Genomic DNA, 288,358 nt, shown 5'->3' on the forward strand with positions numbered 1-288,358 from the left:
TTCAAAGTAACAAACAGGATAACACATGACTTATAATTTAATAGACAAGAGATATACATTAACTTGGACTTAATATTTACTTTTACGCTTAATATTTATAGTTACTAGCGGTCGTCCAGTGGTCGAAAACTCGACCAAAAACATGTAATGTACACGTATTGACTATTGGATACTGAAGTAGACATTCCATCTATATAGACCAGCTGTCGCCATTTTTTTATTTAAAAAAATGTAGTTGTATGAGCCAGTCACCAAATGAGTGTCTTAATTTCTCTTTTCTACCTTATTTATTGTTGCTGACAAAGTTGATGGGTCATAACAGTTGCTATACCTCACAGTAAGTCAATCCATAAAGTTGACTTGGTAAAAAAACCATAGTTTATTTGACAGAAATTAGTCATTTGGATCAGCGCAATCTGTTGGCGGCTCACATCAACTACTTAGAATTTAATTAAAAAACTGATGACAATGGGGATGGAATTTAAAGGTACAAGCATCAGGCTTCTCTATTTTCATCCCACACTGTAAATAAAACATGTGATTGTAATTTCTTCCATTTGTTTTGATTTTCTGTTTATATTTCGTTGTTATCTCGGCACCAGCATGACAACCCATAAAGCCCATGTTATTTTTTTTTAATTTCAAATCCACTTTTTGTGCTTGTATTTGAGCCTATTTTAATTTTTAAAGGGATTCTGCACTTCTAGGAACATAAATCTTTCTAACAGTATGCGTAGATTTTCCCTGCGATGCAAACAGGCTGAGAAAAAAGATTTTAAAGAAACATGCTTGCCTATTAAAATATAGATGACGGAATGACCGACATACCTGATAGTAGGAAAAAATCTGATTACAATTAGGTCCAATTAACCTATCCACGGAGTTTAAAAAATACCAAATTGAATTCAAGTAAAAAATTACGGAAAATGCCAACATGAAATTTTAAAATTATAGTCGTTTTCCAATAATTTATTGGTTTGCTCATCAGCCTCGTCACTGTACTTTGTAGGACAGTGAACTTGTTTCCCTTTTATCCAATTTTAAAAAGTTGGAAAATGTTGAAAATTTCACATCATACTACTGTATAAGAAAAGGGTGTGCGAAAAGGCCGTGTGCCTTTTTGCAAAGCTTTTGATTATCAAAGACACAACAACGTCTGTTGTTTACTGTTTCGTTAAGCATTAAAATGGATCTGTTTGAACACACAAATACTGCCAATTAAAGACGCTATTTCAGACATTCGTGGTGTTTAAAGTATTTTAAATATCCAGTCAGTATAGTAGACCTTAAGGGTCTTAGATGATGCCAGGGTATGTATGGATTTACAAGCACAATAACAAAATAAATCATTCAACTTGTCTCTAATTGTTGCAATTTACATCTGATCATATATTTAACTTTTGCACATTATTGCAGCACAGACTGTAGAAGCACCACCTTACTTACTTTGTCCTTTTCATTTCTCATTATTGTAAACCAATACATAAGTAAACTGCTAATTACTTGAGCTTGAGTCAACCAATACCTTGCATCGTGCACGAACGTCTAATGATTCAAAGTTGGCCACGATTGATGGTTCGCGCCTCAGTGAGTTTGTATCATCACCTCATCAACGTCAGCATCTCACAGCTGATCATCATTACGTGTGACAGTAAATACCTAACTTAGATAACTCGGGCAAATAGTATTGAGGGACGTTAAGGTTAAACTGTACAGGTGTTGATTGTTGTGGTTTAATAATTAGGTTAAAAGTTACGTTTAAATGCCTTGTAATAATTTTAATATCGGAAGTTTGTTTGTGGATGGATATAGTTTGTATTAGTTAATATTTTTTTAGATAGGCTACCACTACATACTTTACCATTGTATTTAATTGCGAAAGCCTACTTGATGTCTCTTCAATGACTTATAATGTGTGATGGTTAACTTACAATACCTCACGTTTAATCGTAAACATGGTTAAAAAATAAAACGATATTTTTATTATTTTATAATTAAATCAAATAAAGTGTAGCATTTTACAAGCATGATGAAGAGACCTTTTAAAGATATCTTGACCTGGATTCATTATTATTTACACTATTAAAATCCTAATTCAGGCGCATTAAATTCGTCGTCAATATCGTAAAAACAAAACTAGTGACATAAACAAATGCTTGTACAGACATCTCAGTTGTAATGCAGTTTATAAACTTATAACAATCTTTGTGTTTGTCACAATATTCTTACGTAATTTTACCAACTAAAATATTTTAATCTAATAGAAGGTGAAATTGGGGAACTTTAAAACATGGGACTGCTGTTTAAGTTAGAGTATCAATTTTTTGTCTGGATTTCTATCTCAATCGCTATTAAAATACTTAACAATAAGCCTAACTTACCTGATTACTAGCTGTGCGTAAAACTCGCTCTACTTGGGCACAGCCGAAGTTCACCGCTGTGGTATGAACACCAGGCACAAGATAACGATGGAGTAAGATAGTTGTTTACCCGGCGAGGATAACGACACTAGTTTAGTAGACAACTGACAAATTAGCGATTCACTTTCCATTCTTCCGTTATTGGTCTCCGTTGATGTTCAGAGTCGGAAAGTCCCCAAAGCACGTGGCTGAGCATTGGCTTTAGAAACGGCAAAATAAAGCAAAAGTCTATTAAGTACCTAACGCCTTTAACCCCCAAAACCCATAAATCTTAAGTAAGAATACGAGTAGACCACTCAAAAACATTGTTCCTCTTAATTCCTTAATCGAAAGCAAATCGTCTGAAAAGATTTAAGGAAATTAGATCCTATTGTTCCATTAAATCGGTAAATAACAAATTATTGTGATTTGGAACTAGCATTATGGAATTGGTGAAAAATAAGTCTAAATATAATGGATTGTCTTGTTTTGACAATTGTAGTTTGCAATTTAAGTACAAATAGCTGAGGATTAAATAAGTAGGTTTACCCAATGTTATCAGAATGTATCCTTTATGGATAACGATAACAGTTTACTAATACTCTATAAAAATAATATGGTAGTTTTAAATTTACAGTTTTATAGAATTTTCTTTGTAATCATTAGGATCACGCAATATATCAGCGCACAATCACGCTTCAATATACATTTTTTTAGTTAAAAAATGATTTGGAGTGAAATTGCAAAAGCTATTGTTTTGAGGGTCAAAAAAGGGGAAAACAAATTTTTATTCTATAATACAGTACCCCCATGGAACCTCGTCCCCGTAGTCCGATCAGCCTGGTGCGTTATTCCAGTCAGGGTTTTAAGGGGGAATAATTCCCTAAATGAGGAATCTTTGCATATGTGTAGTACTAGTACCCAGTTAAAACATATTAAAAAATAACATCCGTGCTATAACCACCATCTTGGAAAATGGTGGCCGAATTTCAATTTTACGATTTCGACCATATTTCACTAACCGTTGGAAAAACAGAAATTATGTTCGAACAAAAGTTAAAGAGCATACAAAAATATCAGTTAGAAGTGGTTGATTAAGTCGATACTAAGCCTTCTATCCCCATTTTGTTTATTTAAAATATTTACCTCTGAACCTGAGACGGAATCAATATTTAGTCCTGAGAATGTGCCAATATTATATTGCAGGACCTCGTTGTCTATTTTTTACTTACGCTTAAAAAATGGCTTGTACGAGATAAAAAATATGATCATCTATACTTATTTAATACGCAAGCAGATTTTTTGTGACAATTACTCCTCCGAAACTACTGAACCGATTGACATGTTTTTGGTGTCATTGGAAAGAGCGTAACGTGAAGTTGTGCAGGAAACTTTCTTTTTAGGGAAATAATGAGATATTGAGGCCCTGGAGCCCTTTAAAGTTTCGTATTTCTCCATAAGGATAACATGGGAGATAGTTTTTATTTACAGAAACATATGTTTTTTACTTGAAAATAGTCAAAGTCTACTACATAATAATTGCTGTGTATTATGACTCTTAATGTATACCTACTACATTTCAATCAAGGATTGTGTACCTTAAAGTTTACCCATAATGGATCTTACTACTTTATTTTAATGCTGGGAATAGTAAAATTTAGTGGAGAATAAGTTACCATGATTTAGAAAACTTTACTATAATAATTTATGTATTTAAATCACAAATCGTTGACATTATTAATTCATTTGAAACTAAACAGCTGATGGACAAATCAAACAAATCATCTACTTCATGTGAATAATGTTCCCTATTACACAAACATAGTTTTTTTTTTTTTTTTTTTTAACTATCTTGATTCTTTTTTACTTGTGGGTGTATTTTGAGTTTGCAGTTATGAAAGCACCAAGCCAAGTAACTTTTATCTAATTTTCTTTATAAACTAACAGTATTAATGAATTACTACATGAACTTGACAAGTCAGGTAATTAATTGTCAGTATACCAAGGGGAAGAAGAGTTGGTCCTTGAAAACAGACGAAGGCGGAGACACCCATCTAGAAAATCCAACTGAGTTTTTAAATATAGAGGTCAGTGGATTGCCAAGACACAGATTAGACTAATAAAAGGGGGCAGTGGTTTTATTGATGAGGAATATTAATACATCAAAAAGGGCCTTATTAATGGCACAAGGCTTCATGTGATCAGAATGGTTAACAACTTAATAGAATGTAAAGTCTTAACTGGAACAAGTGAGTGGGGACATATTTTGATTTCGAGGATAACAATTTACCCGTCTGAAACAAACTTACCTTTTAAAATGGAAAGATGCTAATTTCTGTTACCTTTGGCATTTGCAGCACTGTTCTTAGTTCTTACCCAGACCAATTTCATTCATGAGCAACTATATATTATATGTTGTTTTAAGTAAGGCCTTAAACCTTCAGGTAAGCATTTACCTTCAGGAAGATTACCCTGGTCAGAGTTTTCCATAACGAATATGCGTATCCTATTAAAAGATGTATTTTAATAGGATACGCATATTCGTTATGCATACTCTGACCAGGGTAATCTTCCTGAAGGTAACTTTAAGGGTAAAATCGTAGTATTCATGGAAGTGCTTTTGTGATAAAAATATTGTTTTTTAGTGTTTATTTGTAAAAGTGTGTTTTCTTCAAGCAGCATTTTTATGACCCTCAAAATATGCTACATAGGCCTATTGGTTTGATATGATAAAATGTTTTGTTAAATGTGTTTTAAAAATATTTAAAAAATAACTACCCTATAACCTTGCTCGCTGCCTATAACATACTTGAACTTGAACACTTATTAATTTACTAAATGTAATACACATACAGCTAGAAAATGGCTGGACTGCTTCCCTTCCAAGGCTTTATTATTACTGTTTAATTTTCGTCGTCGAGTCAATATATAATACGATGAACTTGTTTTCTAAATTCATATGTTATTTTGCGGGGCATTGAGACGCACAGGTTTACTTGTACTTATTTGATACGCAAGCAGGTTTTAATAAGGTAAATCAGGAAGTTAATGGTTATTTGGTGCTATTAACATAAAGACTGAAATTTGTAAATGTACTGGCGACAATGTGTGATACCATTCAGACTACATTATCATTGACAAAGACCAACATGGACAACCTATTGCGGAAATAAGTGGGAAACATTTGTATAATACAGTAAAAGCCAGATCAGCTTTTGAAAAATCTTTGAGTTGACTCTTTTATTTAAACTCATCGGAATTTATGACTTATATTTGTTTGTAAATAAGTTATTTGTTTTTAAATAACTCCTTTACTTCTTTGCGATTGCTCGATTTCGAGCAACATGTACACTAGTTTGTAATTAAATAGTGATTAGTTAATATTAAAGTGTTCTATATTTAAGATCATACATCCTGGGTTTTCAATATTCGAAAAATGATCTTAGTACAAATACGTAATTAACTCAAATTGAAGTAAACAAAATGAGAAAGTCAATAACAATCATTCAGTAAGGTGCTTGAAGAGGTTTAATTAAATAACAATCATTGAGTAAGGTGCTTGAAGAGGTTCAATTCAGTAACAATCATTGAGTAAGGTGTTTGAAGAGGTTCAATACAATAACAATAATTCAGTAATGTGCTTGAAGAGGTTTAATTAAATAACAATCATTGAGTAAGGTGCTTGAAGAGGTTCAATTCAATAACAATAATTCAGTAATGTGCTTGAAGAGGTTTAATTAAATAACAATCATTGAGTAAGGTGCTTGAAGAGGTTCAATTCAATAACAATCATTCAGTAAGGTCCTTGAAGAGGTTTAATTAAATAACATTCAGTAAGGTGCTTGAAGAGGTATAATTAAATAACAATCATCGAGTAAGGTGCTTGAAGAGGTTCAATTCAATAACAATCATTGCTTGAAGAGGTTAAATTCAATTTGAAGAGGTTTAATTCAATAACAATCATTAAGGTGCTTGATGAGGATTTATTCAATAACAATTATTCAGTAAGGTGCTTGAAGAGGTTCAATTCAATAACAATCATTCAGTAAGGTCCTTGATGAGGTTTTATTCAATAACAATCATTCAGTAAGGTCCTTGAAGAAGAGGTTTAATTAAATAACAATCATTCAGTAAGGTGCTTGAAGAGGTTCAATTCAATAACGATCATTCAGTAAGGTGCTTGAAGAGGTATAATTAAATAACAATCATTCAGTAAGGTACTTGAAGAGGTTTAATTAAATAACAATCATTCAGTAAGGTACTTGAAGAGGTTCAATTCAATAACAATCATTACTTGAAGAGGTTCAATTCAATAACAATCATTCAGTAAGGTCCTTGAAGAGGTTTAATTAAATAACAATCATTCAGTAAGGTACTTGAAGAGGTTCAATTTAATAACAATCATTACTTGAAGAGGTTCAATTCAATAACAATCATTCAGTAAGGTGCTTGATGAGGTTTTATTCAATAACAATTATTCAGTAAGGTGCTTGAAGGGGGTTAATTCAATAATAATCCCTGTAATTTAAACTGGCCTGTTTGGCCCTGATAACTCTACCCATTAATAACGCTTACTTTGGTCTTGCGTTCTTCATAATTATCGTTTAAACTTGCATTAATGTTGTTGTATTTTTCAATACTGTATTAGTAACTATAATAATGCTAACTAACAATTAACGTTTAATATAAAAAAAAACGTCTAATATTACCCTTATTAAACCTTTTTACTCAGGTTTAACCTTTTTTATAATTTAGTATGCCTTTTCTACGAGGACATTTTACTATAGAAGATGCACATAGTCACACGAGTATAATAGAGTTACAAAATAATTGACATGACACTTTTTTATACTGTCTGGGTTTGAGATTAACCAAATCTATTTTTTCAACTTTCAGCAGCCTGAAAGTTTTGAGTCAGAGTACTTAAAAAAACAGTCGAATCAAAAACCTATCATTTTCAATTAATTGTGAACGTCATAACACTAACAAGTTTTCAAAAAAATGCTAATAGGTATTTAAAGTGCTTCCTAAATTAAAAAAAAAATAAATGCACATACCACTATGATTATGTCATTTATCTAGTTATTAAGTTATCTACAACGATTTAAGAAATAAAAATAAAAATAGTTACTAGTTTTGCAGTGTGGTTAATTAGACATAACAGATATATCGTAAAAGCTGCAGTCCAAAGTAGTGAGAATTATATTTATAAATGGTACGCTGATTTAAAGCCATGAATCGCTCCTGCCGCATGCTTATCAGCGCCTCTCACACTGGAATAATTTTCCACCCAGTATTGCTCAACAAAAGGAGCATTTCTCTCGTCGTCAGTCTAATACAATAGGTTTTGTCAAATTCCAAACGCAGACGTAGGCTTTGCCTTGTTAAGGTGGGGTAATGTCAAATCTTGAGTCTGCACTCTTCTCCCCCCCCTCCCCATCAGACGGTAATTCAGTAGTTCCTCGGTATCAGTAGAGTAATCACTTTCTCTAACAATGATATAATGAGCTTACTAGGTAAAACAATTCGAACTATATAATCACCTATACAAGGCTTCAGTTATGATAAAAGCACCAAGTTATTTACTGACTATAGTACAGAATAACTGTTCTTTGTTGGACGTATAAATCCATTATTCTTCTTATGACGTTCGTTCTTATGATGTTCATATTTTAACTGCTTTCAAAGTTCAACAAGACAATCCATGACTGCTCAGTGGACATGTAAAGTACTATGTAGTTCTAATGCATGCTTGATGTAACTTCACTTACATCCACATCATAATTTACTCTTTATCAATTTATTCAATAAATTGAGAGAGAAAAATATGTCGAGCTTGCATGAGTTTGCGGATTATTTTAAAACATTTTTTTAATATTAAGAGGACGAATGATAAAAAGGTCCGCAGGCAACATACAGTTGCCCTCCCCCTCCCCCCCCCCCCCCCTTGACTCAAATTTCCCTTAAACGGCTGATTTAAAATTTCAATTTTGCTTTTTTCCGTCAATGCATGTTTAAAACATGTTTCTGAATGTTGCTATCACTGCAGATATTTATTGTTAACCTACCGTTATTCTATGTTGACATTTATTAATGTAAAATTTATTAGATTATTTATTGCATGTTACTATTTATATATTTATTTATTTACTTGGTTATTAGTGAAACTAATTTACCAACCTTTGTGTTTTCATGAATAACTGTATTTGGAAAATGTTATTTATTTGGTGTGCCCTTTGAGGGAAAAAGCAATAGATATTGTGATGGTGGATCATTTTTTTAATATTTATCCATTAAATATTTGGTAAATACTTAGCTATTATTCAAAATTCTTAGATTGATGTGAAAAAGTATTGTAAAAGCTGTTATTCATCTACTAACTTACAATGCGAACAATTCCCTGTTCCTAAGTTTGCAATAAATCTTTCCTGTTGCACTGTATGTATATCGATCAAGCATCGCAAAGCTAGCATATCAATCAAACTACTAAGCATGCCGGACCTAATTGCCGACGTGTGTTGTGTTAAGAATATGCCATATTTTATTTTGAGTCTATCTAAAACTAGTCTAGTATTACGAATAAAACACAACACTCCAACACAACGCACAACAGCGTTCCCATTATAACTTGGGTAGTTATTGACCTGGACTCAGTGGCGTGGAAGTACTACAGGCAAGGCAAAGTACTGGGACGAATAATTACATTTTAAAGTGATCCTACGGAAGTAAATGTCTTTAACCATTGAGACCTTATTTAAAACGGTCAGTTTCAACAGATTGAATTCGAGGATTAGAATCAGAAAGCAGAGGATTGTTCAGTTTTCGCACGAGGGACTATTTTAGATAAGCGGGGTGTTAAGTACTGATTTAGAGGGTTCACATTTATCCAGACATAAGCTAACTTTACGCAGGCCTATACGTACACGGGACCTTTAGGTTATTAAATTTGATGTAATCATAATAAGTATTCCATAATTAAAAAAGTGAAGTATTTGACATGCATTTTCCCATCCGTGTTATAACACGGATACTCTGTTATGGTGTCCCAAAAAAAAGGAACAATTTTAAACTGTTATTACTCAGCTGTTATAAAGGCTGGAGAGTTCATTGATGCGACAAATGAATGTTTATTTAATGTCATTTGGTGTATAGTTACCATGGATCACCAATGGTTACCACAACATCGTGCGTTTGTCATAGAGAATTTTTTCAAGAGTAATGTGTCTATCTCAGTTTTATACTCAGTTTTGTGTTCACTTCAATGTTGGCCGTAATGGTGACACCCCAAACAGAAAAACTGCTCAAAGATGGGTAAGCAATTTCCTGAGCACGGCTTCTGTACTCAAAATTAAACCTATGCATATTTAAATTTAAACTCAATGTTCTGCAAACGGATGACTTAGGACGCTCGACGCTTAGGACACGCAGCCTGATCGCGCGAACCATTTCAATGTTTTCCGGCGTTCGATCAGTTCGAGGTCTCCCACTAGTAGGTTTGATTTTGAGTGCAGAAGCCGTGTTCAGGAAATTGCTTAAACATCTTTGAGTAGTTTTTCGGTGTGGGGCTGCATCATTACGGCCGACGTTGAAGTGGACACGAACTTGACGTTGAGTGAAGTGATAGACAAATTATTCTTCAAAAATTCTCTAGGACTAAGGCACGATGTTGCGGTAACCATTGATGATCCATAGTAACTATACACTAAATGGCATCAAATAAACATTCATTTGTCGCATTAATGGACTCTCCAGCCTTTATAACAGCTGATTAATAATATTTTTAAACTGTCCCTGTTTTTTGGGACACCCTTTATTAGTTACTGGAGGACTATATCTAAATTACTCTATACACACTTAAAATACGCATTACGACATCGTATTTTCAATCTGCATTGCAAAAAGAATAAACAAACGTCGAATGAAAAAACAACAAATTAACCACTCAAGTTAAGCTAATGTTGACACCGTTGTCGGGTTCCACTTTTGAAACTCATTTTAGCTTTACTCCACAGACGCATTAGTTTAAACGAGTCCTCACGGGTCATTAAGCTCACTTTTCAATACGAAATCCGCTTTTCGGTAAACTCAAGGATAAGCCTACAATACAACTACAGTAGTCAATTATAGTGCGACACCTCAAGGTTTCGCATTAGCTTTTGTAAATTTGTATCCCTTGATCATTCAAAATAAGGAAAACAATGTGTTGTAGTATTATATCCCTATGGATGTCATTACTTACAGTGGTGTCTGGTGTCATAATTAACTTGATGTAAATCACTGGTTGTTACAGTTATAACGTATTACGTTCGAGCAAGCATTAAAAAGATGGATTACTGTATAGGCTACTGAATAAATTAGGTGTATACATGTTGCCATTTCATTTCTACCAATTTTTTCACATGGGCCATTGTTAAAAGCATTGAGCATTGAACTATCCATGAGGGTATCGTTATGAGTTCTTAGGTTTTAGGGGTAGCACTGGCGAGTAATCGTACTATTTTCACACGATACTTAAGTGACTTGCAAGATTGATAACATTACCTTTTCATGTAATGATATTCATAATAATAGTAGTACCCCCACGCTGTGAGCATCAAAAATTAAATGTTGAGTTTTTAAGCTTAGAGAATAAACAGCTGAAATGAAAATGGCCGCCGTTATTAAACAAAAAACTAAATGATTATTGTTTCGAAATTGGTTGATTGCTATCTCCAATATATCTCGGATTGCATTAAGATGTTTTAAATAGTTTATAAGGATATAAGAGTTGAAGAACAATTACAAATACTGCAACCCACTAACAAGGCGTTGTTGGAAAAATATTCCAGATTTAGTTTTTAGTTCGATCTATGAAGGTTATTCCTAAAGTGTATGTACTTACTTATGTGACACCGCCGTACGTGGAGGCAAATGTTAGAACTCTTTACAAGTGGAGTTAACTATATTTAATCAATTATAATGAACAAATAAAATAAACTATAGTTACACTAAAATTTATCCTAGCCAAAGGTTGCTGGTGAAGCTGATATTTTCAACAAATGCTGCCAGCCCAATGTTTGCCTACACTACAGCTCTTGATGACTCGGGGATCTCATTCACAAGCTGTTTAACGTCTATTGACGACATGACGAAGACAGATGAACCTCGCTATGAAAGCCTTCCCTCAACTATCAGCACAGCCTGAGCCATCAACTCGCTCAGATATGCATAGATACTGAAGCAACTGTACAGTATCTATCATCTTCAAGAGGTATTTATCTTAATAAGTGCAGAAAGGGTGAGTAGAAACAGCAATGTTTTATTGTATACTTAAGTGTTATCATTGAGTATTAGGCCTACTTATTGGTGTTGCCCTCCAGTCACTTGTTCTAGCCACAAGCCTCATACTTGCAGTAAATAGTTGGAGTAAATTAATCGTCTGAAATTAACGATATTTTATTCTAAACTTTACATTGAGGATATTAGTGGAAGAATATTAGGAAAATCAACCTAACAAATTCGGACTAAGTGGAAACTTCACACAGTTGTTTAGTAAGCCTAAATAAATAAGTACCATTTCATTTTGACTTAGCCAATACAACTTGTATATTGTTAATTCTGGCTGAATAAATTATTTGATTTGATTTGATTTGAAATAAAATATCAAACGTCCCCATAAATCCCGGCTGTGCTTCGGCCTCCATCTTGGAAAATGGCGGCCAATTTTCACTTTTTTGACAATATTTCACAAACTATTGGTATTAGAGAATTTACGTAAATGCAAAGGTTAAAGAACGTCTAAAAATACATCTTTTTTATATTACAAGGTTTGATCTATCTCTAACGGTTATTGAGATAAATAATAAAAGTTAGTATTAAATTTAAAATTCCCATGTTATTCTTATGGAGGAAAATAAAATTGTTGCAGTTAGCTTATTTATGGATATACTTTGATCAAACTTGGCAAATTTATTTATTTCATAATAAGCTAATGCTATTTAACATAAATACACACTCTATTGCCCTCCCCATAGCAGTAAACCAAGTACTCGTTAAATTTCAAGTTGATATTTTATTTATAGCTGAGATTAGTTTGGAGGAGCTCCGAGATTAGAAGGAAAACAAAGCTCCGAATTTTCAACTCGAATGTCAAATCTGTCCTTCTCTATGGTTGTGAGACGTGGAAAATAACAGCTGTTGCCACAAGAAAACTCAAAACCTTCCTCAACAAATGCCTTAGAACCATACTAAACATATGGTGGCCCGATGTAATTTCCAATGAAGATATGTGGGCTAGAACCCAGCAAGAGCCTATTATAAGACAGCTGAAAAGAAGAAAGTGGAGGTGGATCGGGCATATCCTACGACAATCTCAGGATACAGTGGCGAGACAGGCCTTGGACTGGAACCCCCAAGGAAGCAGAAGACGAGGGAGACCAAGAACCACTTGGAGACGGATGGTGGAGAGAGAGAGTTGGAGGGACAAGGCATGACATGGGCTAGAGCAAAGGAACTGGCAAACCATAGAGACCGCTGGAGAGTGTTCGTCGAGGCCCTATGCTCCCCCTAGGAGCTCAAGGAAATAAGTCAAGTAAGTCATTTTATTTATTTAGGCTCACTAAACAACTTTGCAAGTTTCAGCTTAGTCCGAATTTGTTAGGTCGAATGGCTTTTTTATCCATAAAATTCTTGGACTATACATATATTTCCCTAACACGTTGATAGAGGTGTAATCCAAATAAATATGTGGACGAAAATTCTTCCATACAAAAAATGTTTCTCTTAGCTAAATTAAGGCAGTGCTGTACAATATTACAAGTCATCATGGATAGTGATGACCTTGTTTGACATGACCTGCAAGTGATAAACAGATCAAAACCTGACTAATCCAACCGACATATCATAGACTAACTTTACTAATACAAATAGCCATCTCACCCCTTTGTAAATCTGAAGCTTGTTTATCTGTGTCTGGTTCATCGTTCATGTTGGTTATATCAAGAGTTATTTGTCTTTTTTCACTTTTTTTAGGATCAATGCCTTGCTGTTTGATTTTACAGTTTTTGTTTAACTAGTTTTGAACAGGATGGACCTAAACATTAAAAATGTCTGCAGGTGATCCATAAATATGAAAAATCTAGCGTGGTTTAATTTATGCAAGTAAATTATGTAACCACCACATTATATAGTCTATGACTATACCAAAAAATTTATTTATGGTATATAAAATGTATGCATTTACCATTTACTGCATAAAAATGAATTCAGAGAGAGTTGCAAGATCGTTTTTACAAACAGGACTTACTAAAGTATTAGTTTATTGAACAAACCCGATTTACATACTATTTCATGTATTGTATGGTGGATAATAAATATAATCATAAAAAGTCAAAAATCTATATAAAAGTATTAGTGTTTCATAAGCTATAAATACAATGATCTGAATTAATTATACATCTCAAAAGGTCATTATTGACTCAGAAAAGCATTGGATTTTCCATCCTAAACTGTCCCAGATAAGCAGTATTTAGCACCAGACATTCAATGATCCCATACATCTCCCGCCTAAACCTTCTTTACTGCTGGGTCAGAAATTGCAGAGCCTTTATCGACCTTACCACTTCTCAGTGATAATCCAGGTCTTTGTATTTTAATGCAGTTCAGTAATTAATTGTAAAAGCTATCAATTAAAACTTAAATGTATAACTGATTAACATTTTTTCAAATTTCATTGTATCCCAAACAATAACAATAATAATATTAAAGTAGGACTTTGTTGTTTGAATGAAATTGTTCTAAAATATTTTGCCAATTATTTTTTATTACATTTTTATCACTTTCTCTTCATAAGTTATAGACTACTGTTTGGAGAAAGTATTGTTACCGTCAAAACTTTGGAGTTTGAGTTTTGTTTGGAAATATCCGTTTTGGGTCCTCCTGAACCCAAAACAGTGGCTTTAGAGGTGATGTCTTTGTTAGTGTGTGTGTACAGAGCTAATGACTACACCTGTGGTCCGATTTTGATTACATTTGGTATGTGGGTACCATTCTACTAATCAATGGTATCTCCAGAGTAAAAAAAAATTATTTTTAATACCTTACGGTAGTTATTTTCCATAAAAAATCATAAATAATGGAATAATCTGATTTTCACAAAAACTATTCTGAAGTTAAAAAAAATTGTGTCATGCAAGGCTAATCAAATTATACAACCAGCAATACTGTAAAAATTAGTTTCAATAGTTATTGCAATTTTTTCTATCATAGTTACTCCCATTCTTGCCCATAATAAGGGTTGCTGACAAGCTAATGGGGAGAAAGTGTGTGTCAGAGATTGTTTATACCTATAAAAGAGCTGCTTCAAAAATAAGTTCTAAGTACTATAGGTCCTAAGTCCTCAATAGTTTAATGTTCAGGACATGCCTATGGCTGACTCTATTAGTATGTTTTAATTTTCTCAGCGGTAAATACAGTGTTAAAGCAACAGTTATTTTTTTAATATTACCTTTTAACAAAGTTATATTTTTCTATCTGATAGTTGAAATCTATTATATTATTAAAGTGATACAATCACATTTTATGTAAACGGTTAAGGCCATTTACCAAATAAAAATATAGGCATATGGCATATCAAAATGAAGCTCAGAGTGTGTAGATTTGCCGAAAAGTATTGATATGGACGAACTCCCCAAGAGCTCTGCCCCACAGGCTGATTTACATACGCCTTGCATGTTTTGGAACTAACGTTATTTGATTATATTCAGTGAACAACAGCTGGCCAAGGCAATTCACGATATAGTTTGTTTGTTTACTTATTTTATTATTTACTTTTATGTTCCTAAAACAGGTGCGGTGAGTGGACAGTGAAACAATTTCTAGCTGTTTGATACAAGTGGGTGATTAAAGGTGATCGAAACACGATGAATATGAGATTAACAAACCTTATATGGTGTTCTTTCCAAGAGGTTGTCACCAACCTTTAACAGGTTGCCATTTCATTGAAAAGTATTAAAGTATTACAGGCGTCGTGGAGGAGAGCGGCGAGTTCAGGTACAACCGTACCTACCTCGGCCACCTCAGGACGTAAGGTATAGGCAAAACCACTATACCTTTTTTTGGTACCACTGCTTTTAACATCCTTAAGATGACGATTTCTTGAACTTGGGCCCTTTAAATGAAATATAAAGTCAAAGTTGATTAAATTAATTTTATGGTGGCTTCTGTACACCCGTGAATTTGCGGGTAGAACCTCTTGTAATTTATAATGCTTTATCCAAAAAGGGAAGGAACTGTTTTTAAGTCAACTTCAGTATACATCAATGATTTACAGCCTGAAAAGATCTGTACAGATCTTATTGTGATCCCTGCCATCCCTTTAGATTATATCCATGAAAGGATTCACTTCCCCTTCCTGACAAGCACATTTAAACAATAAGTCCCGTTAATCTCCTCCATTGTAGCAGATCCCACAATGTCTCATCCCTCGAGTCAGTTCTACAATCTATACTTAACCACATTCAGACTTATTGGATAAATCTTATTCTGTAATGTCAGTTTTAAAATACAACCAATTTATTGACGAGATTAGATTTTCTAAACAAATACTAGGCCTACATGGGATAAGTAATAAAAAATTTACAATATGAAAGTCAATTAGATTGCACTTTTGATCTGTCTGTCAATGAATGATAAACAATAAATTAATTATCTGAAGAGAAGAAAACAACTATTTTAAGCATTTGCAGTAAGGTCCTTTGGAATCCTGATTCCTTGCACCCTATACAATTGATTTACAACCATCCCCATTAAAGAAACTATTAATATAGACTAATTAGTCCCAATATAGGCAATAGGCATACTGGCACCTGTGGTTTGTAGTGCTGATCAAAAATTAATATTAATCAATTCAGACATGAGTGAAAATTTAAAAACGTACGTTTTCATGTCCCTGGCCTTTTACTTCGTAGATACTGGATTTGTAGTTTATTATTATGTGTTTTAATATTTTTTTGGGACGGGGGCAACATGTTACACACATTTATTTGGTTTTAAATAGGTTCTAGGTATTTTTTTCGTATTTTTAAAGTCTCGAAATTCACGACCATGACGTGTCCCTAGGGTACATTTTCCAACTTTCACGCTGTTTTTAGACTAATCATTCATGCCGAAATTTATAAATCCATATTTTTATGTCATCAATGGTTATTAAACTTACAAAAAAGGAGCATATTATAATTTTATTGTCATTGCAAACTGACTACCATGACAAAATAAGTCTGTCCCTCGATTTGGCATCACGACCATTTGGGAAAAATTTTCAACTTTGGAGCACGACAGTGGCAAGCCTGGCGTCAATGGAGTCAGTTGGTTTTAGAGACTAGTTCGGGGTGTACGTCAGGATTGTAGTGCCGGTCGTTTCGAGTTGAAAGGAGGAATTACAAGATTAATAAAGGAAATATTGTGTTTTTTGTAATTTTGGTGTGACCATGACCATACGTAGTCATTTGATGAAGTAGACATGGTGTTAATTTTTGTTTATAAGATATTTCAATTGCTAGATTAACCTAGAAGTCCATTTTGTATCCTCGAACATGAGGTGCAGGGCTACCGCCAGAACAGAGCCAAATAACACGTAATTTCACGACCAAAGTTTCACGACCATCGCAGGTTTTTTCACGACCAATCCAGCCTTATGGATTATAGTGTGTTTGGTCGTGACAATAACTTTAATATAATTGTAAATTGAACAGTTTAGTTCAATTGAAACACATATTTTTATTATAACTAACAGTATAATTGAAGGATTGTTTAGAAAGATTTAGATTATTTCAGAAAATTCACGACCGCACCGCTTGTCCCTGACCATCATGTTTATGATTTCTATCATAAAAATTTCAAAAATTAAAATATCGTCATATTTTAATGTTTTATACACAAAAGAAGCACACCTCTATACAAACATAACGATTTTTCGGGTCTCAGGTAAGTTTTTTCGAAGTTATACAAACTTAAAACGATTTTATTGGCTTTTTTTCAATTTTTTGAATTTTTTTATTTTTTTATAGAAAGACCAAATATACCAAAAGCTCAGTGACCTTTTTATTGTATAATGGTCATAAAAGTAAATTAGTTTATAGCAAAACATAGTTATAAAAATAATATTAACTATTTTTAATATTCATTTAAACGTCTGTTATGGTCGTGACAGGATTTTGTGTTTTTCCACTTAAGATGCTCTTTTTAAAAAAAACTACCAAAGATATTGCGTTACCATGGACATTTTATGAAACTTCAAATGTTAATGAAATAAAAAAAATAATAAAAGTTTTGAAAAAAGGGGAAAAAAATTTGCAACGTGCTTTTCCTGAAAACGTACGTTTTTAAATTTTCACTCACATACTACCTTAATTAATTTTTTCATTGAAACAATTTTTTTATCATAGGAATGGGGTTTTTCAATTTAGCATGGTAGAGTGATTTATTTAGAGAATAAGCTTACTGTGTTTATTCTGGTGAGTGGTACTTGCAAAAAGATTTTGTGAAAAATTGTGAAAAATTTGTGAAAAAAGATTACCATTGACTATATATACCTAGTCAATGGTAATACCAATTTGTCATAGCCATTTTTGTTCCCCTGCACTTCACACTTGCTTGTTGGATTCCTTGTTCTTAATAAGCAACCCTCAACCCCCTAGTACCTAAGCTCAATTTGTGGTACACATGTCCATGTACTGGTGGGTTTTAACTAGTGTAAGCGAGTACAGCATTGTGAACTCTGGTCTAGCATCAGAAACAATATTAGAGTTTATCTATATCTGTTATGAAAGATTTCAAAAACCATAAATGATGCCAAAATGTGTGATAATTTTTAAAAATTAATACACTAACTCCTTGATTAAAATTGTTATTATCCTATATTTTTATGATTTAGTAAGCAATTTAAAATTAATAGTATATAAAATGTCTCTATGGCATTTAATTCATAGCTCTTGACAGACATCCTGTACTGGCATCCAAACCAAACGTTTCTACAACTCAAGGATTTATTAATCGCTCTTTACACTCCATTTAAAGAGGCTGGCTTTAAAGGGAGTGTAGGAGTTTTGCCAACGGCTATCAGGTAGAAAGGGTCCCCATCCATGAATTCCACATACTGCGGAGTTTTGCCAACGGTTGTGGGTTGCGCGAGAGGGGAGGGGAGAGAGAGAGATTACACGTGACCGTGAGGGTGGCTTCCGCTAGGGGTGGACAAACCAGGCAGGATGCTGACTGTGTTCAAAGTAATGGAGTTATGCACCTCTGACTGTGAAAGGAAATGTATTGAATTTTTAACCTAACCTAACCTAACCTAACCTAACCTAAGCTAACCCACTGCGACAAGCGCATAACTGCCAAGCGTATACAACCCTGACAATCGCTCTCCCTCCCTCCGTCACACTCTTTCTCCCACCACCACCGTTGGCAAATCTCCGCACCAAGAGGTGGCCGAAGGCATCCCCCCATCTACCTGACACCCGTTGGCAAAACTCCGGTTCCCCTTTAAAGGGGCTGGAGCAAGTGATATTTAATGTATACATATGCATATGCTAAGTTCAAACTCCAGCCAACTGGGTTCAATGGAAGAGCCTAGCATTGGCTATCGATGATTGGTAGGAAACGTTGTAAAGTATGTGTTACCATTCTTTTATGAAGGTTGTTAGAGTTCACAAAGTGTGAATAGCAAACAGAACATAGGTGAGAGATATACAAACCCATTATGAAATAATCTACATCCAATTTATTCACAACAGAATGGGAAATAAAATAATATACAGAAAATATCACAAAAACTAAAACATAAGTTATAAAATATAATACAACACTGCTAAGGGTATAAAGGTAAAACTACTATACCAGAAGATTGGTCCGATGCCTTTCTAATAGACAATCGATGTGCTTTAGAAAATAAAAGAACCTATGACAACCGATGAAGAATATACACTAGTTACAAACCTTATACAATGATGGCACATTAGGCAGTCTGGCATGATCAGCGTCTGCCTTTCAAAATACTATCATTATGCAACTAAGTTTAAAAAAAACTTATCGTATTACTAAGTAAATAAATATGCAATGAATGTACACACAGTGTGTAAAAAAAGAATGATATTGAAAGAGAGATTTAACAATTATTTATGACAATACGGTATGCAAGATACATTCATTTATCATTTATAGCTTTTTATCAATAATTTATGGAGTATTTTACAATAAGCTTTAAAGATATAACTGTATTTTTCATAAGACTTAGGAGTACTTTTATAACATATATTAAGGACAAGGTATATAAAATATAATAAGTAAATTAATAAGCTTATCATATTTTTACCTTAGATAACTTTAGGTAATCATTAATTAAATTTGCTTTTTTATGGTTTTAACACTAATTACCAACTCGTTGTTTGTAATTAATGGGATAAAAAATTATAAATTGCATTAAAAGATAGTTTTTAATTTTTTTAAGTAGAGCTTGATGAAATGCCTTTAACATTGTCATCCAAAAATTTTCTTTTTGAGGTCATATTATTCAAGTCTTATTTCTTTGTCAATTCTATTATTTTGTGAAACTTAATTTCAATTTTTAGTAAAATCAATAATATTGTCATTAAAATCACACAAGGAATGATTTGAATTCCTTAAACCTAATTTCTGTGAGAGTTATGTCCCCGGGAGTGGGACTTCTTTCGGCCAGATTGACGCAATACTTCCGCATATGACTTATCCAGCAGTTTCAAGGTCGCAACCTGTGTAGCAGCCTTGGTAAAATGGCTGTCCCAAGCAGAACTGTGCCTCTGTGTTTCACTTTTTTCGCTGTTCACTCTATTTACTACATCATTGTCGCTGACACACCAAGTAACTCTATCTGCCGTTTTATTTACACTTTCATTCATCCTTACTTCCTTCTTTCTTCTGGTAACTTTGCTGGAATGGACAATTTTTGCTGTGATTCCTAGTACTTGGGCTGATTCAACAGTAATGACAGATTTCTTCTTTGATGACTTCTTCTTGGGACCGACACCAGATGATAAGCATTCCATATAATCTCTAGTGGGCTTTTTCCTTTCTTCAGTCGATGAAGATGGGCCTTGTTCAGGGGACTGAATTATAGCACTTTCATCACAGGGAAGAGGTGCATCATTTCTGTTGACTTTGGGTGTTGATCCGCAAGGAAGATCAGAGCCGGCTGCGAAAGAAGAGCTTACAGACTCGGGAGGATCAAGACTAACTATATCAGACTGGTCTTCCGTGAACTGAGACATTTCTTCTTCTGGGTCAGGAATCCTAGAGGGGAAATCTTCTTTTGCTGGTGTTACAGGAGGAACTTTAGGCGCTTCTTCGGCAACAGGAGTGAAATCGTCCAGCAATGGTAATTTCTCACCTTCGTCTTTAGCTTCTGCAGCTCTTTTCAAGACAGCAAATATTTCCCTAAACAACTGACGGTATTCCGGAGTCTTTCTAAACCTACTCTCGACTGGACTGGCATCATCATATATGCTGAACCTACAGTCATCTCCATCACTGATGGTACAGAGGAACGAACCCGGGGGGAAATGAGCATCAGTCTGTGTTCCTTTGTTGCTCGTTTCATCTGAAAATCCTGAGGAAGATGTTTCTGCTTCAGAGAAGTCTGTTGGGGTTGCCGAGAAGGCTTTTCCATTTGGTGTAATTTTGACAGGATCTTTCTTTGGTAGTTCACGTGTCTCTCCCTCGCTATCAATCTCCTCCTTCTGGAAGAAGTCCCCAGACAGTTGCAGCTCCTCTTGCAGGGACAGGCAGTTGTTGCTAGACACAGTCTGCGGGGGTCTGATCACTCCTGGATGTCTTTGAACCTTTAGCAGTGCTTCGTATTTCTCCACCAGATCTCGATAGGGGTTATCTCCATGGCAACTGTCTCCCAGCGACTCCTGTAACCAATTACAATTACATTAATACAATTACATACATTACAATTACAATACAATTACAATTACATTGTTATTGTTAATACAATTACATTTTTATCTGAGTTGTGCTAAAAATAAATGTAGGCCTTATTCATATTAAAATGTAACATTTTGTATTGTCATCAAGCTATAAGTTTGTCCTCTTGAGCTAGTGACCATTATAGATGTTGAAAGGTGAATGTTAAGTATTAAAGAGATGCAAGTGTTAATAAAAGATTCACCTTTTACTGTCTAATAAACTAGAGACTATGCCACTTATAGCTAACCCGGTATATCAGTAAACAATTCAAGAAAAAATACGTTTCAGCTCAAAATCTAGTGTGATTCGAGCTCCAGAGCTATGTCGGTATTCTCTGTTTTATAATCCTCAATACCAACAACATTTACACTAGACACAGAATATTTACGTTATGTCTTATTACTCTTCTTCATAAATCAAAGAAGCAAAATCAGCTGAGACAAATGACCATCTAGAAAAGAATGTCACCCTATCTCAAACTACATCTCAAACTGAGCTTTACATGCACTTAACAACTCACTCTTTCACGTGGGCTAACAGGTCAAACTGTTAATAAATCATTCTACATGGAGGTGTCTGAAGACAACATATCAATGTGTATTAAAATAAACCTAGTATACATATAGGAGGTGTTTTAGAGTTGTATTTATGAAACTCTTGCTTGATTAATGCAGATTATGATCGGAGGAAGTAGATTTCTCAGACTGGTGTGATACAGGTTAGAGTATGCGTCTTTATTTGACAACTGAAAGGTTACATTCACCATTTGTGTTCTGATTATGACTATAGTAAACTTCTTTTCCACTTTTTACATCCACATTTTGTATTGAAAAGCGTATTTTAAAATCATAAACTACAAAATGTAGGTATCAGATGCCATGGTAAATTTTGTAATATGGTTAAGTTCAGTTAATCGATGAAAAATAAAACAAAAGTAAACCTATAATTAAGTATCTAAATATTACAATATCAACAAACAACCACAAAACACAGGATATTTTTGTGAATGATGGATGAAAAAAATGTTAAATGGTTGTTCCATGATGATGACTATGGATATGAGAAATGCACAGTTAATTGTCGCTGTTAGCAATATATAAAGCCCAGTTAATCAAATTAATACAATGAACGACTTAAATCAATTGATGATCAACAATTTGGTAGATGAAGCTATCATGGTCAGGTAGTAAAACACACCACTCAAAAACTGGGTTGACATGACAAGTGACACCCCTCACAGCACACAAATATGAAAGCAGATCAGATCAAACCAATGTTAAAACATTACAGAGTGTTTACAGGGTGTAAAAGCGGAAGTGAAAACCAATCAGAGGTCGACTAACCTTCATCAGGCACAACGCCATTTGACACTTCTGGGTAACACACATCTGAGAATTGACATAGGCAATGTGACCGGCCACATCAGAGCAGGCACAATATAACTGTCTTTCATATGAATCATCACAGTGAAGAGTAACAGGAGGAAAAGTTTCGGCTGAGAGACCATCATCCACAAACACCACCAAAAATTACCCCCCTCCTAACAACAGATAACCAGATCAGGCCAGGAATGTTGATAAACTATGTACAGTGCTGGGAAGCGATGCAACAGCAGTATATGTACATGTATCATAGTTTATAGTGTACCTGCACAAGTTGAAAAAAATGGGTATATTCAGTCGATAGTTGTATTTACTACGAGGCATGTTTTTTAAGTATGTACCGTTTTTAAATTTCTCTGTTCCAGCACTGCAATTGGCATTTTTGACAATTGTACTGTGTATGTGCATCTATTGGCAAGCCTGCGCCGGAAATTAGGCAACAATCGGCCGTGTTTACATCCGGGGTTTCGAGCATTCAAAATTGTGCCGCCAATTGAGACTGCCGCCGCCTGTGAAGTGCACGCTGCAGTTCGATCTTTAAATGCTAAAAGGTGTGAAAACCATTGAAATTCATCGACAGATTAGTGAAGTGTATGGCAAGGACTTTGTGAGTGACGGAACGGTACCCAAGTGGGTAACGGCATTTAGACACGGCCGCACCAGCGTTCATGATAAGCAACGCACAATTCATCAGTTATGACAGTAGGCCGGTGGCCGCCCAGTGCGTTGCTCATCATGAACATTGGTGCGGCCGTCTTTAAATACCCTTATACCCACTTGTGTACCATTCCGTCAATCACAATGTTCTCACTAAACTCTTCATTAATCTGTCGATGAATTTAAATGGCTTTCACACCTTTAGCACTTAAAAATCTAACTGCAGCGTGCACTTCACAGTCGGCGGCAGTCTCATTTGGTGACAGCATTTTAAACGGTACTTACTTAAAAAACATTACTCGTATTTTTATTATTATTTATTATTTTCATAGTTGAACAATTGTTGAATAAATAAATATTGATCTGTATACAAATTAAATTAAGTATTCTTCAACTATGCTTAGGATTGGGTACTATTGTAGGTGATATATAATAAGTAACTCTCAAACTGAGGGAATGAAGTGCCATAAATTAAATTTCTATTTAACACGTTCGCTACAGATCGCTACATATATTTGACGCTGCCATCATTACCACGGACGGGGGTATACATTTTAATATTATACATCTAGACCAGGTGTCCCTTGGTTCACAGCACAGCACACGCAGGCCACCGGCCAGTCATGTAGCAAAGTATAAAACAGTTTTGCCAACTATCATATGATGTCACTAATATGATGCACATATGTGACAGACATCCGTAGAATCTGTAGACCACCGCAGGGAATTCAGGGCCTTCAAACAGAGCGATACGAAGATATAAACTTTTTAATAACATTGGACACTAACACAAACATGCGACTTCAGTCCATCTTAATGTGAAAAGCCGTCGCATGGGTAGAAACCGGTCTTCGCATATACTGGTCCATATGAATGAAATTTTGTACTATTGCAGTACCGTAGCGAACATGTTAACAAAAAGTACAGGAACAAATTACATGGCACAAAAACAGTTCAATAAGGTTTAAAAAAGGTGGAATTTATGTATAAAACATAAAACAGCTTAGACAGGTTGAGATGGTTTAAGAATAAAAGGAATTTTACTTAAAATTTTGAAGGAAAAGGTACATAAAGTCAATCTGAGGCAAACTAAAGAAAAGGGCAGGTTATGTCATACCAGGTTGTTTTATCAACCCATTGATATAGAGTAGAAGGTTACCACAGGGTCATACTCAGAATTGATGTGGCCCACGGCGGCTCACGAAAGAGAGGCTTCTCTATGATGATTTAACTGGATAAACATGACCCATTGTTTTCGACTATCAGATCAGGTAATGGATCTAGAAGGCTAGGGCACTAGCTAGTAAATAGTTCAGATTTATTTTTCAATAATAATATTGGGGGTCTGTGGGCCAGACTTCTTTACTTCGGGTGAGGTAAAAAATGTTGAACTTCAGGCCTTGTTCCAAAATCAGGTCAGGTCAAAATCAATTTGCTTTGGAAAGTATTGATTTAAAAAATATTTATTATTGTACTATAATATTGGCTGAAGGCTCCACCCTATATTGTGAAAGATTTGCAAAATCGTGAACAAAAAAAAAGTTTAAAATAACCAAAGTTTTTCTTGGTCACAACAAAATTGTTGCAACAAGATTATGGGGCAACAAGATCGCGGAGCAATCTTGGAAATCTTTTATGTTCATGGCGGATAGTAAACATCAAAGGCTTTTACAGTGACATACTCTGTGTCTTCTGCGATCATAACGAAATTTTGAACAACTTCCACATTACAGAGGCATCATGAATGTCTCTTACGTGTGAGAAAAATAGTGAACATCTTGCGCCATTGCAAAGACATTACCGTCCCTCACGATCATGGAAAAATCTCCATAATCTTTCGCGTTTGCAGGGACATCATCTTCGTCTCCCACGGTCACGGTGAAATCATGAACGTCTCTGAGGTATCGGAGAAATTATGAACATCTTTTGCGGGCCCAGAGACTTGTATACTTCACCCGGGATCGCTGTGAAATCGTGATTTTTGATTAAGCCTTCTTCGCAGACCCTTTTAGCGATCATGAGAATATAAGCTTAGCTTGAAAATTGTACTCCCTAACTCTAACAAATTATTGGAAAAATTCATTTTCCCAAAGAAAAAAAATATTTCATGGTTCCAAGTAAGGGACCTTGAGGCCCTTCCCAGACAGAGGCCCCTAGCAACTTCCATGTCCGCCATTAGGGGCCTGCGACACCGTCTTTTGTGGCAAGGTTCTCCAACTGCTAGCCCACTGGCGCTTAAGTAGTTGGTAATGAATCTAATCTGCAAAGGCTAGTGTCGATGTGTGCTTATAGTTTCACTCTTTCTGTTCGGCCGATGGTGGCATACAAGTCGCTCAGTTGGCTAAGGCCAACGAAAGTAGCATTGAGGTCTTTCTACATTTGGGTTCGAATCCCGTATATGTGTAATCCACTTTAAGGTTACTAAAGTTTGACTTAGCTGATATAAAGGACCCAAAAACTTAAAACTTAAAAACCGACTTTGGTGGATTTTTATGGCATTAGTGAGTTTAATATGGATAGCACAAGACACCTGTGTTGCTTCTTTTTACATTATTGTATATTATTGTTTATTTTTTTATTGAAAATGAACTTTTTGTGGTGAAATATATCTGATAAAAACATAAAAAAAGATAAAAATGAAAAGAGATATTAAAATATTCCTGTGTCAATGGGTTGATGAAGAAAGGCCAAGCAAGAGGCAGATTGACAAGATGATAAACTAATTTTACATAAATAGCATATGTTACAAAAACAAGTTATTCAGTAGCAGGACGATTCAAATAGGAAAAATTATGAACAGTAATGCAATGGGATCAAACGCAAAGATTTGCGATGAAGATGATTTTCATTAATGGATTAAGGTTCTAATCTAAGCCTAATAAATCGGTTTCGATATATTTTGGGGATTTTTAAAATGCTTTAAAAATTAGCAAACACTATGAATTTATTAGTAATTAAGAAAGTATCCAAAAGTCCTTCTTAAATTGTATTTCATATTGATCTTTTAGGTTCTTTATCTGGTTACACACACACCTGCAGCTGCATCAGGACGGACTTGCGTTGGCTCTCATCAACAAGTGAGTCAATTACACTGATGTCATCATCATCTTCATCAGCCGTCAGAGTCCCAGCATCCTGGCCTCTCAGGCAGCGGCGACAGAGGTGTCCTTGCCTGAAATTAACCCATTTTGATGAGATCATAATTTTTTACCATTACAACAATTAATACTCTTGTAAAGACAATTTACATCTTAACTCTGGCTAACTCAGTCTCCAAGCACTATATCTCATGACATGGTGTTGCCAAGTTCAGATAAAGAGAGTTGAAGTACGTAGACATAATTCCACATAAAACCAGCTCAGCACTCTTCTTTACTCTTATGATCATTGATTTTGCAGCCTTGTTTAGCTTTGAGTTAGCCCTTCCACATTAACCTCAAAGCCTTTGCAAGTAGCAAAGTAAGGAGTGAGAATTTTTTCAAAGAGCAAATTGGACTTTTTTTCTTTTTTTGGCGGGACTGGGAGGCAAGCCAGGGACGTATTTAACTATCTGCCGCCTCTAGGCAGAGAAGTTAGCCGCCCCTCCCTCCACCACTCTTTAGCGCGCTCCCCAATTTCGCTAAGATTACCCAACACATGCCCTGTCACCTGAATAATTGCATGCTGCATCAACAAACTAATAACATTTAGAGCCCGTTTTTACAGACTTTTTGTTCCCCTGTTTTTATGCAAACGCAAACGCAATTCTTTTTTTGATAGGTACATGGAATGGAGTGTTGTTGCATTGCTATATCTACATTTGGAAAAACTTAAAAAAGCAAACTGTGCTTACCCTCAAGACGTATTGCAACTATTGTTGTTACGTGACAAATGTTCGCCTTTAAAGACAAACTTAGTCTTAACTTCGTTCCATACTTTTCTGGTGACTGAAGTGTTTTTAAAACCTCTGTGCTGGTCATTCCACAAACTTTCCCTGGGCTGCACCTCACGTATCAACATATATCGCACGTTTGCCGCTCTTCCTCTGTCATTTTACTCTGAACTGAAGCATGACTCACCTGAGCGGCGAGAGGTGTTTTTGCAAAAATCGGTTTTGTCTTGGAACCGTAAGCAGCACTGAGCGGCGTCACTTAGAGCCCCTCGCCGCTCAGACGTATCGTGGCTACCCTCAACAAATTTACACGCAATTAAATGAGACCCGATGCCAGAGCGGCGAAGCTCTTGCCGCTCGCCGCTCTTATCATACCCGCGGCCTCATAATTCTTTTTACTCTAGCCTAGAGGATAACTTTTAGGCACTTTTTTTTATTGATAAAATATAGATATGTTGGGAAAATATACAATGAAAGACACAAAATAAAAAAAATTACCTTTTATGAATTTAAAAAAAAATCTTCATCTCGTAGTAACAGCTCTGTACTCAAAACTCTATTGCCAATGATGCATTTAAATAATGATAGTGGTCAAATTTAAATTAGTTACTGGGACGCAACAGGAGTCTGTTGCTGTTCACATAAAAGGTGTATTCAGTCGTGGCGGTCATAGAATTGCATTAAGAGTGAACCTATGGATTTAATCATAGTTCCAAGTTAGCTCATGTTGCTCACCTGATCTCCTCTAATGTGGAGAGTTCCTCTTGTAAAGATTGCATCTCCTCCTCCTTCTGATGCAGCACTGCCACCCTCTCCTCCAGACAAGCATTCTCCTGTCAACAACCAGGGCACCATTACAGTAACAACAGGCAGTGGCGTAGTAAGGTTGTTTGGCAACCCTTGGCCAGAACTCCACACTAGTGGGTATGGAACACTCCTTTCCCTTTAGTTAGATGAAGTACAGGAGGTCCTACCAAAAAGTAATTTACAAGTCAAAATATTTCATTTCAATGCTAGTTTACCAGTTGCTACAAGAAGTGTGCCTGAGAATGGAACTATCTGATCATCTCCAGAGGTTGCGTTAACATTGTGATAATTTCCTACACTTGCGGAGATATCATCGTCATAGTTTACTGCAACATCAGGAACACTAGTACATTTTTATCAAGCTATCTCAGCAGATGCTTTCTGCAACCACAATGATGTCGTCAGAATAAAAGCTTCGACATTATCAATGATTTTTGATGCTCATCTCAGCTTGAAAATTGAGCTTCTCTGTGTGGGGGCCTCATTAAATTAAGGCCACAGACATAAGTCATCAGGCGATGAATGTCTGCAGTCAATAAGTTTCTTAAGTCATAAAAGATTAGAAAAAAGAGAAAAAAATAATCTTAAGGCAGGAGATTCATTTATTTTACAAATTGTTTAGATACACTGCAAACAAAAAGATTAATTAATTAATTAACTGAAATAGAATGATGAGTCATCTTAGATATCATAACCTTACTTCTATGTGTCATGTAAGTAATGTGTGCTATCTGACATAATGTATTATGAGTAAAATGTGTAATGGAGGGATTGGCCATCTTTTACCACAGCTACCTCTGTAGCACAATAGCACACATTTGTTAACTTTTCAACATTAACAGTTAGTAATAACAATACTAATTTCTTTTCTCACTTGGAGAGATGTACTAACTAATACCCCCACCACATCAAATATGCAAACTAATCACATTTCCTATTGACTAGTTAGATTTTTCACTATAATATTTCCTAGAAATTTTCAGTTCCATTCCCTATTGAATAACAATAAGTTTTCTGAATACTTACGTTTACTGCTACAGGGAAGTGTGTGTTTTAATTGAAATGATATATCATACACAAATGTTATATTATAAAATAGCCTATACATGAATTTGAAAGGATATTAATTTTAGTCTCTGAGGAGATCAAAACGTAAAAGTAAAATAGTCCCGAGTCTCCTTACCGTGCCACCACCTACAGTAACACAACTGCTTATCCCTATAGGGGGAATTTGCTAAAATCCAACAATTTCACGCCTTCAGTAATCATTTATAGTATAATTTAAGGTTGAAAAAGTTCATTAATCAAATAGTTTGATAAACATGATGTATCAATAGACTCCACAATGATGTTTAATCTTATGAAATGTTGATAAATAGTACCAAATGAATATACTCAAAACACTTTTTCAGTAATACGAGCCATCGGTCTTAAAATCAATATTTTGAGGGTAAGAATTTTACTCTAACTAACTCGTACAAAATTGTATAATAATATGAATATCACTCAGAAATGCTAGAATGAACCAAAATGTCAGCTAGACCTAAGCCACAGTCCACAAGGTTTATTGACAGGCATTGGTTTATGGACAGTGAATGTGTTGTCAATAAGTTGTGAATGTGTTGTGTTGACTCACTATATTTTTTTATCCATACACAAACCTTAAAGTTTTATGCTGAAATCTCATCAGCATTTTGATTCGTTCATTAACTAAACAACCAGCAAATGTACCTAGGAAATAAGAAATAATGAATGCTTCAAATACGACTCACCTGCTCAGATATACAACAAGGACTCGTATACTGGTTTTATGCATGGCAACACGCAGCCTGCGCCAGCCACTTGTCTGGCAACTGACCGATTTGGGGACGCTACAGCGACATTTCCCGCTTAAAACTAACGGTGTTGGGGGAATTAAGAGCTCAGAATTTATTGTGGTAATTTATTAATTTAATGTGCAATTTTAATTTAAATATGGCCCTATTGTGATGTATATTGTCTACAATATAATTTGTAAAAAACCGCTAAAAATGTGTTGGTCTGTTCATTCTATCAGTACATTCCGATTCCAAAGAGGAGTGTTTCATATGCTATTTGATGAGTTGAAAGATCATAAAATCCACAATCATTGTGGGACTGGGTTTTGATATTTTGTACAGTACACTGTGTAAGTTGTGGCGAACAACCAATGTGAACTCAGGAAAGCCACAACAACAAACATCGATGAATAGATAGCTGACAATTTCTACTCTCAACCTTTCTCCAATTACTAGAACATGGGTCCCGAGTAGCACTGTATAAACACACTCATTTGATTCAATGAATTTAGATTGAACGAATGACACTTTTTGAAAATGCGTTTGCTAAAACTGTTAACAGTTTTCTAGAGAACACCGTGCCTGTGCGAAGTTTTACTGTCTCTGTGCATAAATGCTCCTTTTTAACTCAGTAGAACTAGGAACTACAAAGCGACTGCTGTGTGTCGCCTTGCATAAAACCGGGCTTCGTGAATAACATACCGTATTTCTAATGTACCTGTATCAGTTGAGTCATCTGATCCTCCAGGTCAGCCACTCTCCGCTGGTCCCGCGCCCGCTGACTGCGTAGCTCCTGTACCTGCTGTAGCAACTGCAGCAGCTCCTCGTCATCAGCGGGGGCGGGGGCGGGTGCGGCGGGGAGTGGCAGTGCGGGGGTGGTGGCGGGGACTGGTGTGTCCGGGGTACAGATAGACCTGCGCTGTCTCCGTCGGGCACTCTCCTGTGCTACTGCCATCTCGTCCACTGACTTCTGTAGATCCTCGCATCTTAGTTCAAGTGATTCTATTTGTGAAGTTAAACTGAAAATAAGGTATAATTTAGAAAATGAATATTCATAATGATAAGATCTTTGTCCCCATAGGTAATATAGCGAGTTGGATAACAGGAAATACGAGGAAGTACCTAAGAGGAAATTGCACCTTTAGTGGGATTAGGTATGACTATAGTAATACCAGAAACAAAAGAACCCTGGGCCGTTTCGAGCCGCGCAGGTTTGAAGGGTAAGCCACACCTACCGGCGCGAACCACGTGATCTTTTCGTTTCTGCGCAGGTTGTTTTGTTCGTGGTATGTCTCTAACACAGAGGTTTGGTTTTAATATAAATATTCTAAGAGCACTTTGGCACTGCACTTTGTATGTTTATTTATAATTAAAACCAATAATGGTGGTTTACTGAAAACACAGAAAGTGTTTGATAACAATCATTATTCAATGTATGTCCCTTCAAAAACAGGAAGATAAGTCAGGGGTCAAGAGGACTGACTCTCCACTTGGCATCACTGAGACTGAGAGACTTTCACTTGTAGAAAATGTCAAGTACTTTGGCACCCTCAGTGGGTAAAGCCACTCTTGGGTTTAGACCAACCTACAATTTGGACTTTTTGAACTTTCTATAGGTAAAATATTACTTATTTTTGTACAGTAGACTCCCTCTTATCTGGACATCGGTTTAACCGCACCACACTCGGCGTAAATGACATCTCTTTCCCTGGACAATTTTTATCAGCACATCGGTTTAACCGGACTAGATCAGCAGGAAGTGGGTGGTAATGAAACGACTGTTCTCGTGGGAAAGATTTTAGACCAGTGATCATATGTGTATAAATAGAATGCTCTCCTGAATTTAAGTCAAATACTGTATACGGTATGCATTTACATGGTCCGTTTCATTTTAACAAGTTTTTGGGGACGTCAGTTCAACCGAAAAAACCGTGATCCAGATTGGCCTCGGTCCCGAGGAGTCCGGATAGGAGGGAGTCTACTGTATATGAATGTTCCATTACGAGGGCTGTCAGGAAGTAGGGAACGTTTTGGAATAAAATAAAAAGTGTGTACATAAAAATGTTTTTGATCACTCCTTACCAAAAGTAACTATTTTTTTATAACGGCTGATATCAAAGAAAGTAATCGTTTCCCAAGCTCTAATTTGGAGCGAGGGAAAAACTATCAGCTGATTTTCCCTCGCTCTAAATTTACTTTTCCTTGCTCACGATTAGTTCTCCATTTATCCACTACGTGTGCTATTGTTTTGATAGGTTTTTTTATGATTTAAATCAGCTGTTTTCATCGTTGCACAATCTAAATGTATACAGAAACATGCATTACTTAGTTTTTTTGCACAACTGACAACCTCTTAGGAGAGACAAACTCACTTAAGGGTTTACAATACGGCTTTACAATACTTCAAATATGGCAAAATCTATGAGCATTGTATTTAATTTCTTGTATAGAATACTCATTAAAGTTGTTAATGGTTTTTAAACATCCAGTATACCATTCTATTATGAATCAAGCCCTAGGTTACCATTACCTTCTTAAATTGTTTAATATTTTCTATTGAGTAAAAAAAGGCTGATAAATTGTTAAACATGTCAACTTGGAATTTGTTAAAGAACATCCACACTCACGTCTTAATGAGTTTCTTGTCTGATATGTTGTCAACAGAGAGTTTCTGATTGGTGTGCTCCAGCTCCTGGATGCTGACTTCGAGCTGCTCGTAAATCCTGAGTCTAGAGTCGTTAACCTCCCTCAGCGCTGCCGTCTGCTTGGTCAGGTACTGCCAACATTACAACACAAGAGTTACAGCAAGTCAAGTTGAGTAATTCACTTGAAAAATTTGTGACAGTGTAGGTAGTGCATGAAGGTAGAATAGGAAAGGCTGCATGCTGCAAGTGGTTTCGTCACATATCAAATACCAATCATTACAATAACCACCATAATGTTTACTGTTTAATGTTACTTTTTAATTACATAATGTGCACTTTTATACTGGTTTGCTTTTTATATGTTTAAACTATTACCTTTTCATGTCTGTGATATTAGGCCTAGCTCATTAATCTAATCTTAATTGGGTTACTGTGTAACCCTGTTACCAAATATTTTGTATGTCTATTGCATGTTTGTTATGCCAAATGAAATAAAGGATTTGCTTGATTTGATTTGATTTGAATGAATCGCTGTTAATATAGAAATTTTAATACTCTTATGACTGGCGGATGACAGAAGAACTTCCATTTTGAAGTTGCAGAGTTATATTAATTTCCTTACCCAAAATACAAACCTACCACAAGATATACATTCTGTTGATCAATTTTATTAGAAGCATTTGGATTTAATTAAAAATGGCACACTCTGGGTTGTTTTAGCAAGGAAATGGTTTAATAGCCATTTTAATTCCAGAAATATCCTCCAGATCCAAAAATGCAACATTTTTTATGTAACGCCATTTTTTATGTTAAGTAAAATGACCAAGGGAGAATAAAGTGTTTTACTTATTATAAATCTAGTAAGAGTGATTTGGGGGGAGTGATCTGGTATAGTGGTTAGAGCGCGGGACTTCGGTCCAAGAGGTCCCGGGTTCAAATCCCGCCAAATCACCAATGGTTTTTATCTATGTGATAATGCCGCAACTCCTAGGTCTAGCCTGAAGTAATGTGAAAAACAATCCCAGGCTCATGCCTAGCATCCTAGGACAAAAAAGAAAAGTACGTGTGATAAAATGTATAAGCTTCTTTAACACAGCTGAAGGTTACCTCAATTTCCTGGGTTTGCTCCTCAATGACATTCTGATGCTGTTTCAGAGCAGTCTCAAGTTCCTTGTTTCTTTCAAGAAGAGTTTTCCCCAACTCTGCTGCTAGTTGTAAATCTGAAACATTACAATAATCATGAATAAAATGTAAACAAGTTTAATGAACACCATGTTCTGTGTTAGAGTTAAACTTCATAACATGGGATATTGTACCTTGTCATTAAATTTTCTATTTGATTTATCATAATCAATCAAAATGTAGGCAAAACCTATATCAGAATACTTGGCTCAACGGATGATATATCAAAGTCACATGCACACATAGAATATCAGTGTTTTTTTAGGAAAGGTAATCCAAACACTCTATGAGGGAGGTATTGAGGTTAAAGTGTTGTACCATGAGTTTGTTTTACTGAAGGAATCGCTTGAGTATTCTAGTATTAAACCTCACCCAGATAAAAACAATTTTGTAGAAATTATTTATTTAACTCAACTCAATCTGTTATTTTCCTCTCACGAAAACACAGTTTGACTGTAAAGTGTGTTAGTTATTACAAATCTGTTGATTTTAAAAGGAGACAATACAAACTATCACTGCACCTGTTCCTTGCCTCAACAGCCAATAAGCAGAATCAATTAATAGCAATTCTTAACATATAAATTTTACATTTTATTTATGTATTTTTTAAAATAAGTCTTGTTATACAATATACTCCATTACAACATAGGTATGTTCCTATAAAATTTAAACCCAGTACTTTTAACATCATCAGTAATTATAAAACTTATTTTCTAAGACTTCTCAGTCTTAGGCTAAATCTATTCAAATATTTTTTAGAGTTGGTCAGACTGCTAGTATTAAGCCTAGCACTGAGGCCTACTTCCATCCATTGATTGTAGAAGCCCCAATACTCATCATTACGCAACACCATCCAGATAAAATGACAGGGGGGACTCAATGCTAGAGACAGCAGCTGGCAGTACAGTCTATTAGATGGTATTAATCTATGCATGAAATTTCAAGATACTACAAACGCCGTCTAAAAAAAATTTGAAAACAAAATGGTGGCTGATCAGCATAGGCCCTACCTAATTTTGAGTTGATATATTTTTTTTATATAGTTTAATATATTTTTAACTTGATATTTAGTTTGCTTTAGTCCAGAAATCTTCACTTTAAAAGGTCGGTAGAGGGTTCGGGGACACGCTGTATATAGATGACACATGGAGGAGTAAACTCTACAAGTTGTTGATTACACAGACAAAGCATTTAGTTTTCACGTGAACAATTTCGAGAGAATGAAATTCTATGTTTACTGAAGTTTAAATACTCAGAGTGTATGTTAATGTATGAAGGCGCGCAGAGGTGTTAAGTATGCCAAGGCTGAGATTGACAAACAATGCTCTAGTTGACAGTAGACTAGGCTACTACTGGTGACTGTGGTAGTCAACTGATTGGGGCTTGTAAGAGATACTAGACAAAATTATATAAAAATTTAACATTTCAACAAAAAGTCACATTAGAATATTTTTGAGAGAATACTCTTAAGATGTTTACAAATGAAACAGGTAAGAATGCTTTTAACCTCTTTCAGGGATGAAATAACGGCAAGAAACTCGTCGTCCCACGCAAAGTGATGCCGTTATATTTGAGTAGATTCACACCATAGTAACTACGCTAACGGTCAACGCAACATTACCGTGCTCGCAACACCGATACAACCCACCAGCACAGCCATGAGGCACTGGACTGGGGTAAAACCATTTGCAAACTTTCAGAAAACAAGTTCAACTTTACTGTTTGCATGTCAACGCTAAATATAAATGCAACCTGCAACAGAGGATGCCAACATGTTTGTTTCCATATTACATGATACTCGAGACCCCTTATCAATATTGTGACCCATACTGAATTCGTATTTTAACACCTATAAAAGTCCTGCAAATAAACATATGTCCGTGTGATTTCTTCAACCTTAACAAGGCCCTCTGTACATTCAACAACCTCATCACAGTTTTGTGTGTAGTCCTCGAGTCACATTTACGTAAACAACAGCCGAAATATCTGAGGATTTAACTTCCATTCAAACCAGCCAAATCCTTCAAAACATAGGTTTCCTACTAGAAGAAAGCGGGCATGTCCCAAATCTCTTGTATCCCTCACTACCATTAGTGCAACTCAACAAAAAGAAGCAATAATAATGAAGATAAATAAGGCATATGAGTTTAATTATGCACCTAAGAAAGAAAAGGGAGGAATGTGTTAAATAAACAACAAGACACAATAAATTACAGTGTGAAATTACCGACTACTACAAAGCAATCGGAGGCATCGCCGAGGGCAGTGCGCTCCCTCGTGATCCAACCGGTCGGCGCGGCGCGGCGTTACATTATATTACATTAACATTAACGGCAGCAGCACGAGCACCAAAGGTCACGACTGTAGCGCGAAGGTTATCACAGGCACAGGCGCCGCACCGGTCACTGATACCCCAGGTAACCGTTCCGCGCATGTACCTGTTACTTTCACTATTGAATGAATTACGTTCCCGCGGTCCCCTCTTCTCGGATTGGAACGTGACTGATTGGAACTGGATGAGGCTAGAGACGAGTGATTGGGGAAAGGGAAGGAAGTGCAATGGCAATGCGACTGCGGACTGCAATGAGGAGAATGACTTCCCTCCCCGCAGCACGTTGCACGATGCATTGGGACAGATCAACGAGCTGGAGCTACGTGCTGGTAATTGGTAATTGAGGCAGAGTTTCCTTATTGAGAGGTAACCGTAGCATGGTTGCACGCGGTCCAAAGTCTGTTGAAGTTAAACCATAGGCGCGGCTTATGCCTACTACTACTCCTGCACCAACAATCCAACCAATTAACATTACAAACGCTTGTTAACACCACGTTCACATTTCGTTCCACCGCACTCCACAGTCCTCTAGGAACAAATTTACTGAAGTGATTATCAACATACGTGCTGTATACAGACAATACCTACTTCTTCTCGCAGTCGCAATCAAGTCATTGTTTACATGTGCTACGATCCCCAGTGACCTAAGAGGGAATGTAACACATCAAAACACCAGGCCAGGCCCGTGCACGTGTCTGCCGTCTGCCGTGTTGCTGGTTTATTTACGAGAAGTACTTGGAGAGACGACGCCAAACAATCGCTATTTAAAACCTAAATGGCCGTTTTCCATCAGGAAGCCTACGTTCTAAATTTATAATTAACTGGACTTGGGACGATACTTAGGTTATCCTCCATGAATAAAACAACTATTATTTATAATGCTTTTCAGCTTACAATTTATTCTCGAGTAGATTAGCAATTGTTGTTTCAAAGTGTCTTTCTTGTGGGATGTGAGAGATGAATGGATGTCATATGAATAGGCCATCCTTGGGACAAGCCGTAGTCTTAGATTATTTATAAATAACAATAGCAATTATAAAAGCGTTTAGTAATAATTTGGCTTTCCAATAATGGAAAGCGCATTAGTCATCTTGTTTGTCTCGCCAAACAAATTCTGTCACAACGTCTCTTTGAGAAAACGGCATAGTCTTTTCTTCGTAGAGTTGCACAACACGTAATTAATAAATTGGTGGAATTAAACGTATCCTTTAACGGTTTTGAATTTAATCAGAACAATTCAAGTGATAAACAGTGCGGGCCGGAATTTTACACCCGGACTTTTCCCCCCTAATGAGTTTAGCTCAAAATGTACGGCCCGGATTTTTACCACCCGGATTTTTAGCCCCGGAATTTTGCTTCCTGGCCAGATATAGAATTTGGTGATAATAATTAACATTGTTTTTTAGAGAAGGGCGTTTAAACAGACAACTATTCTTTACCGCTGTTTAAATGCAAATTTGTGGGAAAATTCAGTTTTCAGAGTGTTAAGGATATGACAATAGTTTCACTGACATTTTTCACGAAAACTGTAGGAATACAACAATGTGTACATGTATTGAATGGTTTTGAAATTTTTTTACACGTTTATTTTGCCTACAGCCTACAACCTACAACATTTCACATAAACAGTGATAAATAATATTTACTGTATAAACGCCTTTCTCTAAAAACGCCCATTATGTACAGAATTAATTATTCTCACCAATCTCTATACCTGGCCAGGGGGTAGATTTCCGGCGGTAAAATTCCGAGGGTATATTTCCATTTACATCTACAATTGTCTAAAATTAAAGATTATAAGGGCAGAGGGTAAAATTCCGGGTAAAATGTCTGTTTTCATTAGACTCCCAAATCAACGGGGATAAAATTCGGCCGCGAACAAAATTGAGAGCGCTCAGGTTACTACGTCATAGTGACGTCCGCTCTGCTCTGGGGGATAATTCCAGGGGGATGAAATTCCAGCGGCTCTATTATTTTAATCATGAAATTTTCCTGAACCTGTAAATAATATTAATTGATGGGTTTGTGCGTGAAACAGGACGCACATTGAAGCTTACCAATAACAAGGGGGGCGACCACCGTCTATGGCTTCATTGCCATCCGACTCTTCGCAGATATGCTGATGTGCTTGATCAATTGCAGCAATGGGACATTATATGAGTAGATTGACGAGTGCAGATAGTTTTAATGGAAAGGAGGCACACTGAAGACAACAATTTTCAATACAAATAAACACTATTAAAAAACTAAAAGAAATGTCCATGTGTATCCTATGGCTGTAAACCTTTAGTAAGCACCCGCTATATCACCCCGTCGTCACGTCACACTGCTCACTCACTGTGCGTCCGACTGACTCCCTTTTATCGTTCACCTAGATATTTTGCTTGGCCATTCACAACAGGTGTTATAATTACAAACATTTTCCTTGTCTGGGAAGACTTGCCTAACCACAATCGTATACAATGAGTGTTGTCCTTCGAGGTAATTTAAAACGGGAAACTGGGCTGGTATCTTGTAACACAACAACTTAGAGGCAAACCGATGGTTTACAATAGTAATTCAACTGTAATTTTATTCCAACTAGAATTATTATTAAGCCTCTTAAAATTTATTACAATGGTACTCTCAATTTGCGTAAAAAATAAAAGTTAGTTTATTTTATCACAACACATGTAGTTACACTATGCCACTAGTAAAGCTACTCTTGGACCAGTCTTAAAGTAAGCAAAATTAAATACATTGGAAAATGATACTTTGAAAACTTACATTACAGTTCTCGCATAAACTCCAACTCTTTGCTGTAGCCTCCAGTCGTGGTCACTCACTCACTCTTACACAAGTGTCTTCTTACCTTGAGACCTTCCAGCTCTATGCTGTAGTCCCAACATTCTAGAGAGGAAGGAATCTCGTCACTATCACTGCCTCCAGTCGTGGTTACTCACTCAATCCTACACAAGTGTCTTACCTTGAAGACCTCGCAGACACTCCAGCTCTATGCTGTAGTCCCAACATTCTAGAGAGGAAGGAATCTTGTCACTATAACTGCCTCCAGTCGTAGTTACTCACTCAATCCTACACAAGGGTCTTCTTACCTTGAGATCATTGCAGACACTCCAGCTCTATGCTGTAGTCCCAACATTCTAGAGAGGAAGGACTCTCGTCACTATCACTGCCTCCAGTCTCGGTCACTCACTCACTCTTACACAAGTGTCTTCTTACCTTGAGGTCCTCGCAGACACTCCAGCTCTATGCTGTAGTCCCAACATTCTAGAGAGGAAGGACTCTCGACACCCTCACTGCCTCCAGTCGTGGTTACTCACTCAATCCTACACAAGGGTCTTCTTACCTTGAGGTCCTCGCAGACCCTCCAGCTCTATGCTGTAGTCCCAACATTCTAGAGAGGAAGGAATTACGTCACTATAACTGCCTTCAGTCGTAGTTACTCACTCAATCCTACACAAGGGTCTTCTTACCTTGAGGTCCTTGCAGACACTCCAGCTCTATGCTGTAGTCCCAACATTCTAGAGAGGAAGGAATTTCGTCACTATCACTGCCTCCAGTCCCGGTCACTCACTCACTCTTACACAAGAGTCCTCTTACCTTGAGGTCCTCGCAGACACTCCAGCTCTATGCTGTAGTCCCAACATTCTAGAGAGGAAGGACTCTCGTCACCATCACTGCCTCCAGTCGTGGCCACTCCTTTGTTCATTTTGCATCACTCACTTTATGACACTTTTGTCCTTGGCTCTCTCTCTTCAATACACTTCAATGCACACAAGTCTATATGATTGAATAATTCGTTAATTGAGACTTTCTTTACGTTATATTGTACTCATTAACGTGTATAAGTGGACAACTAAAATTAAAATTGATTGGGTTATAGTTTTAATAGTCTATATTTTGTTAAATTGTTTGTTTAAACATTCTAAAAGTTTTTTTTTAGAAAACATGAGGTCTTATAAGGTAAGTTTGGTAAAATTGTAAAAGTGTCTGCCTCTCACGTGTATACTAATTGCAGACAATATTGATATCCAACTTGATAAAACTTGATAAATCGCGTTAATTTAAAATACCCCCGCCGCAGCAAACCTGCCGACTAAACGAATTTCCATTTGTCTGAATTGATTTTCAGTTAAATATATTTTAATAACATTAGGTTTAACGAGTACCTAGGTTTGCTGCTACAAGGAAACTAATAAAGTGTGTTTTAGCGAATTTCCCTATAGGGAAGTAGCTATTACCGTAGGTCTCATGGCAAGACTTAGGCCCGGGACCGATTTACTTTTTCATTTTAATGTCCCCAGAGGCCAAAAACACCATTCGTTCAGATTTTTATATATATATATATATATATAGATTTATATATATATATATATATAGATTTATATATATATATATATATATATATATATATGTGTGTCCGTGAACACGATAACTTGAGTAATTTTTATCCGATTTTGATGAAATTTGGTTTGAAGGTGTAAGACGGGATAAACTTGAATGAGTTCGCGATCCAGCATGATCGGACCATGGGAACAGGGTTTTATGGGGGGTTTTATGGGGTAAAAATTGGTTTTTCTCACTTTTTACCCTCAAAACACAAAATTTCCCAATTTTTCTCTAAACCTTCTTAAAGAGCTTAAAAAAACAAACAATTAAGTATATCAAAGTGTTTTTGTACGGTTATTGGTTACGGAGAAAACTAAAAAAAATGGTAAATTTAAAATTCCCATGTTATTCTTATGGAGAATATTGTAAAATGTTGTAGTTTGCTTGTTTATGGATATATTTTGATCAAACTTGGCAAATTTATTTATTTTATAGTAAGCTATCAATATTTTACTAAAACCACACTACTTTATTAGTTTCCTTGTAGCAGCAAACCTAGGTACTCGTTAAACCTAATGTTATTTAAATAGATCAATTGAAAATCAATTCGGCCAAATGGAAATTCGCTTAGACGGCAGGTTTGCTGCGGCGGGGGTATTTGAGTAAAATATTGATAGCTTAGTACAAAATAAATAAATTTGACAAGTTTGATCAAAATATATTCATAAACAAGCAAACTACAACATTTGACAATATTCTCCATAAGAATAACATGGGAATTTTAAATTTACAATTTTTTAATTTTCTCCGTTACTAATAATCGAACAAAAATACTTTTATATACTAAATTATTTGTTTTTTTAAGCTCTTTAAAAAGGTCTAAAGAGAAATTGGGAAATTTTGTGTTTTGAGGGTCAAAAGTGAGAAAACCCAATTTTTACCCCATAAAACCCCCCGTAAAGCCCCGTTCCCATGGTCCGATCGTGCTGGTTCGAGAACTCATTCAAGTTTATCCCGCTTTACACCTTTAAACCAAATTTCATCAAAATCGGACAAAAATTACTCAAGTTATCGCGTTCACGGACGTAAATATATATATATATGTCTATATATATATATATATATATACATATATAAAAATTTGAACGAATAGTGTTTTTGGCCTCTGTGGACATCAAAATGAAAAAGTAAATCGGTCCCGGGTCTAGGTCTTACCGTGCCACCTACGGTAATAGCTACTTCCCTATAGGGAAATTCGCTAAAACAAACACAACCAAAAGCAGGCAGACAGTACCGTAATGCGATGCACTGAACCTGATGTAACACTGGCCGCTTGCCGTGTGCATTGCAGGGTGTTTGGTGTTATAGCATTGACTATAGTGTTACAGGTACACGTATATGTCCTTCGAGATGACACTGGTCAGCATCGAGTTACCTATCTTACCCGGAGGCATTGTGTTAAGTTGTAATACGATTACTTGGTTTAAACTGCACGTGAAAACGTTTATTAGAGTTCTCGCTAAATATTTACTTAAACAATTTCGGTGTTTCTTCTACAATGACTACTATTAGCCGACAACTGGGTTTATAAATTAATGTATGGTACAATTTACAAATTCACCGCTAGATACGTAGATGTCAGAAATCATAAAGTACATAAAATATTTCCACAAAAAATGGACAACCAAGTTGAGTGAAGTAATTTCCTACATCAAAAAGCAATGACTTTTTGATATGGGATATTTCCTAATATTAGTATGTGAACACTTTAATTGCCTTAGTATAATTTATTTTTGTAAAAAAATACAACCGACTTCAAACGCTCTAAAAAGAATGAAATAATTTCAATAAAGTAAACTTTTGAATTAGGCAAGCTCACATATTTTAAGTCGGTGCGGCTCTATGATGATTTTTGATACAAAATTGAAAGAGGGTGTCCATATTGCAGGTGACTATCTATAACTAAAGGTGTTAATCTGCATGTCTTTTTTATAGTTATGCGCTAAGTGTTATTTTATTACCGTAATCAGAGATCGGCATTATAGTGGTATTAACGAGTATCTTTAAAAAGATTATAACGCATTTAAATGTTTCTAACTTGGGAAAGTAACGTTTTAATACTAAACTAGCTTCTTTCCCCTATCATAATATCAAACTAAATTATTTTCCTATTCATATAGAACATTTGTGTGTGTTATTTTCATAATGCATTTATTCTGAAGTAAACATAAAATACAAGAAAATATTTCCTTTGATATATAAACAAAACAGTTCAGTATGTTTTTTATATATTTATGTTTTCCAGCTACAATTTATTGATTTTCAAAATACACACACAATATTTAATTTCAATCATATTTGCAGTTTGAGCCGCGCCGACTTGAAATACGTGAGCTTGCCTAATACAAAAGTTTACTTTATTGAAATTATTTCATTCTTTTTAGAGCGTTTGAAGTCGGTTGTATTTTTTTACAAAAATAAATTATTTCATGATTTTTAGTGACTATATAATTTTTTATATATTAATTACTTGATGATTTTTGATAAGCAAAACTGTATGAAACAATCAAAAGTTCCACAGATCAATCATTATTTTAAAACTGCTTGAGTCACCTGTTCAGGTTACATAATCAATGGGTATGAAAATAAACATCTTTAGATATTCCTTAAGAAAGAAAGAGTTGTCCATTACATTAGGCCTAATGAAAAACTAATTGTCTTTTCTAGATACAATGAAATGTCAGACATCATCGTTTCCTGCAATTGGTGTACTTCTACATTATAAAAAGAAATACAGTAACGTCTCAAGCCTTTTGGAACAATATGAAAGTTATTCCTCAGCTACCAGCACTAAAAAATCTTTCAAAAGTTGAAAATTGGTCGTTAACACCATAGTACCTTTCGTATAGTACCTTTGGAAAATATTATATGAAAGATTGGTTCAGCTAAAAATGGTGTAAGTCATGTAGGGGGTTTTGTTTGCTCAAGATATAGCCTAGTCGAAATTGCAAATCATCTTCCTCTAGGACTTTCCGAAGCAGGCATAATAGTATAGATATGATATAGTAACTGGGTAGAGAATATCAATTAACATTCCACATCTGCAAATGCATGTTTAGTAATTAAAATATTTAACACTTTTAAGACAATTGACGATTATGCACTGTCACACTTCTTAGGTCGTGTGAGGAATAATTGCATTTGATTTATATTTAGACCTGTTTTACGAATGCTTTGGTTTTCACAATACACCTTTATTTGTCAATAGCATACAGCTATTCACTGAAACATATATGTTTTTGTAAGTCAGAATATTCAATACTAAAAACAGAATTACTGTATACACAAATCAGGTCAAACGTCGAAATATATTTTTTATAGTAACCAAAAGAAAATGCATTTTTCTCAATGTAATTCATTTAGGCTCCATGGCAAGAAATAGTTTATTGATCAATATGAAGCAACTGTTTCATGAAGAATTGTCTGTAGCTTCATTTAAATGGTTTCAGCTAACAGCTGTAGGAATGTTATTATTATTTATTGCCTTCTCTGCACAAATGTAAACAATCTGCACAAATGTAAACAAAATAAGTGTTGAATATTTAAGGTTTTCAGAATTTTTCACCGAAACAAATATTATACTTAAACATAATATATAAGGTACCAAATAGAAACTCTACTGGTTATTTTGGTGGTGGAACCACACTGATCGGTAAAGGAATCGCAGAGAAATTGGTGAACATACATAGAAAAAAAAACATTGAGAACCTCCTCCTTTTGTTGGTAGTGGGGAAGTCGGTTAAAAAAGGGAGCTGTTTCGTATAACACTAAACAGATAGGTTAGCGTTTAGTAATTTAATTTGTTTAACTTTGGCATCTAAATTGGAATATCCAATAATTTGTATGATGTAGATCCAAGGAGAGTGCGAGTCGTGATTTGTCGATATTGACAGTGAGAGTAAACAACACGACACAATTAGCACGCGTGAGCGGCTACAATTCGCGAATTATGTAAGCGACTTTCAATCTCGTCCGTGGGACGGAGAAAGGGAGCGATCTACGACGTGTCAGATCGGCGAGGATAGACTCAGGCTCGGGGCAGTGGTGGACTGGTGTGGCAGTGGCACCCAACTGTTAACAATAATGTGTACTCTCTTGGTAAAATTTGTTTGGACACTTCTGCTGTAGCCGCATTTTTTTATAGGCCTACTTAAATAATATAGTATAGTGGTAGCAAAACGGGAGTGCCGATGGAGACCAGGTCAAGTCCCTTAAACGCACGCACCCCCACAGGTCTCCATCGGCACTCCCGTTTTGCTACCACTGTAAATTAAAGGCAATGTTGATCGATCTAACTTTTTTTATGTTTCATTCATGACACTCTGTTCATGTTTTATTTGTAGTTATGGAATGTTTAATTGTGTTTTTCTTCGCAAAAAAAGGGAAAAAACTGTGAGAATTAACGTTCGTTTCCTTAGATTACTAAACTGCGTCTCACGTGTCGCAATGTTAATGTTGTAAAATGCAATAATAATAAAGGATGCAAGGGGAATGGTGGGCTTAAGCTAACAAGTAACAAGTAAGCTTGAGTATTACTGCTGAACACGTTAGTTAAAAGTTAAGGATAGTTTTGCTAAACATTTTTCCATTTTTATTGCAATTGCGATACAAAGTATGCTTCATAAGGTGCAACAACTTAGGGCGACTGAATCCACGTACATCACACGGGATCAGGCGATAGAAAATTAAATATTTGAACAAAGAAACCGACTCTCATTTCCTCAAGTCTGCATGCAAACAAATTCTTTTATTTTTTCATAGTACTGTATTCCTTGGACTCCCAGATCCCTTAGCTTATATGTGTGACCCGTGTGTTTTGTGGATGTCCGAAGCGCATTTGATGCCTAGAAAGGGAGCTACCTAGAAAGGGTGACCTAGAGGAGGAACCAATGCCGTTCTCTGTATTTTTCAGACTGATTTATAATCAAGATACATAGTTACAGTTAGCCTACACTCTTCAAACATTTTTATTACGTTTATGTACTAGCTTGTTAAAATAAAATAAACCACTGTTTAACAAATTTTTACAATGTCGAAAGCGCATTTAGAACCATCACAGAAATATACTTTTTTTGTATGGGAATAGAATTTTTCACTCCAAGGGAATTTTTTATTAACGCCAACAAATAAATGAGAGGAGATTTCGAAGGTTCAGTAGCTGTTGGAAAACTACTTGTTACTTGTACGGCATATCAATGATAATGGTCTCTGATTGTGCATTCTCCACTTGCATTTATCACATGTAGCCTATACACGGTCGGGTCAACTTTGCTATCAGAGATGACAGTGGAATATTTTCGCTGATTTTATCTACGGTGGCACCCGCATATTTGTAGGCAGGTACCTAGTCCCGCATGTATGTGGCCACGTCGTCGGTCGTGTTACACAAGTATTGCACTGTAACACACGTAACACAGTCGCTGTCACAAATCATCATTGTTAGTTAACTTCCTCCACATCAGTCATCCTCGCTCACGCCCACTGCTCATTTACACATTCCTAAACTCAACTCTAGATAGCTGTTGCTGTTGACCGAGTTGTTATTTGATTGTTATATAAAACCATAGACTAACCAACACAAGGGAGTATGTTTTATCTATGATAAAACATACAAACTATTATAAAAGCAACAAAAATCTTCATTTAAAAATGTATATAAAATAAACTCAAAACTGCAATTAAGTGAGATATTCTTTTTGTGCATATATATGGAACGATATTGTGATGCTTGTTCATCATAATACAGTACTATGAATTTATCAAAGTGCATCAGTATTGATTTAGTTTGAGTGAATGTATAATATATTTTGAAATAACGTGGTTTTATCGTCTCTCTTTCGCATGCTGTGTTTTGCAATGGTTTAGTGTTTTGGCGTTTGCAAAATATGAAACTATAATAAGATTATCAAATTTAATAAAATTACAACTACGAAAAGCTGCACGATCGCGTAATTAGCCAACTTATTTATAATACAAAACAGCGTTTGTAAGTTTCTAAACATATCCTCTCGATTAAACTTAGATTATTTCATCATAAAGCTCACATGATTGTGGTAAACAGCAAAAGTAGGTAACTAATTCATGTTAGGAACTGGGAAACTAGGAAGCTAGAGGACCAAAGCACAATAGTACAATGACAACGACGTGAGGTGCGCATGTCCTGCGACTATCTAACTTCTCACAGACTTATGATAATGCAGTACTAAGTACAGCAATTATCTCGCTCATAATAAAGTACGTAAAATATCATTAGCCGTAATTACACCTGTTAAGTAACTACCTTGCAAGTAAGACCGGAGAAAATCCGCTCCCTTTGGCAATACATCTGACATGAAACTTCCTTAATCGTCGGCACGTAACACTTTGGTACAGGTTACAGTCAGTCTTGAATTATCGTTACGCACAATTGTCATTTGCGCAAAATATCCTAAAGGTTGCCTATCATTCAAATGTATCGTTACGTGTGTATCGTCTACAATAAACATAATAACCGCAATGGAGTAAACAGAATCATACAGTGTACAATAACTCTGTCTTAGTCCTGTTCAATATTTTGTGTACCATACAATCACGAGCACTTCGTTCCTCTTCTACAGTCTAACCTTGGACAATACAGAACATAGAGTATGTGGGTTAGCTGTCATGGTAGGCCGGGAACACACGTCGTGTTCGTCGTATGTCGAGTGTTCAGGACGTCCAGTACCTCGTGACATGTCCGACGAAACTGAGTTAGAAACAAGAATGAGATAGGCCTCTCCTCCACACATCACTCCAGCACTACGAGATAACGATATCAATCTGTGATAACAACTCACGGTTGAGGCTACTAATGACTCACTCAGGGTTGTTAGTTTATTGTTGGAACACAACTTTCCTCTTCAGTAAATTCAAGGTTGTATTGTTATTATCGTTAGTTTTTTTATTTAAAAGATAAACTATGGTACGAAGTTTGAGGTTCGAGATACTAGGAATAGTGGTCAGATCTGACTGGTTCGCGGACTCTTTTGATATTATAATGCTAGTTTGCATGTTTGTTGGAAATTTGAACAAAATCAGTTTTTTTGCGATGCTTGCCTTGCTCAACCTAATCTGTTGCATAGAGATATCGAATTATAGTCTACTGTGAAGAAATGGTAAAAGTACATCTAAATGCATTCATTTAAATATGTGATTGCTGTGATAAAATTAATTTGTACTCTCTTCGACAGTGAACTATTATCATAGAAAAATTGAAAGAAGTATTAAAATCAAGTTATATTGGTAATTTTAGTCCGTGTGAAATTTAAAACTAATATTCTTTTTACAAATGCTCAGTTTAAAGAGCATTTAAAATTCATTACGATATAGGGCAATTTAAGAAAATGTTGGTATATGTGTTTTAACTTTTTAGCTGGGCATTTCCTCGTTTGACATCACATGCATTTAGTTTAATTTATGTGTGCTTACCGGACGCTCAAACGACATAGGTATTAAGGTCAAATGCTTATTTCATTGCCAAAATAAATGCAGTAATGAATGATCACCACAGTACTTCCATTTCCATTTCAGAAATTTCAAAGATCGTGGACGACTTGCTTAAGCAAATTAATTTAGACACTGACAGTTTATAACAGTAGCAAAATAAAGCACAATTTGTGTAAGGTATACAAAAAATCTCGCAAATAACATTTTACAATAACACGATAGGCCTACTTACAATCGTCAACGTCTTCCATTAGAATTTAAAACACAACAAACTACTAAAAGTACAGAGCTGTTAGTTGGCATACACAGTATCGAAATAACAGTGACGCAAAGATAATAAAGGTCATTTTATCAATCAGCTAAAAACAATAGATACTCTTTATCTTGCCCAGTTAGCAGTTCCGAAGTCCATACTCGAGTACAATCAAGTTCTACAATTATTAGTTGGATCCATACAATCCTGACCAGGGGAATTTAATGTAGGCAAAACCATTCCATGGTCATTATTTTTTAGGATAATAATAGCATGAACATAAATAAATATAAGAAATAACAATAAATTAGACAAACATGTTTGATAGCTTATATGACGATTGTATACATTTATCAAGCGGAAATACGTGGTTGGCGACTAAAGGACTAAACCAAGCGATTGTACATTTCCGGCAAAGAAAACCCAAGACAACAGATAACACAAATCTTGAAGCCTCGTCATTTCGTTAATGTCAAATCAGATAATCCGTCCTTTTAGTTGATATTTCTGAGATATCAGATATAGTGTATATAGCGCAATATTGTGCGTATATTACATGGTAAAATAAGCGTTTATTTTTATGTTCGACCAAATATACAGTGTGGATCAGCCGAAACGTTATCATAACATTTTCCCCAGGTAAATTACAGAAACCCGTAGAGAGAAGTTATGGTTACGCGAGGCAGGTGATGGTGTCTGGTATGGTATGTTAATTATCGTGATGTACCTCGCTCATCCGTCTCGCTCCGTTTACGGATTAAAATCTCGCTTTCTGAATCCGCGATTTGATTTCGCTGTCGATCCTTCGCAAATTTAACTAAATATTAAATGTTGAACTTTTGCCTCACCACATTCACTTGACAAACTCAATGGCAAGAAATTGTATTTGGTTTTTAACATAAACAGAAGCTACATATTGCTTGTACAGTAATCAATCATACATCAGTATCTACGTATTGGCAAAAGTCCAAGTTAATATAATTATTTTAAACCCATTCTGAAAATATAAACTAATTACACTACGAAATTGAAAACAACGAAAATACACAGACCGAACGAAGAAAACGAACTATATGTATGATGTTTTCTCATTGTATTCGTTTTAACTACCGGCATGTGATGTAGACCTACTGTGTTTACTTCGAAAAATAAAGAGAAACCATTAAAATATTCGTGAAAGAAACCCATTGCATTTTAGTCACGAATACTACAACAGATGGATCATAGACGTAAACAAATGACGTCAAAGGCCCGAATGTCCATACTATTAGCAGTAACAGCTGGTTTGGATCTTTTTTTAGCGAATTTCCCATATAGGGAATAAGCTATTACCGTAGTACTCATGGTAAGACCTGGACCCGAGACCGATTTTTTTTCGTTTTGAGGTCCCTAGAGGCCAAAAACACCATCCGTTCAAATTCATATATATATATGTCCGTTAGCGCGATAACTCGAGCAAAAATGATCCGATTTTGATTAAATTTGGTACAAACGTGTAAACCTACGTTTATTTTCGAACGAGTTCGCGAACCAGCATGATCGGACTATGGGAACAGGGGTTTATGGGGGCTTGTATGGGGTAAAAATGGGTTTTTCCTATTTTTGACCCAAAAAACATAACATTTTGAAATTTCTTTCCAAACTATTTTGTAGAGCTTAAAAAAACAAATAATTTAGTATATTGAAGCGTTATAATGCGCCTAATGGTTACGGAGAAAATTCCACAACATTTTTAATTTAAAATTCGCATGTTATTCTTATGGAGAATAAGTAAACCGTTGTAGTGTGCTTGTTTATTAACATATTTTGCCCAAATTTGGAAAATGTTTTTATTTCTTACTAACTATTAACATTTTACATAAAAAACACTTTTACCCTCCCTGTTGCAGCAAACCTAAGTATGTGTTAAACTGATTCTATTTAAATAGGGAATAAATGTGATATTTTTAAGGAGACATTTTAGTCTAAATCCAATCAGGCAAATGGAAATTCGCTTAGTCTGCAGGTTTGCTGCGGCGGGGGTATTTTAAACATGTCATTTGAGAACATGTTTACTTTAGGGCCAGTGGCGTCATTTGTTTATGTTTATGATCCATACGGTAAATGTTCTAATATTCGTAATTTATATTTTTAAAATATATTTACGTAAGAGTTCTAAATTGCTACATCTGTTTAATCTTATGGATTTTTTTGTAAAATATCATGTGTGCGATTTCAACTGATCCTAACAGATGTACAATAATGGTTTATCAGATAGATACAACATAAAACCATGGATAAACCCATAGATAAATCATACTCCCAAAAACGTAGAGATTAGCAATACAAAAAACACATGAACAGATTTTTTATGCATATAAAGCCTAAGCCAAAAAATTACACACATGTTCTAATCTAATCGAAGAAACAGATGGCTGTACTATCATGGTTCTCACAATTTAAACTAACAGTTCTATCAGTTCTCACAGTTTTTAAGCCTTGGCAATGCTACAGCAATACTGAAAAGGTAGAAACAGACAAAATGTCGTGAATGACCAAGAAAGGAACACTTTCTCTATCAGAGACATTTCGCTAGATCAGTCCAGAGAAAACAGGTGTTTATTGGCGAGAGGGGAGTGGAGGGCAATTAAGTGTTCTCAGATTGGCAGCTCTGTAAACGACTTGCATGTGCAATGTCCATCAGCTGGTTTGATTGTTGCCAATACACTTAGATCGGGCAATTACTGAAATCCTACAATGAAGACATTATACCCGCTACCAACAAATAGGATACTTTCTTTTCTACCGTTGAGACCGGTAACTTTGATCTCTCAATGGTTTTGCCCAAGGCAGCAGGACATCTATTAACAATTCAAACAACATTTGGTACTTTTTTAATTCTCTTCAATAAGCGTTGATTGAATCAAATAGGTAGTAGTATCATTAACTGACTGAATTGCAAAATTTTGTATTATATGGTCCATTTCCCCACCAAAATGACAACTGTTATTTTTGAGTCGACTAAATAATTGTGATCTAACTCACACAATTCACTACACAGTGGAAAACATCTAATTCAAAATTAACTGATGCATACTTCAACCAAAGAAAATTAAAATGCTTAAATAATAATAGCTTTGCAATAATATGATATTGGTGTTTGAATGCTGATAGAATTTCGTAACCAGGATGTAGCCAAGCTAAAAAGGGCATAAATGTGAATGTGACTTAGATTTGTTATAAATTCATGTTATTATGAAAAATTTAAAAACGTTGTTAAATAATCTTCATGTAAAAAGGCTCTCACACAAGTCACGTGACATTCGCGCATGTTGGAAGGAAATAAAAGTGAGCAAAGCTCTTCGGTTGTTTGGCTATCTCTCGTGACAAAACATTCAGTTGACTTTCTAGCGCGCGTTCACTTTGCTAATCCTTCTACTCGCTCCATTAGTACGTGTTCTGACTAGCTCTTACTCTCTAATTTCATCTAAGTATCCTAAATCTCCTCATTGAAACGTTTCCTTAGTAACAACCCTATACCACGGATAAACAATATATGCCTATACGTAGTGAATGGCCATGCATGATCTAAATGCGATATGATACGTGTCGAATCAACCCAAACTTGCAGTTTCATTCATACATACCTAACTTTGGACATCACATAATCGGACACAGTAGAAGCTAACGATCAGTGCAACGACGATTAACTAACAATTAATTATCTACACCGAGGAGATTTTACTCGAATTAAAAATTTTCTGATTAACAATTGACCATCCATTAATTCAGCGATGGGATATTTCAAAATTGTTCACCAATTAATTCATTACCGTGTATTGCTCGAACCACGCATAAGTTATCTACTAGCCTCCATTAAATCTTAAATTAGTGAACGTTCCCTTTAGAAGTTCCGGCAACCAATTAAGATAAGATAGGCTTATTTCAAGGTGCATTCCAATAATTAGCTAACAAGTGTTAGACAATGATAAAACTTCTGAGTACCAAGTCAAGTAGCGTTGTAATACAGTAGTTGTAATTGCCAATTGGGAGGGGGCGCTTTTAGTTTGACATCGACTGATTCACAATGTATTTATGAAATGTAATAGGTAATTAATTAATTATTCATTAAGTAACAGTTGATCTCGGATACCGCATATTATAAAGACCGGGATGTGGCCAATTTATATCTCCATCACTGTCTGCCTGCTGTAGCCTAGCGTCTGGGGGAATCATTCACTATAGCAGCCTTCATTATTTTGCAATAAATCAAGCGTGATCGTTGCCAAGCTGTTATTTAAATCAAGAAGCAATTTTCTATCAGTGTAACAATGTTGAAGTATTTACACAATTTCACTTGACTTTTAATATTGCATAGTTGTATGGATTAATAATTTTACTTTTATATCAAAGTTCTTTTAATATAGACACAATATGATATTGATATGTTAAATGATAGGAGCTGTACATTATGATCGGATAATGTTAATAAGTGGTGAACAGTAAAATTGCGATAAATCTTTTATGTATTACTATGAATATTTAAGATGACCATGTTATTATGTACAGCTCAGCTCTGAATCTACAGAATTATCATATATGCTTACTATACATTGTTATGCCTACAGTACGGTTAAGGGCAAATAGTGTTTAAAAACTGAAATAAAAAAAAATAAAAACGTAGTACAAAAATGCATAATATTTAAAGTGTTCAGATAAATAGCAATGAGATATTTACATTCAATGTTTAAAAATAAGCACTGTATATATATTTTAGTCGTATTTATAAAGTAAACTTGAAAACGTTATCATGTTAAACAATTAGTTGTAAAACAACTATCTAGTTAATATCAAGTAAAAATATCTTATTTGACTTAAATCCAAACCATATATTAAAATCCGAGCATCAAAGTGCAGTAAACACAAACATAACAAATCCACAAACACTACGGAACACTGCGACACAATACAATGTGTAAATGCACTCGCCACCGCCACAGCTGTGCCGACACTAGCGCCGCGCAGTCTCCTGGCGGAGAATAGCGGAACTACCTGCCGGCCGGCTCAACAGAGAAAGTTGTTTCAATCACTTTCAGTCCAATTTGCAGAAGCCTTTGGCGCGTTTAATAATCAATCAATCACTCATTACACGATTTTATGGAGCGTTGCGCGGTTAAGTGTGTAACAGTGAGTGGCTTGTTAACTACTCCGGCTGTACTTGATGGGGAAACTTGAGAACAAGTGAGAGTAAACAAACCTTCTAAACGAGTCTATAAAACTACATTTTCAAGTATTGCTGTATCATTAAGTTGTAGACATATGGGTCTATTCTTAAATCTATGGTAGTATATTGTGTATGTATTGGGCTGACCCAGTTACATTTAACTATATATTTTATACGCTTTCGAAATTGTAATACTATATTAAACAATTTCTAACAATAATTCTCTCTTCAACAACGTATTGTGTACGTTGAAAGTAAACCATGCAAAGCCAAACAAAATATTTTCGACTTTTTATTGGGATTCCCAGAATTCCTTTATGGTATACTAATGTATGGTCTTGCCTATGTTTGCACAACTCAGTCATATATAGTAAACACACGTAAGTAGTTAATTGTTCAATATTGTTGTAAAGTAATGCTATTGCCCCAATCTTCACACAACTCAGGGACACACAAATAGTTAGTTATTGTGACTAAGTGACTGAGCCATAGTGACTGGCAAGGCGAATGACACCCGCAAGTCATGGAGATGAGCCTAACACTAATGGACATACAAGACAACATTACGTCTACATTACCATTACTGCTGGACTACAGGAGTATTCTCTTACCTGCAAACAAACAAGACAGGTTAGACTGATAAGTTCAAATTATAAATTTCTTATACATGTTGGAAACAATGCATGCTAAATCGGGAACACTGCTTCATTCGGTCAACAATACAAACACAAGCATTATTATATCAAATGAAAAGTCAAATTACTATGCAGCAATAGTACGACATAATGCAGCAATAAAACACATTTTAGAAGCACAACTCAACCAATGTTTTCGTAGCATTTTCCTCGCAGCTTTTCAAATACTATAAACATACAAATTTGATTTAACGTGTGATATTATAGATTGACTAAAGGAAACGTTAAACATTCCAACCACCAAGACCACGTGCGAAGGAAGAAGTTAGCTAAACATTAACCCTTGTCTCCCGGCTAACCCCTAAAAGAGACTTCTGCAGGGATAAAAGATTTTAAAAACGAGAAAATAATACAAAGAGACAAATTAGAAATGTGCTAATCGTGTTACTCACTAGACTAGACAAATAAAACAATCACCGGTAACGGTGAAAATGGAAATATTACTTACAAAATATTTAAATAGAACTCAGCAACCATCTGTTAAATATATTTAAATAGAACTATTTGTATACTGTTTATATAGATGCTACGCGTGTGTGCACTGCGCAATACCATCAAGCTTTAATCTATGGCAGTTGGCAGTACCGCAGTACTGGTGTAATGGGACTTGCTGCTCCCCTCACCTCGGACTGAGTCGACAGACAGGTTTATTACACACTCAAGGACGACGACTCATCACACACTCATCTGAGGCCATCTCACTGGCTGAATCTCATGTTTCGCTATACAGCACGTTTCTGACAAAACTAAATAACACATTACTGAATTATTGATTCTGGTTATTTACAAGAAACTATGTAATCTAAGAAAGAGATGACAAAATGTTAACTCTAAAAGTATCATCAACCCACCAACTGCTACTGACCATCAAAAGTGTTGAAAATGACTGTCTCTAGATGATTATTTATATGTTAATTTAATTCATCAGATGTTTTATTTGTTTACATTTTGCAATTAGTGTTTTCCTTTTGATTGATTGTTAGAAATGGTCTTGAATAGTTATGTCTGATTAAAATTGAAGTTCTTTTTGTACTATGTTTTCTTGAGATTATTTAAAAAGTATACCCCTTTTAGAAGAATCAGTATCGCGTTTTAACATTTGGCGACCGTGACAGGACTAAAAAAAAAAAAAAAAAAAAAAAAAAAAAACGCCAAATGTTAAAACGCGATACTTTCTTTATCTTGCACTTCTTCTACCTCTTTTTCGTTTTTTTTACAGACTTTTTCAATTCATATCCAAAAGCGTCTTCATCACATTCACAAATCTTATTATTTTCAGATTCCATCTTGACAGTTACAGTATCCTCTATATTAGGAATGTCTACACTACACTTGTCAGAAATAGGTGTTAACAAAGATGTTATAGTCATTACACTTGATCTACATGTCACTCCTTTTACTTTTACTTTCCCCATTAACACCCAACCAAGTAAGGTTTCCATTGCAACTAAATCATTTGTCAAAACATGACGTTTCCCTGTAAACAACTTTCCACCAATATCAGATCCAATCAAAACTTCAATTGGCCCTTTACTTCTACAGTGTCAGAAACATTAATACCAAAAGACTGCAGTTCATTAATCCAAGGACCCGCTTTGATTGTTGAAACATCATTACATATCACATCTTGATCCAAAACTTCAAAGTTGCAATAGTAAGTATTACACAAATCACTTAACCTTACTTTATAACGATTGTGTTTTACAGCATTTGTTACTGATCCACCAAACAATGCATGATTAAGGGTTTCCTTTCCAAATGATACATACCCCATTTCTTCTGCAGTTTTCTTCAAAATGTAGGACCTTTGAGAACCAGAGTCAAAAATGACACGTGCTGCTCGTTCTTTATTACCTCCTCTAATATTCACACGTACAGTTTGTAAAAATACTTCAGATTGTGCATTATTAGCTAAATTACTTTCACAAGGTACTAAAGTGCTATCATTAACATAATTTACATTAGATTTATCTTGAGACTTGTTACACATTACTGTTGCATGTCGACCATTGCAAAGAGAACAGTTTAGTCGAACATGACACTTCTTACTAACATGGCCATACTTTGTGCAACGATAACAACATCTGTTACTTGACAATAGGTTTACCTTTTCTAAATGTGTCAGATTACTACAACTCTTACAATTTTCTGTCAAATGTTTTTCACCACAAAAAATACATTTCATAGGGGTTTTACCAACCTTTTGGTTAACAAGTCCGGTTGCAGTTAGTATTGATTCCGTTTCGTCACTAAAGAATGGTTTGGATGACTTACCCAATTGTCTCTTCGAGTCCCCAAAACCAGAGGTAGCAAGTGAAATTCGCTCCTCATTTGTCACTTCAATACGCAGAAACTTCAAAAGTGCATCGAGTCTATTCTTCAAATCAGCTTCTGGATCAAAGTCAGAATGACGTTGCCACGCCCTTAAAAGATCCTCTGGCAAACACGACTCAACTAATGGGTAAAGAATAGCCGCACATTTATCAGTAGTTACTCCTAATGTGTCAAGAGCTCTGATTTGACATTCTAATTTGTCAAATAAAGTCGAAATCACTACCTTTTGGCTCAAGTTATTGAGTAGCAACTTTAAAAGTTCTCGAACATAGACTTCTATCAAAAGATCATCCCTTCCAAAACGACTTTTTAAACTCTGAATAGCATCTCTATAATTCTCTGATGTAGCAGGATAGCTATCTACAATTTGTCTCGCTTTAGAATTTGGAATAGTGGCCTGAACTAAATAGTGGAACTTATCAACATCATCAATAGAGGGATCTTCATCTATCCTCTTAAAAATTCCCCAAAAAGGAAGCCATTCTTTAAGATTCCCGCTAAATTGTACTAGTTTAATCTTGGGAAGTTTAAGCTTAGTCTTTAAATTTGAACTTCCACTCTTAGCTGAATTACTACTGACCAAATCATAATCTCTAGACTCATTCAACCTACTTTGTACCAAAACATTTACTTGATTATAGGTTTCCAAATAACTATAAGCTTTAGACACTTCTTCTTCAAGAATTGCTTCACTTTCCTCAAATTGAAATAAATGGTCAGATATCTTTGTGTCTAAATTCTTTAACTCTTCATAAACCATACTTACAGTTTGAAACCTACCTTTCAATTCATCTATGTGAACCGTTTCCTGTGTGAGTTCATCCTTTAAATGGTTCACTAGTCTTGAAAAGTTTGCCCTGACAACAGTTCTATGTTTCTTGTTCTTATTAAATTCCCTAACATCAGTTTCACTCATCATATTGTCCTGTCACGGTCGCCAAATGTTAAAACGCGATACTGATTCTTCTAAAAGGGGTATACTTTTTAAATAATCTCAAGAAAACATAGTACAAAAAGAACTTCAATTTTAATCAGACATAACTATTCAAGACCATTTCTAACAATCAATCAAAAGGAAAACACTAATTGCAAAATGTAAACAAATAAAACATCTGATGAATTAAATTAACATATAAATAATCATCTAGAGACAGTCATTTTCAACAAGTATCATAAACCCACCAACTTCTACTGTCCATCAAAAGTATCATCAACCCACCAACTGCTACTGTCCATCAAAAGTATCATCAACACACCAACTGCTACTGTCCATCAAAAGTATCATCAACCTACCAAATGCTACTGTCCATCAAAAAATATCATCAACCCACCTACTTCTACTGTCCATCAAAAGTATCATCAACCCACCAACTGCTACTGTCCATCAAAAGTATCATCAACACACCAACTGCTACTGTCCATCAAAAGTATCATAAACCCACCAACTGCTACTGTCCATCAAAAGTATCATCAACCCACCAACTGCTACTGTCCATCAAAAAGTATCATCAACCCACCTACTTCTACTGTCCATCAAAAGTATCATCAACCCACCAACTGCTACTGTCCATCAAAAGTATCGTCAACCCACCAACTGCTACTGTCCATCAAAAGTATCATCAACACACCAACTGCTACTGTCCATCAAAAGTATCATAAACCCACCAACTGCTACTGACCATCAAAAGTATCATCAACCCACCAACTGCTACTGTCCATCAAAAGTATCATCAACCTACCAAATGCTACTGTCCATCAAAAAGTATCATCAACCCACCTACTTCTACTGTCCATCAAAAGTATCATCAACACACCAACTGCTACTGTCCTTCCTTCCTGCAGTAGTGTGAAACTCCAACGGCGTTAACATTTTAATAAACATGATATTAACATGTGTGTTAGCGGCAATAAATGTTGCACATTATTCGTTGTTAGTGAATAATAAATATAATTGTTTTTCTTGAAAGGAAATGGAAGTGATAGTGAATAGTGTATGAAAACACTGCAGCAGACTCAAGACCGTGAGACAAGAGGTGATCTGGAGCTGAAGTTTACAGTCTGCTGTAAAGTGAAAGGTGTAATATGTCACAAATTATAAAGCCAACAAGTCATCTTTCCGATAGGGTAAAAGTACTTTCTTTGTACTTTCACGATTAGGGCGTGTGCGGTGTGCACTACCTTCCCTTCCTCAGATCTATATCTGCCCAAGGGCCCCGGGGTGCAGCAATAGCGTTCTGATAGGGTGAACACTGCGCTATATCTACTGGTGGAGAGGGAATGGCTTGTGGAGCATGGTCATGGTTGTTTATATCAAAGGTGTTAGTAACTAATCAAATACATACTTTGGGTCTCATATGTAAATTAACGAGATCTACTCGATATACTGTCCTAGCTAGAGGAGAGCGCAAATTTTAAAACTCGCACAATAAGTATTACCATAGATAAAACATACTCCCTTAGTAGATTTCTCATCCTTATGGAACAGCTGAAGACAATTTTATTGTTAGTTCTGTACGGTTTTCTGTAGAGGTCGTATTTTGTTTACAATTTGTTTCCCGTTATTACAGCCATTTAAAACCTCGTTTAACCAAATAATACGATCTAATCATAAACAATAACCTGTCCCCTAGTTATATAACCAAACTATAAAGCACAAATCAAGAAATTAACCCTAAAATAATAGAAACAAAGTTTCGTCGACACTAGCGCCCATGTGTCACGTACATGAACTAGACACGAAAAACGTGCTTCAAAATTTACAATGGGATGAGAAGTCTACTTGTGTTGGTTAGTCTATGGTATTACACTCCCTAGTAGATTTTGCATCCTTATGGAACAGCTGAAGCCAATTTTATCGTTAGTTCTGTTTGGTGCACTAAAGAGGTCGTGTTTTGTTTACAATTTGTTTCTTGTTATTTCATTCTTTTAAAACTCGGTTTGAAAAAATAAAACGATATAATCATAAACAATAACTCATCCTCTAGTCATAACAAAACAGTAAATCACAAATCATGAAATTAACTCTAAAATAATAGAAACAAAATCTCAGTGACACTAGTCACCAGTGTCATCGGACATGAACTAGACACGAAAAATGAGCTTCAAAATTTACAATGGGATGAGAAGTGTACTTATGTTGGTTAGTCCATGGTATTACCAACTGTGCTGAATTATTTTTCAAATGAAGAATCAAACAGGTTAAAATAGTTGTTAGCATGAATATTAGAACAAAAAGCAGTATGGATCATAAACCTAAACAAATGACGTAACTGGCCCGAATCCTATGCTAATAACATTAACATAATGGTTACACAGTTTCATTTAAGCAATTTTTAATCTGGTTTACTTTCGGGCCAGTAACATAATTTGTTTATGTTTATGATGCATACCGTTTCTGATCTAGTATTTGCATTGTGGTTTTTAGCAAAACAAAATACAGTACTAAATTTCGTAATTATTTCAAAGTTGATTAACCAGATGGCTTAACATAAGTTTTGGTACGTCAGCTGGGATGAGTTGTTATGAATATTGAAAAATATTTTGTTTACAAATTATCTTATGTTAAATATAAATAAACTAGTTGGATAACTTTTTTCACAGAAATGGTAGAATATAAACCAGTGGTTGTTGGTAAATCCAAAAGAGCTTTATCCATTGAGGAAGTAAAAGTCCCTGGAGAAACTGAGACGTTCTTCAAGGCATATTCTGAGAGGAACACGTCGGTTCTTGTACCTGAAAGCAGCCTAGAGGCAATGAGGAATCTAGTGAATTTAAACATCAGGAGAAGAGGAGATAGTTTGTTTTCAAGGTCGCCTGACATGAAAAGTGAAAAACAAAACTTACAGAGGTACTTGGATAAACTTGAACATCTTGCTCTCAAGTTGGACGAGTTTGAAAAAACTGAAGTTGAGGAATACGAACTCGATGAATCTGATTCTGGAAGTGAAGTGTTAGAGTCAGAGTCATTTGATAAAATTGGGGAAAGGACTCCAAGTGAGGGCTGTGTCAAGAGGGAATCACATTGTATTTCCAGAACCTCATCGGTAGTTATGTATCAGCAATTATCTGATGAAGAAAAAGAAGAGAACAATATTGAGATGGGTCCTCTTAACAATACTGGTCAGGATTTGGAGGCAAAATCATTTCGTTGGGAACACAATAATCGCTTCCAGGCACGTTCCATTGCAATGAACAATATACATATACCCGAATACAAGATTAAACGTGTTTTAATTCACGGTTATGTCCAACGTGACAAGCAGCCTGCATTTATAATTCAGCCGTACAAAGGCGAGCCAGTACTTCAACGTACAAAGCCACTTCAATGTAGGGAAATTACCGATGACGGCATACAAATTTCCGTTCGTGGAGAGTTTTACTCCCAAAATATTTTGGAAGAACGTGACAATATTCCAATGTCGCTTACAATAGGGAACCGACGGATAGTGATAGACGAAAGTAGTCTAATTTTCGAGGATGGAGTTGCTGATGTTTTAAGTACGGATGAGATTCATATTGCTCTCAGAGGAAATTTTATTAAACGGACGGCGGCTCCATTCTATACCCCCTCGTTGTGTATTGCAGTTAGAAGAAAGTGCTCAAGCAAAATTAAACGTTACTATGAGAAAAATATAAAAACAAATTACACATCATTTGGAGACAAACCTGCCAATCACTCAACTTTAACTGCATACACAATTAATTCAAGAGGGTTTGAGCTGTCTCATACTCACAAAGGGGGGAGGACTACTATTTACGAAACTAATCCAATCCAGAAACCTAAAAAAAATAATTCTTCTGGTGAATTTAGCAAGTATGATGAGGTAGGAATTTATGAAAATTACCCGAGTAGTCCGAGGGCTACCAAAGGTTTCAAGATCATAGCGAGCAAGACTGTATTCGGAGACGTGGGTACAACAGACGATCAGTGTTGCATCTATGAGTGCGGCAGCTGTTTTAAATGTAAAAGTGAAAATGACTTGGCAATGAAGCTAACTGTTAATCAAAGTAAAACCGAATACAGTAACACGGGAAGTAATTCAATTAAGTCTACCCTTAAGGTAGCAAACCACGAGAAAGTGAAACATGGAAAACTGAAAAACATAAAAATATGAGTAAAAAATTAAATAATGTTTTCATTTAAACGTCCTTAATTATACGTTACTATACGTCTTTAATTATAATTATGGTCTATTGCCTGCCTACTGCCAGTCTCACAATGTTTTGCGAATACTGTACAATGTTTTGCGAGTTTCTAGAACAAAACGTAATACTAGTTTGTTCTCTAGATTTATATTGTTTTTTTTAACATCATTACTACCAGTACTGCATTTTTTTATATATCTACAACTCTAAAATAAAAATAAATGCTCAAGCCAAATTAGAGGCAAAGAATGGTTTTGCAAAACCTTAACAGAATTAGGAATCATGGTACTGTAGTACCAGAGCCCAGATTCGTTGCCAAGTTAACGGGTAAATAGCTGTTAAAGGTAAAAATGTTAATATCACAACTAAACAACATCAGCCTTTACAAATCGTCCCTAAAGTTTAACTGTAGAACTGATGATTTTGACGCCGGGACAGAAAGGAGGCGTAAAGAAGAATTTTAATTAGATTTAAGATTAAAAACACAAAAATTGAACCATTAAGTTACTATGTATTATTTAAAAAAATAATATCAACAGGTAGTCGAAAACACCAAAACAATTTTGAATGTAGGCCTAAATTTATTTTTATAATTTTCAAGTATCCTCGCTATTGAATCTTTTTTCTGTGAATGTAAATCCATGTATGGTATACAACATTCCGATACTTATTTAAAACAAAAAACATTCAACCAGGAAAGATTAGAATGGGTATTAAAATAAATAACTAAACGGTGAAATATTGCGCTGCGTTCATAGATTTATTCATGACCACACAGCTGCATATCATAGCGCTTTCCCCGCCACGGCTGGAAGCTCCAGATTCGCGAATAGCTGCGATTAAATCGACCAGCTGATAAGATGATACGGCGAGTGACCTTGGCGGGAAAGTACGCGAGCTGGTGACCAATTATGGAATATTTTCACGGATCGTGGTCTTCTATGTTCCACAAAGGTCAAGCTAAACCTTCTCTCAGAATGCATTGTAGTGGATCTTATGAATATTTAATTATTCTTTTTTAATCAATGTCAATATTAGTGCATTTGAATCTTTATCGGCCTCTTGTTATAGAAATTGTAATTCATCATCGATACCTTATCGTTAAACCAGATAAAATATTGAGCCTCTCGTTGATCGATGATTAACCAATAACAGCGGATGAATTCAATAACAATGAATCGTCCTCGTATCATGTTAATTTTAATAAAGTTTTCTTAAATAAAAAATAAGACAATTCTCATACTGCTATAATCTCACAATTACACAAATCAAAGGAACTAGAGTCAAGCAAACGCATTTATATAACCTTAGTCTTATTATTTTACTAAGGATGAGGAAACGAAGCTTCCGCATGGTTGTATGCAACATTTCATACCGGACTCGTTTTATACACTGGGTATAATATGTATGTGTATATGTGGCTAATGACACTGATGTTACATGCGATGCACGACCACATAAGACATAACGGTATCTGTGTTAAATAATGTATTTGCCTATTCTATCAGTTATGCTCTGATCTGATGATTGCCATGCGTTTAAATTGACGTACAGTTACAAAAACCGTATAGTTCTAAAAATATCTAAAAAGTCTTCTTAAAACTCGGAATACAGTTACATTCATACACTATGTCGAGGTAATTATACATCATAGTTGATAATCCACTACAGTAACAAATTTCAACTGGCCACTGATTCAAACCTGCCATCACCATAGCGAATGTTTAGCACTCTTCTGTGAAAGAAGTTCAATCAGTTGGTTGGTATTATTGAATGCGGGTAAATATTTGCAGAGACTGCGACGTAGGCCTAAATAAGAGCAGCCAAGGAGGCAGACTGTCAAGAGCTCGGCTAGACGTGGACTATCGATCTTGGTTTCCTTTGAGTTACTAAGTAAAGTACCTCGAGTGTTGTCAGCGTTCAAGTGGCTTTGTCAATACAGTGCATACTTTCAGAAGCAACTAAACAGAACTGTAGTTGTATTGGAAAATATATTTCTGAAAGTGTTGTTAAGTTTAATAGTGCAGAGCAATAGACTAGAAATTAAAGTCAATGGTACGATATTTTACTACTCAAGGTGAAATTAATATGACGGTTATGTAGGGGTATACAGCAGTTGACTGTATAGGTAAACATAGTTTCTCAGTTTTCTTTAATACCATTCTCACGAACACTACTACATTCTCACAACTTTGAAGCCCTATTTGCTACCGACACACACAAGCAGCTGGTTACTGTGGCCACTGTGGCGCTCACCATATGACGAATGACGTCACCACAATATGATCTTGCAACCTTACTAACCCCGTCACGCAGAGTCACTTCCTCCCCGTGCTCCGTGCTAGGCATGTAACATGTAACATGTAACGGTTACATAAACTTGGCTCGGGATATGTTAGTGCAGTAATCGATTCTTGTGACAAATTCACCTCGAGGTAGTAAAAACTTGTAAATAAACCTTTTCTATAATTTGAGCAAAGATCTATACTGTGCATATGAGATGCTTTAATTGTTGTCCCATAACTTTAAAGATAAATCAATGGGATAGTATTTTTAATCGCTTTTTACCTAGCTAGGAGGAATTCCATGTCCATTCCATATACTATACACATCACTACTGCACTAGTGTGGGAAGAAACCAGAACCAGAGCTTTCTTGTCCAAACTTGGATACGAATTGTGTCAACTGGGTTTGACGTTTGTGTGAAGTAAAACCAACTTTCCCACAACTCGTTATGTTATGTGCAAAGAGATAAGATCATAAGATACCTCATAATGTTTATATAATGTAATCTTTGCAGGAGCTCATAGTAGGGAGATGAGGTTGAATTTATATACTTTTATTAATATAGAATATCTGGACCCTGGTAGAAAAACAACATGCTCAAAATCATACAATGATGACAAACATGATAGCTATTTATAGCATACACTACTGCCCCTTGACTCTACGTTGTCAAGATAAAGACTCATCCTTAGAAAAATTGACGTTGTAGTAGTGTGTGTCTTATCTACGTCTGAGACGAGTAGTTAGTACAACTACAGATCAATCACCGTAATCTGCTGAGACAACTCGGATTTAAGCACAGTACAGTATACAGATACATGTTCAAATCAGACTTCCTTACAAATAGTGGATTTACAAAAAAAACTTGTCTTATAACTCACTGTGTTAAATCAAATGCAGTCTTAAGTTTTACCGATGTAATTCGCAGGCCCTTTCCCATGAAAATTAGTGAGTGTAATAATTTATATCCAAATCACAACTCAACGAACAAGTGTATGCTTAGTCTATTATTCTACACTCAAAAATTTTATTTGCGTACTCAATAAAAAAAACTAGAGGTCGTCCAGTGGTCGAAAACTCGACCACAAAATATGTAGGCAACAGTTGGATTTTTTAGCTAGAAGCGGTTGAGGTATGTTGTTTATCTATGAGGATGAACCTTTTGGCTATAGTGAGTGATATAATCTATTCAATGTTCACATGTCAATTGTTGAGGTTAAATCAAAATAAACAAACTGGCATGTTGTCAATTAATTAGGGACAATGTTGTATTACTTACGAAAGAATGTTCGTTTTTAAGATCAAATAAATTAATTTAGTATATGTCATTGTCTGATTTATTTGAAAACATTCAGTATTTAGGCTACTGCATTTTATAACCAAACTCGAATCTCGCTCCCTTAGCCTATCGTATAACGTTTTCCTGTTTGGTACCTGGTAAACTTCAGATTGCATAAGTGAATTATTAGCAATACAATTTAATTGTTAATTATAATTTAGATGGGTCAAATTCAAAACATTAGTCTATAAAAGTTGATCTCGTCATCTCGAGAGTAGGCCTATATAATTCGGACCCCTAACTTGAAACTCTTAAAAGATGGGTCTGGGTCTTAAGATATTTCCAAACGAAACGTAAATCATCATTATGTCCCAACAGTTTATCATGTGTATCCCAGGGACAGCAACTTTATTATTCTATTAATATAATAATCGACATAAATTTTGCAAGAAGATTCATTATTTTAATATTTGCTCATGTTAAATTAATTATTTTCAAAGTAACCATCACTTAATTCGAAGAAAATAATTAAATAAAAATGTATTCATTCGTTGATTTGGAATTAGGAATCACGTCTCTATTTCACAGTAAATATTCTCTAATGATCAAGTGATTTTATTAAAGTAGAGTAAGTATATTTAACTATTGTCAAAGAATACATTATGCCAGTTTGTTTGTTTTCATTTAACCCTCAAAATTTAACATGTATGAACACATGATCGCACGAAAAAGGTTCATCTTCAAAGATATTGCACCACACCTTAACCACTTCTAGCCAAAAAATCCAGTTGCATTGTACAGACTTCTCTATTTTTCACCCATACACTGTAAATAAAACATGTGTTTGGAATTGCTTACATTTGTTTTGATTTTCTGTTTATATTTCGTTGTTATTTCGTCACCAGCATGGCAACCCATAAAGCCCATGTTATTTTTTTCTTTTCCAATTCATTTTTTGGGCTTATTTTTTGCCTATTTTAATTTTTAAAGGGATTCTGCACATCTACAGGAAAATATCTTTCTAACAGTATGAGTAAATTTTCCCTGCGATGCACAAAAGCTAAAAAACAAGGTTTTAAAGAAACATGCTTGCCTATTAATATATAGATAGATACTGTACATATTAGTTTCCTTGAGAGCAAACTGTATGTAGTTCAGCCTTGATGTAACAATTTCCCCCCTCCCATTAGTTCGCCACATTATGCTAATGCACTGCTGAAATAATAAAATATAGTTTATTTCCTTCGCATTGATTATTTGAATTATATTGGGGATATTTACCCCCATGAAAAAACGCCTACGTCATTTTGACGTCACAAGGGGCGGGGCCTATACACGGTCGAGAAACAGCCCGCGACTGGAAATCTACCCCCGGACATCTACCCCCGGAAATCTACCCCCAGACATCTACCCCCGGACATCTACCCCCATACATCTACCCCCGGACATCTACCCCCGGAAATCTACCCCCAGACATCTACCCCCCGTGGTCAGCTCTGTCACGTATCGGCCAATATTCATTGTTGTAATTGATTTTATTGACTGTTTTATGTAAATAAACGGCTCTTCGGTTAGTAATTGCCCTCTAATATCTAGTATTACGCATGTGATATGTCATTGTCTTGTTTAACATTATCTATCTTCCTAATGAAATGGGCTGTAACAGCCCTTTTTCACCCAAACTACTTCATCGATTTTTATGATCGAGGTGTAATTTTAAATCTTAAGATCTAGCGCAACGCAAAATGGTAATTAAAACGATATTTTGATAAAGGGCTTCAAAAGATTGACCCATAAGCAAACCTTTAAAAGTTCCTTTCCCAGATTTGTTTACATTATTGTCATATGGATAATTTTTCACTACTTTTAATGAAACAGCTGTTAATATTAAAATTGTATTTTAAACAACACATAGAGAGTTACTGAGTTTGTCAAAAAGAAGTATTTACAATGTAGTTTTCTGATTTAAAAATGTATTTTGTTCTGCATCATCTCATGTTCTGCAATACAGTATAACGTTCCATTACGAAATCATTGGAAAATATTACATACAGTAACTATTAAAATTATTACTTATTGAATTATCTTATATCTATTGTAGGCCTACGGCTGGTGTCTGCATTTTTGACCACTTTTGCTAATATTTTGTCATATCTAAGACAGATCATCATAGGTTCATAAGATTATTTTCATACATGTTTTCAGTTATTGGAAAAGATTTCGATTGTGTAATACAATACAAAATAATTCAAGTGCAGAAGGGCACGTTGCCCATATGAGCCGTGTATATATTTTTAAATTAATAGTGGTTTACAGCAAATGGATTAAATTTATAATAATTTTTATGAAGAAATATGTGTACGATTAAGTCATTAATCTGCCAAATTGCAATTTATTGCAGACTTGTTAGAGATGTTACTTTGATGTATTCATTCAGCTTAGTGAAAACACAATAGAGCCTTTGAATGTTATTAAACTAACTACATACTACAAAAAAGGTTCAGACCAGGGCTATTTTAATGCGCTTGGATTGAGACATTTATTAATCCGGCTTATATTTTTCTTAGCCAACGAATTATTTATCTACAGAAGAAGTTCATTGTGATCTTATCCTGTCTACTAAGACACATACATCCAACACATTATAATTTCACTCTGTCACAGTTAAAAGAATTATCGTAAGCCTTTAAAGCAACCGTCGATTTTGACGGGTTTCACCTAGTAATTAATTAATTTATTGGTCAACCAGTGGCAGGTTTTTTATCAACATTTAACTGCACTGTATTTTTACCTCTAGTAATCAGTAAATAACCTCCTTCAATGATATGTATTAAATTTCACGATCTGCGCTCGTGCATGCGCCGTTAGGTGTTACTGTGTGTGAAAGTTGGCCAAACATTTAAATCACTGTCTAGAAATAAATCAAATGCTTAAGGGTCAAACTTTTGAAGCCCTTTATCAAAATATTGTTTTAATTACCATTTTGCGTTGCGCTAGATCTTAAGATTTAAAATTACACCTCGATCATAAAAATCGGTCAAGTAGTTCGGGTGAAAAAGGGATGTTACAGCCTATTTCATTAGGAAGATAGATAATGTTAAACAAGACAATGACATGTCACATGCGTAATACTAGATATTAGAGGGCAATTACTAACCGAAGAGCCGTTTATTTACATAAAACAGTCAATAAAATCAATTACAACAATGAATATTGGCCGATACGTGACAGAGCTGACCACGGGGGGTAGATGTCTGGGGGTAGATTTCCGGGGGTAGATGTCCGGGGGTAGATGTCTGGGGGTAGATTTCCGGGGGTAGATGTCCGGGGGTAGATGTCTGGGGGTAGATGTCTGAGGGTAGATGTCCGGGGGTAGATGTCTGGGGGTAGATGTCCGGGGGTAGATGTCCGGGGGTAGATTTCCAGTCGCGGGCAGTTTCTCGACCGTGTATAGGCCCCGCCCCTCGTGACGTCAAAATGACGTAGGCGTTTTTTCATGGGGGTAAATATCCGGGGGTAGAAATCCGCTACCCCCTTCCCTCACAATATTAATGTTGCTTAAGGGGGGAGTTCAAATAAAAAGTGAAAATCTTTATTTACAAACCAATTTTACTCATACTACACCTTAAGGTGAAGTTAAATAAAACATACAGAAAAAACTGGAAATTTTTTTTTCCACTACCCAAGGGTGGGGGGGGGGATTTTTTGTGTATTGGAAGGGTTTGCGATAACATAAATTTCTCAGGTTTTAAAAGTGATAGAGGGTTGTTTTTTTTTTAATCTGTTCCTGAGAGTAATACCTACAATCTCTAGCATGGGTTTAAGGAAATTATATAAAATAAAATTACAGTAAATTTTTAAATTTTGAAATATTTTTGTCCACAAAATAACTGGTAAAAACTTTTTTTTAAATATTTTAATGACAATATTTTTACAAATCCATGCTAGAGATTGTAGATCTTGTCAAACTGAACAAAATAAAAAAAATGTCATCCTTCTATCTAGTATAGAACTTGAGATATTTATGTTCCCATGCGAAAAAAGTAAACTTTTGAAAAACTACCGAATACCAAAACACGGTGCTTTTAGTGATTGACGGAATGCAACTTCAAAGTATTTTTTTATGAGAAAAAAAAATCGTATAAGGTTGGTTTTAACTGTTTTATGTTCAGAATTTAATAAATAATAAAAACATAAAAAAAATAAAAAATTGTAAAAATTCTTTTTTTGGCCATTTTTGGCAACGACCGAATACCAAAACACGGTGCTTTTAGTGATTGACAAAGTGCTACTTCAAAGTATTTTTTTATGAGAAAAAAAAATCGTATAAGGTTGGTTTTAACTGTTTTATGTTCAGAATGTAATATATAATAAAAAAAAAATAAAAAAAAAAATTTTAAAAATTCATATTTTGGCCATTTTTGGCGTGAACTCCCCCCTTAACAACAGTAGATTGGGTTGTAGCCTAGTAATAGACTTCGGTCTTAACCCTACTTTATGCGATGATATGCAGGAGGATATCGATGTGTTAGGAAAATTCAAACCATTATATTGGTTAGGGCCTACAATTTACAATATAATTTCCAATTGTATATAAAGTAAAAAAGAGTAATTTAAAATACACATGTACATTAATAGTACTGACTAACAATCCTAGGGTTTATTCAATTGTAATAGTCAGTCACAATTATTATTGGTTAATTCTAACATACCTTTAAATAGATAATTGGCCTCCTCCAGATCACTGACGTACTGCATTGCTGCCTCGACGTCAATGTGGTTATGATGCAGTCCCATCGTATCACTATATCACTGTCACTGTCACTAGATCACTACACGCCCACCGCTAGTCACTAGTGATGCACCACGCTTTCATACTCCAACACCACCGCAGCGCGCCTCAGTGGCTTTACAGATCAGCTGGCCAATCAGCTGATAATGGCCATATGTTTACGCATTGTTGAGAAGAGTGGTTAACAAGCTTGGTACACGTTCCTCTAACACTAAAAAGCACAAATATATACATCATTATGGTTACCTCCTATCTGTGTTTATATGGAATTTATAAAGAAAGCCTGCGTATGCCCGAATTAGTAAATATGTTTTGAGTGCATAGCTAAGAGCAACAAATGACATTTTTTTCAGCCTATATTCTTAGTGGCGCACAATGCAGTCCTTGTGTTGAAACTGAAATGCGTAGCTTCAGAAAGCAATAGCTTGACTGGTTAACCTTCAGACAAACTTCATTCAGGAAATAGTACATTTAACTCTCAGGAAGGATATAGTGTAACCTCTTATTACCCTGCAATGCTACCAATAGTCAAAAAACCGCGGAATTAATCTCCAGCCAATCATTATTCGGTGTCCCAGTCGTGCCAACTGCCAACCCTGAAAACTGAGTTTCCCCCACTTTCTCTCACGATCTACCGAAGACTAAAGTTTACGGACAATGGGGCTTGGTTACCATATGATTATCCGAGGCCTTCTCAAGATTTTATCTGGACTATTATATAATCTAAATCACAAGATACTTATATATCACCATTAGGGTGTCCGGAAAGATGCGGACAAGGGAAGTTCCGGACAAATAGGGGAAGTTCCGGGGAGTTTGAGCCGAGGGGGTAGCAAAAGGCAGGGGTGGCTAAGCTATGTGAAAGGCTCTTTAAATCGACTAGTTTTCCCAATCCAGATCCGCAGTTTTGCTATTGAATAATGCACATTTTATCTAAAAAAAAATAGGTTTTAAAGATTAACTTATTTAGCAATATTTGAGTAAAGAAGAAACTATTTACTGACAGCATTTTTCATAGTTATGCGTCCCTAATTAATGGTTGATAACCATTGATTATGAAAATAACAGTATTGCTAATTCTACAGTAGATTAACAGCCAACGTAATCACCCAACTTCCATTAAGACGATTTAATAGAAAAAAACTATTAACTAAAACTATTTTTCGATTTTTTATAGAAAAAAAACTTGGTTAAATATACTAACCCCTGTACCTAATTTAATTTAGGAGTGTGGTCCGTTCTCTTTGTATAAAGATAAAATGAGACATGTTAATCGGTTTAGTGAATAGAAGAAAAATAGTTCACTCTTCATCTGTGCTCTAAGCTCTACTCCCGGGGTAAATCGTGTTAATTGGCTTAGAGACGCTGAGACAATGACAGTCAAACATACAGAAACTGATATAATACCTACTCGTTACGGCATTCTTAGGAATATTGGACATAAAAGTAGCATAACTCTATGCAACGTGAAAACAATACCGTAATTTTGTTTATAAGTTTAGTTTATAGTACAAATCCATCATTATGTTTTAAGTTGTAACGTATAATAACGAAAACATATTTATAATAATGTGATACTGTAGTATATTATATTTAGTATAGAAGTATTTTTGTAAAGAATACTTAAATATTTGATATAGGCTACATTGAACTTATTAGAAATGTAGGCCTATTAAAATCTAGCATGTTTCGTTAGTTTTTTTTTTCTCCTGTCTTTCACATTTTTAAGTCTTATGATTCGAAATGTTGATTTTACTTTATAATCGTTATTTTAGCTCTGCGAACTGAAACAGGAGAGCGATTCGTTTTAGAGAGTTGTTCGGGTAGCTTAGTTTGACTTCGCTCCTCTCCCCCGGCTCACACCACATGTGTGCGGAACTTTACTTGTCCGCATCTTTCCTGAACTTCACTTGGACCCTCTGTATTTATTTTTAATTTTTCGAGTATTCTATAACTTTTCTATAACCTTTATCAGACCATGCTTGGTTGGGTACATTTTGTTTAGATAAGAATCAGATAGGTCAACCTTACTAGATAAGGCCAAACTAAGGGCAATAAAGCTGCAATTATGGGATATCCACGTGGACTCCAGAGAAAAGTATTTTTAAATCAAATTCAAACTGAGGTAAATATCAGATTTTAGAATCTAGGTAAAACATTGTATCACCAAAAACAGAGGTAAACTACACTAAACTATTTAAAAAAAATTATTGATTAATAATGTGATACGATACATCGCAAAAATTCATCGACAAAGAGGATCGATTAGTCGCTCAAATTAAATCAACAACAACAACACGTAGCAACACAGACACAAAACATCTATTAATTGAATTGCATTAGTCCATTCAGAGTGGAATAAAAGAAATTCCAGTGTGGTTGCCGTTGGCGCTTTGCTGTTGCATAGCGAAGGCCAAGGAGAATTGCTCCATTATGTCATTGTGGGACCAGTAAAATGAAGTACAAGTGACCAATGGCGAGAGCGCGCCAGAGCGGTGACTCACGCCAGCTGTTGAGATGCGCGCCTTTATTTGAATCTGGTGTCTGGTGTCATGGTGTCAATGTTCGCCAGCCTAGCCAATAGCGGGTATGCTATCGCTAACTTGACCTCTGATAACCACGCAACAGATAACGGTCATCTGTTTGAATTTGAAACTTTAGACCATACAAACCACCAACGAAAATGCTAATATTGTGTAGGCATACTACAAATAATTTTATAAGTTACTATAATATGACAATTCGATGATACTGATTCATTAGGATCATATACAATATGATGATTACTTGAGTTAGATATGGGTGTTTCAAACTTACTGATATTTGAACAAAAGTTTCGTTCCGAACCCATTACAAATGATCATATACAATTACAAAAAAAAAACTATTGTCCAAGCGAGAAAATTATACAACCAAGACGATTGAGTTGTAGTAAGATTAAAAACTTGTTAATCGCTCTGGTATACAAACGTTCATTTAGATTTCATGGGTAGGATAGCAGAACGACAAAGGCAGCCTCTATAGCTACGTATTTATAGACCCCTCCACCTGTTCTAGACCTTTTCTTTCAAAAGCTCTTTCAAACCAGAGGTAAAATCGAGCCGTAGCTTGCACCTGTCTTTGTCTGTATGGAAATACTGTACGAAAAAAATCGGTGCATAACCTTATATATATATATATATGTATATTTCTATTTTTGCTTCTTATTAAAAAAAGAGCAAATTCCGAACTCTTTCCTTTAATGTCGGTTGATAATGCTAGACCTTGTATTGATTATACGGAAAGCAAGTTTTGTTATTGAATGCCAAATTAACAGTCTTTGAATGAACGTGGATATCTGATCGCTAATTCTGTTTATTAGAAGGCGACCAATAACTTCCGGCCTTCACAATAATCTAGCCCGAGCAATCTTAGACATATCAACAATGGGATCTTTTAATCAAACGGAGATATTGTACAGTGTTGTACAGCTAGTACTACGAAACATACTTCAGTTTATTAGAAAATTGTTACTTGGTTTAAGATTAGGGTACGGGAAGATAGATATAACAAGTACCTATTCGATTGTTTTACTTAATTAATACATCGATATCGCTAATCGAGGCGTATTATTTTTCTTTCTGGTAATGGAAATGTGTAAAATATTAACAAGTATGAACCGATCATCTTTGATGAATGTAGAAATAATGTTTCAACTTATTTAATTTACAACTGTATAAACATGTTATTATGTCACTTATGGTCTATGTATAAGTTTCTGTAATGGTTCTGTATTTTGCATAGCAGAGAGTTATTATTTATGCTTAAAACATCGATAGATATTATTTATCTATATTCTTTCATGAAGTCAGCTTTACTACTTACTGAACTTTTAGCACTCCATACAAAATGTGCCCTAATAAAAGAAAATTGTGGTAAAATATATACTGTTTACGATTAAATCACCAATGCACACACTATAAACTCTTATAAACAAAAGTCACTTTACCGAGGGCGACACGGACACGATACTTGACTCGACTGAAATCTTATCCGAGCGAAGGGCAGGAAATAGTGGGCTCAAGAGGCGAGCAAGAAGCAAGCAAGGTCCTTCCGAAAAAAAGGGCTGTAGCAGCGCGGCCCTGCGGACACTGTGCGAACTACACTACACACCGCGCGACCACGCAATTGTTCGAGTGTGGACACTGGCCAATCAGCTGATAGGAGCGAGCCAACAGCTGAGAATGCGCTTGAGCAACAAACATAACCTCAAACAACAGCCTTAAATTATCTTTATCGTGGACAGATAATCGTTCAATCCAATCGAACTAACACCTGACTGTCTGAACATTCGTCAATCAACCGATAAGGAAAGTGGAGCTAGAATGCAGTGGTGCAACAAACTGCAAACTAACTACACTACGACACGCGCCTATTGTCAGTAGTCAGTAGTCGACTCCAGTCCATAGAATCTTGGATCTACACACTAGACAGACACACTGAACACTTGCCAAACTGTGACTATTGCCTCGCCAAGCCGCTCGATTGGTTGGCGTGGTGAAGCGTTTGTTCTACATTCTCCCCTTGTTTGGAAGGCGGAATTTCCGGCGATGTTACGCCTCTAGGCTGTTAATTACTGTTTCGTGTGGTCAGACCTAGCTGGTCATTGCGTTGCATACTTTTGGGGACATTAGTGAGTTTAGAATAGATCTAGGTTTGTAAAAGAAAACATTCTGTCTCAGTAAATAGTTATTTGTGTAACTAGTGGTGAAATTGGCACTTTGCTGCACACGAGAGCAATGTTTACGCACGAGCCGCAGGCGAGTGTGGAATGCTCGAGTGCAGCAAAGGCCTTTTTCACTCGTGTTACACATTTTTTTTTTCCTACAGTCACTATAAAGCATATAAATAATTAGTCTTTCAAACACTATGCAACACGTTTTTAGGTTCAGCTGGCAACACAAATGGTGCCCTAGAGAAAGTAGTACCCGTGGTCCATATCACTCCGCTATTTTTCCTCGGCAAGAAATTTGCTCCGCGTTTTGAGAATATAGTTCCGTATGTTTTTGTAATTTGAAGTGGTTTCCGCACCTAAAAAAAAATGCTTAAAAGGTATTTTCTTGTTTATTAAGATCGTAGGAAGGTTTTAAAAACGTTTAAAAGAAAAGTCCAGAAAGTTCAGAAATACCTAAACTATAAACACGAAATGACAGGTTAAATCGTAGTAATAATAGTCAATCAGCTGCTCATAGTATAATTATCTTTAAGTGTTGCCAACCTATTTCCAAGCGTACACGGATTACGTGCATAATGGAACCACGCTGTTTTGTGTTGTTTCGTTGGAATCCTGATGTGCGGCAAAGTTTAAACCGTACGGCAAAGTATAAACCGTACGGCAAAGTATAAATATGCAGCAATTAGCAGCTTTCTGTACTATAAACAGTACAAGGAAGCCAACTTTGTCGGGTGACTGTAGGAAAAATTTATTGTAAGTCCGGGCTTAAATTTTACAACATCAACAAGACACGTCAATTCGCGATTTTATCCAATCAAACTATACATGTCCTATTAAATTGTATTATGTAGGTTTATTAGGTAGGGCAGTAAAGGTTGATCTGAAGTCATTTCCGTCCTACGTCAGGTGAAGTGTGTCAGTAAGCACTGAATATACATACGCCTCGACACTCCCTGTCTAACAAATAAAAGCATTCTATATGGAAAAGTGTATTGTACAGAGAAGTAATCCTAATTTGTATGCATTATGTTATATTATCTTTATTTTTTTGATACCGCATTATATAGGATATATATAAAATAATACTTTGCTTCTCCATGGTATCATATACCATGTTACAGTATGTGTAAAGGGTGTGTTGTCTCGTCTGTTACCAGCAATGTTATTTGTCTTCCTTAGTAAGATTGTGATGCAATTTGTCAAACTATCATGATTATTACATTGTCACTCAAGTAGCCTACTCTTATAAATAGTACATGCTTACTCTCTGCTACACCTCATGCTGCTATACCTTATGTGTTTGATACTCATAGAATGTCTTTCAGTCATAGGTATAATGTGTTTGCCTATTTAGTATAAAGGCATTAATATAACAACGAACGATATGGGATTTTAGTCACGGTTTCATAAGTCCATTCTTTTGTGATTTTCCTTGTATAATGAATCCTGTAACTTTTAGCGAATTTCCCTATAGGGAAATAACATAGTATCTATTAACATACCGTAGGTGGTAGGTGACACGATAAGACCTAACCCAGGACCGATTTACTTTTCCATTTTGATTTCCCAACAGGCTAAAAACACTATTAATTCAAATTGTTAGATAGTGTATGTATATATACCGTAAACACGATGACGACGAGTAATTTTGGTCCGATTTTCATGAAATTAGGGTTGAAGGTGTAGGTCGGGATAAACTTTAATGAGTTCACGAACCAATATGATGAGACCATGGGAAAGGATTTTATGGGGTAAAAATTGCTTTTTTAAATTGCTTGTTTTTGACCCTCGAAACATAAAATTTCCTAACTTCTCTCTAAACTATTTTAAAGAGCTTACAAAAACCACATCATTTAGTTTCCTTAAGTGTTTTGTACGGTTCATGATTATGGAGAAAATTAAAAAAAAAACTGTAAATTTAAAATTCTCATGTTCTTTTATGGAAATTAAGTAAATTGTTGTAGATTACTTGTTTATGGATAACTTATGTTGATTAAATTTTGTAAATTTATTTATTTCACCTTATAAACTATTAAGATTTAGTTAAAAAAACACACCGTCCCCATTGATGCAAACCTAAGTAGGTACTTGTGAAATGTAATGTCATTTAATGGGAAATCAATGTGTCTTGCTAATGTAAATATTTGTGTATGAATCCAATAAGATTAGCCTGCAGGTGCCGCGGCGGGGTTATTTGTTGATACTGTACGATAATATGCATCAGCTAAAGCGGACTTGTAGTTGTAGTTGTAGGGTTTATAAGGAGCCTAGCACAGCTATCAGGGTTCACACGTATTTAATGATGGTAGATGCCGACAGGAAGTAGATTGAACGGCAATTTGAATGGAGATTCCTCTTTGGATTCCAAACCTCCACAACTCCACCCCCAGCCCCAGGACCCAGCTACGGGATATGGCGTAGGTTCTCGTCCGTGCTTCAAACTTCACCGCTCTCGTCTAACCAATGCAGTAGTACCTCATCTACCCCCAGCCCCAGGACCCAGCTACGGGATATGGCGTAGGTTCTCGTCCGTGCATCAAACTTCACCGCTCTCGTCTAACCAATGCAGTAGTACCTCATCTACCCCCAGCCCCAGGACCCAGCTACGGGATATGGCGTAGGTTCTCGTCCGTGCTTCAAACTTCACCGCTCTCGTCTAACCAATGCAGTAGTACCTCATCTACCCCCAGCCCCAGGACCCAGCTACGGGATATGGCGTAGGTTCTCGTCCGTGCATCAAACTTCACCGCTCTCGTCTAACCAATGCAGTAGTACCTCATCTACCCCCAGCCCCAGGACCCAGCTACGGGATATGGCGTAGGTTCTCGTCCGTGCATCAAACTTCACCGCTCTCGTCTAACCAATGCAGTAGTACCTCATCTACCCCCAGCCCCAGGACCCAGCTACGGGATATGGCGTAGGTTCTCGTCCGTGCTTCAAACTTCACCGCTCTCGTCTAACCAATGCAGTAGTACCTCATCTACCCCCAGCCCCAGGACCCAGCTACGGGATATGGCGTAGGTTCTCGTCCGTGCATCAAACTTCACCGCTCTCGTCTAACCAATGCAGTAGTACCTCATCTACCCCCAGCCCCAGGACCCAGCTACGGGATATGGCGTAGGTTCTCGTCCGTGCTTCAAACTTCACCGCTCTCGTCTAACCAATGCAGTAGTACCTCATCTACCCCCAGCCCCAGGACCCAGCTACGGGATATGGCGTAGGTTCTCGTCCGTGCTTCAAACTTCACCGCTCTCGTCTAACCAATGCAGTAGTACCTCATCTACCCCCAGCCCCAGGACCCAGCTACGGGATATGGCGTTGGTTCTCGTCCGTGCTTCAAACTTCACCGTTCTCGTCTAACCAATGCAGTAGTACCTCATCTACCCCCAGCCCCAGGACCCAGCTACGGGATATGGCGTAGGTTCTCGTCCGTGCTTCAAACTTCACCGCTCTCGTCTAACCAATGCAGTAGTACCTCATCTACCCCCAGCCCCAGGACCCAGCTACGGGATATGGCGTAGGTTCTCGTCCGTGCATCAAACTTCACCGCTCTCGTCTAACCAATGCAGTAGTACCTCATCTACCCCCAGCCCCAGGACCCAGCTACGGGATATGGCGTAGGTTCTCGTCCGTGCTTCAAACTTCACCGCTCTCGTCTAACCAATGCAGTAGTACCTCATCTACCCCCAGCCCCAGGACGCACAATTTTTATTTCAGCTGCAGTTATTTTAATAAGAACAAAACGAGAGCATCCTATTGGCTGAGGGAATACCATTAGCGCAATGAAACGGGCTGATGCTATCGGCCTCGGTGGTCTAGTGGATAGCGTGCCGGATTTCTAAATTTATGGTACCGGGTTCGAAACTCATCGGGTGCACAAACTTTTTGTCTAAGATTTTTGCATTATCAGCAAGTTTGGTTAGTTTTGTTAGGTTATAACAGTTAAATTTTATAATTAAAACCTTATAAAATTGAATTCTAGCTATTTATAGTTTTATTTTATGAACAGAACTATTTTTTCGATTAGTAAACCTTCATTCAATTTTTTCATTATCAGCAAGTTTGGTTAGTTTGGTTAGGTTATGACAGTGTAATTTTAAAAAATTAAAAAATATTAAATTTAATTTGAGGCGTTTATAGTTTTATTTTATGAACAGAACTATTTTTTTCTATTAGTAAGCCATTATTCAATTTTTTCATTATCAGCAAGTTTGGTTAGTTAGGTTAGGTTATGACAGTTTAATTAAAAAATTAATTATATATTTTTTTAGTTTTATGCCTATAGTAATTTTTTTTTAATTTCTAATTTTTAAACTCTTATTTTGTCCGTATTAAAAAACTGCAGCTGAAATAAAAATCGTGCCCCCAGGACCCAGCTACGGGATATGGCGTAGGTTCTCGTCGGTACTTCAAACTTCACCGCTCTCGTCTAACCAATGCAGTAGTACCTCATCTACCCCCAGCCCCAGGACCCAGCTACGGGATATGGCGTAGGTTCTCGTCCGTGCTTCAAACTTCACCACTCTCACCTACCTCATCTAGAGAAACTATAGCCACAATATCCAAAACGTTTAAATAATTTAAATGTCATTTGTATATTTTACTCTTGAAGAGTACGATTTTATTAAACTTTCAACTATCAAGTTTTACAATTTGATGTGATGTCTATTAAAGACAGCGAGATATGCCAGGTAATTTCAGATTCTCGAATCACGAACCCCGAAAACTTGGAAGATTCTACCGGCATTCCACATTATATTCCAGTTTCTCTGTTAAAGGATTTCCGCTATAACCCAATCATCTAATGTATCCGCATCCTCTCTTATTTTGGAGGTCCGCTCAATAACAACGAAGGTGCAAGTGTTGAGAAAGTAACACTTCTCCAAAATTGAGATATGTTTCATAAACTTGAGCCGTGTGAGTAATGTAACATTCTTTTAAAATAGAAATTGGGTTTAAACCCGTTGGTACGCCTGGTTGGCGTCTATAGCAATCTAGATATAATTTATCGACTTTCTGTATTATCCAGTTGTGCATAATATCATAACACCAAGGGATAACAAAACTTCGTGTTAAGCCCTAAATTCAGGGTAAAAGACGGTATCCATGTCTTTTTATGGGTTTAATAAATTGAATGAGTTTTACAGGGATATGTTTCAATTTCTAAAACATTACTCACATGTTTGTTTTTCATTGGGAAATAATTATAAAAACTATTAATTATATAGAAGTAGGTAGGTAGTAAGTTGTTGAAACATGGCTGGCTCATTAAGGATAGGCGAAAAATACACATAGGTATAACGGTATAACATAACACTAAAGGAATGCATTAAAGTAAAATCAGGTTATTAAATAATTTATAAATAAAAATGACACGTTTATAAACGCACTAAAAAGTTGAAAATAATTTATAAATATGTGGAGAGAATAAATACTTGTAAGATTTTAATGAAAAACGTGGGGCGCAAGCAATAGCTAATTTACAATTATCTTCACCTATTTAACTATTATCTACACACACATACGAGATATAAGCTCAAATGTGATTATGTACTTAGGTGGATGTACATATCGACTAGCTATGTTTCAAGATTCAAGTCTCTAGCTCATCAGGAAGTTCGTTTAAAATCGATATCAAAATTTGTACCGGACAAGAAAGCGAGCTAATAAAAAGATTTAATTAGATTGGTCTACAAAATACTACTGTAGGGTTTTTATTATTTGAACAGCAATCACAAACCTGAATCACGATGGACTCACTAGACCAATCGTAACCTAGCTAGACTATGTTTCTACCGCAATGTATTTTACATTACAATTTCACTACATTAAAAGTTCAGGTTGGTTACCAAGGCTCATCAACATCGAGCTATTCTCTGATTGAATGAGTGATCAGTGATCGAGAGCGGTTGTAGTGATATTCCTGATAAATTAAGTTCATTGATATTCAGGTAAAGTATTACAAACGTATGTTCAACTTGTTGAGCTAACAATTCAAACAATATTGTCTAGATTGTACCACGCATCAAATTCTTTTACACACGTTGTAAAGCATACATGTAACTCCATTAATAATAATTTAATATAAACTCAATTCAACCTACAACACCTGACACCACCTAAATGCTGTACAATCTGGTCATTTTCTCAAAACCGATAATCTCGTAATAACAGCCTATCAAGTTTCTTATATCGACCCTGTGATTTTGACACGGCCTCAGTTATTGGAGTTGGGCGATGAAAAATTGAACAACTTGGGAAAATAACATCTTTCGTGGCGCTCGCGCATGGCCCAATTTGGCGGTAAACGTAACAACCGACCTCCCCAAAGATAACGGGGAATACTTCTGTAACACTGTTACACAACTGCAACTCAAGTCAAGTGTTCCAGAGAAAGTGTGGGCTTCGACCCCGCGGACGTCAAAGGAACACTTCCGTGTCGGGATGGCAAACTGGGACTACCAAGCACTGCTAACTACTTTTATCATTGTAAACTGTTATTTATCTTTTCTAATCAGAGGTAGTAAGATATAATGAAGTCTTCAAACCCGACGTTCATTGACTAGCAGTGACATAAAATAACAACCTTATTCTGATGAAAGAGAGTTTCACGAGGTATTTTATTGAATTCTTCCGCGGCAAATAATTACACGATATGTTCAAAGCTATACTCAGTCGTGCTGTTTGTACAGCAGTCATCCTCCACACAATGAGATTAATGAGTCGGGCAAAGTAGCAATCTTACGAACGATCGGTTGGCAATAAATTACGTTGATTATCAATGTAAACCACCCGCACAGTACAAGAGCAGTAATTGATACGGAGTTGGCTGATTGAATGAATTATGTTGGGAGAAAGGTTTGTTGGTGCTTTCTCCCCGAGGTACCAACCCTGAGGGTTCTCCAGGGCGTGGCACCGTGCGAACAGCCGCCCCCGTCGCAGCAGACCTGGTACTGCACTTTCTCTGTCCCCACAGCGGGGTTATCTAATATGGGGAACTGGAAACAAGCTTCCAGCCAAATAACAACCGACCGTGATTTGTGAGACTGCGATAATACGATACGTTTGTTCCGAGACGATGGAATTATTACAGCTGCAGATACGAGACAATAATTATAACACACGGCACAGGTCTGACGCGGGTGTATTGTGTTGGTGGCTATAGGAGGAACATTTTGAAATAACTGTTTGAACAAACGCATAATGTTTTAGGAAAACTAGCGATTGTAGAGGGTTGCAAATAAAGACAAATTTAATTCATTAAAAATATATTGCCGTCAATATTCGAAACCTTAATGGACTTCGGGTGAAAAAAACATTTCTTTTTAACAAACACGACATGTTTTAAGGACACTAAACATTTCAAAAAGCTGGAAAATCAGGACAGACGTAAAAAATACGTTAAAAATGTACTACAGTAGCAAGAAATATTTGAGCTGCACTTCGGGTTGTGTTAACATAAAACTTGTCAACAGAATGTAATTGTGAATTTTTTAACTACATTCATTATCAAGAGTTGACGAGAGTCTTTTACAACTTTTATTAACCGACGTTGATTAAAGATCAGTTCCAGACTTCAGGGATCCTAATCGATCGCGATGCAAAATTATCTTTTGTACTACTGTATAAGGAATTACATAAATACATTGGTATTCCTAATCCCTGTACATTAAGAAAACTTGGGTCTTACTACAGTTGATATAACAATTAATATAAATGTAACAGTTTTCAATAGATGTCTCATAAAGGGAGAACATGGTCAGTTAGTTGCCTTGTTTGACACATAGAATCATCAGTCCATCCAAGGTGTTTACAATAAATCATTTGAATCATTAATTCAAGTCTACTTATCAGTGACAACATATACAAAATACCGCGCTGGCGGGATAAAATACCTCATCAGGAATCTTGTTTATATTTAAATATGCTTATCTCAAGTCTGTAATCAACAATTTTAATTCTAAAACGTGTTTATTTCTCAGCAGATAACATAAGTAAGCAAGTTGGTGTTCAAGGTGACTGACCTTCACACAATGCAGGTCATTTACACACACTAGCACAACACCACACAATAGGACATCACTTTACATTGTATGTGCTTTAGCAGTAACTCACACTTAACTAAACTTAACACCCGAAATACAAGTACATTAATATAGTGCTTTAGAGGTAACTCACACTTAACTAAACTTAACACCTAAAATACAAGTACAGGTACATTAATATGGTGCTTTAGAGGCAACTCACACTTAACTAAACTTATTACCAAAAGAAGAGTACAGCAGCCTAATATGTTTTAACTCTATTTCTTGTAAATATTTGTTTGGAAAAAATAAGTTCACAAATACAAAATATACCTACAATATTGTTTTGTGTCATTATGGATATAGAGTAATTACAACTGTATAGCACAAATTATAATTTGTATAATAAAACTAGATTGATTTTTTTTATAAAAGGCGAGTATGTGTGCTAATTTATTTGTATCTAAATGTAACAGTACTACTACTAATTATTAAAACCCCATTCAACAGAATGTTGGTATTGGTTCATGTTGAACAAGATGATTTTTTTTTAATTGCATTTATTAGAATGAATATAAATAATAACGAGAGGATGCATACCAAATACTGAAACACTCTTTTACTATTAGAATAATATGCTTGTCTAAGACATTTATTAAGTGAATAAAACTAGCCAATTCCGGATAAATTAAATGTGTTTATTGTATATTTAATATTTCAATCATATAGATTGATTTTAGAAGCTCGGCTAGTTTTGCAAAGCCCATTTTCGTCTTTTGTTCACTATATGGTTAAACCAACGGAATAACATGCAACTGAAGGATACGCTGTTATGAATAATTACAATTCACATTTACAGAACTTGTAAGAAAGCTAATCAGCATCACTGGATCTCTGAAAGTAAGCTCTAGAATAGAAATAAATCAAACTCTAGAGGAGGGGTGAATCCCTAAATGAATACTTCATGTCAATATATTTTCCGCCTCAATATTAGTTACTGTGATATTTTATGTGAAAATGATGCTATGCCTTATAAAAAAATCCTTTTAATTCGACTTGGTTAAGTTGACATGATCAACAGAAATCAGTTGTCTACATTTACATCAGCTATCAATTCGTTTGCGTTCATTTAATATTAAAACAGTATACACATTTTAAACGAGAATGTAATGTCCAGTCCTACATATTTTTAAGGTACATAATTTAGTCTTAGTGTCATGGTAATTATTAGTATTGTTTGTAATGTTATTGCCATGTCAGCGCCCGCCACGCCGCGCTGCTACACACTCACACTTCTGTCCGCGTGTTGCCTCACTGGTGCTGCAGGCGCGGCCAGACCACATTCCCTCCTGGCAGGTTACATTCCTTATTAGCGTGTTATATGCGACTACATTCCTCGTGCAGCGGTCTTTTATTGCGACTGTGACTCAACAACAGCCGTGAGTTGTTGAACTACTACGAGATATACGACCTACGACTCTGTACGAGACCTTACAGTGGAACCTGGATATAAGGTGTTCTCTGTATGAGACCTTACAGTGTAGCCTGGATGTAAGGTGTTCTCTGTATGAGACCTTACAGTGTAGCCTGGATGTAAGGTGTTCTCTGTATGAGACCTTACAGTGTAGCCTGGATGTAAGGTGTTCTCTGTATGAGACCTTACAGTGTAGCCTGGATGTAAGGTGTTCTCTGTATGAGACCTTACAGTGTAGCCTGGATGTAAGGTGTTCTCTGTATGAGACCTTACAGTGTAGCCTGGATGTAAGGTGTTATCTGCATGAGACCACAGTGTAGCCTGGATGTAAGGTGTTCTCTGTATGAGACCACAGTGTAGCCTGGATGTAAGGTGTTCTCTGTATGAGACCACAGTGTAGCCTGGATGTAAGGTGTTCTCTGTATGAGACCACAGTGTAGCCTGGATGTAAGGTGTTCTCTGTATGAGACCTTACAGTGTAGCCTGGATGTAAGGTGTTATCTGCATGAGACCACAGTGTAGCCTGGATGTAAGGTGTTATCTGTATGAGACCTTACAGTGTAGCCTGGATGTAAGGTGTTATCTGCATGAGACCACAGTGTAGCCTGGATGTAAGGTGTTATCTGCATGAGACCACAGTGTAGCCTGGATGTAAGGTGTTATCTGTATGAGACCTTACAGTGTAGCCTGGATGTAAGGTGTTATCTGCATGAGACCACAGTGTAGCCTGGATGTAAGGTGTTCTCTGTATGAGACCACAGTGTAGCCTGGATGTAAGGTGTTATCTGTATGAGACCTTACAGTGTAGCCTGGATGTAAGGTGTTATCTGCATGAGACCACAGTGTAGCCTGGATGTAAGGTGTTATCTGTATGAGACCTTACAGTGTAGCCTGGATGTAAGGTGTTATCTGCATGAGACCACAGTGTAGCCTGGATGTAAGGTGTTCTCTGTATGAGACCACAGTGTAGCCTGGATGTAAGGTGTTATCTGTATGAGACCTTACAGTGTAGCCTGGATGTAAGGTGTTATCTGCATGAGACCACAGTGTAGCCTGGATGTAAGGTGTTCTCTGTATGAGACCACAGTGTAGCCTGGATGTAAGGTGTTATCTGTATGAGACCTTACAGTGTAGCCTGGATGTAAGGTGTTCTCTGTATGAGACCACAGTGTAGCCTGGATGTAAGGTGTTCTCTGTATGAGACCACAGTGTAGCCTGGATGTAAGGTGTTCTCTGTATGAGACCACAGTGTAGCCTGGATGTTTATGTCTCTAAGTGAAAGTGTGCATTATTTGTATCAGCAACTGTTGTATTACAACTAGAGACGAAAAATACTGGTATTAACTGCGGGTGGATGGGTATTTTCATTAGTATTTATTTTTCAGCTACACGCTACATATAGGGTTTTAATTCAGTATTTTTCTTTTAACATTGAAATGTGTGTATTATGTATATTTATTTTAGTACATTAAATTAAATGGAAATTAACAAATTTAAAGCAAATTATATGTACATGAGTCACTAAATTTTGATATTTTATGGATCCAAGTTGCTACAATTTATATATACCGTGGATAGTGGACGGACTGAAGCGTATCTGTATATTGATGTATGATTAAATGTTTATTGAATTAGCTAATTTTTTTCTAAATATATTTAATGGTAGGCCCTACTATTGTTACACCCATATTTGAAATTAAAGGCCAAGTTCCATGTATAATTTTGAATATCGAGTAAGAAAATATATTAATGTGCTGGAAGTACTAAATATACTTCACTAAATAATTGTTCAAATTCAAATTGTTTATTTGGCCATTAAACAGTACATAATAGGCTAACAAATAATGACAACTAATACTATTATAACACAAATTATTTACCCTCGTAAATGTTTCTCATAATCAAACCCTCTTTAAAAGTAAATATATTTAAAGGTATTTTGCAAAGATTACATTTTAGACTGATTTTAGTGATTGAGCACAAATCCATTGTCAAAAACAAATTTCAAACAAGTAATAATAATACAAAGTATTGACCAAGATAATTGTTTGTCAACTGCAGCATCCAATCAAGGGACAACACTGTGTCGCAGAGTCACAGACACCGACACTGGGCACACCACACTTACACACACTGACTGACAGCTAGTAACACACTGACACACACAACACTACCTCACACTGTTTAACTATCATAGTTACCAGAAACTAGGAAGTTATCCATGAGATGCTGGATGCAGAGTCGCGCCTGCGCTCTCTAGATCGACCCGTCACCACCATAGCAACCGCCGCGACACTGCACCACTGCACGGTGCATCACATCACATCACATCACATCACATCACATCACATCACATCACATCACATCACATCACATCACATCACATCACATCACATCACATCACATCACATCACATCACATCACATCACATCACATCACATCACATCACATAACATCACATCACATCACATCACATTACATCACATCACATCACAGTGTTTGTTTGTGACATTACTCATCTTGGGTTTTACATGTGAATTTCAATAGATAATGGGTTATTTTAACACATATTTACAATATAGAATAAGCACCCATTCTGGAAACAGTTACTACAAATATATATATACAGTAATGGATGAATATTAATTCATAAAGACATTTTAATTTGAATTAGGCCTATAACTCAAACAAACTGTAATATAATTTACACATTTATTATAAGCCGTGCTGTTTTTTGTGATTACAAGTTGAGATGGACTAACTATTTGTATGTGTGGTTGTATGATCACTATTTGGCAATAGTAGTCTATATTTCCAATGTGTGGTCCTACATTCTACATATCAACTTGATCAATAGTGTTAAATATAATTCAATCCACACCACACTAACTCTGCATTCACATTCACCTAAACGTTGTCCACACGAAACGTCACTTTTGGTGAATGAAACTACACGAATGGAAGTTTTCGTCGCGTTTGACACCGTCAACCCCCCGAAGACAACGAATCTTCAATTTTCAGTAAGGGTCTGTAAGTTCGTTGTGTGATTCGTGTCTAGGGGATCTGCTTAACCTTGGTCATTATTCTGCATGTTTAACTGCCAGTTAACGACCAATGCAATATAACTGAAATTGCAGCATTGCATCTCGGCCAAAACAAAGCCTAAGCGGTCCGCGAGCTTGGCTCCCACAGAACCGGTTGTCTGACCCGGGCTTGGCAACGTCGCAACCCGTCATACCTTCCCAAGCCTATCAGGGGTACTCTTACACAATGTTCTACCACAGACAAATGTCAGTCATTATTTCCGTATATTTAACGACACGATCACCTTCCGATGACCAAGATTCGATTCACCTATCGTTACTACTTTGACATTCCGAAAAAAACCATCAACACTTTTAGTCGTCATCCCTTTCCAATCAAAGTATTGAAAGAAAACAAAAAAAGTATGTGCTTTAAAATATAGTTTAAAGAGTTTGAAGATTAGATAAGTCCAAACTGAATAAGACATAGTTTGTAATCGAAGCCAAACCATAAACTGTATACATCAATAATCACAACCCAGTCGTAATGGATACCAGGACATATCCTAAGCTATGCAATGTCCTTGCATTTCAAACTCAAAACAATTATGAATTTTATTTTTTAACTTCTTGATCGGCATTGTACGTGTTATTAAATTTACGGAAAGTAAATAAAAGATACGTCTTATAACACTTAATACATATATTTACGTTTATACTGTTACCCACAAGATGGTAAGTGGTAATCGATTTCGATTGGACACTCCAATCATCATCAGACCCAATAGGCGAACATAGTTATAAGACGTATCTTTTATTTACTTTCCGTGAATTTTATTTCCAAACTGAAAAATGTGTTTTTATGTTTTTATCTAATGAGGAAGATATAATTTACGTTCAAGTGTATTTTCGGGAACTTAAGTATTTTTAAAGCTGGCAAAGATGTAACATCTAACCACAAGTAGAAGACTCTAGAGTTGCAGCAGAGAACACGATGAGCCTAGTAGTCTACTGTAACCACTGTAATTAGGGCTAGTAAAGGTAGACATTCCGTATACGGCTGTGCACGGCCTTGCCCTGGTGTAGATACCAGCTGTGGTGCTATGCTGCCTTTCCACCATTCCTACAGTCTCCACCTGCGTATACAGGATAGAACGATATAACGGTGGTATCACAAACAAGGCTCCAAACGAGACAATCGGTTGCGAAACGACTAATTATTGGATCAATCCGAAGTATCTCGGCCTAAATCTGCGAGCTGCTGTAGGACAATTGTGAAACGTCGGCGAGGCTGTGTATTTTAAACGGATAAGGACAAATTTCCATTTTAAACGCCCTTCATAAGTTAGATACCGTGTGACAGGTTCAAGATTATAGAACCTTTACTGATTAGAGATAGGCAATGGATCGGATACGACGTACGACCTTTGTTGAATTGTATGTTTCGAATAATGCGTTAAAAAATAGGATAAAAGTAAATGTAAATCTGTTATATCTGACATCGTTTTGCTTGGGGGAGGAAAAGCCATATATATAAGGAAGGAGGTTCTGTGCCGTTTTTGCTTGGAAATAAATCACAGTGTTAGTTACGAAGCTATGCAAAACGAATCGAACTCTTTTTATGTCAGAACACCTAAACCACCACGTTTAGCATAAAACCCATAATTATGTAAAATACTAGGTACGTTTTTTTAAGTAAGGGCCGTTTTTAAATTTCTTCGTTCCAGCACTGCGATTGGCATTTTCGACATTTGCGCTGTGTATGTGCATCTATTGGTAAGACATAGCCGGAAATTCGAGAAAAATCGGCCGTGTTTACATCCGGTTTCGAGCATTCAAAATGGTGCCGCCAATTGAGACTGCCGCCGACTGTGAAGTGAGCGCTGTAATTAGATTTTTAAGAGCTAAAGGTGTGAAAGCTATTGAATATCATCGACAGATTAGTGAAGTGTATGGCGAGAACATTATAAGTGACGGAATGGTACGCAAGTAGGAAAGGGCATTTTAAGACGGCCCCACCAACGTTCATGATGAGCAACGCACTGGTTGTCATCATGGGTACGGGGACAGTAATGATGCCGCCCTGTGCGTTACTCATCATGAACGTTCGTGGTACCGTATTTCAATTCCCATATCCACTTGCATACAATTATGACACTCATAATGTTTTCGTCATACACTTCACTAATCTGTCGATGATTTTTAATGGCTTTCACACCTTAAGCTCTTAAAAATCTAATTACAGCGCGCACTTCACAGTCGGCGGCAGTCTCAATTGGCGGCACCATTTTGAATGCTTGAAACCGGATGTAAACACGGCCGATTTTTCTCGAATTCCCGGCTATGTCTTACCAATAGATGCACATACACAGCGCAAATGTCGAAAATGCCAATCGCAGTGCTGGAACGAAGAAATTTAAAAACGGCCCTTACTTAAAAAACGTACCTAGTATGTAGCAGATATAGCTATAAAATTATCTTCACAAGACAAAAATATTTTTTGTTTACTAAAATAACCGAATAAGCATACAATCTCCCACACGAGTCTTAGTTGCAAAATCGGCAATGTTTAAGGTTCGCAGGTCAATGCACTTGTTCCCCGCAAAACCAGTGGACCGTGTAAAGGTTTGTCGTGGCATCGAGGCAACTTATCAATGGGGAATGTCCTAATTAGACAAAACGATAGAGTGAAGAACGTGAGTGGGCCAAGGCCAGACTGGGTACAACACCAACCCCGCACCTGCGACTGCGACCGTGTGGACACTGGAGAGGGTAGCATTCACTGGTAATCTACACAGCTGTACACAGCTACACACTAGCACAGTGTTCAAGTATGCAAAGTTATGAATCGGTGGCATGTGACTCGACAGGAATGTCCCCTAGTCCAGTTGATCTGATATACAGTTAGTCGACCGACTATAGTTGCTACAGCTACAGCTACGGCTACTGCTATAGTAGATGTGTGTGCGAGGTGCGAGGACAGCTTGCAACTACACAGATGGTCGCCATAACCAGCTGTTACCACTACCAGGCCTACAAGATGACGCTACCCCGGGAAGTCGAGTGCAGACAAGGTGTAGAGGGTGGGGTAGACGGCCAAGACTGAGCACACCCCGTGGTTCTGAACCAGTCTATTTTCTGTGATTGGATAAGTCACTCAAGAAGACTACACGATTGGAATATTTTTCTCATTAAAATCAAAGCATTACAATACTATGTGTACAAATCACTATTTTCAGTCCCAATAAGTAGGACTGTATTCTGTTGCAGCCGATGTAAAGTAATTGGTTAACGAGCGCCTCACTCCGAGCACGCAACCTAACACCATATAAAGTCAATTATTGAGTTCAGAAAGTGGAATAATTGACATCGCAAAACCTTTGTTTTCGTTTGGTCGAAAGACCAAAGTATGTCGTTGAGGTTGTCTAAAAACCTACGTAATAATTTGCTATTGGTAAACATAACGTGCATTTCCTAGAATGATGTTTAATTTCATCACACAAACTTAAATCACATAACTGGATCTTCAACTGGAAATTAATTCAATCATGATTGAAACGTCCATTACTCACTGGCATCAATTAATAGCTCATATTTTCAATAAAATGGCATCTTAATGATATCAGGTATAATCTAGAAGATTGCTTACATTAAAGGTTACTTTCTCGAGAATCTTCCGATGGAAAGGAGAGAGGACAAATTGTAACGGATAAGGTCAGGACGATATTAAATATCCCGTGATCGGCTTATGTCCACTAGAAAATTATACGGAAAATCGTAAATGTGATTGTTCGTAACAATAATTATTGAAGATTAAATTAATTACTTAAAATGTTATAAAATAAAACAAAAAGAAGAAAGTTATTTAACTCACATTAATACGGTAACTTGTAAACTATTTTTATCACTAGCCTAGTAAACGTCGCGACTGATCTTGTCATGATCCACACTACAATAGAAAAGCAAACACTGAATCTAGTCAGCCCATTGTAAAGATTAAGCTATCTCGAGTTTCGAGCAAATACACTTAACCTACTTGGCCAGAAATCCGGTTAATTGTCACGCATGTAATCCCGCACTTGCGTGGGATGAGCGATTAATAAACAAAGTAACAATCAAACCAGCGAAGTGGCGTAGCTCATCACAGCGTATATCAACCAACGTACTTACTACTGACAGACCTGGTGCTACGTAGTGGCGTATAGACCATGACAGCGTATATCTATCTACTTATGTTACATCCAACGTACTTACTACTACAGGCTTGGTGCTACGTAGTGGCGTAGACCATGACAGCAACTGGTTTCCCAGCAACTGGGTAAGGCCTCGATCGGGTAGTGGTGTAAATAGGTGGTTGGGGTTTCCCCCATCAGCTTGCTGGTGGTCCCCTTCTTCCTGGCTTTGATGGCGGGTTTTGCCTGTCAGGGATTGGATAGGTCCCGAGTGTTGCTTGCACTAAATGCGTCAGGGCATTTCACTATGGTCCTTCTGGGTTCCGTACCTGGGGGAACCCAGGTGAAGTGACGCTTAAACAAGTAGCCGGTATCCCTGGTTAGGATTGAGGGGCAACCCTCTTTCCGAAGGGGCGCTTCGGCAGCCGGTGAGCCTGATGACCTTAAGTCAACCTCCCATGGTGTACCAAAGGTCGGTGCGTATGCTTCGGCCTACATCATGGGGCCCGGGTATGTTTAATTATAGGTACCGGGTTAGCAGTCAGGGAGTTTCTAGCTCTTATGACACAACGAAATGGAAAATGGAAATGAAATGAAGGCCATGACAGCGTATATCTACTTATGTTACATCCAACGCACTTACTACTGACAGACCTGGTGCTACGTAGTGGCGTAGACCATGACAGCGTATATATACTTATGTTACATCCAACGTACTTACTACTGACAGACCTGGTGCTACGTAGTGGCGTAGACCATGACAGCGTATATCTACTTATGTTACATCCAACGTACTTACTTCTGACGTAGTGGCGTAGACCATGACAGCGTATATATACTTATGTTACATCCAACGTACTTACTACTGACAGACCTGGTGCTACGTAGTGGCGTAGCTCATCATAGCGTATATCTACTTATGTTACATCCAACGTATTTACTACTGACAGACCTGGTGCTACGTAGTGGCGTAGCTCATCATGGCGTATATATACTTATGTTACATCCAACGTACTTACTACTGACAGACCTGGTGCTACGTAGTGGCGTAGCTCATCATAGCGTATATCTACTTATGTTACATCCAACGTATTTACTACTGACAGACCTGGTGCTACGTAGTGGCGTAGCTCATCATGGCGTATATCTACTTATGTTACATCCAACGTACTTACTACTGACAGACCTGGTGCTACGTAGTGGCGTAGACCAAGACAGCGTATATCTACTTAGGCCTATGTTACAACCAACGTACTTACTACTGACATATCTGGTACTACGTAGTGGCGTAGACCATAACATCGTATATCTACTTATGTTACAACCAACGTACTTGATACTGACAGACCTGGTGCTACGTAGTGGCGTAGACCATTACAACGTGGGCCAAATATCCACTGGTACAAACCTGAAACAGACAACGGAGTGTTAAACGACGATTAATTATTTTGATGTGAGATTTTAGTACGGTAATAGTTTGACGTAACAGTGGTGTTAAAATACGCGGATTGTTCAGCACACCTTTTTACATAATGAATTTTTAAAGTAATTAACTAAACATTTAATCTAAAAACCCCTTCTGCGCTTATCACTTTAACTTGATGTAAATTCAAGTGAAAACAAGTCATTATTTCGAACCAAATTGGAAAGGTCAAAACAGTAGTAAAATATGAATTACAGAAACACAATATGATATATCTTGGTTTGATTATAATACACTTACAGTCAATGTTGGAAAAACTAAATGTCTTCCTATTTCTTAGAAATAACTTTGGACTAGGTGAGAGATCTTTGAAGCTGCACTGCTGTGGCGATGCACTCGCGATTGGCTGCGCATGTGGAGTGATTGAGCGTGTGGAGCAGTATAAGTATTTAGGGGTTGTGATCGATAGTAAATTGACTTGGGCTCTGCATACAATACGTCAAAAACAAAGTACGTAAGCTCATTTACGCATTCACGCAGCTTCGGGAGGTGCTTTCGGGGCAGCAGTTGCGGACCGTGTACTTTGCCTACGTGCAGTCGGTGTTGCAGTATGGTATCCTGGCTTGGGGTGGTGCCCTTCCTACGGTTCTGGAACCACTTTCTGTCGTTCAACGATCTGTTATCAAAACTATTTTAAATAAAAACTCTAGATTTTCTTCCTTGCAACTGTTTTGTTTTAAACATTCGACAATTGTTCATAAAAAATCTTCTTATTTCCATAAAACTTAATAAATGTTCGGTTTTTTCTCCTGTTCAACATCGTTATTTGACTAGAAGTAACATTAACTTCGGCCTTTCTTTTCCCAGACTCTCCCATTCAACCCTTAAAACTATACCTTATTACGTTTGTCATACATTGTATAGAAACTTGCCTTCACATATTCGAGAGGCGGAGAGTGACAGCGTCGCTGTGTTTAAGCGTAGAGTCATGAGCTGGCTTTTAAATATCGGCAGGGAGCAATCAGAAGGATTACTCAAATCGTCGTACTCGTAAATTTCTGCAGTTTCATGCGTCACCAAATCAGCTTTTTTTCCTTCATTGCTAAATACCACTTACAATCACTAAATTTGAGTTTTGGATGTTTCGATGCAATTAGGTTTTTTTTCTCTCTTGATCTTGTTAATATTTTCTTATTTACTATCATCATTAAGTGTCTAAGTACTCCTGAATGTTTATGGACCTGTGTATAGCTGTATTAGCAACTCATTCCCAAACACAGACGGATAGTCTACTTGGGAATTATTTTTCCTGTACACACAATTTTTAACAAACATGTAAATTAATTCAGGAATAAAGAGATTTTGATTTGATTTGATTTGATCATCGGTAATTTGAGCAACCAAGAACGGAAAGGACACTTGACTGTACTGATGTGCAGCTGTTGTTCTGTGGAAGTTTTCTTGGTAAACTCACTTTTATTAATTCAGTTATATTCTATTCGTTTACGTATAATTTGTAGCTTGAAAGCGTGATATTTCAGTAATATTACGATCTAATGGAAAATTTCGTTTAGAGAATTTCCCCATAGGAAAAATCTATTAGGAAGAAGCTATTTAAAAATATTTTTAGAAAGGAGAGTTAGTCTAAATTATTGGCCTTTAAAGCTATCTTATCACAATGGTTTCGTGAACAATTATATCACTATTTATTGGTATCGGTTAACATCAGTGTTTAGAAACAACAGGGTCTAATTGGGAGACTGGAGGTCGTATGTAATGGAGCGAAAAGAGGAAGCCGAAATCTAGATGAAAGTGAAACTTAAACAGTGACGAGCAATCCGAGCACGAGATGAAGCTGTGGTAGCGGTGTCAGTACAGTACTACAGTAGATGATGGAGGCAGCGCATCGCACTTTGACCTGTCCAATGATCCTTTCACTCTCAGACACAGACAAACCTGACATATGTTCGCAATATCAATCAGTCGACCCGTTTATGGCAAAACGCAACACGGACCACTTTCTCTGCGAGGTTCTTACTCCATGTGCGTGCGCGGGAGTTCTGAGTGACCTTACTCTGTGGGGGCGGCGCGGCAGCGGCTGGTCTTGATCATGGTAATAGGGAAAGAACGGTAACAATCCTATTGTCATGTCAATGCCTGTGTGGATGTTTTGATTGGTGAAAGCTCGCGTAGAATGTAAACACTACTTTCATCGAGCTGCAGTATTATAATATTATAAGAGATTTATTGTTATCATACTAGTGATACAATGAGATACCATGAGCTGGATGTTGACAAAGAGAACTGTTGCCTTCATGTCCACCTTTCCCTGCCCGGTGAAGCTAGTAGTCTCGACGTGTATTTGTAACTAAGGCTTGTTGTTTTGTAGACGTAGCCTTGCGATTGTTATGCATTATTCAATACTATTGTAATTATGTACTTTTTCACTGAAAAAAGATATTATAGATTAAAGGTATTAAAGATGCTGCACTTAATCATATATGATGAAATTTTAATATACATCATTGCAAAGTTTATTATACATTTTAAGTAATATTATTAAAAAAAAACATTATAATTGAGAAAAACGATGCGCACCAATAAAACAGCAATGTAAGAAGCACTGACTACAAAATATTATACGAATATTTAAATTTCTCATGGTCACTGTAAAAATGTCTTTTCGAGTAAAAATGCATTGTGATTGATAAAAGCGGAAGAATAAAAGATGATAAGCCTTTCTGTAAAGATGTAAAAGAAACCATACATTTTACCCATCAATTATCAAAGATTTAATATCACAACATTCCGGATTTCGTGTTCTCTTCAAAGGAAGTCACCGACAATGGCCTGATCACCACACGACGTGATCAACATATTCACCGCCACGTCCTCCTTGTGCCGGATGTTCACACATTCCTACACCCTACAGGAGTTCAATCTTTGGATAGTAATCACTACCCTGACAATATCTAGTTGTTGGGAAACTCTAGTATCGACTATCAGAGTGCAAGCGATTAATTATGTATCTATAAACTACTCTTCACATATAAAATTGACTTACTATTATTCAAGTAATAAGTGTATATGTTTGTGTTAATGTAATATTTGGTAAGTGAAGGGACAGCACTGATAGGCGTGGTCTACACCTAAACTAAATACTGTTTAGATGTTTAAACTAAACTTATGCATCCAAATAGACTGTTTTCCGTTGTTGTTGAAAAAAAACACTGAATTTTAAACAATTTAATACATTTGTTGTTTACGTATATATTTTTTGCCATACAATATCATGTGTGTAATTAAACGCCATTTAATCATTTTAAATTATTTGGAGTATCCAGGCACAAAAATAAAGTACATTTATAGATACTTAAAAGTACCAGTACCGGTACTATCACAGAATAAAAGTGATGCCCAGAAGCCCTAATAGTTCTAAACAGTGGACACTTTTTGCCCAAAAGAACCTTTACCACACTGTGTAACGGAGCAACTCCGTGACGTCACTACGCTACGTGCTACGCGCTACGTTCATTCATTAGCACGTATTGTTTCACGTCACGGGTCACCGCTGTTTCCCACACGTTACCGCGGTAATGCAGCTAACAGAACTGCTGAATGGCGGGAATCCGTCACGTCCTTGGAAACAGTCAGAAGATGAATATAGAATGGAAAGGATTAGAAGGAAGGAGAGGCGTGTACATTTTGAGGGTTAGTTAATGATTGAGTGAGTATGACATAGGGGAAAACATAAAAAATAACAATGCTGTCTCATATAATACTTTATATGAGAATACTATATATATATATATATATATAAATGAATATATAACATAGAATACAGCAAAGGATATGCTAAAACAGATGCATTTATTAATTAACATTCCGCTGTAAATTAAATTGGTTTTCTTATTCTTGATTTGTGTGTACTGTGTATACTAACAAATCATACCCGAGTAAGGTCACTCTGGGATTCTGGGAATCGTAACTATTTTCCGATTGGTCTCCTGTAATATAAGTTCATTGTAAAAATCTAAATGAGTGTGCTTGTCGTTCAACCACACCTTTCAAGAATGTTGATGTGAATAATATTTTCCTGCTACCTACTACTGTGCAGTGTTGACTGTCAGCCTCTACTGAGGCCACTGAGGATGTCTATTGCAATTGTTAAGTACATTATCTGTTTGTGTATAATCAATGTATGTAGAAGTTCCCGAGTGCTCTATGGAAATTTAGTTTTCACGATCCATTGTTTATGACATCGGGGTTGTTGTGACGAAATACATTGCTTCAAATCCCACAATATCAAGGCAAATTTGTGTTTTTTTTTAGGACATCGGATATCCATAAAGTGGTTGTATTTTACTATTATTTGTAACAATTATCTGTGGCAATGGCAATATAGTGAATTTTGACCTTAGACTTGGGTATCCTGATATAAAATAGTTACACTCGGTTCAGAAAAAAGGTACATATTGAAAACTATTTTTACAAACAGAAGTGTCGGGCCCTTTGAGAGCTAAGAGATAATCGTAGGGTGTCAATTCATCAAAACCGTCCAAGATTGACTTTTGACAAACACGCGTTAAGAAGAGATTGTCGCCGGCGGTCCTCTGTATCAGGGCGTGTCCCGGCGAAATCGATGTAAATTAAAAATACAGGTTCGGAAGTGGAAAGTGCGTAAGAATCGCGTTGAAAGTGAAATTGGGAGATAAGACTGAGGCAGACCAAACAAAGACGACACACTTTCGACCAAAGGTATTCTTGACGTTGACAGCAAACGATTGACAGGCAAGTCACGTGTACGGCCCAGTGGCAGGGAGATTCGGAAATCTATGTCGCGCTTTTATAGTACTAGTTTTTTGTAACAGGTGTTCAGGCGGAAATCTTCCCTTTAACAAAAAAAGTCACGGGATTGTAACTGGAGTGTCAAGAAATGAGAGAGTTCGCAAATCTAAGCGGACAGTAAGAAAATTACCTGTTTGATCTTATTTATAAAACCTTTACCTCATCAAAAATTTACATTTCGTTCATCTCCGCCTTAAACTGTGCATTAAAGCATGGAGATTCAACAAGATAGTTGAAGATGTAACTAAAAAGACAGTGATATTAAAATTTGTGTACTACAAAAACAATTTAAAACAAGATGTGTATTTTGCAATTTGAAAATAGGATCAGTATAGATTTTCTGTCTGCACTATCAAAATAATTAAGTTATTTTACTTTCGAAATTTTCGAAATTTTATTTTTTTCTGACCAATACATATGTGGTATCAAATGCCGGTTCATACATGCCTACATCTTCATCGGATGATAAATCATAGGTACGCCATTAGCCTTCAAAGATCCCATCCTTTTGAAAAATAAGGAAGCTCTTCTCAGGAGTAGGGGTATTAACTAAATTCAAAAGATGTCCCTTTCAACTGTAACAATTAAATAAAAATAACGATCACGTTTTGTTTGAATAGCTTCTTTTCACTTTGAAATTACACTGTAGTACCGCGTTTTATTATCTCATTCAATGGGTAGACTCCTTCATATTTACCTCCATGGTTATGCCAGATTTAACAATTTACTGGCCTTTACGATTGCAGCTATTACATCACCTTGGTTGGCTCTGATTGACAAATCACTCCTAAACTGCAACAACGCGGCATTATGGAACCGTTTAGTCAGTTAGTAGGTTGAGTTTCAAACAGATATCATGAAACCAAGGAGCCGTAAACGAGGACAACGACTGCGAACTGCAGAGTTGTAAAAATCAATCGTCCAACGCGACGCGAGAGTTCGCAATCACTCTCATGCGGATAGTACTGGTGTGTCTTTCGCGGGCGAGTTGTTCATTATAGTACGAAGTACAGTATGCGTATTGTGGTAATTAATTTTTGTATATACTTTTAACTGTTACTTGCAAGAGCCAAAGTAACAAGGTGAGGTATTCGGGTGTCTTGTTAACATGTAGTTAGCATCTCAGGCTTAGGTAAGAGAAGGGTGGGTTTGATCCCCAGTATAATAAGATACATTTGAGTGGTTGAATCGATACAGTTAAACTTTGAAACAGACAATGTATGTTAGTTTTTGTGTAAATATTTAACACGTTAGCATTCAAGATCCAAAGTTTACCTATGTTTATTCATGCATATTGAGTTAAAAGTCTCCGAGGATTCTTTAATAATTGAAGACATTGTTCATTACAATCGACGTGGTATTTTAAAATAATTAGTTCCCTTTCCTTGACTCATTGGAGGCTTTAATCAAATCGTTGATGAGAGAATACAACACGAACAACATAATTGCGCAAACAACCGTCGTGATAGGATATCTAGGAACACCACTGCCTCTGCCAACTAGCCTCATTGCGTGGTGGTATTTGCGGTAAGTGGCTCAAACCCAGCCTAGTTACCAGGGCAGACCTAACCCGCGGTCTTGACCTGATGTGCTCATCATGATAATGGTGATGATGATGATGATGATGACGACAAGGTCGTGACGGAGATGCAGCAGATACTGCCCAGGCTATAGTCTGGCTCAGGGCAACTTTGGAAACAAAGGCATAAGACCAACAATTAGTGGAATTCTCTCTGAGTTTTCCACTAATGTCGATGAACTTCCATCCCTATACCAACTTTAGCACAGTGATCGCCCAAATGTTGGAAATATTAAATATATCAGTAGGCCTAGTTATAGAGGGTTAGGCAAAAGTATGGAGACCCCCTCTTATTTTTGTATTAAGAGCAAAACATTTCCCATAATATGGCATGAAACTGCACTTTTTGGTTGGTGTGAAGACTTTTCCCGGGGCCTCGGCATAGGGTAGTCGTATTTCGGCGGCAGCTTAAAATTTAAAGTGTAAAGCCCAATTGAGTGACATCTCATTTTAAAGGCCAGTAAAAAGCAAAATATCAGTGAAAACTATAGGTCTCTTTCTTAACCCTGTATTTGCATAAATATATATATATATATATATATGCATCTAAATGGAACACAAAACAGTTAGTAACTCATACCTACTGGAATATTATGAATAGTGAATGACAATAAACAGGTTTTACACTGCACTAGTATTTAATGATAAATAAACTTGTCATCAGTTAATTACTAATTACAAACAATAATAATACTTGTTTACAGCACGTAAAGGATTGTAATAATTCAAGTTAATTGCTGGTTTCACAATTAATTAGCATGGACAGTAAATCACACAGCAGTGGCCTTATCCTGGCAGTCAGATAGCGATCACTGATTTCACTTTCACGATTTTAACCTGCGGATGTGATGTGGGCCTCACGTAGTCCTCATTGATGAAGACATGACGAGTTAAATATGGGGCCATGTTGCATGAATATGGCCAAATTATACCTCGACTATCCTGCGTATACAGTAATAGGTGGTTGAAGTGGCTTACTTATAATATCAAATTTGATAGTCATCTTCTAACAAACGCTTCAACTGCTGAGATAAAGTTATGAATTGATTTTGAAATTATTCTAATTCTGAAGATTATTAATGTTTGAATTTGGGCAAACGTACGAAGTCCTATAATCAGTATAGAAACACATTACTACACATTTACTACTAGTACTTAACATCGTATCATTTTAGTAACATCTATTGATTTTATAACCCAATATATCGAAAAAAAGAATTAGTAATAGTAAAATTTTTTTCAATTGGTTTTAATGATTAATAGTTTATCATAAAGTTGTATCTGCCAAAGTTATTCCACAGCTTATTTACAAAAGTTCACAGTAGGCATACACATAGTTTACCAGCTTAATTCTTATAAAGGAAAATTAAAAGATAAGTGGCATTGTTATTTAGAATCAATATTCAAAGAATACATAATAGTCTCTGAAATACAGTATCAGGTTATACTGTTCTTTATTTTGAGAAATGTCTTAACACATATTTTAACTGCTACCAAAGAAAAGAACAAAGGATGTTATGATATACCGTCAAAAGAAAGTGGCTGGACCATCAGGCGGTAAACACGGCTCAAGGTTATTGACGAAGAAACTGAGGATAATGAGCGATAGTTTGTATCTTCTGTGAGCGATGGACCACGCACGAGCCACAGCGACGACCTTCAGGGCTGTGAGTCTGGTCGTGACACTTGAAATGTAACATGCTGCATTGTAGGGAGGCCACACACAACTGAGGATAATGAGCGATAGTTTGTATCTTCTGTGAGCGATGGACCACGCACGAGCCACAGCGACGACCTTCACGGCTGTGAGTCTGGTCGTGACACTTGAAATGTAACATGCTGCATTGTAGGGAGGCCACACACAACTGAGGATAATGAGCGATAGTTTGTATCTTCTGTGAGCGATGGACCACGCACGAGCCACAGCGACGACCTTCACGGCTGTGAGTCTGGTCGTGACACTTGAAATGTAACATGCTGCATTGTAGGGAGGCCACACACAACTGAGGATAATGAGCGATAGTTTGTATCTTCTGTGAGCGATGGACCACGCACGAGCCACAGCGACGACCTTCACGGCTGTGAGTCTGGTCGTGACACTTGAAATGTAACATGCTGCATTGTAGGGAGGCCACACACAACTGAGGATAATGAGCGATAGTTTGTATCTTCTGTGAGCGATGGACCACGCACGAGCCACAGCGACGACCTTCACGGCTGTGAGTCTGGTCGTGACACTTGAAATGTAACATGCTGCATTGTAGGGAGGCCACACACAACTGAGGATAATGAGCGATAGTTTGTATCTTCTGTGAGCGATGGACCACGCACGAGCCACAGCGACGACCTTCACGGCTGTGAGTCTGGTCGTGACACTTGAAATGTAACATGCTGCATTGTAGGGAGGCCACACACAACTGAGGATAATGAGTGATAGTTTGTATCTTCTGTGAGCGATGGACCACGCACGAGCCACAGCGACGACCTTCACGGCTGTGAGTCTGGTCGTGACACTTGAAATGTAACATGCTGCATTGTAGGGAGGCCACACACAACTGAGGATAATGAGCGATAGTTTGTATCTTCTGTGAGCGATGGACCACGCACGAGCCACAGCGACGACCTTCACGGCTGTGAGTCTGGTCGTGACACTTGAAATGTAACATGCTGCATTGTAGGGAGGCCACACACAACTGAGGATAATGAGCGACAGTTTGTATCTTCTGTGAGCGATGGACCACGCACGAGCCACAGCGACGACCTTCACGGCTGTGAGTCTGGTCGTGACACTTAAAATGTAACATGCTGCATTGTAGGGAGGCCACACACAACTGAGGATAATGAGCGATAGTTTGTATCTTCTGTGAGCGATGGACCACGCACGAGCCACAGCGACGACCTTCACGGCTGTGAGTCTGGTCGTGACACTTGAAATGTAACATGCTGTATTGTAGAGAGGCCACACACAACTGAGGATAATGAGCGATAGTTTGTAGCATCTGTGAGCGATGGACCACGCACGAGCCACAGCGACGACCTTCACGGCTGTGAGTCTGGTCGTGACACTTGAAATGTAACATGCTGTATTGTAGGGAGGCCACACACAACTGAGGATAATGAGCGATAGTTTGTAGCATCTGTGAGCGATGGACCACGCACGAGCCACAGCGACGACCTTCACGGCTGTGAGTCTGGTCGTGACACTTGAAATGTAACATGCTGTATTGTAGGGGAGGCCACACACAACTGAGGATAATGAGCGATAGTTTGTAGCATCTGTGAGCGATGGACCACGCACGAGCCACAGCGACGACCTTCACGGCTGTGAGTCTGGTCGTGACACTTGAAATGTAACATGCTGTATTGTAGGGGAGGCCACACACAACTGAGGATAATGAGCGATAGTTTGTAGCATCTGTGAGCGATGGACCACGCACGAGCCACAGCGACGACCTTCACGGCTGTGAGTCTGGTCGTGACACTTGAAATGTAACATGCTGTATTGTAGGGAGGCCACACACAACTGAGGATAATGAGCGATAGTTTGTAGCATCTGTGAGCGATGGACCACGCACGAGCCACAGCGACGACCTTCACGGCTGTGAGTCTGGTCGTGACACTTGAAATGTAACATGCTGTATTGTAGGGGAGGCCACACACAACTGAGGATAATGAGCGATAGTTTGTAGCATCTGTGAGCGATGGACCACGCACGAGCCACAGCGACGACCTTCACGGCTGTGAGTCTGGTCGTGACACTTGAAATGTAACATGCTGTATTGTAGGGAGGCCACACACAACTGAGGATAATGAGCGATAGTTTGTAGCATCTGTGAGCGATGGACCACGCACGAGCCACAGCGACGACCTTCACGGCTGTGAGTCTGGTCGTGACACTTGAAATGTAACATGCTGTATTGTAGGGAGGCCACACACAACTGAGGATAATGAGCGATAGTTTGTATCTTCTGTGAGCGATGGACCACGCACGAGCCACAGCGACGACCTTCACGGCTGTGAGTCTGGTCGTGACACTTGAAATGTAACATGCTGTATTGTAGGGAGGCCACACACAACTGAGGATAATGAGCGATAGTTTGTATCTTCTGTGAGCGATGGACCACGCACGAGCCACAGCGACGACCTTCACGGCTGTGAGTCTGGTCGTGACACTTGAAATGTAACATGCTGTATTGTAGGGAGGCCACACACAACTGAGGATAATGAGCGATAGTTTGTATCTTCTGTGAGCGATGGACCACGCACGAGCCACAGCGACGACCTTCACGGCTGTGAGTCTGGTCGTGACACTTGAAATGTAACATGCTGTATTGTAGGGAGGCCACACACAACTGAGGATAATGAGCGATAGTTGTATCTTCTGTGAGCGATGGACCACGCACGAGCCACAGCGACGACCTTCACGGCTGTGAGTCTGGTCGTGACACTTGAAATGTAACATGCTGTATTGTAGGGAGGCCACACACAACTGAGCAGACAACGGCCTGGGCCTCCCATCTCGTCAAAGTAGTATTCGTATTTTCATCATACATATATAACATTTATAACATTTATTACCTTTGACCATGCATAGTTTAGTTGTCGCCAGTTTTAGAATAAACTCAAGCTTTGTTGAATTTAGCTAGTGACAGAATGTGCTGATATATTGCTGAATTATGTGACGACCTCAACTTTTAAGCCAAGATAAACGAAAGAACAACTCATTTTAGACATTACAATCTGTAATGTCACATAAACTGTCAGTGACAGCAGTGATGTGCCCGGGTAATCAGGGTCAGTAGTTGGTAGAGGGTAGGACTTAAAATTGATGATGTATGGTGAATTAAAAACTCTAAATAACTCGTGAAAATACTTACACGTTAAAAAGGTGAGTAATTATAATTTTAAAGAGGGTATTCTGAACTGATTTGTTAAAACTAATTTTCAGAACTACCAGAATAAAAAAATGTTTATCTAATATCCTAAATACGAAATGCTAAACTTGTTATTAACTTATAAAGTTTTTTTAGTATAGAAATTTTCTCAAAATATAGGCCTATAACAAATATATCCGTTCATATAATCAAATAATATAATGAAGGTTGATAATTAAAATAAAATACAGGCAAAAAATTTTGGCAAACCTTAGAAGGCCCAATTCAAAATATTTTTGTTTAAATTCCTCTGCTTATCTGTGTACAATAGTACCGAAAAAGTGTACTTGAGAGATTTTCTTGATTATTATTAAAATCTATACATGTGTCATGGCCTTTAGTTTCAAATATGGATGTATGGACCAATAATAGGATCAAATATATTTAGTTAAAAATAAGCTTATTCAATGGTCTCTACTCACTACAGCAACTTATGCATTACCATAATATACGGACAAACGGATAGTGCTAATAACGGTCAGTCTTCTGTACTAACTGCACAAATATGTGCCATACATATCAACATATTGTAATAATTTCACATATTATATGCATAATAGTAATGTGAACTTTCTAATAATTTGATAAACTAAAATAAAATGTACAAAATACACACCTTCCAATGTTATTAAATGGGAAAATATAAAACTAAAACTTGTATATAGCATGTTGTTTAATAATCGTAAATACCCAGGTATTTATAAAAAGAAAATACCCTGGGTATTTACCCACAATTATAATGTAGATACCAAAGTATTTTACATCTATAATTGTCACAATAACAAAACCCAAGGGAATAAATCTATTGTTGGGTTTAGCACACTCTTTTGAGAGGATCACTCGTTAGATATATTGTTTTTTTCATTGGTTCCAGGTGGTAAATATAGATGGGAAATCTACTTCAGTATCTAAATGCAATGCTATTACTAAGCAGAGATGACGCCTTCAGTCAAACACAGCGTTGAAGTCTTGATGAATATCTCTTACATCGTTATCTATTGTATGTGTTACAGTGTGTTGTTTGTAATTATATTACTAGTAAATTACATTGTTAGCAAATCAGTGTTTTGGTCATGTTTGGTTGTTTTCATGTTTGAGTCTATTTATTTAGCACTAACCACGAATACTAGAATAAAACAAGGAATGGATCATAAACATAAAAAAAACTAATAGCATTAACATGTTTTGGCAGTTCCATTTAAGCAATATTAAATAATGTTTATTTTCGTGCCAAAAACGTCAACTGTCTATGTTTATGATCCATACCGGTTCTTTTCAAGTATCCGTGACACTAACTATTGCAATTAACAGGGGACTTGGTGGTTACAAGATAGAAAAGAGACTGATTCTTTAATCAAAGCTATTGGTCCGTGGATAGTAGTTCAGGATCGATTTATTACTGCAATATCTACAACTTCACTAAACTTTCAACATATATCTTGTTTTAGCGAATTTCCCTATAGGGAAGTAGCTATTACCGTAGGTCTCATGGTAAGACTTAAGGCCGGAACCGATTTACTTTTTCATTTTGATGTCCCCAGAGGCCAAAAACACCATTCGTTTAAATTTTTATATATCTATATATATATATATATATATATATATATATATATATGTCCATCCGCACGATAACTTGAGTAATTTTTGTCCGATTTTGATAAAATTTGGTTTGAAGGTGTAAGGCGGGATAAACTTGAATGAGTTCGCGAACCAGCATGATCGGACTATGGGAATGGGGGTTTATGGGGGGTTTTATGGGGTAAAAATAGGTTTTTCCCATTTTTGACCCTAAAAACACAAAATTTCACAATTTCTTTTTAAAACATTTTGTAGAGCTTAAAAAAACAAATAATTTAGTATATTGAAGCGTTATTATGCGCCTAATTGTTACGGAGAAAATTCAAAAAAATTGCAATTTAAAAATTCCCATGTTATTCTTATGGAGAATAAGTCAACTGTTGTAGTTTGCTTGTTTATGAACATATCTTGATCAAATTTTGAAAATACATTAATTTCTTACTAAACCACAGTACCTTTTAACATTTTACATAAAAAAAACTTTTTTACCCTCCCTGTTGCAGCAAACCTAAGTACTCATTAAACTAATTCTGTTTAAATAGTCAATAAATGTGATATTTTTAAGGAGACATTTTAGTTTAAATCCAATCAGGCAAATGGAAATTCGCTAAGTCTGCAGGTTTGCTGCGGCGGGGGTATTTTATAATTCCGATACAAATTTTTAAGTAGAGCCAAACAAGAGAAATACATACATTGAGTTGTTTATGACACACCACACACATGTTGAATTAGAACTTCTGAGAGGCGTGTGGCCAAGACCAGTTGTTAAATCATCTACACCGTCCATTCTCTGAATTAGATGCATATTACTTTTCCAATAAATCCCTACATCATGCACGTCACGCCTATTCGCCACGCAAGTCATTTCCAATCACACCTTTAGCTATAAATTTAAATTTACAACCACGTTTACCGTCTACACCTCAACGTCAGCCTCCGCCATTGCCAGGCCGCTCCCTATGTTACCCACATCCCTGGTAGTCGTATATTCTCGTTGTATCCGTCCCACCGTCTTGGTTGTTTCATAGGTCGGTGAGCGTTTGAACCTTTATGGTTGTCGTTTATGACTTTACATAGCGTATCTTGCTCGCATTTCACGCCTGTCTGCAGGATTCCATTGTTTTACGACACGCGTTAAAGCGTGGCTTATATATTTTGTAGGAATGCAGATTATAACTGTTGGGTGGGGAGAATTGACACGGCGTGTTTTATAGTAATTACTGTAATTATAAGCTCAATTGATTTTATATACAACCAAGCATCTAATTTTTTTCATTTTAAAAGACCTTACTTAGTGTCTGTTCATTTACCGGTAATAGAACCATTTACTGTACTATGGAAATAATACCGAGGGGGGCTTCTTGTTTCGGCATGATAGATGGATGTATTATGTTTATAAATATTTGTAAATTGTACGCTTTAAGGTGATAAGATATTGTTTAAACTAGTGTTAAACATACAGTATTTAGAACAAATGTTTCAGTATTATGTTGCCAGTTTTAAGCCCTCCTAGAAACTCACGAATCAGATCATTGTCCTTTACTAGTCAGAATTTTTATATAGCTTGTGTTGAAAAGAATGATATAATTTCATTTAATTCTGATTGCAAAACATTTTAAAAGATTACTGTTTACAAAAACACTAACGTGTAATCTAAAACCCATCAATAAAAAAATATTACATTAAACATTTCAGGCATGATATACAGCACAACAGTAACATCGTCTTCAATGGTCTTATGACGTGACATGTGTAACGTATTGTACACAATGTGTAATTGTAGTGTCTTATTAATTTATTTTCGGTGAATGATTTTTTTTATTGACAACTGTGCCAAGGTATGTTTGATACAGTGTACAGTCTGTTCTTTGCAGGGTCTATTGTCACATTTCGTGAGTGTACTCCAGGTCACATACGGACACTGGACGATACCGTACCTCACACTGGACCAGTCCATGACCATACGCTGATACACTGGACAGACCAGTGCCATCCTGTACAACCAGTCCATGAAGTTAACATATCTTAAAGGGTATTGTGTAAGTATGTATAGTGATCAGTATACCAGTGATTGATAATTGACAAAAAACTATTATGCCAAATCTAAATGAAAGTGCAGAATACCAATTTCTTTAGAAGCAATAGTGAAAAACGGAAAATTCGTATTCACCAAATACACCTCTGTGAAATGAAGACTTTAGGTTGACTGATGAGAATTAAAGGGCCATTCTGAAACTAAACGTGTGAAAAATGAACAACTGGTTTCAATGACTAGAGGTAATCATATTATGTTTATCTCAATATCATTGTATTGCATATTTTTACATCGGGAAGTTGCTATTATTTCATCGATTGATGTTTACGAGCTGCTATACCCGTGGTTCGCAACGGGAGGGGGGAGTGTGCCAAAGAGACTAATAATGATGTTCTTTAGATCTGCTGTATGCAATAGTTTCATATGCATTATTTACTTTAGAAAAAAAAACACTCATTTTACCACTTCGTCATGATCTTTAATTTCTTTAAATGCAGATAAGGGAAAACTACGAGAAAAATTTAAAAAGTACTACCTTTTTTTGCCTAAACATAACACAAGGCTGGTGAATAAGTTTTTTTTTTTACTTTTTTAATAGTCTTGATTTAATAAGCCTCTTAATACATAGCTCACACATTTCAACAATGTAAGTAAACCATTATCAAAAGCCTGTTCAAGTAAATTAACAAAAAGCTGTTGATTGCATCAACCAGCTGTTTTTAATTCAATTAGCTGAATAATTTAAACTACGAAAGCATGTCAGGCGTAGTAATTGGGAAATCAACCTGTGGGACAAGCCCTTAGGAAATTCGATCATCCCAATAATTTTCGGGAAATCTACTTATTCTGAGCTTCATTTTGATGTGCCATATAACTATATTTTATTTGGGTAATTGCATTAAACGATTACCACAAATAGGACTGTGTCACATTAATAATTTATAGGATAGATTTAATAAAAAAATAAAAATAAATTATAAACTGTGTTTGTTTATGTTCAACCACTACCGAACGAGGCTCGGCCCCCTGGTAGTGTACGTAATTTGTGAGAATTTCTAAACGCCGAATCTTTCTTGAGGAAAATATTGTAGACTTAGATTACCAATATAATGAGAATAGTTCGTATATGTTTGATGTAAAGTTTAATAATGCTCGTTAGGCTAACAGCTAATTAATCTCTGTCAACTACTAACATCATTGATGTTATCCGCCTGTCAGTATTTCTCCCAGAATTGTGTTTGCCCATAAACGACATGTAGTTCGCGAGTTATATCAGCTAGGCAGCTGGCCACATTAATATGCAGTGACAAGAGTTAGGATATAATTTAGCGGCAATTATTGCTGTGGGTCTATATATTTTATCACATTCAGGTATAAGTTGATTAAGTGAATTGGATTTAATAATTTGCTATGTATTTATGAACCAATGCCTTACTACTGGATCTAATCCAAATCCGTAACAACACACGGGTGTGGACTGGCGAAGATCCAGAGCTACAACCGCGGCACAACACGGCACACGGCGCTCATTTGTCTCTGAACATTACACCAATATGACAGACTAGTCTACACGTTGGTCTACACACGACTACGATTATTTTTATAATGTAGGCTACTTAAAAAGGATACTAAGTTTTAGTTTACGACACTTATGACTAAAATACAAAATGTATGTTCAACAAACTACATAAATGATTGTCGATAAGAACTATAACAGTACCGAGCCACTTAACTTCAAGCAGATTAATTTGCAATGCAATTAATTTTGTTTAAAGGACATTGGACAAATTGGTTAAATAGTTTGATTAATAGCTCGTAATTTAACCACGAAATAATTGGTTGGCAGACATGTCTAACATAAATACCAGTAAATGCCAAGCAATAGAATTGAGTGAAACATGATTCGATAGTTTAGTTTTTTACCAACTTAAGGAACTTAAACGCTGTAAAGATAAAAAATACACGTTTTGAACATATAACCCCGTTTTGTCTCTATTTATTAAAGAAAGTGAAAAGAAAAAAACAGAAAGTCTTGACAGGAAACAAACCTCTATGATCAAAATACGGCCTTCCTTTCCCTCATAAAATATTAAGCCCAATCGAATGTTGTTAGTGAAAGGCATTTTATCGGCTGTAGCGAAGATTTTAAACTATTGATGCACTGGTCATCAATCGCACTTGCATAACTAGAAGTACCAGACTCCCATCAACGTACCGAGGTAGGGATTGGTCTCGGCGAATCGTATTCAGCGAATTATACCTGGCGAATGTCTTCCGCATCTAAACATCTAATTTGCAAAATACAGCCGAAGCAGTCAGGCCCGCCGTGCTTTCCATCATGCACTCCATCAGCGAAAGTGTTTCTTATTTTGGAAGAGCAAGAGCTAGAGCTCCTATTACGGGCGCTTGGGTGAGGAGATATAAGTTATGAGCCATTGTTTGTATCATTTTGCATGTTAAATATACCTGGGCTGGCCTTTAATAGCCGCTGTGCTGTGAGGATGGGAAAGGTACAATCCCACGGAGAGGGATCATAAATCTTGTCATTTCGTACTTAGGCACACTTTTACTATTGAAATACCTAGATAGTGTACAAAACTAAGGAAATTACAGCTTTTAAGCGTTGCTCCTTGTTAAGGGTAGTATCTTCAGATGGTGGCAATATTTATCTAATTAAAAAGTATTAATAATGGAATTCTTGTTTAATTAAACCAAAAACTAATTATGTATATAATAAGATCAATTCGAGGACACACATTTAAGATTTCTTTCAGTAAAGCTACTTTCAAGTAAAGTACACATTTTACATGAAAAATATTTTATAACTTTGATTTTATCTGGGCCTATCAATATAAGTTTACAAATCGATTTTTCTCATAAAACAATCTGAGTTTATAGAGGGTGCAATGCTTTCTAATACTTGTTAGTTGATTGTATTGTAAAGTTGGTCTTAACTATCATGTGTTTGTAATTACACTTATCTTCGTCAAATGACCCTGCGCATTATTCTATCAGGATAGTCAATTAATTACTTGACACTTGTGTGTGTGACACGGCCCTGGTTGATATTTGGTCTACCTTTGAACTTATACTGAATCATTAGACAAGACTTCTTTAGAGACGTGGTTGGTAAAAAACATATCAGATAACGCAATGTAATGTTGAGCGAGACAGCCGGTTTAAGGTCTGTGGAGTTTTGGATTTTAAACCATAATCACAATAACAATGATATTCAAGAACATATACAGTATTGAATAGATACCGTACTACGATGTCGACCGATATGGGACAATGTTTACTATAACAATAACAATAAGTAATATTTAATGTATAGAATAACGTTAAAATCCCCCCCCCCCTTAGCACCTCAAAATCCTCTAAGAAGTCATGCTTACTAAATGCTGACGATAATTAACAATTACCACCACGTGGCAGATCCAAGGAAACGAACACTTTCTCCACGGAACGCGTCGCGGAAAATATAAAAATTAAAATAAAGCACGAACGAATTTAGCGAAAGTTGTTTAATTAATTAGTAAATATCTCTCGCACGAAGATGTTCATTTGAATATTAGTCTCCGAAACGCTCCATGGAGATCGTGAGCTAAGCGTCAGTGCTCGGAAATGGCTATTTAATTTTGCATACATTCGTGTTCATGCGGGTAAAAGGGGGCGTGTGAATTTACCAAACAACTGCCCACCAATAACACAAAATATAAAACTCAATGCTAATGATAATGAGTTAGAATCAATGAAGAGTATCGAGTTTGTTAAATAAATACGTGTTGTCATCTTTTACTATTATTAATGTTGATGTACCAACACCACTTGCAGTTTGCTACAGGTATTACTGTTGGCGATCGTTGTCTATTATTGTTGTGGTCTGGAACAATTCAATTACTTTACTTGGACAGAAGATATTATATTTAAAAAAAATTGTGTTCAAACTAGTTTTAAATTAATTTCAAAACTGTACTGAATTTTCAAAAAAGTTATAAAACACATAAATGAATTTCCATGAATACAATCATTTGTACAGATTAATCAGTTGGAAATGCAGGATTTAGTGTAAATTGCTTACAACACCCACGTAACGATACGGATACGCGTTTGTACAATTGCTTATAGTATAGGCATTGGACAGTATGTAGCTTTGTAAGTTGTTTCGTGCTTATATGAATCTGGCCGATCTGAATGAATCTGAAGAAATTACAACTATTACTCTCTCCTAATAACTCCTGAAATGAAGATGAAATGAGAGGTTGGAAGCTGCGGTGAGGTCGTGCACTGCACAACAGTATGCAACACTGCAAGAGCTGTTGCATAACACAACACAACAACAACAACAACAACAATAACACATCAACGTAGACGGGGGCATTCACCCGCAGCAGACCTACGTACTCGTCGTGGTATACGTACCTGGAATTGTTGTAATTTTATTTGAACATCTAATGACCAAGCAAACACATACAATACCGAGATTTGGCAATATAAACAGTGGCTACTTCAAATGAATTTTAAATAATTTGAGAAATCTCTGGTAGGCATGTTAATACAATTTAACCGAAAATATATTTCATGGTAAATTATAAAAACAGTTTATATAAAGTAAAAATCTTCAAAATTTAAAACCAAAATTTCTAGTTCCCGATAATTTTTAATTTATGTGATTAATTAAACAAAACGTAACTGTCTAGTTTGTTTTGTGAAGAAAAATGAACAATATAACATTATTGGTTATGTTATTGTAGAATTTCCTGTTTAGTCCAGTCAATTACGACAAGAAATTGTTAACTGTGTTTTTGTCCTAAACAGCACCGATTTTCGTAAAACTTGGTGTTAAGATTCTACTTGTACTCAATGTCAAAGTCTGCCCTGTGCCGGGGTTGCTTTTCCTGAGGATGGATGCCACCCCGCTCTCGGGAAGTGAGCACTTTTCCATTGAAGATAAGTGCATAAAGAAAGTTTTTTTTCTTAAAGTCAATAATTTTCGACAAATTAAATTGTTGGTTTTCAGAGGAAATCATTTTCTCAGAAGGTTTTTGCGAACAATTGGAAAATATTTATTTGATTGAAAACCCTTCTGAAAGCAAAATTATAACTAATAAACTTATAAGCGGTTTAACATTAAATAAACCTACTTGTCATCATAAGTTATCAACTTTCTTATGAATGAACAGCGAGGTCTACAGTGTCTAAACCTGACTGTACAGTTGGAATGCTTGTGTTTGGAGCTCCACGCCAACAAAGCTGGTTGGATACGCCTCCAGTGCTATAATAGGCTCTCTGGTGAGATATCATGCTAAACAAGTCATCTCCGAGAGTATATTGTTAACTTGGATTAATTGTATGTTATGCTATCCAGCTCAATATCCCGAATTTAAACTATCTTCAGATACAACAAATAAAACTATAATACTATAATAATCAACTGTAGACTATGGACGAGATAACTGGTTCAATACCTACAACACAAGACTTAAGGCTTAAGTAGGACTAAGCTAAACAACGTGATACCATATTTTTGCTTTAATTTTTTCATAAAACTGTTCAAAGTGTTTTTTTTTCATCGTCGTATCAAAATCATTTAAATAGATTTGAGATTTAATTAACAATGATCTGAGTATATTAAATTCATTATATCACTTCCTGATTGTTTGATCTGACTGGCCAAGACCTAACTAAGCGTAAGCGACACTCACGCTTGCTGTTGCCACACACGCAGCTCATTTACTTATAATAATCAACAGGAGAAAATGGCAAATCGCAATTTGAGCACACCTTTTACTACACAAGATTAGCTTAAATTTACAGCCAATTAATCTTGAGAGAAATCGGTGATAAACAAAAGTTCCACTAAATTTACTATAAGTTTAAATTACTTGCTAATCGCAAATAGTATATTGATAGAAATAGAAGCGTTATGATGTTGCAATAACATGTTTATTTTACAAAACATTTCCACACTCCGCGCACAGCAACTTTGGGAAACCTTTCTAAGTACTATGTCTAGTTGTGTCAGGTTTAGAAACATTATGAGTTAAACAAGTAAACAAAGTAATGCCACTATCCAATTATTATAGAAAGATAAAATTGGTGATTATGTTTGGGATGATAAATTGATCATGAGACACAGTTTTATCAACAGATAAACAAGATTTTTACAACCGTGTTTGTCATCGTTAGAGAGCTCGTAGTAATTAGCATATTATACGTTTAATTCGATCTCATGTTTTATTTTAAACTGTAATGAATATCATAGCATGATAGCATCCTAGATCATGTATAGGCCTACGTCTAGTGTTTCACGTTTTTAAACTACAAATATCCTTGACCAGTCCGTCCATGTTAACCACTCGTAGACGGACTTTAATGTTCCGTTGATAAGTGAATAGTTTTTAAACTATGTAGTGTTGGTATTTTAAGATACTAGAATACAACTGCAAATAATATCTTCAAACACATTTTGAAACATACGCTACATGATCACGCGACTTATTGAATGAACGCTGAGCAGTATAGTCTAGTTACTAAAATTATTGAAAACAAGGTTGAACATAATGCATCTTGAGCATTGCATTGACACACAGATACAGATAGGTGAGAGGATTACCTGAGGAGGTCCAACAGTCCGTGCAGTTCTGACACAACGTGTACCAGTCCTGCTCCAGGTCCTTGTACTGAGGCACGTGCGCCGGCATCGCGAGGCAGAAAGTCTAAAAGTCACCGAATACGGGAAACTAAAACATTAAAACCCAGTCTGCGGATCGAAAATTTTGCCTAACCGAAATTTCAAACCGCGACACACGGACATGAACCTTCGCGAACGAAAATCATTTCCCGAATAAGACGACTTTGCCTTATCTTATCTTGGGGGCGAAGGTCGAGAAGCGCTGTAGTCATAGTCCTGTCTGTGCAAGATGCCGGTGTGACGTAATTGTCCTGTAACCAGCTGATCAGTCCGCACTCACTTGGATTGTTTCGAGGTCAAAATAGTTTAAGTATATTTTAAAAAATCTTGTTAACTCTATTCGTAGACATTTACAAATTACTTACAAACAAAACACGTCAATAAAACCAAAATACGATAATATTTGCTGAAATAGTTGCGAGGATATACGTTTACGTTTTTAATATAATCAGAACACCCTTAAGTCTAAATACATTTTCGTGTTGAATTTGCTAAGTCTACTCTAATATTTTGACTTAAACCCCATAAACCGCAATCCTGTTATTTAACAAAGTTCAAGCATCACTGCAGTATTAATTTACAAATGTACACAACACAGTCACAAACACAGATCGTATCCACACACGTGCCAGTTCCAGTGGAGAGGCTGCGGCGGCCCAACGATGTTACCTCCGCGCTGCCCGAGCCGCTTGTGTCGAGAATCTCCTCTCTCACACTCACAGCCGAGCCAAGGGGGCGAGGCACCTGACCGACCACTCTCCATCTCATCGACCTTGCCACCTCGGGAAGTGTGGAGTAAACAACGCCAAACCTGACTGAACTTTCGGAACGATATATGTTTACATTCCGGAGTATCAGTTGTTTATTCCCACGACACTACACGTCTGCATACCATCACAGACGCTCATCGCAATGTAAGTTTAAAGTGTAACTTGGCAATAATGACCTACACTCAGAAATAGGTTTTTTAAGTTCTAAAGTGATGGAAAATAATATGAGTTTTGTCATACATCTAGAAAACTGCAGCTTTTAACAAAATAAACAAAGTTTTTAATATCACAGAATGCCTAGTGAGAGAGGTACCTGTTTTCTGTGATTATGTTATTGACTCCAGCATAAACGCGACTGTGAAGTTAACTTATCAGGCAAACAGCAAAACAAGCACTGGGGTTATACTTATACTTAAACGGTTTTGTGCAACATAGATTAGTCTCATTTTATTCACCAGTGTAAAAAACATAACTAAATGTACTGTTTCACAAGATAAACGAATATTCTCTTCATAGATTATGCTATGTAATGAACATTTAAACTTAATAGTGAACAGTCAAAGGGAGTTGCGTACTAATTATATCAACTATTGCGAGACTTCTTCACTTTACATTGGTACCAACTTATATATTTTTATTTCACATACAAATTAATGACACGATGTTACTGAGGCTTTAATTGATAACATGTATGAATGCGCTGCCCTTTTGTATCTATAGTGGATCTTAATGTTCTTCAATACCACGAACATAATTTAAACACAAAAGATAAAACTTATAGGCCATTTTTAAAAGGGCCAACTTAATTTACTTTGCGAAAAAATCTAAATAGAGTGTAAAATGAAAAACCCCCCTACTGTGGTTTACTTGCCATGTATTATTTGCGGCTCAAACTACCTCTAGTAATGCTGCACCTCATATCCTCCATATCATATTATTTTCTATTTCCATGTAAATGAAACTTTGATTAGCACCTGAACAGGTTTAACAGGGTCGTCTTCCGTATTGACACCTCCAGTACAGTATAATGCATCCTCTGACTGGAGGAAAGGTGGTTTAAACATAATAATTTGTAGACACGTACACATTGTACAGACCTCTTGCGTCTTCATGCAATCATAATGATGCAAATAATATAATAGCAGGACAGTTAGAGATTTATTAGAGTTGGAATTTAAGTTATATAAATGTCTATTACATTTACAATTCACAAAACCGAAATCCTGATTTAATGTGGCTGGAATAAAACATAGTGATAGACTATCAAACAAAAGTTTATAAACTGTGTAAAAGGAATATAATATAGTTAATTTCCTCAATAGGCGAGGATTTAAAGATCATCATGGCGAGGCGGATATTTGATACTTTAATAATGAGATTGTTTTACTATCAGTCGTATTTAGAGTTATCTTTATGGTTTATTTGTGTTACTATTAGTATTTAATGAAAATAATCTGAAGATTTTTAGATAAATAATTGGTAAGTGTTTAACAGAGAGAGCCACTGTCTAACGAATGAAATAAATAACTACATTAATAGTAACAACTAACAACATTTAACCCATAATTAAGTTACTATTAAAACATTTGAAAAGAATTATACGAGCTTAGTCTTTGACGTTCTGTATTTATGTTATTTACTCATAGACATTAAAAAGAGCCTGCAACAACTATTACAACAAACAAATACGTCCCTTTAATTTTATTTATCAGTTAACCCAAAATCTCGAGACAAGCAATAGTCGAAAGCATTTCTTTTTGCAAATAATATTACTAAGTGTTATAAGTATCAATAGTTATAGTCGGTCTAACCACAGAGAAGTAAGAACTGTGGTCTAACAAGGTCTTGAGGTGTATAAAACATAACGCACAGACATAACGATACGATAAAATTTGACCTTCGAATTGACAAAGGTGTTTATAAAAGCTAAAATTTAACTACGGAGGGGCAAGTTCCTCATAGATGAGGTAGACTTGTTATTCATCTTCAAGAGATTTGCTTCGACTTTATTCGATAACTACGTCGGAACTTTGTAGTCATCACTAAATAGTAAATATCTATTATTGCTCCTACACGCCTCTCAGATACTGAGTGGGTATATACTCCGCATTGGTTGTTACCATACATTTACACCGCGTCCGTAGACCCAGTGACTTCACCACTACTCCAGTACTAGGAGACTTTCCCCGCAACACACAGGCAAGAAAATGTATCAGTGAAGTACGACTTCTTATTGCGCCCTTTGCCCTGACCACAGACACAGAGCACACGCGGAGCACCTCGGGCGCCTTTCTAACTGCCCTGGACCACAGCGCTGCCATCAGCCGTCAGATGAGTGTTGCTCCGTGTAGCAAGGCGACATTTATTCTCTGTGATGGAAATGTGATTCTCCAGTGATTTATAGTGGACTGTGGAAGTTACCTAATTATTACACATTTTAGAGAGAATTAAGCCAATGGGTCTTTATTATGATGTCTTCGTGTACAGAAGATAAACAATAGGTTTATCTCAGAATTTCTATGCATTTCCATCTTATTTTACTCCGACTATACCGCATAGTTCATGTTCATTATATTTATGAGATGTTGTGTTTATATTGGCCATTAACTACAGTATTATGTGATTGATGTTTCTATATGATTTTATATATTTGTATTGGATCCTTGGATGTACAGTATATACATTTTACATGCTACGAGGGTAAAACTGCTAGTACCCACAGAGAAGTAATATTTATCTATTAGGTGCAGTACCCTATAAAAAATTACCTTTTTTAAGGAATTCTGCAAATTTGTATTTTTTTTCTGTCCAATATAAACTTGAGTTTGCTAAACGTGCCCTAAAAGCCTGTGTGTGGATTGTATAATGTATATGTATAAAGCAAAGGAAGGGATAAGCCGATAAAGTATACGAATGCACTGTTCCGAGGCGGCCTTGGTACGCGAACCCAAGTCATCGGTGGTTTACAAGTTCCATAGTCCGTCGCTATCTACTGAGCCACCAACTTACTAAACACAGAGGGAATTTTAAAATTTGTTGTAAGCAGCAAGCAGCTTCATGATAAAATCAAATATACTCTAAAATAGATATTAGTAGTTGGATGGGTATATTATTGTTGTTGTATAATAAATCCGCAATGTAAAAGTCCTGATCTCTTGAAAGCTCTCACGAGTTGCAGACGTCACTTGGACCTACACGTCGACCCCTCAGCACGAACTCTCACCTCCGCTGTGCCGATGTCCTCCCTAATTTCGACGCATGTCATAAAATACATTATCATGAAACACAATCGACTGTCGTTTTCTCTCGTGGCAACTCTTTTATTATCTTTGAGTGATGACCGATGACCTAACAGCTGAATCGGACACCTTCTGTGGCTGGTTTATTCGCGTCATGCCGCTGTCTGTGTCTGTCATGCAGCTATTGCCATTGTTAGCTGACGAAAGGTAATTAATTGTACATGCGAAAATTGTAGGACCATGTAAAGGTAAAGTGTATTTGTATTAATTTCTTTAATTTATACACCGATATGTGGCCCTAACATCAAATGTACCATTTTATCCGTAAGGGAAAATGGGAAATTGAAAATAATTTGCAGCTTCAAAACATCCCTTATTACACAGTATTTATTTCTTTGTAAATTTTAAATTTTTTAATTCAAATTGTGTTTTGTATTTTGTTCCTGATTGATTGATGATATTCATACACTCTTTCAAAAGAACTATCTAATTAAGACTGTTCTTTTTATGAGTATTATTGAATATTACCCATAAAACTAACAGGTAGCTTTTTTCAAAGTAATAATTAAATATAAATTTATATTTTACACAACACAACAGTGTTTATAACTATTTACTTTTCGATACCATATTGGCACTTGTGTAGAGTACTTTGAGGTACGTTGAGTAGGGTCGTGAGTACGTTGAGTATTTTGAGGTTTGAGGTATTGTATAGTTTATAATCAAAACCCCGTACAGTACTCAAGAGGCAAAGCTCTATATCTGGCCAACACGTTGTCTTATAAATCTTGCCACAGTTGCCAGGCATTCTATCAATTAAAGGTTCTTGTTGTTTGACAACTGCATGTCACCCAATTCTACCAGATAGTTAGTTTTTTGATACACATAAAACTTAATTATAAGGTTATTGTAAACCTCGTAATTCTAACTTTCACCAGAAGACCTTGAACTTAGAATGGGACCTTGTTTGTTTTACTGGCTGTGGTGGGATCAGGGTAAACTGTATGTCCTAATAGTGTTAGACCCCCGGTCTTTTGGTTTGCTAACTAATTTGCTTATCCAATGGTAAATTTAGCAGTAGTTAAATTATTACTGTGAGTTTATTTAGGTTTTTTTTAATATTTTCATTTATATATCTTTCCAATTTAGCCTAACAAGTCCAAAGAGTGAGCGTTTCATTTATATTCTAGAACAAAAACGTATTATTTATTACAAAAGTATTTTTGAGGCAACTGACAAAGCTGGGAGATTACAAGTGTGACAATCACTCCAAAATCTTCGGTCGTTTGGCGCCTTCCAGGGAATATGTCAAGTTTGAGGACTTGTTGTCAACGATACATAATTCCCCTATAATTACCCCTAAACAGTTGAGTACGCCATCAATAATTGTTTAATTACTTTTTTCCTGGGGAATTTATTGGTCTTCTTACACAAAGGGCTACTTCGTGTCAGTATAATGAACTATTAAATATTTTTGCAGCACACTTTTCATAGTCCCTCTAAATATGGTACATCATTAACCCCATAGTCCACCTACAAATACAAATTATACAATATTTCTTAGTAACACGCGTGATTACCGAATGTATTGTAGCATAAGAGTGACCAAGTTATTGACATTTAATTACCATACCTCACCCATCACAGTAGCATTAGACAATCATTGTCGTGGCAAAATTATTATAGACCTATCCCAGTTTAAAATATAAACAACAAATGCCAATCAAACCAAATTAATTTTAAAAACATATCTTCATGGCTGTTTGAAGAATAAAAATTAAAAGTGAAATGAATGCCGGGTCCGTCGCCAAGTGTACAGCACTCAGACGCTGTCGTGCACGCTGCTGTCGACTGTGTCATAATGTAAATTGTTTTCAATTACTGGCTGTGTTTTGTGGCTTATTGTTCCCACCGTGCAAGAGCCATAACTGCCATCGTCTGGGCTTGTATTGTATAGTTCGTATAGTAGTGAACGGAGACTATGCTGGTATTTCATCTTCACATCACTGCTGTACTAGGTACAGATCAAATCAATACGATATACATGGATATTTATTCTAATTGCGCGGAAAAGTGTTAACAAATCGCTAAGGTTAAGTTAGGTTGGCTTGGTTCTAGGGAGGGTGTGTGAAGTTTAATAGGAATAGTTTTTGTTACGTAAACTACAGATAAAAAATATATTGATTGATTTAAAATTGGTAATAATAATATGTCTAGCCTTTCTAAAAGTGTGACAGACTTTTCCTTTGATCAAGTAAGCTTACTGTACCTTCGACCTGACTCCTCGCATTGACCCATCTTATCTTATCTAGCGTTCTATACAGTTATAATCTAATCTAAACGTAGTTTTCGTAGCTTCTCAAAATACTACTGACTACCTAAATTTCTGAAGGTATCTTAAAAATATATATATTATTACTAGCAGAGTACCCGTCCTTCGTACGGGGTTGGAATATAAGTATAAAATGCTTATTGCAGTTATACTCAATTTTGCGTTTTCAATAAGGGAGGACACAGTTTGATAAAATTTGCTTTTTAAAATTTACAGTATTCTATTGTATTACACATCTACCATAGCCATAATGTTCTACCACTTCACCTAAACAATAGAGATAAATAAATTATCAACAATTCGCAAAATATCACAAATTATTCATGAAATGAAAAACATAAACATAACTGTAAACAATTCTACTTTGACAGTTCTCATTGCGAATCACAGTTTTTTGTTGCTGCTTAGTTCAAATTAGCTGTTTTCATAAATGAAAAAAAATATAGTGATGCACCCTGTTGGTAAATCTTATAACATTTTAATGCTTTTCCATATCATAGAACCAACTTTTTTAGTTGAAACAGCTGACTAAATTCTTTAATTCCCTTTAAAATATGAATTATTCATAAGGTTAACATGGGGAATTACAGAGCCACTGGGGCTGAGCCCCAAAGGATTTCTGAGATAAGAATATGCCTATATGTTAATCGGAAATGTAAGGTATCACCATGCCAAATTTCAGCCCAATCCGTCCAGTGGTTTATGCGTGATTGAACTTCAAACACACAAACAAACAAACACACAAACTTTCACATTTATAATATTAGTAAGATAAGATTGATACGAGTATGCTAATGAGTCTCTTACTAGTTAACCATTGTGAATGAGATGTTCTGCCGTAACCATTCACTAGGTGCTAGCATATAAGAGTAGATTGGATACTCTTCATTCTATGATAGTTTGATATCAGCCCATCGGCAGCGTCTCACCACACGATTCCCGCAATTTTTCGCATGTAAACAATCGGTAAACTTTCCAACCGAACCTCTTGTGAACGAATAACGAAGTCCACGCCCACTTGTCGACCAGGAACTTCTCACGGAAGAGCAAACAATATCTAGAGCAGCAACTGAGGAAGAGAAGACGCGTCAGTTCCCGCCGGTCGCCAGTGCACGTCCCAGCGGCAATAACTAATTAATATAATTATCTGCCGCAGAGGTGGGTTATTGTTATTGGATGTAAGAGCTCAGATTGTGCTGACCCGCGCAACAAAGATGTGACGGTGAACTAGGTCGGGGTGTGCGGAACAAGTCAACGGCCTCTCGTGGTCGGTTCTTGGAGTCCTAACATCCCTTCATGTCCTAAAGGGTCGTAGTGGGGCCACTGTTCATCTTATTACAAACTATATAGGCATTAAAACTACCTTCTCACCTAGTCATTTAAATGGTAAAAGGGTAGGCCGATACATAAAATTATAAATTACAATCGGATTACTCGCAAATTACTTTATTAGCCTTATTGTTGTCTGCAAATTGAGTCTCTGCTGAAGGGTAAGACAAAGATCCCGCTCTACCAAAACGTATATAGTACAACATATAATCAGTTATTGCTATCAAATTTTCTATATTTTTACATTGACAGTTGAAACGAAAAAAAACAGTGATGGAATGTTCGTTAGCAGGACAGAATATTGGCCCGTATCGAGTATATCAAACTTAAAACTAGCTCATCCGATAGAGACCTTCATTTATGAATAGCACTCGTATAATACTACTAGTATGAATACTAGCCATGTTTAATAAACTACCTAAAAACAGATAAAATTCTTTGAATTTATTCTAGCTAATTTCTGAAACTATATTTATTACTGTTGCATTTTCAAACAACGAGTAGATTAGTTCAAATCAAATCAAAATGTTTTTTATTTCAAAAGTCTTGCGATGTATATCTGCTCAACGATATACAATTTCTCTATTATTACCCCGAAACAATTGAGTACGCCATCAATAAGGGTATATCACATCAAACCCTTAATTGGTTATTGAACATACGAAAACTAGCCCCCCATAGGCCATGCAAGACAAGTGCGCGGGACGAGTTCCATTACAAAAGTTGAAATTAATAAAAAATCAAACTAAATTAAACAAGATTATTTCTTTATCAAGTCAACTTGAACCAAACTCGTACTTAAATGAAAAATGGGAATCTTATGCATTAAAAAACAACTAATAGATTACCAATAGCAAAACTCAACTCTGAGGTTAAACATATTAAATTAAAACACTTAACCCATCGGTAACATAAAAGAGCATCAGTTCCTCGTTTTAGCGAATTTCCCATATAGGGAATAAGCTATTACCGTAGTACTCATGGTAAGACCTGGACCCGGAACCGATTTTTTTTTTCGTTTTGAGGTCCCTAGAGGCCAAAAACACCATCCGTTCAAATTCATATATATATATATATTTATATATATATATATATTTATATATATATATTTATATATATATATATATTTATATATATATATATATATATATTTATATATATATGTGTCCGTTAGCGCGATAACTCGAGCAAAAATGATCCGATTTTGATGAAATTTGGTACAAACGTGTAAACCTACGTTTGTTCGAACGAGTTCGCGAACCAGCATGATCGGACCATGGGAACAGGGGTTTATGGGGGCTTTTATGGGGTAAAAATGGGTTTTCCCTATTTTTGACCCAAAAAACATAAAATTTTGAAATTTCTTTCCAAACTATTTTGTAGAGCTTAAAAAAACAAATAATTTAGTATATTGAAGCGTTATAATGCGCCTAATGGTTACGGAGAAAATTCCAAAAAATTGTTAATTTAAAATTCCCATGTTATTCTTATGGAGAATAAGTAAACCGTTGTAGTGTGCTTGTTTATTAACATATTTTGCCCAAATTTGGAAAATGTTTTTATTTCTTACCAACTATTAACATTTTAGGCCTACATAAAAAAAAAATTTTACCCTCCCTGTTGCAGCAAACCTAAGTATGTGTTAAACTGATTCTATTTAAATAGGGAATAAATGTGATATTTTTAAGGAGACATTTTAGTCTAAATTCAATCAGGCAAATGGAAATTCGCTTAGTCTGCAGGTTTGCTGCGGCGGGGGTATTTGTAGGTATTTGAGTTTTGTTCTGTACCAAATACTTAAAAGACAATTTTTGTATTTCATCAATTCATTCAATTCTAAAAACCTACCAACAGAGCAAGAAGATTAAGTATTTTGGCCATTCAATACATTACGGCTGTCAAGTAACTTGCACCCCCTTAATGTTTTACCTATTTGAGATATTTTAAATCTGTTTGTGGCAACCTTTTTAGATGTGTGGGGCTACAATAGTTATGGTTAATTACAAAAATAGAGGTAGTGGGGGTAGGGGGTACCGGTAACTAAAAATTTTCAAGTGGGATGTATTGTCGACTTTAGTATCAGGTCTTGTTAATTAAACAATTGACATAAAGAAAATAAAAATCGAACCGCTAATAGAATGACGCTCTAAAATTATTAACCCTAAAACGGAAAGAGATAACAGCAATTATGGGGAGTTGGGGATTTTCCAGGCACTGTTTAGTGTTTACTAACCACACCGATGTCATTAGCAATTACTGTATATGAATTAGAGAAAATGTTTCCTTCATATAGATTTAAATTTAATAAAAGAGGCTAATAATATTTTTTACGACCACAATACAATGATGTTAAGATAGGTTATGAGGTCTAAAAGTAGTTTTAAATGCCATTTTGTTATTAGTTATCCGATTTTTATTTTATTCATGTCCATTGTTTAAGTTAAGTTCTGATACCCTCTATAAGTCATAGCATCCTATATACAGTACAGGACGAATGATAACTCTGATAAGGGGTAAGATGATTTTTATCTGAAAGCACCAAAATCATTTAAAATTGGTTAAAAGGACTTAAAGAATACAAATGCTATACTTGTTTTGAAAATTCGTGACTGAGAGGATGAAGGGGGTTCTCTGTTACATCCCTTTTTCAGCCCCCCTACTTAACCGAATATTACAATTGAAATGTCGTTGTAAAGCTTAAGCAGAGTAACTAGAATGGTAACCAAAAAGATAATTTCCTTTAGGGCATCTCTCCTCAGCGTTTAATGTGTTTTAAGAGTTCGAAGATTCAGTGATTCTCACCCATTTTCTTGACGATTGTTTAATATGAATTTAAATGTGAACAGCTCTGGTATTTAAGTTGAATGTTGTACCAGAGTCAGATTGTAAACATAAGACAACAAACTTTATATAATTGATTTTAAATATTTTAATTCAAGGCAAATTAGTTGTTTTATTGGCCTAATAATTGTCTCAAATAAACATTGTCTTTGAAGAGTAAAAAATATTGTATTATTCGTATTGCCTCGGAATCTAACCCTATTAAAATAATATACAATTTGCGCAGGGGTCTCTTCGTCATTTCTTATTCAAATATTCTTTAAGATAGGTGAATTATAATTTATCATCTATGGGGATAGTTCGAGCCCATACTACCAGAACACATAAGTATTTGGGAAATAATGGGTATGCAACGAATTCTTTTAGGACAGTGCAGTTACTTTCGACATCGACATCAATACACCTTATCTAGCTTGCGGACGTTGTATCAACAAGGAAAGAGAAAGTATAACATCCACAGGTAATACCGATCGTAAAGTATTACAATACAAAATGAAACATCAGCATACAATCCTGGGACCGACCGGTAAGCCATCACCCGGTCCAATAACAATCAGCTGTTTTTGTCCAGATGTTCTTACACATCAACAATCAGCTGATAATGATTGTTAACAGAGCCGAGCCGTCGAATGGCCACTGTGCGACCTTCCCACCGGTTTCTATCGCTCCCATCACTTTCGTTTTTAATTGCACTTCTCCCTGTAATGAATTGCGCCATCAGGAGTACATTAGTATATGAATATGTAAACGCACTTGAGATATAGGTGAAAGATAGGGGAAGGAAGGGAAAGAGTTTGTTTTCCAAGTTGGTTTTAGGGAACAGTTCCATGGTTAATTTTTAAATCTTTATATGCCTCTTTCCCTCCTATTATGCTTTACTTGAATGTTACACTCCTGAATTATCAGAAAAAGGTATTTATTAAAAAGCGATACCGCAGGGAATCATTAACAAAGAAATACTAATAAGGTTTACAGTGAGCAGAATTGATGAACATCATCATGAATCTGAAGATCATCACAATAAAACAATGTTTTATTAATGACCTGTTTGGCTGTGTAAATTTTACAAAATATATTAACTATGTAGCAATGCTGAGCTAAGTAATTTCAAGGTTCTGTATTCATTGGTAATGTGTATCGACACCACGGTTATACTACGTACATATGGCAACACACTTTTATTGATCGCTTCAATTTTGAGAGTTACTTCCAAGTATTATAACCAGCATCATAATCCCCAACGATCGTATGATTGCACGGATTAGCTTTCTCTCGTCGCAATTTTGACAAATCAACGCCAGCAGACGTGTTTCTACTAATGCGCTGTGATGTGAGATGTACGATGCGCGTCTGCTAGAAGTGCCTTTCTCTCGCACTCACACATCTTGTCATTACGTGTTTTTGCGCTGCAGACCCGTTAATTAGAGATAACCAGGAGGTCTTGTTTGGCCTCTCTCTTGCTCTTTGCCTACATGAGATGAGATGTCACCGTGCGCGGGTGTACAGTGTACGGCGTACCTCCACCAAACAGGAAGAAGGTTTTCTCGACGAGGAAGAGGTTCGTTCTCTAAACGTGGTGTAGTTGCAACGTGGTGTGTTTTGATTGCCCAATGACATCAAGTGGTGGAAAATAGATAAGTTTACTTAAATAATGAGAAGGAAATGCGGTACCCAATTAAGTCCAGGTATGACAAATGAAAACTCCTAATAGATAACGAGAAACTTAGAAAGTATAATGCTTCATGAAAATGGGATTGATAGAAGAAGATTTTAGAAGGTTTTTAGAAGAGAGAAGGTTTTAGGATATATTAACATTTTTTAGATAGAATGTACCAATTAATTATGTGTACCAGTGCCATATCTAATGCACGTAACGACGTCCTATTTAACATAACAAATCAGTAATATGTTAAAATGCGTGATATGAGATCTAATCAAGCGTAAGAAAAGTGATGTACGAACTCAGAGTGTATTATTGATTTGCACGTATAATGACTGTCCAGATTCGGCTATGTTGCATTCATGCATAAAATAATTATTGAAGTTGAATTATGATTGTAAACCACGATAAATAAATACTTGAACAGTAAGAAGCTATCTCCATGATCTTAACGTGTAGCCTACATAGTATTTAGTTTTAAGGTATGTAATAAATATATTTCGATGGAAAAGAATTACAAGCATCCCAATTGTACAATTGTACTAAGTCAAATACAACTTAAGTTTGTTAGTTGCTGGTAGTGATGATGTAAACTATTAAATGAAGACAATAAGTAATATTGTATTATGCTATACTAAAATATATAAAAAATGGGAAGGAAATAAGGTTAATCTTAAGTAAAACTATAAACAAATCTCACTACAAAACAGGAAATCAAATGTAATTTGAAGATGAAAGTAAACTTTAATGAACCATCTACAGATACAAAAGTCATGCATTTTACAGCAATCGTTCTAATAGCACATGCACACAGTATACAGCCAGCATACAGCATACAGCATACAAAGACATCTACTTCAGATACCAGGGAAGTATCGGAGACATCAGCAAAGGTAGAGCACAAACTGACCTGGAACAGAAAAAAAATTAGATAAATAGTATGTTGCAATAAGGTAGATAAACCTTAGAAATTAAATATGAGTACTATTTCACAATAATAATCCTTGATATTCAACCTCCATTATTCAAATCGCCACTTCTTGGCCCTATTTTGAAGAGTTTTCTGGGAGTTGTCCAAATCGGAGAAGCGGGATTAGAATTGTTCAGGTTCCGTGGACGTGTTTCCCACCTACAAATGTCATATTGGTCGATAAAGTCGCCGTCTTTCATCACAAATGCTCGTTCTGTCTAGACACAGTAGCTGCATATTTTCCCACAACACGTAACACTTGTGCTGTGATACTCACGAGTGCTGTACATGCAGCAACTCTGACCTGACCTGATCCTCTCTACCACTACCACAACGTCTATCACGTTAATTAGGCAACCTCCCGACCTGGACTTGACAAGCACGTTCGTATATACACTAAGAGTTATCAAAATAACAAGACACTCTTCCGCGTTCTCGCCTTCTTGCACACTCTTAAATCTCCTGAAACACGCATAAATAGTTTACCAAGAAAAATTTGTGGCCGGTTCTGCGTTCATATAGTGATTACAGCATACTTATGCTGTGTAATATAGTTCAAATATATTGACCGATCAACAAAGTTTATGAGTGTTGAATAGATGATATCATTCTGGTTACTGACTTAAGATCAGTTTGAAGATAGAATCAAATTATTATTGCTGCCATTTAGTCCCTTAATGTATCCCACAAAAAATATACTTTAATGACAAGAATTCTTTTTAAACCACCACAAATCCAATCGTAAACTGCCTTAAATGACTCATCGCCTAGCTGAACAGTTGAAAAATATACAAATGCATTACACGTAGAGTTAGAAATGATGATTGTAGTATAACTACAGTACGAGAACGAACAATGTGAACATAAATATTCGTAAAAGCACACACAGAATGATAACGATATATTGAAGGACGTGGTCCGATATACATATTGCATGTAAGAAGCTGACTATTTTTACAAGGCCTACAGCAGCGAGAGCGAGCGTGTCTGGGCAAGTCTCTCTAATCTCGCATTTGCATTATACTGTACACCTGAGAAACGGTCGCCGCCAAACAGGAAATTTCTTTTCATTTCCGGCGGGCTTCCTGCAACAAAAACATCCTAAACTAATTTTGATTTTGTACGCACCTTTAATTACGTCTATATATGTCTATAATCGCCAGCTAGAGTTAGGTAAACACCGACATACCGCTTGGTCGACATAAGCCTGCAGTGATGACGGATGTGATGCGTTACTTACTGTAGCTTTGCCATTATTGTTATGCAGTTCATAGCATTCAGATTTTGGTGAAAGCCACTACGAATTTGTGAAACTTCGCATACTAAGCTGATACGACCGCAGAGATTGAAAGAAATATATTTATAAACATTGAAACCTGATAAACATTGAAACCCCATATTGCAATATACAAATGTTTATGTTGTTTTTCTTATTCATAAAGTTTCATTCTCTATAGTTGACTTGACATTTAAAATTGTAAGATCGGTTTTAGAAATTAGCGTCGATCCCGTTAACCTTAAATCTCACCGCAACTTCTCACAGTTCCAATTAACCCGGTACAGATGTGTTCCATCCACCGATCTTCCGCCCCGTTAACTTCCCAAGTTAATTGTAGTTAACCACGAGACAATAGGAAGCGGTCCTCCGATTAGGCGGTAACTACAGCTACTCACTACTGGGCTGCTGGGCTTGTGGTTCACACACTGCCAGTGAGTAAATATAACCTTCAACTTGGCTAAGTGTCGTGAGAATGCTGGTACGCCGACAGTGATACTATAGACTAGAGTGTAGAGGATGGGAGTTATTTACCAGAGTGCAACATAAACTAGAGTTAATCATTAGTTTGAAATTAGGGGAAGTAGTTCAATTTTACAAGTCGAAAACAAACACAAACATAACGCGTATTATCCACTGAGAGTGTGTATCTACTGTCGTACATTACCGACTTCTTCCGAAATAAACACCTGTTAAGGCCGACTTATTGTTAACCATAGCACCTTTAACATCATATATACTAGAATCAAAACTAAGAGAGAAAATATATTTGACATTGGTTGAAGTAATGCGAAGTTCTTGTTCAACTAAATGTTGTTTAAATTAATAAAATGGACTATAGCTAGTCCAAACAGATGAAATGTCTACTTCACTATCAAGAGTTGGTTCCTTCTTTGCGATGGTAAAAAATCATTGATTACTACGTATAGCGTGACAATTATCAAACTTGAAATAAAACGCCAATTTAAATTATAAGATGTGTGTATTAACAAAACTATATGACGGGAATTGCAACAGTTTACAGGCATGAGAGGTGAGGAGTGATGAGTGGCGCGTCGCGGTCTGGTGACTACAGTAAACATCGGACAATTACAGTGATATCTATAATTACCACTCACTCACTCACACTATCAACAAGTGTGTGTGAACATTGAGCAATGCTTCAGCATGGAGGAAATTACTGTTAGTTTGCCTGATAAGGAAGGTAATTTAGTTAAAAGATTCCTTTAGCAACATACTTTGATCCTGGTCGACGGGCACAGGTTATCAATCAATTATATCAATTATTTAAGATGGGGACGCCACTATGTGCGTATTTTTAACCCAAATATGAGTGAAGGATGAGTGTAGGATGAGGGGCGCGATGTTGTAATATGTGACTAAGGCCGACATGTTCCTTAGACACAGCTGTTAATTAATAGCCCAATACAGCCAATGTCAAGGGATCTACAGTTTAGAGTGGAATCCGAACCACATTGTTTCCTTGTAATCAACGAATTGGTCTAATTATCAGGATGGTACTGCGGAAAGTCGTAGTATCATTGACTATATATATAGTCAATGCTAGTACTCACTAGTGCGGACGTTAATCCACACCAGGGAGCATCACATCCACAGTGCATGCCTATAAATATCCCCAATTCGTGACCTCCTAGTACTGTAGCTGGATTACCGGACGACGCCACTCCAGTCAGCAGCTTGAAAGTGTTGTTGTAACGAGAATAGGTAACCAAAATTCAAGCGAAATACATCCACTGTCTTTCTACTGAATTCCTAGTACTACATTAAAATCTTATTTTCAGCTAAATTATTATATATATGGTATGAACAGTGACATGCTTACCATTTCAAATGATGTAATTGAATTGGAATTGAATGAAATCATTCAGAACAAATTGAATGAACAAGAGCTAGCTACTAGCTTAGTAGTAAACTGAAAGATTATTCGTGTTACAGTCTTTATATACAAATATTACTCTATACTTGGGCTAGGTAACTACCGCGCGGTATGGAAGGTATAAAAATGAGCCAATTAACATGCTGTCAACAGTATGTATTCACTCAACAGAGTTCGGTGACAAAGATGTCATCTGTCATAACAATCAGCTGGTGCCATTGTAAACTGTCAAAGCCGTTGTCATGATAAACACTTCAACCTCATAACAGAGCGTTACGTCATGTGTTTTGGTTTGGTGCAAGCGTTGTCTATGTTTGGGTGTGAAAGTTATGTCACCGTCACCTGTAGTCTACAATCAACGAGGTGAAAAGTCGGTGCTTTAAACGAATGAAATGTGGTTTGCTGTCGACGTGACTGAACTATAGATTGTTTTGGAACGTTTTGTAAGTATTGTACTGTCAAATACATGGCCTTCCTTTTATGTCATGATAGATAACGGTATAATAGTTCATTATAGATAGTCACTAGCAGAGTACCCGTCCTTCGTACGGGGTTGGCGTAAATATAAAATGCGTATTGCAGTACACTCGTGCTTTGCGTTTGCAATGGGAGAGGACAAGGTTTGAGAAGATTTTGTTCTTTTAATTTACGGTATGCTATAGTATAACACATCTACCACAGCCATAATGTTCTACCACTGCACCTAAGCAATATAGAAAAGAGTAAATTACCACATATTCGCACAATATCACAAATTATTTATAGATCAAAACATAAGCATAAGTGTAAACAATACTACTTGGAATGTTCCCATTGTGTATCACAGTTTTTTCTTGCTGCTTGGTTCGTTGTCATAAATGCAAAACATTATAGTACTGCATCCTGTTGGTAAACCCTACAACCTTTCAATGCTATCGAATATCACAGAACCAACTGTTGTAGTTGAAACAGCTGGCAAAATTATTTAATTTCTTTTAAATATGAATACTGGTAAGGTAAACATGGGAATCTCTTGAGCCACTGGGGCGAAGCCCGAAAGGATCTTTGAGATAAGAGTACTTCTATATGTTAATAAGGAACGTAAGCTATTATCATGCAAAATTTCAGCTCAATCCGACCAGTAGTTAATGCGTGATTGAACTTTAAACAAACAAACTCACACACTTTCACATTTATAATATCAGTATGATAAGGGCTTACATGAGATTGAACATTTCTTGATCTTTCCCTTTCAAGTTAACTAATAGCTATACATAAATACAATCAACTACTACTATTGAGTACCTTTACTCAACCTTGAGTAAAGGTACAATTGAGTACCTTTATTGGTATGGCTTTACTCAACTCTTAAGCGTTCATTATGCTAATCAACGATTTTGAATAAAAGAAATTTAAGACCAAGTAGACATTAAGAAATGTTTCTTTTTTGCTATAAGGGAATTTTTAAAGAGACATAATTTATATTTCCAGAACCACAAATGCACGCAATGACGGATGTCATAATCTCAACTGCACGCCCAAAATGCCATCGACCTCTTAGCACGACCCAGCAACCAGACCTGAACTGATCCTGTACAAGGAAATGCGATGCCGCTACCTGCAACGTGTGGGGCAAAGCCAAGGTTTGTACATCTATATCGAGTTTTAGAATCTAAACATATAAAAGTCAAAGCCTTCACTAATTATCCAACTTCCAGACTAGCGAGAAGGTTGTGCATTAATTGCGCTAAAGAGCTCCTTACCCACCGACCCAGTGAAATATTTTGATTAATTTAGACGATTTGCTTTTAATCTTGAATAATATAAAATATGTTTACTAGTAGAATGCAGAATTGATATTTATATTTCCCCTCAATTATAAGATGGGCAGTCCCCGACCTTCCATTGAGTTTGTGTAATTAATTAGCAAATTGCGACGAATCTATTTATACAACCTTATGAAAACTGACGTAAATATCAGGTTGGAGGTGTTAAACAGTGTGATAAAGCACGATTTCTTTAAAGTGTAACAGTTGTTTTAAATAGTTTCTAAAGCTCAAAAAGTAGTTAAAGTAGTTAAGTAGTTAAAGCTCAAAATTTCAAAAATTTCCCGGGGGGAAGAACCCCCGGACCACCCTTCTACTTCTAAAGGAGAAAATAGAGGTTTGATAACTCTGTGAAAAGGTCGTTTAACTATGCATAGCAATTGGCTACATACAGCTGGTCCATATAGATGGGATGTCTACTAATGTGATTACAAGGTGGAGGTTGCTCTGCGCCGTCCTTGTCACTGGACACTGAGATGTGTTCCGCCCGTGGACGACAACAATAGTCGCGTCCGCCACGTCACGGACGAGAACAGCGACGACAGTCAGTTTTAATATACATAACTGAAATTGCATAAAATCAGGCCAAATTGTAAAGCCGATAGGCCTAAAATAATTTATGCTAAAGTATTTCACTGCATCCCCCTGGAGATGTTAGCACAACGCGCGCTATCGGCAAAACTGTCAAATCATGAAATGTCTTTACACGTTGAACGTTCTATGTTACTTAGATTAAAACGTTTCTACAATAATAATCAAGCACGAGACGTTCCAATGACCTCCACTGACCCAGCCACAGCCACTCAATACCGCCACAGCCTCGGGTACAACAGTTGATTACTTGGCCACAAAGCTCAGTAATAGCTGGGACGCAAAACAATACTTCATAAAACAATACACAAATTACATTGCACCTTTCACGCTGAAGCATCGTCTCAATGGGTTTCTATTTTCTTTAATCAATTACAACAACAAAAATAGTGTGAACTCGAAAAAAGATAGGAGTGTATTAAATTAAGCAATTACGCTGTCTATCCATTATAACTGTATTTGTACTTCAATAAACCCTATGTTGACAACATTTTACAATTAGACGATCAATAGTCAAAATAATGTTTACACAAAACCAATAATACAAACACGAGTTCCGAAACATGTAACTTCTAGAAAATCAGGGTGTCCGTTGTTCTCCGCTTACTGTACTGTATTTGTATTTGGACAGAGTAACTTTTCTTCAAACACAATTTTGTTTGAATATTAGTTTCAATAAGAACTCAGACTAAAAAGTTTGACACGATTTATTCTGTGATAATACCAAAAAAAGTGTCACAAGCTAAGTAGGTAATTTCCCTCTATGTATTAACTCCACAGTAAGGTCAAAACATAGCTTGATTCGCTACAAATATATTAACTTGCTGTTTTGTATTCCATTCAGGAATTCATTTTACTGGACACTAAGAACTTGAATCAACGATTCAATGGTTGATAGATAGGCTGTTAGTAAATAAATAGCGCAAATAGCATCAAATATTGACTAACCATCAACAATATCTTGTCTAGACCATCTTTGTACTCCTATCACGTTTATAAAACGTGTATAAAACGTGTATAAAACGTTTTTTGAACATAAGACTTTTGGGAAATAACAAAACGTCCTAACAGTAAAAATATAGCAGAGTAATTAAATACTAAGTTGGTAAACGTACCGTAATATGTTTATTCCAGTGTCTATTGTGCTCTTCAATCGTGAAATTTGTCAGCGTAGTCAGCCACCTTCATTGCTTAAAGATTCAATATGGTAACCAACCTTGAAGGGGAAGGGGGTGATCATTAAAAAATAATACAGTAAATGAAAAAAGATATCAAATATTGTATTAAGATTTGGGATTGTAGCTAATAAAAAGTTGGAATTTGATGACATCGAATATAGAGTATTGATAGCTAATTACACAAAGGGATTAGAATTCTGCAATTAAATGTGATATTGATTAAAACATTTCTACAATATAATCAAGCGCGGCGTGGCGCTGCGTCCGAGACGTTCCATTGACCTCCACTGACCCATATCTTACAAAAAAAAAAACATATTAGCTCCATATGAGCTAATATGGTGGGTGAGGGGTGGGGGGCGTGAGAAAATTTCAGGATTCTAAGAAGGCGTAAAGCAAAAATGGTCGAGAACCCCTGTATATTCACACCCTGAAACACAATCGATTTCAGTCAATTTTATAATCATTATAGAATACCACTTCTGTACAGTGTTATTAATTTGGGATTTATTTATGGATGTGAGACGGTGTTCTACCTAAAAGTCAAAAATACACCTAAACATTTAAGTCAACATCTTAAAGATATAAAACGGTGAATTTTAATATATAGATGTGTTTATCCATGCCTGTACATTGTACTCGTACACAAACATCCTTTAGAGAATCTATGGGATTTTTTTAAATTGTGACAATAATGAAGGAAACTCAATTGTTAATTTTTATGTTTTAACAAGCAAAATTATCAAATTATTTTCTTGTCACTGGCAAATCTGTATCGCTAGTTTATGAATTACATGTATCACGTAGATGGCCATCATGCATGTATCGCGAGGGCAATGCACGGCCACCACCGCCACCACCGCCACCACCGCCACCACCGCCACCGCAGTCTGTGGTCCACACAATGCATGATCATCATCCATGCACCCATTACACGCCGCATTACCTCCGGTAGTTCATGTGCATGCCTTCGTCCTGGGTCATTGAACACTGAATTAGCCTGCTTTACTTTTCAGCTAAACATCTTCTCCAAGCATATATCTACTCTAGATTCAAAACAATCAATCAAGACAGTAAGGGCAAAGACCATTGGTTGCGGTTGTGGTAAATAATGGTTTCGTAATTTATTATAACTATGATTAAGAGTTCTTGGAGGCTAACGGCCATCTTAGATTAATTTCATCATCCCAAAAATGTTTAATACCAATTGTAGTTTAAATATCTAGGGAACTGTGAGATTGTATTTGTAGTTTTGTAATTGTTTTATGAGTTGAAACGTGTAGTCACCAAGGACTCGCTTTTGGAGTAGACAAAATTTGCGTATTCGAGAGAAATCTGCAAATTTATCACCACACTTTTGGTGGCTTCATTCAACTACATGGTCTATTTTATTACAATACTGGCTCAAACGTTGGCATGGACATGTAATACTGTACATATCCAGTTTACATGTTCAATACACACAGCTAGTGTGGGATAAATTTAACAAAACACGAGTGGTCATTTGCTTAGGATTTGTTGGATGTACACAAACAAGTAGGCCTAAACTGGGACCTGTCCTTACAAATCAATTGTTAACTTGTTTATTTTGTGCATTGTGTTACTTTAGTTCGATGTTTATGTTTTATAAGTGATTATGACAGTATCGTTCAAAAAATATCGTAAACAGTTCATATTTGACGAATTCCCCTAAAAGATTCTGACCTGCAGTTAGTTCGTTGAGGAAAGCTACATTAACTGTCGCGCATTTATCTTGTCCAGGCCACAGAGCGTAAAACTGCTGCATTTTGTGTGTTTGTGGAGTTGTTAGTTTGTTCAACCGGCTTTAACTTTGCCTCGCCCTTTCATAATACTGTACAGTGTATCGATTTGTGATCATTTTAGGGCTCGTTTGTACCAAGGGTTCTTACTGGTTATATTCTTTAAAATAATACCATAATGTTAGCCGATTAATTTAGTTAGCAGTTAAATGTTGAAATACAAATACAAGCCACTTTTACCTTTTGAGACAAAGAATCTACCAAATAAAGTGTGAATAATCTAATCATCTCAATTTGTTTCTCAGAAACTCAATCGAAAACATATTAATAATTATCAATTACCGGTAACTTTTAAAATATATAACTAAGTTTTAACCTCCATAGACATATAAATGCCACAAAACTACCTCAAACCAATGAAAACCAAGAACTTGTTTAGCTGCGCTGCGCTCAGTAGTAGTGGTAACTATCCTATGGTAGTTAACATACGGAGTAGAACGTGTATTGTAGAACGCATTGGATGTAACAGAAAATGTTTGCACTAGCCATAGTGCCTCGCTGTAAAGGCCTGTGATTAAGTATTGTATATTGTAAGTATTGTAGTGTGATTTTGTCAACCGCACTGCCGCAGCCTGTATTGTGGAATTACGCAGAGTTGAAACGTACAGTTCTGTAGACTTTAGTTTCTAACTGCACAGAAACGATCGATATTTTTGGAAATGCTTGGTGTTCAATACTTGTTTTGAAAACGAAAGGCAGTTGAGTGGCGTGGTTGATTCCGACTAACTAACACTGTACAGTATCTATTTTTGGACTTGTAACAAAGAACATACAATGACAACAGATCATGGTTACATGCTGATTCCAGCCAATAGTTGAAGGTCAGGTGTGTATTTCTTGGTGGCGTATTTGTTGGCGTACAATTTAATGGATTTGTCGTTTGTCAACATCCTTTTCAGTGATGACAATAATTTGAGGAGGAATCCACAAAAGAAATCGCTACAGTTCGGAATTGCTGACCCTGATCTTGGAATCGTCGTGTTGGACATGAGCGGGCGTCACTAATGAGTAGTGAATGGACATATCACTTGTCCTCTCTCCTCCAAGGTCCATACTTCACTGGACGAGAGAGTCACTTGTCCTGCTAGGCCGAGCCGAGAGCCGATTAATTTACTTCTTTCACTTAGCCACTTTTTTACCAGAATGTTTCCCGTTCCATCCTCATTAAGATGCCTTTGTGTTTGTCTAATTGAATAAGAGATAAAAGTCGAAGGAAGCATAATGCTGTGGGATAATGACTAGAAGGATGTTTAAATGAGTAATGATGAAATGCGTTCGCAGTGGACTATAACGGTAGAATAAACGTCACTCAGTAAGTTAATTTTACTTCTTATCCTCTGATCGACAAACGTGAGACTTTAATTTAGCATTAGTGTTACATGATAAATATTGCGAATTAAATGTTTTTGCTCAACATAAAGCTCAAAATAAAATCTTTAAATTTCAAACAATAACAGAGGATTATCTTGAGAAAACTGTTCTTTCTTTTGAAAACAAATTTTCCTCAGGGTATGATGAGATACCCATCACAATTGTTAAAAAATCTATAATTTTTATTCGTAAACCATTGACTCACTTAATAAATTCTTCTCTTATTTCTGGTATTTTTCCTTCTAAATTAAAATTGGCTAAAGTAATTCCTATTTTTAAGAGTGGCAATAGTACAGATCCAACATGTTATCGCCCTGTTTCATTATTACCAGTTTTTTCAAAAATCTTTGAACGTATCGTATATAACCAATTTTCTAATTTTCTTGAAATTAACAATTTGCTAGATAGGGAACAACATGGGTTTCGATCTGGTAAATCCACAATTACTGCCGCTGTTGAATTTATTGAATCCATCATAAATGCAATAGACAAAGGTGAAAATGTCATTGGAGTATTTCTAGATCTTAGTAGGGCTTTTGACAGTGTATCACACTGCAAATTATTAGCTAAATTGTAGGAGTTGGGAGTTTGTGGTAAGGAGCTGAGATGGTTTTCTTCATATTTAGACAATAGAGAACAGTTTGTTGAAGTTGATTATATTGTCGAGAGTGATAGGGCTCGATACCTTGAAAAATCCAGGTCTCAGTGTCAGACACTGCGTTACGGGGTTCCCCAGGGGTCAATCTTAGGCCCTCTGCTCTTTCTTTGCTACATAAGAGGCATGCCGGAGATGATCCCTGGGCCCGATGCATCAATGTGTCTGTATGCTGATGACTGTAATATTCTGTTTTCAGGAAAGTCACATGATTATGTGGAAAAATCTTTGAATAAAACAGTTCAGTTTATCCATGAGTTCCTTGATCAAAAAAATCTATTAGTAAATAAAAAGAAAACAAACCTAATATCATTTTCAACCAAACAATCAAAAGTCAAATTCGAGCCAAATATTTTCTTAAAATCAGATAGAATAGATCAAGTGGGCCTAACTAAATTTCTTGGTTTAATCATTGATGAAAATCTCTCATGGGATGATCACATCAATCACCTAGTAAACAAATTATCTTCTGGTATCTATGCTCTGAGACAGATGTCCAGAGTCTGTGATTTGGAAACTTTAAAAATTATTTATTATTCATTAGTTCAATCCCACATTTCATACGGAATCACAGTCTATGGTGGAACAACAAAATCAAATCTTGATAAAGTACTTAAACAGCAAAAAAGAGCAATTCGCACTATTATGAAATTACGGAAAACCATCTCAGTGAAGAATCTTTTTCGTAAATTGGACATTTTAACTGTGTATAATTTATATATTCTTGAAACCATAATCTTTTTGAAACAAAGGGAACTAACAACACCCTCCAATCCCGGGCATAACTATAATACTGGGTTAAAAATTAGATTGCCTCAGCATAAATTAGAATATTATACAAAGAAAACCACCTATGCAGGATTGAAATTTTTACAATATTTACCAATAAACATCCTGGTATTGTATTTGTAGGTTATTGTACTATTCCCAGCATGAAAATAAAGTAGTGAGATCCATTATGAGTAAAGTTTAAGGCACACAATCCTAGGCAGGAGACAAATTTCAAAAAATTCAAAAAACTTTTAAAAGATTTCTTAGTAAAAAATCCTTTTTATTCATTACAAGAATTTGTAGATAAAACAAAATATTTCATTTGAATTTCCATTTATTTTTCACTAGTGAACCTGTGCGGCTCAATGCCCCGCAAAAAAGATATTAATTTAGAAAACGAATTCATCGTGTTATGTATTGACTCGACGTCGAAAATTAAATTCAGTAATAATAAAGCCTTAGAAGGGAAGCAGTCCAGCCATTTTCTAGCTGTATGCGTATTCTATTTATTAATAAGTTCTCAAGGTTAAGTATGTTATAGTGTAGTTATTTTTTTAAAGATTTTTAAAAACAAATTTAACTAAACATTTTATTATTTCAAACCAATTGGCCAATGTAGCATATATTTAGGGTCATAAAATGCTGCTTGAAGAAAACACTTTTAAAAATAAACACTAAAAAACAATATTTTTATTACAAAAGCAGTTCCATGAATACTACGATGTTAGTCTTAAAGTTACCTTTTGGGATATTACCCTGGTCAGAATTTTCCGTAATGAATATGTGTATCCTATTAAAAGATGTAGCCTTACTTAAAACAACAAATATATATATATATTTGCTCATGACTGAAATTGGTCTGGCTAAGAACAGTGCTGCTTTCTTCTAAGAACAGAAATTATCATTCTTTCCATTTTAAAAGGTAGGTTTGTTTCAGACGGGCAAATTTTTATCCTCGAAATCAAATATGTCCCTACTCACTTGTTCAAGTTAGGACTTTACATTTTACTTTACATTGTTGTTAACCGTTCTGATCACATGAAGCCTTGTGCCATTAATGAGGCCCTTTTTTATGTATTGATAAAATCAATAAAACCACTGCCCCCTTTTATTACTATAATCTGTGTCTTGGCAATCCACTGACCTCTATATTTAAAAAGTCAGTTGGATTTTCTAGATGGGTGTCTCCACCTTCGTCTGTTTTCAAGGACCAACTCTTCTTCCCCTTGGTATACTGACAATTAATTACCTGACTTGTCAAGTTCATGTAGTAATTCATTAATACTGTTAGTTTATAAAGAAAATTAGATAAAAGTTACTTGACTTGGTGCTTTCATAACTGCAAACTCAAAATACACCCACAAGTAAAAAGGAATCAAGATAATGGAAAAAAAAACTATGTTTGTGTAATAACATTATTCACATGAAGTAGATGATTTGTTTGATTTCTCGATCAGCTGTTTCGTTTCTAATGAATTAATAATGTCAAAGATTTGTGATTTTAAATACATCAATTATTATAGTAAAGTTTTCTAATTATGTTAACTTATTCTCAACTAAATTGTACTATTCCCAGCATGAAAATAAAGTAGTGAGATCCATTATGAGTAAAGTTTAAGGCACACAATCCTTGATGGAAATATAGTATACATTAACAGTCATAATACACAGCAATTATTATGTAGTAGACTTTGACTATTTTCAAGTAACAAACATATGTTTCTGTAAATAACAATTATCTCCCTTGTTATCCTTATGGAGAAATACGAAACTTTAAAGGGCCCCAGGGCCTCACTCTCTAATTATTTCCTTAAAAAGAAGGTTTCCTGCACATCTTCATGTTACGCTCTTTCCAATGACACCAAAAACATGTCAATCGGTTCAGTAGTTTCGGAGGAGTAATTGTCACAAAAATCGTGCTTGCGTATTAAATAAGTAAAATATAGATAATGGACATTTGCGTAGATCTATGTTTTAATGTGTATGATTTGTATATAGATTTTGACTCTATTCAGATACATGTATGTTTCATATATGTTATATATTGAATAAAGACTATTTGAATCTTGAATCTTGAATCTTGAATCTCTTGGTGTGTCAATGCTTTGGGAAATAAAACATTTAATATAAAGATTAATTAATAAATACTGTACTATAAATAAATTGGTCGACTTTACAAAATCAATAATTAAATTTGAATTGCTAGAAAAAGGCGATTGGTTGTCGTGAACTAATTATGTCTCATTCGAGGTCGTGACACAATATTTTAGAGCAATAAAGTTTTATGTTTTTCCTGCAGGAATTTCATTTAACATCAGTAAAATGCACAGAGCACTAAATAAGAATTCTTATTTATTGTTCTGTGGTAAAATGATGTCCAGAATAATCTTACAGTGTAAACCCCCCTTGAATTTAATTGCGCATACAACGTTTGGACTATTTATGGTACGGTAAGTACATTCTCCATAGCTCATTAACTTGTATGCTGTATGTTTTATTCAAATTACAAATGTGATGTTTGTTATAATTATGTGTTGCTAAGAGTGTTTTAACACATGACACACGAACAGCAGGTCTATAGTGATCTGCAATTAGACACCTGGAACTCGACTTGGCTGGCGGCAAAGGACACATACCACGACCACGGCTCTGATCACACTCGTATAGAAAGGAGGGGTTCATTAGCTGGCTTATCATTGTTTGTGCTAAAGGTGAAAAATTTTCACCATGTACACAAATTATAGTCTGTAAAATCGACAGGTTCTTGGTCCAGCGTCACCGCTCCACCTCTTAACAAAGGGCTTAAACTACACCCTACATATCCTTCTCTTCAGTTGCTCGTTGTTGTAAATAAACATTTTATCGTTAAATATTTCTAAACTGTTACAAACTGTATAGGCGTAGTAGGCAAACCATTCTCCAAAGCTAGCCTTTCGAGGACAAAAAGTGTTTATTGGCTGTTTATTTAATTGTGCCAGGGACATTGACAAATGTGTTTCTTCGTGCACGTTTTAGTTCTTTTCATGTCGGTTACAAAATAGTGTTGAATGTATCCTAATGTCTTTTTATTGATTTATTTGTAAAATAATCGTTTGAGTAAATACATTTAATCATATGTACAAGTATGAATTTATTTTTATTTTGTGTCTTCGCTGTTAGTATATTAAACTATATTGTTTTACTCTATATGTCAGACCCATCGGTCAGCATCCTTCTCGCAAACACCATTAGTCAAAATATGGTTACATAAATATAGTTTACAATCAGCGACGTGGCTGTAAAGTATATCTCATTATCTGATGGCGCGATACAGGGGCGCCCCGAGCACACCAAGTGCGAAACAAAGGGGAAAGGCAGGGAAAGGCGAAAAAGGGCAGACATTTATCATAGGTAGGTATAATAATTGTGGCATGTAGGGCAGAGAACGGGGATCGTGGTAGAAAAAGATACTGTTCAGTCCGTGACTTTCTAAAGCACTCGGGTCCGGGAATAGTTAGTCTGTACGGTGGCTATGTAGAGTGTTTACTGTGTACCGAGGAGCGACGAGTGGTGGGAGAAGAATATAACATGGGCATATTGTATAGAAGAAAGCTAAACCAGTTTTGATTCTTGTATGATCAATTTTAGATTGATTTTCAGACTTTTAACACAAAATTACGGAAAGTTTTTTTTTTTAAATAAAGAACGTCTGAAATAGTAACTGACACTTACGAAAGCCCTCTAAAATGCTACGAAAGCTTCACTTGTGTGTATAGAAGGTTTAAAAACGCAAGTGTTGTACAACGTGTGGAACATGCCGTCACACACCTAGGTAATGGATATTTTAGTTCCAGGTTTGAAAAGTTAAAATGTAGGAAAATAGTCACAATTACAGTTGGCAAAGGTTCAGGCCGGCATTCGGCAAAGCTCATTGCTGATATCCAACGTGGAACACTTTAGTTTCGTATAAACAACTGATTTTTTGGGGGTTTGGAGTCATCTACACAAGAACTTGTAAAACTTATTTTGTCTTGGGTAGATCTGATTTCCTTTTTCGGACCGCAGCTGATAACGGCAGACAAGTACATTCCCACGATGATTTGGAGGAACAATAAGAGACAATCACCTGCGGGGAGCAAAGAAAGTTGGCAAACACAACACAACACAGCCTCAGCTACAGATTACAGCGAACTGCGTCACACAACATGTGATAGAGACAGGACTGGGAACTGAAACTGAGGATAATATACAGCCTACGACACTACAACCACATCACTCCTCTTATACTGTAACAGTGAAATACACAACAGCCGCCTGATCATCGATATCGGCATCGGTCTACGTGGGAACCCGCCATAGTTCATGTCATGCCATTACGTCAACTAGGTCTCCTTAGAACATACTACACTTTTAGAGAGTGGATGAACTTAGGCTCTTTTATTTGAAACATGAGTTTGCCGTAAATCTTGAGTCTGTGATCTCTGATTTCTATACCCATTAGTTTGCAGTGGCGGTAAGCAACCGCTCGCTGTGTGTGACAAATTTTAAGTAAATTGTAACTAATTTCAACTTCGTGCAACGATCAGTTGAACTTTTAGGTAACAAGTTTTTCCGGTATGAGTGGTGCCTGATAATATGATGTACTTCCACCGGAGCCGCCCCCTTACGGAAGTCATTTCCAACCCCCAGATACCAGATACATCGTGTGTCGTGTCCTTTCCCGCTCGAGTTACCATGGCTGCCTATCTCTACTCTTCAACGGTAAATGGCACCTCATTGTATTGTGTTCAGATCTGCAGGATCGCCGTTTTACTTTCAGCACTTCTTCCGGTCAAGTTTGACTTAGCCGCTCACGTATTCGTGACTCCTCTCAAAGGTCAAAGTTTCAATTACGTACTCCGACGTCGTGCGGAACCCCGACGCGCCGCCGCTCTTACGGAATTTTAAATTTGCACGCTTTTGAAGCTCGAGGATGAATGGCGCTATTAACGCTTGTCTTGTCAACTCGGTGGAGTGTGACGCCCCACAATCGATAATCACTTGGCTGGCGAGCATACGTTATCTTATATTGAAAGCATTGCAGAGTATGATTCCGGTAACTACCTTATATGTGTTTAAACTACAAAAACTCTGAAACTATGATACCTCACTTCTTTGTCACAGTGTATGTAAAACTTCTTCTCTCTAAACTCTAAACGATATTTCAAACCCACTCACAGTTCGTCACTATATATAGTTATATAGAGCAATATTGAAAATACAGTTTCATCGGAATACACATCGAATGTCCTCAAAGAAAAACTTCACCGCACTAGCCCTGTGCTTATGTTGCAGTCTCTGGCTTTACTTATAGGTTGTACAAAACCTATACATTCTTTATGACCCAATTTTTGTCCGGAATGAGGACACCGGTTATGTTCTGTATGTATGTTATGTTATGTTATGTATGTCTCCAGATTGCCACTGGTGGATGTTGATGTTGATCCCTCCTCTCCACTCGGACACTCAGTTATTCCCAACATCCGCTGCCGCCTCCAGGATGAGGACACCGGTTATGTTATTACATCTCCAGATTGCCACTGGTGGATGTTGATGTTGATCCCTCCTCTCCTCTCCACTCGGGCACTCAGTTATTCCCAACATCCGCTGCCGCCTCCAGGATGAGGACACCGGTTATGTTATTACATCTCCAGATTGCCACTGGTGGATGTTGATGTTGATCCCTCCTCTACACTCGGGCACTCAGTTATTCCCAACATCCGCTGCCGCCTCCAGGATGAGGACACCGGTTATGTTATTACATCTCCAGATTGCCACTGATGGATGTTGATGTTGATCCCTCCTCTCCACTCGGACACTCAGTTATTCCCAACATCCGCTGCCGCGTCCAGGATGAGGACACTGGTTATGTTATTACATCTCCAGATTGCCACTGGTGGATGTTGATGTTGATCCCTCCTCTCCTCTCCACTCGGACACTCAGTTATTCCCAACATCCGCTGCCGCCTCCAGGATGAGGACACCGGTTATGTTATTACATCTCCAGATTGCCACTGGTGGATGTTGATGTTGATCCCTCCTCTCCACTCGGACACTCAGTTATTCCCAACATCCGCTGCCGCCTCCAGGATGAGGACACCGGTTATGTTATTACATCTCCAGATTGTCACTGGTGGATGTTGATGTTGATCCCTCCTCTCCACTCGGACACTCAGTTATCCCAACATCCGCTGCCGCCTCCAGGATGTTTGCCGCGTGCTCCTTATTTCTAATAACTTGCTTGGAACTGCTACATCTACTAAATAACATTCCTCACGAGACAACACATGTTTTGCTTTTGTATGCGAAATGCCAATTAGTGGGCGTTTTATTAATGAAGCAACGCCATGAATTAATTATCCTGAATTATACTAAAATATACATGGTATAAATTATTGATTAACAAAAAAAATTAATAGATACAAACTGTTTCCATTGTATGATAAATAATTATGATTCTGTAACCGCAGCTGTATCAACCTACCTTTGCCCCAAATTTTTTCAAGTTAAGCAATAATTCATTATTTTACTAGAGTTCTGTGGAACAGCTAGAAAAACTACATTGTTTACATGTAATTATACTTTAAATAATTGTATTTTTAGATTTTTGTTAACGACGTTGAACTGCTGTACATGTGTTTGGATAATATCTTCAAATATAAATGTGTTTTAGCGAATTTCCCTATAGGGAAGTAGCTATTACCGTAGGTCTCATGGTAAGACCTAAGCCCGGGACCGATTTACTTTTTCATTTTGATGTCCCCAGAGGCCAAAAACACCATTCGTTCAAATTTTTATATATATATATAAATATATATGTCCATCCGCACGATAACTTGAGTAATTTTTTGTCCGATTTTGATAAAATTTGGTTTGAAGGTGTAAGGCGGGATAAACTTGAATGAGTTCGCGAACCAGCATGATCGGACTATGGGAACGGGGGTTTATGGGGGGTTTTATGGGGTAAAAATAGGTTTTTCCCATTTTTGCCCATAAAAACACAAAATTTCACAATTTCTTTTTAAACCATTTTGTAGAGCTTAAAAAAACAAATAATTTAGTATATTGAAGCGTTATTATGCGCCAAATTGTTACGGAGAAAATTCAAAAAAATTGTAATTTTAAAATTCCCATGTTATTCTTATGGAGAATAAGTCGACTGTTGCAGTTTGCTTGTTTATGAACATATTTTGATCGATTTTGGAAAATACTTTTATTTCTTACTAAACTATTATCATTTTATAAAAAAAAATTTTTACCCTCCCTGTTGCAGCAAACCTAAGGTACTTGTTAAACTAATTCTATTTAAATAGGAAATAAATGTGCTATTTTTATGGAGGCATTTTAGTGTAAATCCAATCAGGTCAATGGAAATTCGCTTAGTCTGCAGGTTTGCTGCGGCGGGGGTATTTTTTATACAAAGAGATACCCTCACTGTTCATTAAAAGTAATAATATAGAAAATATATCATTTTGTAATGATATTTTTAATTACTACCACAAACTCTAACATTGTCTTAAAAGCGATTAGGGATATTTAACTATTTCCTAATGTAGACTTGACTTGAAGAACCAAACTTTTACCCTTCCGCGGCCCCTCTCCGTTGTAAAGCACTGGTATAGCGGCTAGTATTGTATAAAGTCAATGGTAGTATTGGCCAAAGATTGGTTTGTTTCGGAATCGTATTTAGTATTCGGAACAAAATACGAGATTAATGTATATAAATAAGGTGGATATTGTTGTGAAATGTGTTTTAAGATTGTAAACAACACATTGACCAAACTTTCGTGCATAAGTTTTGGTCTTGAGTCGTTAAATTAAAGGCAGATAAATTATTTTCGTTAAAACAACACTCATCAAATGAAGACCACGTATGGTAAGCAAATGTTAGCATCATACACCGGAAAGCAGCAGGAAGATAGATTTGGCGATTATGTTGTATAGTTTTTTTTTTCTACAGTTACTCTTCATTATGGGAAACTTTAAACCCGCCGTCTCAGGAAAGTAAAAGCTCGGTATCATGAAGTAAGACCAGAAGGCCGGGACCTGCTAATTAATTGACTCTGGCCAACGACCCTGGCAATGGCGAGAGGTGGAAAGTGAGGCAAGTCATGTTTAACAAATTGTGGCCAATGGACCTGTATCAGCTGGGGGCTGGGAGGCTCTGGACATGTACCCAGTAATGATCCAATAACTCAATACATTAGTCACTTGACTATGATTACCGGGTGCCTCAATTAGCCAAACAAAAATTATTCTCAACTGAACAATTTGTAAGTAGCACGACTGCATGCTAAAAGCGTTGACCTCCCTAGGACTATTTACCATACCGGATTGAATAGGCTAGTATTTACTTATCTGGTACTCCTATAATACTCTTTAACATTTTTATAACGGCACAACACTGTGTAAATGCTTGTATTCCAATCGCTGATCCAGTAAAGCTCAACAGTTCTGGATCCGTCAAATCCTCAGTGGGGTTTAACATGAACTTTGTCCTTTGATAACAAGCCTGATATTCAGTCTGATGACATCGTCGCCGTATCACTTGGAGGGGCTTGGAAAGTGAATACTGTATTTGCAGCTATTGTGTGTTTTTGTTGGTGCGTGATCTAAAATCAATTTATTTCGAAGAAAACCAGCTCAAGTCAGCCAATATCACCAAGATGTCTTCTTCGGCACGTTATTCAGGTTATGTTTGGATTTTGTACGAGTCCTGTACCAATGAAGATAATTAAGGGTCAATAAAAAATCTGGTCCATAAATATGTTTTTACACAGGCATCGATATAGGAATTAAGATTGTAGATGCGAATTTGATATTTGTAGGAAATGCCAATAGTCTAAGGTATTTTGAACCTTAATTTAAATTGTTGTTCTTTTCGGATTTTACCCAACATAAATTGAACAAATATTTCAATTTGAAAATATTCCAGGAAACTTTCAAACAAATATTTAAGAGAACATTAATGCAACACTAAAATGAATTGAAAAATGACAAGCGTGGCAGTCTTTTGTGAACTCATGAGTACATTCTATTTTGTAGCCATAACTTTTCAGAATTTGTTTGCAGTTCCCTGCAGTACCAAGCCTATTAATAATTTCAACTTATTAAATACTTATCTATCTATTACATTATTACAGTAGATTGATAAGTCAAAGTCATAGTTTTGAGTCCTTTTACCAAATAAAAAATAGGCATATGACACATCAAAATAGGGCTTAAATTTTATAGATTTCCGAACATCACTGTTACATTGTATCAACAAACTCCTGCTCTACCGGCCGATTTCCGAAGACTCCTTACAACTAGCGGCTAGTCCCTGCCCACCAAATCTGTTCGGGAGCGAAACTTCTACCCTCCCTCCAGCTGAATTTTTATTCCAGGATTAGTTTTGCCAACAGTTGTCATTTGGAGGCTTCTGATTAACTATCATGAAGGTTTACTAATTGAAAAATTAGTTTTGTTCATAAAATAAAATTATAAATGAAATTAATGAAATTAAACTGTCATAACATAACCAAACTAACCAGACTTGCCGATGATGAAAAGTCGAATGAAGGTATAGTTCTGTTCATAAAATAAAACTATAAATGGCTCAAATTTAATTTTATAATGTTTTAATTATAAAATTTAACTGTCATAACCTAACCAAACCAACCAAACTTGCTGATGATAATGAAAAAATCAGAGACAAAAATATAGTGTCTCAGGTGAGATTCGAACCCAGCTCCTTCAGATTATCAGCCCGGCACTCTATCCACTATACCACCGAGCCTCGTGCCGTATCGTTGCGGTAATGGTGTTCCCTCAGCCAATCAGAACAGCTGGAGGGTAGAAGTTTCGCTCCCGAACAGATTTGGTGGGCAGGGACTAGCCGCTAGTCCGCTACTAATGCTTCCAAAGTTTTCAATGCCTGTATTTAATTAGTTAAATGAAACAGCTGGCCGATGCAATTGTTTCTTTTAGCGAATTTCCCATATAGGGAATAAGCTATTACCGTAGTACTCATGGTAAGACCTGGACCCGGGACCAATTTACTTTTTCGTTCTGAGGTCCCTAGAGGCCAAAAACACCATCCGTTCGAATTCATATATATATATATATATATATTTATTTATTATTTATTTATATATATATATATTTATATATGTGTCCGTTAGCGCGATAACTCGAGCAAAAATAATCCGATTTTTATGAAATTTGGTACAAATGTGTAAATCTACGTTTATTTGAACGAGTTCGCGAACCAGCATGATCGGACTATGGGAAGAGGGGTTTATGGGGGGTTTTATGGGGTAAAAATTGGTTTTCCCATTTTTGATCCTAAAAACATAAAATTTAGCAACTTCTTTCCAAGCCATTTTGTAGAGCTTAAAAAAACAAATAATTTAGTATATTGAAGCGTTATTATGCGCCTAATGGCTACGGAGGAAATTCAAAAAATTGTAAATTTAAAATTTCCATGTTATTCTTATGGAGAAAATTGTAAACTGTTGTAGTTTGCTTGTTTATGAGCATATTGATCAAATTTGGAAAATGCATTCATTTCATACTAAACTATTAACATTGTACAAAAAAACACTATTTACCACCCACCCTGTTGCACCAAACCTAAGTACTCGTTAAACTAATGCTATTTAAATAGGGAATAAATGTAATATTTTTAAGGAGACATTTTAGTGTAAATCCAATCAGGCAAATGGAAATTCGCTTAGTCTGCAGGTTTGCTGCGGCGGGGGTATTTTCACTTATGGGAGGGTGTTTGATGGTGGTTTGTTTAAAAATAGGATGAAAGAATAGTTATTTGTGTAACTAGTGAGCAAAGGCCTTTTGCACTCGTGTTACACTAACTATAAACACGAAATTACAGGTTAAATCGTAGTTATAATAGTCAATCAGCTGATCATAGTATTATTATTAAGTGTTGCCAACCTATTTCCAAGCGTACACGGATTACGTACATAATAAAACCACGCTGTTTTGTGTTATTTGGTTGGAATCATGATGTGCGTCAAAGTATAAACAGTTCGACAAAGTATAAATCGTGCGACAAAGTAAGTAAATGCAGCAATTAGCAGCTTTCTGTACTATAAACAGTGCAAGAAAGCCAACTTTGTCGGGTGACTGTAGGAAAAACTATTTATTACGGGTATTTAGGGAAGCAAAGGTATGACAACTCATTAGAATATAACTTACTACTCAAGACATACAAATTACAGCAACAAATCCAGTCATAAATTTGAAAGCCTTCAAAATGGCCGTCAAATAAAAACCCCTAAAACCCATAATGATCTTATGCACCACAGTTTGAATTAAACTTTCTTTTCATTTGAGTAGAGAAATGCAAAAGAAAACTAAATGACTCTGACCTCAAGGTAGAAGAAGTAGGTGAAATTACACGCTGCATATTATATTTACAAAGAAACATTATTCCCCTTCCATGGTCGACTGTTCTGTATATTCCCGTGCTAATATCCCTGTACTGTATTGTTCTTTGGTTCCGCATTTAATGTCTCTCCAGAAGTAGAACTATTCAGAAAAAAGAAACGTTACAGTAACTCCTTAAAACTCAAATATCTTCCGATGAAACAGACATTTTATAATTTACGAAAGCATTTGATTACAATCCATAGACATTTAGTCGCTGAAATAATTGATGTAAAAGTATGCACGTAAACGAAAATAAGATACACTTTTATGACCTTGCTTAAGTTTAAGTGCTACTTGCACAGAATTTTTATAAATACCGTGGTTCGACGGTTACGCTCACCAATGACAGCAGATAAAATATGATATATAAACAAAATCATATAACTGTATTTTCAAAATAGCTTGTGACAAAGATTTTTCACTTTTTCGCTAACTACTTCTAAAGAAATTAAGATTTTGTCTTTTTTTAAATTGGGATTTAGAAAAATAGTTTTATACCAATTAAACCCCCAGATGTAGTTAGTTTACTTCGAATGTCGGGGCTTAAGCTGGGGCAGCTAGGTAAAATAATCAGTATTTGATCGACAATATTTTCCGCTCTTCAAAACGGTTTGGAAATAAATTATGAAATTTTACTTTTTTAGGGTCAAAAATGGAAAACCCCAATTTTCATCCCATAAACCCGTTCTCATAGTCACAAACATCTACTTTTCCACAGGGAAGGAATAACTTTGAAAAACCGTTATTTAAAAAATAAAGGTCGACCTATACTGTAGTTGCTTATAGCATAGATAAAAGGAGGGCTTTTATCTATGCTTATAGGAAAGATTTACAAATACATGAGTAATCATTTTTACGATTAATTGACTACACTTCTACATAAAAACCTCGTTTAAAAATATATGTTTCACCCTAACTATTTACGGATATTGTCATCACAGTTTGGCCCCTTCATAACTACGACGCAACATGATCCACATACATGTGAGAGCGTTGCTCACTTTCGCGTTGAAGGCGTTCATTCACTTGACGGATCAATAAAATGCAAAGCAGGGATTAAGACTACTGTATTCAATTGGTTTTACTAAACCTCCATACTATTTAATTGACGATGGAAACTTAAAAAAATTTCCAGCTTATTGAGAAGCTTTAAAATAAATGGTGATAGTCTATTATTTTTTAAATATTTTTGATAAAACATAGGTTTTTATATACCCAACACATATAAAAACATGTATACTGTAATTACAATTCATTATATGTTTTAGTAGAGTAAGATTTTTTTTTAATCATCAAGCCTTTTAAATTTATTTCTGGCTTTAATACTATAGATACTATCATTACCTATAAGATAGATAGTTGATAGATAGTTGATGTAATTTAACTAGACTATATTGACAAATCGATTGTTTCAGTTTATGTGCATAAAGCTGTCAAAATGTGTATTTCACTAGTGCTGTAGGAGGTACCTTCCATTATTTGTTTCTAGTTGTAGCCTTATAAAGAAAGGTCAGTACGGTAGGCGTATTGTTATCGATAGTTATACGTCATGGAGGTAGAAGAGATGATAAAGGGAAGCAATAAATTACCTTTTTCATAAGTTGTGTTACACAATAAACATGTGTAGCCATCGTCGATATCGTCTGCTACGACTTCACGGCCGTCTTCTTCTTCGCGAAAAAATGCGGAATATCCTTCACCCGTCACTTTGTACGCCATTTTCCGCTCTTACGAAAATGATTTCACTAATATTTTTCAATTTTTCACTAAACACACATATTTATGTTTACACACACTAACGCACAGAATTTACAAATTGTATCATAACAACCACTGACGACAGCTCAAACGACAAACTGAGTGCAGAGTGTGCCAACGTAACAGACGCAAAGAAATGCTGTCCTCGGAATAAAATCAATACAGCGATTTCAGCCTCAAGCTAATTTGTGAACGCCATATATTTAGTTTTTATGCACCTTTAGAGTGAACTTAAGTTATTCGTCTCGTTTTTGAGATATAACAGCTTGAGGGAAATGGCAAAATGAGCAGTAACAGTAAAAATACATATGTGCCTTACGTTGGCCACACTGGCAGTCTCATTAACGATCAGCTGGAGAAAGCGTCCTTGCTGTGCGACCTCTACAATCGACATCGCTGGCGGGAAAACGAAGGTGTTCAAGTACATCTTCTGTCATCTATGTACTTGTGAAATCATCCAGTTGCCACGTTTCTTCTTTGAAATATTGACTATTAAAATGAGATGTCTATCCTTCCTTCAACCAAAATCCACTGGACCAAATTAGTTGAGTTGAGCTTTGGAAACTAAATCATAACTTTTGGTACATATCCAAGAAAATAGAAAGAATAACTTTTATACGGTTACTGTTAAAGCTGGAATACCTAGACGTGGGGGATGTCAGTTAGTTGTCTCAGCCTTATCAATAACATAAAGTTGTCAATAATCTCTCTACGGAATGTTAGGTGTAGTGGAATATACTTGAAGGTTTTTGTTGCTGAGTAGCGCTAGTAAACATGCACAACCCTTCTCGTTAGTCTAATAATATTCAAAGGCTCTCTAAGAGTTCAAGTTCTTATTTGTATACATATCTATATTATGTTTTCACTAAGCTGAATGAATAAATCAAAGTAACCTCTCTGAAAGGTCTGCAGTATATTGCAGTTTTCCAGCTTAATGACTTTCTAAATCATGCACATATTTCTACATAAATATTGTTAAATGTTTTATCCAGTTGCTGTAAACTACTAATAATTTAGCAGTGTCCAGCTCAAATGGGCACCATGCCCTTCTGCAATTGTATTATTTTGTATTGTATTACACAATCGAAGATTTATCCAATGATTGAAAACATCTATATATATAATACGCTAAGCCGATTTTTGTAAACAGAACTCCTCCCTCATTTTTGGACCGATTTTGATGATTAAAGAGTCAAAAGGATTGCCCTGATCTGTAGTTTTGCAAAGTGTTTTTATTTTGTTGAAATCTTTATTAGTTCGGGCTGGATCTTCCATCAAAGTTGGGTTTTCTCCCATAAGATTAACATGGGGGAATCTAAATATTTAATTGGAAACTTTGTCTCCACTAATTTAAGAGAACGACTTGGCGTAGAAACTTGGTAGAGGTGTCCAAAGAAAGGTCTTGGTCTGTAGATTAGTTATCAAAAGAAAAACAAAGTAAATTCCCTTAGGGCTCTGTCCTAGAAGCCTTTAAAAGATCCTTCCACAAATTTGTTTACATTTTGGCCATGTGGATAATACTTTTTAATGAAACAGCTGTTAACTTTTAAATTGCATTTTAAACAACACACATTTATTGAGAGTTACTGAATTGTCCAAAGGAAGTATTGCAATGTTATTTTCTTGACTCTTAGAGAGCCTTTGAATGTTATGAGACTAACGAAAAAAGGGTTGTGCATGATTAGCGCTACTCAGCAACAAAAACTATTTAATTTTTATCTAAAAAATATATTCCTTAAGTGCACTGAGCAGCAGCCTAAAAAATACTATCCAACTTCCTCATATAGATACAAAATGCTCAAACTCGCATTGTGACATATATAATTCGGCTTATATTTCTCCAAAATTATTCATCTGCAGAAGAAGTTCAGTGAGCTCTTATCGTGTCTAATAACATCCAAACACAAAAACCTTACCTAAAATGGTACCTATCTTGACAAATTATTTGCAGTGGCCTATATTACGGACCGTGGCCCACTGGGTTGGTAACATTATTTAAAGTAACACGATATTTTGGCTGTAAGAGTAAATACTGTTTAAGCAGTCACTGTCATGACAGAAAGGTCATATTCCTTTTAAAATAGATCGCATTATCCTTTATAAGATACGTTGATTAACAATGCATGTAAATGTCAATATTTACGTAACAGCCAATTTACAGTTTATTTTTCTCTTTAGAAATGCCACATTGCTATTTCATCTGCATCATTTGTTGCTAATGAAGCCACACGACCATATATACGGATGCCCCTAACCGTCGATTTCGACGGGTTTCACCTAGTGAACCTATGATGACCTGTCTATAATAATATGACAAAATATCGGCAAAAGTGGTCAAAAAGGCAGACACCAACCCGTACAATAGATATAAGATAATTCGATTAGAAATCATTTTAAGAGTTATTGTGATAAAAGGATTTTCCACTAATTTTGTAATGGAACTTTATATTGCAACACATAACATGATACAGATGAAAATCAATTTTAAAATCAGAAAATAACATTGCAAATACTTCTTTTTGACTATTCAGTAACTCCCAATAAATGTGTGTTGTTTAAAATACAATTTTAAAATTAACAGCTGTTTTATTAAAAAGTATTATCCACATGACCGAAATGTAAACAAATCTGTGAAGGGATCTTTAAAGGCTTCTGGGGCAGAGCCCTAAGCGAATTTACCTAATCGTCATAAACAGATCACACACTCCACACTGCTACCCTTGACTATAGAATCGAGTAATCTACAGTATAATCTAAGGGAGTATGTTTTATCTATGGTATAATCAAGTCAAGTCAAAATTATTTATTCCATAAAATAAAAACAATATTACAATACATTGTAAGTAAAAGGAATTATTCCCCCGAATAGACTATTGATCCGTGATTGGGGGATAATCTTTGCTCAATAGTAACAACTGATGTTTTTCCTTTTGTACTGTATTTTTAATTTGCTAGTATACTGTGGACAGACAACTTACAAGTCTTTTGTTTACTTTCTCCTTGTTATTTAATTCAGCCAACATGGTTACCTAGCAACCCATAAGACTAATGTTAAAAAAATGTGATTTTCAGTTTCATTTTTCTACGTAATTAGATTTTTGTTGGCAGTTCTAATTGCAGTAAACTCGTTTTTAGGCCAGAAATAAACTATATACAACATTTGAAGAAAATCGTCGGAGCCGTTTTCGAGATCTTGGTGCAAGCATACATACATACAAGCAAACTTTGCTCGTATTAGAGTATAGGATACACAAGTTTGCAAATTGCACAGTAAAACAATTATTTCAAATTTCTAAGACGTAACTAAAAAGTCAATTATTATTGGTAACGTTATCCCTGATTTTATATAGTATACAGTACATTGCATAATTGACTGGCAAATGAGTAATCCAAATGTAATGTATTGCTTAGTGGCTTAATGATAAATCACGATCAGCTCATTCATGTTTATCCCGCCTCACACCTTCAAACCAAATTTCATCAAAATCGGACAAAAATTACTCAAGTTATCGTGTTCACGGACATATATATATATATATATATACGAATGGTGTTTTTGGCCTCTGGGGACATCAAAATGAAAAAGTAAATCCCCCCTAAAATGTAAGTCTTACCATGAGACCTACAGTAATAGCTACTTCCCTATGGGGAAATTCACTAAAATACCTAAAATAGTAAATATTTGGAAATCCCTGTGTTAAAAGTGTTTCTAAGACTATACCGGTAACAAAAACCCCTCACAAAAATTGCACTGACATAGTTGTTCTGGTTCTTGAGAAAAGGAATACAGTAGGACCTCTTTAATCCGAACTAATTGGGACCAGGTGTAGTTCGGACTATTGAATAGTTCGGATTACAGAACATATTGTTGTTTTTACATAACAATAGCTAAAACATGGCTAAAATTGATCAAAATTGTTTTGGGAAAAGTGAACAAGTGTTTTATAAAGTAAAATACAGTGTTAATTTAATACAGTAGTCAACATGGTGAATAAACAGTACTGTAAATTAAATACAATATACAATAAATAACTGCTGTACTGTGTATAGAGTACAGCAATGAGGGGTTCGGATTATTGGATGTTTGGATTGGGGGTTCGGATTAATGATGTTCTACTGTATTATGTTATGTTAACATTTTCCATCTATACACCATTAATATCAATTTCTTTACACCCTTTTGCAAACATCTTGTACACCTAAGTGCTTGACCCATTTTGTCTAGGAATGAGCATTGATAGTCGAAGTTTTCAAAACATTGATGTTCGAAGTAATTGAAATAGATAGTAGATTGCTGATGTTTTTGTCCAACATTAATGTTTTTGGCAATCTATCAGAATTTTAATGTTTTTTTTTAACTTAATTTATTAGTTTAAATGAAAATTTCAATGCTGGTCTTAACAAGAGATTAACTTTTCTATTTTTGTTCTGTTGAAAGTATGATGAAATACCAAATTAAAAATATTGCGAAATAGACTAGACTGATAAGAGCCGAGCATATTTTAAGGGATTTCCACTGGGCAACAGTGGCACCGGACTTATCGGGGGTCTGGAATAACCCCCCTTTTTTTGCATAAGTTAATGTGAAAATCACACATTTCTATGTATCTTTTAATTAATTTTTCGATTATAATTGCTTGTAAATAGTCCATATAATCTCACTTAATTATGTATTCTAGAACGTTGTAACAGGCAAAGGCTCCCTTCACAACCTCTTGGGCCAAAATCATAGCTCAATACTCTCAAATATTTACACAATTGTTATTTTTTTTAATTCTGATACAGTACATTTAAAATGTGAATCATAAAAAAAATATGCCGGCAACACCCAAAGTCACTAGGCAACAAAATCTCAGCTCTGGGCATGTTATTTTATGTCCTACTGGATAAGAGTGAGAATGAGATAGCTATCTACATTGTTGAGATGCTTCTTCTAAATGACTAAATCCTGGTAAAAATAAATGCATTTGTAATAAATTTCAGGACTACTGCTTTAGCTTAATCAATTAATTTAGACAGATATTTTGCCTTGCACATGTGAATGAGAAACTGCCAATCTAGAGTGTATGGCTAGTTAGGTTAATTAGCTGAGGCGGAAAGCAGCCGAAAACTTAAAACATCGACTATCAATGTTTTTGCCATGAAAACATGGATGTTATCAATACATCGATGTTGAATATCGATCAATGCTTATGCCTAATTCTGTCCAGTTGTAGAAGCAGAGAGCAAAGTGTTTGTTACTTTATCGTTAAACCATATATTTTCATTGGTAGGCATTATGGCATTAAGAAACGATAATGTTCAGGTTAAATAGAAACAAATAGTTTATTATATATATTTGGCATGACCTGTTAGCCATTGTGCCTGTAAGCCCAATGAACCAGTTTCTACACTCGGCAAGTAAGTAGTAGATGCGCTCTATGCCCAGAGGTGCGTCTAGACATATTGCAGCCCAACTGTTGACCATGTCAAGACAACTAAGGTCACCTGTATGATATTTCTATGTGGCCACCACAGGACCCAGATAAACCAACCTATTAATAAAATAATAATTTATACCTCATAATATTGGGTAATCAAATAAATGTAGTCAAAAGTATTGTTCAAGTTTCTTTTGGGACCTTTTTTTAATGTAGACATTTTTGTAAAAACAACAGACAAATTTATTTGTAGGTTCAAGTGGTTAAGTAACGAACATAAAAATATTATGATTCCAGGAAACAAAATCTGATACTAAACGATGATGGAGGTAAAAATGACTGACAATCTATTGGCCTAAAATGGTTCATAATTTTAATATAGGTACGGTACTGTACTTACTCCACAATGGGAATAATCAACCAGTTCAGAGGTTAGGTCCACTAGATCAACTCAGTATATAGTAACACTCAGTATTGGATAAGTGACTGGATTAACTAAGGATGAGGCCAGATATCAGGGGTGTTACTGTATTGATATATCTCTATGTCCTTCCTTCACATACTAGGTCTCTAGGCTCACAACACTTCTGGCTAGGCCTAATAAATAATACTGCTACGTTATCGATGCTGGTCATTGCATTACCATATAGTTGAAAGCCATTGGTGTATTACGTCATTGGACCTCACGTCTCACGCTACAGACTAGTATTGGTATTTTTAGGAGTGTGCAAGTTGTAAATTTAGAGGTCGAGTCAAGTCGAGTTTCCAAAAAAATTGGGAGCTTCAAGCTGTTTTGAGTCAAGTATTTTATAGCAAAGTGACTTCCGCAGTTGCTTTAAGAAATCCAAATTAAAGTGTCCTAAAGTGATTATAGATGCACTTTTATAGTATGTACAGCACAATTTCAATAAAGATTGGACAGTTTATGTGAGTTTCAAATTCAAATAATTAATACTTACACTTACAGACTATGTAAGAATAATACTGCAAACATAGAGAGCTCTTCAAGCATGAACTTTTTTTCAAACACATACATAATTTTTTGATTATTGATTAGTGACACTATCTAACAACTGTTAGGGAAATTAAGTTACAATACCAGTGTTTTGACCGGTATTAATGTATTACAATTATTCCTAAGTAACCCAGTAACCTTGTTATAAAAATCAGGGTCTACCTTGCATGAAATGCGGTAGTAGGTTTATTTTTTTAAGTTGTTTGTAACAGTACCGAGTTGCTAAATCCAAATTTTCGACCTCGGCGACCTTCCGGATCACCTCCAAAAAGCTTAAAAATCGGCAGAATTTCGCACTATTTTTACGTTTGTCCTATTTTGACCCTGAAGCATCACCTTTTCATAAAGAACAACCATAACCATTTTTAAAGTACATTAGATTACCTATAATTTAAGACCAAAATGGCTATTACAAGCCTTATAGTTTTCAAGATATGACTCTGCAAACAACGGCTAAAATTACCAAATTTGGAATTTTTTTAAGTTTGGCTAACGTTAACCCTAAAGCATAACTTTATATTTTTTTTCATTAAAACAACCATAATTACTTTAAAACTACATTAAATTACTTACAATTTAAGACCAAAATAGTGATTATATGCCTAACACATTTAGAGATATGCCTCTTCAAGGTTCATACAATCTTCCACAAATGTTTGTACTTTAAGATTCAAGTTATTCAATTTGGTAAGATTTTATAAATGAACCATAATAAGAATATAAACAAATTTATTTCATTTCAACAACATATTATAAGTTTTTTTCTTTCTTTTTTTATGGAAGAAATCTATTGTAACTAAAAAATGTATACTATCAAGAGGAATTTATACAGGGTGAATAAAAAGTCAAGACTTCTAATATTTTTCCAAGTAAATATACAGATATATCCTTTTGGTGGTCGAGCAATCTTAGCAGGAAGTTTCATTTTATCATTTTGAAATTTTTGAGTGTCCCCCCAAAAGGGGGGATTTGGGGGGCAACTCAAATATTTTAAATGTAAACCCCCTTCAAGTGACACCTCATCTTTAAGTGTTTACAAAAACTTAAAGAATGGTGAAAACTAGAGGTCGCCATCTCTTCTCTATCCAAAATGGTAGCCCGTCAAATGTTGTGGAAAATCGATGGTAAAATTGTTAATATTGGCTGCCATTTTGGATAGAGAAGAGATAGCGAGTTCTGGTTTTCACCATTCTTCAAGTTTTTTTTAACACTTCAAAATGAGATGTCACTTGATAGGGGTTTCTATTGAAACATTTTTAGTTGTCCCCCGAATCCCCCATTTTCCGGGGGGACACTCAAACATTTTAAATGTAAACCCCCTTCAAGTGACACCTCATTTTGAAGTGTTTACAAAAACTTAAAGAATGGTGAAAACCAGAGCTCGCTATCTCTTCTCTATCCAAAATGGCAGCCAATATTAACAATTTTACCATCGATTTTCCACAACATTTGACGGGCTACCATTTTGGGTAGAGAAGAGATGGCGACCTCTAGTTTTCACCATTCTTTAAGTTTTTGTAAACACTTCAAAATGAGGTGTCACTTAAAGGGGGTTTACATTTAAAATATTTGAGTTGCCCCCCAAATCCCCCCTTTTGGGGGGACATTCAAAAATTTCAAAATGATAAAATGAAACTTCCTGCTAAGATTCCTTGACCACCAAAAGGATATCTCTGTATATTTACTTGGAAAAATAATAGAGGGGGGGGTCTTGACTTTTTATTCACCCTGTATAAAGAATGAAGAGGCAACAGCGAAAACAGGCTGTAACTTTGCTGTCGTTCTGCCATGATACATATTTATTACTTCTTTTATGCCAAGTTTTTGAGTCTGTACCTGCAGGATATGTTGAAATTAGGAAACAAAATTGATTTAAATAAACACCAGTTATTTACCACCAACAGTGTGCCACCACCGTGCTTCACCATTCAATTGTGCGTTCTGAAAAGTTGTAGATGGATGTTTGTACGGACATGACTATAGAGCAGGTGCTCATTTGCCTAATGAAAAGCTATGTAAGTTTGACTCGGGACCGTGGTGAAGCTGACACCGTGCTCATTCGATGGACAGTAGGAATGATATAATTTATCTGTTGAATTTAAGTGCTGAGGTTGAGGAGTAGGCCTACTGCAATGTTAAGACACATACAACTAGCAATGAGCATCGAGTCACTCGAGTTGAAGCGAATACAGAGAAGCTGTGTGGCTGGTTACTTTGTCACCCTCCCTAATACTGATGTTATAATGTTCTTAAGCAGTGGAATTGTTGGAAGGAAACTGTCAACTGCCATATAGCTAGAGATATTGACAAGGTAGCGATGTTGAGAGTTTTATTAGAAAAATATGAACAAGTCAGATACAAAAGGAAGAATAAAGTAAAATTTCTTTCTCCTGATGTTAATACTCTGACTGTTGGCAATATAAAGGTGACTATTTACCCCCCTACACTGTTTCAGAGGCTATGCATTCTGAAGCAGTTGGATGAAGAATTAAAGTACTTCTTTACACATGGATTTTTACCATTACCCTTGTCTCAATTGAATGAAAAACTAAATTATAGTTCACACATTCAAACGTCTCAAGTTAGTCATACAAGTCAATCTTCAACTGATACCCCTACAGAACGAGTCCATGTCCAAAGGTACAAGGATCATCTAATCGCCCTCAGTGTTCTCCAACCTGCTCCCGCGGCGATACAATTAAATAAATACCGTTCGTCACAGGCCTGTGTTCTATCCCCGAGAACTATTTATCGTAACAAATGTACGTGTGTGTTTATGTTGATAGATACAATAGATTTATTTCTTCCATAATTTTTTTTTATAACACAATCTATTCTTGAGATGAAATAAATAAGTTTATTTCTTGTTATGGTTCTTTTATAAAACTTGACAAAATTTAATAGCTTGAAACTTAAAATAAAAGCATTTAGGGAAGATTTTATGAACCTTGAAGAGGCATATCTCTCAATGAGTTAGGCCTATAATCACCATTTTGGTCTTAAATGGTGGTAATTTAATGTAGTTTTAAAGTAATTATGGTTGTTTTAATTAAAAATTATTATAAAGTTATGCTTTAGGGTTAACACAATGGCTAACGTTTGCTAAACTTAAAAACAATCAAAACTTTGTAATTTTAGCCGTTGTTTGCGGAGTCATATCTTCAAAACTATTAGGCCTGTAATAACCATTTTGGTCTTGAATGATAGGTAATTTAATGTACTTTAAAAATGGTTGTTTTTTATGAAAAAGTGATGCTTCAGGGTCAAAATCGGACAAACGTAAAAATAGTGCAAAATTCCGCCGATTTTTAAGCTTTTTGGGGGTGATCCGGAAGGTCGCCGAGGTCGAAAATTTGGATTTAGCAACTCGGTACTATTACAAACAACATAAAAAAAAACTTACTACCCCATTTCATGTAAGGTAAAATGCGTTAGGTTACTGAGTTAAAGCTCAATTATTCTAGTACTAGCAGCAAAACCCGGCTTTGCCCGTGTAAAATTATACAACGTAAGTAGTTAGTAAGTAGCAAGTGTAAGTAGTAAGTAGTTATAGAATTAATTTTATATTTGTTTTCATAGATATACACATATCTCGGCCTACAATAAAATCTAGACATTTTTTTATTCTTTGTAGCACAAGCTTCCTTAAATTGCAACTAAAATGTTGAAAAGCAATTAAATTATCCAGCTGATCATAATGTAAACAAATATGTTCTTCATAAGGAAAACATGGGAACTTTAAAAAAGCCACTGGGGCAGAACACAAGGGACCTTTTGCAAAAATGTAAGTTTAGTTTGAAAATCTACACACCTAGCCGAACATTTTGGTACTCACCATGTATTTATCTCGTGACGGTGTTATTATATTATGCATGCACTATGGATGCGACACAACCTGGTGTGGATTAACTTCCGCACCAGTGAGTACTACGACTATCTGCAGTACTATTCCTGATAATTAGACCAATTCGTAATACCAAGGCAAAAATGTGGTTCGGATTCCACAATAAACTGTAGGTCCCTTAGTTACCATTAGCTGTATGGGCTATTAATAATGTGTCTAAGGAACATGTCGGCCTTAGTCACTAACAAGACTACAAGATCGCGCCACTCATCCTACACTCATCCTTCACTCATATTTGGGTTAAAATACGCACATAGTGGCGTCCCCATCTTAAATACTTGATAATTGATAAAAAGTTTCATGTAGCGTATTAATAACATAGATAGATAGATAGAAGCATTGACTATTGGATTAGAAGATAGATATAGATACCTATCAAACAAGCAAATAAATGTATAATGTACATTATAATTTTTTTTAACTTAAACTAATTTAAAAACCACATTTTTGTAAGGTGTTTGGAAGTCGCTTATAAAACCAACCCCTAAATATTAATTCAATTATTTAGACCTACTGACAAACTTGGCCATATACTACATGGCCTCAATTAATATTTATATTCAATGCAATTTTCATTTATTTTCTAAAACCCCTACAGCATAAATTAAATAATTTGATGTAATTGCTAGTATTTACGAGTAAATTTCACTCTTGAAATAGGCATTTAGTATTACAGTAGAGTCCCGCAAACTCGGCGTAATGTGGACTGGAAGGGTGCCGAGTTTGTGAAATGCCGGGTTATCAGGAACTAGGGTTAAAAATAAGAACAATACAATTTTTAAGCTTTTTAACCGCCTTTTTTATTTATGTTTTTAGTACAAGTCAGTATTAAGTCATCAGATATAGTAGGCCTACAACAAATCCTTGGTATGAGTTGCGAATGATTTGGCTTGAGTCCATTTTTAACTCGGACTCAAAAAATCACTAATTTTCTGAGCCAAGTGATGGCCGAGTTATCCAGACTGTCGGGTTATCGAGAGCCGAGTTTGCGGGACTCTACTGTATTTATCTAAATATCTTATGTTTTAAGGTCAGTTGACAGTAAGAGTTATAAAATGACTTTCTAGAATGAAGATTGTGCTTTGATTCTGCCATACTGTACTAAAATAAACGCTTTAAAAACCTATTGAGTTTTCTTAAGGCTCAAGATGAGCCAAATACTGAAATACTCGCTGGAAAATATTCGACCACACGAGAAATCGCACACCCCTAGGTATTATCCATGTCTAAATTGAAAAATTAAGAGCATGAAATGAAGCTAAGTACAGTACGTGGTTCTCACTTTTTTAATTTATAGGCCTAGTCAAATCATAGTAAAACATTGAAATCAGACTAAACACAATAGTATTATTTGTTCAAACATAAAACAAAATTTATTTCATTCTTTTAAATGAAAAGTAAACACCACTGACTAATGAATAATAGGAAACAAAATAAACCTTGAATAATACATTAATATAGTTTAATTAATTTATAAGACTGTCTGAATAAATCATACTGATAGCATTGATCAGCTAGCTGTTCTTTAGTAATATCACAGCAACCAAATTAATAGATTACACGTAACTGGATGACAACAATCCATTGAACTACAAGTTCACTTAGTAATTTTGACAAAACCAGCAGTATTTGAAAAGTACTTGGCATTTGCTTCCGCCACATTTTTCTCAGCTGCTTGAGGATTTACAATTTCCAAACCCTGCAAGGGAGTGAACGCAACACTTGATGCAGTTCCAGAAACTTGTTTCTTGACTGTTGTACTTCCACCCCATATCTGTTGCTGTTTTTGAAGGTTTTTCTGAAGTGTTTTAGAGATTCGAACCTTGGTTTTTTCATCAACTTGAGGCAGTCTGATTCTTCCAGTTCCTGCTTTTCCAATCGTACCTCTTGTGTATCCAAGATCTTCTTGATAGGCATCATCTTCAATCTGGGGAAGTAATTTAATGTAAGTAAATTACTACGGTGTTTTCATAGTCAAGTACGCACAAACCCTAAAAATACAAAATTTACATTGATCACCCGGAACCTATTTTTTCCGATAGCAAATTTTGAGTAGCCTTTTATCCTTACCCCTCCCATGTTTATTGATAGCTTTGAATAGAATCCAATTCCTTTTAAGAATTGAAGCAAGTTTTTTTCAATAAAAGTGTATACCTTAAATTAATACATGGGGAAAGTAAGACATTAAAAAAAGAAGCCAAATAAGATAGGGTTTATTTTATATTGTAACTGTATTTAAATCACCCAACTTACTAAATATCTAAATTTTTGAGTAGTTTACATACACCGGATTGTCAGCAGAATCCATAAACTAAATTCACACATTTTTCCGATTTTCCTGCCTAAAAATTACAAAATTCCCGTCATCTAATATAGGCTACTTATAAGAAAATCCAAATAAAAGTAGTAAAAACAAATTAAAATAACGGATATTGGTAAATAATTAGAAAACCACATTTTTATTACTGTAGCCCTTATGGCCCATTAACTCTTAATATTCACTCGACAAACATTGCAAATTAAGGTTAAAAATTAACATTAATGAGGTTAACACTTTGCTGAATAAACTTGTACTACAGAGCTAGGCCTACTCGAGCAATTTCGAACTGCCAAACGTTACGATTTTCGCGTTATATTTGCCGATAGTTACTTATGATTAACTGTAAACCGGTTAAATACCAATAATTACTACAATTAAAATTATGTATTTTTCAAAATTGAAATAAATGTAGTACTTTGAAACAAAATTCCTGGTAGGAAATGTTTTTCTTAGGCCTACTGAAGCAGTTTGTAACGTTACGTTTTTTGCGTTATATTTGCCAATAGTTACTTATGATTAACTGCAAACCGGTAAAAACCAATAATTATTACAATTAAAATTATGTATTTTATGACTTGTAATTAACTAAACTAAAACATCAATTCAATCTAATCCTCAGTCGAGTGTCGATTGGGAATCGTATTGTCATCACTTAAATCGTCGTGTCTGTCTACAGTACAGTTCCGCCATTGCTTGCTGTACGAACACACAACGCGAACGCAGGCCGCATACAAATACTTATTAAGGTCAAGGTTAAGTCATACCGGCAATGGCAGCAATATTTGGGCATTGAACTAGAGCTACAACCGAGGGTAGCACTGAATGCGAAAATTGAGAGACATTGGCCGCCATATGTACTAGGGGTAGGGGAATAGTACTTTGGAACTAGGGGGTTGTGAGATTTCCAATAACCAATGACCTGGTTGATTCTTCTAGTGGTACCAACATAACAAATAACTTCTTGATCAGCATTGTACATGTTATTAAATTTACGGAAAGTAAAAAAAAAAAAACGTCTTATAACACTAAAAACATATTTACGCTTATACTGTTACTCACAAGACGGTAAATATACATAAAAGATGGAAACTGGTGATGGATTTCAATCGGACACTCCAATCATCATCAGACCCAATAGGCAAAATTAACTTTAAGACCCAATTTACTTTCCATGAATTTAATTTGCTTGACATGATTTCCTTAAACCTTTGTCAAATTCAATCAGGTTATGTTATGCGTTTTACATTTTCTTTAAATATTGATGAGTTTGGCCTACATCAGGTGTATGAAATAGCCTTTGCAAATTAAGAATTTACTTACTGTTGAAACAATAGTTATTTGTGTAACTAGTGGGCGAAGTGGCACTTTGCTGCACACAAGAGAAATGTTTACGCACAAGCCGTAGGCGAGTGTGAAAAGTTTCTCGAGTGCAGCAAAGGCAGTTTGCACTCGCGTTACAAATTATATATTTCTTACAGTTACTATAAAGCACATAAATAATTAGGCTTTCAAATACTGTACAACACGTTTTTAGGTTAGGTTAAATCCTAACATTGAACAAAATGGGAAACGCTGCACCAGCTGATCGTAGTCGTAATATCTTTAAATGTTGCCAACTTATTTTCAAGCGTACACGTATTACGTGTACGCTTCTCCTAATCAACGTGCCTAATCAAAGCACGCTGTTTTCTTTGATTTCGTTGGCTGACAAAAAAATGCTGACAAAAAAAAAAAAAACTGTGGCATAAGTAAGTAGATGCAGCAAATAGCAACATGCTGTGCTATAACCAGTGCAAGGAAGGCCACTTTGTCAGGTGATTGCAGGAAAAGATAATACTCACATCAGCAAAGTTTAGTCTGTTGTTTTGTTTCCTCAGCTCAGTCATCGCGTAACGCTCCTTGGTCTTCCGTACTCTCTTACCTCCTCGCTTCTTCCGGCCAGGATCAATCGGTTTGGGCAATGGCTTCACAAACTTCACAGGAGGTGGTTCCTGATGAATAGAACAATTAAATTAGTAACATTAAAAACCATTAAAACCCAGCTTTGCCAGTGAAGTTTTTTAAATTTGGAGGAGGACTCTTGTTATTCACACACAATTGAATAAAAATACCTACATTTGTAAATTGTTAATCTTAAAGCAAAATTATGACCCAGTTTAGGCAGATTTTGTATGTAAAAACAGGTTTTGTTAAAAACTTTCAAGTAAAAATTTTATATTGTTGATTATTATAGAGCAGGTGTAACTGAAAGCCCAAAATACAAACTCGTACCACAACCCACAACCCCAGTGAAACACACACCAAATTACCTAATTTTTATTTGTTCAGAAAATAGAAAGATAACTTATTAAGTTCTTTTTGTATGATGTACAATAAAAATTTAGATCGAGTCATGTCCAAGTGAGCTAGTTATGTCTGAAATCATTGCTGTGTGTACTTCTTCCTTTATACTATTCTAGCTGGATCCCTCCCTTTTAGCCTGGTCGTAGTAGCTGATAGCGTTGTACGGAAAATTCAACACTTGTTGAAGACCTATATTTTGACAACCCTCGTATGCACAAAATTTTGATTAGGTAAACTCACCATGAGCTTGTCTAATTTCTTCTCGATTTCCTCACGCATTTGTCGTCCAATGCTGCCGTCTGGGTACTCGTGAGAGGCGTCTACTCTAGAGGCCAAGGTACACTTGGTGGCCACAAGTCTAGAGGCCTTCCTACGCAGGTCTGGTGGTGTGTCCTGTACGATGTCTGAGAAGTATATGAAGCCTGTGTGAGGTAGAGAGGCAACTGTGGAGAAGCCTGACAGAGTCTTACTCTGGGAGCCGAGTATGAGGAGGTTACAAGCTGGCATCTTGCTGAGCTTGCTGAGACCTCCAGCAACACCTGCCACAGTATAAAAGTCAGTATCCCTTACACGACCTTCATGTTAATTGCAAGGTAATATTGCCTGTTAAGATAGTCTTCAGCCTTTAGCCTTTTCACACAAGCAAAAACAAAGGGATCTAAATTTTATTGAAAGCAGTCATCTTGTTTTCCTGGGAAACAAAAATAGTCCTTGGAATTGGACCAGTAGATGTGTTATACATATAAGTACAGATGGTTTTAGTTTCCCTAATTTGTGACGCAGCATATAAAAAAAATGAAAAATATGTTTTCTAAAGTTACCTGACAAAAAAGACTTCTTTGCACTGATTATAGCACGCCAAGTAGCTAATTGATGCATTTACTTACTTTTGCCGCACTCATTTTTTTTTGTGGGCGCACTCCAGTATTCCAACCAAACAACACAAAACAGTGTTCTTTTATAAGGCATGTGATACGTACCTGTACAATTGAAAATAAGTTGGCAACACTTAAAAATACTACGACTTCGATCAGCTGGTGCAGCGTTTTTCATTTCGTTCAACGCTTGGATTTAACCTAACCTAAAAACGTGTTGTATAGTGTTTGAAAGATTAATTATTTATATGCTTTATAGTAACTGTAGGAAAAATATAATGTGTAATGTGAGTGCAAATGCCTTTCCTGCACTCGAGAAACTTTCCACACTCACCTACGGCTCGGGCGTAAACTTGTCTCTCATGTGCAGCAAAGTGCCACTTAGCACACTAGTTACACAATGTATTCGTGTTAATGTATTCGAAAACTCCAAGCAATTAACAAAAAAACCCCGCCACAGTAAACCTGCAGACTAACTCCACTGAAATGGCGACCATACAAGTATGAATGGAGATGAGTGTAGGATGAGTGGCGCGATCTTGTAGTCTTGTTTGTTACTAAGGCCAACATATTCCTTAGACACAGCTGTTAATTAATACAGTTAATGGCAACTAAGGGACCTACACTTTATAGTGGAATCCGAACCACATTTTTGCCTGGTATTACGAATTGGTCTAATTATCAGGAATAGTACTGCAGATAGTCGTAGTACTCACTGATGCGAAAGTTAATCCACACCAGGTTGTGTCGCATCCATAGTGCATGCATATAAATATCCACAATTCGTTACCTCCAAGTAGCTGGATTACAGGATGAATTTCCATTTGCCTGTTTTGATTTTAACTTAATTTTTTTTAAATGACATTAGGTTTAATGTGTCCCTAGGTTTGTTGCTACTGGGAGGGGATTGAAGTGTGTGATTTATAGACATACCAAGAACAAAAACAACTTGCGCAGAAACGAAAAGATCACGTGGTTCGCGCCGGTAGGTGTGGCGGACCATTCGAACCTGCGCGGCTCGAAACGGCCCAGGGTTCTTTTGTTTCTGGTATTACTATAGTAAAATAAATATATTTGCCAAGTTTGATCAAAATATATCCATAAGCAAGCAAACTACGACAGTTTACTTATTCTCTGTAACAATAACATGGGAATTTTAAATTGACTTAAAGTTTAATTAAATTTACATCAAACCAAGCTGAACAAAGTGTTCTTTTGTTTATAAAATCGATTAAATATTGTGTACTATGTTTCCTTAATCATTGGTAAGTGTGTAAATGTATTTTCAATGGACTATGAATCTATGGTAATATGAACTGATTGGTATGTTATGTTGTTAGTTAATGTTTTTGTAGTGCAGAATAAAAGAGATGTAATGAATTTTACCATTTAACTTTTTAGTCCTTGATGTTTTGATAATCATATTTTTTGATGGCTTCAATGCTCAATTTAATTTTTAGATTAATAATATGTAAAGATACAAAGATGGAAGTTTTCTTTATTAATTAATACAAAAAAAACACAATTACCCATGACTTTGGCTGCAGTAGAAGCTCCAACAATTGCTGACAGGTTTGGGGCTATGTAAGTCATTCTGCTCTCCACATACTCGTAGATGCGCAGCTTAAAACTGTTGAGTTCAGCTGCCATGTCACAGGCCTCTTGTATGTCGTCTAGTTCTTTGTCTGTCAGTAACTGACTGTAGAAACAACAGACAAATGTTAGATCAGACCTTTGAGTGGGAATTTAGAAATCTCCTAAAGGCTGCAATAAAAATGGGTTTTAAAATCTATTAAGGGAACATTTATACTGCAGTGAGAAACGTATAAATGACTCCATAACTTTTAAAAACTTAAACACAAGGCTTTGTTGCACATACTTCAAGTAGGCATATAGACTACTTTCTATTAAAATAACATACTTAATTTTTATTTTTCATGACTCCATTGGTCCATGAATGTATGTTTTAAAATTTACACAACGAACAAATATAGACAACTGATAAGTTCTTAATTGAACAATTACTCATACAAATTAAGAGACCAACTTTTTTGGACGATCAACGTAAATCTTTTGTTGGCCTTTCACTAATTCTTGGTGTTACAGCTGGCAGAGGCGAATCCAGGAATTTGTTGAGGGATGGGCTCACTTTTTTAAAATTATTGTGTGGGTTTATTAACAAAACTGTAGTGCATTCCAAAATGATGCAACCTGAAGGGAGCTGTGATCCAATAATAGTCTTTTCTTTATTGTCTTGTTAAAAGCATATGGTTTATGTTTTTATTGTGATAATTTGTTTTAGTGTTGAGATGGCATGAAGATTAAAATGTTCTTTCCTTTAACTAGTTTGTTTTATTCTTTTGTGAATATACTACACTGGCGACGAGGATGTCTAGAAGAAAGCAGAAGAGTGATAGGGAAGTTGATGAAGTCTCACAGTGAGTTAGAGAGGAAAATTGAGAAGTTTGACTTTGAGAAATACAAATGTGAAGAAACAGCAGAAGAGTATGTTGAACATTTTCAACAAGTTTGTCGGGTGAAAGGGGTTCAGATGAGCGTAGTAAGAAAGCGAGAAAAGATTTACTACTGGCTTATGTGGGAAGTGAACCACTCCAGAAGATGCAAAATTATTTCATCCCGAAGAACCTTGATTCTTATTCATATGAAGAAATTAAGAAATGTGCATTCTTCTCACTGTATGGTCCTAACCAAACTATTTTTGCTGCCTGTTTTGAGTTTGAAAGAGCTGTTAGGAATGAAAGTGAGTCTTTCACAGAATAGGCCTAATTCACCCGGTTAAAGAAACTAAGCAAACACTGTCCGTATGGCTAAGGCTTGGATGAACGGATCCGGGATTGTTTTATCACAGGGGTGTCCAATGAACAAATTGAAGTGAAAGTAAGGCATCGTTGGCCGGATGGTGTAAAACCGGGGGCAGTGTAGTCACGGCAGAGAGAGTGTTCCAGTTAGCCAGTCCACGGAGCATGCCAGAAACAAGGTGAGTGCCAGTGCTACATCGAGTGTATGTTTTGTTAAGAAGAGACAAACAACTAGTCATGTGAATAGATGTGAGAACTGTGGCAGATATAGTTGTGTCAAGGAGCAATGTCCAGCAAAAGGCCAGGAGTGTCTAAAATGCCATAAGATTGGATATTTTGCTAGGGTGTGCAAAAGGAAGTTTGTCAGTAAAATTGACACTAAGTTTGCCGATGGAGAGCACAGTTCAGAGGAGGTGGAATCTGATCTTCATGCTCTTAACAAGGTTTCAAACAGAACACCTCGTGCCTCAATAAGAGTCAATGTTAATGGACTGCTTTGCCTTAAGGAATTTGATTCGGGTGCTAGAATTTCTACAATTGGGCAGACATTATGGAAGAAACTCGGTAAGCCCCAGGTTAAACCTCTCTCGGGATTGACAGGCTATGGTCAAACACCTTTAGCATGTTTGGGCAAATGCTATGTGTCAGTGTGTTTGAATGGGGAGTTGAGGAAATTACCAGCAGCAGTAATGGAAAAAGATGATATTCCATTGTTTGGACTTCCATGGATGGTATCATTTGGAATGAAACTTCCACCTGAAGTTAGTATAAAATCAAACGTAGCAAATGAGTGTGTTATAACGGAAGAGGAAGCCCAAGCATTGGTGATGAAGGAATTTGATAGTGTTTTCTCATATGGGTTGGGTAAAATTGAAGGAGTAAAGGCTAGAATACATGTAAGGGAGGATTTTCAACCGATTTCACTGAAAGCCAGAAGAGTACCCTTTCCTTTGAAAACTTCCGTGGAGAAGGAGCTGAACCGACTTGTTGAGGGCGAAGTCTTAGAAAAGGTTGATCCGAGTGAAACAGCAATAGTCTAGTCAACCCCTACTGTGAATGTTAACAAAGGAGGTGGAAGGGTAAGGATTTGTGGAGATCTTCGGGTTACTGTGAACAAGGTGATTAAAGTTGACCAGATGCCTACTTTTGCTGATTTGACAAACAAAATTGCTGGAGGATGATTATTTACTGTAATTGAATTGAAGATGCATATTTATAGTTAGAAATTGCAGAAGAGGATTGAAACTACTTAATAATAGCTTCTCATAAGGGGTATTCCTGCTACAAGTTACGGGAATGGTTTTCTCCCTATGGAGTTCCTAGGATGATTGTCACTGACAATGGGACGCAGTTTACTGCAGAGGTCTTTGAGAAGTTTTGCAAGGATAAAGCAATAAAACATGTCTGCAGTACACTGTATCATCCGAGGACGAATGAATAGCCCATACAGCTAATGGAAACTAAGGGACTGAACTTTGCGACTTACCTTCCACCGGCGCCGTGTCTCGTGAATCAGCGTCTGGTCGACCAGTTTATTAAATGTATTTTCGTGTGTGTCATATCCGTATGTGTGTCCCGTTTATTTATTTGTTTATATTTTTGACGAACTCTACATGAGGGATTAGCAAGACATTCTGGACCTGAAGATGTGCTATTTTTGAAAAGCATGAAACAGCTGTAGTCATCATACTACTAAACTGATTGTTTTGACAAACTGGTAATTTAAACCTATATTAATTAACATATAAATTATTTAAGAAATACACCGAAAACAAAAGCCCAATTCTTCAATTTCAAAGAAACTTTACAAACTAAAGATGACGCTTAACTACATTTAAACCAAACCTTCTAACAAAATTAATTACAAACCACTGAACAAAGCATACAAACAATAACAAATAAAAGTCCTTTTTGGTTTGCTGAATGAAGGCTTTGCTGTTTGTCATGTAGCCATGTAGTTTCATTCACCAATAAATACATTTTAACGTTGAGCTTGAATTTTAAAATGGTAGTCTTGCGCAATGCACAGTGTTGCCATTTGTCACAGTGGTGACGTTTCACCATCGATTCTCGGTCCCGGTACCTTTCCCAAGAACCGGTGGAACCAACATTTGACGTTAAGTACCGACCCATCACTAATACTGATTCAATACCGTATATAGATATATAATTTAATAACATATAGGCCTAGATACGGATTCAATAATGTATATGGATACTGATTCAATAATGTATATGGATGCTGATTCAATAATGTATATGGATACTGATTCAGTAACGTGTTATGGATACTAGCATAGACAACAAGAATTAAATATAGACCGTCAGCCGTGATGCGATTAGCATTGGTTCTGGCGTCTACTGCTGGAAGCATGTAGCCGTAACTACATGGCGCTCCCAGTGGTGGACGTCAGAACCTACGCTAATCGCAGCACAGCTGACGGTCTATATTTAATTCTTGTTGTCTATGCGTTGTCTAGTATCCATAATACGTTATTGAATCAGTATCCATAAACATTATTGAATCAGTATCCATATACCATTTAATTATTTTTGTCTATGATACTAGCATATGTCCATACCAAAATTTATTAAGATACCGATACCTGAAAAATCAATTCTCAATACCGATAAATTTTTCTTATATTTTCTATCAAATTTTCTAAATTGATTGGTTACTACACCAACCTCTGTGTTTATGTCTTTAAATTAAGTATTTTTGAGGTAATGGGGTTATTTTCAAGTAAAGAAAAATATTATGCAGCAATGAAATGATACATTCCAACTAGCAAATTTATTGTTCATTGGTTCTTGCGTTATTAAGTAACAGACAGACACACACACAAACACACACCATCTAATTTTTATATATTAGTATAGATATATTTATATATTTATTTATTTATACTAGAGATGTGCGAGCACAGGTTTTTCAGGTCGAGTCGAGTTCGAGTCGAGTAATTGGCAAAAGATTCGAGTCTTGAGTTCGAGTCGAGTTTAAACCCAAAAGATCGAAGAATGTGTAAGTTTAAGTAACTCCTTAGGCCTAGAGCATGTAACTGTTAAAACAACCTTGTTACAAGCTGAAATATGATTATAAATAAATAAATTATTAATATTTGTGCAGTAACATATCAATATAATGCATAGAAAATAATTTTAAAACAACAACAATAGAGCTCATAAATGAACTTCTACTTCTGTAAAAAAAGGTAAGTGAGCATACATTTTTTTATCCAAAAATAAAATACAATAATCCCTATTGATAAGTAATATTGCATAATACTTGGCTAAAATTACTTAATACTTGCATCTATTAGTTATTAAGGTTGCAATTACAATAGCCTAATAAGTTTAATAAAGAGATTTATTCTAAAACTTGAAATGTTATTTCCTACCTTTTCACCTTTAGTTTTGTAAGTTTATTACCATTATTCTTTTAGTTGGTGTGGTTTTTGTAACAGTAGGCCTACAAAATTTCCAATGGTTTGACAGTGGGTAAAGTAAAAATAAATTTTGAAATAAAGAAAATTAAATTTTTTAATCTTGTATGTTAATTGTAAACAAACATTCTGTCAAAATACTCAAAATATGTTAAAAATGAAGTACAAATAGGCCTACAAGTAGTCTACCTTACTGATAAACAAAACAATTGTAGATTGAAAATTGTACTGAATAATGTAATAGGCTCATACAATAGTAGTTATAGAAATCAAATGAAACCTAGACTTAGGCCTAACTCACTATAATCAATTGTATTCCATGCACATTAACCACATTAATGCAAGTTGTCATGAAGGAAAACAAACTATGTAATCTAGAAGGCCAAGTGCTAGCACTTAATTATTTTGAGATATTTGTAAGCTTTTTTTAGGAGTGCTACTATTGTCCTCATGAATGATTTCATACTTATTTATGAGTTATCTAATGTTTTACAAGTTTACAGAATAATTATTTTCAACCACGGTAGCATCAATTTATAATTATCAACTTCTGTTAAGAAGGCCAATGACCCAAAACATCATGATTGTGCAATGTTGTATTTTGACATAAAAATGTAAATCATGGTATTAACTCTAATTTGAATATTTCTCCTGGTCCCTTGCAGATTGTATTTTCAATGCTAAATAATTAATTGTGGTCAATTCAAATTATATTTTTGATGATTCAAATCTCCTATACAAAAAGACAAAAGTCAAACCAGACAAGGAAAAAACCTGCTATTGTAATCCCCCTGCCCCTACCCAGCCATTTCAGAAGTGGTGAAAGTCTAGTCTGGTCTAAATATAGCTCCAAGGTCTTACCCTCCCCTTCCCCCCAACCCCCTACACCATTCACTGTTGCCGACTTGCCGGCTGCCGGGCTGCCGGCTCAGTTCGAGGTCATTGCACAACCCCTCCCTCCTTCTATTGTTTTGCCTTTTGTAGTGTTTCTATTCTTTTTAAAACTTAACTGACTTTTTTAAACATAGATTTATTGCTTGTAACAGTTCAGTAGTGGAATTTTCTATTGTGAAACAGTACTTTAAAACAAAATCACTACCGATCATGTCATTCAGTGTCAAGTCCAGATTATGCCATTGCCAGTCAGTCCGGCGACTGCTTTGAGTTGACCTATTCTGTTGTGACAGCTATAAAAATAGGTTAGGACAACTACCTCTTGCTTATTTCTACACTGTAGAAATATTTGTATTACTGTAGAATCTATAGTAATACAAATTATAAAGCATTTTATGTAAACACAACTTACATTTTAACAAATATTGATTTTTTACAATTTTAAACCAAACTCTACTCGAATCTGCCGAGTTCAAAGATAAGCTCGAGTTTCAAGGCCGTACTCGACTCGAACTCGTAATCTCGAGTACTCGCACATCTCTAATTTATACTAGCCCGTCATAGCAGGATATGTAACGATTTGTACGCGAAAGCAGGTGATGATAACAATGTTCCCATGACGGCAGGAGTTGTTCTCTTATTTTGCGCGATCGCGGGTGATGATAAGGATATCCTTGTAATATCAGGCAATGTTAATGATTTTCTGTATTTGTGGGCGACAATAATCATGTCCCCTTAATAGTGAGAGGTGTTAACGTGTCAGCCGTGATCGCAGATGACAATAACGACGTCCCTGTGACGGCGCGAGTTGTCCACGATTTTCCGCAACTGCGGATTAAGATAAACCATTTCCCCGTAATAGCGAGAGTGTTAAGATTTCAGCCGTGATTGCAGATGGCGATAAAAACAATGTCCACGTGTCGTGGGTAACAATAATGATGTCCCTATGATAGCGGGAGATGTTGAAGATTTAGGATAAATACACTGCCAGATCATCATTACATTTTTGCTGACAAAATTGTCTCTTATAATATTATAGATTACTGCACTTTTATTTACCCCTGAGTAGTAGATGCAGTGACAGACACGACCATTATCGTAGCTTGAGTCAAGAACTGTTGCAATGCTTCATTGTTCTTGGCCTTGTCCAGGTCATTGCCTAGTTCTCTCACAGTCATCATATACTCTTGTGGTTGTACAACCAAACTCTCCAACTCAGGAAACCTCTTAGAGTACTTGTCTCGAACAAATCTGTGGATCAGAACTATCCAAAGAAATCATTAACTCATCACAGCAATCTAGCAAATGGTTTTCAATTAGATTTTAGAGAATGTGCCAAAAATTTGGTACCAAGATGATAGGTTTTTGTACTTAAATAAACATTTTTTTGTATAGTCCTTATGAGTAGGGTTTTTTACCCATTTTACTTGGAATGGCCTAGCTAGGGTGCGCTAGCCGATGTTTAGGAAAACTAAGCTAACATTTTTTTACATACATTGGTATACATAGGTCATGTATGAATATTGATTGATCATCTTCTTAAATATTAATTATCTTGTAAACCCACTTGTAAAATGGTGTTTGCCGGATATAAAATGAATTGAATTGAATTGACGGATCTGCACCAAACTTCACACAAACCATCCTTGAATAATGCTTAATAATGCCTGAAAGTTTCATTACAATCTGTCGAGCGGTTTGGGAGTCCAAACGTTTAAATATATATATATATATACAAACTTCCTCTTTTAATATATACTAGTGAGCCGCATAGTATGAAACATAACTCATTGAGGTTTGGAAGGCATTTTCTGCTCTTCCAACAAAACTGATTAACTGTTTAACTTGGTCTTAACCAACCTACTGAATATTACAAACATTAATACTTACTCCCCAAAAGCTAATGAGTTTCTTTTTATAAACAGCTGTTTTTGTTTTTAAATTTGTTCTGTGTATTTCTTATGGGGAAAACCCGACCTTTGAGAGGGTCTCACGCCCTTAAGAGTAGGAATTTTATAATTTTAAAACCACCATGTACACAGAAAAGTAGCTTACAATTTCCAGTAACGGTATACCAAATGTGGTTGTGATATCGTTTGTCGTTTAAAAGTTATAAAGTCGTCCTAAGACTTAATGGTCACCCTAAAAGGCAAAGCCCTCACTTACTCACTGACTTACTCATCACTAATTCTCCCACTTCCCATTTACCTAGGAGGCTTAAATTCGGTACACCGATTCTTTGGGCATTAAATAGGAAAACTAAGTAGTTTTTATTCTGATCGGGCTTTCGGGCTCCGCCCCAGTGGCTCTGGAGTTTCCCATGTTAACCTTATGATTTTTCATATTTAAAAGGAATTAATGAATCTTAACAGCTGTTTCAATTAAACAAGTTGATTCTGTTCTATGATATTCAATAGCATTAAAGTTACAAGGATTACCAACAGGGTGCAGCACTATTTTTTATTTTATTTATGACAACAGCTAATTTGCAACCAAAAGGTGAGTGAGCGTAGCCAGGGTGTCTACTACATTCTGGATGAAAAATTCATGGTCAATTCCCGTACATTTAAGGACACTTTGCTGTAACCTTTGTCGGTGTCATTAGGCCTACCGAATAATTTTCCTGATTTGTCAAACTGTATTAATCTTGTTATTCACTGTAGTTGTACCAGAGAGAAAAGTAAATAATAATAGATAAGAGTTAAAAATTTCAAAATAGAAATTTATTGAAAGTAAACAAACATAGGCCTACCTATACTTTAGGTAAAGCTTTTATAGTGTAACAGAGAAACGCAATCATTGTCTCCTGCGATAGCGACAAATATCTCCATCGGTCACGTAAACTTCATAACATAGCTTATCCGATCCAGGCCAATTAATTTGGCATGATTCGCCCTGGCACAACGTTAGGTTCTCGACTACTTTTGAAAAAAAAATCTTTAATGCATATTGTTACTCAATTCTTAGTACAAAATCAAGGTATGGTAAGCGGCTATTAATAAGCAATAAGTACAGAGTAAGATTATTGTATTTTCATTTGCAAAGTTAATATCGACACATAGCAATCATTAGTTGTTTATCTTAGGCTCAATTACATTTTCTTAATATATTTTACAGCTCTTTCAAGAATCAAACACATTGAAACCTGAATAGCCAACAATATAAGACAAAGATACAGAAAATGCAATGACATAATTGGAAACCAAGCAGGCCTACATAGTGATAAAACATTAATGCAAACAACAATGTTTGTGGTTTTGTCAATTGAAAGATAAAATGTCCATAAAAAAGGGGTTAACTTACAAAATAAGACTGTAGATTATTTACATGTTTAATATGAAACCATAAACAGTTTTATGGCACTAGGCACTGGCCGTGGCAAGAAGTGGAATTTAACAGCCATTATAAAGCTATTATTTTCACGATAAAATAGGTTTGGGATCTAATAATAATTACCCTGGTAATAAAAAAAGAAGTTGTAAAGGAATAAATATTTTAAAAGTGATACAACTTTTATGAGCTAGCTGCTGAGTCAACAGTTCTTGGAAGTACTTGACTTGACACTTGATTGTCTTGATAAAATATTAATGGATTTGAGATTGCTAATGGGATTTTTATTGCATAATTACTCTAGTAATAAATTATGAAAATGTAAACAAACATCTGATAAACCTTTTATGTGCTCCTAACCAACTAGCGATCAATAAAATTATGGCCCATTAAAAATTTAAGGACATAGTCTGGCATTTAAGGACAATTCCCGTACATTTCATGGCCAGTAAAAATTTGAGTACAAATCCCGGATTTCCCGGTTGGTAGACACCCTGGTAGCGAACGAACTTCAACCAGGACGTGATTGAGCCATGCGAACGAGCTCATCTTGAAATGAACAAGCATTTGACATCAAACCACATTAGGACAGGACGGGTCAGCTAGTGTATGTATAAAGGGGAGTTATAATGCTCTGCTTTCCAAAAATACCACATACCTATCTAGTAAGCTTATAGTTATTATGCTCTATAATCATACTCACTTATTTCATTGTCGATGTCAACAGCGAGATTGTTTGCCTCAACAATCAGTTGGTATTCTGGATCAATCTCAAGTGGTCCTACGCTTCTCTTGGTCACAGGTTCGCTTTGAAACTTTTGAATGTCATTCATAATTCGTTCCAGTCTATCTGAGTTCCTCAATGTGGCCAACTGCTTTACGGAAGTAACTTTGATTTCTAGAAATGATATTTGGAAATTACTCCACTAATTAATAAATAAACTGAACCTTATTGATAAGGCTATAACAAGGCTAATAAATAATTTTATATAGAATAAAATAATAAAAAAAATTGTTTATTAAAATTAATGTAGGTACAGTATTTTCAAAACTGTAACTCACCAAAGATTCCAACTACTGTAATATTTTTATTTTCCTGTTCAAAACTACCATAATGCACTTCTGGAAGAGGTATCTGAATAACAAGATGTAGTAAAAACAAATTTGAATTAGGCTATTATAATTTTAATCAATAAAACAAGCATTAGTACATCTATTGACTTTTTTACATTTAGTTACTTATACAAATATCAAATCACGTTTGTTCCGCTCAACTGGCTTTCACCTCTCTGAAAGCAATCCTAAAAATACTTATGGAGACTTTTCTTATGGAGATTTAACATTGGACAAAATTTTAAAGCTTAAGACAGCTAGCCTGACCATACTACTGGACTGAATTACACGCGGTTGGTACCAAATGTAATTGTCTCTATATTTGTCCAGTTTGCTTTGATTTCAGATATTACTTGACTAAGTGTTATAAAAACAGAAATTAAAAAATCTATTGACAATTTAACGTGGGGTAAAAGTTTAAGTCTAATAGGAGTGAGATCTGGAGATCTATTGGACAGATTTACATGCATGTTGTGTTAAATGAAATGTTTCCCATGTGCCTGAAAAGTTTACTATTCCTTTAGTGAATCTTATATATTAAAAAGCTTTCGGAAAACATGACAATTAGCCTGACCATATTACTGGGCCAATTTACATGCGCATTGTACCAAAAGGTTATGGATGAAATTCTAATCGCATGTTTTATTTACAGCGTGGGGTTAAAATAGAGAAGTTTGCACAATACATACTTTTGGTAAAGTTTTTGACCACGGGGCGAGCTCTCGTTTTATCTAATTTCTTCGCTAGTTTATAGGCTGGAGAAGGCATGAAATTTACTAATGGTCGGATTGGGACATCTAGTTTGTAAATTTTTGGGAGGTCCCTTAGGACCGGTGCTTGTGGGTTTGTTAATTTTAGAGAGGATATATCATTAGCTGACAACAAGTTCTTGCTCACAGATATTGATTTATTGATTAGTTTGGCGAAAGAAGTTGTTGGATCTTTGTTAAGAAGTTTGATGTTATTTTTACTTATAAAGTCACAAACTTTATTAACATAAATATCTTTATCCATTATGACAAATGAGTTGCCTATATCGGCTTTTGCAATCGATGCGTTCCCCTCAGCAAGTTTGTTCCTGATGCTAGTTACTGCCTGTCGCATTGACTTGTACTTGTTGTTTAGTTTCCTTGTGCCCACCGAGTTCCTCATAACCTGTTTGGCTTTGTTTGCCATTATGAATCTAGAGCCGTCAAATCAGACAAGGACAATGTTTTAAACAACCAACTTTACTTTAATTCAAACATCATATACAACACCGCAATAGAAATACTGTAGAGGGGAGGGGAAGGCAGAGACAATGGAACCAGCGAGTGATAAGACAATGTGTGTGTTATCTGACCAGCTGTGTATCCTACAGTCTAGACGCAAACCTCTGCAACACGGGTCCGCTCGTCGAGTTAAATATTTTATTTTATCGGCCGTATATGTGTGAGCGCTATGTGTTTGTTCGTATGTATGTATAAGTGTAAAAAACTGTTAATCCTGACGACTTTCATTTGAAGTAATCATCTTTGTACGCACCTGATGATGACCTCTTAGCAGGTTGAAACTAGTTGTGGATACAACAATGGTATTACCAGAATAAGGTATTTAAACCACTATCATTAGTTATTATTCGCAATCCGGAGGCTACTCTTACCACAGTGAAGTTATTTATTTTTATACAGGTTAGTAAACTCATTTAGAGTTAATTTGGTTAGCAAGCTCTGTCTCCCGGTATTTGACTTCAAAACATGTAGGCTTAAACACATTATACTTAAAACTTAATATGACAAATCAAATTATAGGCTACCTTCTTCCAAAGGTTTGATTGGCGCCACTGTCGGTAGGATCTCCGATGTATCCATGGCCACTTCTTCATGGTCGTCATCTTCTAAATCAGCCAATAGTTCATCCGCAAGAGACATCTTCTTTCAAAATGTAATAGTATGGATATACACTGTAACCATAAACATTTTTAAAAGCTATGTAACTTTATGTATGGTTGAGGTTGAACTATTGATGTATTAACTCATGACATGTATAAGTTTAGCCTAAATTCAGATTTTTCATTAGGCTATTGATCCTGTGAGGTACTGTATGATCTTAATCAACAACTTACTGGAACTGACATTATATTCAACATAAAATATAAATAATTTTATAATCCATACTATTATAAAATTGAGGTGGTGTCTGTTTCTCTGTGCGGCTGCCAGGACTAAAATACTAAACCGATACCGTCAAAATTAAACACACCGATAGTCCACATATCTAGGAATGTCATTGGCCTATTAACTTTCCTGAGTTCCTCTCAGTCTATGCCCCTTGGATGTCCAAAGTTTTGAGGTGAAAGTAAATATTAATTGGTCTCCATGGAAGCATGAGAAAATTCACAACCTTTGTTTACCTTTGTGTTGACATTTCAGTGTAAACAATCAGAACTGAACACTTATTTGACAATTTCAGACAGCTGATCCAAACAAATTAAATAAAATATTTTACCTAACCCGCCATGTTAAACTTCCCTATCCCAAGCGTGATGTATACAACTTCCTTACCTCTCGAGTGATGTAAAGTTGAAAAAAACTCACTCGGTGATGTAATGAAACCTATTTAAATAACATTGAGTGCTTAACTTAAAAAAATATACCTCTATGGAGGCATCGACGTTCAACGCTAGAAATCAGCTGTGCGCTTGAATGTTATTGTTATGCTTTAAAGTATTTTCCTAACCTAGCTTTTGTTTGTAAAAGAACGTTACTGTTAGACGATGAGTGAAATGGGTAATGAAAAACATTGTACGTAAGCCCATGTATATTGTCAGGTCAGGTAAAATCTTGTACGTTACACGTTGCGCAAGAGCGTGTTTACATCTCTTAGGTGAAATATGCAACTCGCTTCCGCTCGTTGCACAACATTCACCTGCATGATGTAAAAACGCTCTTACTACACTTGTAATGTAAATAGCTATTACACAATTATTTCTAAAACTATGTCATTAATTATGAAATTAAAGAAAGATACTATAACCGTAAGTTATGACAATTACCTTATTGATAATAAAACATACACGCTTATAGTAGGCCTAAATGGGAAAAATTGTAAAAGAACAAAAAACTAACAGTTAAAACATAGCGTTAGTCTAGCTGTGATACCTCGTATGTCCATTTTTTTCGATTTTGAGATGTTGGTATTAGAATATGCAGCAAGTTAAGCCAGATCTACTCAGAGATACCTCGTAAGTAAAAAAAAATTAAATTTTGGGTAAATTTAACTTTTGAGTATACCTCGTATGTGGCAACACTGATTTATCCTGGTGATACCTCGGATGTCCCTGGTTTAAGCAGTAACAGGTGGCCTCGCACAGTATGCTAGTGAAATTTGGCTTTGCATCTCAGACACACTAATGGTAAGTTCTGTTTATACATAAGATTGCATTATTTATTTATTGTTCTTTCACTATTTCTGTTGATTAAGTACTTTACATTAGTATGAATTGGGTAAAAGTGTTGTTAATGATAGAATGGACATACGAGGAATCACTGTGTTGAAGTATGGCCACATACGAGGTATCACATGATTATCTCTTGGTGAATATTAGCTCTAAACAGCTTTATTACTCGTTTTCAGATACTGAAAAACCATGGATAACGAAGACAATTTGCATTGTAGTCAAGATAGTAATACTAGCTCCATAGATGACCTATTAAATGCACTTAAAGACCAATATCCTGGTGCTGTTGTAGAAGTTGTTAAAAATACAAACTGTGGTTCCACTTCTGAAACCAACGGCCACGATGAACAACAGAGGCAACCAGATAGTTTAGACAATAGCAACCTGTCTATTAGTGATTTGGATAATATTATAGATCCGAACATTCATACGGGCGATTTAAGTTTTAGCTTTGACGTTCTTGACAGTGATTTGTCACTTAACACTGTGGGTCAAGTAGAAACTGATAATCTTGACCAGGATGGTAAACTTGGCTCAACTTGCGTTCATGTTCCTGATAATGGACCTACCAATATGGATGGTGTTGCACCAGAAAACATTCAAGAGGATTTTATGTTGGGCATAGAAACAGTTGTAGAAACTGTTCAAACTGTTGAAGAATACAATCATGGCAATCATATCTTTGGCCTACAAGAAGCTGACGATGAAGACCCCGATGATCCAGATTTCGAACCTAACGAAAATGAAGAACATAATGAAGAAGCTGACTCAGTGGGTGATGACGGAATGCAAGATGAAGATAACGCTCTGGGTGTCATCAAGAAAAAAAGGAGGAGGATTGCTAGTCCCGGTGACTGGATGGACAGAAAAAATAAAGTTTTGAGAGAAAAAGGACAAAAGTATGTGGGCTGGTCAAGAAAAAAGGTACTTGATGAAAAGAGTGGCGAAACAGGGTACAAGGGTAAGAGAGGTACAGCAAGAGAAGAAAGAAAATTGGGACCACCCTGTCAAAGCTCAGCTTGCCTTAAATCAAAAATGAGAGATTGTTACTCGATATCGGAGGAAGATAGACAAACGTTAAATGACTCATTTTGGCAAACCCTATCGTGGGACCAAAAAAAAATCTACATTGCGTCTCTCGTGAAACGAACAGAGAAATCGAGAACAAAAACAAAAAAGGGAGATGACTCAAGGAGGCAACACACGTTTGTGTACACTATAAAGCTCCCCAATGGAAAGTCAGTGGAAGTGTGCAAGAAACTTTTTCTAAGCACATTCAGTTTGGGTGAATGGACAGTACATAGCTGGGCCACAGGAGCTAGTGAAGGGCACAGTCACGGAATGACACCAAGTCAAAATGCCGTAAATGAAGAGAGGCGCAAAATAGGATCTATTGGAAAAATAAGAAATGTTGAGGGGAGAAGAGCTTTAGAAACATTTGTGGAATCATTGCCTTTATTGCCCTCTCATTATTGTCGGAAAAACAGCAGCAAGTTATACCTAGAACCTGGATTTGGTAAAAATTGGGTTAATGTGTACAACGAGTACGTAAAATTTTGTTTTGGAGATGGAACTAATCCAGTAAAGCCTCTGTCACAATGTGTTTTTGACAATTTTGTAAAAGAAAAAATCTTGCTTTTCAGCAGCCTAAGAAAGACCGATGTGACAAGTGCATCATGTACGAGACTGGAAACTTAGACGAGGAAAACTATCGAGATCATATTGAAAAGAAAGAGAAAGCAAGGACAGAAAAAGAAAATGACATAAAAGAAGCAAAAAAGGGTTCATCCACCGTTCTTACCATGGATGTACAGTCAGTAAAAGTATCACCAAGTTTAAATGCAAGCGCCTTGTATTACAAAACGAAATTGGTCTGCCACAATTTTACCATTTATGATGTAGTTACTCATGACACTAAATGCTATTGGTATAATGAGAGCCAAGCAGATCTGTGTGCTAGTACATTCGCTAGCTGTGTTATTGAATATTTAGAGGAAATGTGTGACTGTTCCAAGCCGATTATAATATATAGTGATGGCTGCACTGCACAAAACCGAAACTCGACAATGTCCAATGCTTTGCTTTGTTTTAGTAAAGAGAAAAATGTTGAAATTGAACAAAAGTTCTTGACCAAAGGCCACACACAAATGGAAGTGGATTCAATTCACTCATTAATTGAAAGGAAAGTTAAAGATCAAAAAATACACTTACCATCTGACTACATCAGGCACACAGAAATGGCCAGAAAGACTCCCATAATCCGAACAAAAGAAGTAGGGTTTGACTTCCCTAAAGATTATGGTAAGAAGTCATTACTGGTGTACGACAGCATACGGCCTGGACGGAAACCAGGGGACCCTAAAGTAACCAACATCAAGGCCATCAAGTACGCTAAAGGAGAAATTGAGGTTAAGTTGAAATTTGATGAACCTTATTTTGCCCTGCCCCAAAGGGTAAAGAGATCTTGCCCAAGTTTGTCGAGTTTTCCTTTAGTAAGAAATGCGCCGATACCAATAACGAATAGAAAATGGCAACATTTACAGCAACTTAAGGAAGTTATTCCACGTGATTGTCACGCATTCTACGACCAGCTACCTCACGAGGGATAAGGATCATTCATAGTATCAACAACCGGGAACTAGGGACACCAAACACTTGAGGCTGATTTTATAAGTAATTTTTTATACCTTTGTAATTTTTTATATATTTTATACTTTTTTATAACTGCAAAAAGCATTATATAATCTCAGTGTTGATTTCTTAAGTAGGTACATCTTTTTAATAATTTTTATACTTTAGTATTTTAGGGACGTTAGAAATCTTAAAACTCATTGTAATGATTTTTCACTTAAGTCTTGAGGCTGATTTTATAAGTAATTTTTTATATCTTTGTAATTTTTTATAACTGCAAACGGCATCCCAGTGTTGATATCTTAAGTAGGCTACATCTTTATAATGATTTTTATACTTTAGTATTTTAGGGACATTTGAAATCTTAAGACTTGTTGTAATGATTTTTATAAGTTTGTATTAATAAAGTGTTGTATTTGAAATACCTATATTTTGTAACTTAAAAACCTTGTATGTCCTTTAGCTTAAGAAGTGATACCTCGTATGACCTCGTATGTACCAGACTGTAAGAAGTGATACCTTGTATGTAAAAGATTTTTGTTATTGGAATAGGAAACACCCATTTAAGTATTTATTATAATGTAAAATATGAACATAATAGTTTGTCAACATTAAAAAGGCATCTAGAAATATTCTTGTACAAAAAAAACAGTTTTTTCTACCTCCTGAAAAGTAGTGATTTTGGACATACAAGTTGTCACAGTTAGGCTAACGATAGGTACTTTGATTAGTAATGAAAGAGAAGTCAAATACAGTTCATCAAATGAATAAATAGCCCTGCTAATGAGAAATTTCTTAAGTTTGTTTTTAAATTTTTGATATTTACTTCTGCTTGTATGTCCTTTGGAAGTTTATTGGAAATGCTCGCAACTGTTAATAATAGCAATATTAAATATTGGAATCAAGCTTACAACGGTGATTATTAGTCGAAGATCTTTATCATGAAATGTAATCAAACAATTGATTTATTTCATTTCCACAACATAGTGAAAGTATATTATGGATGTAAAAAATAGTCTACAAAAATAATCATATATATTAAAACGTAAGATAATTTTGAGAACTAGGGAATGTCGAAGCCATAATTTTAAAGTAGGATTTCAGTTTTTTTTAAATTAAGTTTTAAAAAGTCTAGCAGCCGACACTAACATTCTACTCTAGCTTTTGGTATAATAGGTACCATTTGCTTAATGTAACAGCATTTTTGACACAAATTCAGCATTTGGATTAAAATGAAATGACATACGTAGAATTGACTTATTTACTATGGTAATGCTATCTATATAATTAATACGCTACATGAAAATTTGTCGGTTGAACTCCTCCGCCATTTCTTAACCGATTTGATCCATTGGCGTCTCATTGGAAAGAGCGTGTCGCGTAGATTTGCAAACTGGCCTTACATTTTTTTTAAAGTCCCTTGGGCTCTGCCCCAGTGGCTTTGAAAATTCCCATGTTATCCTTATGAAGAACATGATTGTTTACATTTTGATGAGCTGTATAATTTAATTGCTGATATTTATTTTTCAATTCAATGAAACACATTGAGTACATTTATTTACTATTTGAGTTTGTGTAAACATAACCTCCAAAACGGATTGTGTTAGTATGGTTGTATCTTAAATTTGTGTATCTATCGTTGTTTTGTGTCGCTATGACGAATCGTGTTAGTATGATTGTAACTTAAATTTGTGCATTTATATCTTTGTTTTGTGTAGCTATAATTTGTTTATGTGTTGTTTTTTTTTTTAATGCTTCCGACACGACGACAACGAAACATAGACAGGTGGCGTAATCGTGATAATGACCGCAGCTACAGTGGCATGTTGAATAGGCTTAACTCATCACAGTCAGCACCTGACCCTGGACAAACTCAACTATTAGGTTACAAATGCGCCCTAACACTACCCCAAAACGACTTTTCGTTCTCAATTGGCCCTCTATCAATGAACTGTGTTGCCTGTACAGCGAGGCATTTTGAGAAGGAGGAAACCGGCCGGAATGCTTTAAGTTTATCAATAACGAAGATACGGTAAACACGGTCTGAGTTACACTGACACACACCAGTAATCTTTGAGTTGAGTCTTATAAACTCATTGTAAATATGTCTGTTATTCGTTTTGAAATAACTCCTGTAATACTTTGCAATTGCTCGAATTCGAGCAACATGTACACTAGTAATCATTAATAGGCTACGTTCATTTATTCAGTAAGAGGATGAGTTTTTTTTTTTTTTAATATTCATAGTAAAATACTAGGTGTTCTAATTTATTTTTGGAGCAGTCTTTAAAATATTTAGTTTGTTCTAGTGCAATATAATGTGTTACAACTAACAGCTGGATGAATGAAAAAATATGCTATTTTACTCTGTAATTTTGTCATTGATTATAGGAAATAAGTAACATTCTATAACCATTGCTGTATACAAATCAAGGCTCACAAATCTTCAAAAGAATGGTTATGAAAATTATTTTAATAGCCTACTTGACTTTTTGAGGAAAGGTTGGGAAAATAACAATGATCACATGTTTTAATTCATCTTGGCAGCTTTTTCTGTACTATAAATGAACTGCTTAAGATAAGATAAGATAAGATCTTTATTTCCATTAGATATTCTTTTGTGAGTCATATTTGTGAGTCATATAATGCAAGTTATATTTGCTTAAACTATGCTTGAATTAGTAAAAGGCACACTAAATACAGATTTAATGGACTCCTCAATTCCCTTATGTAGGACGGGCCGACAGCTCGTTTTGTATTATAACTACAAAAGGTTTAGGGTACCAACCTTCACATTTGAGGACAAACTGATGCTAACACACTGTTATCCTATGATGAGGTCAAAAGGTTTTATATACAAAATTTTGTGGGACATTGGATGGGTTGGAATCAGTTTCAGACCTCGTCTGGAAGGGAAATAATGCGGGACCTCGGAAATGTTGTTACATTTAATTTGTGTTTAGGACCTCGTTGGTGAGGGAAATAATGCAGGACCTCGGAAGTGTGGATATTTTTGTTTGTGTTTAGGACCACGTTTTTGGAAAATATAGGTAACGTTAAAATAAAATTGGATAAAATAGGAAAGTGTAGGTATCTTGATAACTTTGAAATTTTAATTAAATTAACAAAATATCACCCGAAATTTTGTTTGATCATTTTGGAAGTGTTTAAGCAATTTTATGGATATTATGAATGACCACCTTTTTGATAGGTACTATTGGTCATGCATGACTAAATAAAAATATTCCTATTGACGAGTCTTGGTAATAAATACTAAGAAATATATATGCTAAATTTTATCTGTGTTAGAAAAGTATTCCTATATAAGATATACCTAGATTATTTAGTGAATAAAACTAACCGTCGGCTAACTAATAAACAACAAGCTTCCAAGCATAGATTTAATTTTGAATTATTTTTCTTGTTATTAGGGCTGAATCAAATATTAAAGTATTGAAGAGTCATTTGGAAACACCAGATATACATTGTATAGTGTAAAATAAACGGTAGGTGATAATACCACGAATTACAATAATAAATAGAAATAAATGATAAATGGCCTACTTATCGAAATAACAGGTGTTATTATTAATAATAGTAAGACACGCTCATAGGTACCAGTAATCCTGCAAAAAATCCGGAAGTTCTCGTTTATGCTAACTAATTTGGTCAAAGTGTATAGGACCTCGTTTTCGCGCTTTAGGCGAACACTTTTCAAGTCATCGGTAAAAATGTGAAAAATACCTACATCAACGTATTATAGTAGGCTATGCATCTTAAGTTAAAATAAAGTGTTTACAAAAAATAAAATAGCCTAGGCTACATTATTTCTGATGGAATAGCGAATTTTGTTTGAAGTCCCCGATTGTGTTGAGGGGGCCCGAGTAACTCAGTTGTGTGTTGACGGATTTGCGGCAATTAGTACAATCAAGGTCCTCTTACAAACATGTGTGTGCGTGTGTGTGTGTGTGTGTATGTGTGGATGTGTACAGAGCTAGAGACTCCACTTGTGGTCTAATTTCAAAGAAATTTGGTGTGTAGGTTCTAGGCTAATCTATGGTATCTCCACACGTTTTTTCCATTTTTTTGAAATTCTGATTGTCAATGTTTAGGCCTAAGTTATTCTCCCATAAAACCCCATAAAATAATGGAGAAATTGGATTTTCTCAAACACGACCCAAATTATTATGATAAAATTTAGTATGTTGTAGCCCTTTAAATTCTGAACAAAATGGTGCGACTCCCATTTCTGTAAAAATTACGGTTCAAAAGTTATTTTTAAGTAATTTATTTTCCCATAAAAACCCCATAAAATAACGAAAAATAGGATTTTAGAAAAAAGCCGGGTTTGATTTAGCTTGCTTACTTACTGGCTCGGTATCAACTAGGCCTAAGTTACTGGTAAATTTTATTTTTACCCAGATAAGAAACTGTACCGGTACCAGAAATTATTCAGAGAACTTAAGTTATTGAAATCAAGCTCTTGTAAAAACTAAATAGCCTATTACCTTGTGACTACAATGCCCGCAACTAGGGATAATCTTGAATCGTAGTTGTCTCACTTATGTTAATGCTATTGAGGCCTATTTCTTTTTTGTCAAGCTTCCTTGCTTCTAATTGAGTCTGTGCAATTTCTGTCAATGCGTTTTGAATTTTTTCTAGTAAAATTTCACCTTGTTGAACTATATCTTCAAGGCGGTCGGCTGCTTTACTGTTTTCTTCTTCTAGTTCTCGTAGACTTTCAATTTGCAGTTCTAAAGTTGATTCATCACTTGGTAAAGAATCAATTAGCACTTCAATATCTTTGGCACACCTAGCGATTAGGGCAGCAAACAGTTTTGGATAATCTTCTTCTTGTTGTTGGGACTCCTGGCTTTTAGGTCGAGCTATTGATGAAATATTTCCAGGAGGAGCATACTGCTGTAAAATTCCTATACTGTTGCAAAAGTTTTCTGCTTGCTCATGTAACTTATCCTGCACTTGAGTCACCCTATCAGCCATTGAATTTGAGTTGCATACGTTTGAAAATAGCTTTGTAAAAATTGTTTAGGCAAGAAAAAACTAATTTTGATTTGAAATCCTAAATTTTAGACGCCTATTTTTCTATTGTAGGCCTAGGCCTAAACATCCAAGCCAAGACAGCTTTGGCAGTACAGAATGTATTTACCAAGATTGCGACAATAGGCCTGTGTACATTGACAATGCAACTAGTAATATAACATCAACATTAGGAACTACTGCAATAGAAGAAATTATACTATCTAGTTTAAATTAAACATTGCCACGGCATCAATCTTAATGGTTAATAGGAGGGCGTATCTCGTAACAAAACAAAAGCTCTACTAAATACTAACCTCAATTCGGCCTCAATCTCTCTTCTCAGGCTTCTCTTCTCTCGGCTGAGTCGGCTCGGCACTCGGCAGTCGGCTCGGCTCAGCTGGAGCTGGATTGGATCTAGGATGTTGAGTTCAGCCATAAACAGAACGTTTTGAAAAGTATTGTATTTTCGGCTTCTTTCTCTAATATAGATTGGTAATTACTATACTATGCAGTTTTAAGGTGAACCACATAATATCATAGATTAAAGATTTCCTTGTCTGTGATTCAAGATACTCCCTTGCAGGAAATCTTTTTGAAGTGAAAAAATACTAGGTGTACAATCATTGACTATATAACACTACAAGTTAGTGTTAGTGTATAACACTCCGTAGTGTTATATAGTCAATGGTACAATGCAGTTGTCTGCTTGCAATATTGAGCGGAGCCAGCATATTAATTAAATGTCAATGATATATTAGGTTCGCATTTTAAATAGAACGCTTATTTGCAGTAGGTAGTAATCGTGATCCAAAGACAATCATAAGTCAGGATTAAGTGAATGAATTGTCTACTTGCAGGAATCATACTGTATGTTTCATCTGGTTCTCGTTCTCATAAATTAAATGTCTACTTGCCGTATCCAATGCAAATGATATATTTTTGGTTCGCATAAATGGAATGCCTAATTACAGATTCTAAAGTCAATAGCACATCTGGACGTCTGGTTCACCTAGACGGATTGTTTACTTGTAGTATCCAAACTCAATGGTACTTGTAAATGAATAGTCTACTTGCAGTATCCTAAATCAATGGTCCATTTATTTTGTTCAAATAAATAAAATGCCTAATTGCAGTATCCGAAGGCAATAGCAGGCTTAGACCATTGCTTCACTACTTCTGCTTCACTTATATGGGATGTCTATGTGCAGTATTCAAAGTCAATGATACGTCGGGTTCACGTCAACGAATTGTCTAATTGCAGTATCGAAACTATGAGTGTTATATTTGGTACACATTAATGGAATTCCTATTTGTAGACTGCAAATAGGAATTGCAGTACATATTCAAAGTCTACATTAATGGCACGCCTTACTCACATAAAATACTGTAAAAGTTATTTACCAACTAACCCATTAGACCCATGTTAAATTAATAAAAGTTTTTGTTACAGCATTTATTTCTGGTTCAATGTAGTCGACATTTTTCACAGAAGTGTTAACAAAATAAACAAGAAATAAACAATAATAACATCGTGGGTTCGCCCAGACCTGAGACAACCTGTAACATAAATAATTTAGAGCATCTACTGAAGTTTAATTTAATCTATGCTTATTACCAATTCTGCTATACAGTATTACCGTCTCACCATAAATATTGGTGTTAACAAAAAGCCATTCAAGAATGAATAATAAAACTTTATTTCCACAAAATGCACTATTACTGTAAATTAAAACGTCAAGCTTTAAATCAAGAAATAAAGGACAATGTTATTTTTCAATAAAATATACAGTTTCCTGAAACCCTCCATGCAGAGGAGCTATAGGTACATCTACAAGAAATAAATTAAAGATATAAAATAAAACAGCACACTTAACTCGGTTTAAAAATGTATATATTGTACTCGGTCAGCGTGTGGGCATGATAGAGATATTTAAAAATAAAATAACGTAGATTTTAGCGAATTTCCCATACAGGGAATAGCTATTACCGTAGTACTCATGATAAGACCTGGACCGGGACCGATTTACTTTTTCGTTTTGAGGTTTTTGGAGGCCAAAAACACCATCCGTTCAAATTAATATACATATGTGTGTGTGTGTGTGTGTGTGTGTCCGTTAGCAAGATACCTCGAGCAAAAATGATCCGATTTTAATTTGGTACAAACGTGTAAACCTACATTATTCAAACGAGTTCGCGAACCAGCATTATCGAACTGTGGGAACGGGGGTTTATGGGGGGTTTAAAAATAGGTGTAAAAATAGGGTTTTCCTATTTTTGACCCTAAAAAAACAAAATTTCACAATTTTTTCCAAACCATTTTGTAGAGCTGAAAAAAAAACAAATATAGTGTATTGAAGCGTTATTATGGGTCTGACTTAGGGGAGGTACGAATGAGGCATTTAGTTCTAAATTCCTCCGTGAACAGCGCTGTAGCAGAGAGCACTTTGGCAATGAAGGTTTACTAATCGCAAAAATAGTTCTGTTCATAAAATAAAATTATAAATGCCTCAAATTCAATTTTATTATTTTTTAATTATAAAATTAAACCATCATAACCTAACCGAACTAACCAAACTTGCTGATAAAGAAATAATATAACAAAAGTTTAGTAATCGGAAAAATAATTCTGTTTATTAAATAAAACTAGAAATTGCTCAATTAAAATTGTATAATGACTTAATAATAAAATTAAACTGTAATAACCGAACCAAACCAACCAAACTTGCTGATAATAAAAACATCTTGGACAAAAAGTTAATGCTACCAGCGGGATTCGAACCCGGGACCTACAGTATATCAGCCCAGCACGCTAACCATTAGACCACCGAGGCCGATGGATATTGTCTGTTTTGTTACGGTAATGGCGTTCCCTCAGCTAATAAGAAGCCCACAGCTGTCATCGTAGCCTCTTCTATACCTCCCCTGAGTAAATACCCGTTATTATGCATCTAATTGTTACCGTACGGAGAAAAATCCGAAAGACTTTAAATTTGAAATTCCCATGTTATTCTTATGGAGAATGAGTCAACTGTTGTAGTTTGCATGTTTGAACATATTTTGATTAAATGTGGAAAATGCATCAATTTTGTACTAAAACTACAGTATTAACATTTTACAACAAAAAACACTTTTTTACCCGCACTATTCAGGTTTTCTGTGATTCAGGGGACGACTATTTGGTTGACCCGGATCAACAAAATGCAATACATTTAGCAAAATAACCACTTAGAATGTAGATATTTACATGAAACTTGGAACGAAGGTATATCCACAAGTACCTGTATTCTACACGTACCTATGTAAAATTTGGTAACGATAAAAAATATGTATACCTATTTTATGAACTAAGAACCACCCAAAATAGCTAATTTTATTTTGTTGACCCGGGTCAATATTGCGAAAAAGGTACTTAGAATTAAACTATATACATGAAACTTGGAACTAAGGTATGTCAACAAGTATTCTACACTATGTAAAATTTGGTGACGATTAAAAAATATTTACCTATTTTAGCGAATTTCCCCTATAAGGAATAAGCTATTACCGTAGTACTCATGGTAAGACCTGGACCCGGGACCGATTTACTTTTTCGTTTTGAGGTCCCTAGAGACCAAAAACACCATCCGTTCAAATTCATAAATTCATATATATATCCCGTCCGGGAAGGGTTAACATTTTACAAAAAAAAAAACAGTTTTACCCTCCCTGATGCAGCAAACCTAAGTACTTAAACTAATTCTATTTAAATAGGAATAAATAAATGTTGTATTTTTAAGTAGACATTTGAGTGTAAATCCAATCAGGCTAATGGAAATTCGCTTAGTCTGCAGATGCTGCGCCGGGGGTATTATTAACAAATAACCGCCTAAACAGCTAATTTAATTTGTTGACCCGGGTCAATCACGTAAAAAAGGTACTTAAAATTAGGTTATTTACATGAAACTTGGAACGAAGGTATATATACGTCTATTCTACACGTATGTAAAATTTTTTAACAATTAAAAAAAAATTACCTATTTTATTATAAAAAAACCCCGCCACAAACAGCTAGGGCGGTTTTTGTTAATAAAATAGGTAAATATTTTAAATTAATACCTTCTTTCCAAGTTTAAAGTAAATATCTATATTATAAGTGGTTATCTTGCTAAATGTATTGAATTTGTTGACCCGGGGCAACAAAATAAATTAAGCTAGGCTGATTACGGAGGTTTTTTGATAATAAAATACGTAAATATTTTTCAATCGTTACAAAATTTTACACACGTGTAGAATATAAGTAAATAAACCTTCGTTCCAAGTTTCATCTATAAACTTTAATTCTAAGTACTGTACCTTTTTTGGCGATTGTCCCGGGTCAACAAAATAAAACTAGCTATTTACGGCAGTTTGTTGTTAATAGGAAAATAGGTAAATATTTTTTAGTTGTTTCCAAATTTTACATACGTACTTATAGAATACATGTTGATAAACCTCCGTTCCAAGTTTTATCTATACTTTAATTATAAGTACCTTTTTTCGCGATTGACCGGTCAACAAAATAAAATTAGCTATATTTTGGGCGTTTTTTAGTTAATAAAATAGGTAAATATTTTTTTATCTTTACCAAATTTTACATACATGTAGAATACATGTGGATATACCTTCGTTCTAAGTTTCATGTAAATATCTACTTTTCAAGTGGTTTTTTTGCTAAATATATTGAATTTGTTGACCCGGGTCAACATTATAGGGAGTCCCCTGTTGCAGCAAACCTAAGTTCTCGTTAAACTAATACTATTTAAATAGGTAATAAATGCGATATTTTTAAGGAGACATTTTAGTGTAAATCCAATCAGGCAAATGGAAATTCGCAGTCTGCAGGTCTTCTGCGATGGGGGTATTATTTTATTTATTATACAACTACATGAGTACAAAAATAAGGGATCATGTTTTTCTGTATGCCTTATTCTAATCACTGATTCTGATTGGACTCCTAACAGCAATTGCCATTGGCTACATCGTCGTAAAAAAAAACAGATGATTGGTGAGTGAGTGCGTTTTGCGACGAGACCGTTCATGGAGGACACCAACCCCCCCCCCCCCCCCCACTACTGCGCCCGGGACTGCAGAATTGTTATCGGAACGGAGCACGGAACACACGAACTGCACTCGTCAAAATAAATTGTTGTTATCACCGTCGTCTTCTGTCAAAACGTCAACGTCCTTGTTTACGTTATGATCAGCTGGATAATTCAATTGCTGTTGCTGTTAATATTTATTTTTGCAATTCAATTCAATGTAAAGGTTTACTGATTTGTTGGAAATTAAATATTTACTATTTTTAAAGCTTTTTAAAGCTTAAATGTGTAAATTTGGGTTTGCGTCCATATTACAAAAGAAAATTGCTACAAATTGCTTATTTTTAGCAGGAAACCTCTACTGTATTAACTTTGTGATGATTGCAGCATTTGCAGCGGAAACTCCTCTTAGGCCAAGTAAAATTTGTACAACAAGGACATTAAAATATGTTTTCAAGTGGTTTTAGAATTATATTACTACATCTAAGAAACTTTTTTTTATAAAATTTTTTTCGAAGCGTTCAATCTATTCACAGTTAAGGGAAACAAAAAATCATCTGGAACAACATTAGGCCTATTCTGCATTTTCTCAAGTAAGACGTTATTACAACAACTAAATTGTGGCAGACAGGTTATGCAGGAATTCAGGGAGTTCTAGTAATAATGTGAACAAATTATATTGCTTTTAAGTAAAAAAAAGTAAAATAATTATTTGTAAAGATATAGGCCTACTGGCTGGCAACAATGACGAATATAATCATAAACAATCGAATATGACTGAGTGGAAAATATTTGTAAAAAACACTAAATAATAACATTTAAAAAATGATAAAATAATGAGTATTTCCATTAGTTACATAATCTTTGAGTTGACGCTTAACTCATCGGAAATTGTGACTGTTATTCGTTTTTAAACAACTCCTGAAAAATACTTTGGTTTAACGAGCAACTTTAGTTTAACATTAAACAAAACCACTTTTGTTCCTATCGACTATTTTTCGTTCTAATGAGGATAGGAGGCTTGGGATTTGAAGAAGAAGAAACCGCACCGATGTACCGTTCCGATTCCAATTCCGCTAACCCACGGCGCGGTGGTGGGGGGTTGGGGTCCTCCATGAACATGAACAGTCTCGTTGTTTTACGTTGCGTTTGCGTTGCCATTGGCTTGGCATTGCCAATTGCCATTGGCGACACTACTTGCCCCTGCGTACGATGTCGTACTAACTACTACTTTTGTTGTTTTGTTGCTGTGTCTTAGAAGATTAGTTATCTCGAAAAGCTGTATTTTTGAAATGGTGATTTGCCAATTTTATTTGCGTGTTATTGAACACATTATTTGTTCTATGTTGTCCTGAATCAGATTTTTCTACTTGAAGTCCGAGAAATGATGATTCAAGATGATGATGATGGGTGATCAGTTTCGAAAAGTGGACCAATATTCACCTAAATCATCACCTAGAGGGGCTAGGTCCCCTGTTGTTTCACGTCAAGATTCTACAGGAACTCTCAAAACGACGATCTCACTCGGGAAAAACCCCTCTATCGTCCATAGTGGACCCTTCTACTTAATGAAAGAGCCCCCAGGTAAGCTAGGCCTATCCTAGGCTATTTTTGACCAATAGGCCTATACAAAGTAATTTTTGTACCCTAGGCTACTTAACTTTATTTTTTCAAGGATCAATAAGTTTTATTCATTAGCCTATAAACCCCTGTACAACACATGCATTGGATGAAAGTCAATCAAATTAAGCCTAGGCCTAAGTAGGCTAGGCCTATAGGAATTAAAATTTACACAGAGGATTCGCGTCCGGCAGTGACGTCACCGGGTTGTGGGGGCCTGGAACGCCATTACCACAACGATACAACGTGTAGGCCTAGGCCTACAGCCATCGGTGTTCGTGGTGTAAGTGGATAGAGTGCTTGGTTGATATGCAAGAGGTAACTTATCTGGTTTGAATCCCATCGGTAAACTTAACTTTTTGTCAAAAGATTTCATTTTGAATGCCATTTCTTCTTAACTGTAGGCCTACATCTTTTGTTAGAATTTTTGGCATTTACAATTTTATTTTATGAACAGAATTTAATCTTCATTCGATTTTGTTGTATAGGCCTATGTTGAATTAAATATTAAGTAGGCCTAGTTGAATTTGTAGCAGCTGATTATTATTATTGTTTATGTTTGTGGTTGCTAGGGTTGTGAATCATTCTAAAAAGCCAATAGCCTACATATTAGTTTTACAGTACTGAAGTTTTTACAATTATTTCTAAAATAGTTAACATGTTGTAAGAATAACTTGTGAGAATGGATTGTAAACCTGCACCTCTTGATTTGAGCAACCTCAGCCAAGGAAGATTGGGGGTAGACTTCCCTAGGCCTATCTGTTGGCACAAGCAACCGAATGAAAATATTGACGTACCTATATATCGATTATTCTATATATCGTTGGTTAGTTAGGTACAATGTTAACCTAACCTGACTAACCAAACGATATATCAAATAATCGAAATTTCCATTCGGTTGTTTGTGCCAACAGATAGGTACGTAAGTCTACCCAAGAATGGAGAGTATTTAAGAAGCATATGGGAAAACTACATGTTACTAGCATAGGCAGGAGCAGTAGGCCTACATATGTAGCACTAGGCTAAGTACACCAAGACTCAAACTGGCTATGTTTAACACATTGGTAGGTAAGCCTTAAATTGATTGAAAAACTTAAAGATAGGCCTACCAACAATACAAATCTTGCTGGTATCATGGAAGCATTGGATTCATATTTTGTAGGAACGACAAATCCCTTAGGCCTATATGAAAGGTTTTTTGTTTAACAAAAGAATCCCACACAATAATGAAAATATAAAGGATTTTCTAGGAAGGTTGAAAGAAGGAGCTAAACGTTGCGGTATTGATGGTTTGTCAACTAGACTCAGGAGCTACATGCAATGTTATGAGTATCACTGATTTATGAAGACTGTTGGATACTGATAACTTAAGCCAGTTTTGAACAAAAGTGTGGTCACTCTATCATTCTATGGAGGAATGTCACAAAAATCATAAGGAAATATTGTCTTGAGACCTAAATTTAATAAACGGTTCTATGATTTGAGATTTGAAGTACAGTAATGGAAAGAAAAAAAAATCCGTTACTAGAGGCAAGTGATTGTTTGAGAATGGGTTTGATTACCACCGATGATGAGGTGTTTCAAGCGTTAGCAACCACACAAGTCCAAACAAATGATTTATTTAGTAAATATCCTGATGTTTTTGAAGGGCTTGGATGTCTTGAAGGTTCAATACAAAATAAACTTTTGGCAAAACTTGGTTTTTGGCAAAGGAGACACAATTGAAGATGCAAAGTTCAATCATGACAAGAACCTTCAAGCATTACTGGAAAGAGCTCGACAGCGAGGAATAAAATTCAACAAAGACAAATGCAAAATTGGAGCCGACAAAGTTACATACTTGGGACATCTAATAACAACAGAGGGAGTTAAGTCTGATCCCAAGAAAATAGAAGCGATCAGTAAACTCAAACCACCCACTTCTAAAGACGAAGTCAGGAGATTTTTGGGATACATAACGTACCTGTCAAAATTCTTACCCAAACTCTCAGAGATAACGGCACCAATTAGAGATTTACTTAAGGATGACTGCAAATGGGTCTGGGACTCACCTCAAGAACAGGCATTCCATAAATTGTTAAGAATGGTTCAAGGAGCCCCTACCTTAGCATTTTTTAAAATGAAAAACGGAGTTGCTTGATTCAATGTGATGCGAGCCAATATGGACTGGGTGCTTGTCTAATGCAAGAGGGTAAACCTGTAGCTTACGCGTCCAGGCCATTGACAGACACAGAGACATCATACGTGCAGATTGAAAAAGGAATGTTTGGCGATTGTATTTGGACTTCAGCGTTTTGAACAATTTATTCATGGAAGGAATGATGTTCTTTTAGAAACAGACCACAAACCACTGGAGTCAATATGTAAGAAGCAGATTGTTCCTGCCCCAAGACGATTACAAAGAATGCTACTGAGACTTCAGAGATACAATTTCAATGTTATTTACAGACCTGGAAAATCCACTGTAATAGCAGACTACTTATCAAGAGCACCTTAGTTAACTTAGTTACTAAATTAATTCTTTACCAGGTGCATTTGTCTGAACTGCTTATATTTATTTATTTATTTTATTGTCTGGAAACCTTTAAACCAAATTGTCTTGCATGCTGTAGGCTTAGTCATATATTTACATTATATTTTGACAAAATCTATTGTAACTAATATTATTTAATGATGAATGAAGATTTGATTTGAAAGCCTGGGTAGCCGAGTGTAGGACCCAGACCTAATCTTAAACACATTTCCTGAAGTGTGAAATTATGTAAAAAGTTAGCACCATTTGTGCTATAACAGTCTTATTCCTGTTAACTTAGTATCTGATTACTTTGGACTAACAGATTGTCTCTTGTAAATTTGTAATGTTTAACAGCCTTTATTTTTTTGTTTCAGCTGAAAGTGAATTAACGGGGGCTGTAAATTTGATGGCCTGTTATGGCCTTGAACATACATATAGTAAATTTAGTGGCAAGAAAGTAAAAGAACAACTTTCATCATTCCTTCCAAATCTTCCCGGAATCATAGATACACCAGGTCATCAGGATAACAGGTAATACTTGATGATTCATTTTATTAGTAGGTAAATTAAAAAAATTAAATTGTAACGATAAAGACCAATACAAGTTTAAAATAGTCCACTCTTCTATTATTTCTGTCTACATTTATTTCTTATGATTCAGTAGAACAACTCATATCTTTAATACTTTAATACTTTACTTTCTTATGAAATGGCGACCATACAATGTAGGTATTTTAAGCCAAGTATGAATGGAGATGAGTGTAGGATGAGTGGCGCGATCTTGTAGTCTTGTTAGTGACTAAGGCCGACATTCCTTAGACACAGCTGTTAATTAATAGCCCAAACAGCTAATGGCAACTAAGGGACCTACAGTTTATAGTGGAATCCGAACCACATTTTTTCCTTGGTATATACGAATTGGTCTAATTATCAGGATAGTACTGCGGATAGTCGTAATACTCACTAGTGCGGACGTTAATCCACACCAGGGAGTATCCCATCCACAGTGCATACCTATAAATATCCACAATCCGTGACCTCCTAGTAGCTGGATTACAGGACGACGCCACCCGTCCCAGTCTTAATCTTCCTACCCGATATCTGACCATGAAGGGTAAGGTTGAATATAGGTAGGAGCAAAAAACTTTTTTTACTAGTAAGAAAGTTAATTTATTTCACAAAAAACTATAAAGGTACAAGTAGGCCTAACTATGAATACATTACCTAATTATGAAATAATCTTTAGCAAAAAATGTGAGTAATATACTACACTGTACATTATGCACTTAAAGAAGTATTCATTGAATATGATCAATTATTACTGTACTGTAAGCCTACTGCAATGCATATACATCACAATGTCATAATTTCATCGTGATGATTTCCTGTGGTACCGGTAATGGAAAATCATCATCGCCGCCTTTGGTCACGGAAAATACCCACGGTCAAGCCAAATCATCGTATTCCATGGTCGCGGTAAAATCCTGGAAGTCTATCGGGATTGTTTTTCTCATTACTTCAGGCTAGACCTAGGGGCTGCAGTATTTTCACTTATATCAAATCCATTGGTGATTTGGCAGGATTTGAACTCGGGAACCGAAGTCCCGCGCTCCAACCACTAGACCAGCTCGCACTCCAATATGGGTAGACATTAGTTATATGTTGGAGGATGTTTTTTGCAAGAGGTTTGGCGTGGCAAGCTGAGCTGAGGACTTAGACAGTTACGCCAAATCGCAAAAAAGTGCTGTTGTTGGACTGAAGCAAACAGTGAAAGACAGGTTCGCACAATCTAGGTCGTCGCGCCATGTAGCTGTGTGGCGCTAAGCGTTACCAAGTCCTGGATAAGTCCATGGTAAAGATATATTATTCTCCGTGCTTGCAGTCAAACTCTGATAATCTCCTGTGGCCATTTAATCATCATCATTTCCATCTCTAATCGCAGCAATATCCTGCGATTACAAGATATTGCAAACGTCTATGGTGCCAAGTAGACTTCATCGTCTCCGGGCTTTCACAAAAAAATATTGAACATTTCCCACAGTCACGGAAATAAGCTATTATTATAGTCTTCCACGACCATTGGAACTTTATCGTTCTAATTCGCGATAACGATAAAAGCTGGAGTTATTTTAATCCCCGATCTTTGCAGACGAGTTCTGCAATCACAATTACTTTGTGATAGTCTCGATTTACTCACTAACATTCTATTTCTTGAGCGTGTAGACTCGGCTTGAAAATTAAGCCTCTCGCACATCTCCATAGTTAACTTATTTAAAGTTTTTAATAGGACCTATGGTCGGATATCCCAAGGATTCGGTTATGCTGAGGTCGGATATGAGGGTTCTACTGTATTAACTGCTGACTGCTATTCATTATTTTGACATAATTTGGCCTACAATTTCAGAAATCATATTGGAATAAACCATTTTTTTATTAATTTATGGTAGTGGAGGGGGATTGTTGTCATGCAGCTTTCTTATAAACATAATCCCATCAGTTATCTCTAGGTACTTGTTCAGAGTTATCAGCTTATGTCTTTTACAATAATCACCAGATCAGCAACCAAGAAATAACATAGGCTATATCAATGTAGCATGGGAATGGAAGGAAGCAGCGTGTGGTCACTTTTAGACCCTTGGATCAAAATTACTATTTTTATTTAAAAGGCAATATGCAAGTAGGATTTTAGCCAGAGTTAATACATTTTTTTAAAACTACTGCTGCAACAAACTCAACAGAGATAATGTTTTAATGCCAGTCCATATTATTGTTTGGCCGCTGCACTACACCAGCTGTGCCTCTAGGATTCCGTGATGTACTGGCTTTCAACGTTTGTATCTTTGGTGTAGTCATCAATTTTTCTGTACAGGAACGTTAACCATTGTCGTAAAAGATACGGGTGGCTTACCAATATATATGCCCCCTAACTTACTTTATTTTTGACTAAAATACCTTCTAGCTACACGTCCTAACCTAACCTTGTATATTACATTCTAATGTTTCCTGAAAGGGACACTAGCAACCCTCACACCCCCAGGACCTCCTCCCCCCCCCCATGTCTAAACACATTTGACTGCTAATTGGATGGCACCCTTTCAACAATCGATTTTTCAGCCCTGAATGCCAATATCCTTCCACTGAGTTAGTGTTATATATTTAATATTATAATAATTGGTTGCAGCTCCCTGAGGTCAGTGATAGAAAAGCCACCAATCGGAGGCAAGGAACTTCTACCTCTGACAAGTGTACAGCTTGCAGGCTTCCGACTTCACCCTGGACCTGTGAGTTCTTGTTCCATCTACCCCTTGTACATTTCCTATGTAGGTGATATAATAACTGGTACCAACAAATGGAACATGCAAAAGAGTTTACTCCCACTCCTAGTAGAACCTTTACCCCGAAGCCATAAATCTGCAATGACCAGTTATCAGACCTGTCACGTTCCAAGATTATGCTTGCTGAGCTTAATGACAGCTTTACAATATTGATAGTAACATCGAGTAATTAGCTCGTCTTAATCCAGTTTTAACCTCAGGGCATATTACCTGACCATTTTACATTCACCTTTTTGTTCAATCTAATTAAGAGTTCTTGGAGGCTAGTGGCCATCTTAGATAATTTCAAACAGCTGCCGAAAAGTTTATTATCATTGAAAAATAGCTTTTCAAACCCCAAAGTGATTATAATGTAAATATCTAGTATACCGTAAAATTATAAATGTTGTTTGTTGTTTTGAATGTATTTCCAAGGTAGTCCATGGAAGCCAACGGCTATCTTGGATTTGCCCAACAGCAATGTTAATTTTGTTATTTTCAAACAGCCGCTGAAGAGTTATTTACCACCCAAAATAGTTTTTTAAATTCCAAAGGGATTGCAATTTAAATATCTGGTAGGCTATACTGTGAGATTAGAAATTTGTTTTGTAGTTGTATAGCGAATTTACCATATAGGGAATAACATATCACCGTAGTTCTCATGGTGAGACTTAGACTCGGGACTGATTTACTTTTTCGTTTTGAGGTCCCCAAAGGCCAAAAAACACCATCCGTTCAAATTCATATGTATGTGTGTCCGTTAGCGCGATAACTTGAGCAAAAATGATCCGGTTTTGATGAAATTTAGTGCAAACTAGTAATCCTGCGTTTATTGGAACAAATTCGCGAACCAGCATAGAATCAGACTAAAGGAACGGGGTTTTATGAGTTAAAAATTGATTTTCCCCATTTTTCTTCTAAAAACACAAAAATTCCATAATTTATATCCAAACCATTTTGTAGAGCTTAAAAACAGAAATAATTTTGTATTTGTTGTAAGCGTTGTTGTATGCCCAACGATTACGGAGATTAGGGCCTATTAAAAAATTGTAAATTTAAAATTACCATGTTATTCTTATAGAGAATAAATAAACTGTTGTAGTTTACTTGTTTATGCATATATCTTAACCAAATTTGTAAATTTTGTTTAATTTCATACCTACTAAGCTATCAACATAAAAAAAAAAAAAAAAAAAAAACACACCTCAATATCGTCCCTGTAGCAGCAAACCCTAAGTACTCACTAAAAATTTATGTTATTTAGATAGAAAATAAATCTGACAATTTTTAGGAAATATTTTATTAGAAATCCAGCCAGGTAAATGGAAATTTGCTTAGTCTGCAGGTTTGCTGCGGCAGGGGTTTATGTAGATTGTTTTATGAGTTAGAACGTCTAGGTTCCAAGGACTCTAAGACGCCATAGTAACGAGTAGGAAGCCCATAGATTGCAAATGGAATCGTATGTGACTTGTGAGCACTTTTAGAGCACTGACTTAACATAATCAATGTAACAGGCAGCTATATAGTGTTTGATGGGTTTTCTTTAGAAATATGAAGGCCACACGAAAAACTCTCTTTTTAAATTCATATTTGAAAGCATAGCCTCAAACCCATTGCTTTTTTCCATCACTTTATGTCCATCTAAGCATATTGTACTTTATTTCATTGCTAATAAAGGCATTCATGCATTACAGCTTCCAGAACAGTATCGCTATGTTAGCCAGGCACCTGTCAAGAAACATAGATACAAACATAAAAAACACAAGCACAAAGCCGGTGAGGTGGGGGTGGTGGGGGGAGAGACTGTTGTGGGAGATGGGACAGGTGAATCCCACGAGAAGAAGCATAAGAAACAGAAAAGACATGACGAGGAGAAAGAAAGAAAGAAAAGAAAAAAGGAGAAAAAGAGAAAAAAACAGAAACACAGTCCCGAGCACACCGGTGGAGGAATGACTCCAAGTCAACATGCCAATGGTTGAGTTAACTGTAAGTAGGTCTTTTGTAGATTATGTCACAAAATAACTACAATTAACAACTATTGAGATCTTTACAAGTCAAGAAAACAATACTTCTACATCCATTAGGGAATCATCCATTACAGCCTAATCTCTCTCTAAAACAGTAATATTTATTAATTTAACCCTTTCTGTGTTAGACATTTTTTTTATTTTTCTGAAAAATGCTGGTATTTTTTCATGTAATATCTGTAAAGTGCTAGGGTTAAGGTATACTAACTTGAAACCTGTTTTGTTTTGTAACTAATAAAATTCTCCAAATAAAAAATATACCAATATTAGGGATGGACGAGATTGAATTTTCCATTCGAGACGAGACGGGATTTTTTATTTCTCATAAAATTTTGAGACGGGATTTTGCTTCTCATACATAACAGGAAATGCAAGTTTGACATTTTAAGCTAATTTTGTAACATTGTTAAATACCTACTAATTTATAACAGATGGTTAGTTAAATACAAAAATAATAATAAGCAAGAATCTCAAATATTTTATCAAAAAACGTCAGTAAGAAATAAAATTAATTAGTCCTACCTTACTAAAAATAACTCTAACGCATAGGAAACATGGTAATATCCACTTAGGATAAGATATAGTTCAACTTTGAAAAATACAAAATTTATCAGTCTGAAACATCAGTCTTACTAGTTAAGTAGACTATTATTAGGCCTAACAATTGTTCAGTCTTGTGTTTATTTTTAGAATGATTTTGGAGTGACCTGTTTTGACTATGTTTAAAGAAGTAAAACATATCTCACACTGCTTACACTTAACAAAACTTCTCACCCTATGCAAAGTAAAAACAAAAAATATAAAACAATTAAAGCTATATTATTTATTTACATGTAAAGAATTAATTAAATAAAAACGTCTTCTCAAAGAAAACGCATCAACAACGCGCTCCTGTATTGCGGGTATTGCATTGACTTTCTGCAGGCGTTTTTAATATATTTTTTTTATCTCGTCTCAAAAAATCTTGACCAAAATTAAATATCGAGATTTAAAATTTCCCGAAAATTTCTCCAAGTTTTGAGACCCGTAAATATCTAATAAATATGGATTAAAATATTTCAAGAGTGTACACACAAGTACATATTCTTATATATACATATTTTTTTATTATTTTTTATTAAAAGTATATATTGCTACAAATAAATCCTAAAAATTTCATGCAAATAGGTTTATTTATAAAAATTATAAAAATAAATTTTAAAAAACTTACCAAAATGTTGATTTGCGCAGTTATGAGAAACCTACTTCGAACACTTTGCAAAATGCATTAGGCAGGCCTAGTCTTGAATATACTATTACTATTAGTCTTATGCATTAGGTAGTCTTTTGAATATACTATTTACGCTATGTACATGTTGTCTTTTTTTACAAACGAGCATGATTTACAAAACATTCTGGGGGTACGGTCGCCCCACACCACACACACACTGTCCTGGATCGCCGCCTTTTCCCTTCAGGATGGTTTTCATATGAGCACAATTTGCACACTCTTTCCTTACCATCAGGAATTTTTCTCAGTCCATAGCCCAAATTTTGAGCAACTTCAACACTATCCCCACCCCCTCCTACCTCCACTGGGACACTTTTTGTAGCCAACCATTCTTTTGATAAATAATTATTCCCCTCTTAAAGTCAGCCCTTTCCAGGTTTTTTCCAGGTGTATTTAATGTATAAAGAATGTATGAATTCAGAACCATTCTGCCAATTACATTAAGTAGGCTATAACCTTTTTTGCGTGTTTCATTGTTCTTCTTTCGTCAAGATAAACGTACAACATCTGATCGGTTGAATCTATCCCCACCATTCCCCGATTATACTTAAATTGTATTTTTGTTTTTTTTTTCGTTAGCAATTCTTGGCCAGATCTTCTTTTCTCAGAGTACCAGTGAGGAAGGTTTTATTGCTGTATAATGTTCTAGCTAGGGCAATGGAGGTAAAAAAAAAAAATTTCAAGGAACATGTGATGGGCTTTGTTTAGACATCCTGCCATTTCTAACTGTTTCATCACAACTGAGCTGGCCAACCCAGTCTCCATAATTCATTCATTGTTATCGGATCGTTGAGCCCCTTTATAACAATAAAACTATAACTGTATAGAACTGTACGCAATATTGAGTCACACAAGACCCAGAGTTTAATACCCCATTTATGATGTTTCTTTGCAGGCATGTACTGAGTCAAGGCGACTTGTTTTTTCGTATCTATTTGCATGATCTATAATGGGTTGAAATCGTCCGCAAGGGTCATATCCCGGCTCTCGTGTTTAGGTTGAGTGTCGACATCTATGAGAAGGAAAAATTTCAAAATCGCCTGAAAACAGTCTCTTGCCATCATTTTTGCAAAATACGGTGTCTCCAAACTAAAATGAGTGTCCCAATAGCTTTTTATGCTCGGTTTTCTAATCATCCCCATATTTAGAATGATGGCAAGAAACGCTTTCATTTCTGCCACATTTACATCCATCCATTCCCACGGAGCTTACGGGCATATCGATTGGTGTTATGTATTTACAAACATTTTGTAGAGGTTGTTATGAACAAGTTAAAGTAACTAATAGGTTTTAAGTTTGGTGGCGGGCAATGCTTAGGCCCACTATTCTCTAAAAATTGGAATTCATGGTCAGGAGGATGGTCATTACCCTCTTTGACCTCATCCCAGCTGCTGCTGTCTTCTGCTACATTTTGTGTACGTGCTACATTTGGTCTGACAGCCCTAGCTCCTCTACCTCTATTGCCTCTGCTCCTACCACTCTACCATGTCTAGAAGTACTAGCACCACCTCTAGGTACAGCCCTAGGTGTAGGCCTAGTTGGTTCAGGGTCATCTACATGGTGTCTACTCTCCGGGAAATTCGGGAAAACCGGGAAAACTCCGGGAATTTTTGATCTTACCTTGAAATGTCCTGGAATACTCCAGGAATCCACCCAAACCTCCGGGAATCCACAGCCCGGTCATCGGAATCGTCGGCTAACCAAACACTACCGCTTTTGTTGCCGAAATCGCGGAGACGATCATCGGTGTCGCCGAAACGGCAAGATATCCTCACGGGTGTTGCCGCGATCGCGGGAGACAATTATCGGTGTCGCCGAAACCGCAGGATATGGTCACGGGTATTGCCGCGATCATGGGAGATGATTATCGGTGTGGCCGAAACCGTGAGATATGGTCACGGGTGTTGCCGCGATCGCGGGAGACAATTATCGGTGTCGCCGAAACGGCAAGATATCCTCCCGGGTATTGCCGCGATCGCGGGAGACGATTATCAGTGTCGCCGAAACCGCAAGATATGCTCACGGGTATTGCCGCGATCGTAGGAGACGATTATCGGTGTCGCCGAAACCGCAGGATATGCTCACGGGTATTGCCGCGATCGCGGGAGACGATTATCGGTGTCGCCTAAACCGCAGGATATGCTCACGGGTATTGCCACGATCGCGGGAGACGATTATCGGTGTCGCCGAAACCGCAAGATATGCTCACGGGTATTGCCGCGATCGTAGGAGACGATTATCGGTGTCGCCAAAACCGCAAGATATGCTCACGGGTATTGCCGCGATCGTAGGAGACGATTATCGGTGTCGCCGAAACCGCAGGATATGCTCACGGGTTTCGCCGCGATCGCGGGAGACGATTATCGGTGTCGCTGAAATCATAAAATATGCGAACATGTTTTCCCGCGATCGGTTGCTTGTGTTGACGAGACTGCAAGATATGCTCACCGGTATTCCCACGATCGCAGGAGATAATAGCTGGTGTCGCCTTACTCTTTTTTATGTTGTATAAAATATTTTTCTTTGGAAAAGTTTTGTTTTAAATTAAAATAATCATTAATAGTAATAATAAATTATTATTAGCGGGTTGCGATTAGTTGAACGGGTTCCGATAGTACTGTAGCTCTTAAAATTCAGGAATTTGTCTTGAATTCTCCTGGAAAACTCCTTGAATTTTTCAAACCAGGTTTAGTAGACACCATGATCTACCTCTGAGTCAGATGTCTCATAGTTAGGTGTTTGCCTAGATCTTTGTAACAAAGGTAGCCTTTTACCTCGTTGTGGAATTCCTGACGATGTACTAGGTTGATCAGGCTTGAAAGTTGGATCCTCATCCGTATCATCAACTAATTCACTATCACTATTCAGACTAGTAATATCATAACCTTCATTTTCACTGTCACACAAATCAATTGTCAGTCCTGATTCTCTAGCAAATTGTCCAATTGTGTGGCTAACTGGCGAGTTAGAACGGTTTTTGTCACCCATATTACTCCAAAATAGTTAACAACAATAACCGAATAAGCTGTAACAACACGCAACACAATATAAACACACAATACGCGATTGTAAGCAAAGCTTCTCACTGCTACTACGTTCCAAGCGGCAGACGCTACTGCCACGTAGATTACGTCATCACTGTGGCACACACACTATATAACATCATGAGGTGTTGGTTTATCCTATTTAGCTAAATTATTTCCCTTCAATTTGCCGCATTCTGCATGAAAATATTACAATCAACATCAGAGATGTATGTATCATAGTAAAATCAGTTTTATCAGATCTTAGCATTTTTCGGCAAAATTACGTCATCCGATATATCGGATCTTAGCACTTTTCTTGACAAAGTTGTGATCAGATATATCGGATCGTAGCACCAAAAGGGCTAAGTACTTTTAACAAATGTACATTTAGTTTAAATAAAATGCTACAGTATAAAGATAAATAGTTCAATGAACAATTAATTATCCAGTTAAATAAACAATAAAAATGTTAGAAAGTCTGGCAGATTGTACAATTTGAATTTGGCAGTTGAAGTGATGATGATTAATGGTAGTAATGGACTTATGGGGGAATAAATGAGCCAACCAATGAATTTATCTAACTGATTTAACAAAATCCTTCTCTGGTAAAGGGAGTGACTATAGTTATTTTCATTCACTAAGTTGGATACGGTGGCAAAAACATTTAAATAGTAAGCAAACACTACTAGATTTCTACTAGTTTAAAGATTTTAATATCCAGGCCTATTAGATGACACTATAGGCCTATTTCAAATATAAAAATATTTTAGTTAACAAAATGTTCATTAAATAATTGTTTACTATTCATATGTTTGTTTTCTTGTTATTGTTAAAATGAAAAAGTTTTCTTTTAGATATTCACTCATAGTCTTTTGATTCTGTTTTAGGTTCGGTATGTGTGGACCTTTGTGATACTCGATGCCTTCCTGTGAGCCACAATGTTCACTTGGCATGAAGCTGTTGTAATTATGTAATTACACCTTAAATTATTGCTATGTAACTTTTACTGTTGATACCTACATATATACATACCTGAAATATATACTAAAATAACTGAAATCTTATCTTATTCAAGGCCTCTAAAAATTAGCAATAGAATTTTCCCAACAACTCCAAAGGGCTTATAGGATACATACCTTATTGCATTTTAGTAACTCAATATACCTGTAACAAACTTTTGAGGTTTTGCTGTCCTCTAATTAAATTGTATAGGTACCAAAATCCAAAATTACTAAAAGTTTATAAAAAAAAATAATGTTGCCCAAATTATAAATACAGTAGGTTTTATTGCAAACAAGTGTAAATAATCTAGACCACTGATTTAGCCAACCGTCCATGAATGGTGAAGAAAGTATACAGTGGCTTGGTTTAAAATTGTAGTTTCCAGAACTCGTAAGTGCAGTAAAAGGTAGACAAAGCTCTGTTAAATTACATATAGGCTGTATAATGTTACGCAATTACATTACTGAATATTGAAATTGTGTTAAACATTCTTGTTAATTTCACTGTGAATACTTCTAGAGTATGAGTATATCAATTCTATTTTGTATTGATTACAAAACAATTTATTTGATTTAACTTTTGGAGTTCTCTGTATTTCAGTTTAGGATGTAGAATCTACTTGCATTTCAATTTGTTTTAGCGAATTTCCCATATAGGGAATAAGCTATTACCGTAGTACTCATGGTAAGACCTGGACGCGGGACCGATTTTTTTTTTTCATTTTGAGGTCCCTAGAGGCCAAAAACACCATCCGTTCAAATTCATATATATATATATATATATGTGTCCGTTAGCACGATAACTCGAGCAAAAATGATCCGATTTTGATGAAATTTGGTACAAACGTGTAAACCTACGTTTATTCGAACGAGTTCGCGATCCAGCATGATCGGACCATGGGAACGGGGATTTACGGGGGGTTTTATGGGGTAAAAATAGGTTTTTCCCATTTTTGACCCAAAAAACATAAAATTTAGCAATTTCTTTCCAAACCATTTTGTAGAGCTTAAAAAAACAAATAATTTAGTATATTGAAGAGTTATTATGCGCCTAATGGTTACGGAGAAAATTCCAAAAAATTGTAAATTTAAAATTCCCATGTTATTCTTATGGAGAATAAGTAAATTGTTGTAGTTTGCTTGTTTATGAACATATTTTGGTCAAATTTGGAAAATGTTTTTATTTCTTACTAACTATTAACGTTTTACAAAAAAAAAAAACAGTTTTACTCTTCCTGATGCAGCAAACCTAAGTACTAGTTAAACTAATTCTATTTAAATAGAGAATAAATGTTATATTTTTAAGTAGACATTTCAGTGTAAATCCAATCAGTCAAATGGAAATTCGCTTAGTCTGCAGGTTTGCTGCGGCGGGGGTATTTATATTTTGTAATAGATTCATTATGTATGTATAGTCCATAGTTTTTTTATTTAGGTTAAATACAATTGATCAATTTTTTTATTTTTAAAGTCAAGAGTACTTGGCCTAAATAGAGGGAAATACGAAATACTTTATCGAAATGCAAAATATGTACCGGTACTTACGACTCTCATGCGTAAGAAAACATGATTTAGACATGTCACCTCCAAAATGGCATTTTCTTTGGCATAATGCCTTTGAAAAAAACAAGTACATCTTCCAACAACATGTGGTTTGCAGGCAATGGCATCTGATGGGGGATAGATTACACAGACTTGCATACTATGCTGTTAGCTTTCTCTGGTCCAGTTCTTTGAAGTGATAAACCAGCATACCCTTGTTTACAGAAATATGTTAACTAATTTTGTAAACTGAGCAGGGAACAATTTTTCCTAGCGGTGTGCAGTGTTGGGAAGTAGCGCGCTACAAGTAGCGACGCTACAGTAGCGCGCTACTTTTTTGTAGCGTTAGCTGTAGCTACGCTACTTTTAAAATTTTGTATCTAGCTGTAGCTAGCTACATATTTAAAGTAGTTGTAGCAGAATTTTAGCTACTTTTCTCACATTATCATTGATTGAGATAGTTATTTTTATCACATCCTTACGTGAAACAACCTTTTTCATACTGAGATTTTCAAGAAAATTAGGCCTACTTTCTTGGCTTCATACAGCTGGTCACAGTCGTTTCATTACCTATTACAACGTTGCGTGGACATGGAGACCAGTATCTGAGTGTTATCCACATTTTTGGCTCTTATTTCCTTCATTTGCTACTCTATGATTACTGTCAGATAAAATCGCTAGTTGCAGATGACGTTTAAACGTTACCGGTGACAAGAGAAGCTATTAGTAATCAATTTAGTTTAAACTTAGGTTTTAATTTTAAAAAAAATAATGAGAAAGCTGGTCTATCAACCTTTGCTTCAGCTGTTGATTGTGGTTCATCATCACAAGCCCTTCCTTGGTTAGATTACAAAGATAAAGGTTTACTAAATGAACGAAGAGGAAATTTCCTGATGAGATTTAAGATATGCCTAGAATACATAATAATTGTAACAAAAAAATCTCCATATAACATGAAATTTGCATTGAAAAAGTAGCATACAGTAGTTTGCTCCTGCTAACAGCTCTTGTCAAGGACTATTCCTAGGCTATATGCTATTGGATTAATACGAATACCAAGTTCAATTTAATAGGAATATATCTGTTTAGTGCTTGTAAGAATAAGCCTACTATAGCCAACTTGTTACATAGCCAAGTAGGCCTACATGTTATTTTTACTTAACAATTTTCAAAATGTTTAAATTAAAAGCCGATTTCAGGATAAGTTGCTAAATACTGTTTTCCATACCAACATTTGTTGAAGCACAATTTGACCTATGCATAATGACAAAGGACGATTTCTTGACATTGAAAAGTGTTATTCATAGAACAAGTAACATATTACTATGGTTAAAAGTTACAGTTATGTCGTTTTTAACATTAAAAATAACGAAAGGCAATAAACTCCAATTTCAGTAGGCTAGGCTCTGTAACACAAAAAAGTATTTTTAAATAATCGTTTTACAGTTTTATTGTTTTTAATAGTTGATTAAGTACTTCTATAAATGAATTTATATCAAAGAAATAAAATGGGCCTTACAAATATAGTTTGGTTGTATGTCCTTTGAACGTAATGAAATTTACATATAAGATGCTCAAAAATAATACAATATTTAAAAACAAGTACTAAATATGATGGAACACCCAACTAACTTATATTGGTTCTGTTGTTGTAATGTTATCTTTATACAGGGTGTTTCAGAATTAGTGTCGAATATTTTAGGGTATTATTCCTGGGTAAGAAACATATCCAAATATCATATTTAAACAGTCCGGAAGTCTTTATTTACTCAAACAGCCGCCATTTTGTTTTTTTCCTTTAATATTCTTTTAAGAGAATGGTTAAACATACAAAATTGAAACTTTGCAAAAACATTTCTGACTACTAGACAAAGCTACAAAAAAATTATGAAAATTTTCCAAATACACAAAACAAAATGGCGGCCATTTAAAATTTTGTTTCTTAAATAACTCAAAAACCGTAGATTTTATGAAAATTTTACTAGAATAACTTTTTTTATGTAATTTTATTACAAATCGATTGACACCTTACTTTTTACAATTGGATATATATTAACTGAGATGGCAGTTTTAGTGATACGTGACCGCTGGAGGTTAGTTGTAGTGCATGCGGAGCCATGCGGCTAAAGTCTGCCACAACAATGCAACAGTTTCGTTGGTAAATAACAACTCAATTGTATCAGTAACGTTTGGTTAATTAATGTAGAAACTCAAGTTTAAAATACTTTATTACATGGATAAAGTCTGCCACAACAATGCAAGTCTCCATCCGCTATGCAAGCTATTATTCAGCGATTTTATATTACCTTTGACTCTGTATCCAATAGTCAATGATATTACTAAAAAAATACATAATAAAATATTACATAACTCTAAAAGTATCTTTTTTATCAATTATCTATCCATAGGACAGCTTAAAATTTCAAACACCATTTTACTGTCTTTACAATTTACACAAAATATCCAAACATTTATATCTGCTGTGGTGGAAATCAACGTAGCCTACTTATTTACAAACTAATCCGCAGATTTTATTATTCTCTGAAAATGTTACTGTATTATTTATTCAATATAGTCAGTTCCTCTAACTTTTTACACTGAGTGTACAATTTGAAAGTGAGCACTTTAAAGCTTTGAAACTCGGTAAATGGGTTCTAGTTATCAATGATCGTAAGTGTAATTTTCATAATTAATTCTACCCTATCAAAATTCAAAATGGCGGAAATTCCAAATTTTAAAACTCAAATATCTTTGAAACGGTTTATTTTACAAAAAGATAACAAGAACAACGTTTTTTCTAAATATTATTTTGAATAGTTAAAAAGTAATTTCATTCAAATCGGTTTGTAAATAACAAAGCTATTTACACTTGTGTGGTTAAATTACAACAACTAATGTAACAATTGTTCACGTTTTTTTCTAAATATTATTTTGAATAGTTAAAAAGTAATTTCATTCAAATCAGTTTGTAAATAACAAAGCTATTTACACTTGTGTGGTTAAATTACAACAACTAATGTAACAATTGTTCAAAGTGCCGTCCTTCAACTCGATTACAAAGTCGGCACCTTTTAATCATGGACTCGCAAACTGCTCGGAAAACATCTTCACCATCTTGAATAGCACCTGCCGCAGCAACTACTCTGGCCACAAGGTCTTCTTTGTTTTCAACGGGCGTGTTGTATACAAGGTCTTTCATGCGGCCCCAGAAAAAAAAACCCAAGGGGTTGAGATCAGGTGACCGCACGCGGGCCACGGAACTGGTCCGCCACGCCCTATCCACCGCTGACGATAAGTAACGTTCAGAAAATCCCTAACAACATTTCCAAAGTGGGGAGGGGCACCATCATGTTGGAACCAAATATCCTCCCTGATTTCAAGAGGCACATCTTCCAAAAGTTCAGGGAGTATGTCCCTTATAAAAGAAACGTACATGGAAGAATTCATGCGATTTGGAATTTGGAGTTGCATTGTTGTGGCAGACTTTAGCCGCATGGCTCCGCATGCACTACAACTAACCTCCAGCGGTCACGTATCACTAAAACTGCCATATCTCAGTTAATCCAATTGTAAAAATTAAGGTGTCAATCGATTTATAATAAAATTACATAAAAAAAGTTAATCTAGTAAAATTTTCATCAAATCTACGGTTTTTGAGTTATTGAGGAAACAAAATTTTAAATGGCCGCCATTTTGTTTTATGTATTTGGAAAATGTTCATAATTTTTTGTAGCTTAGTCAGAAATGTTTTTGCAAAAATTCAATTTCGTATGTTTAACCATTCTCTTAAAAAAAATATTAAAGGAAAAAAACAAAATGGCGGCTGTTTGAGTAAATAAAGACTTCCGGACTGTTTAAATATGATATTTGGGTATGTTTCTTACCCAGGAATAATACCCTAAAATATCCGACACTAATTTTGAAACACCCTGTATAGTTGCAATTAATTTTACATTTACCTAATGTGCGTGGAATAAAAGTATCGTCTTTGGAAAAGTAGCTAAAATTGTAGCTATAGCTACATTTCATTGTAGCTGTAGTTGTAGCTAGCTACTTTCTCGGAGCTGTAGCTAAGATACTTTTTTGGAAATGTAGCAGTAGTTGTAGCTAGCTACATTTTAAAAGAAGCTTCCCCAACACTGGCGGTGTGCCAGGGGATAGTGCCGTATTGACCACCAGGCCGTAGCCTAGGGCCACAGCGGTTGTTGATAGTGATAAATTGGGAATTGTGGATTCAATGATTTTGATTTTTGGCCCTAACAAGAACAACAACACTAAATATATTTATACTAGTAGTAGAACCTATAAAAGCAAATAAAAATAAACTTGAATCTCCTTTTTGTCATTAATTAATAATTAATGGCAAGAAGAAGATTTAAATCGTTTCAAAGATGGAAAAAGTTAAAAGCTATTAAAAACTAATTATAAAATTCAAAGATTTAAAAATTATGTTAGGGAATAACAGTCAACAGTAAAAATATAAACCATGTTACTGTTTAAATTCCCAGTACTTCTGCTGCTGTAGAAGAAGCCATAGATGTTTCACGAGATCAAAATACGTCTTGAAATCCAGCTTCCAGTCCTGAATTGGCCTTGCTTCAAACCACCTCAAATATTCAAGATTCTAGTTCATGGGGCGGTTTACAGGTGGGGATATTTGATGAGAAAAATCACAAAAGTTGCAATAACTTTTAACCCGTCTTTACAGCAATGATAAGGGTTGTGTACACTTTTGATTAGAGTTAAAAAGACCATTGCATACTTACTTTAAAATCAAAATCGGTCAAGCTGTTTTCTTAGGAAATATGATTTTTCCTTTAAGTACTGGTAGTAGATTTCCATGGGAAAATCACCACCAAAAATAAAAATGTCATATAAATGAAAAACATGGAGATTTAAAAAATTCAAAATTTTATTAAAATCGGACCACATAATCCATGGTCTCTATCTCTTTAAACATCCACACAAACATACTGACACACAGACAGACATCACTTTGAAAACAACTTCTTTGGCTCCAAAGGGAATATATTAATTAACAGCTGTGTCTAAGGAATATGTTGGCCTTAGTCACTAACAAGACTACAAGATTGCGCCACTCATACTACACTCATCTCCATTCATACTTGGCTTAAAATACATGCTTTCGTATGGTCACCATTTCAAAGTAAAGTATGAAAGTATTGAAAAGTATCCACCCAAAACTCTACAGAAATTTGGATGAAAACTTTACTTTCACTACTACTTTTTTATATTTTCTTTATACAGTACGTATAGGGCAAGAAAGAAATACAGCTAAAACTTAAATAATTGCTAAATATAACGGAAACACGCCAAGTCCAGCCAGGGGCGGCTCCAGCACGGATTCTTGGAGGGGGCCATTGCTTGAAATATTGGGATGTTGGCTGTGTACCACCTAAACACCGGGAGGTTTGGTAACTTTTGATAATTAGACCTACAAACTCGCAAAAAGATTTTTACGCCACACTACATTATTTTGACAAACTTCCCACGCAAGGATTTAGTCCAGAAAACAGCTGTTTCCAGCCAGCTTATTCAAATGGGGTTTCATTGCGTACTACTGTACTGTAATGAGGTTTACCGGACACCAATCAGCTGATTATACTGTATTTAGGTGGCAATGAATGGTTATAAACAGAAACATAACCTCTCTTTGAGGTTAATACTAGTGATTTTTATTCATTTTCTTTAGTTGTAGGAAGTATATAAGGATTTGTAAAGATTTAATAGTATGGCGTAAACTATCGTACGTAACTCGTCCAAAATGTGTGTACCTCGTGGAACTCGTATGGTAATCCCTAATCCCGTACTCGACTTTGTCTCGCACGGGAACGACGAAACTCGTCCGGTAAACACTTATTTTTAGGACTAGTAACGTAATATACTATTTAATTGTAGAAGTAGAAGAAAATGTTTAATTGTAAAAAATCTAGATTTAAGTTCACAGGAGGTTGAAACCCCTGAAACAATAAATCATGAACATCTCCAGCAGTCGATGAGACATTATCGTCTTCCCCTGCGATTTAAGACATATCCTAAACAACTCCCGCTATCAAACCATATAAGCCAAATTTTTTACTGCAGTAGGAAATATATTTTTGTGCAGTTAAAAGTTCACACTGACTCATGATCAAGATAAAGATGGAAAAGACAATTAGTATTACTGTATAAGAAACGCTGCGGGCAAGTGTTTTTATAAGGATTATGCAGTTTTGTATTGTAAATTCATTGTATATGTGATCGTTCTAAGACTTAATTGTCACCCTGTATATACAAAACTATTATAGAAATATTAGAAATAATAAACCATAGTACAATTTGTGTTATACCTGTATATACTTCCATTTAAAACAATAAAATTTGGTTGAATATTGTCCCAACATAGTTGGATGTATGTTCAAACAGGGTCGCTGTCAAGGCGCCACCACGTCAAACCGCCACTTCGGTATTTTGGTCAGAGGTGTCAACCCGCCACCACAAAAACACCACGGTGGCGGGTTGACGTCTACATAATATCACCACCACGAAAACGTTGTCATGGTCAATGAGCCACCACGACAACCCGCCACCCCCAGTGTCTATCATAGGTGGCGTGTTGTCTTGAAGCTCCATGTTTGATTCTGTCAACCCGCCACCTCGCACGTAGGCGACAATGTGCCACCCTGTCAACCCGCCACCACTCTTTTACGAGGTAGCGGGTTGACATGTACGCTCAATGTTCGGTGCCGTCAACCCGCCACCTCGCATGTATGCGACAACGTGCTACCCCGACAACTCGCCACCATGCACAGTGACTGTTGACCAGTTGAATTTATATTCTGTAGAATTAATTATATTGTACATTGATTCAGTTATTTTAAATTTATATTGTAAATTAGTAATTGTATATTTTTAGACACATAGGTTGTTCGTAGTAGAAACCGGCTGTTTGGAATGTTTTGCCGATGTTTTATTTACACAGCGGAAATATGTGGGGGTTTGAAAAGAATGTTATGATGACTAATTAACAAAAAATAATTAAAAGGCTTGTAGGACATCACTTATAGTTTTTGTGGGATTTGAGTAACATAAGGGACAGGTAGGACCTTGCAATCATTCAGGCATTTGCTACATGTAGCATCAGCTCAACAACGATCGTTCACAAAATGTTGGCGGTTTTTTCCATCGATGTACATAGATCCCTTGTGGTTTCCTGCCATTATATCTTGTTATGTTTGTTTACAGGTGATTGACGCTTAGGCAAACCTCTAGTGTTTTTAAAGTAGGATGAAAACACCTGGAAATGCCATAGATTAGTACCTACATACCAAATTTAATAAAAATCAGACTACAGGTCAACAGGTATGGTATGTAGCTCTGTACACATCCACACATACACACAGACATCACTTCGAAAACCACTTTTTTGGATTCAGGGGGACCCAAACGGATATATCCACTCAAAACTCCATCTCTAACATTTTTACGAAAAGAATACTTTCTCCATATACTATGTGTAGGGGGAAAAAGTAAAAAAAAAATTGTTTTCTCAGTTTTGTGCACTGAATCAGTATGTATCTTTTCATTAATTACGTATTATATTTTTATAAAACTTCTGTTATTTTGTATGTATTATCTAAAATGATTAAGTTTTCAGACTTCTAAAACACAAATGTGTCTTGAGCTTTGTCTTCAGGGAGATAGACCAAGTGTTTTTCAGGAGAATGTTGCACACCAAAGCTGATTCCTTTCAGAGCTTCTCGTTTTTCATATGTAGGAATGGGGTTGTATTTGGGCCCCGGGGTTCCAGATTTATACTTCTGATGCAGTCGTCCAAGGATAGGGACACGAGGAGGTGTTTTCAGGTAAACATTATTTTCAGGCAACATATATTTAGGTCCTGGAGTTAGTTGCTTTGTTTTAAAAAAGTTACGACCCAAAATTGAAAATGCCGGTTCTGCTTTTAAATCGGGAATGCTTGGACCGATGCTTGTCGGTGGAGCATATTTATTTGGTCCAGGACCAACTTTTGATTTGCGAAGATCGGCCCTTTTATTCCCAAATGAATAAGCAGGAGGTGATGGCTCTACTAACTTTGTGGAGTTGTCATATTTCGGTCCTGGAGTACGACCTAATCTGGAACTTTTCCATCTGTCCAGCATTGATGTTTCTTGGGTTGTCAATTTGCCATGTTGAGTGAAGCCTCGAGTGTCATATTTTGGCCCAGGAGCTTTGGCTCTAACTCTACCATACCCAACTGTTCTGACTCCAAATGAAAACGCAGGAGCTTGTGCTAGTGTCGGATCAAGCTGACCGGCCCCAATAGTCGAGGGTAAGGCATATTTGGGCCCAGGACCATGAACTCTCACCATTTTATTTATGTAATAAAAAATTTAGATCACCATAAAAATTATGTTTTAGAATATATAATTTTGGTGCTATGGCAATTAAATTATTGAGAAACACATTAAAAAGGAAAAAAAGTAACAAATATTATTACTTAGGTTTGAATAGAAAGGGCTTATTGCCTGAGAATAAGGGAGACCAAGGATGGGATAAGCAGGCTTATCTTAAGAAATGTAGGCATCCCACTTCACTACAGTAACACAGAAAAAACACAAGACAGTGAAAGACTTTAGTATCTATTGTGACTCAAAGTTGAGAAAGGGGCCAGTCAGTGGCCTCGAAATATCCAATTTCTCTTGTGTTTTCTTCTGTGTTACTGTAGTGAAGTGGGATGCCTACATTTCTTAAGGTAAGCCTGCTTATCCTATCCTTTGTCTAACTTATCTTATCTAACAGGGGCTGGCCGAGACCATGAAGCACTTCATCCGAAAATCGAATTATTGGGCACCCCAGACAATTGTTTTCTTGATGACCTTGCAAGTTCAGGCGTCCAATGAATGCCTGTAGCTTCCCAATTAGTTCATCCTCGGGAAGATATCTTCCTCTAGCCGCATTACCAAGAGTTATCATTCTAGCATCAGAGAGCTCGTCACAATCAAAGAGCAGGTGATCGGCTGTCTCCTCTGACCCATCACAGTGCCTACAGATCGGTTCATCATCAAATAAGCCCATCCGTTGTAAATGTTTCCTGAATCGCCGTGACCAGTTATCAGTTCTACAATTAATTTTATTATACGCCTGTCTAGTCTCAAGAGGTCAGAGGCAACCTTTTTGGAAGGCCTAAACAGAGTAATCTTGCTGACCCTAAGAAGGGGGGTATCGACCCAGCGTTTGCGGTGCTCTTCATTGGCCCATGACGCAATCGAAGAACATGCGCTATTTTGTGAAATGCCACAGAAGGGTTGTGGGCCTATCATTGTTGTCGCAGAGGCAGTGTTTGCCAATCTGTCTGCAGCTTCATTTCCTTTTATGCCTGAGTGTCCAGGCACCCAGCAGAGTGTAAGATCATTTCTCCTACCCAACTCAGACACAGAAGCAAGGCAATCCCACACGAGCCTTGAGTTGAATTCGTAAAGAGTTTAGTGCTTTTAAGGTGGCTTGACTATCAGTATAGATATTAATTGTTTTGTCTCTAATCTCTTTGTTAAGATATTCTCGAGCACAAATCAAGATGGCAGTGACCTCTGCTTGCAAAACAGTTGGGTGCACCCCATGGGAAGAGCCAGTGCCTTCATTTATCCAATGCACACCTGCTCCAGTGCCCCCATTTTTGATTTTAGTACCATCGGTATAGCATTCTAAATCACCTGTGGGAATGGGCCCTTTTCCGCCAGACTATTCCTTCCTATCTGGTATTAGTATTTTGAAGGCTTTCCAAAGGAGTGTTTTTTGGACATATTATGATCTGAAGGCAGGTCCAACTCATCTGCCCTCAGATCACATGTCCAAAAAACACTCCTTTGGAAAGCCTTTCAAAGTACTAATACCAGTTGTCTCCCTTATTCTCAAATATTATTATTTGTAATTTTAGGTAGTTTATTTAACTCTTTGAGTGTTAGTTCAATAATTTGTATTTTGTATGACTTTTTTGTTTTCTTTTAAATTCCATTACCTGTTGTTGAATTGTAACTGTATTGTTTTCACTATTTTATCAATCAGGCTAATCTTAATATATAAAAGAAAGTTGTGTTAGTTACAGCGTTTATAACTTGAAAACTACTGAACCAATTGGCATGAAAATTTACAGGGATATTAGGCCAGGCAACGAATGCAAAAAAGGGTATATAGAGGGAAAGTTTTGGAACACAATTTCTGACTTCGCAGTGTTGTTTAGCATAGTTAGGAGGTGAACATATCAAAAGTCCCCGAACCTAGCACCTGTGCTGAAGGGGAGGGGGGGCTTGAAGGTACAATTTTTCAGTTTTCAGATATCTCGGAAAGTATGCGTCCTAACTAAATTATAGTTATTTACTAAATGAAAGCTTATTAGATTTCCAGCAAGGTTGTAATTTACTATTTTTCGATATCTCCTTTAGTTTTCGCGTTATCAACACTTAAAGTCAGATAATTTAAAAAAATACAGTTTTTCATAAACAATTTTGTCTTTTTTGACCAGATAACTCTCTATCTATGTATCAAAAATAAGTGCTGGCCAGTGGATATACTTACTTACTTACTTACTGCCGTGGCTCCACAAATCTCAGTTGATTCTTCGCCTTGTGTACCAGCTTCTTCCACCCTTCTCTGTCTTTTGCCAAGTTGACACTTGCACCCATTGTCCTGATGTCGTTCAATACTTGGTCAGTCCATCTCAATTTCGGCCTTCCCAATGGACGTTTACCTCCAAGTGTGGCTCTCCAAACTTCATACAGTCTTGTTCCTTTCTCTCTTCTTAGCACATGCCCTATCCAACTTAACCTTCTTCCTTTAACTATTGCAACAATATCTGGGTCGGTGTATAGTGATCTTAACTCTCTATTTTTCCTTATTCTCCACATTTGTCCCTCATGTACTGGACCAAATATTTTTCTTAGTACTTTATTTTCAAACACTATGAGTCCGTTTTCATTTTTCTTGGACAATACCCATGTTTCACTACCATATAACAGAATAGGTTGAATTATTGTCTTATATAACTGTATTTTGGTTCTGTGAGATAATACTTTAGATGAGATCAACTTCTTGCAGGCCAGTGGATATAGGCAATTAAATTCCCTTCAATAACTAGAGGACCCATGATGCTCCGTAGGGTTAAAATAAATATAATATCCGAGAAATAATCAAATTCCTGATTTTTTATTGAGCAATACAGTATCTTGAGCTTAACTGATTCAAACTATCAATATCTCAGATTAAAGCCAATAATTTACTAATTATTTTGAGTCTAAATCATATAAAGGACCTGAACAATACTGGAACTATTGATTTTTAATCATATAAAATACCTTATGAAAAATAATTTTAATATTTGTAAACTTACTTATTTGTAAAAATACCTTGCGTGTTTGCTTGAAACTCGTCCGATTTGAAAAACTAATAGCTTAAATGTAAGCAGGTATTTGAAGGATCTTGGACCAAAATATATAGGATTATCGACATGAAACTTTGTGAACAATAAGGCTTTTTTGTGTTAAGAATTAACCCCACATATTATATACCAAAATCTTCGTCTGGGTGTGTAGATGTGCAAACTGGCTTTAGATTTTTAAAATATATCTTTTTAAAAGCGTGGGCTGCCCTCAAAGTTCCTTCCATAAGGATAACATTGTGATTGATTTGAATGTTATTATATTCTAAAACAGATGTCAATACATTAGTTTAAAAAAAATTACATCCCAGCTGTTTTGTTTGGTTTTGAAATGTAAACAGTTTGCATGTTTTGAAAAATAATTAGAAACCCGGCAACGAAATGTTACCGATAGGACACAACGGGAGAAAAGTTTTACTTTATATTTTTGTTTAAACATGCCAAGGACCCGATGACAAAGAAGTATTGCTGGTCGGACACGGCGAGTCAACATACGGCAAGCAATGCAAAACGTAAGGAGCCCAGACGAGGAGCTGGAACAGTTAGTGGCAACGTGTACTTACAAAATTACACTGACAAATACTAGAATTCAGCAGCATTCACTTTGCGAGATGGCATTATAATGTCAGAAATGTGGTGCGCTACATTTGAAAGAAGAACAAAGAGAACGAGGCGAAGGATTTTCATCCTGCTGCCATAAAGGATAAATGAATTTACCGCCATTTCGAGAAATCTATAATATCCAGAGCTTACTTAATGTACCTAGCAAATCATTTGGGCAGAAACTACAAAGATAACATTAGATCGTTATCTAAATGCGCTCGCAATGGTCAGCACTCGAGCTAAAATTGAAGAACATAACGGTGGAGGGCCTTTCATGAATAAGGTGCACGACACAATTTAAAAACTCAATTGGCACCTTACAATCGTTAGAAGGGGAGCATCCCACAAATGCCCAAATGTATATCTCCGTACGTCGAAACCGCTGTTCAAGGAATAATGCTAAACAAAGCTAATGGCTCTTGCAGAACTGAACTAATGCACATTTTTACTCATCAATTGGTTGATATTAATCCATACGCGCAAGTTTTCAGCATGATGAGCGCTGTCCTGCAAATTAGAACAGAAAAAATAACTTAGAATGCAAATAGTCAACGATAGCTCAAGACCAACGTCGATACAACGACGCAACTTCTAACGACGTTGCTACAATATCCTAATTTATTATTCGTGCGAATTCGCACGGGTTCACCTAGTATAATTATATAACTGGTAAAATGCATCTTAAATAGAAGTAAGAATTCTAAAAAGAATCAAATTATGTTTTTTGGTCGAAAAATGCAGTAGGTTATATAAAATGCCGATACATGATGGCAAATCTGTGCGTGCATACCTTCAATTTGAGACCTCAATCATTAAAATCAGTCGGGTAGAAGAGCCAATCGAACTCGGAAAAGAGAAACCAAATTTAACTCCCATAAGAAATACATGGGGAGCAAATTTTGTTTACGTATAAGCCGAGTGGGATTATAGATAAATAAATGCCGATGCTTGATGGCAAATCTGTGCATGCATACCTTCAATATGAGACCTCAATCATGAAAATCGGTCGGGTAGAAGAGCCAATCGAACTCGGAAAAGAGAAACCAAATTTAACTCCCATAAAAATACATGGGGAGCAAATTTCGTTTACGTATAAGCCGAATGGGATTATAGATAAACATATGCCGATGCTTGATGGCAAATATGTGCGTACATACCTTCAATTTGAGACCTCAATCATGAAAATTGGTTGGGTAGAAGAGCCAAACGAACTCGGAAAAGAAACCCAATTTTTTTTAAATCTATAAGATATACCTTATTTTACGCTTTTACCTATTTCCCTTCAGTCGTAAAAGTGAATATATTTCAATGTTAAAAATTTAAAATTACAATCAAATCAGAAAAAATAAAATTCTGTAAAAAATAGAGTTTTGGGACAGCTGTTTAGTAATGAATCTTCCAATTTATCACCATTTCAAGTCAATGTAAAGGGCTATTCAGAATTATGGATCCAACTTCATGTTTTATCTCGTACTAATTTTACTAAATATACTAATTTATAAATATATTTGCGTTTAGTTTCGCTAACCAGATTTATTAACAAACTAATTCTAGTATATTATTCACTAGGTTCATGATCTAGACACTATTTATGGTGGAGTAAGTTACTAAATGACCATATTTGTGCTTATGAGTGCCTATAAGACACTGAAAATATTTTATAATAATAAAAAAAAAATAATTGAAGGAACGTTGTTTGACATAGGTAAGTGAACAATTAAGATAGCACGTAATATAAAAAGTCAACAAAAAGTAATTTATTCCATCTTACAATTACAACATTTAATATTGTCGGCCTAATTGATATATCTAATATGAAGGGTAGGAATTAGACTAAATCAATAAAAAACTTTAAAAAATAAAACATAGAAAAATAGGAACAATAGATTAACACGATGAAAAAAAAAACATGTTCAGAATACAAAATGAACAGTTGACAAAGGAAATTCATATTAAACATAATGCTTGAAGTTATATTACATTTATATTATATTAGGGGTTCGTTGGGCAGCCTTCTAGCCTACCAAATCTAGTAATAATCCTAACAAACTTTATGCGAACTTCGAGTTCTTATTACAGAGTCAATTTCTTGCTTTCTTGGCTCAGGGAGCTCCTTCATTCTCTCCTTTGTTTGTATCATCATTTAACCCAATGTCTTCTTTATCAGACCACTTTTAGAAAGTGGAGGGAACCTCTAGTTCTTCTTCATCCTCAGAGCCATCTTTAGAGATTCCATTCCGGCAGTTCCCCTGACAGTTTTGGCATGCTGGTGAACATTTGAGGTTTGCCTTTTTGCAGCTACACTTTGCGCTGGTAGTCTTTCGAGCATCGGCAGAAAATCATTTTGAACATATCTTCTGGTGCAGCTGCTAACTCACTGTGCACTGGAACCAGACAGCTGTTCTCCGTCTTCCACCCATACATCTCAGAAGGCAGGTCATTTCCCAGCCACTGCTGAACTTGGTGGAATGTTCTTAGGGAATGCTGTTTTACAGCTCCCTCGGCGGGAGGAAGACATGAAATATCAGGCTTAATAGTACCCACTGATTTCAAAAATTACTTGTATCTGTATGCATTAAGATACATACAGAGCTTAATTGTAAGCTTTGTTGTAGCTGACCTCTTTCACTGGAGCACCATACCATCTCAAGATGCAGATGGTAGAGAAAGGGTCTGAAAAGACCGCTGCTGCTTTCTCGACCTCTGTTGACTTAAGATACAGCTTCACAAATCCGACCTCGTTTTTGCGAAATGCAGAAGACGTTGTATCGCTTCCTGTAAAAGCGTATAAAAACAATATGTCGTCAAATCCTTGGGACGAGAAGAGGAAATCCCTTATCTTTCCACGTCCAGGCTTGATAAAAATAATGTCCTTATCATCATCAGATTTTGCCATCAGGAGAACTATAAGGTCAACATCTTCGCCCACAATGCTACAGCTATGTATACAATGCTACATATTAAGGTTCGTTCACCTATGTTAAACATTGACTTGAAAGGGTGATAAATTGGAAGATTCATTACTAAACAGCTGTCCCAAAACTCTATTTTTCACAGAATTTTATTTTTTTTCATTTGATTATAATTTGAAATTTTTCAACATTGAATTATAATCACTTTTACGACTGAAGGGAAATAGGTAAAAGCGTAAAGTAAGGTATATTATTGAAGGGAATTTAATTGCCTATAATCCACTGGCCAGCACTTATTTTTTTTAATACATAGATAGAGAGTTATCTGGTCAAAAAAGACAAAATTGTTTAGGAAAAACTGAATTTTTTTGAAATTTCTGACTTGTAAGTGGCGATAACGCGAAAACTAAAGGAGATATCGAAAAATAGTAAATTAAAAACTTGCTGGAAATTTAATAAGCTTCGCATGGTTTCCGAGATATCAGCAAAAAACTTAAAAGTTGTACCTTCAAGCCCCCCCCCCTCCCCTTTAGCACAGGTGCTAAGGTCGGGAACTTTTGATATGTTCACCTCCTAACTATGCTAAACAACACTGCGAAGTCAGAAATTGTGTTCCAAAACTTTCCCTCTATAACCTTTTGTTGCCTGGACTTATTCCTTAGGCACTAGAATAACATAATAGCCTGTTTCCGTTTCAAAAACCCTTAAGGGAAGCGGTCCTATGGCCATTTGCAGTTTACATGTTAATCTTATGGAAGAATGTTTTATTTTGTTTACCATGCCATGTTTGTCATTTCTTGATTAAATTAAATTAAGGAAAAAGCTGTTTGTAATGATAACCTAATTTTTAAGAAAAAATCTATGCATAACAAATGAGAGCTATCAAATAGGTTTCTATTCCATTTGTTTTTTACGAATATTTGTTGTCAAATGTAACTGAAGGCAAGTGAGCGCAGCGAACGAGCTCCAACCTAAAGGTGAGTGAGCGTAGCAAACAAACTTCAACCAGGACGTGATTGAGACATGCGAACGAGTTCATCTTGAAAATGAACGAGCATTTGACATAAAACCACATTAGGACAGGACGACGTCTGTCCGGCCAGCTAGTTTGGAATAATTTTTTTTTTTTTTTTTTTTTAATAATAATAAACAATAAAACTTTATTTATACATTTCAAACAATTCAACATATGACTATGATTTTCAATCAAATATAAATGTTTAACAAAAATAAAATGAAAGCTCAATAGAGCAATGGGGGAATTGCGGCACCATCTTCAAATTGAATGCTTCGAATTTTTCGTCTAGTTCCCCGTAGCCTTAGCGAAACTGCTCGAATGATGGAAAGCTGGCTTTGGATCCTCAACCATCCGATAATTTGGGAGTATGGTTTTCTCCATTTTACAGCCAGGGCTTCGCTTGTTCTCCTCTGAAACGCTTCATATTCTTTGTGGGGGACTCCTTCCGTGGAACATATTAATGGTGTGAAGCTTCCTCTGATGTCTTCGGCTGCTTTGTCATATTTATTGTGTTTCTGAACGGCATGGTTTCGAGATATTGTTCCCCATTCTTGGTTGGCGTAAGAGGGAGCGTCAGCATTAACAATGCGATTATCAAAAAACGCTACTCTCTCAGCCTCCCAAATACCATTAACTTTAAAATCAGCTTTTAAAGCAGGCACATTGTTTGCAGGGTCAGCTTCTCTCATAATAGGCTCGATTTCAACCCCTTTCCAGGCCATATTTGCTATCGCAGCACAGTGGTCTCGATGTTGATCATGCCCATGTTTGATCAATCCTCCTTTTTTACAATTTAATGCATGTGTTAGATTCATAGGTTGATCACAACCATCACATCGTACTGGTAAATTTCTTAGTGTGCGGCCATAGCGAATTGACAAAGCATCTCTGAATTGATCCGGGGACAAATCCGTATGATCAGATGCACATGGTGTCACAGTTAACCATTGGCTAGTATTCCCTGCTACAATTCTAATTATTGGCTTCTTTTGACTTTCAGGAAGTAATTCCATAATTCGTTCATTATTTGCTTTAGCCAACATGTCTTTTTCTAGTTTTCTCTTCTTTATTACATCTTGTAGTGTTGATACATGATCATTAATCTTTAATGGTTTTCCATTTTTAATGGCTAATATTAATTTTTCTGTGCATTGTTGTGATGCTTCAAATGAAATACCATCGTTCTTTGTCGGGTCCTGAATATTTAAGCCTCCAAAACGAGTAGGGAGAGAGAACAAGTCATGTTCAAGCTCAGAAATCTCTTGTTCGAAAAGGTTGGGAGTGAAATGGCGATGTATGGCAGTTTTTAAATCTTCGTATTCTTCACTAAATCCCTCTGTTACTCTTTGGAGAAATGCCCATTCATTTTGTAATGACTTAGTAAAGGCAGTATACGCTGCTTGAGGACTTTTATGTGCAGCTATGCCAAATTTCTTTATACAATCAACCCATTTTTTTACTTTTTCTTTCACGAATTCCTTCTTTTCTTCTGAGCTACCAATAATACCCCCTAAAAACCTGTACGATGTTACAATTTTCACTTGTAGGTCTCTGAAAATTTCTTCTGCTTTTTCTTTATATTCAGGTTTTACTATCAATACACTTTTCTTGGGTTCTGGGTAATACCCCCATTTTGGCCCTTCAACACGTAAAGCGTTAAACCATTCTCTAACTTTAAGTATTTCACCGAAACATGCAGAATCATCAGCGTACCAGTTTTGCTTCCAATTTAGGCTTTTTAGTTTTTTTACCAAAGGTAATATGCCAATTGCATACATTAGCATGCCTAAAGGGTCTCCCTGAGTGGTTCCTTCTTGACTAAGGATGATTTTATTGCTTCCTCTAAACATAATGGTTGCATAGCCTTGGTATGTATTGAATAGGAAACGAGCGCAACGAGGCCAAAGCACCCTAGCATTCCACAGAGTTAAAGGCCTGCTCAAGACGTTGAACGCATTTGAAGCATCTACAAGTAAAATACAATTTTGGTTCTTTTCATTGAATAGGTCCGTCATAGCATGTATAGCACCTTCTATTCCAGCTTTCGTTCCGGCGCAGAGTTGGTCAGATCCACATATTTCTTGAACATCGTCACCTGTTACAAAAGCCATGGTTTTTGCACATAGTCTCTGCAAAACTTCTCCAACTCCTATTGGGCGAATACCAGGGTATTTGTTCAGTGCTAATCCTCTTCTAGCTAACAGAGCTCTGATCGAGTTCCAGTTTACTATCCCGTTTGCCATCCATCGAGTTAACGATGCGACTGCTTCCCTTAAACGAGTGCTATGTGCTCCATAGCGCAGCAACATATTCTTCCATTGATCAGCATTTGTTCCGCTAGGGCCAGCACTTCCATGCAAACGTCTAGCCATCTTCTCTATGTGGTCACTGGATATATCTACATCTACCATCAATGGTAAGTTCTCATCAGCTAGAAAGGTATTGTCATTCGGAACCATTTGACGTGGGTGCTTATTTTTTAAAACTTGAAAAACATTTTGACCATCAGGAAGGATATCGTCAGGTGTGAGTACTCCATCGCCGGAGCGATCTGTGAGCCATCTTGTAGCTTCACGCAATTTTCCTTGTAATACCAATCTTGTGAAGATTCTTATTTTCTGGTCTTCTTCCTGGTGTTCTTGTGATGTTTTCATTTGCCGATCACATCTCTCACGCTAACGTAATCTCTCAGCTTCACGTATTAATTCATCAAATTGATCATTTTCCCACATTTCCATTCTTTTCTTCATCAAACGTCTTATGTCAGACCCATTTTTTATCATTTTATCTTTTTGAAGAATGGTAGCACATAAGAAAAATATTCTTTCAGTTGAATTTATACCATTTGGGACTGCTTGGATCTCTTTGGCTAGAACATCTACAAATTGCCTTCCAATTGAACCTTGTGGTATTGTATATTGTCTTCCTTTTAATTTCATTGCACAAAGCCACCGTTTGTGCCATTCATTGTTTTCTTGAGAACTTACAGAGTTAAGAAGTGGAACTCCGAATCCTCTGGTAAATAACTTGTTCATAAAATTGTCTTTAATCATATCATCTTGATTGACATCGTCTGCTGTTACAAGAAATTGAACACTTCCGTGGTCATAGCATTCATTGTATACAGCTTTATTTGTATTATCGGAAATTGGAGTTGGTTTGGCTTTAGTTTTTACTTTTGAGGTCCTAAATTTCACTTCTCTGGAAATGCTTTTAGAAATTTTACTATTAGTAATCATCTCATCACATATTTTATCTTTTCGATTTATTTGGCGGACTATACTTTCATTTGGAATTAAAAGTTCAAAATGTCCACAATCCAAACGGCCGGTTAAAAGTAGGTCTGCTGTAATTTTATGAGAAGATCTTGATATTATTGTTGGTTTATTTTCCAAATGGATGATTCTAGTTTTAAAATGTTTAGCTTGATAAAAGATGTTAATGTTGATTTTAAACAAGTCAGATATAACCATACATTCAACACTAGTTCCATAAGTACCATCTTTTTTCATTTCCTAGCAGTATTTTTCTTTATCAATCTCAGTTTGGTCATCATACAGGATAAAACGTTCATATTCTTTCCAGTTTGTATACATATGTTCGACAGTATTTAACCTAAGTTTTTTAAACTGATTTTGAGATTGAAATAAGAATATACTCAAAGATCTAAAAAGACAATTGCCGTCACCTAGTACATTTTGTCTTTTAAATGTTAAAGTCATTTTACTTCATTGGTCCAATAAAAAAAAATTATATTAAAATAGTTCAATTCCTAAAACTGTGGAATAGATGTGAACAAAAAGATTGGTAATGTTTACATAATAAAAAAATTTTGAAATCAGTATTATAAACAAATAAAATGAATATTTGAGGTTAGATGATTTTAAGTTGTGAGAGTTATTAATGATACAGAGGTATAATGTATAAAATACTTATTTGTAGAAAACCTGTCTTCTTAAAGATCTTTTTGAAACACTGTTTGAAAGCTAATTTAAAAATTATTCACTAATAATCACTGAAAATTGAAGAGCAAAATTTTTATCAACTTTATAAGTTCAACATCAGCTGTAAAATTTTCATAGGTTTGGAATAATTAGACAATAAAAAATATGTAACAAAGAAAAGTCCGCTCCAGGGCGGCAAGCACTAAGGGGCGGGGGCGGCACTAGGCTAGGATTTTTTTCTTCTACTATGTTGTTGTTTACTATTGTAGGAAGGTGAAGGGGGAGGGGGGAGTCACTGATCAATCAAATAAATAAGTAAATACTGAATACTGTAGTAATTTGTGAGGTTATGTTTATAGTGCCGCATGTGCCGGTATTTGAGTTGTTAATTTATTAATACACCACTGTTTCTTTAGAAGTGTTGTTTAGTGCTAATAATGAATTCGGTTAAAAATATTTCTATGAAGTATGCTTGTGAGGTGGTAAGGTTTGAACAGAGAGTTGAGTTAAAGGGGCTAGGCCCGCCAAAACCTGATTTAGTTATTACACAATGTCAAAAATCCTGTAAAAGTAGGAAAGGATTTATGTTTGTACTGTTCAATTAGCCTTAGATAATGCCCAAACAGGCATTATCTTCCAAGTTCTTTAATGTCACCGACATCTACCCACCATTTGTAAATTAGAGTCCCTTGCCTTAGTTACCGCTGTTTACGTGCACTTGGTAAAGCTATCCTGTTTTGAGGAGATTTCTAAGTAAGGATAAGTCCTGTCCAATGAACTATTTTAAATTCATGTTTTTGTTTTCAAACACCATGATCAAATAGGTTAAATATAATAAACCCAATTAAAATACCAATTTATGTTTTAAAATTATCATGTCTAGATTGCATAAAAACGCTAGTTTACAGCTATTATTTTTCTTTTTTTCCCCCGGTACAGGGAGGGCGGCTTTGCTCCAGGGCCCTCCAAACCACCATAAAACCGAAAGATATCTAGTTGTCAATGTAATATTGAATTTAACCTTGATTTAGTTTGATAAGGAACATAAAATAGCCTTTTTAAGAAAAAAAACCTGTTTGTCAGTAAATCCTCAGTAGGATCACTGTTGTGGTTCAGCTGAAAAATATCATCTAAATAGTCTGTGACTAACTAATGCTGCTACCTTGTAACGCATTGAACAACTAGGTTGTAGCGCCGTCAGGTGCGCTATCTGTTAGCAATTGTTGATGTCAGCTTAAGTACCCAGGTTTTACTCCATATTCTCCAAGCACAGATAGCCGAGAAGTGTAGGGCATGTGTCACTTGGCCAGTGGCATTCGTTTGCTCAAGTTTGATTCCCGTCCTGTGTGGCAAATAATTGGTGACCTGTGTGTTTGTAGCGATATACTACAACCACCAGGGCATAGTGAGGTATTCATAATCCTTGGTTTAGACATACAGCTTGAATTATCTGATTGGGCGAATCTTTTAGCTATGTGGTTGTTAGTGTATCCTATGAACATGCAGGTCACCAATTATTTTGCTACTTTGAGTTAAAATAACCTTCCTCTCTATATCCCTTAGAGATTGTAGTAAACAATGATATATCGTTGCATAGCACTCAAAGGATTAAGTGAATTGCACTAATCAACAACACATATATGGTCATGTGGTCGTTTGCCTTGTATAGATTTCGTGCATGTCAGTTATATTAGCTGTACAAATATATTAAGCTGCACAATAAACGTAGAGTGTGGTAAAATATGGTGTACAAGAATACACACAATACGGTTTTCGAATACTCTATACTGTACACATTTTAAGTGTCCAATTGACAAGCCGGGGTTGCATGGTGCGGCAACGGTCCAGCTGTGTGGTGTATAAGGACTAAGGAGTGTTAAGATCTGATAATATTGGAGACAAGATTGATGTGACTATTGTACCTACAATGTTTTGGTATAACAGACGCACCACTTGTTGAAATGTAGCCCCATTAGTGTGCTAATGTGAGATGCAAAATTATATACATGCTTGTTTCTAAATCAAGGCTAGTAGCCTAGGTGGTTTAATGATTCGTATGAATAACGTAACTGAACTGTAAAATACAGGACTAGTTTCAAAAGGTGTGAATGACAAAACAAGATTTCTGTACATTACCAATGAAACATAAAACAAACAGATGTGGTTTGTTGTTGTTAATTGTAGCCACACTATAAGATTAAATTGAAATAAAAACTGTTTAGTACAAAGTCCAATGTAGTGATTTTGGTATTTAGGGATAAGAAAACAAAGTAGTTTGGGTTGGACCACATTTATAGAAGAATACATTAATGCTACCACTACAACATTAATCAAAAATTAATATAATATACAATATCTAAAATAAACTAACAGCAGTCTTTAAAAATGATACATTTTGATAATAGTCAGTCCTAATTACACATTAAGATTTTTAGTTTGACACCTATATAAAATGTTTTACTAATACATATTTAAGTTTGTAACAAAGAAATTAGCTGATGCAGTTTAATCAGAAGACAGTAAACGTTAAAAACTTGTACACTCAACTGCCAATTATTTCAAGTATAAAATGAGAACAATTTATATTTGAGACAGAAACATATTGTAACATTTAAGTATCTCTCATGACAGTCTATCAGTTAACCAACAAAAGTAGGTTACAACTATTTATAATCTGACACATACAGCTAAACATATTAAGGAACTTGCAGGCTGATACTTCATACTTGTCTGTACACATTAAATACTTTTACATCACATAGACTGATAGAAAAAAAGATAATACAACTTTATTTACAAAAATGAAAATATACACATTATTTAGCTTATTTTATAAAGTCGAGTTGAACTGAAAGAAGTTTTAATGCATAGTATGGTATGACGTTGAATTGTTCAATCTTGTGTACAGAATGACCTATTTTAACTACTTTTGACTTTTACGTTTTATTGACTTTATATAGTTTTAAGGTGGCAAAACACAATGGCTTTACCATTGATACTGACTTATTATGAGTAACCCACAATAGTCAATGGTTTTAGTAATAGCACCAGAGTCATTCTATCAACTATCGGTACCAGGAACAGATTGATTCAAAAAGTGATTCCCAACCTTGTTTGCAAAAACAAAACAAAAAATAAAGTATCAAAACAAACATGTGATTAAAAAACCAATAAAACTCATCACTCGTCTCGTAAAAATTTGATTTTACACAATGGCATAGTGACTTTTTAAATGACACACACTTATTTAATATTTTTTTCTCCGTACAAAAAGGGAAACACGATTGTAGATATGTACTTAGCAATTATACCAACTCAACAATAATGACACAAATGTACAGTTGTATTTATTTACAGTTATTTACATGCGAGGAACGCCACTACGACATGAGCTCCGCCACACTCTGACTCAAGGCTGGGTCGTCTGCGTAAATGTGGGTGGGGAGGCCAGGGTTGTCCTGACCTGCTTAACAACAGAGCAAACATTGTCAAATATCAACATTGTGCAAACACATCAAAGGATTTATTTTTTATATTGAGCTACTTGAGTTATTTAGTATGGCAATTATTTTTAATGAACAGCTTTAGTTTGACCAAAAATAAAATGAGCAATTTTAGAGTTTAATAATTTATTTTTTTAAACAATTAATTGTATATATATATATAGTTTATATTTTTTGAATTTCATAACAAGTTTTATTATTTACAAGATGATATTGTATCCAGAAAAGTTTTTTAATATGCATATAGTCGATTAATACATAAGTGAATTTCAGACTCAGCCTGCACACTAAAGTTGCGTTACAAATATAAACACTAGATTTAAAATACATTAAATCCTACCCTTGCAATTTAATTATTTTAGATTTTTGTACAATAACTTAGTATAATTTTACCAAAAGCACTATTACCCAACAAATACAGCAAACTTGAAGCAAAAAGCAACTATTCTGTACTTAAGACCTTCAAAACAATAAGTTCCACCCAGTTGATTGTTTCAACAATGTTAGTTTTCAATTTGACTACATAAACATGGTGGTAACCGTAGTGATGAGGTGAGAGAAAGACATGCTAGGTGCAGATGTGATGAGTAACACAAAGACCCACCTACACTGGGGCGCCTACGCCTACTTGTACTAAACCCTGCCTAACCTCACTTTCCTCACCTGAAACCAGCAAAGTAATACATGAGTCACCCACCGACAGTCGACACTTGACAGCACAACTAACTATTTTGTCAGAGGTGTTTTATCCGTCCCAATTATTTTCATAACAAATCATTTTAAATTTGTCTACTTTACCCCATGTCTTTTATTTAGAGTGGGTTAAGATTTGAGAATGATGGTATATCTATAAAATACAATATGTATTTTTAAGCATCTCATGCTAATAAATGAGTCTTCTCTTTAATACCCAGGTTCAAATCCTAACAACCACCATGGCTTTGGGCTATGTGACAGTGGCGCTACCTGAACATCGGGCAACAACTTTGACGTGACCTGATGGTCAGGCAACAACTTTCTCCAACTGACTCTTTACTTTAAGCTACAAACAGTGGCGGTTCCAAGGGGGCCTTCCCCCTAATGGAGCCTGGAAATATAAATTTAAACATAATTATTTGTCATAAAAACCTAACAGAGGCGTTGTAAGTTGTTTGAACAAAGTTCTAGACTTCTAGTAAATTTTCTGGGAGAGGGCCCCTTGCAGCCCCTCCTGGTGTAGATTACCCCCGCTATCCCCCCCCCCCTTGACAAGGTTTAAGAACTGCCATTGGCTACAAAAAAATCATGTGCTATTTACATTTTCACAAAATATTTTTTGTCACATTGCAGCAAAAACAGCTGTTTTTAAAGATGTGTTGCGGGTATAACGTAGCTCTTTTACTCCCTAAGAGTAAAAAGACTTTTTAGTCCCTTGGAGGTAAAAGTCAACTGTTGTAAATGTCAAGGCAATCACATGTATCAAAATTATGCATGGATTGATTTAAGATTTATAAATAACTAGATAACCGTTGTTCAAAATCAAGCAAAACTGAGACTTGTATTAAAAGAATAAAGAAAAAACATAAACAGCAAGACCTTAATCAAAGAGTCACTCTGAAATAATTTATATGACTGATTATAGAATAAAAAATATTATTATGTAAAAAATATAAAAGTAATCTACAATATTTAAATTTACATTCACTCTCATACTGCTTTGGTGGATATCTCTTATGTATAGTAGGCGGGTGCACTCTATGAGCACGTAGATGTCAACCACACACTGTAAAGTGAGTTTTTGACATAATGTAGCTCAATTCCTCTCTTGATGCCAACCATTACTACTCTTATTCTAGCATTGTTAAATTATTTCTACGATATGTTCTGTTTTAGGCGTGTTTAAATTAGGGGCCCCAACCCAAGTGTCTTCAAAGATTTGCAAATGGGCATTGTGCCCCTATTTCCCGCATATTTTTTCATTGCATTTTTTATTTGAATTGTGCTTAATTCTCCTTTGGGTTCTAGTGACATTATTGTACTTGCTTATATATCTATGCGTATTCAGGATCATCACCTTCTTGAGAAATTAGAGGACCTACTCGGTGGTAAAACTTGTCATGAATCTTGAAATTGTCGATCCCCTGTGGGATTTTCTCATCTTAATGAGCTTCGGAGCTGACCATGGTAAAGGCAGAATTGAATTGATGAATTTTATCCAAATAATTTCTGAATATAAGTCTCACAGTCCTTTTTTCAGATTGGGAGTTTCCAATAAGATCCTGAAGATATGGTGAATTGCACAAATGAGGTAAACGAACCTTTCATTTGTGGCAACAAAGAGTAAAAACTTAACTGTCTCGGCCAGTCTTTTCTTGATTAAAATGTAAGCCACTACAATGTAAACATTTAACGTTCATTTGTCCGAGATTGGGTGTATCACAACGGTGGTACTACCACTATGTACCCGTCAAATGTTCAAGCGGTCATGTTTGCGTTCCCTCAAGCCACTCAAAGTTCTTCGTCGTACTGGCAGCATTTGATTTTAATTTGAAATGAAATAAGAAAGTTAACCAAACAACAGAAAACACTATAAAGGAATTGGAGTTTTGATACACATTGTAAATTACATGATAATATGTTAATGTCGGATAACTGCCCTGTGAATAATCACTTTTAAACATTCACTTCATTGCATCGAACTGTAACTACATGATAATCAGTAAAGTACGATGTAAGGTAAATCAATTTATCCATAGTCAAAAAGAATTAAACATTTATTATTTATTCTTTTTGTCTATGATTTAACTATTACAAACACTTTGTTGTCTAGTATTGCTGGGAAACTCTTTATTATGAACCAGACTTAGTTAACAGATTTCTAACAAAATATAAATTCTAGCTTTGCTCTGGAAGTTTTAAGTCCTGGAGTCTGTGGTTAACCTTAAAAACTATTTCAAACTATGTCCATATGTTATTTGTAAACAAAAGGAAATGAGTTTGATCTAATGTCAACAGATAGTGCCGCCTTCCAAACTTTAGCCCTTAAGTGTACTTAAGTGGTGCCCTTTCTTAATATTCTTAGACGTATTTGCACATCTACATGAAAATACCCTTGATTTGACACCTCAAACTTTAAAATCCATCAAGCCGTTATTGAGTTATGACTGTGAAAAGAAAACTGCTTGCGTATTAATATATAGATAAATGTAGAATTTAAGGTTGTAGCTTATTGTTGCATTCTTATCAATAGTTCGTCATATCAATAGTAAAATGTTTAGTCTACACAATCGTAACAGACTAAATAATTGAATAATTTACTAAACAGCTGCTTGTTTACATTAGCAAAATTGGAAACAAGTCGGAAGTCGTTTTGAGAGGTCATCTTTACATAGTTTTTTACCTTAGTCTGCTTAAATAATAGTGCTTAATATGATGAAAAATATAATTCATCACACAGACAAAAGGTGTCTTTTTAATCCTCCCTTATTTCCCGACCTCGGCTTCGCCTTGATCATTCAAAAAGAGTCACTTTACACCCTAGTGATAAAATGTTTATTTATGAGCTAAACATTTGTAAGAAAAGTAAATATTTCATTAAAAAAAACAATAGGACTACCAATTTTAAGTATTTTTGGATTTTGACTCATATATATATAGCATACAAGTTTTCTACAAGGGTGTTATAATGTTGATCGCTCTTTGGGATCAGGGCTGATTTTTAAATGGGCGAGGGAGCAGTTTTAGTTCTGTTGAGGGCGCAAAAAAGAGAAAAATTACCTCTCAAGGTAGTTGGAGAGGAACGCAAATAAATCAACCCGCTAAAATAGAATCATTTTAACAAATTTGAAGCCCTAAGGAAGAAAGAATGCCTCAAGAAAGTAAAATAACCTGGAAGAAGAAGGGTTTAAATAAGTGATAGTAAGTGAAGATGGGGGGAGAGCTTGATGGGGGCAAACACATCTACAGCCCTGATCATACAAGAATCAACTCTTTCACACGTGCTAAAACAAAACTAATACTGGAGTAAGCTATCATCAAGTATTATTTCCAGGTAACCATCAAAACCCCACAAGGCCAGTGCCGGATTTACCACTGGGCCAATTAGGCGCAAGGGGGCCACAGAGTATTGGCAAATAAAGCATTTTTTTAGAACAAACAAATTTTTATTTATCTAAACCATCGGATTGACGCTATCACAGGTTACGACAATGATGTCCCCGTGATTGCAGCCCGTGGGAGATGTTCACGATTATACCACAGTTGCGGGTGTCGGTGACAATATTCCTTTAATTTATGGCAAGTGTTCACGATTTCTCCATGATCGTGGGTGACAATGATGATTTCCCCGAGATTGTGACCCACCGGAGATGTTCACGATTTCATCCATGATCGCAGCAGGGGACGACAACGACAATGATAATAATCGTGGGAGATTTTCATGATTTTGCCGCGTTTGCGAGTGTTGATGATGATGTCCCCTTGATTGCGGCCCGAGGGAGATGTTCTAGATTTAATCCACAATTGCGGGTGAGGATGATAATGATGATGATCGTGGGAGATTTTCACAATTTCACCACTATCACAGGGGATTTCCACCACAGGGTTGGGTGCCGCTCAAGTAATTTGGCCTAGGGCCGCAAGTACCTTAAATCCAGCACTGCACAAGGATATTAAAAATATTAATTGATAGATTTGAGGAAACGTCCCAAGTATTTAGTGAATGCTCTGTTAACATGTTGGCCGCACATGACGAGTCATATCATCACCGCCAGTACGTTTAGTCGGAACGAGTATAACCGTCAAACCGCCGTTTACAAACTATTGTTCCAGTGTGAGGTTAGCCATTGCCCTGAGACGGACGTTGTTTTGCTTGCCGTTTATTGTGCCAGTTTTATACCTCAATTCGTTTTCAGATCCGAATATTTTATCAGTAGTGGGGACTGTTCCAAATATTATTGTAGTGTGGGGTTTAGGCTTGAATTTATTGACATTGAATAGAACAATGATAATGACTGTAGGAAGGAAATAACCTCAAAATTGTATTGAACCCTTTTTGGTAGTATTTTTAAATGGTGTATCCGGGTACTTCGCCCATGCTTTTTCCTTCCATTTGGTCATACTGAAGGCCTGCTAGGAGTTTTGTTTAGTGCTGCTATCTGTTGGGTTTTTATAAAACTATGTCCATGACGAACGGGACACAGTACGTGCTATAATACATTGGACAAAACCAAATTTTAAGGTTTTCGCACACTCATCCACACAGCGCATTAGCTGTTCCCACCACTGGCCGCGGCCCGCCATCACGCAACTGCAATGCATTACTGAATCTTCTATCCCAAGGCTTCTATCCAATCTGATTTGAATCTTGACACACGGTAATTACAACATCCCATTAGCCTCCTGTGGCGCTTGGAGCAACTATTTTTTATATGAGATCCCATATTGTAATTAAAGAAAGGTTTATAACTTCAGTGCATTACGAGATGTATTTATCTCGTTCATTTCATGTTTACTAGTTGTTTTGTCAATAAAAATGCATTCTGTATGTACAAGTTTGATTTCTTTAAGATAACTGTACGCCGAAATATTGATGTGGCAATTTAGGGAAAAAGCCAAATAATGGGTCCTGCACTATGGGCTGGGTACAATACGAGACTTCGGGATCTTGAAACGCAGTGAACGTGTTAAGTGTATAAATAAACAGTTGCTTTGTTGATACAACTACATTATATGAAAACACTTTATTGACAGACAGTAACAACAACAAAAGTTGTTGACAATTATTGGGCTGTTTGATGGCATGTGAAAGTGAAATGAATCTGTGAATAACATACAAACCCAAATTTTACAGATCATTCTTTTAGATATGTAATGAGTTTACAGAGAAGCAGTATTAAGTTTACTCCTTAAATTTATCTGAACGTGTTTCATAAACAAATAATGCATCAAATATAAATTTAGTAGACTAATAATACCAATACCTCAGTCATTCAAACATATAGCCGTAGAAATCAGACAAAAGTATACCTGCCTACTCATAATATGTCATAATACATTTTGAGACAGTCCACATAGTTTTGTTTTAAAATATATATATATAATTTATAAATTTGTTTGACTGCTTCTCTGTTTCTAAAAAAGCCTTCTCTGTTTATACCTCAAATTTGACTAACCAATCCAAACAATGCACTATTAAGTACCTTTAGAAAACAAATGTTAGTAAAATTTATCTAAATTTATTACTTTTATTGTTTTTTACTTAGTACAAAACCAATAACCAAGTCCATCCCCAAACGCCCAATAAACAAACACACAGCACACAATACCTGGCGGTTTCTTACAATGGCATCATAGGACTGTCTACTGGTCTCTATATTGGTGTTTTCATCCAAAGTTAAGTTTGGCATTTTAATGTCATCATCCAAATCAGGATATCCTGTGATGGGAAATTAGGTTAGGTTTTGGAAAATAGCTTATTGAAGCTCTGTGTAAGGGGTAAATATTTGATAGAATACAGTCTGAGCACAGATAAGAACTAACCCAGAAGTCTCACTGAGACATTAAAACAATTGCATTTTCATCTGTTAGCGACTACACCAGAATCTAGGAGCGATGCTGTCGGTTACATGTAAATCAGGGATGGGCCAATTCGGTTCTCGATACCGGTATTGGAAAATTGCCGATACTTAATAAATTCGGTTCATTGTACTTGATACCGATTCTGAAAAAGGAGGTTAATTATTATGCAAAGCTCGACTGATTTTGACGGTTGTAAAGAGTGGCATGTCATAGTTTATTTGGAATACTCTGAAGTAAGCTAATATAAATATTTCCAAGTTCATTAGCTCACATTCCTAGTGGTTTTATTATCCAAAATAGTGGGCCTTTGTATTTCACAACAAATTACATGTTCAACTAACAACCAGTAGAACACTACTGAATGATAGGGGCTTTTCACTTGCCGCCATGTTGTCAGATCGAGAGCGATGGTGCCAGATGATACAAGCATTGAATATATAAATATATATAATACTCACAAAGTGTATATAGTCAATGGTACAAATAGAACTCGGGGTTTTTACTCTTGATTGTCTTGATGCACATTTCATGAGCAGCTAAAGAGCTTGATAACTTTCTGATCATAGTGTATAATATCATTGACTATAAACACACTCTGTGAGTATATTTAATCAATGGTTGATCCTTTAACCCTCTAAGTGTCGCCCACCAAGAGAGTCGCCCATCGAGAAGGGTTTACTGATGCATACGAGTGTCATCCGCCCAAAATCACAATGCTGGTGGTTAGTGAAGACGGACGTTTATCGATTTATTTTTATCGTTATATGTTGTTTTTCTCAGACTGAAATGAAACAGCTGTCATGAGTTTGTGATTAAGGAATTGTTTTGTTGTTGACTGCTGTGCATGTGTGTAGTGAATTGTTCAAAAATGGGTTATCATCTCCGTTCGAGTGCTGTGACAAACTCTGTGACTTTTATATGGTTCTGTAATTTAAGTGATATTGATGATGATAATATTGAAGATGACTTTGATATTGACTTTATTGACGTTGATATTCAGTTTATAACTCAAGCAATATGGAACATTCATTGGGGTACAGTTTCTTAACTGGGCTATGCTAATATCGATTGAAACTATCGATTCAATTAGTAAACCTTCATTTGATATTTTCATCATCACCAACTTTGGTTAGTTAGGTTTAGGTTATTATAACAGTTTAATTTTATAATTTATATACTTTAAAATATCGATTATTAATCGATATTTTCAATTCGATAGTTTCAATCGATACTAGCATAGCCCAGAGTTGGTATCGGAATTAACCAATTCTGGAATTAATTGCCCCATCACTAATATATATATAATGATCAGTTGATATAAAAGGTACAGCAATGCAAGTTCTCTCCCCTACTGCCCTCACATCTAGCCAAGTTTGACAACAGCGTTAGACACCAGCAGATTCAAATGCAAAGTTTTTTATGACCAAGTCAAGGTTCTGGGTTAGATCTTTATTCTGTAGTCTGGAACAGTAACAAATAAATCTGTTTAGGAGGCTATTAAATAAGAACTAAATGTCTTAAGAAACATACTGCTTAAGAAGGTAATATACCGAAGGAACTCAGCTGAAATAACTAACACCTCTATATTTTGTGCTGAAGAATAAACATGTCAACCAGTAATTTTCCTCCTGGACTAACACAAATGCTGTACACTATTGGAGAGAAGAAAAATTATTTATTTATCATTTTTGAGTCCAGCAAAAAAAAATCACTCAATCAGAATAACAACAGAAAACTGATATTAGTACCTACGCAAATACCATATTAGAACAAATCCAGCTAAGAGTTGAACCAGCCACCGAAATAATATATTCATTGACAAAACCAGCAAGTTAAAATACAACACTAGAACATACAACTTAACAGTAGCAGTAGTATACAGCACAATACAACCCAGAGAGAAGGGCCACACCTGAGTCAACAATCACAATAGATTAACCTGAGGTACGGAGGAACAGTCCAGCTAGCTACCCTTATCTATCTGCCGCTTATAGGGGGGGCTGAGGTCAGATATCTTGATCAAAGGTATTTCTACCATCTGCAGCAAACTTTCATCGGAAGATTTGCAACCTGAACAATGCCACAACGCTCTATTAGGTCCCAGCTAAAGTTTAAGTAACAAAGATTCATAAAAGTAAATATGCGGGCTGCAGCAAACCTGAAGACTAAGTGAGTTTCCATTTCCCTGATTTGATTTAAAAAAATCTATTTAAATAACATTGGGTTGAACGAGTACCTAGGTTTGCTGCTACAGGAAGGGTAAGTCTGTTTTGGTAAAATGTTTAGCTTATTATAAAATAAATAAATTTGCCAGGTTTTATCAAAATATATCCATAAATAAACAAACTATAACAGTTTATTCATTCTCCATAAGAATAACATGGGAATTTTAAATTTACTTTTTTTATTTTCTCCATAACCAATAACCTTACAAACACTTCAATAGGCTAAACCAAATTATTTGTTTTTATAAGCTATTCAAATGGTTTAAAGATATAATGGAATAGTTATTTGTGTAACTAGTGGTGAAAGTGGCACTTTGCTGCACACGAGAGCAATGTTTTGCGGAATGATCTCGAGTGCAGCAAAGGCCTTTTTCACTCGTGTTGCACATTATATTTTTCCTACAGTCACTATAAAGCATATAAATAATTAGTCTTTCAAACACTATACGACACGTTTTTAGGTTCAGCTGGCAACACAAATGGTGCCTTAGAGAAAGTAGTACCCGCGGTCCGTATCACTCCACTATTTTTCCTCGGCAAGAAATGTGCTCCGCGTTTTGAGAATATAGTTCCGTATTTTTTTGTAATTTGAAGTGGTTTCCGCGCCTAAAAAAATGCTTTAAAGGTATTTTCATGTTTATTAAGATCGTAGGAATGTTTTAAAAACGTTTAAAAGAAAAGTCCAGAAAGTTCAGAAATACCGAAACTATAAACACGAAATGACAGGTTAAATCGTAGTTATAATAGTCAATCAGCTGCTCATAGTATTATTATCTTTAAGTGTTGCCAACCTATTTCCAAGCGTACACGGATTACGTGCATAATAGAACCACGCTGTTTTGTGTTGTTTCGATGGAATCCTGATGTGCGGCAAAGTATAAACTGTACGGCAAAGTATAAACCGTACGGCAAAGTATAAATATGCAGCAATTAGCAGCTTTCTGTACTATAAACAGTACAAGGAAGCCAACTTTGTCGGGTGACTGTAGGAAAAAGTATTTTCTGAAAGCCATAAACGAAAAAAAAACACAATTTTTACCCATAAAACACCGATCTGTGCTGGTTCTAGAATTTGTAAAAAAACGTAGGTTTGCAGTGTTTGCATCAAATTTGCGTTTTTTGTTTTCTATGATGAATAATGGTTATGAAATGAAAATGAATGATTTTCATGATATAAGTAGGTTCAATGATTTGACAGGATAACAACCACCGTTGATAAACATACAAATCACATAACTCTGCTACTTTAATAATGTTAAAGGTTATTCAATATTAAAAAATAAAATATAATGTCCATAAAGTAACTTATAAAGTTATTATTGACCAAGACATTTCCAAAGAATGAGGGACCAACATAGTCGTTTTTGGCTTAAGTATATAACAATATATTGCAATATAGGGCTAACCATATAGACTAGGGTATTAGCTACTATGCTATTGGCAAGTTTGCTAAAAGCGACATAGATTTAGTCATAAATTATTTGGGTATGATAACCTACAAAGCCTACCTGAGGCAATGACAAAACATAATACCACTATTAAAATTTTTTACCCTACTTTGACACTTACAAAGGCTATTAAGTAGAATCGATGTTAGGGGGAATTGGATAGGAACTTCTAGGAGCAAGGAAAGTGTGTTCATCTGGAAAACATGACTATAGTTAAATTATTATATTATAAACCGTCTAAGGTGCTACGTGCTTAGGTGTCGCTCAAACCAACGATGAAGTTATCGGTTTAAGTGTGAGCGTTGCTGAGAGCGATTCTTCGTATAGTATAATTCTTTGTTTGTGTAGTAATCCCGTATACCTATTGGTTGGTTAATGCATCAGTTCAGTTCGAAAGCTGAACAATTTTCCAGTGTCCTTAGCAGCCATGTGTTTCTATTTTATTCTTACTTTATTTTTCCAGTAATGCGGAGACTGAACAAAAACAGTTATGTTTACGACTCACTCTAATGTTTGTTTTGAAAATATATTAGTTTTCATTTCATGTGTAAGTGTTAGTTGCTTCTTTTCCTTAACTTTTGAATTTGCAAAGTACCAAATTTCTAAACACAAGAAAAAAACATCGAGTTATTTAGTGAAAGCAACTACCGTACTTATCTTAAGTAAAATTATTTTGGTTATATTAGCTTTAAGGTCTCGGTTAGATTAGACTTCTTTCTCACCAGTGCGGTGCGGCCTAGGAGGATTAAACATTAAGGAGAGGGCACGCGAATAGGAATACACATGTTGCGGTGAAGCCAGCTTTAGCAGAAAACTAGAGGGGCACGCGGAGCCGTAGAGTGGCAAAAAGCCGCGGCTATAACATTGGAGAGATAGGGAAAAACGCGACGCGCACTGTTTCGAATTAAAATTGTCGCTAAACTAAAACACCTGTGTTATTCACCGATGGCATTCTTAAAGTAAATTAAATTTCCTATCGAACGGTGTCAATCATTTCTATAAACACTATTGTTTATTATTTATTACTGAAGATCAAAGTTGAAAGAATTGGCCTGGACTTTGAACATATCATTACTTTAATTACGTTTTTGAAAAAAATATGATGTATCTATACAAATCAACAATTTATTCGTATTCCTTAATAGTTTCGTGAAATAAAAAATATATATTCACCTATATTTAAGAGTGGTATTTAGAAAAATAATTACAATAAATCTGTTTTAATTTTTCCAGTTTATAAAACAATCTTACTAATTATAGGTTAAAGTGAAAAATTTAATTCGGGTGGTGAAATACATTTTACAGATTTGCATTTTTCATAGTTCTCTCGATTTGTTAATACCATGTTTTACTAGTTTTAAGGGATTTATGTGCTAGGCAGGTGATTTTAAATAGCTAAAGTTAAGATAAAATGTAAAGCCGCTCTAACTTTTTTTACACTAACAGCCGTTACAATTAAATTACAAACATAAAAAGTAAAACAATTTCTTGGCAATCAAATTCTAGATTTTTTAATATCATATTGAACTATATTTGATCTGTTTGCCCAAAGAAACTTCAAGTAAAAAGTGTAAAATGTTCAACAATCATCGCGTCTTCTGACGCCAAAGTGCGTTTATCATTCTTTTAAAGGATTAAAACTTATTTTATATTCTAATATTATGGTTAGAATTTAAGTTTTTAATTTTCGTAGCATGATGTAGTCCAAGTTTTAAATAGTTAATTCATATTTCTGTTACCAAATCTCCCACTCCCAGTAACCCATACAACGCAGTATGAGAGGGGGAGCGGGAGAGTAGCGCTGCCTCTCCCCCTCCCCAGTACGCTGGCTTCAACGAAACTACAGCGTGTCCTCTCCTTAATGTTTAATCCTCCTAGGGTGCGGCACCGTCCCGCTCCGTTGATGCTGGACGTCCCGTAAATCCCTTTCACACTAGCTGCCTGGATCCGGGCGTTTTAATATTTATTTCAGTTTTCGTTCTGAGGCCGTAGGTTATGCATGGAAAGATGAACAAGAGAAAATTGGCTTTAATTTACATGCTGTACCTTAAAAAGAAATATTCCCACGACAGAAATGTATGGATGCACGCGGTATGTGTGGATAGGCCAATAGATGGCATTTTTTAAAAGTTATGGTGGCAGCTTCGGTGTGAGGAAGTGAAATTCTTCAACTTTTGTTTGTTGCGTTTTTTGCCATGTCATTCAAGGTGATGAAATCTGGGATTAGTTCCGAACACAGCTCTCCGCATGCTTCTGTTACCACAACCCGGTTATGATATTTTATGTCCCAGACGACTTGCCTTTGGGTAACCAAAGAAATGAAGTGCTCGATGCCAATTTCTTCCTCTATGAAGAAAACAACAAACTTCCCAATTAATTTAACACAAGTGCTTGAAAATGAACTTCACACACAATCACTGATAGACAGCAGATTGTTAAAACTACTGATTTATGTGTGGGCGAAACCGGCCCGTCCCGCCCAAGTGTGAAAGCGTACATAAGAGCCCATGATCTAAAAACTAGCCATCCGGTTCCGTCCAGCATTGGAAATTTAGGTTCGTGCGGGTGATTTTTCAACCCGGACAGAGGATTGGGTCTGTCCGGGTGAACCCGCACTGTTGTGAAAGCTCCCATATGATTCAACAGCTTCGTACGGTGTGGGACGGTCCCGCACCGCGCTGGTGTGAAAGAGGGCTTAGTAATATAGTCTAAGTCTCGAGACCTGAGAAAACTCTCTCTTCCTTAGTTGAAAATGCTGTCAGTGAAAGTTAAATTAGCAAACTTGAAAAGTGGCAAACTGTGTATTTTATGGTCTTTTGCAATGTAGATGCATTTTTTCAAGACTTATTTACTCTTAGCATTTTTGCTCTAAACTTACTCGTTTAGGAGCTACATAATGCAAACCCACTTGTTTAAGAGTTACAGCCCATGAAAAAATTACTTCCGGTGTACATCTTGCATCATGTAGCTCCTAAATGAGTAGGTTTATAGCGAAAAAGCAGATCCGGTTTACACCGGAAGTAATTTTTTCATAGGCTGTAACTTCTAAACGAGTGGGTTTATGGAAAAAATGTCAAGAATAAAAAAGTTTTAAATTGCATGTTCTATCCAAAAACAAATGTAGGGTGTTCCATGAGACATTTTAAAGTTGGTGGCCGCATTGGAAATTTTAAACTGCCACAAAAAATTTATGAATATCCCCCCTCTAATTGAGGCAGAAATTTCCATTTAAAATTATTAAAACCAAGACTGGACCTAATAATTTTACACCTGATAAGCCTTCAATTGTTTTCACTAAAACTATGTGTGTTTCTCTTGGGAATAGAAACTTAGTGTTTTAATTTAAAAGCTAAGAAGAAAAATATAGTAATTTGTAAAATAGTTAACATTAAGTACGGTATTTCTTCATTTAAGTCTTTTCTAACAATTATTTTTCTATTATAATAATTCATAACCTTGCTCTTCAGCAATCAACCTTAAGGCGGAATTTGAGCCTACATTAAAAACGTGATAATTCTAATGACACAAGTGAAGACAATTACCTGCTAACTCTCGTTCTGCGATCTCCTTGTCCTGTTGTATGTATAGAGCAGTGAACAAGAAGAACAGTCCTCCAAGGACCTCTACAAAGTTGGTGGTGAAGAGTGCATACTGTAGACTGTGGAACTGTACCTCAGGGCTGGGGTCCCCTGTCTCCACACTGCCTACAGCTGAGGACAAGGCCAGCACTGTGGTGCCTACTGCCAGTGACTTCTTCAGCATCTCTGATAGCTGCACATACAACGTCAACATGAAACTAGGTCTACTTGATTCTAATGCTATTCTGTGCTTTAGTTCATAAAATTGATTTAGCGACATATTTTTCACCTTAGGGGTTTGAGTAAATTACAAAGTAAATCATAACACCATCGAGATGTCTAATTTTTAATGGCCAATTTTTTAAATTTTTAAATATTCACATTGCTTAAAATACTTACAGAAGCCATTCAAGCATCATATTGAGTTAAGTTTCTTTCAATGTACCTGCTAAACTTGTAGACAGGTAATAGGCAGAAAAGAATGTTTAGATGTTAGTCAGATATGTTTTAAAAATGAATGCTAAGTTAATTCTAATTAGTTCTAAGAAGTATGAAATACTTATACTGGAAATTCTGAGTGTGAAGATCTAACATAGGAATATTTCAAATGTGCTACAAATAAGACATAAATCATAAGAATCTTACCACTCCTACTAAATAGGGGCTGCCTGCATCTCCGAACATATGTGATATTAGGATCTGGAAAGCCTCAGCAGTTGATCTTCTAGTTGGAGTAACAACATACTGGAAATGGAAGCAAATATTATTAATTATTATTGACTATCAAGATTATAACTAGAGGTTTCATAAATGTTTTAAAATTGGAAAATATATTGGGCTATTCAAAAATATGTACCCAACTCATGACTTTGTAACTCAAAAAGTATAAATCGGGCAGACATAAAACTTTACACCATTCAAAAAGAAAATCTCGACGTTTTTTTTTACCATAAAGCAATTTTAAAGAATTTGCAGCTTTGCAATCAGTCATACAAGAGATGCTGTCTTGTTTATGGGACAAATTCAATTATCGCTTAGATGTTTGCTGTGCAGCAAAGGGGTGTCACTTCGAGCATTTGTAATCAGTGTAAATAAAAATTTGAAATTAAAACTTTAAAACTTTAAAACCCTGTATGTTGCCAAAGAAACCAAAGGGATATTTCTGAATATATTTATTCACTATTTTCACTAAGATTAAGTCCAAGCTTTTAACGACAAAACTCCCCAATCTTGTAATTGACTTGACTTAAATAGCCTTTTTAACTCTATTTTCTTATTGTATTTTTATTCGTAATATTTTTGTTCGGGCGTTGTCATGCAGAATCGTGACAATGGAGGTGTTTCCAGCCCAGCCCACAAGCACATTTTGTCTGGCTTGCAGAATGCCAGCATAGGCCAAGAAAAAATTCTTTTAGATAGCAAATACCAATGATTTTCTCCCAAGATCTTGTGAACACCTGTGTTCCTCTATGATACGTGGTCATCGCCCATGATCAAGGCAGCATTCGTGAGCTGTATTGCGATCCCAACAATACCGAGATCGTCTCCCCTGATCGCGGATACGTATCCATATTACTCGGTAATGACATTACCGTGACGTGCTAATTATGTGTTTAGTGCATGTCTCTCATTTGCAAATTTCTTCTTAATATATGAAAATCAGCAATAAAACTGTTGTGGCCGAGCCATCTATTACAGATCTGCCTAGAGCCTCGTCACCACCAACCTAATTATGTACGCTGAAGATTGTTTGCTAACATAAATACCCCCGCCGCAGCAAACCTGCAGACTAAGCGAATTTCCATTGACCTGATTGGATTTACACTAAAATGCCTCCATAAAAATAGCACATTTATTTTCTATTTAAATAGAATTAGTTTAACAAGTACCTTAGGTTTGCTGCAACAGGGAGGGTAAAAAAGATTTTTTTATAAAATGATAATAGTTTAGTAAGAAATAAAAGTATTTTCAAAATCGATCAAAATATGTTCATAAACAAGCAAACTACAACAGTTGACTTATTCTCCATAAGAATAACATGGGAATTTTAAAATTACAATTTTTTTGAATTTTCTCCGTAACAATTAGGCGCATAATAACGCTTCAATATACTAAATTATTTGTTTTTTTAAGCTCTACAAAGTGGTTTAAAAAGAAATTGTGAAATTTTGTGTTTTTAGCGGCAAAAATGGGAAAAACCTATTTTTACCCCATAAAACCCCCCATAAACCCCCGTTCCCATAGTCCGATCATGCTGGTTCGCGAACTCATTCAAGTTTATCCCGCCTTACACCTTCAAACCAAATTTTATCAAAATCGGACAAAAATTACTCAAGTTATCGTGTGGATGGACACATATATATATATCTCTATAGGCCTATATATAGATATATAAAAATTTGAACGAATGGTGTTTTTGGCCTCTGGGGACATCAAAATGAAAAAGTAAATCGGTCCCGGGCTTAGGTCTTACCATGAGACCTACGGTAATAGCTACTTCCCTATAGGGAAATTCGCTAAAAACGGATGAACACACCCCAATTAGTCCGTCGACCTCCTCGTTGGTAGAGACAACTGTTAAGAGGAAGAAATTAGTTCATTGACCATTTTCATGTAGAACTGACAGCTAGTTTCAGGAATTTTACAAGGGTGTGTAACGAGGATTTTGAATTGCTTATATCACTGATTGGGCAGACTACAGTAGACTCCCTTTTAACCGGACTAGATCAGCAGGGAGTAAGCGGTACTGAATCGAATGTTCTTGTGGGAAAGGTTTGAGACCAGAAAAAATATATAAATATAATACCGTTCTAACGAGTTTTTCGGCTCGTAGGTTTAATTGGAAAAACCGTTAACCGGACTGGCCTCGGTCCTGAGGAGTCCGGATAAGAGGGAGTCTTCTACTGTATATCGAAACAAGATACTAATTAACGCAATGCTATAATTAACTATAATCAACCGAAACTGATTTAACAATCAATTACAAAACTAATACAAAACACTATGGCCTAAAAAACACAAGCAAATGCCAAACTTGACAAGAAACAATGAAAACTGCTACTAGCTGCACGAGGAGAAACATTATTTTGACTAAAATGTTCGGTATGGGAGTGAACTTTTACAGCCAAAATCCAGTTCTCACCCCTACGCTCAGATTTCTTGAAAAGGCATCAGCACCACACCAACACCGAACAATGTTTGCCAGAAATGCGGAAATACAAAATGTCCGTCGAACACTGTTTGAAGAACATGTTCAGTTGGTGGAGGCGTGGCTTAGTTAAATGGAATTTGAAATTAATCCTAATCATCATAAATAACAAATTGCAACCCTAATGAGCTGTCATTTTGAATTATAAATGCAATAGTAATACTCTTACTAAATATTGTTGTTCTTTTTATCCCCTAAGCTTGCTAAACTGCTGTATTGTCAAGTTGTCTTGTCAACATCACAATTAAAAGTTCATTTAAGCTAATTTTGTAGTACTGTAGAAAAAGTTATATAATAATAGGTTTTTTACATACCTCAGTCAAATAGTCCAAAAATGGTATTGCTCAACAGCTATGGTAAGCTGTTGAGCAATACCATTTTGGGACTATTTGACTGAGGTATGTAAAAAACCTATTATTGTCTTAACAATATAGTCCAGGAGCCGAAAACATGAATTTTGAAAAGTTATATAGTAGAACCTCCCTAATCCGACCTCCGCTGGTCCGACTCCTCACTTGGTCCGACCGTGCCGCCAACACAATAGGCTTCCACTAACATAACCTCATTGTCCAAGAAAAATACCCAGAAAACTTTATCAATTGTGTTTTTTTTTGTTTAGTTTAATTTGTTGAAATTTGTTGTATATTTAACCATGTCTGCCCATTATTAATATTATTAAGTAGGCTCCCACATTATTGTTTAAAAAAAATCACAGTTCATTTGACAAAAATAAAATGAAAGCAAAACAAAGGAATCCCGATCAAGGCTTCCAGGTCAAGCTATCCGTTTGCACTGACAATCGTCTGCTCCTTAGGCCTACACATGACACATTTCATCTGTCTGCTGGGCGCTTGCTATGTCACAACATTTTGTGATTGGGTATTTGGGTTTATGGGGTAGAAATTGGTTTTTCTCATTTTTGACCCTCAAAACACAAAATTTCCTAATTTATCTCTAGATCTTAAAGATCTAAAAAAAAAACACAAATAATTTAGTATACCAAAGTGTTTTTGTACGGTTATTGGTAACGGAGAAAATTCAAAAAATTTTAAATTTAAAATTCCCATGTTTAATCTTATGGAGAATATTGAAAATGTTGTATTTTGCTTGTTTATGGATATATTTTGATCAAACTTGGCAAATTTATTTATTTTATACTAAACTATTAATATTTTACTAAAAAACAATTTATTAGTTTCAGTTTCCTTGTAGCAGCAAACCTAGGTAGGCTACTCGTTAAACCTAATGTTATTTAAATAAGATTTAATCAAAAATCATCATTGAAAATCAAGAAATGGAAATTCGCTTAGTCGGCAGGTTTGCTGCGGCTGGGGCATTTAATCTTGCAAGCGCATACGAAAATCTTTCAAAACAAAAAATTGTTTGTTCATGGGCAAAGTTGTGGCCTTCTCTTGATTTATTAGAAAATTACAAAAAAATCAAATCCTCAAATGGCAGTGACAACAGATGACAGTGTGACAACAGACACTGAGCTAAATGACATGAGAGAAGCAATAACTAAACAATTAGTAGAGAATCCAGAAGAACTGACATCAACCGATGTTACCGCCTGGTTAGATGTACACGTACAGTATTTAGTGATTATCTTTGTTCATTGATTGAAATTGTACTGTACTGTTATTTGCTGTTTCATATCACATTTTCTTTTTCATAACAATACATTAAACAACATTTCATTAGGCCTATACTGTACAGAAATTCAAACGATTGTTATCATAGTTTTCGTAAGCAATAAAAATGTTGCTTATTGTAAAACTACATAATTTTCTGATGCATTTCCACTAATCCGGTATTTTCTATAATTCGGCCCTACTAATCCCCATATAGGGCCGCATTAACGAGATCCTACTGCAGTTTATTTTACACAGGCCTCCTAACCAAGTTCTGCCACAGACTGGGGAGACTACTTGTCCTTTGATCAAACATCACCGTTTGGTGAACTAAGAGAAACTAAGCCCAAGCATAGCATAGTAGTTCTAAGCTTTCATCTCAGGTTGCAGCACATTTCAGGAAAAGCATTCACTTGTTTTACTTGAATGCTATCATAAATAATAATTGTAAGTGAAGGTTTGACTGTGTCGCTTGATGTTTGATATTTAACTTTTAAGGCTCATAGAGATGAAATACCATAACTCTCAATGTATTTATTGAAGATCTATATATTAATAGGCAAACATGTTTCTTTAAAACCTTTTTTCTCAGCTCCTATGCATCGCAGGGAAAATCCACGCATACTGTTAGAAAGATATTTTCCTGTAGAAGTGCAGAATCCCTTTAAAAATTAAAATAGGCTCAAATATAAGCACAAAAAATGTATTTGAAATTAAAAAAAAAATAACATGGGCTTTATGGGTTGCCATGCTGGTGACGAAATAACAACGAAATATAAACAGAAAATCAAAACAAATGGAAGAAATTACAATCACATGTTTTATTTACAGTGTGTGGTGCAAATAGAGAAGTCTGTACCTTTACATTCCATCCCAAAGTTGTCACCAGTTTTTTTTTTTTTTTTTTTAATTCGTCGTTGATTTAAATGACTAATTTCTGTCGAATACATGATGTTTTTTACCAAGTCAAACTTATGGAATGGCTTATTTTGAGCCATAGCAACTGTTATGATCCATCTACTTTGTCAACTTTGAGTATCCAATAGTCAATACGTGTACATTACATGTTTGTTTTTGGTCGAGTTTTCGACCACTGGACGATCACTAGTAATTTTAAATAAACAGAAAAACATGCTCTTATAGCTTGCACCTGTTCACAAAACAAAACAAGGGGAGGAATAGAACAGTAGAACAGTATGATTCTGGACAAGTTCAACTCAAGACATCACTGCCCTAGATATAACTGCATGAACCCTCCAACTATTACTCGATATTGTGCAAAATTGTCCACACACAAATATGAGTCAAAACATTTAATGAAAACAATCTCATATAATGTTAAAAAGTCCTTTCAGATCAAGTAAGCAATTAAGACTGTCAGAGTAAAATATAAAGAATGGTTTAAAATTATGTAACAGAATCAACCATGCTCTTTCATCAATCTAAGTGATAACTTAACCATTTTATTAAAAAATATTTGAAAGAAATCTGAAAAAAAATGCAGTATTTACTGAACAAAAAAATATGTAATGATTTGAAATTTTAACAAATATCAAATTATACTGTAGCGAAATAAATAATTAATTATACAAGTACGTAAGGTATATAATTCTGGGTGCGTAATACAGCTCAAGTGCAAGTGCGGGGTCATGGAAAGGGCCGTGGATTTGTTTGGGTTCGGTGCAAGGACATCACCTATTACAGTGTCTACCTCGCCCCTAACGAGGCTATCCATGACTTTCGCGAGAAGATAGACCGCTTGGAAGAGAGCGTGCAGGACACCACAGGGCATGTAGTCGTGGCTGGTGATTTCAATGCTAGGGCCGTCGAGTGGGGACTGACCCTCACTAATTCCCGGGGGAAGTACATCCTGGACTTTGCTGCCAGGGCCGGACTCGTTGTAATCAACGAGGGCAACACGCCAATGTTCCGGCGACCCGGGATGAGGGGAACGATCCCGGACATAACCCTCGCATCTAAGTCTCTTCTGCCAAGGATCACAGCCTGGAGAGTCTTGGAGGATTATACGGCCAGCGACCATCAATACATTATTTTCAATGTCTTAGATCGCATCCCGAGACAAGTTGCTGCATCTCGGGAAGTGCCCGTTTGGTGGAACACCAAAAAACTGGACGTGGCTAAATTCACTGAGGCCATCCTGCGGGGAGTGCCAGCGGTGCCTGCCGCACCTGGCATGGCTCATGCAGAGGCTATAGTTACATCGATGATGGGGCTGATTGCCTCGGCTTGTGATGAGTCAATGCCCCGCAAGAGACTCCGTTGCGATAGGAGACCCGTATACTGGTGGACTGCAGAGATCGCGGATTTGCACCGAGCTGCTTTGAGAGCTAGACGACTCGCTACCAGGGCCAGGGCACCCTTGGATAGACGCCGTAAGCTGGAGAGCTACAAGGTGGCGAGGAAGTCTCTCCGCCGGGCCATCAACCGGAGCAAACACAATTGCTGGAAAACACTAAGGGATGATGTCGATTCCGACCCGTGGGGCCTGGGTTACAAACTAGTAACCCAAAAACTCACCACTCGCTCTCCACCTTCCGTCATGGAGGGGGCCGCTATGGAGAGGGTCGTCAAATCCCTTTTTCCGGATCATATTCTGCGCCCACTGCGTGAGTTTGAGATGATGGACGATGTCCCACTCTTCACTCATGAGGAGCTGGAGACTGCCGTTTTATCCCTAAAAAACAACAAGGCTCCTGGACCTGATGGGGTACCTGGCGAGGCTCTTAAGAAGGTTTTTTCAATCAATCCCCTGATTCTTCTGAGCATGTACAACGCCTGCCTAGCAGAGGGGGTATTTCCGTTGTGCTGGAAAAAAGCTAGGCTCGTGCTCGTAGGGAAGGGGAAAGGAGACCCAGAATTGCCGTCCTCTTACAGACCCCTTTGCATGTTGGATACGGCTGGGAAAGTCCTAGAGAAGTTGATCCGTTCCTGACTGAATTCAGCCGTGGTTGCTGCGGGGGACCTGAGTCCTCGCCAATACGGCTTCAGGAAGGGGCGATCAACGGTCGACGCTATTGAGGAGGTGAAGCAAGCCGTGATGAGAGCTGAGGATTTTAATCACTACTCTCGTAGGGTTGTGCTGCTCGTTACACTCGATGTGCGAAACGCATTTAATTCTGCAAGATGGTGCGATATGCTGGACGCTCTGGAGAACAACTTCCACGTCCCGGCATACCTCATGCGCATTATAGAGGATTACCTCCGGTTCCGCCTCCTCATGTATGATACTACAGAAGGCCCGCGGACGATGAGTGTCACTTCTGGTGCTGCCCAAGGTTCCATACTCGGCCCGGACCTCTGGAACGTTGCCTACGACAGCCTCCTTAGGTCTGAAATGCCTGAAGAAACCGTTTTAGTTGGGTACGCAGATGACATTGCAGCTTTAATAGCTGCTCGTAGTGTTGAGCTGGCGCAGCTAAAATTAAACCGAGTCATGCGAACTATAAACGCATGGATGGCAGATCACGGTCTCTCACTCGCGCTGAACAAAACTGAGATCGTGATTCTGACCAAAAAGCGGATTGACACCATTGTGCCGTTGAGGGTGGGGGACGTCGAAGTCCAGTCCGTTTGTGCCGCCAAGTATCTTGGTGTCATGGTGGACTCTAAGCTTAGCTGGCGGGACCAGATATTCCGAACGGCGGACAAGGCCGCTAAGGTGATCTCTTCTCTTAGCCGGTTAATGGCCAATGTCGGAGGTCCTCGTTCCAGTCGCAGAAGGCTGTTGATGTCTACAGTTCAGTCTGTGCTCCTGTATGGTGCGGAGGTGTGGGCAGACGCGCTCAATAAGGAGGTGTATAGGATGCGGCTTGCCAGAGTGCAGCGTCAGGCAGCACTCAGGGTAGCATCCGCCTACCGAACAGTGTCTGAACCTGCCATCTTGGTGGTTGCTGGAGTAATCCCCGTCAAACTTTTGGCGGCGGAGAGGAAAGCGATTTATCAGCGGCGTGGAGAGGACCATGCAAAAATGGAGGAGCGCAACCGCACCTACCAGCTCTGGCAGGAGAGCTGGGAACAGGAGTCACGGGGACGCTGGACCAGGAGACTGATTCAGCAAGTCCAACCATGGGTTGACCGACGGTATGGTGAGGTGGACTATTACCTTACCCAGTTTCTGACAGGTCACGGGTTTTTTCGGTCGTACCTGTTCAGGATGGGCAAAGCCGTGTCACCCGATTGCATCTACTGCCCAGGCACTCCCGACGACGCGGAGCACACCTTCTTCCGCTGCCAGCGCTGGGAAGGTTCCCGCCTGGAGGCTGAACAACATGTAGGGCAGTTGTTGGTGGACACGGTCATTCCGATGATGACGGAGGGTGAGGACAATTGGACCTGTATGTCACATTTCGTCCAGGATATTCTCCGCACAAAGAAGCTAGAGCTTGACCGAGATGCGGTCTAGGTCATAAAGAAATTGAATGCCAGAAACGGCGCGAGCCCTGAGGGCTTAGGTCACACGTTGACCTGACCTGAAGTAATGTGACAAACAATTCCAGGTCTGTGTCCAACAGAGTAGAGGGGGTTTTTTAGTGAGTAGTCTGACAAGCTCAGGAGTCTCACACTACAGGCTGGCTACCCGTGTGCGTAAAAGCATTTTTACCTCCTCTCCCTAAAAAAAAAAAAAAGGTATATAATGAGAAGCCAGTTTGGACACAATAAACTGTATATATAGGATCCCAGCACAAGGGAAATCTGTATTTGATGAAGGAAGTTAGCCGTGTATCCTATCATCTATGGTGTAAGCCAACTATGTCCTTTTTGTTAGATAAATAAAGGAACACAAAAAACAAGGCTGCTAAGTAACTAATAGCTGTCTCTAAACTGCGCTAAGAGATGCTAAGAGCATTCATTCAAAAGCTAATAAGTAGGCTAAACGCATACAGGTTAATCAAGATCCACTTCACTCAAAACACACACAGATTAAATAGACAATTGTTGCAGATATTGGCTGATCAGTGATCACTGACCAGGTCTATATAACTCCACAATCAAACCATAGCAAGGATGGAACACCACTCTCAGTATCACCTTACCAGAAGTATATCAGAAACTATCGACCAGTTGAGATTTATAAAGAGTTCAGCAAAGAAAACCATCGAGTAGACAACAACTGTATTCCAACTGGCAGCCTTCAAGAGCACTCCAGCAGTGAAGATTGCACTTGTAAACAGACCAGCACAGCAGATGAGTGCATCGTATCTCAAGGACCTCACACGTAACCACCGGGATAGGGACGACCCCAGTGGGACCCCAATCAGTCCAGAAACCATCGTCACCCCTCCAAACACCAGATTAACTCTGAAAAACGAACAAAGTGTTTAATAGCGTTACTTACCAATAAAATATCTGCCACAATAGACCAGTTTAGGTTGAGGAATAGTTCACCGACGAAGATGAGTGTATAGCAGATATAAACGTTGGAGCTGGCATAGAGGGACGCAGCAAACAGTAACGGGGCACTGCAGATGAGACCACACGCGCAGATGTACGGGTCTGCACGAGGATAGCGCACACGCAGGTTCTGTGCAAGGAATGATCCGGCCGGAACACCAATGAGGCCCGAGATCATGGTGATGATCCCAAACTTCAAAGAAACACTGCAAAACAAATCATACTTACAGAGACAATATTGGAATTGTGATATAATTTCAAATCAGTATACACCCTCAGGCCTCAATATCAATATTTTTGTAACATCAGGTCAGTGTTAGGCAGTGCTCGATTTGGGGTGGAACAGATTTCCGGTACCTCTCTTTCAGAAAGATAAAAATATTGGCATAAATATGTACATAAATAGGTTCTAATGACATTAAACAGGTTACAGTTCCCGCACATCATTTTTTACAAATCAAGCACTGGTGTTAGGTAATAGCAAGACCAAGAAAAAATTAAGTGTGTCTTACTATTTTTGTTAAAATATACACTTTTAAAACATCACAATTTTTTAAAGTTTTCTAATTATTTTTTTCAAAGTGGTGAACAAAGTTGTCAACTTTTAGTATGTATAAGCACATACATATAACACTCCACCCTCCCCTCCCCCCTCAATTACACTCCTGTATGACAAAGATATAATTTGTTATTATTAATTGTATGCATGTCAGGAGTAACCCAATGATGGACAATACACCTTGGTGATTTACAACAAATAGAATATCCTCAGTATGTTAGGCTAAACATAGGAGGATTAAACATTAAGGAGAGGACATGCTCGAGTTTCGTTAAAGCCAGCCCGACCATGCGCCGTAGCGTTGTGGGGGGGGGGGGGGGTAATATGTTTAGAGACATACATAATAATATTTTTAAGGCTAACTGAACATACCAACCAATAAGATCCGTTAGAATATCATATTAGAGATTTGATTTAGTTACTGAAATAGCAGTCAAGTATTCAAAAGATTTATTTAAGACTACATACATCATGCAAAAAACGTAAATTAGGATCACAATTTTAGAAACCTAACTAAGAGGTAGAGTAGTAAGAGGTAGTATTCATGAGCGAATAATAAATTTTAAGATGACCAGTTAATATGTTTTTGATTAAACATAACAGTTAAAGGATGAATGTTTTTATATTTTGCCCTACCACAATGGTGTTAATATTGATTATACCATTCATAATCATATACTCAAATCATAAAAAATATAAGTATTTACATGTTGCATAAAAAAAAATCAAATAAGTTTTTAAACTATAAAATAATGATACGTAAGCACTGTGGCGTTAGGGGATGCGAGAACTGAAACATTTCACTGTTTACTCTAAGTTTATTTGATATTTCTTAATATCGAGCTCTCATAATATGGCTCAATATGACATTAAAAAATTGAATGCATAAGAAAATGTTTTATTTTTTGTGTTTGTAATTTAATTGGAACGGCTGTGAGTGTAATAAAACAAAAGCGAACGCCGCATTGAATTTTTTCTTGACTTTGGCTATTTCAAATTACTTGCCTAGTAAATGTATTAAAACTAGCGAAAAACGGTAGTAACAATTTTAGAAAGTATATTTATCCCTATTTGTGTGCCCTCTCCTTAATGTTTAATCTTCCTAGTAGGGGTAAACCCAACTAGAAACTAATCTAAATCCATTTAGTTTCTCTTAGGGTTTTCATCTGAAAACATTAACTGTCTAACTTACAATATCAGTACTGGATGGTTGTGTTCATAATTACCTATATAGGCCCTATTGATTCAAAGATCTATTGCAACCACATGACTCACTCAGACAACGACACATCCTCATATCCTGGCTGCAGTCTCAGACCCAGATAGATGAAGTGAGGTCCCCACCAGGCCAGGGCTCCAGCGACAAATGACACACACGTGAACCCAGCAGTGGATAGCATGAAGCTTGGGCTGTAACAACCAACCAATCATAACTATAGTATATATACACCAGTATTGTGCAATAAACAATAGTAGTTTCACATGTTCACTAACATGACTTGATATACACAAGACAAGGGTACACAAAAGGGTGTTCAAACACTTACATACATTTACAATATTTGGGTGAAACTAACAATATTTGACAAAGCAAATTACCTAGTAAATATAATGTACATATTTGATTCCAGTATGATCAAATTTATCCGTATTGACTTTACTTGTAAATTAAAACTGTTTGCCGAATATGTTGAAGCTTGTTGATCAATAGCTCTAAATTTGGTTCTAAATATTTTTGATTTCTTTCAATTTTGAGACATTTTAATTTCAAAGTCAATTTATGACTCATTGGATGGTAAAATTACTCACTTGTGAGACACAAGAGACACAGTAATGCAGTGATCTAATTATTTTGTGGGATCAATTGACATCCACTTGCTTGATGATAGTGAACATGAGAACATAAACATAACTCGTTGAGTCTGATTAGACTACTACTGATTTTCCCCAGATTGAAAGTTAACACCTTTATAATAACAGTTACACTTGGGACTGAGAGATGAAAGTAGTTAACTGACTGGGTATTTAGTTGAGGAAACATTGAGTGGCTAAGAGTGATTCCCACTTAATTACTGTTACAGCCACCAGGAGTGCCTATAGGGAGGGCTCATTTGTCATTCCAGAGCTCTGGAACAAGAAGGTCGTGCATCTAGTGCAACGACATAAGGTACTTGGAGGAATCCAGTAAAGATTGGAGGTTTATACGTTGTTCTATTTTCTTGAGTTCTCATAAAAATGTTCTTTCGCCCATTCAATGAAATAGCCCGTTGAAAACAGAGACATTTAACAGAGATTGATAGTTGAAAGAGAGTGACGGTTAATAGAGGTTCCACTACAGTATGTGAGAGTTACTCACTTGCGAAGGAGCAGTTTGATATCCCTGGACCAGGAGGTGGCGTGTAGGTGAGTCTTGCCTTCACTCTCCCCTCGCTCAGGGTTGGTCATCACAAAGAGGATGAGTACGACAGCGACCATCCCTACAACAAACATATGTGTCTTTGTAATGAAATAAATAAGTCTAAAGACAACTGTTACAATTGCTTCTTGCCAAATGTAGACTAATAAGACTTAAAACATATGATTTTATAAACATTTAAAAATACAAATGCTGACTTTTACAATAAATCAGACAAAGTTGAATCACAGTCGAGAAACAGAATTTGCATTAGCTGTCTCAAATTGTACCGATTCTTATTTGATTTGTTTTGTACAACTGAAACCTTTTTCTTCATGAAACCAAAAATAATGGAAATATATTCTTTTATGTAGCGAAAGTTATAAGTTTTGTGTTTTAAAGATAGTCAAACAACTGTAAACCGTAGCTTACCTAACACAGGAGTGACTCTAAGACCATTCTGCCATACTCCAGTCATTCTACCAGTCTCAGAACCCACGATGTAGCCAAGCCCACTGAAATACAAGTATTACAGGATAAATTAACACTTCTATACAGAATTTATTATAAAGTGGGATTTAGAACATATTTACTTAGAAATTATACGTCATTTTGTTTGTCACTGGCGGATCTAGAACAGTTACAAGGGGCGGGGTCCTCCCCCCAAAAAATGTTTGTAATTTAACTGTCCAAACTGGCAGTTTTAGACCATTATTTATCTGTACAAAGTTTAGTAAACAAATATTAAAATAGCCATTCAACTTTTATTGAGAACAGAAGTTTTGAACTACCAACTTTTCATTAATTATTATTATTATTGTCATGATTATTTATTGGAATAATTAATTCTATAACATGAAGTAAAGCGCAAACACTAACCTTAAATTACTTGTTCATTTTTTAATCACTGTTGATTCCTAGATTTTGCACAGTCGTGAATTATTGTCTTTGTTTTGTCTTAAATACTAGTCAGTGGGTATGGCTTTTAACTGTTACATAAATGTAGGTATTCTGTATTAAAAGAAACAAGCAAAACAACGTGTTTTTATTTTGTTTACGAAGTATCATATTGACAGTTTAGTTGGCTGCTTGATTTATTTACAGCTGTTTTATTTTGATTTGCTGTCCAATGCTATTTAAATGGCCCAAACCCGTACTTTGAGGGCTTTCACACACCGAGTTGACGCCCCCAAAAGGCAAATGTAGGCGTTAAAGGCTTTCAAACGACACATAAGTCATCAAAATCAACCCAGCCATCAAAATCAGTTTAGCCATAGTCTTCTTAACAAAAATCGTCCTAACAAAATGTTTTGGACACAGCCCGGGTGGAAATTTTGAAACGCCTAAGCGCTGTTTTGTTGCAGTCAATAGATTAATTGTAATTTATTTTTGTTACATGAAAGTAAAACACACTCAGAAATTATTTTCTTTGTAATCATGTGCTTGTAGACTTATTTAAAACGCCTGTAAATCTCATGATAAATTATTGGTATATCTAGACATTTTTCTGTTTCATCCAGTGTAAGTTTATACCCGATGGGAGGCGCTATAGCCACCTTAGCCCCCCCAATAGATACATCACTGTTGTTTGCATGTTATTCTGATTCTGAGCTATTCTTCCACAGGTTTGTAAAACACCCCCAGACTTAAAAATAATTTACCTTCCAACAGGTATGGCGAAGTAGAAGAGAGCAAGCATCTTGGAGCGCTGATCTTGTACGAATAGGTCACTGATGATGGTGGGAGCAATGGTAGAGTAGCTCGCCTCTCCCACTCCCACAAGCGTGCGGAATAGCAAAAACCAGTGGTATTCCTTTGTTTGACAAAAATTTAGATTAAAAAAGCTAAGACAATAATAATATCATCACATCAGTAACTTCAACTGGGTGTTACTTATTCCTTGTGGAACTATTCACTTTTTACAATTGAACTTCTTTTTAATTGTCCTCTTAAATTATATTTAACACGCGGGTAATGCTAACTCTGTTTAAAAGTTTTTTGATTTTTCTATCTTATTAAATTGCTGATGTTTAGTACCTTAAGTTAGAATCAGTTACAAAGAGCAAAATTTGATAAGAAGCATCAGGGACCTCTTTTTAGAGTTACTAAAACCCATTGTTATACTATACTATAAACTTTTACACTTTTATAACTATGAAGTTATTCGTACCACCATGAAGGATCCTATAAGTGTTGTGAGACTCCACAAGAACACTCCAGCAGCCATGATGGCTCTGCGACTGTAGCGGTCACCGAGGTAGCCGAACAGAGGAGCAAACACCATGTAGCTGATGACAAACGCTGTCTGTAGGAGTCCACTCTTGTCATCCGACAGGTTAAAGTACTTCTCTATGTCTGTCAGGATACCTGCAATCACAAAAATGTTACAGTATCATTTAGGTTAATGATATTTTACACATAAGCCTATTCTATCAATCATATCCTTGTAGCATCAATCCATTTTATCAGACAAAAACATCCACATGTTTAAGAAACAATACAAAAACCATTCAAGGTTTGTCTGAATAGCATCATAGTTCTATAGTTGTTGATCTGTAAGTACTTGGAAATAGCGTTCAAATAGGTAAAAAATAGTTTACTGAGAGTAGGTGATGAAATTTCATGGTCCCTGCCAACATCCCACAACTCCGCCACCTCCCCTTCTCTAACATTTAGACCAGAGGACAGGACTGTCGGATGTCATATTGTCACTATCACTCTGTAGTGCTTTATCCAAATTATCGTTTGCGCTAACATCAAATTCCCAACAGGCTGACAACTTTTGTAACATTTATGTAGCATAGTAAAAAATATACCTACCATCCCATGTACACTGTACAGGTGATGTCAGTCCGTGTCAGAGATTCTAATTTTAATTCATATATTGAATTGATTTTTAGAAATCCATGCATATACAGGGTAAATAAAAAGTCAAGACCCACCCATTTAAAATTTGTCCAAGTAAATATACAGATATATCATTTTGGGGGTAGTGCAATCTTAGCAGGAAGTTTCGTTTTATGATTTTGAAATTTTTGAGTGTCCCCCTAAAGGGGGGATTTGGGGGGTAACTCAAATATTTTAAATGTAAACCCCCTTCAAGTGACACCTCATTTTAAAGTGTTTACAAAAACTTAAAGAATGGTGAAAACTAGAGGTCGCTATCTCTTCTCTGTCCAAAATGGTAGCCCGTCAAATGTTGTGGAAAATCAATGGTAAAATTGGTTCGTAATTGTAATATTGGCTACCATTTTGGATAGAGAAGAGATAGCGAACTCTGGTTTTCTTAATTCTTTAAGCTTTTGTAAACACTTCAAAATGAGGTGTCACTAAATGGGGGTTTACGTTTAAAATATTTCAGTGTCCCCCCAAAAGGGGGGATTGGGGGGCAACTAAAATCTTTTCAATGTAAAACCCCATCAATTGACACCTCATTTTGAAGTGTTTACAAAAACTTAAAGAATGGTGAAAACCAGAGTTTGCTATCTGTTCTCTATCCAAAATTGTAGCCAATATTACAATTACGAACCAATTTTACCATTGATTTTCCACAACATTTGACGGGCTACCATTTTGGACAGAGAAGAGATAGCGACCTCTAGTTTTCACCATTCTTTAAGTTTTTGTAAACACTTTAAAATGAGGTGTCACTTGAAGGGGGTTTACATTTAAAATATTTGAGTTACCCCCCAAATCCCCCCTTTTGGGGGGCACTCAAAAATTTCAAAATGATAAAAAGAAACTTCCTGCTAAGATTGCATGGCCCCCAAAAGGATATCTCTGTATATTTACTTGGAAAAATATTAGATGAGGGGGTCTTGACTTTTTATTCACCCTGTATGCAAAGGATACAAAAAACAAAACAAAATAAATCTGTATTTTCGTGTGTGTGTGTGTATAGATAGAATTATTGAAAAGAAAAGAGAGTGATGTACAGTAGTGGGAGAGACTAGAGTGGTGTGTGTGTGTGATGTGACTGTCAGATAGAGGTGTAAGCAGCAATTGGACAATAGGCACTAGACAGGAATTTATGATAGTGTGGGTGGTTGACTAATATTATAATGGAACTGGTCACTGGTCACTCAAGACATCATTAGTCTGTGTTGTAGGAGAAGGAATCAGTGAATCTGGTGTCACCTGTGTATACAACTCTTATGAAAATAACACTTTGTTAGTGAGAACAAGTTGGTATCTCATTCATATTAAAACAAAAAACAATTTTAGAACATTGTTATTTTTATTGGAGTTTTTAAAGCTATGCCTATATACAAGCAAGACCTATATAACTATATAGTTTTAAAGAATATGTTTTAATGTCTTTAATTTTCAACATTTGTATAAGAAATTGTTATTTGTGTAACTAGTGCTCTAAGTGGTACTTTGCGCTCGCGTTACACTGTTTCCTAAATGTTACTTTAGACCATATTATAATAATTAGTCTTTCAAACTGTTTGGTTAAATCCAAGCATTGAACGAAAATAGAATTAACACGAAACAATATGTTGTTAAGTCGCAATATCAATAGTCAAAGGCTGGGAATAGTAAATCCAGCTAATACCATTGAATATATAACACTCTGTTATAGAGTGTTATATATTCAATGCTAATACTGATCATAGTCAGAGTATGAGGTGTTGCCAACTTATTTTTAAGCATACACATGTTACAGCACATTGTTTTGTGTTGTTTGGTTGGATTACTATAGTGCGGCAAAGTGGTGAGTGTGGTAAAGTAAAATGAGTGCGGCAAAAGTAAATGCAGCAATAAGCTGCTTTGCGTGTTATAATCAGTGCAAGGAAGCTCGCTTTGTCAGGTAACTGTAGGAAAAGAATTTGGTAGTGGTGCATTTGATATGAGTATTGAAGTAACAAAATGTCAAAAACAATTGTTTTTATCATTAAATTGTGTTTTTAAATTAAACGTATTATGTACCCAGATCATATTGCATATAAATTAAGTTTTTTTGTACTATTAAAGACTGCTTGGCACTTTGAGTGCTGTCAAAACATTACCTAGTTAGGTGGATATTAAAGTTGACCACAGTTACCCGGCTTCAATCAGCTGACACGTTTACTGCAGTAAAACACCTGATCACTCATTTACATGTGATAATGTCTGGAAACTTGCTCTATAATGTCAACCTACAGCCTTCAGTAGTTACAGTGGCTGGTTGGAAAATGCAATGATATTGAAGATTAATTAGAGTTAGCGCTAACACTCAGCAACATCGAGAAATGGGCAATAGAAACAATTTATGGAAACAATCCTTCAAGACAGTCTTAAGACAATATATCATAATAAATTATATGTTATAAAAGTCTTTTCCACTTATTGCTTCAATATTACAAAAGTCAAAATTGAATGAAGGATACTACAGTACTAGGTCTCTAGATAACCTTTAAAAAATACTTTGCCTAGGAATACACTTTTTTATACATTGGTTTTTTTTTGTGGTGTTTAGCTACACAACTGGGAAAGGTAGGATTTTGAAACTAAGATGCAGTTGACTTTTGTTTCTGAGGTATTTGGAAAGAGTGTTAATTTTATGTTTCTATAATCAATGGTAAGAATTTAAGGGTCTTGGAATTTTGAAACGGTCAAAGCTACTTACTTGCTATAAGATTTACCAAAATTTAACCAGCTCTTTCTTAGTTTATTTTGTCGATAAAATATTTACATTAATGAAATTTGTGTAGTAATTAGTTAACAACAAGGATATGTTTGATAAACTTTAGTCTGAGTTAACAAAAACGGACTGTTAGGTATCAAGATCAAGTTAAGTGGTACAATTCAATTTTGTTTCTAAATTAAATGGACGAGGTGTTAGCCCGTCCTACGTACGGGAATTCAGTAGTCAATTAAAACCGTGTACAATTCAGATCAGCTAGTTTACACATATAAAGACAAAGTTTCTTGCAGTTTTAATGTGAAAAATCATCTTGTAAACAAATGTTGTGTGGCCAATATGTCTTTATTCCATCATAGGCCTATACGATATGCATTTTAAATCCGATAATTTTACAATAAAACAGCAATCCTGCAATTTTTACGATGTGAAAAGCGTTGAAGATGTGAGATTTGCAGCCGATTCGCACACTGATTATAAGTATAGCCTACAGTAGAGAGAGTAATAGTCAATTGAGAAGTGTATAGACCTAGTCAACGATACCACCTTCCATAGCATACCTGCCTCTTCCATAATTATTATCACCACAATTTACAACTACTATACACAATTTCTAGTAGGTCTGAATAGAAACGACCTAAAATAAAACGATAGTACCCAATAAAATTCACAGTACGGTACACATAATTTAACTTTGGTGTCCTAACATAAAAAATTGTCACACCTATCCTTCATATCAATTTCACTGCATTAATTGCTAAATAAATAAGTGTAAACAAAGAAAAGTAAAAACAATAACAGTTTGTTTTGAAACAGCTGTTTGGTTCAAATAACATTCATTTGAAAAAAAGAACTGGTCACATGTAGCAGGAATATAAAAAGTAAACACGCTAGTAAAGCTAATGACGTAATTGTCAATGTTTATTATCCATACCGTTATCAGTTCTCTATCCTTGATAATTACCCACCCTCATTGAATAAACGTACATCGTAATTTCCCATATTAGTTAATTTAAACTACAATATATTCATAGTTGAAATAAAAGTGATATTTTCACGTTTGGGGGCGCTGATATAGGCGCCCCTAAACGTAACCACAACTGAACACGATTTCATAAAAGGATGGTTTGTCTACTTTCAGTATCCTAGGTCAATGTTGACGTTGTGTTCAATCTATGTCATCCATCTGTTTATCTTTGTATAAAACCCGGCTGAGGTTGTGGTGGTAATTTAAATCGTGATTCCTGATTATTCTTGATCTTCTTTTTATGACATCAATATTTCCGGGCCTAATCCAAACAAAGTTAAAGCAGACAAACATTCATTGTAAACAAAAAGCTACCATGAAGAATTAAAACATGTAAACATTGTTATTTTTCTAATCTTTCCTTGAAAAGTGGAGGAGTAAAATAATTTGCATTTATCCTTTTTTATTAAGACTCGTGTACAGAGCCTCGATTTGTACAGTGGTTTAATTAATTTAGGTTAAAACTGTGGTTTAAACTGTGGCCTAATTATTTCTACTAAAATCCTACTTATTTCCTATAATCAATGACAAAAATAAAATAACCTCATAGTTGCATAGTTTATATTTAACCAGCTGTTAGTTAAAACAAATTATATTGCTCTAAAACAAATCGAAGATTACAAAGATTGCTTTAAAAAATAATTTGAACATCCTAGTATTTTACTATGTATATTTAATTATTAGCCTGTCATCCTCTTACAGAAGAATTGAACGTATCAATGATTAGCATTACACATAGTATAAATAAGTCAACCCTAAGTATGTCTTTACATTTTTATCCAAATGCTGAATTTGTGACACAAAAGCTGAATGTTTACAGCTGTTATGTTAAGCAAATTATTTTATGCCAAAAGCTAGTTTAGTATCTTAGCGTCGGCTGCTAGACTTTTTAAAAATTAAAACTTAATTTCTTAAAAACTGGGACCCTAAACTAAAATTATGGCTTCGACATTCCCTAGTTCTCAAAATTATCTTTCTTTCAACACAAAAATCATGAAAATCCGTCTAGTGGTTGATTCAGAATCGTGAAATAAAAAAACACAGTTTCGTTTTAATATTATAGATTATGAAAGAACCATTTTTAAGGCATTTTCAAGGAGCTTAACTGTCTATTCTGCATCCTGACCACGTTTCAAGGCTCGGGTATAGCGGCTAGTCCATTATAAAACGAAAATTGAAGATTCTAATCAAATGAAATGTAAAAGCTTTTAGCCCTGTACTTGAGAATATGGTACTTAATTAGTTTGCGAGTTTCAAGAATATTGCACATAAACTTAATGTATAATAATTAATACAACAAGTTGAGGTAAAGAGATTCGTGTCGGGGAGGTTGGGCTGGTCTACAATATACTGTGTGGAGAAAGAGGGGAGAGAAGCAGACGCGTTGCAATGAAAAGGGCCTTTGGACATTTTGCTACAGTTAATTATATTCCTAAACAAACCTAAAGAGTTTAACTCACTGCACACTATGTAATCCAACGGAGGGAATCGGTTATTACATGGATATTACACGAAAACGTAATAGGGTTAGCTACACAACGCTAGAAAACAACAACCTAAATAAGTCAACCAATATATGTACCATCCTCCAGGGTGGACACAGAATATATTTGTTCCTGTGTATAACGTTTTTAGTAAAATAAGTAAATTTATACAATGTCTGCTGGTAAATGACACGAAAGAATAGAATTATTCTCATGATGACATGCTTTAACTATTGAAACGGGGTTATCCAGTTATCTTCAAAAGTGCTGAACATTTGTATTTATTAAATTAATATATATTTATTTACAATATAAATTCGGAAAATAGCTCACTAGACATTTCATTGAACATTACGGAAAAGAAGAGGAGGTTTATATTAAACCTGCGAAATTCAAATAGACCTAAAAACAATCAAATATAAACGGAATATTAAAGGATTACGAAATGGATACAAGAATTGGCCGTCAGTGAATCTCCACGATTGCCTGCTCAGTGCTCCGTGGCGGAGACTGGAGATTGTGATATACGAGGACTAATGACTAATCGTCCTCACTACACGCCAGTCATAAATCTGGCTTAGACCTGGTCTAACTGTCTAGAGTGAAATTAAACCCTACTTAACTTGGATGAAGACTAACTATCTGTTGTCAACTTAAATGGCCTGTGGCGCAGTACAGTAAGATTTTGAGAGAAATTGAGTTTGGTTTCTCGCTTTCTGTACAACTTTTAATTTTAAATATAAGACAGGATTTAGAAAAATAAATGCTATCAATAAACACCAGCAAAGCGTAAAAACAAAGTAAAGTTTGGATTAAGAATAATAATTTTGGGTACCTTAAGGGATCAAACATAAAACATTTAAAGTGCAAATTAAATATTCTATCACATTTATTTTTAGACCAAAAACACTTGAGAAAATCGTAAAATTAAAGTAAATGTTTCTACACGACAATACGAATTGTTATTTTTAATAATAAGATGTAGGTTTTGAGCCTGAACCTTTTGCAATTATCGTAGTAGTGTTTTACTATCATACTGAACGCGGCTCTACTAACTACACATCCAGAGTTCTTGAACAGAACGGATGACGGGTTCAGAAATAAACGCTCTAATTGTCATCACCCTTCCTTATATTGGATATCAAACACAGAAGAACAAGACGGGGAATTGCGAAATAGCATCTATACAACCGCGGTGACAGGAGGAGGAGGAGGAGGGCGCAAAAAGGCGTTGAATCAAAACACAACTTACGGGAGGAGGGGGAGTTCTCACTTGTTGATATCAAGGAGATTGCCGTGATAAGACACTTCCCGCGCACGCGCACGTGGACCGGAAGTGGTACAATGGTGGCGGATACGGACACATCGGGGAGGGTGGTGACCGCTCTAGAGCGGGAATGGCCATTCCCAATTGCTAAATCAGCTGACTTCATTCACCCTAACATTCGGTAAGAAAATAACCTAAAATAAATAACCAAATTACATTTTATGTACAACTAAAAAGTAAGTTTGAGAGTTATGAAAAGTTAATCATGGAGGTAGGAAAATCGTGTGTTTTTACTGTACTACTACGAGCACAGGCATTGCAGCTCTCGAAATGTATGGCCGTACTCAAGCTTTCTCGAGAGGCAATGACGTAGACCTACTTTGTGTGCCCTTAGCACATAGCCACACAAAGAGTGTTCGATAGTAAACGTAATGCGCAGGCTATTTGATGACTTAAACATAAAAACACTCATTATAATAGACAGTCAAATAGAAAAATCCATACACATCTTTTAACCGTATTTACATAAAATTGAAAACCGAACTAAAATTAAAAATTTATAGCGGCTAGCATTAACTTTTTTAACAACCACCTATGAATTGATGTACGAGTACCGGTATTTAATTAAATTATATATTTTTTTATGATACAAAAATTTATCTTCCGTTTGTTTGATCTGTAAAAGGGGCCTTTGACTATAGTGTATTGCATAATTAATTACTTCCACCACCATTATTTTTAACCTTTTCTGACCGAGTAAGCCGAGTATTATCTTTCTTTGCGACGAATCGAACCCATTACCGCACAAAGCTTTGATAAATGAGAGCCTCGCGGGAGCGGTAGTAGCTGGGTAGATGAGGGGGGGGGGGTAATGAACGTGACCCCAGGTGCGAGCAGTGTAAGGGATGAAAATGTTTGTCACAGAACATAAATGTTGCCTCCCCCCACCATCTGCCAGCTTCCGGCAAACACGATAATTTACAGGTAACGTTTTGTGTATGTAAACGCAAAATTTAAATATATCTTTATCTTCAGGTGATGTCAGACGTATCGTAATAGTAGTTTACGCAACGATTGCGTTAAGTGAGTCTTTACGACACGAGTAGAAAATTTAAGGCACGAGCCTTGGCGAGTGCCTTAAAAACTTCTACGAGTGTCGTAAAGACTATTAACGCGAGTTGCGTACACTACTTTACCTACGACCGTTTTTTAATTACTATCAATCTGGATTTAATTACTAACAATCACTACTGATAACTTTTTAGAGAGGTTATGTTTTCGTGTATTGTCATTGCCACTGAAAGTGATGCAACGACTTGTTGTATAATCAGCTGATTTCCTGTAATTACGTGTTTGTTAAACTTCGCTAAATATTACATTGCTAGCAGCATTCTTACCATAAATAATATTGTATCAGGTACAATTCGGCAAATATTTCATTTATTTTTGGACTTCCACCAACTTAATTAAGAATACGCGAGTATCAACATGAACAAGTCGGATCAACAATTAAATTGGTCAACTGATCAGCTGATCAGCTGATTAGTTGACGTTCGAAGCATTACAATTTTAATTCTTTTCTCTCAATACTTGAACCTCATTGGTCCGTTACCTGTGTGGATATGAGAAAACTATGCGGATATGAAATGAAACTATGCGGATATGAAAGTAAACAGCTGTAAAGTGAAACTTTTCAATTCTAAGAACTGGACTGAAATGGCTACTTTAAAAAACGGTCGTAGGTAAAACATTTTATGGTTCAGGTCAACTAACGTACCTGATACCTTGTGTTCATTTTACGTGCCAACCACTACACACCACATAACCACATACCAACTTCTTGTTACTAACACTACTGCTATAGTTGGCATTTTGAAAGTTTTGCAAGTGATCGGTCCAACTCTGTATTTGACGTCATCCTTCTGTTGGATACAGATTAGCAATTGATATCCCTGTGACAAACGTCGCTAGTTATTGTTTTACCGTTACTTTACTTTAAGTGGTTTATTAAATAATGCACTCAATCAAATGCAAACCCAATATAATATGCTAAATTGCAGGAACTATACAAGCAACCATACTAAATAGATAACAGAAATAAAATTCGAATGTTTTTATTTAAAATTACGATGCCACCTTCCTCGGAATAGTACTTGCGTTTGCGTGTTAGTTTACTTGCAAATAGCTAATAAACTAAGAAAAATTGAATAACAAACAAATTTAAAACTCTGCTGCCGAGCCAAGATTAACCTGACAATAACCGCTCGTCGCCGGTCGCCGCACACGCACGGTGTCGGACACAGAGATTGTACATTGTTGAAGTAGAGTCTGCCACTGACATTTCATCTCTCCCCAGTACAGGACTCGGGAGTGTTTGTTGAAAGGGGAACGCTGCTGACAAAGAATACAATCTTCCCTTTACCCCCGCCGCAGCAAACCTGCAGCCTGAACGAATTGATATTTACCAGGACAAGTTTTCACTAAAATATTTCCTTAAAAGTGCCAGATGTATTTTCTATTTTAACGAGTAATTAGGTTTGTTTAGGAAATTTACATGAAAAAATGTATTGTAATTAAACCGATCTTTGTATTGCTAAACATACAACAACACAACACAATGCAGTAATGCTGATCGGACCTGCGGTTGTTGTTGTTGTTGTTGTTGCGTGGTTTTGTTGTCTATATTGGCCCAAACGAACGTACCGGGATACCGTGTGTTCATTTTACGTAGCGACCACATCGCATCGTGGCTTGCGTTTACAACACTACCATTACCAGTAATTGGTTATGCTTCAGACTTCACAATCATGACGTACAAGTAATACAAACAGTCACTGATACAAAGCAATCGGGCCTATCTATAACTACACATCTTATCAGAGGCTTACGAATAACGATGATTGATTTTTACCGGAAATTCGTCTTTTGCTATTTCGGAATGATTAAATTAATTCAGAAAAAAATTTCAACAATCTAACTTAATGTGTTACAGTTCAACTGATAAAACATTCAACAATAGTTTATTCGGCTTGTTTTGAATACTGTATATTGTTTATAGTAATCTACTGTATTGTCAAGTGAACATTCCTCCCCGTCTCAGGACGTTCAGTGACCCCCGCAGACCCCAAATAAACCTGTATGAAGCCAGCGTCCAGTGGTACGCGAGTGGAATAGTGATCATCTGTCTACGCTGAATAGGCACAATACAAGTAGTGTACAGACACGTAACTTTGATGTGGATTTATCATACACCATGAAGACAAACATGTCGTGTTACAGTGGCCAGACCTCCGGAGACAACGTCATGAAGAGTGTTGGACTCAGTCCAAATGTGTCATTCATAAATAAAACACAAAAAGTCAAGAGGAAAGTTCGTTGTAAATACTGGTCAAAACTGGTAACTTTGGTGTACAGTGATTAGTAATTGCTTAAATAGTATTATGTGTTGTTCTGTGTTTTGTATGCCAAAACGATGTTGCGCAATGGAAACAACTTTGAAACAATGCACCTCAGCATACTCGGTATTGTCGAAACTAAGCAACAGCAAATTCGTTTGAATTACGAGTTTGAATCAATACTGTGTATTATCGGAAACCGTAGGATTTGTCACACGACATGGCGGATGGTTGTAAACTATATTACATTTACTATGATGTGATCAGATAAGCAATAACCCCCAAATACGTCAATTTTCACATCTCGCCGCGGGACGGACTGATGTAATATCGTAGCCACCCTGGGCGCTAGAGGGCGTATACTGCAGACGCAATACTGTTGCTATGACGCCGGGTAAACAACTCATGCTCCTTTTGAGCGCCTGGTTGCTATGCAGGGTTGCTATGATTCAGTTAAAATGAATTCTGCTTTGGTAGCGGGAAATTGAGAAACATACTGCAACCTGTTTGTCGATTGGACCAGCCTCCCCAAAATAAGAAAAGAGCACAAGCTAAAAGTGTGATACGTAACACATATTAATAGTTTTATTTAAATCGTTTAAACAGTAGTTTCGAATAAACGTAAGCTGATTTTCACTTTGGATTTTTGTGTTTCAAAATAGTTGTAACTAAGCTATTATCACTATTTTTTTATTACGGCTTATTATCCCCCCCCCCCCAAAAAAAACTATGTTATAGCTACTCAATAGCTTCTTGATCAGCATTGCACGTGTTATTAAATTGACAGAGTAAATATAAAAAAATTCAAGTGTTATTAGACGTATTTATTAACTTGCCGTATGTTATATTGTATAAGCCTACACTGTGCAGTATACAAACTGAAATCCTTATTGTACATCGGCAGTGAATTGTCTAAAATGGGATCAGTTGGCGAAATATACATTTTCCAATAACCAATGACTGATATTGAAAACAACTGTTGTTTGCAGACTGCTCACGAATCAGCAAAACACAGCGCGTATGACGTTATCTATCAGCTGACATTGTAGACGCTGAATCAGCTGGTTTAAGTTATCGGCTGTTTTGCCAACGAATATGTCCGTCGTCAGTCGCCGCAGACCTTCTAGGATGACATTTCAACATGAAAATTAAAAAAAAAAATGAAGGTAAATGCCAGTTTAAAATTACCTGTAGCCAAATTGAGAGAATAAAATCGACCTGAGTTGTGGTAAAGTAGCCAACATGTATAGCCACCTCTAATACACAGTGTACTAAAGATGGCTGTGATAATAGGTGTTGGCCAATAAAGTTTCAAGGCAAAGAGTTCTACTCGAGCTCAGTAATATATAGTCAATGGTAATACTTGAATGTCGCTGTGTTGAGTTGAAGAAGCTCTGTTCGAATGTTAAATCAGTACAGTATTTAAAACAACAGACTATGGTTTTGATCATGTTGTATTTTTAAAAGAATAATGTGTTCGATCTTGGGTGTTTTGGTAATAACTAGCTGGTACAAAACTAATTAACTAAGGGATTTGAATACCATGCAAATATGTATGTGCACTATTTCTGATTGAATTAGTCAAGGAGTTAGTTGAGTCACTCTTGTACATTCAGTCACAACCAACCCTTGCTCCCTTGTACAGTGTTGATTACAAACCATCCCCCGCTAATCTCTTTATCCCCCCCTCCCCACACACCACAGCAGCGGCCTGAAACTCAATTTTGGAATAATCCGCCGCGCCGCGAGGCAGGTATATAACAATTTACTCGCAAGATTGGGCTGCAGGAGGGGAAGCGTAATATTCGGAACTTTTACACACTTCATACATTCATTTTTCATTTCTAAAACCAAGGAACGGAAATGTATATAGATTTGTAGAATATACATTTATTCCAAATTGAGAACATAAAAAAAATTAAAACAACAATTCGTAATTTTGAAACCGTGCAGGAAAAAATAAGATGATGAGGATTAAATTTAAAATGCGGCGAGGGTTAAAAAATTCAATGGTTTACCTAGAAGACACCCTTAGATAGATATCAAAGAAGTTCTTTTATACAGTTTGCCTTAATAAACATCTAAATAAGACCTGTATTTTTTATATTTCACAAGACGTCCTCAAAATAAAGAAACCCACTTCAAAGGTGGGTGTTCACGACGACTTGAAACTCTGAACGAGCTCAGATTAGAGTTGTTTAAGTTATTCCTACTTTATTCAATTTGAAATTAAATATTAGCTAAGAGTTGAATCCATGGAGTTATCATCTTTAAATTTTGCAAATATACATCGCATATAATTTGACTTTAGCTATTTACATGGTTTTATTCCAGTTAACTATACAATTACTTAACATTCACTTATAAAAGTAACATAGGAAAGCTTTTATTCCAGTGAAAAACAAAACAGCATCATTATACTCCCAAGAGGAGCATAAACATGGGTCGTGTAGTCATAATACAATTACATCCGCTATGCCATGAATCCCACTTACGTTGGAGTGCGGAGCGAGTGTGTTGTACCGGGTTGTAGCTTGTATCCTGGCAACAGGTGTGCTCCGCGATAAATGGGGCCATTAAACAAACCCTGCTCTCTCCCGCCCACACACTAGATACTTCCCCCCTGGTGTAAACTGCCCTTTAATTTATTTACACTTATTAATAATTTGGTTTTGACACAGAAGCTGAAACATTCTTGTAATATAGCGCCTTGAACGTCTTGAATGATTTGAGGGAGCTGTCTACTTCTACTGTACTGATATTTTGAGACATCCATGGATATGTCTGAACCACTCGACCTACCGTAGCTTAGATAGAGCAACATGATTCAGTTCCGACGGATTGATCAGTCCCCTCACAATTGATTAAAAGCTAATGGCTTTTCAATCTTAAGAATGAGGATAATCGAAGAGACGAGCAGAGTTTCATCACAAACGGGTCTCCACGGGCGAAAGAGGCAAAAACCATTAAAACTAACACTTTTGAACATCTTACAATAAAAATATGTTAAATTTTAGCTATAAATAAATAATAAACAATAAATAAATGAAAAATAAAAAAAAATTTAGAAATAATAAATAATTTTAAATTGTAACATTCTGCAGTTATTATAATTTAGAATATCCCTCTACGGACCAAGTTGGGAAAACACGCTCCTTAAGTAATTAAATAAGTTACCTAGTCAATCATAATTATTATAAACCTTTGTTAAAGTAACAATGATTATTCCCAATGCAATTAAATTGAATTACGTGTATACTATGCAGTAATTTCATATTAACTTTGCACAGCCTTAATTTATTTACCAAACCCGAAGGTCTGTTTATCTAACCGTAACAAGCTAATAGGTCTGAGAATATCACATTCTGAAACGCGATTAATCGTCTTCTATCTCATTACGTAAAATGTTTAATGTGTACAACCTTAGTGTCTGAAAACATATTCGACACATTATATTTATATTTCAATTCGATTATTAGGATTGAAGTATCATTGCAATTCTTATTACACTACAAACAAATAAAACTACTTCATACAAATTCTACATTCATTTATGCTAGTTAGTGATCACGCATATTGTGTGTGCTAGTGCATATTCCTTGTTTATGTTAACTTATTAGTTTGCCTTGTCTGTTTGGTTGTTATCTTTGACTTCGATTGACAACTCACTCGCGACACTAATCTAAGTATACCAAAAAATATATATATATACTTAAAATTAATCATCTTCAAAAAACACATGACGTTTTCTTCATCGGATATTTAACATAAAAACCCCAGTAAGCAAATTGTGTTTGTTAAAAGATAACAAGTGATTTTGAGTTTCGTACATAACTATCACTTTGTTCTACCAAATCTCTTTATTTTTTAAAACGGAATTTTGAATTCGTTATATACAATCCATTACATTACACTAAGAAAGTTTGATGTTGATTGGTTTAAATCTGTCCCAAAAGGCGAAACTAAATAAATCTGTGTCAAAATATTTAGACACGGTAGCAAGAGATAGTTATGGTTGACGATGGTGGTGATATCGAGTGCAGCTGCTGCATTGTTAAGCTGCAGTACCATGGTTGGCGTGATACATGCATCAGTACTACACAACTGTGATATCGAGTGCAGCTGCTGCATTGTTGCGCTGCAGTACCATGGTTGGCGTGATACATGCATCAGTACTACACAACTGTGATATCGAGTGCAGCTGCTGCATTGTTAAGCTGCAGTACCATGGTTGGCGTGATACATGCATCAGTACTACACAACTGTGATATCGAGTGCAGCTGCTGCATTGTTGCGCTGCAGTACCATGGTTGGCGAGATACATGCATCAGTACTACACAACTGTGATATCGAGTGCAGCTGCTGCATTGTTGCACTGCAGTACCGTGGTTGGCGTGATACATGCATCAGTACTACACAACTGTGATATCGAGTGCAGCTGCTGCATTGTTGCGCTGCAGTACCATGGTTGGCGAGATACATGCATCAGTACTACACAACTGTGATATCGAGTACTGCTGGTGCTGCATTGTTGCGCTGCAGTACCATGGTTGGCGTGATACATGCATCAGTACTACACAACTGTGATATCGAGTACTGCAGCTGGTGCATTGTTGCACTGCAGTACCATGGTTGGCGTGATACATGCATCAGTACTACACAACTGTGATATCGAGTACTGCTGGTGCTGCATTGTTGCGCTGCAGTACCATGGTTGGCGTGATACATGCATCAGTACTACACAACTGTGATATCGAGTGCAGCTGCTGCATTGTTGCGCTGCAGTACCATGGTTGGCGTGATACATGCATCAGTACTACACAACTGTGATATCGAGTACTGCTGGTGCTGCATTGTTGCGCTGCAGTACCATGGTTGGCGTGATACATGCATCAGTACTACACAACTGTGATATCGAGTACTGCAGCTGCTGCATTGTTGCACTGCAGTACCATGGTTGGCGTGATACATGCATCAGTACTACACAACTGTGATATCGAGTGCAGCTGCTGCATTGTTGCGCTGCAGTACCATGGTTGGCGTGATACATGCATCAGTACTACACAACTGTGATATCGAGTACTGCTGGTGCTGCATTGTTGCGTTGCAGTACCATGGTTGGCGTGATACATGCATCAGTACTACACAACTGTGATATCGAGTGCAGCTGCTGCATTGTTGCGCTGCAGTACCATGGTTGGCGTGATACATGCATCAGTACTACACAACTGTGATATCGAGTACTGCTGGTGCTGCATTGTTGCGTTGCAGTACCATGGTTGGCGTGATACATGCATCAGTACTACACAACTGTGATATCGAGTGCAGCTGCTGCATTGTTGCGCTGCAGTACCATGGTTGGCGTGATACATGCATCAGTACTATACAACTGTGATATCGAGTACTGCTGGTGCTGCATTGTTGCGTTGCAGTACCATGGTTGGCGTGATACATGCATCAGTACTACACAACTGTGATATCGAGTACTGCTGGTGCTGCATTGTTGCGTTGCAGTACCATGGTTGGCGTGATACATGCATCAGTACTACACAACTGTGATATCGAGTACTGCTGGTGCTGCATTGTTGCGTTGCAGTACCATGGTTGGCGTGATACATGCATCAGTACTACACAACTGTGATATCGAGTACTGCAGCTGCTGCATTGTTGCACTGCAGTACCATGGTTGGCGTGATACTGCATCAGTACTACACAACGGTGATATCGAGCATCAGTACTACACAACTGTGATATCGAGTACTGCAGCTGCTGCATTGTTGCGCTGCAGTACCATGGTTGGCGTGATACATGCATCAGTACTACACAACTGTGATATCGAGTACTGCTGGTGCTGCATTGTTGCGCTGCAGTACCATGGTTGGCGTGATACATGCATCAGTACTACACAACTGTGATATCGAGTGCAGCTGCTGCATTGTTGCACTGCAGTACCGTGGTTGGCGTGATACATGCATCAGTACTACACAACTGTGATATCGAGTGCAGCTGCTGCATTGTTGCGCTGCAGTACCATGGTTGGCGTGATACATGCATCAGTACTACACAACTGTGATATCGAGTACTGCAGCTGCTGCATTGTTGCACTGCAGTACCATGGTTGGCGTGATACATGCATCAGTACCGGTACTACACAACTGTGATATCGAGTGCAGCTGCTGCATTGTTGCGCTGCAGTACCATGGTTGGCGTGATACATGCATCAGTACTACACAACTGTGATATCGAGTGCAGCTGCTGCATTGTTGCGCTGCAGTACCATGGTTGGCGTGATACATGCATCAGTACTACACAACTATGATATCGAGTACTGCAGCTGCTGCATTGTTGCACTGCAGTACCATGGTTGGCGTGATACATGCATCAGTACTACACAACTGTGATATCGAGTGCAGCTGCTGCATTGTTGCGCTGCAGTACCATGGTTGGCGTGATACATGCATCAGTACTACACAACGGTGATATCGAGCATCAGTACTACACAACTGTGATATCGAGTACTGCAGCTGCTGCATTGTTGCACTGCAGTACCATGGTTGGCGTGATACATGCATCAGTACTACACAACTGTGATATCGAGTGCAGCTGCTGCATTGTTGCGCTGCAGTACCATGGTTGGCGTGATACATGCATCAGTACTACACAACTGTGATATCGAGTACTGCTGGTGCTGCATTGTTGCACTGCAGTACCATGGTTGGCGTGATACATGCATCAGTACTACACAACTGTGATATCGAGTGCAGCTGCTGCATTGTTGCGCTGCAGTACCATGGTTGGCGTGATACATGCATCAGTACTACACAACTGTGATATCGAGTACTGCTGGTGCTGCATTGTTGCGCTGCAGTACCATGGTTGGCGTGATACATGCATCAGTACTACACAACTGTGATATCGAGTACTGCTGGTGCTGCATTGTTGCGCTGCAGTACCATGGTTGGTGTGATACATGCATCAGTACTACACAACTGTGATATCGAGTGCAGCTGCTGCATTGTTGCGTTGCAGTACCATGGTTGGCGTGATACATGCATCAGAACTACACAACTGTGATATCGAGTACTGCTGGTGCTGCATTGTTGCGCTGCAGTACCATGGTTGGCGTGATACATGCATCAGTACTACACAACTGTGATATCGAGTGCAGCTGCTGCATTGTTGCGCTGCAGTACCATGGTTGGCGTGATACATGCATCAGTACTACACAACTGTGATATCGAGTACTGCTGGTGCTGCATTGTTGCGCTGCAGTACCATGGTTGGCGTGATACATGCATCAGTACTACACAACTGTGATATCGAGTACTGCTGGTGCTGCATTGTTGCGCTGCAGTACCATGGTTGGCGTGATACATGCATCAGTACTACACAACTGTGATATCGAGTACTGCTGGTGCTGCATTGTTGCGTTGCAGTACCATGGTTGGCGTGATACATGCATCAGTACTACACAACTGTGATATCGAGTACTGCTGGTGCTGCATTGTTGCGCTGCAGTACCATGGTTGGTGTGATACATGCATCAGTACTACACAACTGTGATATCGAGTACTGCTGGTGCTGCATTGTTGCGCTGCAGTACCATGGTTGGTGTGATACATGCATCAGTACTACACAACTGTGATATCGAGAGCGGCAGTACCATGGTTGGCGTGATACATGCATCAGTACTACACAACTGTGATATCGAGAGCGGCAGTACCATGGTTGGCGTGATACATGCATCAGTACTACACAACTGTTATATCGAGTGCAGCTGCTGCATTGTTGCGCTGCAGTACCATGGTTGGCGTGATACATGCATCAGTACTATAACATCCTAGAGCTGCAGTACCATGGTTGGCGTGATACATGCATCAGTACTACACAACTGTGATATCGAGTACTGCTGGTGCTGCATTGTTGCGCTGCAGTACCATGGTTGGCGTGATACATGCATCAGTACTACACAACTGTGATATCGAGTACTGCTGGTGCTGCATTGTTGCGCTGCAGTACCATGGTTGGCGTGATACATGCATCAGTACTACACAACTGTGATATCGAGTGCAGCTGCTGCATTGTTGCGCTGCAGTACCATGGTTAGCGTGATACATGCATCAGTACTACACAACTGTGATATCGAGTGCAGCTGCTGCATTGTTGCGCTGCAGTACCATGGTTGTGTTGTGTTGTTGCCGTACCGCCCAGTGTCGTCAGATAGCACACAGCAATGACAAATGACACTGTTCGTCGGTCGTCGCCCAAAATAGTTGGTGTCTAGGAGGCTCGCCGCCTGCGTCACATCACGCCACTCTACGTTGCACACTCCTCCCTCCCCTAGCACACTACTTTATAATGTTATCACGACCATCGTGACATGTCTAATATAAGTTCAAATACATTTTGTATAATTGATTCGTTTGTATATAGTTTGTCAATTAACATCAAGGATCGAGGAGACATTTACCGCATCTACGCCATTGTGATGAACTATGTTAATTCGGTTAATTCAAACCAAATTTTAAGCGGTTTTTATGGAGTAACAAGAATACAACACGAAATATAATGATACAGAATCGTAAATGATACAAAGACAATGTCACTTGTATGGATTGATATTTTGATGCCATTAGATTTAAATCCTGTACCACGAACAGGGAAGTCTGGGGCTGGCTGTGAATGGCAGCGAAGCTTATTTTATTATTAGCGTCTCTGCCGAGTCGAAACGAACGTCGCCACTAGCCAACTGTGCTGTGAACTGTGGTGTCGTCGTGGTGGTGCTTGGTTTGGACGGTTTGGTCATACAGTATACCGAGTACACACTACACTCACACTCTGGTATCAAATACTGGGATAGACCAGTCACAGAGAAGTGCATAATGAAGTATTTACAGTGTGTATAATGTCTGCAACACACGAAAGGTGTAAAAACTGCAGTGATAAACCTTAAGAGTAATAAATAAATATGTTAAGGAAGAATGGTAGAAACTCGATAGTTAAAATAAATCATAAAGTTATCAATTCATAAAAATTAGTAAAATAAGTGGTGTCACTAAGGATGGGGAGCATAAATTATTATAGTATGTTTAGGCTTCTTGTTAGGTAAACCTAACAAGTAAAAGTATGTTTTAGACTTGTAATACGGGTCGGTAGGTATATTAAATCTCTTTTAAGGATCAGAGAAGTGTCACGTCTTTTCACAACTAAATAATGGCTGAGGCGTTCTAAATGCGTGCCGTGACAGTAAGAAATATAATTACCAGTATATTTAAAAAGTTCAACAAGTGGAAGAGACACTATGAAAATACTTGGTACTGTAGTTTAGCCTAAGCCTAATAGTGGTATGTATTCACTGCCTAAGCCCTAAAGGAGGCATGATGTAAACAGCAACTTAGCCGACATGAAATCCCATCAGCAGAGTGGCGCAGTGGAAGCGTGCTGGGCCCATAACCCAGAGGTCCGTGGATCGAAACCACGCTCTGCTATAAACTTTTTGCTACCCAACCACTAATTTGGTCAGCATGTACAGTATTGATTAAGAATAATTTACTAGGCTAGTGGAAAACTTTTTTACTGAAAACACGTTGAACGTGATAATAAATACTAGTGTACCTGTAGCTCGAATTCGAGCAATTAATTGCGATGCATTACAGGCGACTCAAAGATTATGGAAATACTCACAATCTACACAACAGTTAGATATAATCAAAATCTTTTGTAAATATCTTATCTTTTTTCAAAAAGCTTATCTTGTTTTTTTAGTGTTTTCTACAATTTTTTCCCTCTCATAGCCGCATTAGGTTGTCTATGACAACGATTATAAATGAAAAAAATTATTTCTATTTCTTCGACTTGGTTGTGTTCTATGACTTTTTCTATGTTTCCATTGTTTGCAAATCGATTATTTCAATGATTGCTCAAGAAATGTAGAACAGTGTTAATTCAGTTTTATTTTTATCCCATATCAAATTGTCCAGGATTTCTCACTCTTTTCCATTGTAATAATTACACCAACCCAAGTTTCGTCTACAGATGCAATATGCCAACGAATATCACCTACGTACAGTCTCCAAGAAGTGGCAGGGTGTCCACAAAAAATTTGTCATTAATTTCCATGACTTTCCATGACTATCCATGACCATTTACCATTGATTTCCATGACTCACGAACTTTACACGCAAATTATAATATAACATACACACACAAATAATACTGCCTGGACATGTTATTTTGCAGAAAATACTGAAATATGTAATAACAGATAACAATAGAGAACAATAGGTACAACAATGAACTAAAAGAAACCGAAAACTCATAAAATAATACAATTGTAATAAATTGAATTGTCGAACATTTGTGAAAAATCCTGAAAAATGCTACAACAGTCCGGGTTACGGCTGACTAGAGCATTGAGTGGTCCCCTCAAATCCATCCATAATTGGAAATTTCCATGACTTTCCATGACTTCTTGCCTATTTCCCTGACTTTCAATGACCAAAATTTTTTTCCATAACTTTCCATGACTATCCCTGACTTTCCAGAATGTGGACACCCTGAGTGGTAAAAAAGGCAGAAACCAACCCATACAATAGATATAAGTTAACTCCAAATGAAACAATTTTAAGAGTTAATGTGATATTAGGATTTTCCACTGATTTGGTAATAGAACATTATATTGCAAAACATGACACGATGCAGAAGAAAATCCAATTTAAAATCAGAAAAACCCATTGCAAATACTGTACTTCATTTTGACAAATTCAATAAATCACAATTTAAATATTAACAGCTGTTTCATTAAAAAGTAGTGTAGAATTATGCATAAGTTCGTAATGTAAACAAATCTGAAGAGGCAACTTTAAAGACTTCTGGGGCAGAGCCCCAAGGGATTTACCTCATTCCTCTTTTGATGGTTCATCTACAGACCAAGACCTTTCTTTAGAGACCCCTACCAAGTTTCTACGCCCAGCCGTTCTCTCAAATTAGCTGTGACAAAAACCCCGTTTTCCTCCATAAGAACAACATGGGATAGGAATTTAAAGGCCCCCAATGGGAATTTAAAGGGAATTCACCATGTTTCTCTTTTGATGGCTCATCTACAGACCAAGACCTTTCTTTAGACACCTCTACTGAGTTTCTACACCCAGCCGTTCTCTCAAAATAGCTATGACAAAGAAAAACAGTTTCAAATTAATATATAGATTTCCTTGCGGTAAAGTGACTGAGCAGTGGTGAAAAGGTATATTGTAGAAAGTGAACACTGTTGCTCTTGTGTAAAATAATATAACTAAGTACTTTGGTTTCAAGGGCGTGTATTTCATTAAAAAATACACGCGTTTTAAGTAGTTTAAAATTATGAGAGAAGCAACATCACAAGGGTGGCCAAACACCAGGTTAAATTGAACTAGTTAAAATACCCTCACCGCAGCAAACCTGCAGGCTAAGCGAATTTCCATTTGCCTAAATGGATTTACACAAAAATGCCTCCTTATAAAATATCACATTTATTTCCTATTTAAATAGTATTAGTTTAACGAGTACTTAGGTTTGATGTAACAGGCAGGGTAAAAAAGTGTTTTTGTTGTAAAATATTAATACAGTAGTTGCAATGAATGCATTTTCCAAATTTGATCAAAATATTTTCATAAACATGCAAACTACACAGTTGACTTATTCATTATAATTTACATTTTTTTAAATCATCTCAGTTTTTTGAGCTCTACAAAAGGGTTTGGAAAGAAATTGTGAAATGTTGTGTTCTTAGGGTCAAAAATGGGATAAACCTATTGTACCCCATAAAACCACCCATAAACCCCCGTTCCCATAGTCAGATCTTGCTGGTTTGCGAACTCGTTTGAATAAGTGTAAGTTTATACGTTTATACCAAATTTCATCAAAATCGGATCATTTTTGCTCGAGTTATCGGGCTAACGGACACACATACACACATATTGTATATATATATATATATATAGGTATATATATATATATATATATATATGAATTTGAACGGATGGTGTTTTTAGCCTCTAGGGACCTCAAAACGAAAAAGTAAATCGGTCCCGGGTCCAGGTCTTACCATGAGTACTACGGTAATAGCTTATTCCATAAATGGGAAATTTGCTAAAAGTTAGCTTCATTTTTAAACATTTCTAAAATCTTCATACCGTACTTCTTTGTTTTATTCTAATGGACGTTGGACAAAATTCATTGAATATAAACACACTGCTAATTAGGTTTGTCCAAACGTCAGAATTTCCTTTTCATGCTGTAGAAAGTATCAATCGTGTCTATGAAAAACGTTGGTGTTGATACAAATTACATAAAATAACTTATATTACTCTACAAACATTTTGCAACAAGGAAAATAGGTTTTATACAATTATTTTTTTAAGAATGGGACGTTAAATTTAAATAGATTGGACTCGCAAAGTAGTAGTTGCCAAGGCCAGTACGTAAGTAGGGTTGGCCAAGTGTAGTGGATTTAGTTCACACCTGTGTAGTGTGTGGAGCCAGCCAAGAATGAGTGGCTACTGTGATTATGACTCGCTAGGTTGGACAATGTATAGTGGATATATGACATAGCTAGGTTGATTGGAAAACTGTAAGTTCGAGCAGTTATTTACAATTCTTCTATCATTTGCCAACATTCATCTTTGTTAGGCATTTCTTAAAAGTTTCATAACGTGTTTAACGTATAATTTTGTTTGACTTTAAATCTAACTGATTATAGTATTATACGTTTGAAAAACACAGACCGCTCAATTAGAAAGCCACAGATTATTGCAATGGTAGCTAGGAATGTATAGACCTGAAGATTTATTGTACATTCCAGAGCCATCACACTATTTAGTACGAAAGGTGTTATAATCATGTATAATCATAGTATTAACCATAAAAAGCAAAAAACAACACTTTTGTAAAAAAAAACACAGCCAAAAACAATATAATTAAAAAAACAGCACTAAATTTACAATTAATTGAAACACAAGTAGCATGACTATTAGCTTTATCCATGTCGAAATCGGAGCATGAGCAATAGCAA

General features: G+C 36.1%; 6 protein-coding genes and 1 non-coding gene across 27 annotated transcripts in view; 2 read left to right on the forward strand and 5 right to left on the reverse strand.

Annotated features, from left to right (window-relative positions):
• Window positions 1-19,132: 19,132 nt before the first annotated feature.
• On the reverse strand, window positions 19,133-152,205 carry LOC128994107 (cerebellar degeneration-related protein 2-like). Of its 6 annotated transcripts, none has more exons than XM_054418377.1 (8): window positions 73,902-74,015; window positions 69,834-70,124; window positions 33,667-33,779; window positions 32,542-32,690; window positions 30,633-30,933; window positions 28,026-28,123; window positions 26,453-26,591; window positions 19,133-21,322 (listed from the first exon to the last, which is right to left on the reverse strand). In XM_054418377.1, the coding sequence occupies exons 2-8, from the start codon at window positions 69,916-69,918 to the stop codon at window positions 20,060-20,062; spliced, it is 2,148 nt and encodes a 715-aa protein (XP_054274352.1). In that variant the 5' UTR covers window positions 69,919-70,124; window positions 73,902-74,015; the 3' UTR covers window positions 19,133-20,059. The 6 variants fall into 6 exon arrangements, with proteins under 6 accessions (XP_054274352.1, XP_054274351.1, XP_054274350.1 ...); XM_054418376.1 differs by having other exon boundaries at window positions 69,834-70,118; window positions 73,778-74,009; XM_054418375.1 differs by having other exon boundaries at window positions 73,778-74,009.
• An 11,704-nt stretch (window positions 152,206-163,909) lies between these two features.
• Window positions 163,910-191,085, reverse strand: LOC128994800 (U4/U6 small nuclear ribonucleoprotein Prp31-like). Of its 2 annotated transcripts, none has more exons than XM_054419588.1 (8): window positions 191,026-191,085; window positions 181,397-181,543; window positions 179,192-179,386; window positions 176,218-176,422; window positions 169,532-169,701; window positions 167,368-167,666; window positions 166,626-166,775; window positions 163,910-164,391 (listed from the first exon to the last, which is right to left on the reverse strand). In XM_054419588.1, exons 2-8 carry the CDS (start codon window positions 181,509-181,511, stop codon window positions 164,062-164,064), a joined length of 1,464 nt encoding a protein of 487 aa, XP_054275563.1. In that variant the 5' UTR covers window positions 181,512-181,543; window positions 191,026-191,085; the 3' UTR covers window positions 163,910-164,061. The 2 variants fall into 2 exon arrangements, with proteins under 2 accessions (XP_054275563.1, XP_054275562.1); XM_054419587.1 differs by lacking the exon at window positions 191,026-191,085 and adding an exon at window positions 190,180-190,308.
• Window positions 190,202-191,147, reverse strand: LOC128995819 (mediator of RNA polymerase II transcription subunit 21-like). Its single transcript, XM_054420836.1, has 2 exons — window positions 191,026-191,147; window positions 190,202-190,661 (listed from the first exon to the last, which is right to left on the reverse strand). The coding sequence occupies exons 1-2, from the start codon at window positions 191,145-191,147 to the stop codon at window positions 190,202-190,204; spliced, it is 582 nt and encodes a 193-aa protein (XP_054276811.1).
• Window positions 191,148-196,942: 5,795 nt separating this feature from the next.
• On the forward strand, window positions 196,943-210,599 carry LOC128994807 (mediator of RNA polymerase II transcription subunit 19-like). Its single transcript, XM_054419601.1, has 5 exons — window positions 196,943-197,352; window positions 200,278-200,434; window positions 203,085-203,184; window positions 204,912-205,203; window positions 210,428-210,599. Exons 1-4 carry the CDS (start codon window positions 197,166-197,168, stop codon window positions 205,194-205,196), a joined length of 729 nt encoding a protein of 242 aa, XP_054275576.1. The 5' UTR covers window positions 196,943-197,165; the 3' UTR covers window positions 205,197-205,203; window positions 210,428-210,599.
• A 9,066-nt stretch (window positions 210,600-219,665) lies between these two features.
• On the reverse strand, window positions 219,666-220,455 carry LOC128995820 (outer dense fiber protein 3-B-like). Its single transcript, XM_054420837.1, has one exon. It carries the CDS (start codon window positions 220,453-220,455, stop codon window positions 219,745-219,747), a length of 711 nt encoding a protein of 236 aa, XP_054276812.1. The 3' UTR covers window positions 219,666-219,744.
• A 13,823-nt stretch (window positions 220,456-234,278) lies between these two features.
• LOC128994224 (protein spinster-like) overlaps window positions 234,279-288,358 on the reverse strand; it is a 113,234-nt gene continuing 59,154 nt past the window's right edge. For 3 of the 15 annotated variants that reach the window (XM_054418606.1, XM_054418620.1, XM_054418621.1), the window contains exons 2-11: window positions 264,682-264,878; window positions 264,173-264,324; window positions 262,944-263,026; window positions 262,473-262,593; window positions 261,392-261,526; window positions 259,200-259,464; window positions 249,952-250,050; window positions 249,271-249,499; window positions 241,803-241,912; window positions 234,279-235,460 (exon numbers count right to left, since the gene is read on the reverse strand). In XM_054418606.1, coding sequence (XP_054274581.1) covers window positions 235,404-235,460; window positions 241,803-241,912; window positions 249,271-249,499; window positions 249,952-250,050; window positions 259,200-259,464; window positions 261,392-261,526; window positions 262,473-262,593; window positions 262,944-263,026; window positions 264,173-264,324; window positions 264,682-264,878 — 1,448 coding nt within the window. In that variant the 3' untranslated portion in view covers window positions 234,279-235,403. Of the gene's footprint in view, window positions 235,461-236,101; window positions 236,161-241,802; window positions 241,913-243,994; window positions 244,126-245,849; window positions 245,923-249,270; window positions 249,500-249,951; window positions 250,051-259,199; window positions 259,465-259,501; window positions 259,764-261,391; window positions 261,527-262,472; window positions 262,594-262,943; window positions 263,027-264,172; window positions 264,325-264,681; window positions 264,879-288,358 lie in introns of those variants that run through there. The other 12 variants (XM_054418619.1, XM_054418610.1, XM_054418609.1 and 9 more) reach the window with 12 other exon arrangements.
• Window positions 284,727-284,798, forward strand: Trnam-cau (transfer RNA methionine (anticodon CAU)). Its single transcript has one exon. It is a non-coding gene; the product is annotated as a tRNA-Met (tRNA).

The sequence above is a fragment of the Macrosteles quadrilineatus genome, unplaced genomic scaffold (genome assembly GCF_028750875.1).
Source record: "Macrosteles quadrilineatus isolate MER2022 unplaced genomic scaffold, UCM_ALF_1.0 Scaffold_5__1_contigs__length_97177068, whole genome shotgun sequence".
In the NCBI taxonomy this organism is placed as follows: domain Eukaryota; kingdom Metazoa; phylum Arthropoda; class Insecta; order Hemiptera; family Cicadellidae; genus Macrosteles; species Macrosteles quadrilineatus.

What these genes read in the sequence shown, in the direction of transcription:
- LOC128994107 (XM_054418372.1), bottom strand. Translation starts at nt 152,086, where the DNA reads ATGGCGTACAAAGTGACGGGTGAAGGATATTCCGCATTTTTTCGCGAA. An exon ending in TAACACAACTTATGAAAAAG is followed by an intron (nt 33,780 to 151,956) that starts GTAATTTATTGC and finishes GTAATGTTTCAG; the next exon opens with ATTTACAACTAGCAGCAGAG. An exon ending in AGCAAACCCAGGAAATTGAG is followed by an intron (nt 32,691 to 33,666) that starts GTAACCTTCAGC and finishes TAATGTTGGCAG; the next exon opens with TACCTGACCAAGCAGACGGC.
- LOC128994807 (XM_054419601.1), top strand. Translation starts at nt 197,166, where the DNA reads ATGATGATGATGGGTGATCAGTTTCGAAAAGTGGACCAATATTCACCT. An exon ending in CCAGGTCATCAGGATAACAG is followed by an intron (nt 200,435 to 203,084) that starts GTAATACTTGAT and finishes AATTGGTTGCAG; the next exon opens with CTCCCTGAGGTCAGTGATAG. An exon ending in TCCGACTTCACCCTGGACCT is followed by an intron (nt 203,185 to 204,911) that starts GTGAGTTCTTGT and finishes CATGCATTACAG; the next exon opens with CTTCCAGAACAGTATCGCTA.
- LOC128995819 (XM_054420836.1), bottom strand. Translation starts at nt 191,147, where the DNA reads ATGGCTGAACTCAACATCCTAGATCCAATCCAGCTCCAGCTGAGCCGA. An exon ending in GAGATTGAGGCCGAATTGAG is followed by an intron (nt 190,662 to 191,025) that starts GTTAGTATTTAG and finishes AATGGCTGATAG; the next exon opens with GGTGACTCAAGTGCAGGATA.
- LOC128995820 (XM_054420837.1), bottom strand. Translation starts at nt 220,455, where the DNA reads ATGGTGAGAGTTCATGGTCCTGGGCCCAAATATGCCTTACCCTCGACT.
- LOC128994800 (XM_054419588.1), bottom strand. Translation starts at nt 181,511, where the DNA reads ATGTCTCTTGCGGATGAACTATTGGCTGATTTAGAAGATGACGACCAT. An exon ending in TGACATCGACAATGAAATAA is followed by an intron (nt 176,423 to 179,191) that starts GTGAGTATGATT and finishes TTCTTTGGATAG; the next exon opens with TTCTGATCCACAGATTTGTT. An exon ending in ACAGACTAAACTTTGCTGAT is followed by an intron (nt 164,392 to 166,625) that starts GTGAGTATTATC and finishes TTACTTCCCCAG; the next exon opens with ATTGAAGATGATGCCTATCA.